The 288358-nt window shown below is 43.6% G+C and overlaps 1 protein-coding gene across 1 annotated transcript; it reads right to left on the reverse strand.

Annotated features, from left to right (window-relative positions):
• Positions 1-20503: 20503 nt before the first annotated feature.
• Positions 20504-241088, reverse strand: THPO (thrombopoietin; the record flags this gene model as incomplete). Its single annotated transcript, XM_086944439.1, has 6 exons — positions 20504-21832; positions 26355-26519; positions 37211-37303; positions 43070-43194; positions 131730-131908; positions 240961-241088. Coding segments are annotated over 6 exons (852 nt in total), but the record flags the coding sequence as incomplete, so codon positions are not given.
• Positions 241089-288358: the final 47270 nt, after the last annotated feature.

Raw genomic sequence — 288358 nt, forward strand, 5'->3', positions numbered from 1 at the left:
CAAAGAGGTACTAACTTAATTTCGACATCATTATCGAAGTGCAGTTTATCTTGTCTTCATCAGTACTTCGTACATCTCTCAATAGATGTGGCCTAACGACCAGAGCTGCCATCTAAGTCACGTAAATACAAAACATGTTGCATTACAAAGGCTATAGGTGTCACATTCGCGAAAGTTATAACTATTGGCATTGTAAATGACAAAGCTATCAATTTAGCTATTTTAAAAACCAACACATAAATAAAATATTTGTCATTTACAAGACCAACAGCTCCAACTTTTCTAATGCGAGACCTATTGCATTTTCAATGCTTGTTTCATACTGCGATGGTGTCCGGATCGAGTCCTCTGTTTCTTCTGGATGCCGTCATGGGTGAGTGCCGGTCCTGCTACAAGTTGTGGGGGAGGTAGGCGGTTGCTGGATTAGCGCTTGGCTGTCTTTTGGGCGCGCTTTTGTTCAGTTTCCTCCCCTGGCGGCTGCCTTTTCGACGGGCGCCTGGGTGGGCTCCGGCGCGCCTGTCGTTGCAATGGGCACTGTTTATGCTCTGTGCTTTGGCTCCCTTGTGAGATACGGGCTTTGAGCGGCATCAGCGAACTTCTCAGCAGCGGGATTCCCTGGCGGCCCGCGCTTAATGTTTGGCCGCGGGTTCTTTCTGTTACGCCCCTTCCTCTCGCATCACTTCGCTGCGGTCTCCATTGTAATTGGCCGGCGGCTTGGTTTACTCTCTGCAGCTGTTCGGTTTGACGCTGGGAATTTCTGCATTGGGATTGGTCGTTTTGAACTTATTTTCGACCTATTCAGTTCCTTCCCTGTATATGTATATGCTGTACTGGGCGGGTGTTTTCTTCTGTTGTTGCTGGATTGGGTTCCTGCTCTTCTTCTGCTGCTGTTCTTTGTTCATTATGGGCAAGCATCATCGCAAGAGGAAGCATTCTTCTCCTGTGCCTTCCTCTTCCCCTGAGGCCAGTGAGGACTCGGCTACTCATGTGAAGCGTACCAGGGTGGATGATGATCGAATTAAACGCCTTATCCTGGAGGCGCTGTCTGATATGAAGGCGAGCAAGAAGGATGTTGGTGGTCATTCTGGTGCTGCTGCCTTTTACTCAGACATTTCCTCCTCTGATGATTTTGATGGGTCTTCTCTCACTGCAGTTGAGCTTCAAGGCAAATTCATTTCCCGGGATCTCTTGCCTGATCTCCTTTCTCATGTTTGGGTGAATATGGGGCTTCCGGATGCTTCTGCGCCCAGCACTTCTCAGGATACGCTCTTGCCGCAGTTTAGGAAGCTTGTTGCCTCTTCTCTACCCGTTCACCCTTTTGTGTTGGATGTCCTGCTGAAGGAATGGAAGGACCCGGATCACATCGCCATGCCCAGGTTTATGTCCAAGCTTTATCCTTTGCAGGATATGACGGGCTCCTTACCTGATTCTGTCCCGGTGGACTACGTTGTGGCCATATCCTGTGGTTCCTCTATTGCTGCCCATCGGAACCTGTTGCTACGGGATTGGAAGACGGACGCAGCTCAACGTTCCATGGCTTTGAGGTCGCCTTTCACTGGTACTCGTCTGTTTGGTGACTCTCTTGAGGATAATCTGCATAAGGTCTTTAAGGAGCGCAAGCATTCCTTGTCTTTTCGTGAGCTTCCGTCCCATGGGGGTTCCTCCTTCTCTGTTACCCCTCTTCTCTGAGGTCCCCGTCTCCCTCCCTTCTGGTTCCTCTCACCTTGGCGGTCTGGAGGTTGAACGGTTGTCTCTTGGGGTCGGTGGTCTGCCGGACCACATTATTTCTGTGATGCAGGCCTCTCGTAGGAAGTCTACTTTGGCTTCTTCATTTTTTTTTTTTTGTTGATGCAAAACCTTAATTGCAGCATTCAAAAAATGCAAGGATGGGCCTACAACCGCAGGGGACGGCCGCTAAATAGTAGCAAACCTTGACGTTTCAGAAAACAACACAGCTCTTCAGCCGACACCCCTGAGGTCCGGAAGCGATTCAGGATGGATATTGTATCTGGATGCATTGATAAGTCACAGGATATAATAAAGGTCTTTATTTTTATAATATTTAAATGATCGGATCAGGTGCCATACAACCTAAACAACAGGGTATGGGACAGGCCAGGGAAACAGGATATGCGTGGGAAAACAGTCATTTGTGGGTCTCTGGCGGTGATACCTATATATCATTGTGAACAATAGAACAGTATATCTTATTGTGACTGCCAGCTCTCAAGGCCCGCCCACCCAACAATACGAGTAACATAAGAAGCATGGACACTAATTTCGAGCACAATGAAATCAGAATAAAACACAGAACATACCGATCCTATAGGAAATATGGGAAGGGAGAAAAAGGCCATAGAAAACAGAAAAGGAAAAATAAAACCCTCCCCCTCCAACCCCCCACCCTGCACCCCTGCCGATGGCTACAGCCTAACCCCACTAGCAGCGTGCCTGTCGCCCTACTAACCTAAACCCCTAAAAGAAGGGAAAAGAAAAAGAATGGAGGAGGGCCTGATCATACGGTGTTCCCGGCCCCTTGGCTCCCCCGCCAAAACACAGACACCCCCTACAGCCAAAGATGGATGTGAAGCAACTTGTACATCAATCAAGAGGGGCACCGTGATACACCGCCCAGCTTCCAGTATTAGACAGTACCAATTCGAACTTTCATAACCAGTGTTCCAAGCCATACCAGTTCAGTTGATTCAACCTTGACCCTTTCGAATCATCACACAAACCCTCCCCAGCGAAACCCCCGAGGACACAAATAAGTCATAGACGAGAGGGAAAGTATCGAAAGGCAGTCCATTACCCCATGTGGCTAGTGACTCCAAGAGGTCTGCACACAAAGAAAATTCCCCTCTCCAAATTGGAATGTCCCGATAGTTCTTGCCCCGGAATCGTAGAACGTCCAGAAAAGGGGGATACAACCACAAGGTGGGGGGAGAGTTCACAACACAGTTTCCCGGGTTGGGGACGCCTTTCAAGACCACAGAAGTCGATGATGATGAAAAGCACTGTGATCCACTCGTGGTCCCGAGGACATCGTCTTCCTGGGCGCCATCTGTTGAGGCCGATAGTGACATCCACTCACGATCCCACACGGGGTCCTCGCACGAAGTCAAAATGGCCGCAGCTTGAGGGGTTGTTGTTTGCTGGTACGACCGTAGGGCAGGGTCCGGCACGTCGAACAGGATCCCAATCAGACTGACATCCATTTTAGCCATGAGCACAGTCGCTTGCAAGTGAAACGCCCAAATTTCTGCCATTATTGTTTCCAGCGTTGGCCCAGACGCTGTTCGATCCACTATGCCATGATCGGTGGCAGTCACAATCGAATCCCCGAGTGAATCAGGCATTTTCGGGGGGGGACGAGCAGGAGACTGAGGGGGCAAGCTTAGACAGCGACCCGTAGTTATCCACAGCCGGGAGAGCCCGGCGCAGCACCGCAGTCCAGGGTCCCGACCCGCCGAACCCCGGCAGGAATCTATACCGGGTCCGCGGTACAGGGATCCCCCCACACAATCAGTAGCAGCAGGTCACTTCTCTCACAACGCTGGGCACGGAAAACAAAAGCCATCAAATTCGGCCTTAGACAAAGTCTCCATGTCGGTAGACTGGACATGCCAGAGTCTCTCAGCCGATGTTGTTGAACTGCAACCCGGCCTTACAGTTACTCAAGGCCCCGGCTTCCCCGCCAGAACAGGCCACGATCTTTAACTAGATGTAAGTTTGTGAAATCAAATGATAAAAGCTTGGGGATTTCACCAACGGAGTGAGGAACACTTCATCCAGGTAGAGGCTGGGTGTAAGATCAGGATATCGTACAGGATCTTGCGGCCGAATACGGAGATCGGCGGAGCCGGGAACCTAAGCAGCCATCTTGGTTGACGTCGTAGCTCCTCCCCTACTTTGGCTTCTTATTCCAAACACTGGAATTCTTTTTCTGGGTGGTGTTCCTCCCTTGCTCTGTCTCCTACCTCTTTCCCTGTGTCTTCTGTTCTTCAGTTTTCTCTGGATGGCTTTCAGAAGCGCTTTGCTTTATCTACCTTGCGGGGTCAGTGGTCTGCTATCCGTGCCTTCCAGGATCCGGATTCTTTTCAACCTTTGGATCGCTTATTGGTTTCTCGCCTCTTTCGGAGTTTCTCTCTCTCTTCTCCTTCTGTCTGGTCTCTGGTACCCCCTTGGAATCTCTCCTTGGTGTTGGGTGTTTTGCAGTCTTCTCCATTTGAGCCTTTGGAGTCTGTGGACCTTAAGTTCCTGTCTTACAAAGTGGCGTTTCAGGTTGCTATTACTTCTGTGAGGCGGCTGGGGGAACTAACGGCATTGCGTTGTTCTCCCCCGTTTTTGCAGTTTCTGGATGACGCTGTGGTTCTTTCTTTGAATCCCGGGTTTCTCCCCAAGATCCGCTCTCATTTTCATTCCTCTCAGGAACTGGTTCTTCCTTCTTTGTGTCCTTCTCCTTCTTCTCCTTCTGAGATCTTGCTTCATTCTTTGGATCTGAAACGTGCCTTGTCAGTTTATGTTGCTCGGTCTGCCGGGTTTCGTTCCTCTGACTCCCTCTTTGTGACCTTTGGTTTGGCTGGTTCGGGTAAGGCTGCCTCAAGTCTAACTTTGGGTCGCTGGATTAAAGCGGTCATCTCTCTGGTTTATCTCGGTGCTGGTTTGACTTGTCCTGCTGGGGTCAGGCGCGTTCCACTCGGGGCGTGTCTTACTCTTGGGCTGCTTTTCATGGTGTTTCTCTTGATGAAATCTGTCGGGCTGGGACTTGGGCCTCCGAATCCACTATTGTGAGACACTGTCAGTTGAATTGTGCCCTTTCTGACCGGACCAATTTTGGTTGTGGGGTGTTGCAAGCTGTGGGGGTTTCCCCCTCGCTCTGAGTCTGTGTGTTTATTAACACTTTCACTTGCTGCACTCCTTTGTGTCTGGTCTGTGTTTGCTGTTTTGGGTGTGCCAAAGGCCTTGTTTTGCGTTGCTTTGGTATGCCTCATGAGTGACGACTGGGTCGAGGACGAGGGACGTAGAGGTAATGTGATGATTACTTTCGGTAATCCCCATTACTCTTAGTCCTACTCGTCCTCGACCCAGTCATACTTCCCACCCTCCCTCCCTGTCCAGGCCTTTGTTGCTTGGTGTGTCAGGATGTGCTTCTAGTGGTTGGGAGTAATATAGCACCTGGCAGGAGGGGGGTGGAGCCTAAAGGTGTTTCCTGTTTTGTTTCCTGTCTTGTGGGATACCTCATGAGTGATGACTGGGTCGAGGACGAGTAGGACTAAGAGTAATGGGGATTACCGAAAGTAATCATAGCATTTCTTAGTACTCAGTAATGTGGGTGACCCTTTGATGAAACAAAGTAGTTTGTTTTACATTTTTCATGGATGGATACAGAAACAGTACCACTTTGCAATACTCTCAGATGTCGATGTGAGCCTAAGGTCAGACATTACACCAGGCATTAGCCATGAAAACCTAGGGTTTCCCTATGGAGAAAGAGAAGACAAGTTCTATTGAATATATTAAATACAATGCATGTTTTTTAATTTTCCCGTGCCTATGGACACATCTTTGTATCTGGAATAGAGCTGTAGCATTAAAAAGTGCAGATGGCAACTTGAGTCTTAAGTGCTTTTTCAGCAGATTGTAAAGAAAAACTTCTCTGAAGTGTTCTTTCTCTTCATTAGACTATGCGAAAGAACATTTTACAATTGTGAATACTGAGGAAGCAAGGTGATAAACAGAGCACGGTATTTCTTTATCATACTCAGCTAACTGTCTAATATTGTAAGAAAACCCTTGATATTGTCAATTTATCATATACCCTTTGCTGCTTCCCATGACGAAAGTGATGATTTTCGCATAAGCCCCATTGCTGCAAATTTCTTTTAAACCTGGTTGAATGCTGTGTACGTTTAAGAAAACAGTTTTTGAGAATTTACACAAAGAATCAATACGTTATACAATTGCTCTTTCATCTGTTTATTGGACAGTATTTGAACAAATTGTATCTGCTTTCTGTGTTCTTTTCTTATATTACTGACACCAAATAAATACAGCAAAATTGGTCTTTCACTTTCCTGTCTATATAAACAATTTCCATTGTAGCAAGTTTGCCTATGATAGCCACAACAACATCAGCATTTATATTAACCACTAGTGGAGGGAGGAAGAAGAAAGAATAGTGAGGAATGAGGGAAAACTAAAAAGGACACATCACTGTCTATTTTCAAATCTCTCATCACTCAGTCATAATCCTTCATAATCAATGTCCAGTTTACTGTTTACTCCTAAAGATAGGAGGAGGGCTGATCAATAAGGAACGATGTATAAAGAGTAAAGGGTGAGGAGTGAGGCATGTGGTATGCAGCATGATGGATTATGAATGATAGATGATGCATGAAAAATGAGGGATGAGGAATGAATGAAGTAAACTATAGTATCCAATAATCGCCAAGAGCCACGTAAATCTGTATCACAGTTCAATGTCGTTTGACGAGGTCGTGTAACATGGTACAAAGGGCCCAGGAGCTGATCTTCAACTGATGCCCCTTTCAATAACAACCACCCTGCATTCTAATAAAGAACTTGGCAACAACCAATGAGCTGATGATGGGAGAACGCATAATCAATCAATAAATCTGGGTTCTTACAAAGCGCAACTTCTACCTCAAAGGGCCTCAAGGCGCTGGGGTGATGGGGGATCTGCAGATCAGTCGAAGAGCCAGATCTTGAGGTCCTTCATGAACTGAGGCAGCTCAGAGCAAGACAGAGAAAGTAAATATTCACATGAAGTGAATGAGGAGAGAACAATGAGGAGTGAGGATGACCTAAAATGATGGACAAGAGATGAAAAATTGATAGGTTAGGATAAGCGATGTGGTATGATGATGGATGAGTGGTGACAAAGGCGGATTGAGGGATGTCAGATCAGTGATGAGAAATGAGGAATGACAAATGATGGCTGAAGGTGATGAGTGGCGGATGAGGGATGATTGATGAGTAGTGGCAAATATGGGATGAGGAGAGAGGGGTGAGATGGGAGGAATTATGGGGTCAATTAGGATGGCGGACGGACAAAGTCCGTCCGTCATCCTGTCGGGGGACGGACCGTCCGCCACAGGGGCGAGGTCCCGTGCCTCGAATTAGAATGCACCCACCACAGTGGCGGGTGCATCCCGCATTTTTAACATTGCGGCGGGCGGTGCTGAAAGCACCGCCCGCCGCAATGCTTAAAATACATGTTGTGCGTTTCAAAGCACAACATGACAGAGATCACTGACATAATATCGAGGGACATAATATCGACTACCAAAAATATCGGCGACAAAATATCGACAGACAGAATATCGACGTTGTATCTAGAAACAGGTAAGTACAAAAATATTGAGTAAAAAACTATCGTTTACAAAAATATAGTTTATAAAAATATCGACTTTATTAAAAACAATGTTAAATTAAATTAATATTAAAAATTATTTACTAAAATATACTTAAAAATACTTAAATTACCTTAAAATAATTAAATAATTAATTAAAGTTAAAAAAAAATTAGTTTACAATCATATTTGTTAAAACATGTATATATAGTAACATAATATAATTAAAAAATATCCAATATTATTACCGTAGGATAGCGGAAGTGTAAAATTACTATTCCCACTCCAGAGAGTGCAACAGTAGATAAGGCGTTGGATAGCGTAGAGGTAAAAATTACTCTAACCACGCCAGAGAGTGCAACAGTAGGGAAAGCGTTGGATAGCGTAGGGGTAAAAATTACTATTCCCACTCCAGAGAGTGCAACAGTAGGGAAAGGGTTGGATAGCGTAGGGGTAAAACTTACTATTCCCACTCCAGAGAGTGCAACAGTAGGGAAAGAGTTGGATAGCGTAGGGGTAACATTACTATTCCCACTCCAGAGAGTGCAACAGTAGGGAAAGCGTTGGATAGCGTAAGGGTAAAATTTACTATTCCCACTCCAGAGAGTTCAACAGTAGGGAAAGCGTTGGATGGCGTAGGGCAAAAATTACTATTCTCACTCCAGAGAGTGCAACAGTAGGGAAAGCGTTGGATGGCGTAGGGGTAAAACTTACTATTCCCACTCCAGAGAGTGCAACAGTAGGGAAAGCGTTGGATAGCGTAGGGGTAAAAATTACTATTCCCACTCCAGAGAGTGCAACAGTAGGGAAAGCCTTGGATAGCGTAGGGGTAAAAATTACTATTCCCACTCCAGAGAGTACAACAGTAGGGAAAGCGTTGGATAGCGTAGGGGTAAAACTTACTATTCCCACCCCAGAGAGTGCAACAGTAGGGAAAGCGTTGGATAGCGTAGGGGTAAAAATTACTATTCACACTCCAGAGAGTGCAACAGTAAGGAAAGCGTTGGATAGCGTAGGGGTAAAACTTACTATTCCCACTCCAGAGAGTGCAACAGTAGGGAAAGCGTTGGATAGCGTAGGGGTAAAAATTACTATTCCCACTCCAGAGAGTGCAACAGTAGGGAAAGCGTTGGATAGCGTAGAGTGAACATTACTATTCCCACTCCAGTGAGTGCAACAGTAGGGAAAGTAGATACTTCATATATTATTTAAAAATATATATATATGAATATCTATAAGAAAATTAATTAAAAGTAATTACCACTTTAATATAATATAATAATTAATTAATTACAAATACTAATTTAATTTAATCATTACAATTAGTTATCTATTAATACTAATTAATTACAAATTAACAATTAATTAGTAATTAAACAGTTACTTAACAATTAAAATGTAATAAATACACACAAAAAATTAACATATGTAATTAGTTATAATTAAATTACTTCCCACCCTATTCCCCTATGAACCCACAACCCGCTACAGAAATTAAATTACTTAAATTAACCTAATTATTAATTAATCAATTAAATAAAATTAATTGGCAATTAAAATTTAATTAATTACCAAATAAAAATAATTTAGCAATTAATTATAAAAAAATACCAATAAATACATTTACATATTTAATTAATTAAAATTAAATTACACTACATAAATTAACATATTTAATTAAATTAGTTAAATAACATAATTATCAATTAATCAATTAAATAAAATTAATTGGCAATTAAAATGTAATTAATTACAAAATAAAAATGAATTAACAATTAATTATAAACAAATACCAATAAATAAATGTACATATTGAATTAAATATAATTAAATTACTTCCCACCCTATTCCCCTATAAACCCACAACCCGCTACAGAATTAAATTACGCACAATTTAAATAACATTAAATTCATTAATTAAATTACATTATAACATAAATAAACACTTTTAACACATAAAATACACTATAAAAAATTCGATATTATTAAAAGTTCGATATTTTTCTTAACCTATATTATGTACTTCGATATTTTGACTATCTATATTTTAAAATTCGATATTACATTACTTACCTTCAAAATGATATTTTTGATGTCTATATTCTGTCCATTCCATATTCTGTCCAGCCTATATTTTGTACTCGATATTATGTCCATTCGATATTTTGTAGTCGATATTTTGTCTGATTACCCATGACGGGCACCGCGCGGTGCCTGCCATGTTGTATTTTGAAATGCAGGCAGGTACCATAGGTACCCCCCTTGTGCACCCCCCAACTTCCTTCATCCTGGGGGCCTGCAACGGGCCCCCAAAGCAAAGACCGTATGCCTTTTCGTGGTGGCATTGCCGACAGCACATCCTAATATGGCTGGCAGTGTCTGATAGACACCGCCACCATATTAGACCTTTTCCGCCGCGGTCGCGAGGCGACCGCGGCGGAAAAGCGGCGGACGGTCTTTCCGTCCGCCGCCCCCCCGCCAATTGTAATATGGCGGGGGGAAATAAGTGGCGGACGGGCACGGAGGGCGGACGGATCGCCACCGCCTGCATGGCGGTGGCGATCCGTTCGCCATCCTAATCAGCCCCTTAGTTTGCCTTAAAAGAACGGATGATGGAAAAGGGATGTGTAATATATGTATTAAGAATTATAGATGAGAAATCATAGATGTGGTATGAGATGAGTTATGAAGAATGATAGAGGAGGAATACGGGGTGATGGTTTGCGAGTAAGGGGTGCGAGATGGTGAATGAGGGATGAGGAGGAAGGGATGAGGCATGAGGGTAGAGGAGTGACGTGTGAGGCATGAGGAATGAAAATGTCTGAAAAAGGATGCTATATACATGATTGCCTAAGAGCTGGTTGGAGGATGACAGTAGCATAATGAAGCTGTCACTCACGCATCACAAACTGCAATGCAATCAGGGCACTCATATTCACAATACACACTGACAATCCACATGCACATGATGACCTAAATGACATACTCAGTTTCAGAAAATAACTAACACAGCACAGAAATAAAGATATCAGTTCTAAGTAAGATAAGTTCAACTAGTCTTCAAGATATCAAGGTTTTATTTTTTACTGTTCAGCTGAGCCTGTTCACATTCTTCTACTATCAGTTTCATCAACATCTTTAAGGACAACCTTTTAATTGTCACCACCTTTCTTTTTTCTTATAGTCGACATCTTTATTGCAAATAAACTTAGTTGAGTATCCTCACAACTTTACGGTCTCAGAATAACCATACATTCCTGTTTTTTTAATCATGGCAGCTATTCGATGTTCATCATATCTCCTCCTACTTAAATCCTAATTTATTTTACATTCCAATGTATTTTTTGCCTCTTAATTTGATTCCTTCTTGAGTCATACACGACGTGGCACTGAGCCTGTCTCAGGAACGACTGAAAGGAATGCCTACTTGGCATGTTTTCTTGTTGCTAGCAGGGGCCAGTGTCAGACAATATTCCAGATGCTGAAGCTCAGCATAACGAATGATAAATAATAAATAAGTGCACGCATGACACACCTAAACAAGTTTCAAGTTTAAAAACAAAAGAAAACTGAGATATAAGAGGGAGTAAAGGATGAAAGGAGAAAGGAGCATCGGGGTCAGGGAAACATCCTTTACAACGCAACTTTTACCACGCAGTGCTATTACAACGCAGGTTTTACAACGAAAACCATTACAACGCGTTGCGCTGGGGGGCGCGCTAGGATAGGGAATAGATTTAATTTACTATCCAACACCTTCCCTAGTGTCCACGGGGACTGGAGTTGGAATAGTAAATTAAACTATTCACTATCCAGCACCCCAAAGCGCTATGCGTTGTAATGGCATGCGTAGTAAAACCTGCGTTGTAACAGCATGCGTGGTAAAAGCATGCGTTGTAACGTCATACATACTCGGGGTCATGGTGGGCAAGGCATTTACCAATGTATACTTCAATAAAAAACAGAATTAGCACTTGAATTCGGGTGAGATCTTGAGCTAGCAGTACAGAGGAGGCAGGTGGAGAGGGAGCTTCCAAAAAATTACCAAATGGAAAAAACGGAAGTTGACAATTTAAAGCCCCAAAGTAAATTACATTTATTAAAATGTCCTAAAACAAAGTGCACTCCCTCTACCTTGACATGGTGCCTTTGTGACTATCCTGGCTTTGGGGCAACAGTTCCTAGCTATCCTATATTTTCTCTGAATTGCCAGTAAAATGGCCTCCTCCTCTGGCACTGACATAGTCACAGACGATGCAGATCTAGACAATGCCTGAGGAGGAAGAAAGCTTGTGACAGGGTCGATTTGACAAAATACAGGTAGGAAAGGATTGGTTGTCAAGGAGAAGCTAAAGAGATAGCTGAGAAGTGGAGGAGACACTTGTGGTGGTCGGCATGCATATTTTGCTACTTCCATATCTTTCCTCCCTTCTTGGAGCCTGCAGGACTCCATTCTTTCCAACCACCACCCGCCTCAACTGCACCTTGACTAACTCTCGGGAGAAAATGGATTAGGATGGGCAAGAGGAACACAGACGGGTTTAGGATTGTCTGATCCTAATGATCTCTCAGCTGCTGTTCGACGGGTGCTGGATGTGGGAGGAGGAAAGATAGGAGTGGTGGGCTCAGATTGGGATGTTGGGGTAGCTTGCTCCCCGGACACCACCTTCTCAAGCAAAACAAGCACATGTACATAGGTTGGTAACTGCTGCACATAGTTCTCTATGTTATATAGACAATGTCATGCTGACACGATTCAGTCTAATAACTCAAGGCTGTCTACATAAGTTAGTATCTACTCTGTAGAATCATACTCCTGTGGAAAACGATTTCTGAAGAACCAAAAAGCTTGTGTGAAACATAATAGCCCCAAGCGAACTGTCACCTGCACACAGAGTAACTAACCCTTGAATACAAAGATTTACAATGTGTACAATACCTCTACACGGGAAACAACCATTCCAACGCAGTCATTACAATGCACTACATTTACAATGCAGTCATTACAATGCAACTGACTTTACATTGCATGCCATTACAACGCAGCCATTACAACGCATGTCCCTACAACGCATGCCATTACAACGCATGTCACTACAACGCATGCCAATACAACGCATTATAATGTAAGTAATGGGGAAGAGTAATTTTTAACTATACACTATCCAATACTTACCCTACTGTTGCACTCACTAGAGTGGGAATAGTAATTTGCACCCCTACACTATCCAAGACTTACCCTACTGTTGCACCCACTGGAATGGGAATAGTCATTTTTACCCCTACATTATCCAACACTTCCCCTACTGTGCACTCACTGGAGTGGGAATAGTAATTTGTGCCCCTACACTATCCAACACTTACCCTACTGTTGCACCCACTGGAACGAGGATAGTCATTTTTACCCCTACACTATCCAACACTTCCCCTACTGTTGCACTCACTGGAGTGGGAATAGTAATTTGTGCCCCTACACTATCCAGCACTTACCCTACTGTTGCACCCGATGGAATGGGGATAGTCATTTTTACCCCTACACTATCCAACACTTCCCCTACTGTTGCACTCACTGGAGTGGGAATAGTAATTTGTGCCCCTACACTATCCAACACTTACCCTACTGTTGCCCTAAACGTTTTTTTTGTTGTAATGGTATGCCTTGTAATGGTATGCATTGAAATGGAATGCGTTGTAAATGCAGTTTCTAAAAATGCGTTGTGATGGCATGAGATGTAAAATCCTGAATTGTAATGGATTTTGCTTTGTAAAAACTGCGTTGTAAAGGCTTGCATTGTAAATGTTTGCGTCGTAAAGAGTCCTTTTCCCTCTACACATGTATGATGCATTAGGAGCAGATGTGTTTTGTAACTAGCTGGACCGATGCTGTACAAAGGTAGACAAGCAATATGGTACTCACCCGCCACTTCGTAAACTATAAAATAAACTAGCACACTCATTGGATGAAATCATCAGTGATATCATTGGCAATGTAATTTGAGAAGCCATCAATGACGTAATTTGAGATGTCATCAGTGATGTCATAAATGATGTCATAGAACAGCATGAGCGAGTCATAATCAGTGCATGGTGCGGCGCAAGCTATAGTTAGCACTGCTAATTATAACTGATGAATTTCGGTGTTTTTTTGTTCAAAAGGTTAACATTGTCACTGAGAAATTCACCTCATAACATTACTTTTACCTTTGTTTTTTCAATGAATTTATAGTTTTAAAAAAAGTAAACACATTTTTTCAAGTGTATATTGGTAGAAAAACTGAATAATATATCTTGTGTACCGACATTATTCTGAAGGTGAATTGTTTCGTATTGTAGCTTAACAGGAAAGGAAGCACACTTTACAAAATGTTTCTAAAAATCCTGTATGAGTATTAAACAGAGTAACACAACAATATGTGTGTTGAGATTGTCTATCTCCTTAGTTCTTCTAACTCCACTATTGAGAGATTTTCCTAGCAAGTTCTTTAATATTGTAATAGCATACTTTCCATAGCCTTTGAATGTGTTTTTAAATTAAAGTCGTAATTATAATTCAGAAAGACACTAATCTGTTTTTTAAAAATATTGTATAGTACTAACTTTCATTATATAGATCTATTTGTTAAGTGCATAATTACTAGAGTTCTATGTTTAGTTTTGATCTATTGTTTAGAGTACTCTTTTATGTGTTCAGTTATTATTTAATGCTATCTGTGATAACAGAGTCATTAAAATATGGTTGTAAAATTCATTTTTTTTTTTAAAGGCGGTGACTCTCATGAGATGGTCACAGGAGTCAAACACACAATCCCCCTGCGTGGACTCCAAGGAAGATATACATCATGGTCAACTCTTGCGACCCTCTTGGGATATAGTATATTTGGGATTAAGTTAAGAACAGTGTTTTCCTGTAATTGTGAACAAATTAACAGATTAGAGATGTTGATTACATTAGCAAAATTGATTATGATTTCTTCCATTGAATATATGAAGCAAAAATATTTTTAAATCTCGCGAGACGCTAGTGGGAGTCAAACACACAATCCCCTGTGTGGGTTTCGAGTGGGCTGTACTTCATTTTCGCCTCCCATGAGCTACCTGCAAGATCGTTCCTTTGGAATGAGGTCAATAGTAGTGTTTTCTTGTAATTCTGAACAAATTAAGACATTGGAGATGTTGATTTGCTTGGGTAAATTGAATATGAATTGTTCCATGAAATATATGAAGCAATATTTTTGTGATCTCGCAAGAGCTCAAGGAGAGAAACCACAACCTAAGGATGGATTGTGATTGGTTCTTATGGATGTCTTTATTTAGAAAAAGAAGATTTCTTCCTTTTTGCTTTATTTCCTTATTGGATTTTGCTGAGGGTAGACATATCTGGCTTGCTCTCCTTTCCTTTCCTGTATCCCTACCAACACAAACATGTCTTCATCAGATTCCGATGAACAGCCAGGGACAGCTGCACCAGCTCAGCCACCTCAGCCTCAGTTCTTTGAAAGGCAGCCAATGGACAAGCAAGATTCTGCAGAAATAAACAGTACAGTATAAGTACTACAGGCCTTTGAAGAGACAGAAAAGCCCATCATAATCGGCGACTCTCCCTAGCTTGCAAAAGCTTGTTAATGACTCTCACTTTAATCTTGCAGGATTGTAGCACAATTTGAAAATCACCTAATAGAAAACCTCCTCCTGTTTGATAAGTAACAGTGCACAATACAAACAGCAGTTTGTCACAACCTACCCTACTTTTCTAACTGCCACAAAAATACCAATTACATTTATATTTTTGCCTCCCTCCCATTTTTTGTCTTGTCATATTCCTTCTGAAGCTTACTCATTCTACATAGCACGCCTCTTGTGACTGACATCTCCATACTGCACCATGATTCGGCTCTGGATTTTGGAACACAGCTTCATCCACTGGGCTGCAGAGTATACCAATAATTGTGGTACTGACAATCAGTACTCATACCTCTGCCCACAGTGGCAGGTATGCATAGTAGAGTGTGGGGATGAACTGATTTCTCTGCTGATAATCCTGTCTTGGATGACGGGTATGCATATTAGGGTGTGTGGAGGAACTGGCCTCTATGCAGAGACCTATTTCTTGGATGATGCGTGTGCATAATAGGGTGTGGGGAGGTTCTGCTCACACCTCTCCCCAGAGTGACAGATGTACAATTACAACTGCTGAGAAGTCTGTCTTGGATGACAAGCATAGAGACTAGGCTATAGAGAGAGAGTGCTCTGTTAGCTCAGACCTACCCCAGAGTGATGCATGTGTGTAGTAGATTGTGGATAGACAGTTCTCTCTGCTCCTACCTCTTGGTGGATTGAAGTGGATAGTTGAATGTGGGGACACATTCCACTCTTCCTCAGTATTTCCCCCATGGAGAGAGGCATGCATAGTAGGGTATGCATAGGTACAGACGTCTGTGCTGAAACTTCTCTCAAAAGTAAAAAGCATATATAGTTACATTTGCAAAAGAACTACCCTCTTTACTATCAAATATTCACAATCTGCTAGCAGTTCATAGTAGAGAATGGGAATGCAATGGCCTCTGTGCCAAAACCTCTCTTTTGTAAAAGAGGTCTGTGTACTACAGTGTGCTCAACGACTGATTTCTCTACTGATACGTCATAGTTGCATAACAAGTCACCATAGTTGGGTATTCAAATAATTGACTTCTCCATTAACAAGTCTCTGTCACATAAACGTTGTGCATAGTACTGTATAGATATATACATGCAAGAGCACTTTTGCACTCCCTGAAGATGGAACTGACTGTTTTAGTCAACATTACAATACTGTAATAATATTCAAATCTATAACAACTATTAAGCAAGCAAATCAGTAGTAACTTTAAACTTTTTTATTACAAAAAAATGTACATCATTATAAAACAACAATATTAACAAATTATATCAACAAATATAAAACAAAACAAACAATTTTACTAATTTAGAATGTATTCATCAGCTTATGATAAGACGTCTGGTGGAGTTGCACCACCACAGTCTGGCAAACAGGTTTTGGTATGGCAGTTTTTTGTTTTGAGGCCATCTAGCAAAAAAAGCTCAGCAAAGTTTCTCATATGTAAAGTTTTTTTTAAAGGAGTTCACAAAGGCTATCTCAGGCTGTGTTAGCGTGTGCTGCTGAACTGGAGAGCCCTTCATGTGCCTCAACATCTTTTCAACTTGGATACACTGTGCCTGCTCAGGTACTTACTGATGAACTAGACAATAATCTTGCTTGCCTTAAAGGCTCTTTTTTGCTGCTTATGTAAGCAGATAATTATTTCCTCAGAGACAAGTAGACCTACACAGCAGGTGCTTGGCAATATCACAAATATCCTCCTCTGCAATATAAACATTATCACTTCTCCAATAAATATTTTTCCCCTCATTTTCCACAGAGTTATTATTTCCTGCTTTTTCAAAAGTGAACGAAGCTTCTTTTTCTCCTCCATATATTTTCTCACATGGTAGTTTTCTTGTTGAAAACTTCTGTTTTCCATTTTCCTCCTACTAAAAGAGAAAATAACCAAAAAACTTAAAGTTACATGTGGCAATAAATGATAACATTCATTCTTCACTCTGTCCTTAAATGGTTCTACACCGTTCACCCACAATCATATATTTATATATAGTGTACCATGAACTTGATATTCTTTTCTCCTGAAAAAATCCACACCCTCACCCGTGCATTTTCTCACAAATAAATTAGAACATGCCATCAAACCTGATTTCATAAAAGTTTATAAAGTAACACATTCCTCTTGAGACACCTTTGCTAACACTTACCAACATGTTTCACGCTAGAAATAGCAATATCACCACTCCAAATATCACATATGGCTAAAGTATATGTACATTGAGGTTCATAAAAACACCAGGGCTTGTATTAACACATTCCACATTCTTTGTTTTATAGTTTGAGAAACACTGCTTCCTTTATTTACAACACATAGTTTGATCATATCGTTTTTAACCACAATCTGCAATACTTTCTGATATCTCTCTACATTCTAATGTCTACCTCTTTAAAACTATATTGCGAAATGTACACCTCTACAAACAACTTTTCACTCAGTAACCCTTGTGTAGAATAAGTTTAGCAACATTAGTGCACCTACTGACACTTTTCAACATACTTTATAAAGTATATAATTAAATACCTGAACTTGGAGCTCATTCTAAAATGTAGCGGAAGACACCAGTCTCTTTCAGTGCCAAATTAAGTCACATCTGCGGAGCAGAACTCAAAAAGATTTCTTTATCCTCCAAAGCACAGAGGGTAATCTGAGATATCAACGGTTCTTCACCCAGTCACATTACAGCACTTCTTCAACCATTTAATAACAATGTTAACTATTGGTTGAACCTTGCCCCTTTTTTCTACTTCTCCTCATATAAGCTCACAAGATTCTCGCGGAATTACGAAACACTTTGTGGCAGGCCCAGTAATTTTCCATGCAGGTCTTGCAACATGCTTGCAGGATCGAGCACGCCTTCTGCAGCAAGCGTCACTCCCTGAAGCTTGCATTCTACTTTTGTGAGACTCTCGTGTGATCGTAACATAATTCTAGGGAAATAGTAGTATATGGAAGGGATGAGTACCTTTACTGACAACCATCTCTTGGAAATGGATGTCCACACTAGGGTGTAAGAAGGGTCTACAGGAGCAACTGCTCTCTTCTTTCAAACCTCTCAAATGATGAATGTGCATGAAAGGATGTAAAGGAGTAGCATGCCTCTCATTTCAGTCCTCTCTCTCAGATGACTGATGTGGGTAGTAGTGAGTGGGGAGGGAATTCTCTCTCAGATGCCTGATATGCGTAATAGTGTTTGGGGACGAACAGGCCTCTCTCTCAGATGACAACTGTGCATAGTAGGGTGTGTTGATAAACTGGCCTCTCCTTTCAGACATCTCTCTCAGATGACGTGTGTGTGTAGTATGGTGTTTGGATGGACAGATTTTCCTTTAAGACCTCTCTATCAGAAGACGGATGTGCATTGTAGTGTGTGCAGATGGACCATCCTCTCCTGTCAGACCTCTCTTCCAGATGACCGGTGTGCATAGCACTATGTGTGAATGGACGGGCCTCTCTCAGATCTCTCTCTCAGATGGCAGGTATGCGTAGTAGGGTGTACGCGGAGCAACAGACCTCTCCTGTCAGACCTCTATCTCTCAGATGACTGGTTGTGTTTGGGAAGTGCCTTAACTCTACTCTCAGCTCTTCCTAAAAAATGGGCATAAATAGTAGACTGTGATAAGCACCATCTACAACAAGACTCCTTCCTACAGTAACAAGTGTGCATATCAGAGTGCATTCAAAGATCACCTACTCCTTCCTACTTAGCATGATCTCGCAAGAGACTTACAAGATCACAACATTTTTGTTAGATAAGAAATAACCATCGACTCATCACAGTACTTATCTCTTAAGCACTTCATCTCAAAAACAAGGACCACAAAATGCATTCCTATTAGTAGAGTGTATTAGGAACTCCTCTACTCTTTTTTTTACTATTCACGATCCTGCAAGAGATTAGTTAAAAACAATATACATTTATTTTCTTCAAAGTAGTTATCCCTTAGACACGCCCTCTCTAAATGTGGGGGACAGCATACCTTTCTGCTACCACCTTATAACGTTTTTTTTACTTAATTTCCACAACACCTCCAATATTTCACAGTAACTGTAATGGCGGCCATTTAATTTCTAAAATTTTAACAGTCAGCCAATCAGAGCATTTGCTCTCATGGTAGCCTCTCGCTTCCATGAGAACGCGAAGGCTCACGGGGAAAACCGGTCTCTCAACCAATCACAGGGCTCCATTTTTAATTATGCTTTCTCATGGGATGCTTGTGGGATTCTTGCAAACCCATCTGCCAAAATACACAATAATTATTTGCCCTTAATTTCTAAAAAACTACTGAACAGGTTTACACCAAAATCACAAAAATAACTATTTGCGGACCAAGATCTAGCTTCCTGCCAAATGTGGTGTAATCTAATTCAACAGTTTTTGCTATAACCTGTCTTAAAGAAGTTTAAGGAAAATGCATGGGGATTTTAGATTTTGGGACCCAATCTTTCTTGGTCCCCACTTGACTGATCACCTTGAAACTTTCCCCGAAGGTGCTGAGGTGAATGCCATTTTGGGGGGAAAGTTTCCTGAACAATCGTCAAATGAGGCCAAAGTTATTAGCAAACCATCTATGTACGAGCAGACCTATAGAGGCAGTGCCTCACCCTGTTTCTACCATCTGGAGAACACTTGACTGATCACGGTTCAAGAGGCATATGCAGGAATGGGAATGCCTCCATCTTCAGACGGTAGAATTAGTGGTTTATTTGAAAAAAAAAATAAGTACAGGGCTCAAGGTAACATTCAGGTACACACCACAAACTGCCCAAACTAGCACAGCCTGAATGCCCATGTTAGCTCTACATTCTAACATCCCACTCAACTCTTATAAGTGGGACATTTTGGTCTATTCTGGGTCAACTTATGGTTTAATAGTGGAATGAACTTGCTGGTCTCCTTGTTTTATAAAACTATGTTGAATTGTAACACGCTTTATGGATTTACTCCATTAAAAAATCCACAGGCAGCATCACCATGCGGTGGACAGACATTAATAAGCATTGGTGTTTAGAAATAAGTGCGGTGCAGAGCACCAGAAATGGAACACATTAAGCGCTGGGATCAATACATTGTTTGAGCACCAGCCTTACTTAGATAACCTTGTAAATCCTCAAAATCACAGCTCTGAATCATTGCAAGGCAGGTTATCCTTTCTGGTTTGGAAAAATTAGTCCGATAGAGTCATAAAATAATACCTTTTATTCATGTGTGAAGAAAGTTTGACGTATGTCACACTAAACGTCAGTGTAAGGTGACAATGGTGCCACATAAGCGCTTTGTAGTCAGCATATTTGCTACAGATGCAACCAACATAAATTAAAATCATGTTCCCTTCCCTCTATTCCCTTGTGCTATTCTTCGTCTCTTCTGTCATCTTCTCTCCATGCCCTTTTTCTTGTGCAATGCTTTAAAGAAGTGAAAAGAGCTTTAAATACAAAGTACATTATATATTGAGTTCTTTTTTTCTATCCCCTTCTTCTGTAACTCCTATCTCTCCAATTCCTCGTTGTACCTTCCATTTCTGTTTTGTTCCAGCACAGCATTGATGAGCCTAAAGGGGGTCAGTGAGCAATATGCAAACAATCTGCATGAAATTGCATGCTATGCTTTGTAGGGTGATGTCAGGCTATACCTTGGGCTTCTGGAGGGAGAAGGAGATCACACAAAAGACCAACTGAGACAGCAAGGGATTTAAAGTAGTCAACAGTTCAACAAATTCGCAAACAATGGATGTACATTAGTTCAGTGATACAGTGCATATATCTTTGATGGGCCCTCCTTGGGAGAGAAAATCCTGATTTTAAACCTAGAACGGTAATTAATTTAGCATCTTCATTTTTGTTCATCTTAGGCTTCCATTCCACCCAATGTCTTTCAGTGGAGAGTTTGGGCATGTTCCTCCTTCAGACCTGAAATGTCACATACATCTTAATAGTGTTGGGAGGGATGGCATGAGCATGGTCACATGTTGGAAAAGAAGCCCAGCAGTGTCTTTAGCTTTGGCTGAAAAGGGTGGAAGGAAGACTAAACATGCCTGAACACCTTGTTGAAGAAACGCGAAAGCCCATGCATAACATTCAGCGTTGGTACAAAGAGCAATTCAGCTTCGATATCCCAACCATCCTGAAAAGAAAGCCTAGGCATCAGCTGGGTCGAGAAGGGCAGCCCAGAACTGTTATGAAAAACCCTAAAAGTGCTTCAGCTGGAATGAGAAGTGCCTGATCAATCACAGGTACCTTGGTCATCCCATGAGGAACTCAGACCTCCCATCTATCATGACAATCCCAGGAGATAATCAGGCCTTCAGTCCATCAGTATGACCACAGGAGGAATTCAGACCTCTTATCTGTCATTCAATCCATAATAGCTAAGCGTTGTCATCATTGTTTCTCCATTGCCTCCACAAGAGTCTTTGCACAGAGAAGATGACCTGAGTGTTGCAGATCCTTGTGTCCATGCGTTGTTGGCAGACCCTTGCGAATGATGAGAAAGGATCAAGAGGGAAAGGTGATGTAGGCTACAGTATTGCTAGTGGCAGACTCCATGTTGCTTTCCAAAAACTGATGAAGGATAGTTCAGTTGAGCTCCCTGGAGGTAAGAGATGCTGTTGCCAGTCATACTGCAGTCACTTTCTGCTGTCAACTGGCGTTCTTTTTGCAGCCGGTGGCTGCAATGGCTTTAAAGAACAAAAATATCTTCCCTTGCATGAGATTCCGGTATCGCTCGAAAATGTCCAAAATCTTGGTTGTGTTCTTTCCTAAACACCCCTCAGAAAGGGAAGGGGGCTGTGTGCCTGCTTCCTAAAGCAAAGGAGAAAAGAGAACCCAAGTGAGAAGAAAGCATTTGTTTGTTGAAGGTAACTCTTTGACCACTACAGTTTTGCCATAGATGCTACTGTACGACTCATTGATTCCTGAACACACTTTGATAAGCACACCAAGGCAAGTCTCATCACTCTTTTTAAGGCATATTTTCATGCACACAATTTGCATTAGTTTCTTGGGTCAATTGCTTTTAATTCCATATATAACACCCAAGCAGCAAAGGGCCACAGTGACGGGTAAGAGCCAAAGGGGAGGCCATGGATCTCTCTGTCAAAAATAAAATAAAATATAAAATATAATGAAAACAGAAAAGAGGCAAATATATCTTTTTAATGAAATAAGTATACCTTGGTCATCTGAAAACATATGTGTGTGTGCTCAATGTGCTTACATGTATATCACACTATATCACAGCCGATGTGTGTGTGTTTGTGTAGGGATACCTGTCTGTATGTGTGTGTGAGTTTGTGTGTGAGAGAGAGAGAGAGAGAGAGAGAGAGAGAGAGAGAGAGAGAAAGAGAGAGATTATCACAATTATTAATGCTATGGGAGACCTAGGCAATGGTAAATCCATCAATAGTGTGCATGCCTCAAAAGATCAGGGTTGAACACTAGGGGAAGGGGAAGAAAATGAATGGATTATCCATCTGTGCATTTCATCAATAGAATCTGTACTAGCCAACCTGTATTTGGAATACTTTGAGTTTATCCTGCCAGGGCCTAGTGCAGGCTGCATTGTCTTGTACAAAATGAGACGCAACAAGGGTAAAGTAGGTCTTGGGATAATTGAGAGCATTTGAGTTGTTGGAAGTGGCCTCTTTCCACTCCTCTAGTGTCTTGTGTTCAGCGGTGTGTGTCCTTTTAGCATATCTCTGGTTATACTCTAGCACAAGGTCATAGTATAAACATACTAGAATGGTTCTTCGAAGATCCCCCTGCAGTTGCAGTGCCTGCTGAGAGGGAGACTCTGAAGAGATATGCAAGCTTGGTCTGCACGCGCACCCACACACACACACACACACATACAGGCACACACGCAACCCCCCCCCCCCACGCACGCACACACGCATGCACACACACACAACTATATGTTTGCATACATCCACACTGACACAGTAGTAGTCACTTAGTTTGTGATGTAATTAACAAGGTTTCCCTAATTTTTAAAGAGATGAGATGGACTTCAAAGGCCTGTTTACTGCTAGGGAGCTCCAGAGGGCAGGAACCTGAAAATAAAGGATCTGAACCTTTCCCTCACTCTGTTAAATCAATTATTAGACAGAAGCCTCTTAATGGAGTACCTGAGAGTGCATTAGTGGGATCTATGCCGCAAAAGGCAAGGAAAGTCCTGTGTGGTAAACTTCAATAAGCAGTGTACATAATCTCCTAGATGTTTTGATTCGTTCACTCTTTATAAGTCAGTAAAGGGATATATTAAATAAACATACGTTATTGTAAAACTAATCTTTGGCCTCAAATAAGTTTAACACACTATGGCATTTGTAATTCCTTTTCCTAATAGTGTCTTATGAGTTAGCTTACAAATCTTGTAATAAACCATTTTCTTCATAGAGCTGTTAGCAAATGCCTTGACAAGAACACTTGCCATTGCACAAAACACCATTCAAGCTCTTATTCCCAGCACAAGCCTTCTGCTACTCCTCGTTTCTTGTATCCTAATACTGACCCCATAACAATGGTGCTTACACCCCGATTGCTCTCCATTCCCTGGAACAGCAATCTCACTGGACAATTTCCCCCTTACACAACCTTGTAAATGGACTTCAAACAATGTTTCCACCACCTGAGGTGCAATGTCTGCCATGTCTGCACTCCTACAGGAAAATCATGAACTAAAGCCGTGTTGTCCATGCTTACAAACACTGCATATCCTTAAACAAAAACTGAAATGTTAGCCCACAGCAGACTAATGTCCCTTGGTTTTCAATCTGTTATTTTTCAAAGCACACCACTAAGCAAACTGAGCAAAAATGATGACACTCTCCCATTGTCAATATCAGCACCAATATTACTCCCAATCTGTTTGCACTTGCATTTATAGACACAACCGTCTGTCTTTTCACATAGAAACATCTTAGTAACAGTTCCTTATACTCCCCTTCCAATTCAAGATCCATTTGTGTACCTTTCGTACCAATTGCTACCTGTCCTGTGAAAGATTATCCACAAACCTAGAGTAGGACTCTGCAAGTGGCGGTTACGTCTTCAACTGAACTTACTTCTCTGATTCTGACAGTTTCCTTAATTCCTGAACTATATCCTACTTTGTTGTGATCCCTTTTGTAGAAATTATGTGGCCAAGATATGTCACTAAATGTTTTCTCAAATTATGTATCTCTTTCTTCATTGTAAGCTCGCTCCAAAGTCTTTAGGACCTAACACAATGCCCTACCATGTTCTTTCACTTCTATTAAGGAAAGGTATTGTCTCCATGAAAGAACATGACATTTTCTCAACTGCGCTAAAGCTTCCGCATTAAGTACTTAAACCGGTAACTTTTATGACAAGCCAAATTTCACATGTTTGAACAAAAAGACATCATAAAAGCATTTAGGTTTTTTGGATCATAAGGTTTTCTCCATAACCAATTTGGTAGATGCTTCTCTGAGGCAGGTCAAGTTGAAAAACATGACTTTAAGGGCGCTATCATGGAAGAAAGTCACAAGATTATTTAAATATTGTTTCTATAGCAAAAGGTAAGTGTGTGAATTACAATTCCTCAAGAAAATTAATTATGTGTCCATATTAGTTTAAATTCATAACAATAAGATCTGTGATTAATTTTGGTGATAAATGCTTATATTCATTTTGTTTCTGTTGGTCTCTAGCAGAGTTAGGGCCTGTGAGGACATTGTTAAGACCTCATTTTATATTTAGACTCTCTCCCAGATCCACTGGACAACTGAACTCTAGGAAGACTATTAGAGTAACCTGACCTAAAGTAATACCAACGTAAACGAATTTTATTGTAAACTTAATTCATCATTGATGAAATCTTATGCACTTATTTTGGTTTTAGGGTGAACCCTTACCTATCAATGGATGCTTTTAGAGTTTAAGGGACCCCAAAATGTAGAATCTAGTTGGACGCTTTTGAAAGAAATTCTTTAGTCCTTTAGCACAGGATGCGTAGGCATATATTCATAAAATGCTCATTTGATTATTTGTTATTATTTTTTATAATATTTTAATGTTCTATTTCCTGTTACGAATTTTAATGTGTATAGCTATTAATGATTTATTGTAATTCCTTGTAAGGGGTGGGGGGGATTTGTGGAGATTTAATTCTTTCATTGTAGAACTCAGTGATGCCATAGAATGACATCACTGAGAGATTCTGTGAAGACAGTGAGTTGGAGAAGCTGGAGGTAGCTGTACACTTGTGAAGATGTACTCTCATGAATAAAGGCGTTTAATCATTTACCACTGCCTCTGTGGTTACTACAGGATGCTAAGCCTCTGACACCATGGCCTACATGGGGAATGGGTTCCTTTGGATATCTGAGCTGAGTTTAGATTCTGCAATTAATCAAGAGAGAGAGAATGCCATAACACATCACCTTATGACAAAGCAATATGAAATATGTCTATCCATACATGGAGCTCTCTGTAAGTTGAATTTGCTCTATATACCAATGAAAGGTGTCATTAGGGCCTTAAATTGGTGCAGTCGTTGCAGTGGCGCCAGTGCCCAGGGGATCATCACATCAAGTGGTTAAGAGCACCCAAATTATGGATGTCTTTTACTATTCAATTGTGGAGAAGGTGGCCATTTTCCTTGCTCAATGGCACAGTTTTTCCTAATAAGAGAATGAAAAAAGCTTAATAGAGTAACCCGGATGTGAGTTTGTGACCTTCCCACATTGCAGATTTCTGCTGTATATGCATTAACAACTAACTTATCTTACCTTCTTCAAAAATGAGCCTATGTCAAAAGGAAACTTTTCACCCGCTCTTCACGCATATCCATCACCATCAATCCCCAAAAGGAATACCACTTGTTTTGAGAACAGCTAACAATCATTTTGTTGAAGGGGGTCTTGAGTTATGATTTCCATCACCCTTCATAAAAATATTCTTATCCCCTTTATAACGTTTACTGTTTTGTTGCAAAAGGCACTCCTTAATGTTCTGACACAACAAATGGGTTGCTTGAGGGCAGTAGGTGACTGTAGAAACCACACTGTATCTACTTGGTGTGGGAAGTCACCAACTGCTCAACTCACTTATCAATCTCTTTCATTTCTACCAAGTCACTGACAGAGCAGTACATGGTCCAGGTCTCAGGTGTTTTCTCTATTCACTTCTAACAAACATTCATGTTATGTGCCCTTGCTTTTCAAAAAGAAGTATCCATCAATGTGTCACATCTCTAGCATTGTAAAATAACCTATCCATGGCCAAATAAATATACCAAACAAACAAACATTAGATGCTAGAAACCCCCAGGCCTCATGTGAAGTGGAGACATTCTCACCTGTGTGATGAGATGTTTCACAATGCTGTCAAGTTCACCAAGGACCTTTGAGAGCTTTTGCGGCAGGTTCTCGGTGCAGTTTGGCATGGCCAGGCCCTTGGCCATAGTTAATGCATTTGAGAGCATCCTGAGAGGGCAGAGAATCTCTGTCCCTTGTATTGTCTTCTAAAAGAGACAGAGACAAGCAGACTGATCAGAAATGTAAAGTGTGTCCCAACAGTTTCATCACCCTAACACATATGGACAAACACATTGGTTTGCTTTAAGAGGAAAACAAAGCACTGTACACCAATTTGAACAAATAATTACTACTTCAAGTCTTTCTGTGGACCTCCTCCCACACTCAGCACTTAGGGATGGGTGGGTGTCTGGTTATCACTGCCCTCTCCTGCAACCTGGTGACCTGCAGGCTGCTGTTTACGACTTTGGACAGAGCCCTGCACTAACGTAGGCGACCAGCACCCACAAGGTGTGCACCACCATCTGGTCTTGGCCTGCACCATCTCTGATTTCTGTTGGTCTTTACGCTGTCCTGTGATCTGGTGATGTATTTTCCCATGGTGCTGTGGTCTGTTCTTTGCTCTACATAGCTGTCCCTTCATCTGGGATCTTGCTCTGTCCTAGGTCACCATCCTGTGGAACCCCTTTTCCCTCAACCTCCAAGGGCATAGGCCTTCCTTCCTTGGGATGCAGTGTAACCAAATAGAACAAGAATTGGCAAAACAAATAGATCTGGTGTTGCCCGCCAGCCTTTTGGCAAATTTTGTTTGGCTTTGTCATGGTTTTTGCAAAATGTTATTGTTTGGGAAGCTGCTGTGGTCTCATTAATATAAAATAGAAACTTTTGGGACTCAAAAAACACGCATCACCATAGTACTCCCTGGCAATGATGGGAACTACTTTGTGTGTGGATCTGCTCCTTCTGAAAGGGCAGTTTGCTGTAACTCATACTACAGGCACCCAATGGCCATAGTGGGTTTGTACATTACCCTTGACAAATATGAAGGACACAACCGCAGACAAATGGATGAAGTGTGGCTGAAACCCCTATAACTAAGCATGTTATATAAGAAAGAAAGAAAGAAAGAAAGAAAGAAAGAAAGAAAGAAAGAAAGAAAGAAAGAAAGAAAGAAAGAAAGAAAGAAAGAAAGAAAGAAAGAGGGAGGAAGAAAGAAAGAAAGAAAGAAAATGTTCTTTGTCCAGTCCATTTAATGGGACAGTGACCCTTCTCTACCCTCCTCCTTGCCCACCCCCACACATTCCTCCAGAGAGATAGACCATCGGCCCATGGGAAGGCAATGTAACCCACAGACAAAAAAGACTACCATCTCGAAAACTGGCTGCAACAAACCCCATCATGTTTAGTTACGGTGTGGGAGGTATGACTCCAAGCACTGGCAGAGCCCTCCGTTAGGTTCTCAGTGTTACCGGTGCCAATCTTCTAGTCCCGGACAGAACAAAATGAATGCTTCCAACCAGAGACACATTTCTGCCCTCCTGCTGCTGAGCCAAGCTCGAACAGAGGAAGGTGGAACAATAGGCATCCTGTCACAGGGAGGTGTGACCACCTCCCAGACAGGATTTAGTGTATTGGGACCGGGTGGGTGTGCTCGTCAGCACCTGAAAGTCTGCATGAGGGGCACATTTGTGTCCCTGTGCATAGTCCAGTTCAAACCAGTACTGGGAGCCGTTGGCTCCCGCTCTGCCACGAAACTGGACAAAGGACATGGGATTAACTTCCCCCCTGTCCAGACCCTCCCCTGGGAAAGTCCCTATAATCTTCCCAATCCTTTCCCGAGGGTACTTAAGAGCTTACCTGGGTGTAGGTCCCTAGATTCGTTGTGGGATAAGATTCAGAACTGAAACCAATGCACTTTTACCGTCTGGGCACTTTGGGCTTCGTTTAGGCCTGACTTCGTCTTCCTTTCAGTATGCTCCATCATCTGTGCCTTTGCACCATACAGGATACGTGCAGGAGCTGTGGAGCATCCAAGATACTTGAAGGAATCTCCCTTGAGGTGAATGAGTCAATTTCCTGCATTCGCAGGCACCTCAATACTGCCGACCGATCTGCGGATCCCAAGCTCCTGCGGACTCCAAAGGGTTCAACAACACAGGTGGTGGTTTTCTATGTCCCTCGAAGCCTGAGCTGTCCTCTCACCGAGTTTGAGGTTAGACTCCCTCGTGGGGGCGGCAGTAACGGAACCCATGTGCACCACATACTTTTGCAAGTGCAAATGCTTGTTGGCAGCTTTATGACAAGTGCATTGGAATCTAAGTAGCCCAACCTCTTGGCAACTTCTTCCACCAAGATCTTCAGCCACACCGCCTTGTGGGCACCAAGGCCTGGTCCTTTTGGTGAGCTGCTCAAGGTCTTCTCTGCGACACCAGTGCCTGGGGCCTGTGGGTCCATCAGAGGGTCACTTTTGTTTCCTGTGGGCTCCCCCACTTCCTTGGGGACTGCCCTGACTCTCCTGTGTGTGCCGGTCCCAAGTTTTCACCTTCTTGACTTCCTGCATGGGTTGCCTTTGCCAGGGCTTGTTGGTGCTCCCGCTGGACACCGACCCCTCAGCACTCGACATCCTTCATGGGACAGTTCGTATCTGGGTCCTGGTCATCCTCTGCATCTCCTGGTCCTCGCAGCTGCAGAGTCATGATCATCGTCATCTTTCCTGAAGCACCTGACATAGGACGGCATTCGTCCTCCAGGGCTCCTGGTCACTCTCAAGTGACATAGATTCTGTCCCCTCTGCTTTCAGGTACTCCTCTTCAAGAATACACATTTGAATTCCCACGGACACTTTCTCCCCTTCCAGCAGCGGCACTTACTTGAAGTCCTCCATTGTGTTCGAAGGCAGTTTCCGACACCACTTCACCCCTATGCACCCGGCGTCCCTGGTGTAAGTAACGTGGGTACTAGGGTAACCATGGGTGGGGTGGCTCTCTAACCTTCTTACTCCCAAGGGGTTTCTTCAGGGTCTGTTGGGAAGGGGCTCTAATCTTTAATAATCCAACCGCGACTTGCACATAGAGTTGTACAGAACATGCAGTTGTGTACTCACACTGCACATTCTCTCTGTGGGGTCCCTATCTACTTATCTTGGGTGGATCTATGGGTCCCCAGTGATTCGATGTCCTCTTTAACATCGTCCTGACTCGAGTCATGGTTCTTATACCACTTTCTCAATATATGGTTTGTCCCCCCCCTGGGGTCCACTGTGTATAGCTTGCTAATTACTGCATTTCTAGCAAAAGTATTGTTTGCATTATGTTTATCTCCATGTTGGAGATACTTGAGCAGTCTAGAGAGTATTGTGCAATAAATATATATTTTTGTAAATACTTGTTTCACTTAATCTATAAATAAGATTGTATTCTGTAAAACAAGCTGTTTTACACTCCTGGATAAAGCCTGAAGGCTGCTCTCCACAGCTACCACTTAGAGAGCTTTCTAAGGTTGTCGATGACCTCTTAAATCACCATAAGGGTTGTCTGGACTGGTGCAAGGTGTCCACTTACATAGGTGTACATCATATATCAGGCCAGCTTCTCATATGGACTAGCAGACGGAGTTGCCTCATTCAGAATTGCAGGAGCTGTCAAATGTTGAGGTAGATACTTAAAGTGTGATGAGTCCCGTGTGATGGACTTTCCGGGACTATGCGCCATCACCATATATCCATTGCACATCACAACCCTGAGAGGATTGACAGCAAAAGGACTTTCTGTTTTCTGCTTTCGTTTCTGCTTGAGCAAGAACCAACTGAAGAATGTTTTCTGAACTTGTCAATGCCGATAGACATATGTTTTCGTTTTGCACTTTCAAGAAATATCTGTGACAAACACCTTATCAGCACTCATGGATCAGTCGGCTGTCCACTGTGGCAGTTTGGTTCCTTTAGCTCTCCCAAATGGCTGTCAGTACTCTCACCAGTTGTGGAGTGAGGAGTTGAACAATAAGCACAGAGGTCTTGACACAGGGCCTAATTTAACTCGATTCCCTCCATCGATGCTTGTTGAACTACCCTTTGAGCATACCCAAAGCACCATTGGCTTGGGGCCACAAAGGTGTACTCTTCTAATACTTGACATCGAGTCTGACTAGAAGCTCTTAGAATTGTTTGCTATTGAACGGCGGACCATTGTCAGACTTGAGAATGGCAGGGATACCCTACGCTGCAAAGTTGTCATTCCGCCACTCGAAGACATCGTCATGGTTTGTTGATAATAACTCCTCTACTAAAGGAAAGTGTGAATACTCATCGATGACTCCCATGACATGATGATCATTTTCTAAGGGCCCAAGAAAAACTGCAACTCTTTCCTAGGCATGTGCAGGAAGGTCAGACATTGTCACTAGATGCTGCGCCATTCAGGGGGAAAGGCAATTGTAAAGATGCCCTTTTTTTTAGTTCCCTCTCAACTCGTTCATCTAGGTGCCACACTCGGTGTCTTAGGGTTCCTTTGGTGGCTACAATGCTACAATGTCCTTCATTGGCTAGTTTGATTACTTGCTGTCTTAGGCTCTCAGGTATAACGAATCTTGAGCCTTTCAATACAACATCTTCTCTGGTAAAGGACAGTTAATCCTGTATATTTTTGAATTTTTGAAATTCAACATCATCAGCCATAGGTTGAGTACTCTTCTTCCACGATTGAGTTGATATAATGTATTTGAGCGTAAGCATGTAGTTGTCAGCATTAGTAGCAGCAATAATCTGTTGAACGGATAGGGCTGCTTGTGTGCTGGACCTCACAATGAAGTTGATGTCCTCATCCACCGTTTTGGATGTCGAACTGTGACGATGTATCGGTACTTGTGGAATGTAATCTGCAGGGTTCTGGTCTTTAATTGGTTGGTATACAACTGCATAGTCGTATTCTTGCAGTTGCAAACCCCACCTCTCAATCTAAGAGAGCATCTTGGCTTTCAGGTTTCCAAAAAGAGTGAGCAATGCTTGGTGGTCTGTAACGATAGTGAATCGTTTTTTCTGTAGCGAAACACATGAAAATGTTGGCAGACACACAACACAGCCAGACTCCTCTCCTCCAGCTGAGAATAGACATGTCCTGTATTAGTCAGGCTTTGACTGCTTAGGCCACAATGTGTCTCTGAGCATTATGTTGAGCAAGGATTGCCCCCAGCCCCACTTGGCTTGCATCAACTGTGATAACGTGGAATCAAAATAGGCCATCTCGGTTGCATTCTCAATCACATTTTTTATTCTTTTGAAACTTTGATCACATTCAGCAGTCTCTCCATGGGGCACTCAAAGTAGCAAAGTCACAAATGTACCTTGAGAAATACCTGGCCATGCCTAAGAAGGATTGCAGCATGGTGACATCTTGTAGGGGCCATGTGTCTGACAAGGCTAGCACTTTATCTGGGTCAGGAGTCATTCCCCATCAGAGAATATGTGCCCAAAGAACTTACATTTGGTCTTGTGAAACTCACACTTTGCTTTATTCAGAGAGAGCCCTGCATTTGAAAGTACCTGCCACACTTGTGTTAGGGCCTTGTCATGATCTTTTTGCATTGTCTCAAATACCAGTATGTCATCAATGTTGTTAAAAGCACGTGTAACAGGTTGAATTCTTTAACTGTAATATTTCTGCAGCAGACAACACTTCAAAACTCAACCTTTTGCATCAGAATAAACCAACATGAGTAGAAAAAGTTGTAATATACCTACAGTTCTCCTACAACTCAAGTTGGTGGTACCCTTTCTTCAAGTCGAGACAGAAAAAGACTTTGGCTCCATTCAGCTGCATGATCATGTCCACTATGTGTGGGCCAGGATGTCTTTCTCTTTCAGCTGCTTTGTTGGCCTTGCACATATCAACACAGATGCGCACCGCACCTCCACTGTCCTATTTTTGGCACCACCACTCTACGCGAGACCCAGGGCGTAGGACGGGTGTTGCGCTCAATTATGTCATGCTTAAACATCATTTCCAGTTCTTTCTCAATGGCTTATTGAAAGTTAAAAACCACTCTACAGTGCCGCTAGGCAACAGGGTGAATGTTTGTGTTAAAAGGAAGTTGCATTTTCATTTTCTTTCTTATGCCTCCCAGGCCATGAAACAATGACAGGAACTGACTCAGAATTTCAGACATAGTTTGAAGGTCATATTTGAGGGATATCAGTCCCATGTCAGTGGCGGTGGCAAAACTGAGTAAGCATGCACTGGATGAAGTTCCTTGCAGAACATGTATTGGCACACTGTTTTATGTGACAGAGTTGCTATGAATGAACCTTGAATCTGCAACTGTTTGGCATCAGCCTACGTGTATATCTTTCTGTTTGACAGGTTGAGGCGTGGCACAGGAGACTGGCTGTTAAACTTTTTGACTGGCATTATGTTAGTTGACTCACTGTTATGAGAAAGTAAACATTGGTGGGAAAACAGCATCTTTGCAGTCTTACATTACGTACCTTTTAGTTCTAGTCACTCTACAAATTTCACCATGTACCAATCTAAAGCACACATGTAAAACACCAATTTGTCTCACCTGGCAGATTTTCATCTCATCACATGAAGTGCCAGGTTCAGTGTTTTCATTGTGTCCCTCCAGTTTTCTAAAATACATCTCTTTTCAGTAGTTTTTTTCATTTTGTTCTGTTGTGAAATTCTCTTTATCCTATTATATCAAATCTGAGTTCATAAGTATTATGATTTGCTCCTCAAGTTTTTTACAACTTGCTACCTCATATTGTTTTGGTGTATTGTAGTCTTCATTCACAATGTTGTGTTCTCATTGTTTTTTTTATTTTCCTATTAATGCTTTTCCACAGGGATTTTTCAAGCAATATAAAATGCTGTATTCAATGCTGCAAAATATTTGATCTTGAATTATTTTTTTTGCAGTATATTGGTGATTTACTGAGTCTTCTTTGACTATGAAATTGCTGTAATTGCAACACTTTCAAGTTTCAACATTCCCAATTCTCTTTGAACTTTTATTGTATTTAGTTTCTAGATAGTATTGCCATTTTTGGACCTTGTTTCTCTTCTGGTATGCAAGTGTGGGTTGACCTTTTCAAAGATTATTGAAAGCTGTCTGTTTGAAGTATTAGCAAATTCTTTTTGATCGAATGTTTATCTTGTTGCACTGTTCTTAATATTGTTTCTTGTCATACATGAGTGAATTAACTTGTAAATCTAGTTTTGATATGATCTTCCTACCTACCCTTCACACTGAGAGTTTCACAGGAAATGCTTTATTGCCTTTCATAAACCTTGGATTTGTAAACAATCTATTTTATTCTGATTAACTGTGAAAGTGTATGATTTGCATTCGAAGAAAAATTGTAAAACTTTCATACTACATATTATTGTGGCTTGTTGCTTTTCTCAGCACATTTGTCACCTAATTTGTATATGCAGGAATGCAATGCTTTCATAATGTATGCCATGAGTGAACATTATCCTGTTTGCCTTTTGTTCAAATCATGCATGTTTACTAAATAATCAGCTTTTAACCTTTTCCATATTAATAAAATATTGTTAATGTATCAATTTTAATCCTCCACTCTAGGAATAGTTGTCAAATATGTACTCTTGTTCAAATGTATTAATTAACAAATTCATGTCCAGCAGCTTCTTTTTTTACAGACCAGAAAACATCTGTTGGGATGTTCAGTCAGCAATTTTCTTCTGTTTTTTATGCAACTTGTATCTATGGTGTTGACTAACTGCATCCAGTAGTCATCTGTTACATTTGTAACTGTATTGGATGTGTTTTGAAACAAGACCCCAGTTTGAATTAGCAGAATTTTTGCTGTATCTACAGGTAAGAACAGTGAGTTACTATATATATTGTTGTTGCTGACTGCACAAGGTGGAGTAGTTATTTCCCCCTCTTTACTTTGTATGATTCCAACATCCTTTCAGAGATCCATGATTCTCCTGCATATGATTGGATGGAGTCTACCCTTGTCCTAAAAATTTAGGGTAGGTGGGTGAATCCACCTGACTTGAAGAGGTGTGAGAACTATGAGAATTCTTTGCTAGTTGCCTCAGCTTTCACAATGACCCTTTTTTAAACACGCCTTCCTAAAGTTAGCAGAGGTTTAACTGATAACTACATAGGTAAAGGATGCTTCTTTCTCCAACAGTAGGTTTTCCAGAAATATTTGTTGTGTTTGCAATCGTACCAAGAACTCAAATGCAGCGAGTATTTATTCTTGCATAATTTACTTAAATGCAATTTAGTCATGGAGCAAACCATCTTGCAAAACTCCCTCATAAGCAATTTTGCTAGAAAACAAATATTCTTGCGCAGACTGAAGAGCCAATTTTACCATGGAGTAATAGAACTGGCCATTCACTCAATTGCAGGTTTTTCATATAATAAGTACTCAAATACATTATTCTTCAGTGTAATTTCTGAAGGAGAAAATGTTCTTACACATTTTACTCAACTACACTTTAATACGAAGGACATTTTCAACTAGGTGTTCTTATCCTGTTTCCTTATATTAAAGGGCAATCACACCCATCCACCCATTTATTGCCATCCTTGGTTACACCCATGTATTTTGGAGCCATGCCTTTTTATGTGCCGAAAGAACAAATGTGAGGTCCTTTGAAGGCTAATTCCTCAGTTGCATTTTGGTTGGGAAGGTTCAATGTAATGGAAAAGCCTTGTGTGTATTAAAGACTCTCTGGGGTGTAAACCTCAATGCACCGCTTCTGATAGGAGGGGAATAAGGACATGTACTGAATTATGAAAGTTTTTAATACCATGCAAGTCAACATGATTTCTGGTGGTTGATGGTATCAAAAATTGGCAGGGGTTCAAGAAGGACCACAAGGCAGGAGTGGCGAGGAGGAAGAGTTCTCCCAGTTAATTTGAGGTCCAGAGGGGGGAGATAAAGGTAAACTAAGCAAAAGGGGTACCTCTAGAGGGACCTATATTTCTTTTACAAGGAATAAATCCTAGTAACGTTCACAAGAGAAGGATGCTAAAGAGGGAAGCCAGAACTTTAAAGTATTATCAAAACATATTTTTATTTATTTTTTTAGAAGTCAGTTTGAAAATATTTGTGCATATATACATTTCATTTTGTCATATAACATCGTTAACAGAAATTTAACAACATTCATAATACAATTTATATAATGAGATAAAGTGCAGGATAAGGAAAAGAGAAGAAAAATACCCCTAACAGTCTAGTGTATTCCTACCAAACATACATCCATTCTTACATACCAGTCATACTTTTACAGTGGTTTAAAAACATACTTAACAACATAGATACAGAAACTGAGCACAATAAGACAAAAACCCCAAAGGTGTACTTGATGGTTTACAGATAGAACCTAGATTAAACAGTTCTGCCAGTTAATCATTGGTCTGTGTGTCATTGACCAATCTCTATCCAGATTGTGGATGTACGGCCGACGTACGTTTCGGTGATGATGTCACCTTCCTCAGGGCCAGGAAAAAACATATAACGAACTAACATATATACATATAATCTGTACACGAGTTAAAAAGAGAGGGGCATTGCAAAAACTATTTTTATAGATTGGATATCTGTTGAAAAACCGGCATAGGATACTGCTACTAGCTGATGATAGCAGTGTGATATTCTGTGCTGCACGTGGTGCATTTACATGACAAGATCCGCAGGGTGGTGGCAGAGAGTTGCTCCCATGTATGATGATGGAAATGGAGCGCTTCTATATTGTTGGAGTATATCATAAAATATATCTGGTTGTTTGACTTTTTAATTCCTGAAGTGTAAGATTTATTGTGAGCCAGCCACTACATCTTCTTAGTAGCGAGCTGACGCTGTAGCATGGGGTTCCTGGGTCTGTCCGAAAATGGATAGCCACAAGGCAGGAGTCACAGTCTGTTTTGAAGCGCATTTACTATACCTAGGATGGAAGCTACTTCTGTTCTGTCACATACTCTGAAGCATGACTGGAAGTCTGTAGTTGTCGCCAAAAGTGTTTTTTTAAACATTTTTGTTGAGTCTATTCTCGATGACCTATCTAAGGCATACTAAGTTTGCAGGTGGTTAAGGTTTCATGGACGAATTTGACTTTTTCATTAGTGGGGTTTTGTTTGGTTCTGAATGCCTTGGGAAAGAAACCTTGTGGTAAGGAAGCATTGTTTGGGTACCATTAAAACTTCTATTGCAAAGTTTTTCACAGCAGTGGAGGAGCGGAGTTTAAATTCTTATATCCTGACTTTCAGCAAGGAGAGGATGTTAGTGACTTTGGGGCTCATTTTAAGGAGGTTCACGTTGGAATCTTGAGTGGATGGCTAGGAGGAATATTGTTTGTCTGTTTGTTTGATGGTATGTTATTATGTGGCCTGACTTGATCTCTTCACTTGACAAAGAACTGAAGGTTTTACTTTTATCAATTGATCTTAATATCAGAAGGTCAGGTATAAGTTTGACATTGTGCTTATAACTTGCAAGATTCTCTCAGTACTGAGCCTTTTCCAAAATGAACATAAAGTCAACAAAAAGTACACTGAACAGCAGATAACACGCACCAGAAACAAATGTGTAACTTGCTGTATGTAGTTATAACAGCACACAAGGAAGCGTTGATGTTGAAGATCAGATCACAGTAAGTATTTCAGATAAATAAGAGATATCAAGTCATTGATGCATTCTGTGTTTGGGGAACAATAGCCAGAAATACATTTCAAGAGAAGCTGTAAGAGACATACCTATTTGGACTACTACATTGCTGATGAACATCTGGGCAAATACATTTCTAAACAGCATGCACTTCTGCAAGTCAATTTAAGGTAAAGCTGTGACCATCCTTATTGTTTAAATGTTACACATTGTAGATATATCAGATATAGAACAGTACCAATTGCTTACGTTCTTTTTTTTCCACTCTCTCAATCTGAATTCAACGAAGGGAATCACAACAGAGTCGTTCAGTAATGGGGCTTGTGGACACATTTTTGGTAACTAGAGAAAGAATGAAAAAATAAGAGTAAGACATGCGGGAAACTGAGTATGGGATATTGAAACTTAGACGATGATGTCCCTGAAGGCACGTTAAATGCCACATTGAAGGAACATTAAGGGGTAAAATGATGGTTCCAATAAAGTGCATTGCAAATTGTAGCATACAAAGACTCAAACAATTCAGTACAAGATCCTGACACTAATACTTAATTCTTCTAAGTGTATTGGACCAAGTTAGGAAGAACAGGGCAGAATTGGCCCATGAAATACTGCTGTGAATAGGCCGGGCACCTGGTGCTAAGCTGGCTGCGTAACACAAGCAGTTGAACCACCCTTAGGGTGTTTGACAGCAGAGGAAAATGCGGCTCCACTGTTTCAAACACATGGTTCTCTCACATCTAAGTCTTGAAGGAGAACCAACAATTGTTGAGTAGATGAAGCATTCAGCATTTTCTGGCAGATGCCCTGTTACTGTCAACCTCTAACTGAAGATCTTAAACTCTCTTGAAAAAGGTTTAAAGGCTGTTAACATATATATTAAAACAGGGCCAATATACATAAATGTCCAGTCTGGGGTTCTCAATTAGAAAAATAATTATCTTTTCACAACAGTAAACATTAAAAATGAGGCAGACAGAAAACTAATATGACAACTCTGTAACAGTTCTTAGGTTAGCATCCCAAAGACACTGATTAAAGCCAGAGACTATATGGAAACAGTGGGGCACTCTTATTCAAGGTAGAAAATGCATTCTATGAGTCATAGTGATCCAATGTCAGTTTAATCACAGGAAACAGTCAACTGGTAACACTTCTAAACTATACACCATTAAGGTTTGGGATTTCAGTACTATAGCACTGAGAACCATTCTTCTGCTGGGAAAGTCATGGCATCATGGGTACAACCTTTATCAAGATGCTTTTGGTTATTTATCTGAGGGGCAAGAGGATTACTGTGAAGTCGCACAGCTCTAATTGGCAATAGGCTATTGTGCCTAAAGGAAGGACTAATGTGAAAGAGTCAGAATTATAGCCAAGGGGAGGAGTAGAGATGAGAGTAAAGGCAAAAAGAAACATAAAGTTAGAGAGTGGAAGAGTGACAAAAAACAAAACACCAAAACACCAAAAAGAAACAGGAAATAAATATATATGCATGTAACCTGGTGTAGGTTTACATATGCATTGTAAGGGAGTATGAGGAGGAATGAATATGCTATAAGATCTTCAGTGTATATAAACTGAAGAAGTCACAGGCCACTGCCTGTGATGGCACAGGGCAACGCAGACATTGGTAAAAGCGATCTGCTTTCTATGAAGTGATATAATCGAGTGGCATCTGATGAGAGTCTGAGGAAGACACAGACCGGGGGAACTGGACAAGCTGTCTTGTCAGAAAATGATTTCTAAGGTGCATTCTCTTAAGAGCAATGCCCATGTTTAGTTTCTCCCCAGTCCAATGCCTATAGTTAGCTTCTGACCAGATACTGTCAGTTAACCGAAATTCTCTCAAGATGAGCTTGATAGTCGGTCCCTGACTTCTGCTTCAGGCCCTAACCGGGTGAGCCGCTTCATGCTACAGTGCATTGCCAACTGTCTCAATAAGTTCCTTTGCTCACTGCTTACAGCAACAAGCAGGACGGATGTTGCAAGTGTGAATGAAAGCTGAATGCCTCTTTTTAGGTAGAGGCATCATAAGCTTTTATGCATGGTTTCTAACAGTTCGGTGAGGTGCATCTTAGATAACCAATCATCAGTGCAGCTTCTGCTTCCTTAGGTAGTTGGATATTTTTGAGGATCCTACCGTCATTGTCCATGCACGAACTGGGGTGTGTAGGCTGTTTTTGGATTGATCTTGTGTAGAGTGAGAGCAGCACAAGCTTCAGGGCCATTAGTGCGGGGTCTCATGTTGTTGAAAACAGTGCAGGATTTAGACAAGTATTTAGCCACGGTTCGTTTGCAGCAAGATAGGTTTTTATCGGGCAGGTTTAGGTTTAACCAACTTCGCCATCTTTTGGCATTCCCATTTGGTTGGGCGTGGCCTGAGGCAAGGTTGTCCTACGGCTGTGACAATAAGTCTCCGCAGAACATGCTGCACTTTGTCGTGTTTTGCTCTTTTTTGAGCAAGCCAAGGAAGTGGTTATTAATTCCCCTGTTGAAGTCCTTGAATTTTAACCAAATAAGGCCAGCCATCTTTTATGTTTCAGATGCTTCCTGATGAATGTGCTACCTTTACCGTTTTATCATTTCTGTGAGCCGCTTCGGCATCCAGAAGATCAAGACCCGATTAATTGATGTACTGTGTTTCGGGGCTGGGTTATTCTGTTTTATTGACTTCGATTTATTATCTACATTTTTAGCGATGCTTCTTATAATGATCACATGTTGTTTGTATTATTTTGTGGCTGTTTTATCAACCAATTAAAGATTAAAGAAAATGAAAATGAAAAGCAATCACCAGAGTTAAAAAGTTTGATCCAGTCCTACATGGGCAGGGGAAGCACAGGAGACAAACTTGAGATCATAGGGAAGATCACAGCTCCAATGAATGGGTAAGGCAGTTCAGACCCCAGAGTATAATGCACAGACAAGCCTAATTCAGGCTAATGGGGGGAAGAGCAAGACCCACATGACAAGCTTTAGGTCTGCATGGGAAGTGATCCTTAGTCAGAAGGACCATCCTCTTGAGCCCTAACTTGGGGTATGTGAACTTATGTGCAATACAGTCACTCTTGCCTAGAAATCCCTTTGAATGGTCAAAACCATGTAAAATGGGTGCAAGAGAAAGAAAGAGAGATTGAAGAGGAGAAGGAGAGCGAAGACAGAGAGAGAGGGAGAGAGAGAGAGAAAGAGAGGGTCAAGATAGGCCATTTTGAAAGGGAAAAGCGGGTAGTGTTAAACTACACCTAGCGAACTAAATGCCCTTTAAGATCAAATGAGAGTGCTACAACAATAATTCCTTTTGTGGATTCACATAAAACAAAAAATAAGGCTAACTGAAAAGGAAATATGTATTAGTCTACAAATATATGTTTACAGCTTTCCTGTAAATATTTTGGGCCCAATTCACATAGTAAACTGGGACGTGACAGGCAGAATCTTGCATGTGAAATGGTGTAATAGTAGGGAAGAAAGACCAGTCAGGATGCAAATTTCCAGGTACTATTGCACTTTTCACATTACTTTTATAAGGCAGCCTATCCCTCCTGTATGGAATCCACCGTTGGGCATATTTCTGCACAGTGTGAAGGGCAGCCATAAGGGCTGACCATTTCCCCCTGAGGAGAACACCCCAAACAAATCTGGGGGTGATCAATTTCCAACCTGAAAGGCCTTACGACCATTTCCATGGTGATATAGCATCAGATTTCACTTTCTGAGAGCCAACAAACATGCAAGGCAAACCACACCTTCCAATGCCCACTTCTTACCCCTTGCATGGGATTTACAGCATCAGATTTCTCTGCATTAGTGTCAGAGATATCCATAGTATTAACACCATTTATGCCTACAAGAAATCCTCTTGTGAATTTTTGCAAGCTGAAAATCAACTATTTTCACCATATGTTTACAGTTGAAATGCTTGTGTGAATTGGGCCCAAAATAGAAAAAAATAATAGAACCACATACAAAGTATTATTTTTTAGTAGGCTGAAAGCAGGTTAATTGTGAAATAATAATGAGAAAGGAGTTGCCCCATTTCTAATGTTGTAGGTTGGGAGGAGGCACTAGTAACTGCAAACTATAATGGGTCAACAGAATGGACCACCAGTGAGATTTATGTAGATAAAATGCACACACTTACAATGATACTCCTGGTACTTGGTTACAATAACCGTGAGAGCTGTGTATTGAATAACGCGGATTAAGGTCACTGATCCCCACCATGATAGGAAAGTGAGATCCCCTCTCCTGTTTATATGGGATATACTATGCCTTGCTGGTTAAAAGGGGAACTTGATATGATTGGACAGCTCCAAACATGCAAACCCAGATTAAACTGACATGCAATCAATGAGAAAGTAAGAAATATTAGAGGAAGCATAATGTACCCACGAAATCAAGTGGAAGAAGGACACTCACTGAAGAAGAGAGATGAAGGAAGCACATAGCGAGACTCCAGCTTAAACTGCAGCAGAAGAGACCTGAGAGGTGTCCACCAAATGCAATGCGATGATTGGTAATTCAGCAGGCACCCAGGGTGAAGTGTAGGAATTCTGCATGCATAATCCATCAGAGGCAGAGGCAAGGATGAAACAAGGGTTAGGCATGCATTTCAACTGACAGAGAAACCACAGGTGTTAGCAAAAGATCCTCTTATCTTTGACTGTTTTTCTAATAACCCCCTTATCTTTGATTACTGCTCTTATAAAGTGTTCATTTAGTTTTTTCTTTGTTTTTCACTGAGGACACCTTTTCCTTGCTATTTGATCTTATAACCTTTCTTTGGAACATGTAATGAGCCCTGGAAGTCTGCTGTGACTAGAGCAAGCCATATCTCTTAAGGTGAAGTGTGAAAAAGTGATACTGAGGCTTGGAATGGGTGTTTGGAATGTTCTTTCTGACCTGGCCTCCAACCACAAGTTCTAAAATGTTTGTCTTGGAACTGACTACGTTTTTATGGGGTGGTATGGTCAAGCAGCAGGTGGAGGAAGCCCATCAAGGTATGGGTAGCTGTGCAAAGGCACAAGGGTCGGTATAGGCATTTAGCCAAAATATTTGGAAATGTTTTTACCCTTTTCATTATAAGTCAAAACAAGTCATAGGTCCCAAGTGATAGAGTGACAGAGTTTAAGCTGGTCTACCTTGGAGGTACCAACTAGGACACACACACTCTTCCTCCTCTCTGCAATGCTTATGCTCCAGTTGCTGTCTGCCTGTGAACATCTTATGTGTGGGTGGCAGGAAAGAGACAACCACAGCACTCCTGGAGAGGGTACACAGTTACAAACATGTATAATTGTCAAGCAACAAAAACAAAGTCAAAATACAATGTGAAATAAACAATGTTCTTGGTGTTAACACTCCCAAGTTTGAAAAGGGGAAAGTAGTGCTTTTAAGGTAAGTCAGAGGGTTCAGCAAGACGCTGATTTGGGGACTCGCACCATGTCTACACAACAAATAGGAATACTGGAAATCAATTGTGGTGAAAAGTCAGCTTGACATAGTTCCAGAAATATGAACATTTTACTGTTTGTACAGTACTACAATGTGTAATGGCAACAAGATTTGTCTCTTGTTTTTCAGAAGGTTTTCACTAATTCAGAGTAAATGTTGGCGAGATCTTAATAGGTCAATTCTTTTTCATAAATTCTTTTAACATGAATTCATGGAAAGGTTGTCAAAAAGTGGCCCATATTTGCCTATCTTTGGTCACTAAATAGTCGTAGGGGTGTATATATAAAAAACACACATTTTATCAAACGATGACATCACAGGAAAGACTTCATCCAACCTCGGCCTCATGGTGGGATCAGATTAAATGACCCTGCCCGGCCACCATAGGATCCAAATCAGAGGGATGTCCATATGGCTTTCAGATGACATGGCCAAGATCATATAACAATTAAATCATGACAGATGTTTAATCTTTAAGGACTGTGGCTAACCTTAACCTCACATATTGTCACCAGTAAGCATACCAGCCCAGTGCAGTAATATGAGTTGGACTACATCTTCTATTAATTACTCCGTCCCTCTTTCCTTTGTTTCTTCTGCTTCATTCACTTCCTTCCCATCACTGAATCTGACAGCAGCAAGCACCCTTACCTCTTTCACCATATCTTTGGAATCGCTGAGATATTTGCTAATCATCTTCTTGTCACAGGGCACCTGAAGAGAACTCAACATGGACAGTTTTGGGATCATGAGAAATACTGCTATGAAGAGGAATCCTAGAAGAAAACAGAAAAAGGTAATATGAACACAAACAGGAATACGGAAGTGAACACAGGGGTTATTTATTAATTTGATCTTAGGACATTTGAGCACCAGAAGCAAATGGACTGGTGCACAGTAGCTGGGAGTTAACCTTAAAGACAGCTAGAACAAAATGCGTAATATGTATGTGGGTCTGTGTAACATTGCATCAAAACCTTGTGCAATACTTGGGGCTAAAGATAGGGCACACAGAGTTGATGCAGTGGTAATTGGAAGACCTTGAGGACCTCACTCTTGGAGGAGTTGTACGAGGCACCATATGTTTACTTTAAAGTTTGTAGTACAACTGATGCAACATTATGGTACCTTCAAGATTTTGTCCTAATAATTATCACCAGGTAAAACCCTGGTGGAATTTGTGCCATTAACAACTGAATATATACTGAGGTTCTCACTATTGTAACACGCAGTTCTCACTATTGTAACACGCAGTATTACAATGCTATCCCTCATTTCGAGACGCGGAACTCAGATGCCTCCTCGTGCTCTCCAAATGCGGCATGTACTGTGAGGTCAAATGCAAGAAAAGAGAAGTTGCTGGCCCTCTCAATTATTTAGTCTCTAAACATTTTGAGACCACAGACAAAAAATGAATCATTTGTTTGTAAGGGTAAATTTATTTAGCCCTTTTTGAACTTATTTTCAAAATTGAACTATTTTAAAGGCGAGAAGAACACTTTACAACAATGTACAAGACACAGTAACACCTATTTACAACTACTATACAAATAACGTCTATACAGTTAAACAAACATTTATACACAAACTTCTTTATCAAAAAGCAAAAATTGGCGATTATTTCAAAAATGCTGATTATTCTTTACAAGAGTATAAACCACTACAAAAACCACAGACTGAAAGAAATGGCAACAAGAATTGAATTTTTGCTTAGCAATCAATTTAGAGAAACTGAATAATCTCTTCAGGGACAGATAGTTTATAGTTGCCGCTTGCCGACGCGTTTCGAATCTGTAAAGAATCGCAGATTCTCCTCAGGGCTCTGTCATTGTGGTTGATCTATGTGAATAAAGGAAGTTTGTTTTAGAAAAAAGTAAAATGAGACTTGTTGACCCCCTATGGTCGCTAAGGACTACCGGACTCATTACCTTCGCGAAAAGGCGATATGGTCTCGATGGTCCAATTGCTCATGCAGGTCTGTGCGCTGCAGATGTTCAATGTGGCAGAAGATGGGTTCTGCAAGAGATTAATTTATATGCTTACTAAACCACCCGGGGCAGCACAGTGTGACTGACTCCAGACTGGAAAGGCACAGGGTTTTCTTACCTTAGTCAGATATGACGGTAAGGCTCTGTCTAATTCCTTTCAATGGTCAATGCATTTACGATGATACCTATGAGACACAAACGTTGTGCTCAGTGTTAGAATCTATTTTGACACCCTGGACAAAAAGAGTTATGCGAGGGAGTGTTGAAAAACATACCTATTGTTTGAAGGTAGAGCGGAGAACGCCGGTCGTCATGCCGTTACTCCTTATCGTTCTCTGTTTGAGGTTTTAGTCAATGGCGGGGGCCAAGTTTGGAATCCTCCGCAGTATTCACAACGGCGTGTGTATGAATCACGCTGAAATGAAAGGGAGAGATTTCCTTAGTTATCAGCATAAAGCTGTTACGCTTGCCCTAGTGCTTACAGAGCCTCACTGACACTCACCTCGCTCTTGTGATATCCGACCAGCAAATGCGAACACTCAGGCAGCCGTGTGGCCGGCTAGAGCTCCTACATCATAGTGAACCATGCACTCGGCATTGTGGGTATTGTAGTTTTTCAGTATTGATTAAATGGGAAATTTCACAGCCATGAAATTTCGGAGAGTGAATTCAACCCAGTTTGAGTACTGTTAAACTTGAGTATTAAGTACGCCTCCTTTTTCAATAGGATTTGTTCAATGTTGGTACCTGTTTTAGGCTGGTTTATGCTGAATAATACGGTCCATGTAAACTCGTTCTCACCGTGTTGTTTATCTGCAAAGTGTTGGGCTAAGGGCGCAGTTAAAACTTTGTTCTTAATACGTGACCTGTGCTGTGTCATGCGTGTATTGACCTGTTGATTGGTCTTGCCTATGTAGATTTTAGAACAAGGGCAAATGATGGCGTAAACAACATTTTTTGTTCTGCAATTGGTAAAGCCTGTGTGTGACCATGTTGTGTTGCCAATGTTTTAGCACCAATTGCTAAAACATTGGCATTTGCTTGAAGAACTAGACACACCGATTCCACGCCCAATATTTGCTTTTAAAAGAAATCAAAATATTGGCCAGCAAATAGTTCGTGCAGATATTAGAATAGCCAAATCCAAAAGTGACTTATTGTCTCAATGGGGTCTCAAACCCATTGAAGGACACCACAGATGTGGTAATTGCATTGCTTGCGATACAACCATTGAAGGCAAAACTTTTCAACATTGCAACACAACATGGTCCCACACAGGCTTTACCAATTGCAGAACAAAAAATGTTGTTTACGCCATCATTTGCCCTTGTTCTAAAATCTACATAGGCAAGACCAATCAACAGGTCAATACACGCATGACACAGCACAGGTCACGTATTAAGAACAAAGTTCTAACTGCGCCCTTAGCCCAACACTTTGCAGATAAACAACACGGTGAGAACGAGTTTACATGGACCGTATTATTCAGCATAAACCAGCCTAAAACAGATACCAACATTGAACAAATCCTATTGAAAAAGGAGGCGTACTTAATACTCAAGTTTAACAGTACTCAAACTGGGTTGAATTCACTCTCCGAAATTTCACGGCTGTGAAATTTCCCATTTAATCAATACTGAAAAACTACAATACCCACAATGCCGAGTGCATGGTTCACTATGATGTAGGAGCTCTAGCCGGCCACACGGCTGCCTGAGTGTTCGCATTTGCTGGTCGGATATCACAAGAGCGAGGTGAGTGTCAGTGAGGCTCTGTAAGCACTAGGGCAAGCGTACCAGCTTTATGCTGATAACTAAGGAAATCTCTCCCTTTCATTTCAGCGTGATTCATACACACGCCGTTGTGAATACTGCGGAGGATTCCAAACTTGGCCCCCGCCATTGACTAAAACCTCAAACAGAGAACGATAAGGAGTAACGGCATGACGACCGGCGTTCTCCGCTCTACCTTCAAACAATAGGTATGTTTTTCAACACTCCCTCGCATAACTCTTTTTGTCCAGGGTGTCAAAATAGATTCTAACACTGAGCACAACGTTTGTGTCTCATAGGTATCATCGTAAATGCATTGACCATTGAAAGGAATTAGACAGAGCCTTACCGTCATATCTGACTAAGGTAAGAAAACCCTGTGCCTTTCCAGTCTGGAGTCAGTCACACTGTGCTGCCCTGGGTGGTTTAGTAAGCATATAAATTAATCTCTTGCAGAACCCATCTTCTGCCACATTGAACATCTGCAGCGCACAGACCTGCATGAGCAATTGGACCATCGAGACCATATCGCCTTTTCGCGAAGGTAATGAGTCCGGTAGTCCTTAGCGACCATAGGGGGTCAACAAGTCTCATTTTACTTTTTTCTAAAACAAACTTCCTTTATTCACATAGATCAACCACAATGACAGAGCCCTGAGGAGAATCTGCGATTCTTTACAGATTCGAAACGTGTCGGCAAGCGGCAACTATAAACTATCTGTCCCTGAAGAGATTATTCAGTTTCTCTAAATTGATTGCTAAGCAAAAATTCAATTCTTGTTGCCATTTCTTTCAGTCTGTGGTTTTTGTAGTGGTTTATACTCTTGTAAAGAATAATCAACATTTTTGAAATAATCGCCAATTTTTGCTTTTTGATAAAGAAGTTTGTGTATAAATGTTTGTTTAACTGTATAGACGTTATTTGTATAGTAGTTGTAAATAGGTGTTACTGTGTCTTGTACATTGTTGTAAAGTGTTCTTCTCGCCTTTAAAATAGTTCAATTTTGAAAATAAGTTCAAAAAGGGCTAAATAAATTTACCCTTACAAACAAATGATTCATTTTTTGTCTGTGGTCTCAAAATGTTTAGAGACTAAATAATTGAGAGGGCCAGCAACTTCTCTTTTCTTGTGATATATCGGTCCAGCTGCCCCCTCGTCCCGGGACCAGACTCCATTGTTTCATAAAAAGTGAGGTCAAATGCGGCATGTACTGTGAGGTTACTTAACAATATACCCTGCAAGTAGACAATGCAACACCACCTCAGCAACGTCTCAGCACCACCTCAGCATCAGCGCATAACCACTTCAGCGCCAGTCAGCGACACTCAGTACCACTTCAGCAGCACCACCTGAGCATCACTCAGCAGCACCTGAGCTCCACCACAACACCACCACAGCATCACACAGCCTCAGCACAGCACCGCCACAGCACCAGCACACCTCCACCTGAGCACCACCGCAGTACCAACTCTTCACCAGTGCATCATCTCCTCAGCATCACTCAACACCACCACAGCACCTCTTCAGCATCCACAGAGCACCACCTCTGCATCAGTGCACCACCACCAGCGCAGAACCAACTTAGCACCAGCACAGCCCCACCACAGCTGCAGCACAGCATCACCTCAGCAGCAACTCAGCTTCAACGCAGCACCACTTCAGCATCAGTACCAGTGCAGCATCACCTCAGCACAAGCGCAGCACCAACTCAGCATTACTTAGCAGAACCTGAGCACCAGCACAGCATCACCTGAGCACCACCAAAGCATCAATCAGTACCACCTCACTATCACTCAGAACTACCCGAGCACCATCTCTGTACAAGCACACCACCACCTCAGCATCACTCAGCACCACCTCTGCATCAGTGCACCACCACCAACGCATCACTAACTCATCAACAGTGCAGCCCCACCGCAGAATCAGTGCACCACCACTTCAGCATCAGCGCAGCACCACATCAGCACCACGTTAGCACCAGTGCATCACCACCTCAGCAGCAACTCACCTCAATATCGCTGAGCTCCAACAGAGCATTAATGCAGCACCACCTCAGCATCAGTGCAGCATCTCTCATTAAAAAAGAGCTAATGGGCCCCCTAAAAGAGCATTCGTTACTCATAAAGAACTTTAGGAAGGCTATTATACTCTTGGATCTGGAGGAAGCAACCCTCTTTGACCTTTCTGTGCATCAGCTAAAATCTACATTAAAACAGGCAACATGGAAGTTCAGCTTCGAAAGGGACTGCAACTATATTACACTTAAGAAGGGGGTCACTCAAGTTGTTAATTCTTACCTGTTTAGACAATTACAACCGTATGTCTCCTGGAATATGCCCCATGGTTTGCGACGTTTTTGGCTACTTTTAAGGCAGGATCTCCTTCCTTTGAATAAGTTGTTGGCCAAATGGTACGGTATACCCAACATATGCTCTTTCTGCAATAATTCAGTCCAAGACACCGTACATGTTTTGTTAGTTTGTCCTGCCCTAATGGCCTATCGTTGTCTGTGGGTGAGACCAGTTTGTGTACAATTGGGTATTTTATCAGCAAGATCTCTCATTGATGCAATTTTCTGTCCTCCCAATGAAATTCTTTGCAATAGAATTTTTAACTTTTTTTAATGCTTTTTAGAATTGTATTAAATAATTTGCACGAAAATTTGTAAAACCATGTTAACAACAATCTGCTTTAATAAGTTGTTTTACTTTCATACTGCTCTTTTGTTACTTTATTATATGTGGATCTCTAAGGAGTTCCAAATCATATATTCAATAAAATGAAATGAGAATAACTCAGTGCAGCATCACCTGAGCCTCAGCGCAGCACCACCTCAGTATCAGCACAACACCTCCTGAGCACCACCATAAAATCACCTCAGCATCAGCATAGCACCATCTCAGCATCAGCACAGCACCACCTCCTCATCAGTACACCACCACCAATGCAACACCAACTCAGCATCAGTGCAGTACTACCGCAGCATCAGAGCAGCACAATGTCAACATCAACACATCACAATATCAGCATCAGCACAGCACCTCATCCACATTATTGCACCACCCCCATCTCAGCACCACCTCAACACCAGCACAGCCCCACCTCAGCACCAGTGCAACCCCACCTCACCAGCAATTCAGCACCAATGCAGCACTACTTAAGCATCAGTTCAGCAACACCTGCGCCTCAGCGCAGTACCACCTCAGTACCAGCACAACACCCATGAACACCACCACAAAATCACCTCAGGATCAGCATAGCACCATCTCACCATCAGAACAGCACCACCTCCTCATCAGTGCACCACCACCAATGCAACACCAACTCAGCATCTGCGCAGAACTACCTCAGCATTAGAGCAGCACCATCGCAGCATCAGAGCAGCCCCATGTCAACATCAACACATCACTATCAGCATCAGCACAGCACCTCATCCACATTATTGCACCATCCCCAGCTCAGCACCACCTCAACACCAGCGCAGCACCACCTCCTCATCAGTCGATTTTGGTGACGACCATGAATGTGACTATTTTTTTCTGCAGCTCAGGAGGGATAAAAGGCAGGATTTCCTTTAAGGTCTTTAATGTGTGGAAGGAAGATGACGTATTGACATTGATCTGGGCACCAGAAGCAAGTTTCTCACCCACCAGTACTCCCAGGTTACGTACTTTCCTTACAGGGATGGGAAGGGAACCCAGTTCAAGGGGCCACCAGGAAGGGAACCAGAGGGAGGTTGGATCATGTTATGATGTGCCCAGATGTTTTTGGTCCAGATGAGGCCCACTGTCTGATGCACACAGGGTCGGAATGTCAACACTTTTTCTAAGACTGGATTCACAACTTTTTTAAATAGAGTTCAGAGAACGCCTCTTACTTAGCATTGATTTTTAATGCAACTTAGGTATACAAGTGGCACTGTCTATACACATTCATCTACTTACTTGGCACTGAGCACTGTATTGTCTGCAGTAATACATTTGCTCCAAAAGGTGCGGAGGGCCTGGGTGTAAGTCCACCAATCACTGGCTACAGCAACAGAAGTGTGTGATGATGTGGAAGGTACAGAGAGGACCCGGATGCCAGTGCTGAGATGCAGCATTCCGCAGAGCTTGAGTTGGAGCTCCCTGCCAAAGCAGAGAGCAGTGTATCTTCCCACAGTTTGTTCCCAGAGGAGCTGTTGGACAGGAAGGCTGACGGGGATTTTAGGCTACATATGGCCAAGCATAAGATTGAGGAAAAGAAACTGGCTATAGCAGCGGAGAAGGCTGAGGCTGAGAGAGCCTAACCAAGGGAGGAATAGTCTTAGCGAGCTACACCTCAGAGATAAACAGGTGGAGTCCGGCAGTACTGGTGGCAGCACACAAGTGGTGCCACCTGGAGACAAGAGAGTCCACATCCCAAAGGATCTGGTGTCTAACTTTGTTGTGGGAGATGACCTCAACAAGTGGTTTGAAGCCTATGAGGTTGCTCTGGAGATCAATAGGGTGCCTGGGGAGGATTGGGGGGCCAGTCTCCGTTAAGATTGAAGGGAGGATCGCCCTATTGGCCCTAGAGAAGGGGGACAGGATGAGGTATCCCCCCATGAAGGACATCCTAGTCAAGAAGTATGGCCTCACCGCAAAAAAGTTTAGGCAGAAGTTTCGGGACACTCCGAAGTTGGCACATCAGTCCTGGGTGGATTGTGTAGATTCCTTTTGCAAGGACTGGGATTGTTGGGTGAAGGACAGTACAGTAAAAGATACCAGGGGCAGTAAAATTTGGTGGCAATAGAACACATGACCAGTCTTTGTTTTTCAGACCAGTGCCAACACCTGATTGATAGCAGCCTCACTGGCCCCAGGCTGCTTGCCAAGGAGGTGGAGTTCTGGCTCAGCACCACAAGAAGGTATCGGGGGGCATCACAAGGGTGGGCAGGGTACCCACCAGAAGGAAAGGGAGCTCAAAATAAAAACAAAGGGGCCGATCCACAAAATAATCTGAGACACAATCTTAACTTTATGACTTTCGGTATTCACAAAAGGCATTTAGGAGTGGTAAAGTTAGGATTCCTAACTTTACTACTCCTAAATTGAGAAAAATCCTAACTTTACGGCTTTCGGTATTTACAAAAGGCATTTATAAGTAGTAACATTAGGAATCCTACCCAACCCACTGACACGCACTTTGTTTGGCTTCAGCCTTAGCGCCTGCACGCTCAATCAAACACCTGGCACAGCTTAAGCCTCAAAGTATACACAGAAAAAATAGAGATAAACAACATTATAAAATAGCTAACTCTTGGGGAATAAGAGAGGAACTAAATCACTGAAATGTACTGCCTCAATGATTTTAGCATTCATTGTTTGCAAGTCAATCCATGTTTTTGATATCAGTGTTAACTTAAAAGCATGAAGCCACGGCCATTTTTGTTTAAATCTCTTTTATTGAGTTTGTAAACAGAGAAAAAATATTAACAACGCCAGGAAATAGGCAGAATTAGTCTAGCAAGAATACAGCACATACAGCATTGGTACGCATCAGTGAGGTATAAAGTACACAGCACGCTAATTAGCCCCCAATACAAGGAAAGACACACTCAGTGTCACCACAGCCAGGTTGGCAGGAGCCAAAACAGCTGCAACCACAGCAATGGCCACAAGGCCACTACAGCAGGTATTAAAGCCGCGACCACAACTGCAACCAGAGCAGGAACAACAACATCAACTATCACTGCCACCATGTCCGCAACAATTGCTGCTACAGCAGAAAGGGTGAGTGCAGGAACAGAAGCCACAACTGTAGGTACGACAACTACAGCCACAGCCGCCATCATATCAGAAGCCACAGCTGAACAAGTAGCTGGAGGAAAATTAATTATTTAAATGCTTTTATGATAGATCGTTGAATGGTGCTCAGAGATGCCCCTTGAGGTTGTTTTCTAAAACTTATAAGTGACAAAACATCTGTCTGTGAACTAGGAAACTATAAATATCTGCAATACAAATTTTTATTAGCAACAAAGGGACGCAATGTTGTTATGGTCTGGCTTTTTAAGGAATCGCAATTAAAGAATCGCTATTGTCTATGCATGTAGGAATTGCCAAAAAATTTGCGATTCCTACACATTCCTTAATTACGACTCGCAGATTGCGAGTCGCAATTAAAGAATTGCTTCCCATTCATTCCTATCGGCCCATAGGAATGAATGGGAATTGCATGCGCAATTTGCAAGTACCCAATAGGTACTCGTAAATTGCACATGCATTTTCAAGGGTGCAAGGGTGCCAAAAGGACACTGTGTTGCCTCCCTGAAATTTCAACTTATCCACATGTTGCGCACACACATGCCCCAAGGGCATGTGTGTGTGTGTGTGTGTAACATGGTACTTTGGAAAATGCACTTTAGTGCATTTTTCAAAGAAATCGCAAATTGCCATCAACTTGAGATTGATGGTAATTTGCGATTCCTATTTGCGAAATCGTACATTTTTACTGGTTAATCCGTTGCATTTAAGGAATCGCAATTTGCGATTACTTAAATGCAATCGCAATTTAATTAATCGCAACTTTTGCGATTCCTCAAATTGCAATTTTTGCATTTGGGATGATGCATCCCAAATGCAGAAATACCGGTCGCAAAGGGTTGCGACCGGTTTTTAGGTTGATGCATGTGGCCCTTGGTTTCTTCCAATATGATTTCAGTTTTGGTGAATTTCAAACATTGACACATAAAAAATATGCCAATGTTTGAGACTGAAATTCTAACAGGCCACATTGTGGACCTCATCACGAGAATCTATTGTGCAATTGAAAAACACACATACCAAACAATTTAACCCCTTCGCTGCGGCGCAAATTGGGCCGAGGTGCGAGGGGGACGAAGTTGGGCGTGGCGCTCCAGTACTTAGGACGGCTCCCGGCCTTCATAAATCACGGTGGTCGTGTGCTCATGATGGCTGGGAGCAGTCAGAACTCCGCCCACTGATTAATTCTCCCGCACAGGCGGGGAATTAACTGCGCTTGGCTGGAGCTGCAACATTCTGACGCCTCCTGGCCGTCATGAGCACACACAATTAAACAAGAAGAATCCTACTCGGGGTGTACACCTCAGGAAGTGGGGGACACCCAGTGTTGTGTTTAATACCCCTCACACACCAACAGGCCCCTTGGTGTCATGCTTCATCATCGGGGTCTTCGCACCCCGCTAGAGGGATGCGGCGTGCTACGACCAGCGGCTGCGCGGGAGCACTAGAGTGGTTGACTATGTGTGGTGTGTGTTATGTGCTTGTGCTGGTGTACATGGGAGAATGTGAGTGAAGGGTGTGGTGAGGATTAAAAAGACACCTGGCCAGTAGGTTGTGAAAAAATTTTTATTCGAAAACTCTGGCTGGTGCTATTAAAAACAGTGCAAGGCGAGGTTAGTAGTCTTGATTATGGACTCTACCTCTGGTGTGCGTCAACATGTTTCGGAACTCAGTGTTCCTTCTTCAGGACGGGTGCACAACTTCCCAACCCTACTCACGTGTGTTTTTTAGTAAAAAATGTTGTTTTCTAAACTTTAGAAAAAAGTGAAAAAATATTTACAGTGAGAGACTAGGCTATAATGTGCCTACAGCGGTTTGTCGGGATCATGCAGTTGCATGTCCTGAAAAGAAAAGAAAAAAGTTTTTGAGTTTGGTTACCACTCGGGAGTGGCTCAAACAAGTGCAGTCACTTGGAGCCCCAAACGGTTGAATAAACCTGTAAAAGAAACACATACACAAAAGATACATAAAAGACACACTTTCTGTTACTAATAGTTCTGAATTCATACTCATTTAGACTGTCATGTTTTGCCTTACGAGCATGTCCAGAAAGCCAGGGTAGGTAGGTGGACTCCTAATCTGTAAAAGGTTTGAAAAAAAGGGGATTTAGTCCTTTCCTCACTATTTTTAGTATGTTCAGTGGGTTTCGTTGTAAAGGAAGTTTTTTACTCATACTCACAAAGTCCGCCAAAGTAGGCCTCTTTCCTCCCTGCTATACTCCGCTGGTAATGTTAAGCGTGCAGGGTTTGTGGTATATATGGGGCCTATGGCGCTCTATGATTCGTTAATTAACGGATGTGATTTTTAAGACCATATATGGGACATCCGCCTCTGTGCCTATCATGATCATAGACCTGTCGGAGGGAATAACGTGTGTCGATCTGAGCATGTAAAAAGGGTTAGTGACTCATTTACTAATAGCGCATGCGCATGTTGGGTGGTTTAGATGGGTTTAACTGTTATGCGCATGAGTAACAGGTTTGTGTGTGATTTAGGTACACTACTCCTCTGTTTACATAGATCTGGCACGGTTCATGATCTGAGTACACAATATGTGACCTGTGAGTATTTTCAAAAATCCCACTTGTACTTGGTAAAGTGGGGGGCGGAAAAGGGGAGGTGTGAGCCTGGCTACCGTTATTTTGCTGATTTGGAAGACACTTTCTATTGCTTGTCCGTTGTTCTATCCGGACAATTGACCCCAAGGAATGTCATCATTCAGGCCGTCCAGATGAGTGCCCAAACGGAAAACCCAGCGCTGTTCTTTTTGAAGTAGGCCAATTTCAGAAGGCAAGTGTTCAATTACCGTCCAGTGCAAATCGTTGACACAGTGTTGTCTGTCTAAAAAGTGCGATGCCATCTTTGTAGTTGTTTTTTTGCATCGGACGTTGCTTTTGTGTTCTCCAATTCTTACTTTCACTGGTCGGGATGTCATGCCTATGTATTCAAGGCCACAGGGGCAGGTGATCATATAGACAACATTTTTTGTGTTGCAGTTCGAGAATTGTCTTTGCTCCCATGATGTGCCATTTCTGAAGTGTATTTCTTTGCTTTTGCGTGTGAGGTGGCAGCTGCTGCAGTCTCCGCAGGGGAAATGTCCTTGTACCCCTATGTTGGTTTGTCTGCCCGTGGGATTTTGGCGAGGTCTTGTGTGGACCAAAATGTCTTTGATATTTCTACCTCCACGGTGTGCATACATCGGTTTTTCAAAGTTCAGCTGGCCACAATTCAATATTTTCCAATGCTTATTGATTACTTTCGATACATCATTAGACAGGGTTGTGTATGTTGTGACACATATCGGTCTTTTCTCTCCTTCCTTTGACTTGGTGTTGTCTTCTAGGAGTGCTTCCCTGTGGTTATTCTTTGCCCTCTTCAATGCCTTGTTTATTGTTTTCACTGGGTATTGCCTTTGTATCAATTTCTTCTTGAGGTCCTTTGCCTGATTGTTGAACTGGTTTAGTTCCGTACAGTTTCGTCTGAGGCGTAAGAACTGCCCATAGGGTAGGTTCTCCCTAAGGTGCCTGGGGTGGAAACTGTCGTACCTCAGCAAGCAGTTCCTCGAGGTGGGTTTGAAATGAGTTCGACTTTTCAATCTACCTTCCTCGCTGTATATGCTCAGGTCCAGGAATACCATGCTGGTGTTTGATATTGTGCTCGTGAATCTTAGAAATTGATTCTGATTGTTCAGCCATGTTACGAACTCTTGGGCACTCTCCATGTCTCCATCCCAGATGATGAAAATATCGTCAATGTACCTCTTCCATGTGTTAATCTGGGAATGGTATGGGTTGTTGATGTTGAGGATCTTTGTATGTTCAAGATGGTACACATACAGTCCAGCCAGACTCGGCGCAAAAGTGCTGCCCATGCTTGTCCCATGGGTCTGTAGGTACAGCCTTTGGTCGTATTGGAAAAAGTTCTCTTGTAAGGCTACGGAGATGCATTCCACTTTTGCGCCGAGTCTGGCTGGACTGTATGTGTACCATCTTGAACAAACAAAGATCCTCAACATCAACAACCCATACCATTCCCAGATTAACACATGGAAGAGGTACATTGACGATATTTTCATCATCTGGGATGGAGACATGGAGAGTGCCCAAGAGTTCGTAACATGGCTGAACAATCAGAATCAATTTCTAAGATTCACGAGCACAATATCAAACACCAGCATGGTATTCCTGGACCTGAGCATATACAGCGAGGAAGGTAGATTGAAAAGTCGAACTCATTTCAAACCCACCTCGAGGAACTGCTTGCTGAGGTACGACAGTTTCCACCCCAGGCACCTTAGGGAGAACCTACCCTATGGGCAGTTCTTACGCCTCAGACGAAACTGTACGGAACTAAACCAGTTCAACAATCAGGCAAAGGACCTCAAGAAGAAATTGATACAAAGGCAATACCCAGTGAAAACAATAAACAAGGCATTGAAGAGGGCAAAGAATAACCACAGGGAAGCACTCCTAGAAGACAACACCAAGTCAAAGGAAGGAGAGAAAAGACCGATATGTGTCACAACATACACAACCCTGTCTAATGATGTATCGAAAGTAATCAATAAGCATTGGAAAATATTGAATTGTGGCCAGCTGAACTTTGAAAAACCGATGTATGCACACCGTAGAGGTAGAAATATCAAAGACATTTTGGTCCACACAAGACCTCGCCAAAATCCCACGGGCAGACAAACCAACATAGGGGTACAAGGACATTTCCCCTGCGGAGACTGCAGCAGCTGCCACCTCACACGCAAAAGCAAAGAAATACACTTCAGAAATGGCACATCATGGGAGCAAAGACAATTCTCGAACTGCAACACAAAAAATGTTGTCTATATGATCACCTGCCCCTGTGGCCTTGAATACATAGGCATGACATCCCGACCAGTGAAAGTAAGAATTGGAGAACACAAAAGTAACGTCCGATGCAAAAAAACAACTACAAAGATGGCATTGCACTTTTTAGACAGACAACACTGTGTCAACGATTTGCACTGGACGGTAATTGAACGCTTGCCTTCTGAAATTGGCCTACTTCAAAAAGAACAGCGCTGGGTTTTCCGTTTGGGCACTCATCTGGACGGCCTGAATGATGACATTCCTTGGGGTCAATTGTCCGGATAGAACAACGGACAAGCAATAGAAAGTGTCTTCCAAATCCGCAAAATAACGGTAGCCAGGCTCACACCTCCCCTTTTCCGCCCCCCACTTTACCAAGTACAAGTGGGATTTTTGAAAATACTCACAGGTCACATATTGTGTACTCAGATCATGAACCGTGCCAGATCTATGTAAACAGAGGAGTAGTGTACCTAAATCACACACAAACCTGTTACTCATGCGCATAACAGTTAAACCCATCTAAACCACCCGACATGCGCATGCGCTATTAGTAAATGAGTCACTAACCCTTTTTACATGCTCAGATCGACACACGTTATTCCCTCCGACAGATCTATGATCATGATAGGCACAGAGGCGGATGTCCCATATATGGTCTTAAAAATCACATCCGTTAATTAACGAATCATAGAGCGCCATAGGCCCCATATATACCACAAACCCTGCGCGCTTAACATTACCAGCGGAGTATAGCAGGGAGGAAAGAGGCCTACTTTGGCGGACTTTGTGAGTATGAGTAAAAAACTTCCTTTACAACGAAACCCACTGAACATACTAAGAATAGTGAGGAAAGGACTAAATCCCCTTTTTTTCAAACCTTTTACAGATTAGGAGTCCACCTACCTACCCTGGCTTTCTGGACATGCTCGTAAGGCAAAACATGACAGTCTAAATGAGTATGAATTCAGAACTATTAGTAACAGAAAGTGTGTCTTTTATGTATCTTTTGTGTATGTGTTTCTTTTACAGGTTTATTCAACCGATTGGGGCTCCAAGTGACTGCACTTGTTTGAGCCACTCCCGAGTGGTAACCAAACTCAAAAACTTTTTTCTTTTCTTTTCAGGACATGCAACTGCATGATCCCGACAAACCGCTGTAGGCACATTATAGCCTAGTCTCTCACTGTAAATATTTTTTCACTTTTTTCTAAAGTTTAGAAAACAACATTTTTTACTAAAAAACACACGTGAGTAGGGTTGGGAAGTTGTGCACCCGTCCTGAAGAAGGAACACTGAGTTCCGAAACATGTTGATGCACACCAGAGGTAGAGTCCATAATCAAGACTACTAACCTCGCCTTGCACTGTTTTTAATAGCACCAGCCAGAGTTTTCGAATAAAAAAATTTTCACAACCTACTGGCCAGGTGTCTTTTTAATCCTCACCACACCCTTCACTCACATTCTCCCATGTACCCCAGCACAAGCACATAACACACACCACACATAGTCAACCACTCTAGTGCTCCCGCGCAGCCGCTGGTCGTAGCACGCCGCATCCCTCTAGCGGGGTGCGAAGACCCCGATGATGAAGCATGACACCAAGGGGCCTGTTGGTGTGTGAGGGGTATTAAACACAACACTGGGTGTCCCCCACTTCCTGAGGTGTACACCCCGAGTAGGATTCTTCTTGTTTAATTGTCAGTGCCCGTGGAGTGAGAATCCTATCTCCATACTCTACCTCCCTCTGTTGATACTTGTCGTCATGAGCACACGTCTACTGTAACTCATGACGGCCAGGAGCCATCATGAGCACCGAAGGAGTTAATGAAAAAGTTAAGACAATATCGAATCTGTCCTACCAATCCAAACCATGAGATTGGATCATTATTGACCATCAATAGCTTTTTACTGAAATAAAAAGGCTGATGTTAACTTATGTTACATCAAAAAGCTTATGTTGTGCAACCAATACCACCAAAAGGCTTCTTTGTGCTGAAAGCAGAGAAACACCATGATCATGTAATAACAAAAGTATGAGTAAGACATCAGCATTGATGCCCTTGCTCTTACTTTACTCATACATTTTAGAGTTTGCGAAAACTGAGGTTTTCTAAGTCGAAACTCAGAGTATGGGCCAGCTATACCCAGGCCTTTGCTGCCTTACCCGAGAAGACCTAATTGACCTATTTTTAGGCATGGGCGAATTTTGCAAATCTGGCGTTCGCGAATTTGCGTATTTGCGAACTCGCAATCCGCAAAATCCGCGAATTCTCGCGAATTTGCGGATTTTTTTTTTTGTGTTCGCAAGGGTTTCTGCCAGTTCGCGATGGTTTTGTACCAGTTCGCAATTGCAAACTTACTTGTCGGCTCGCAATGGTCGCGACTTTGTTGTTTCTACGTCTGGTTCATCATCACAGGTTCACAGCACCCTCTGTTTCCCCACTGCCACCCTCTGATTCACCCATGCCACCCTCTGGTACATAACTGCCACCCTCTGATTCATCACTGTAGATTATCACCTGCCCTGCTTCAACTGACATGAATTAATTTGGGGTTCATTAATGTGTCACTGAATTTAAACTTCCTGTCTGGCACCTGCTTCCTTATCTGTAATTTGCTTTCTGTTGCAGTGCAATTTTTTTTTCCCAGGACCTTTGTGGCCTACTTGTAGCTATTCTATGAGCCTGCTGTGAGGGTCAGAGCAGGGTCATAGAATAGTTGCAAGTAGGCAATTGAACTCTGGAGGGGCCCCTCAGGAAGCACTAGTACTACAGGAAATGGTTACTAATGATGACTTTGAACTTTTGCACCTGCTGAGTGCTTTCAGTTTTGCAAAACTCGTTTTTCTGCAGAACAGCAACTGTAATGCCCCAAACAAACGTAGGCAACTGAACTCTGGAGGGGCCCCTCAGGAAGCACTACAGGAATGGCTACTAATGATGAGTGAACTTTTGCATCTGCTGAGTGCTTTCAGTTTTGCAAAACTCGTTTTTCTGCAGAACAGCAACTGTAATGCCCCAAACAAACTTACTTGTGAAAGTTGATTTCTAATCCAAAAGTGATCCAAAGACAGTCTAAAAGGCCTCAAATCCAAGAAAGTGCAGGCAAATGTCAACCTGAGGAGTTATTCTGATAAAAATCATCATTTTCCGAAGGTTTATGCCGCTTGCTGGTGGATTTCTTGTGCAGAATTGCAAATTTTGTAATTTCGCGAGTGCGAGATTGTTGCTGTCCGTCGCATCTACATGTTCGCAATTGCGAACTCTCGCGATGCGTCGCCAAACTCCCGCGGGATCCCGCAGCAAGATCCAAAATGGAGCAGCACTCGCAAAATATCGAGAAAAACAACTCGGCAAACGCTGAATGACGGTAAGTGAACGCCGCACGCCGCAATATTGTATCACCAAGCAAAAAAATCCGCTGCGTGCGAATTTGCGGATTTTCGGTAAATTCGCGAGAGTTCGCGGATTGCGAATTTACCGAAAATCTGCAAAATCAGCGAGCGGAACGGATTTGCCGCCCATGCTTACCTATTTTACTCCCTTAAACAAGGGAACATCAACAAGGAACTGATATTCCTACCATAGTCATCCGCCAGGTCTATATCAAGTGAATATGTCCGAACTGAAACTTAATGACTTTCTACGTTGGGCAAAATAAATGTTACAGAGCGAGACTGGAAAGGCGCCTACTCCACCCTCAGAGTACAATGGCTTTTTGTATTGCATGCTTGTCATCTGGAGAAGCTCCAGCTACCTCAGTATGAACAACAAGACAGAAAGGATAGTGTTTGGAGACTCTCACTCTATCGGACTGGCTGTAGTGCTCAACTTGTAAGAAAATAGGTGCCAGGGCACCCTTCGGAAGGCCACTGCAGCTTTAACCACCCATTGCCCATGCCAGCTCTGCCAACAAAAATGCCTGCACAACCACTAACCATAATACCCTACAAGTGTGATAATTCAGACTATTCCAGGCCCCCAAAGCTATAAGAATAACTTGGGCCGCAGGAATTATTTATTTGTAATACATATTGAATTAAAAATCAGATTTTGTTCCACCTATCTCTAAATTACGCAGACAGCCCCACCTTGTGGCAGACTAACAATTAAGCGCCGGTGCTGAGTACCGGAAACCACCGTCTCAAATTAAGAACTGGATATTGGGAGGGTAGAACTTGAGGCAGCTCCAACCAAGGTTTTGAAAGACAAATCTCTAGGCATATGATCCCAGATTCAGGTTTACCAACTTATCAGTGCTGTTCTGTTCTAACAATAAAAATGATCCATTCCTAGGTCTTCTGCACCAGAGTCAGACTGGATTGGCCTTTGTGTAGGCAAGATACAATCTAACAGCACATTGCACATTTTATGGGTAGTGAGAAGTCATTGACAATGATGAGCGCCACATCCTGGTTGATAGCACAGGTTGGGCCATAGCTCTGGACTGCACTTGAAGATGAAAGAAGTGGTAGTCTCTGATTTATGCTACTTTTAACCTCCATCCAAATGTTCTCACTTGTACAATTGAAGTAGCAAGCTTATTCTCCAGAGCCTTTTGCAGAAACTATCCTCTTTTGCATTTCCCTGTAGTCAAAGTGGCTTCAAAGCAGTCTACAGAGCCACAACTGGACACTGACCAGTACCAGCAACATTTTAGTTTACCCGTGTAGGGTCTCTAATGATGTGTTTGATACTGTTATACAAAGTGTTACTCCCGAGTTTATGAAGAGTGCAAATTCCAGTTAGATTGATAGAGCTCATTTTTAAGATCCTATTTCCGCTTGAGTCTATTTTTAGCAGATAGTGTCATGAAATGCTTGTGTTGCTAATAGTTAGATTCCTAGCTGGCTTACAAAATGATTCAAATTGTATATAAGCTGTCTTGATGTATTTGTTTTAATATATGTAGGTTATAGTGCCCTCCCATTTTTCTACTGACCACACAAGGACATTACACTTAAACTTGAAGCGTACATTCACAAACCTCAAATAAACAGCTCACCAAGTGCAAAATGAGCACAGAATGAACCTTTCACTTACTAGATGACATACCAACATGAAGCAGGCTTTCAATCATCATGGTGAACATTTGGGAAAAATACTTATTTTATAGTCATTAGCAATTGTGCCTTTTGTGTGCCAAAATGCAAACAACATTTACAAAAAATGTTTCATAGCCAAGTATAAGGACCAGTTCTTCATCAACTAGTCTGGAATCATTTATAGCAATTGTTGAAAGTACATTAACGACACACCAAACTTTACACATAACAGTAATTTCTGATGCAGACCTATTTTCAGAGACCAGTACTATGACCTGTAGTTGTGTGTCAGAAGGAGACGGGTGGGTGAGTTTAGGTATTCTGTGAGATCATGCGGGAATGTAGAGTGTTACCCAAGCCTTGTGAGATCTAATACCTGAAGTGGTACTACTTTTCTGTAATATGATATAAAGGCCTTATTGTCTTTTATGAAGTATAGCAAGATATCATGAGAGCTGTAGAAAGGGGCTTCTCTATTGGTCAGTTGGTCATGACTGCTGGTCTGTGAGGCTTTTGATATAACATGCTTTACCTAATATTCATCTGGGGAGTCTACCAGAACTTCATCTTTTCTCTTGTCATCTTCAACCTCAACACAGATCCCCTTGGTACTATAGTCACCAACAACAGTGTAAAAATTCACCAATACGCTGACAACACGCAAATCTATTTGAAAGGCTACTAGACATACCATGCCTCAACCGCTGCGTGCACCTCATCCTGACCTGGATGTCGGGAACAACCCTGAAGCACAACACCACTGAAAAACAAAACATGCTACTCTCCAAGAACAACAAACAACAACTAGACAAAATCTGACAACAAAATGAACCAAGATGGATTTGTACTCTTGCTTACACCCAACACCACGCCAGTCTGGTTCACCCTGGTCACCGATCTCACGCTCAAAGAACACATTACCAAGAAAACTAAGAAGGCCTGGTAGCAGCTATATCTACTAAACAAAGTGCAAAAGATCCTCACACAAACCAACATAAGTACAAGCCATTGTAGTCCTGCATCTGATGGTGGTAATGCCCTGTTTCATGGCCTTCCAGGCTCCTCACTAGCCCCCATTAAAGGCATCTTACAAGCTGCAGTTCACCTCTTCATGGGTCTAAAGAAATATGACCACATCACCCCACCCAGATGGACATCTACAGACTCCCTTTGCTGTCCTGCACCATCTTCAAAATCAGCGGATTCATCTACAAGGCCATCACATTTGGAATCCCCACACATCTGGCTCTAGTTCATTACCTCCTCTGGCTCTCAACACACACACAGCCAATACATCATCCATCTGCAGGTAAAGAATTGCAAAAAAAGGAAATTATTCATCGCAGGTTCAGCAATAACATTCATGGATCAAACAGAACAGCCCCAACACTGCTTCAATAAATTATGTTGACAGTATCTTTGCCTTTGACCCTGTACAGATTTCAGTTGCCTTTAGGCGTGCTTCGGTTAAACAAATACCACCAACATACATAAATCCAGTTGCAAAGAGCCTAAAAAGCACTGGTCAGCTGAAGACAGAGATGGGAAGCATGACTAATGTACCTATGTTTAGCAAGCTTTGAAAACCAAATGTACTGCAACCCTTGCACAAGTCTTGCACTTCAGGGACCAATACCTAAGTGCGTACAAGCGACAACTTACTACCATGTATTTTAAACCAAGTATGTGGGAATTGTTGTCATTGTCTAACTAAGCAAACTCTCGAGTATTAAGGTAAGTGGACCAGAATGTAACCAAGTGTGGTGCTACAAATGTGCCCATGGATTACAAGCATAGTACTGTCAAAGAGTAGGCATGCAATGGAAGACAACACATGGTCTGCTTGAAGTATCATGGGGAACCACTAGCGACAATGACCGAATTATGGGGCCGATTATGATTGCGATCTTTCCGCTTCCTCGGGGCCGGCGGAAGCCACCGCCGGCCCAGAGGATGCGGAAAAACCGCAGCGGACTGACCAAGGACCCACCGCCACATTAGGATGGCTGGTGGGTCCTGGTTTCCGTCCGCAGCTTTTCCGCCGCGGTCGGCTTACAACCACGGCGGAAAAGCTCTGATATGGTGACGGTGTCTCTCAGACACCGTCCGCCATATCAGGATGGGCTTTTAAAAGTGCTTTTCCGCGGCGGGTTTTCCGCTGTGGAAAAGCATCCGGATCTTCACTGCGGGGGCCCGTTGCGGGCCCCCTAGGTGAAGGGGGGGGGGTGGGGGGTGCACATGGGTGGTACCTATGGTACCCCCCTGCATTTGCATGCAGAAAGCGGCAGGCACCACGCGGTGCCTGCCTCTTTCTGCATGCAAATGCAATGCGTGCATTTTTAACATTGCCGCGGGTGCCGCTTGAAGCTGCACCCGCTGCAATGTTAAAAATAGAGGATGTGACCGCCAGGGTGGCGGTCACATCCTAATTGCACAGGAGGGAACTCCGCATGCCATGCGGAGGTTCCCTCCTGCTCTGGGGTCGCGGACGGACTTGCGTCCGTCCGCGATCCTAATCGACCCCTATGTGTGGTCAAGCAGAATTGGAGTGCCATTGCGTGATTTTGTTAGCATCACTGGTATTAGTGAAGTTTGTGGACGCTACAATGTGAGACCGCATTGTGAATGCCTTGTGTGCACAAGGCATTGGGACTGCAGCATCCACCTGAGACATGCATTAATGTATGTGCCACCCCACATCATGCATTTGTAAGATTGTTGCTCCTGGGCTGTCTCACTTATTGTGTCAGGTAGACTGTAAGTGCATGCAAGCCCTATGCTCACAATGTATCTGTGTACTGGGGAGGGCCTTGCACATGAAAATCCAGACTAGATGTATGCACTGAGAGAATAAAGGCAAAGGAATCAAATGGTAATTTTGTCCTGTTAACTATCAAGGGTGACAAGTACATCTTGGAGAAGACTAAGAAAGTGAAAATGCACACATTCAGGGAGAACCTTGAATTACCTTCCTGAATTCCAGCAAGGGAGGCTGAGTGCATTTCAAGAGGCACAGTGTTCCATAAGCAGGAATCTTGTAGTGAGAAAGATCTTCATCGAACCGCAACCTTCCTCGAGAATGGGATAATCAGATGTTGGCCGGGTCTCGATTGAGGACCAGGGCTCTGATGGAGAGCTCTATAAATCAAGCCTATTCTTTATCTTGCATTTTTCCGGAATCCAGAGCCACTGGCATTGTGCAGGCTGGGTGTGGATTATTTTTTGGCCTTGGGTGATCATGGAGCTTAAAGCAGGTAGCAGCATTTGTTCAAGGCATGAGTTGTTTGTCCCTTGTACTTTAATTGAGGGTGCAATCCTTTTCTCCCTCTTCAAGGTTTCCCGCCAGTAGCTGGTGATCATGGTGGGAAGGCACCAGTAGAGTTACGTGGCAGCAACAGGATGAGAAAGGATGCTGATGAAGTAAAGTAGCCTATGTTACTACATGGTTAGGAACACCCTGCACTATTTGACCTCATTCCATTCTGGATGCATTACAGTCTGGAGGGAAGAACATGCCCAGGGTTCCACGACCTGTCTGAGTGCTGAACCACGGCGCCCAGACCAATCACAATGCTGCAGTGCATTGTTGTGATTGGATATGGGGAGCCTTCTGCTTCCTGCTTCCAGTTCGGGCCGAGAGATACGATGGAGGAAAGACGCGGCAATCACGTACATTTTTCTTTTTGTTTTTACACCCGCTAAACCCCCATCTCCGTTTGGTGCGGGCAAACAACTGTTTTTTGGTGGCAGCAGGATAGGAGAACCTCTTCACGATGGCAAAGAGTTCTTTGCTGCGGTTTGTGCTGGCTTCAAAGGGGTCTGCTAAGGCGTTCTTCTTTATTCTTTCAGGAGGTGGAGGTCCTGGTTGAGTGCTTTCCTGTAGGTGGTGTGGTCTTCCGTCCTTTCGCTGCTGCTCCACCTCTTTCCTAGTTGCCAGCAGTTGCACTTGGTAGGCAGCAGTTCCTCTGTGAATGAGCTGGGTCTTTGGTTGGTCCTTTGGACTTGGCTGTCTTGATGGGAGCAATAGGGTCAGCACATTTTGTCATCCACTGGGAGAAGTTTTTTGCTGCTTATTGTGGGTCTGGTGTAGAGCCCGGGAGGTGGGACCAGAGAGCATTGTCCCAGTGGTCTTCTGATATCTTCTTCCAGTCTGTGTGCAAAAGATTGCAAACAAAAATCTGAAACAATGGATCATTTATTATTTTTTGGTCAGCTTATTGGAAAGTAAGAGTGCTCTGGCCCCACAACCTTTTCAGGAAAAAGGAGTATGATACATTAATGCACACTTGTGAGATAAGCATGTGATTGAGAACCTTAAATCATATAGTGCAGTGGTTCATAAACTTTTCACCATCACTGAATGATTACTGGAAGCTGGGACCACTGTCCAAGCAATTTCAATGATTTTAACCTCAAAAAAATACATAATATTACAGAATAAAATATACATCAACTACATATTATGAAATATTCAATTTACAAATGAAAAACTATACAAAAAAGCTGAATTTCAATTTTAATGGGAAGGTGTGAGCTTTTCAATATTTGGTGTTCTTTCTAAAAGTCAAAGCGAGATGCTAGACTCCACCACATCTACTCTTTTTTTTGCTCCTAGTGCATGCTCACTTACGGTGGACATAAACCGGGGGTTCTTTTAAGGCCGCTAATTGACCATACTAGACTCTGTTTTCTGTACTTGTGTTGCTTTCATGAACTAGAAGCCTTCGATTTGTATTTCCTTCACAATTACAAAGAATTTAAAATGTTATATTTTATATATTGCTTTTTTTTTTATGAACATACACTGTATTAGCTGACATTTTTTTAGAAAGTTTTCAAAACAGTTCCAACTCCCTAACCAGATGCCATGGTCCCCTGGCAGTCCGCAATCCACAGGTTAAGAACGACTGACGTATTGTGTTTCCAATTTTATAGTTTTACAGTGAAATTATGGCTAGTACACTCAGAATGCGCACATCTACGAGCTTTTACGGCTGAGATATTGAGGATAAGATTGATTGATATAGTACCTTTGGAGCTGGTTTTATGGAACATTTTGTATATTTTGAGTGCACTAACTGGTGGGTGTGTATGCATGGACGACAATACTGGGTCGCCATGGGCTGCCACTGTGACCCCTAAGCCACCCGTTATGATCCCTGCAACTTGCTTGCCACCCCTGGATGTTTGTCAGATTTGGCAAGTGCTCTGGTGGCATAAACTCAGCTGCAGTGTGAGAAGCGCTTAATTGCATTGCAGAGATGAAGCTCTTCCTGCAGAGACATCATGATGGCCTGTAAGCTTGGCCTGGGTGGGGGTAAGAACTCGACTCACTTGTAGCTATTGTGACCCTGGGCTAGCTGCCACAGTACTTGATTTGATATGTTTTATCTATCTGCTGCGGAAATGGGACAGGAAGCTGAGCAAATGAGCATGAAGCGCACGCAACATGGCTGGGCATGATTGGACAGTGACTAGCTACACCTGCTGCAGTTAGCAGCATGTGTGTGTAAGTGCCATAGGAAGGTGGATACCTGACTATGGTTACCCCAGATTTTTTGCCTAGTGTTTAGCTGGTTTTTGACTTAGTTCACCTGGGATCCTGCTAATCAGGACCCCAGGCTATCTGCTCTCTCTGTAAAATGGACTCCATGTACTTTAGGTACATCTCTAATTGGATACTGGGTCACCTTATGAGTCCCTGTACAGTGTACTATAGGTACCCAGGGCATAGGTGCATCCAAGGCCTACCAGGGGCTGCAGCATGTATTATGCCAAACTTCTCACAAGTGCAAGCATGCACCTGCTGCACCCTGCCCTGGCTGAGGACGGGGTGCCTGGTGAGGTATGTGTAGCGCGTGAAAGCGATACTGATGATGATGGCTCTGGCAAAACATATTGGCCAGTCCCCGAGCTGCAGCTCTGGGTGTCAAGACTCTAAAGCAGAGGTCGTCAAACTTTGTGATGCCGAGACCCTCTGTCAAAATTGTTTAGGCATACGTACCCACTCCTGGCAAATAGTTCTAGAACCTGGTACTTCTCATCATCGACAACCATAAACATGCCCAATTCCCATGCCAAATATTGTTTACAGTAGGGAAATAATATTAAACAGTGTTTAGCAAACCAAAGGTTTGTGGATGACTGTGATTCGGTGTCAGAGACTTACCACACAGTTCAAAGGAAAAGTTTCCAAAGGGAATTACCCAAAAATGCACAATTGTACTTTATTTTTCATAAACAATACATAATTTGGCAAAACTAATTTGGATGATAACACCTTTCTGAACTATTGTGATAGATGTGCCTGTTTTTCTCCAGAGAGAGGGTCAATCTGTGGTTGCAACTCATTATTACCAGTTTAACACCCAAATATAGCAATAAGCAACAAAAAGGTGACCAGTCCAGCTTTGCAAAGGGCCTTCTACTACACGGCAACATGTGCTACTGCTTTTTAGTAACTTTTGAACTGTTTGATCTATAAACAAATTCCTTATTTGTTAAAATCAGAAGACAATGCGGCAGATGCTGGATTTTGTGGCCAATGCGACAATTCTATAATTGTGTTAAAAAATCACTCCATCTGCACAATCACATAATCCCAGTGGCCCTGGCTATAATGGCTTTAATGCATGGCTGCAACTTTAGTAAACAGCATCTTAGGAAAACCATACTAAATTTAATGGATGCTGGCAGCTTGGTTTTTACAGCTGCATGAAACTGGAGGTTGCTGAACATCATTCATCACAATTAAAGCATACCATTTAAAATCATTAATGATGAACTGTAAGGTCTAAGTAGGGTGCATTCTTTAATTCTAGGGGAGGAAACGGTCCCTTAATCTTCTTTCACACTCTTTAAAAAGTTTTTTTTTGTTGTTTAAGAAATGTTTATTTTATTTTTATTTTTAACATGATGAAAACAGGCGCTTGTATTTTAGCAAATACTGACTACTGGTTATATTAGTTTCCTGCTGTTGTTGACCTCAGTCAGGGTTTTTTTTGGGGGGGAGGGCTGGAGGGATTTGAGCGTGGTGGGGTCAAAGGTGTGGCTAAATACTAAATATTCTGTATTCAGTTTAGGTCTTTCATTGTCAGGTAGCTACATATAACATAATGAGCAGCTTAAATGACAAATAAATAAAAATATAAACATGTTACACAGTGGGAAATGCACTATAGTACATTATGAAACCTCGATTAGTTAACGCACTGCAAAGGTCTGTGTGTAAGTACAGATCCACAGAATTAAATCTTGGTTGGTGCAGTGGAGAGTAGTCATTTGCGTATGTTTAGAGCTACGAAGTCACAGCCTGTGAAGACGGCACAGTGAATATATTAGTCATTATTTTATACTTCCTTTATATACAGTATAAGATAAACTGCTTTAAAATTCGCAAAATGTTTTACGATAGAATGGTGCTTCTAAATGATAGATTTTAGTAACACCCAGATCGTACGTAATGCACCGTTTTTTACATAACTGTCCCATCATCACCTCCTCAGGGATAGTAAGTGCTGTGTAATACAATCACAATTAAAAGCATGCACTTCAGAGCTCAGTTGTCCTCGGAAACACCTTTTCTAGTAGGGTCTTTCAGTACATTGAAACTTTTTGTGAACATTTGTTTGAATATTAAACTGAAGTACCCCAACATTTTAACTAATTGTCGGCTCCCATAACTCGCATCAGGGCTACTGATCCACGGATACAAAAGTCAGCAACAGTAAAGTCAGAACAGGAATTTGTAATGCGCCTGCCAAGTAAGTGCCAGTTTACAGCAGCAATCTGTAGTGCATATCAAAGGGTGTTTGGGCACTTTTGGGTATGTGTTTGTGTCTCTCATACTTCTAAGTTGCTTCCTTTGAAAGTCTTAATGTGGGTAATTCAGAAAACAAATTTAGCAACTTGGGAAATGACTGACTCTTGCTTAAGTTTTGTGGAAAACGTTGCCTTATTTGGAAGCATGAAGAGCTCAGGATGTATGACGTTAGCATGCATACTATTACCACGCATACCTTTACAACGCGGTATTTACAACGAATACCGTTACAACGCATAGCGCTTTGAGGTGCTGGATAGTGGTAAGTATAATTTTATATTCCAACTCCAGTCCCCGTGGACACTAGGGAAGGTGTTGGATATAAAATTAAACGTATTCCCTATCCTAGAGCGCCCCCCAGCGCAATGCATTGTAATGGTATGCGTGGTAATGCCTGCGTTGTAATGGTAGTGCGTTGTAAAAAATGCGTGCTAAACGTTGTATACCAGAGCTCACAATAAACAAAAACACAAACCTTCGGTCCAGCCGCAAATACTGGTTCTTTACAATTGTATTGAGGAACCTTCGATCCAGAACTTCAGGAAGAGCAAACACCACCCACGTGAAGACTGTCAGGATGGGAGAGCGGGCTTTCTCTCATCTAGCTGCAACCAAGTGGAATGATCTACCTCCCAATCTCAGACTGACAGAATGTCTCTTATCATTTAGGAAACAATTAAAGACACTACTCTTCCCTAAACCAGAATAATCAGTAATCAATGCGGTCACCGTACCCCTCAGCACCAAACCTCAGCGCCGTGATATCCTACCTAGGATGATTGTTAGCGCTTTATAAATAAATTAAATACAAAAATACAAATATTAACACTTGACCCTAACCAGGCCCGGACTGGCCATAACGGGCACCGGGCTATCCCCCGGTGCGCCGCACGGGTGGGGCCGGTTTTGGGCCCCTGGGGGACGATTTTGTTACAGGGCCGTTTTTGCAGCATAAGAGCTCGGCTGCACCCCCAACCCCCAGAGGGGGGACTGGGGCCGGCCGAGCACTTTGCCAGGGCCGGTTTTGGTTCCCAATCCGACCCTGACCCTAACCCATCCCCATGCCTAATATTGCCCTCCCCAACAGTCTAGCTGTGGTATTCCTTATGTCATCTAGAATCTTCCCATGTCATTCCATGACCCTCTGTCATCTGGAATCTCTTCATGTCATTTAGAATGGTCTGTGGGGCTTAGAGTGTTTTCCCTTGATTGTAACAGTTACTGCCTGGCTGAGGGTGTGAAGACATTTCCTGCTACCTGTGGTTGTCAAGCTGTTCTTCTTGTGAATAAATCTACTTGAACCTACTTCCAGTGTAGTCTCCATTACTACACAATTATTGGCGACGTTGGGAGCAGTGGATTTATGAAGACAGCATTCACTTATTTCTCCTTGTCTTCAATTTTATGCAAAATTTACTTTTGCCAACTCAAAAGAACTTCATTTGCGGTGAGAAACCTCATCTATACTCCAGTGAACCTTCTAAAGAAACTTCCGGACATTGACATTTCTACTAAAACGTAAGTGAGCCTATTTAAGTTTCTTTTGGATACTCATCTCTATTTCAAGCATCTACTTCTTCATCATCTAATCTCTACTCGACCGCATGCATCGAGCGGTTTTCACATTTATTAATTAAAAATACTTTGGCTTGCTCCCTTGAACCATTGCTCGTTTTGGAAATAAACCGCTCGTTTTGGAAATAAACATTTCAGAGAACTCACCTCGAGCTTCTGTCTCGAGCACTCTGTGTTCGTTTTCACTGCCGATCATTCGCAGTGCATCCTGGGACACGAGCGTCATCGCGCACGTCATCGCGCATGACTACACGCTCACGGCGGCCATCTTGATGTAGTTTGAAGCAATAGCTTTGTGTTTCCAAGCAACCACGTTGTTTTCTTCGTGGATTCAACGCGAACATTGGGATTTAAATACTTTCAACTCTATATCTACTTTAACGCTTTCCTGTACTCTTCAACGGTGATTTGCACACCTCTTTGGAATATTGCTGCAAATTTCTATGGTGATTTGCACACCTCTCTATAAAAAAAAATAATAATAATTTTTACTTTTAAACTTAATCACTTATATTGTTCTAAAAATCGTAAATTGTGTATTAACATTAAAATTTTATTTTCAGGATGTCTAATATCGCAGCACCACCTCACTTCCTTCAGATTGCAGGTGATCCTCCTATTGAATGGGATCTTTGGTTCCCCATGTTTATTGCATATGTCGATGTTTTAGAAAAAGATGATTGTTCGCCTAAAAGAAAACTTGCCCTTTTAAGACATTGTCTTGGTGGCGCAGGGATAAAAGAATTTGACAACCTACCACCTCTTGAGGATGCAGGTGACATGGATGTATTTAACAAAGCCTCTAAACAAATGAAAATTCGTTTTGGTAGGAGGATAAATACAGTAATGGAAAGGTTCAAATTCTACTCTCGCGAACAAAAACCGGATGAAACCATTGAGGATTACGTTGCGGCACTACGTTCACTTGCCTGCACTTGTTCTTTCGAAACTATATCATACGAACAAGTTCTCAGGGACCAAATCATGATGAAAACAAAAAGCAAAAAGATCCAAGAAAGGCTTTGGTTGGGTACGGAGACTACTCTTTCTGCAGTAGTGAACATAGCTAAGGGTATAGAACACTCTGAAATATTTGTATCCGAAATTAGAGGAAAAAATCAGAAAACTATTGTTCCTGAAGTTGAAGTAGCCATTGTTAAAACCACTTCGAACACTTTTAATCCTAGATCTACCTTTAAGAAAGAATATGTAAGGAATGCTAGCGATAATAAGAGTTTTACTAAGAAAAGTACAATAGTTTGCTACAGATGTGGTAGTACCAACCATGTTGGTAACTACAAAGGTTGTCCTGCATGGGATAAAATCTGCATCAAATGTAAAAAAAAAGGACATTTTGGCAATGTGTGCAGATCTGGTCAAAGAATTAATTATATTTCTCCTGAAGAAGAAGAAGTCCTAAATAGTCTAAATTGCATACTTTCTGTTGATGAATGTATTCAAAATAATTTTCCTTCTTGTACAATTTTTATGGACGACAAACCTATTGAAATTTTTGTCGATTCATGCGCATGGTACACTATTATTGGTAAGGATATTTTTGAACAACTTTGGCACAACAGGAAACTTTTAAGTCCTGATATATATTCTGGTGGGTACACAGGACGTAGGATTGCATTAGAGGGTTTCTTTTGGGCTAAATTGTTTTTTAAGAACTGGGATGTCAGAGCAAAGGTTTATGTTGCTACCAAGGGTGTTTCTATTCTTGGTTGGCCTCATCAACGTGCTTTAGGGATCAAGTTGGATCCAAATTCTGTTCCACCAGTTTATGTTGACGAGCCCCGGTTTGAAAAACACATTACTGACTCGCTAGTCAATTTAACTTTGAATACATCTAATAATTCTGATTTCACTAAGAGTGTACTCAAGAATTTTCCCGAAATTTTTAACGACAAGCTGGGAAAATACATTGATTTCAAGCACAAAATTGTCCTAAATGATAATGATGCTCCTGTCAGGCATAAGGTAAGAAATGTTCCTTTAGCTTACAGACCCAAATTAAAAGAAATTCTAGATGATTTAGTAAAAAGGAACATAATAGAGCCAATTGAATCTTCTCCTTGGGTTTCGCCTATTGTGATTTCTCTTAAGAGTTCAGGCGAACTTCGCTTATGTGCGGATTTGCGCAGCCTTAATAAAGAAATATGGATTGATAAACATCCTTTGCCAAATATTCACGAGTTAATTTCCGCATTGTCAGGCGCTACTGTATTTTCTTCAATTGATTTGGCTAGTGCCTATCACCAAGTAGAATTAGATGAAGACTCAAGCAAATTGACTGCTTTTGTTACCCCACAGGGCATGTTTCAGTATTTACGCATGCCTTTCGGGTTGGCAAGTGCAGCCTCCGTCTTCCAGCGTCTTATGAAAGAACTATTGACAGACTGCAAAGGGGCCATAGCTTTCCAAGACGATATTTTGATTTTTGGGAAAGACCATACTGAACATGATGAGAATTTATCTTGTGTTTTGGGGAAAGTTCGTTCTAAGGGTCTCACTCTGAAATATAACAAGTGCAAATTCAGACAAGACAAAGTTGAGTACCTGGGACATGAAATATCGAGTCATGGATTCAAACCTAAACTTAATCATGTCCAAAATATTGTCAATGCTCCCTCTCCCAATTCAAAGGAACAGTTACTTTCTTTTCTAGGACTGACTGAATTCTATGGCAAATTTGTTAAAAATTATTCTGATATTGTGCATCCCTTGAGAATTCTTCTAAAAAAAAATGCAAAATTTGTCTGGGGGAAAGAACAAGAGAATTCATTTGAAATTTTAAAACGCAAAATTGTTGAAGCCCCATTTTGAAACCTTACTCAGTGGGTACAGAATGTATTGTTTATGTTGATGCAAGCAACGTCGGTTTAGGGGCTGTTCTAATGCAAAAAGATAAATCTGGTGAGTTTGTTGTCTCTTATGCCTCTCGAGCTCTACGTGATGCTGAGAAGAATTACTCAACTATAGAGAGAGAATTACTTGCTTGTACTTGGGCTTCTCAGCATTTCAGACAGTTTTTGTGGGGGACAAAATTTTCTTTAAGAACTGATCATAAGCCCCTGATCACCATTTTAGCTGGTGGTGGTGGAAGAGTTCTTACTGCTCGCTTAGCGAGACTAGCGGCTAAATTACAGGAATACCGTTGTGAGGTTGTATATATTCCAGGTCGTTTAAATGTTCACGCAGATTGCATGTCGCGTTTTCCAGCCAGTGTAGAAGTTGGTGACAGCATAGATTGTGATGTTGTGTACTCCTGTGCAGATGTCAATATAATTTCAGATCAGGAAAATTGTTTGATTCTTTCAGAAAAGAATTGTTCAGAAGCTATGGAGAATGACGTTGTCTTGAATCTAGTTAAGCAGTATTTGATTAAAGGTTGGCCTGAAGAAAGGAAGCCTTCTGGTGAGTTGGGGTCGTTTTACAAAGTTAAGGATGATTTAATGTTATGTCAAGACATCATTCTCAGATCAAACACTACTGGTGGCCTGGTATTGATGCCATGGTAGATAGTTGGGTCAGGAATTGTTCCCCTTGCTCGTTGAGTGACAAATCTGTGAAGAGTTTGGCTGTTGACACTACTCCCATTGAGTACGCTAATGGTCCTTGGCGGAGGTTAGCAATTGACATTATTGGACCTTTCAGTTATCAGTCCGGTAAGGAAATGTTTGCATTAGTTCTAATTGACTACTTCTCTAAGTGGCCTGAATTAAAAATTGTTGAGAAAATTTCCTCAGAGCACGTAATCGATTTTCTTGACGAGATATTTGCTAGGGAGGGTTTACCGGAGGAACTTATCTCAGACAATGGCCCACAGTTCATTAGCAATGAGTTTGAGTGTTTTCTCAGAAATTGTGGTATTATTCACAAAAGGACCTCTAATTATTTTCCGCAAGCTAACGGCCAAGTTGAGAGGTTCAACAAAGTCATCAAAGAATCTTGCCAACTGGCTATTAAAAGTGGTTTGAAGTGGAAGAAAGCACTTCAAGCAACCTTATTAACCTATCGGTTGTCTCCCAATTCAGTCACTGGTCTATCCCCTTTTGAATTATTGCGAGGGATGAAACCAGGCTCTCGGCTTTTACCCTGGTGGCTAAAAGGTGATTCTCCCTACGAGGTAGACTTTAAGGAGTTGAAGGATAAGATTGGGAAATACCAGGAAAGAATGATCCAGCATTCTGCTAAAAAGAAGTATAATTCTTGCAGTATAAAGGTTGGTGACCAAGTTCGTGTAAAAATGGGTGGTTTGTTTCACAAGAATGTCTCTAGATGGTCTGATCCTGTCAAAGTTATTGAAATTTTTAGCAAGGCTGTCAGAGTCGAAGGGGGAAAATATGGAATTTGAGAATGATTTCTTTATGCAAACCCTTTGTTGCCCCTTCTCAAAAAACTACTCTTCCAGAGAAACTTGTCTCAGACCCTAATCCAGATGGTTTTTCTGGTATGCATGAGGTTTATGACAATTTAGAAAAGGTCATTGTAAATAATTCTGATGTTGTGATCAACTCTGATGTTCGACCTGTTCCATGTGTCGCTATACACAACCAATCAAATGTAGAGTGTGAAGATATTTTGTTAAGACGTAGTGAGCGCGTGAAATGTGCTCCTTCAAAGTTTAAAGATTATATTAGAACTTAAATGCTTATTGTATTTTCTAGTTTCTGTTAAGGCTTTAGTTTTTTTTGTTTGTTTGTTTTTTTTTGTTTTTTTTAAAGGGGGGGAGGTGTGTGGTATTCCTTATGTCATCTAGAATCTTCCCATGTCATTCCATGACCCTCTGTCATCTGGAATCTCTTCATGTCATTTAGAATGGTCTGTGGGGCTTAGAGTGTTTTCCCTTGATTGTAACAGTTACTGCCTGGCTGAGGGTGTGAAGACATTTCCTGCTACTTGTGGTTGTCAAGCTGTTCTTCTTGTGAATAAATCTACTTGAACCTACTTCCAGTGTAGTCTCCATTACTACACTAGCCACTCTCCTTTCTTTAACATTCAACCCGCCCCCAAATTTTATAAATTAAAGACTCCTATTCTTCCAACACTTTTCACCACGATTTGTTTTCCAGCCTGCCCGAGCTAGCTCAGGCTTTCTCTGCTTCTTTCCCAGTCCTTGCCTTCAACGCCTCCTCAGAGGTAGTAGGCGCTATGTAAATACAATTCCAATTAAAACCATGCACTTCAGTGCTCAGTTGTTAACTCTTTGCACTGGCACTCAAACAGAATAAATCTTTGTCATCACAAAGCTTCCGTCCAGTGATTCGATCAATTAAAGCCAGTATGGCTCCCAAGCATCCTTTACATTTGCAGATTATACCCTTTACATTTGCATGTTAACTTGTAGCACGCATTCGCATTTCTTTGAGGCAAGCAGGCACCCTGGCAGGAAACCTTGTTTAACTGTCTGAAAGACTTCAGTTTCACTGTATGGGGCTGCGACGGGGCGGGTTCACCCGTGGGGGTACAGGCACCGGAAAGGGACTGGTGGTCCGCCACCCCGTTGTTACCTACTACCCTTCCCTCATTTCAGCAGCCCGAATCCAGCTCACGTGAGGAGTGGGCAGAACGAGACCCTGAACACTGGTGGCAAGAAAAGGAGCTAGAGGTGCCTGTTCCCTTTAAGTGGGAGTATTCATCAAATGAAGCCCCGCCCATGACAAGTGTCACAACATCAAAAGGGGAGAGAATCCCGGAAGCGACGGACGGCGTTTTCCCGGAGGAGAAAGGAGTTTTTCGCATCACAGAAGAGAGGACGAACGAGGAGAACTGTGCAGAGCAAGACCTGAAGAACCGAGGGAAGTCGGAGAAGCCAGGAGGCCACCGTTCCCACGAGTCGCTCCGCCACGTTCCCACGGGAGGAGCGTGGCTACAACAGGTACGGGGCAGAGTGGCGGGCTGGGTGGGACATCGGGTCCATCCTACTGAGTAGCCTGTAAAATTGTATAGCCCCATGTACAGTCCTGATACCCTCTTCCCTGTACTGCACGAGCACTCCTACACATCGGCTGTAGAAACTCACTGTGTGTGCACTTGGTTACCCTCACTCCCGGTCCTTCTTTTCTCGAGTCCAAAACCCTTCCACTAAATCCGTTCCCTTTCTCTTTTCCTTATGGTGGATGCCTCGGATTCTGCCGAACAAGTGGACACTTAACTGGAGAACAAGCTGGAGTCCTTAAGAAAACCGGCCATCGACCCTGCAGCCTTTGCCCGAGAAAGAATTACCAGCAGGAGGAGAAAGTCCTATATCAAAATAAAGCCTTCACTAAAAACTTTCTTTAAAGTCTCCGACTCGATCTCTACCACACCTTCCCCTCCTCCCTCTCCTACCCTCACCAACCCGGGACAGGGGCACTACCTGAATGACACTTCAGCTGAAACATTTTATCTATTGGAATTAATGGTTCAAAAACGGTAGTCTTTTTATAGATTCCAGGCAGAGGTGAGACTGGGGAATGTGCAACCCCTTCCCATAACTCCGCTGCCACCCTGGGGGTCATGCCCCACAGATTGAAGACTCTAGAGTGACTGTCTAGAATCAACGCAAGTTCAGGACTGAACACTCTAGAGTGACTGTCTAGAATCAACGCAAGTTCAGGACTGGTATGTGAGAGACTTGCTTCACTTACTGGCACATGCATCAAGGTAGGATTTTGCGAGTCCTTAATTGCGATAGTTAAGGAATCGCAATTAAGGACTCGCAAAAGCCTATGCATGTAGGAATCGCTGTAAAAATAGAGATTCTTACACATTCCTTATTTGCGTCTCGCAAATTGCGACTCGCAAATAAGGAATACCATCCCATTCATTCCTATGGGCCGACAGGCCCACAGGAATGAATGGGAAATTGCATGCGCAATTTGCAAGTACCAATAGGTCCTCGTAAATTGCGCATCTAATTTCAAGGAGCAAGGGTGTCAAAAGGACACTCTGTTGCATCCTTGAAATTGATCTGTGCACATATGTTGCGCACACACACATGCCTTAAGGGCATGTGTGTGCACAACATGAAACTTCATGGTAATTTGCGCCCCCTATTAGCGAAATCGCTATTTTTTTACTTTAATGCATTGCTTTTAATGAATCTCAATTTGCGATTCCTTAAATGCAATTGCAATTTAAGTAATCGCAATTTAGAAATTACTTAAATTGCGATTTTTGCATTTGGCCGGTCGCAAAGGGGCAGATTCTGAGAATCAGTCCGTTTGCGACTAGTTTTTCTTTTGATGCATGTGCCTGTTAATTTGTACTCTCTGACTGAGTTGGATTGTCGGACCTTGGGCCGGTCGCAGGGCAGGTGAGGCCATGTGAGAGTGAGACTGACAAAGTCGTTACATCGACTCATCTAGAGTCTCAGCTCTCCGACTCCTCTTGTGGTGGTGCTGGTCGTGTTGACTCTTGTAAGATGCAGGCCCTTGGCAAACCTCTAACAGAAGCAGCAAAGTAAAATTAGATAAGATTGTCTGTTTTTGGAGTTGACACAAGATTTTCAAATGTCCTGCAAAACTTTAGAAATTATTGTTAAAGAGCGCACAATTTAGGTTCAACCCTTCTAACGGTCTAGCCATTGTTTAGGTAATGTGAATAACACATTAATTAGCAATGTTTTTTGTTGAACACTGCATCTGTGTAGCCACAGCATGCGTCCGCAGGTCAGTGCTGGTGGACTGCCCAACAAGGCTTTGTCTCTTTTGAACACCCCCAAGGCTGGAATGGTGGTACTGGGAATCGAGCGACGGGCAGCTTTTCCCTGGGAGGCAGAGAGAGTGGGGGGCAGGTTTTGTTAGTGTGGCTGGATTTGTAGACGTGCAGTAGTTTTAAAAGCACTGTAAAGTTCCTGTATATTCAGCAATTTTCAGGCAACAATAAAAGTGTCAAGTTAACTCTGGTGATTTATTAATGTACCTGCTGGAGAGAGATGTAAATTTTGCTTAGTGGCAGTTTTCATTTATCTAAGGTAGTGCAGAGGGTTATTATGCCTGTTGCAAAGAAAGTGTACCATGCATATCAAATAGCAATATTTTATCTGGATAGCTCAATGGGTTACTGCTTTTATCACAGAAATGTTGTTGTTACTGTGCAGTTCATAATTTACAATCATAATCTAACACAGTGAGCTATAAACTGACATGTAAGAGCTGCATGCAAGTTGCATGATACAGGTTGGAAAGTTATGTTTTTCCCAGTCTTTCTATCCTGATGTTAATAAGAAAGGTTTCTTTGGGTAGATATAAATTCTTATCACTAAAGTGAACCCTAACCACTGTGTTATGTTCTAAATTGTAAGTTTGTGTTTCATCAGACCAAGCACTCTTAAAAAATGCCAACCAGTACGGATGACATGTGAATCCTACACCTTGTAGTCTCCTTTGCCTTACGTAACATTTTCTATACACTGGTTTACACACATATGTTTGTTTGCCTACCTGTTAATGACTAGTCTACCATATTTGATGTTTGTTGGTAATTTTTGTGTTAATGTCAATTTTGTATCCATTCAATAAGAAGCCTGTATAAGTGATTTAATACTGGTTTTAGATGTTTTTAATTATGTATATACTGTATATTATGTCTTTTATGATGAATCAATCGAATAAAGACTTCTTGAATTGAAAAAATTGATTTGTTGTCTCTGTATGTGTGTGTAATGGATTTTGAAAACGTGGAAAGTTTTGCTTTTGGAGCAATGATTGATGGAGTTATTTTTAAATATGGAATGTGACATCTGTACTTGTAAAGCAAGCATTCATGCCTTTGGGCATTCTGGCTGTTAGATAAGATGTTTGTTGCAGGTAAGGCATGCTGATGAAGAACTTGCATGTTACTAATCAACACAAGTACCGTACTGGCGATGTGGAAGTTTCTGTAGACGAAATTAGTGACAGTAAACCTGGAAATGTTCAATGGCTCCACAGGTTTAAAAGTATATTTACCATGTAATGGAAAGGAAGGTTGCTGGGATAATTTGACCTGCATTAAATAGCAGAGTTATCCATCTTCCAAGACTGAGATTCAATTACATGGTACTCTTAGTTTCTAAAACAAATGATAAAGTGAACGTGTTTTGAACATTACAGGCCCATCAACTTTCCCATTTTATACATTATTTGATACAAAGATTATGGCTGATTTCAATTTGACTAGCGTATTTTCCATTGTTGCACACTATTTGATAGGTTTTTAATCAATGCTACATTATCTTAATTGTATATCTGAACGTTACCTGAAACAATGTATGTAGCTGCATTTTAAATAGGATTTGAAGTATGTCTGTTTATAGGATATTTCTTTCGTATCTGTAGAATCTTCCCAGCCTCTGTGTGTGATGTAAGTAACCAAAAGATAGATGCATCACTTCCTGTTATAGCACCAAGCCAAAGGTCATGCAATGTCTCTTCCTTTAATTTCATGGTGTCCAAATGTCAAGTGATGTCACTTCCTGTGATGTCATCAGGTCAAATGCCCAACGATGTCACTTTCTGTAACATCACCTGGTAGGTTAAAGGGCAGGTGACATCACCAGGTCAAAGTTAGAATGATGTCAATTTCTGTGACATCGAGCGGGTGTCAAATGGCATGTGATGGCACTTTTCCTACCCCTGCCATAGTGATGAATCGACATCCATGTGTATATGTGCAATGAAACAAATGTTCCAGCTTAGTGAACAGTAGGCTGTTAGACTCGGAGGAGTACCAGTCTTATTAGACTACAGTGGAAAAAGGAGTGTTGGAAAAGATTGCATAAGTATAAATATAGGATGTGATTGCTGTGGTGTACAAGGAACTGGTATGATTTTGTAGAATATGCCAGTGCCAAAGTAGAGCGCAGGGAGGAGGAGTAGGGGTAAGTTATTTGTTTTAAAAATTAAAGGATGGATTAATCAGGCAGACATTTGCATTATTCTTACAGCTGGACACAGGCTCCAATTGATGATTGTACATAAAGCGTTGAAAAACGACAAACTTGGGAAAAAACTGTTTCCTACAGTGTTTAATGATAACATTGAAGAACTGAGTAGGTTACGTCATAAAATAATTTTAAGATGGAACACCCAATGGGCATGAAGCTTGGAAACTTCTGTCTGGTAATAACAGTGGAGATTTAAAAGGGGGAGTTCAGCAATTATATAGGAAGGGCACCGTGGAGTCTACTGAGACATCTCCATTGGTGATTTATGTGAACTTCAAAGGATTGTAAATAGCAGCACACAGCAGTGGGTATGCATTTTCGACAAAGGGACATTTTATGCACTCTTGAAAAGGTAGAAAGGCACACTACAACTCACCTTTCATGTGCCCCTCATTGGGTAATGACTCTTCCTTCTGAAAGATGCTTGAAACAATTCATTGTGCCTCAGGGTGTAACTATGTTCTTGCACAGATATCTCTCTGATTGACATTAGCTCTGAGTTTTTGCAAAAGCTGCAATGGTGATCTTTTTCATTCACAAAGGTAGCAAGAAAAAACTTTGCACAATCCATGCTTAAAAGATCCTTGACCTATTTTTAGGTCTCGACTATTATATCCCGCAGGGATTAATAGGCGAGTATATAGTAGGCAAAACAAAATCTCTACCAAGTGCGGATTACGTCCAGTTCATGTGATGCACTCGTGTGAGATGCGCGTGCACGTCAAACCCATCAGCCTCGCACCAGACTTCAATGTAATGCCTCCCAAGCTGCTCCCCCGTCCCCTGCATCAGACTTCAAAGCAATGCGCTCCCACCCCGCCCACCCACAGCAATACCAAGAACTTATTACAAGCGCCCTGTGGTCGTGTTATTTACTGAGGGCTTGCAAAATCTCATCCTTCGGCTCCATGCGATGCCTTAATTAATGAAGGGGCTTTTGTCTGAGCACCAGCACGTTACCCATTGCCCTCTTCCTTCTTTTTTTTTTTTTTTTAAAGGGGCCCTTATGCATGACCTGACTGACCTACCCATTGTGCAGACGTCGCGGTCTGAGAGCAAATAAATCCCCTGGAACGTAAACAACTTACTCCTTTAGCAAAAACCTTTTAGTTTTGCTTTTCTTAGCAATGCGCCGCCTTTGTGATTTCAGCCATTCTGCCATTAGTGACACTAGCGGCCCCCGCAGCAAGGTACACGGAGGTGCCCCGCCCCCGGACTCAGTCGGGAGTTTTCAGGCCAGGGTGCTATGCTTTGATTTACAATGCATGACCTGGCAAGAATGTTGTATTGCTTTATCAAACTACGAGGCCAGCGTTCAGAACTTCATGACCTCGACTTGTGCTTCATCCCAGTGCAGTGCAAACCCTATTCCCTTTACAAATGGGAAATGTGAAGCTCCCTTCTTACTCGGGCACTGATTACACGCACCAACAATACGCCTTTTTTTTTAAACCTCCCATCGGGGATGCACACTGACCTCGGACTGAGGGTCGTTGCGCATGCTGGTTTTGAAAACCTTTCCACAGTTAGCAACAGGCCACTTAAATGAGGGGCAACACTGATCTGTCTCGCCAGGAAATACAAACTTGAAACGAAAACATTTCAAAATATGTTTTGCTCCACGGCACTCAGAGAATGTGTAACCTCGTGGGAAACCACTTCTTTAAACTTGCGCATCTCCCGGCTCCAAAATTCAAATAGATGGATTATTTTTCCAAAAGCGTGAACACGTGAACTAAGAATACCGTGCTCTGCAGTCCCCAGGTTTGGCCGGCAGTTATAGCTCCGGTGAATTTCATTCTACTTATTTGGTGCGACCCAATAAAATTGCATCCTCTCCGCTAGCAACTTCCGGTCGGATTATTCTTCATGAGGCGCATCGCCTGATATGTTAATTGTATAGTTATGGGATTCTCATTATATACCCTTTTGGCATTCCGCTAATCTCCACATGGCACGATCTATGCCCTGCTTGTAAAGCTAACAACAGTACAAGTTCCCCAGAGGGCTGTGTATGCTCGCCTCTCCGCCCTTTGACTTCGATCAACACATGTGTCATGTTCACCTTTCTGCAGTGCAGCAGTGTGTGTGTTACTTTCTTACAAATTCCTTTTTTTTTTAGAGACTGGCAGCGAGCGATCAGGCAGCTGCCTGCGATCAGTAAGTGCTGGCGACTCTACGCGCTATTGAACCCTTTCTTTTATTTTTTTTGCGCCTCTGAGCAGTGCGGGTTGGCCCTAGGCATTTCCGAGCGCCCCAAGCCAGTTCTGGCCACACTAGGCTATTTCACACCCTGTCCAACCCCGGGGGGAGGGGGGAGGGGGGATGGGACCCAGCAACCCGCTCTTAACACAGGCCATAATGTCTCCCTTTTTTAGGTCTTGCCTGAGCCAATTCGCTCACCCTCACACTCCCTCACCCTCACACTCCCTCACCCTCACAACCCCACACCCTCACACACCCCCACCTTCACAACCCCTCACCCCCACACACCCCCTCACACCCCTCACCCACACACACCCTCACCCACACACCCCCTCACCCACACACCCCCTCACCCTCACTCACCCTCACACCCCCTCACCCTCACACCCTCACCCTCACTACCCCACAACCTCACCCACCCTCACCTTCACACCCCTCACCCTCACACCCCCACACCATCACACCCCCATCACCCTCACCCCTGTCACCCTCACCCTCACACCCCCTCACACCTTCACCCTCACACCCCCTCACACCCCCTCACAGCTTCACCCTCACACCCCCTCACACCCCCTCAACCTCACCCTCACAACCCTACACCCTCACAACCCCACACCCTCACCCACCCTCACCCTCACATCCCCTCACACCTTCACACCCCCACACACCCTCACACACCCCCTCATGCTCACACCCCCTCACCCTCACACCATGACACACCCTAACCCTCACCTCCCCTCACCCCCCTCACCCTCACCCCCCTCACCATCACACACCCTCACTCCCTCACCCTCACACACCAACCCTCACAAACCCTCACCAGCATAGCATAACATAACAGAACATAGCATAGCATAACAAAACACAGCATAGCATAGCATAACAAAACACAGCATAGCATAACAAAAAAGCATAGGATAGCAAAACATAGAATAACAAAACAAAGCATAGGATAGAAAAACAAAACATAGCATAACAAAACAAAACATAGCATAGCAAAACACAACAAAACATAGCATAGCATAATAAAACACAACAAAACATAGCATACATAACAAAACATAGCATAGGAAAACATTGCATAACACAACAAAACATAGCATAACAAAACACAACATAGTATAGTCTAACAAAACAAAGCTTAGCATAGCATAACATAACAAAGCTTAGCATAGCATAACATAACAAAACAAAGCATAGCATAACAAAACAGCATAGCAAAACAAAGCATAGCATAACAAAACACAACAAAACATAGCATAGCATAACAAAACAAAGCATAGGATAGCAAAACTAAACACAGTATAGCATAACAAAAAAAGCATAGGATAGCAAAACAAAACATAGCAAAACACAACAAAACATAGCATAGCTCAACAAAACACAACAAAACATAGCATAGCAAAACAAAACATATAATAGCATAGCAAAACATAGCATAGCATACCAAACACAACAAAACATAGCATAGCATAGCATAAAAAACATAGCATGGTAAAGCATAGCATAATAAAACACAACAAAACATGGCAGGTCATAACAAACCATAGCATAACAAAGCATATCATAGCAAAACATAGCAGAGCATAACAACACACAGCATAGCCTAGCATAAAACATCAAAGCATAGGATAGCAAAACATAGCATAGCATAGCAAAACAAAACATAGGGTAGCAAAACAAAACATAGCATAGCATACAGCATCACTCAGGGGCACAACAACATCACTATGCGCTTCTACAGCATCACTGAACGCCACAGCATCACTCGTTCGCCATCACATCACTCAGCGCCACCACAGCATCAATCTGTGCAACCATTCAACAACAACTGGGTCAAATATGTTCTCTCAATGTTTCAAGCTTTATTACAAATGTAACAAAAAGATGTTAATATTTCACTTCTGTTCTTGGATTTTCGTCACAATAAAATACATTGAACATAATCTTCACAAAAGTTATTTACAAAAGTTTAAGCTATTGCCATTATAAATTACAATAACTTTTATTTAAGTATTAATTATTTAAAAAAATTAAAAGCCATTGTTATTTGTAATATCAATACATGTAAGTCACGTAAATACAACACATATTGCATTACAAATGCTATAGGTGTCACATTTGCAAAAGTTATAACTATTGGCATTGTAAATGACAAAGCTATTGATTTAGCTAATTTCAAATACAAAACATAAATAAAAAATGTGTTATTTACAATACCAATATCTCAAACTTTCCTAATGCGAGACCTATTGCATTGCAAATGCTTGTTTGGCCTTGAGACTCGGACATCCTCTAAGCGCAGGACGGCGTCCTGCAGAACACGTTCAAGCCAGGGCTTTCCTGATATTGTCCTGAAAGGAAATTAAAACTGGGGGCCCCAGACGCTAGTTAGCAGCCAGTTACTGGAAATGAGCTAACACATTAATGTCATCAGCCTATTCTCTCGTCCATCAACTGAAGGGGAAAGGAAGCGGCCGCTGCTGCAGACGGAGTCAGTCTAGAAAGGGAGGGAGGAGAAATATGGGTAATTAGATCCCCATTCCCAGCAGTTGGAAAAACTGGGCCGAGCAAAGTAAGACAGGATGTGACTGATGCTCTGTGCCAAAGGCTCCTGTGCTGCTCGGACGACCTCCAATGAGCGACCGCTTTACGAAGACCACGTAGAAAAGTCGTAAATCGAGCTCTGTAGGTCTACTCCAAAGTTTCCAACTTTACGTAAACTCACAACGTAGCCAGGAACATTTCATTACGCAAAATGTAAGTATGGTAAGTTATGTAGAAAATGAATGCATACATATTGCACAAATGTACACTTCTACGTGCAACTTTTTTTCTTCATCCACTGGGAAATAAGTGTCTGTCTCGGTGTAGTTAGGCGCAGATACATGCCCACTAATTAATTATCCACCCAGAACGGAGTAAGTGACTTTTACTCCTGCCTGTTACAGGAGTACACTGGCACAGGCTGCTATTGGGGAAGCTACTCAGTGACACTGAAGGAGAGGACCAAATTATGCCTCAGGGTTGAATAAAAAATGCGGCAAGAAAGGCAAATTATATGGTGTATTGCTGCACATTTCGCAATAGTATTACTTAATTATTTTGGGCCCAATTCACAGAACCAACTTAAGACAAAATCCTAAACTTACTACCAGTTTGGTATTCATAGAAGGCACTTACTCATTTTGGTATTCACAGAAAGCACTTATTCATCAATGAGTAAGTAAGCACTGCAAAGTATCACATAGCTGTGTGTCTGTGCCGTGAGGGCTGCTAAACCAAGTGGAAACCCACCACAGTCACTGTTAGCCCGACTGGAGGCCCCTAGAGCCAACCACCCATACCAGACTTGATTTATCAGAGGGGGTGTCACACCCCAAGCACCACCCCTAGAGATAAGTCCCTGGTGTTTCTGTTTCTGTAATTGGAGTTGTCTGAATTAAAAACGACTGACTGTCAATAAACTAACTTGAAAAGTATACAAAATACATGACTAATCAACCAAACATAATTTGAGTCTGCGAGTGACCAAGTCAGAGGTGTAAGGCCATATCAACAAGGCAAATAGAAAAAACTCCCAAAAAAACTCAGGAAAAAATAATCACTCCCATGCTCCTCCCCTTTTATTCTACATAAGGTGGTGGCAGGAGTGTGGAGTCTTCCGAAATCCACCCTTGGAGAACTAACCCATTGTTCACCCATACACCATTGCCATTACCACGGCCTGCCATGACCTTCACTTGCCATTACCTTCATGTGGCATGACCTTCACTTGCCATGACCTTCACTTGACATGACCTTCACTTGACATGACCTGCGCTTGGCATGACCTTCACTTGACATGACCTGCGCTTGGCATGACCTTAACTTGGCATAACCTTCACTTGACATGACCTTCACTAGGCATGACCTTCACTAGGCATGACCTTCACTAGGCATGACCTTCACTTGGCATGACCCTGACTTGGCGTAACTTTCACCTGACATGACTTTCACTGGGTATGACCTTGACTTGGCATGACTTTCACTTGGCATGACCTTCACTTGACATGACTTTCAGTTGGCATGACCTTCCCTGGGCATGACCCTCACTTGGCATGACCTTCACTTGGCATGTCTTTCACTAGGCATGACTCACTAGGCATAACCTTCACTTGGCATGACTTCCACTTGGCATGACCTTGACTTGGCAAGACCTTGACTTCACATGACTTTCACTTTGCATGACCATCACTTGACATGACTTTCACTTGACATGACTTTCACTGGGCATGACTTTCACTGGGCATGACCTCTTGGCATGACCTTCATTTGGCATGACCTTCATGTGGCATGACTTTCACTTGGCATGACCTTCACTTGGCATGACTTTCACTCAGCATGACTTTCACTCAGCATGACTTTCACTTGGCATGATCTTCACTTGGAATGACCTTCACTTGGCATGACTTTCACTTGGCATGACTTTCACTTGGCATGACCTTCACTTGGCATGGCTTTTCCTTGCCATGCTTGCTATTCGTACTCAAGCCTAAGTAGTATGGGTGCTGGTGCTACGTCGAGGTCATGGCGCGTCGTGGCCACGGTAGGTGATGTTGTGGGTGCATCACTGTAATTAGCTTTCAGTTGAAGAAAGACAAGCCTAACTCAACACCACTATCCTTTCTTTATGGGATCACCCTAAATCTTCTCCATGCCCAGTGTGGCTGGGCACTGAGCTGCCAGCTGTCACCCTGCTTCTTCCATCGTTGTCTGCTGCAGCATCCTACAACCTATCCGAGATGCAGAGCAAAGTCCGAGGACATTTTGGACTCGACCTACTTCTTAAAACAACTAACACAACTTTTGCGTTCCACCTCTGCCCCTACTACGAGCCGGTCTCTGTTTTCCGACATGAAACCACGTGCCCTCTTCTTGTCAGGCCAGGAGTCATCCTGATGCGAGATGAGGACTCCGGCCGCTTCAGTGCAGCATGTCACCCTCCACAATCGGATGTGGCAGTGATGGATGTGGCAGTGATGCGTGTGGACACCCTCACTCTGCCCCCGTCACAGAATACCAGGAGCCATATGTTCATCATGTCCTATCTCCAGCTCCAACTTTTCGGCTCCTTTTCATCTTGTCTCGCTCGAGAAACGACTCTCTGGCCCGTGCTCACACTCCAGCCAGGATCTCCCGTTTCTCTATCTACAATCCAGCCAAAAGTCACCATTGCCTACAAAGAACCCAGGAACATCATGCTTCCTCTGGACAGACAGTTAATAATGGATGAACATCAGACTCAGTCAAAAGCCCTAGACCCCACCTTCTAACCCATGCATCTTGGTTGTCTCATGGGATGACCACATGCCCATGGGTTCCACTAAGGTGGATGTTCTGGTACTGAGGGGCTATCACCTGAAATCTACATCTACTTGGCTGCGCTGCTTCCCCAGACCCTGTTCCACTTAAACATAACCCGCAACCACTACAACCAATTTTGGCCACTTGGGCCAACGAGATGCAGAAAACTCCTTCTTCTGCAGCCGGCATCCACCCTCTCCCTCCCCATCCGGCCCACAACCAATGACAGAAGCCCAGCCGACGAACCCCTTGGCTGCAATTCCCTTCTCCAGCATCAACAGGAGGTACCAATGCTCTCTGGTGAATATTCACCACTGTTCTCATGAAAAACTGATTAAACACATCCCACAAAACGTATGTAGAGGTAAAGGGCAACCCACTTCAAATTTCTAATACTGAGCCACTGGTCATTGGCTCACACAAGGATACCTTTCAAAACCTACCCTTCCCTGGAAATGGGGCACCAGAGGCCAGCCACTATTGGCCACCACACCATCCACCCAAATCCTCAGGCACCAGATTTAGTTGGGTCATAGATTCTTTTATTTAAGACCTTAAGGCACTGGCAGGACCCACTTCTGGGATGACACATACACAAATAAGTTGTATAGACCTCTAGAAAAGTCAATATCCTTACACAGGCCCTTTCTAAGCCTCCCTTGGACTTTCTATTTACAGAACATGAGCAGGTGGTATCCAATTTAAACTTAAATCAAAGATAGGTGGCATGATTCTGAGTTGACTGATAATGGAAAATCCATCCATTTCAGAAGGAGAGGCTCCATCCGGAGGGGGTGCATCCGGTGGAATTTCTTGCACCACAGTGTTCACATTTCTTTCGTCACAGTATCTCTTTGTGCTTTTATTTGTCCCTGATTTATAATCATTTCAGAGTCTGGCGGATTTGAGACATCTGTCAAAAATTGGCAAATGTATCCGCAGCCCTATTTTGGCTGCATACAACAGTATACGCTCTAAAAAGTGCAAAGAGGACATCCCCCTATAAGTGGTGTGTGTACCACACCCGACAAACTATAAAACAACCCCCTTCGTGTTCCGGATTACTGTGTGTGAGCAGTGAATCAACTGTGTGTAATGCGGGTGAGTGGGGCTGCTTCCTGGGTACCCTGCCCATCACAGCAGAAAGAGCGTCCTTTCATGGTCTGTCAGCCCTGGATGTACCAGAGGTGAGAGAGCATGGGGCGAAACAAGGCAGACAGGGTTCAAACAGGTCCTGAAAGCTAACCATGCGGTGCCATCTGAATAGGCTGGTCTGTACACAACTTTAATCTGGAAGCAACTGAAAGACAAGACCTAAAGGCAGAAAACGACCTGATAACCTGCCCAAGATCACACAGTTGATCAATCAAAATTAACTAATATTGGAACTCAGGTCTCCTGATTGGCAACTAGCCACTATTACTTCCTCAAACCTCGTTTCATTTACCACCCTTCGTTTCTTGTTTCTGTACTTTGGGGTTCCTAAACAACTTTGCGCGTATATGTGCCCTTTATGTGCCACAAACAACAAGCTACCTCACACAGAAGCGCCGGACTGCCGCGAGAGGCGACCACGTGCCTGGCCCCCGGGGACCACGTGCCTGGCCCCTGGGGACCACGTGCCTGGGCCCCGGGGATCACGTGCCTGGCCCCCGGGGACCACGTGCCTGGCCCAGCATACCCATACAGAGTAGAAATAAGCAGGAATAAATCACTCACGGTTTAACTCCATAACACGGTCGCCGCGACGCACGCCCCGTCATGTTGCCATCGCGTGCGCTGCTGGGGCCACCGGTCTTCCATGGATGCTGCGGGTCTTGGGGCGTCCACGGGAGGCGGGGGTGGTCCTGCCGGCCGGCTGCGGGGGCGCCACATCAGAGAGCGGGACGGCGGGAGAGGGAGAAAGAAAGAAAGAGAGAGAGACAAATGACCGTCAGTGCACACTGCAAACCAGCTCCCCCACAAAATAAACATTAAGCGCAGCCCGGCTTCCTGCTCTGCTGCTGACCCGCGGCCGAGGCGCCGGGGCGCGTGCAATGTGGTCGAGAAATTGGTATCCGGGACAGTCCATCTTCCAGATAACTCCTGTCCGCCTCCGTCGCTGGTGGGACCGACCAGAGGCCGGGGACAGGCTTAGCGGAGAGGGACAAGCTCAGAGGGCAAGGGCCTGAAATTAAAGCCAGTCAGACGTGCACGCGCTTTGGTGCGCGTAGAGGATGTAGCTTAACGGCCAGAGTTGGCGACCTTGGAGTCGGGGAAGCAGGCTCGAGTCTCGGCGTCGACTCAAGATCCTGTGATTCAAGTTTGCTATTACTTCGCATAATGAAGGATTCAATTGACATTATCTTGCAGGGCATGATCAAAGGCGATTTTCCTGTGGCATCTGGCCCAGAAGACATCATGTTAAATACATTCCAAGACATAAAACATAGAAGAGGGACCTTTTTGCACAGTGACCAGTTGCAAGCTCTATGTCACGTCTCCTCAACATTAACCACCCCTGTGCAGTTAGGGTTGCCAGCTACTCCGTGCCATCAGGGACACTGTTGACATTCCTAGATTTTTACTTCATAAATAATTGATATCAGTTGTATTCTCCTACTTGACTGCGTGGAAAGGTAACCGAAACTACAAAGCCCAGAATGCATTAGAGTGCAGCAAGAAAGCCCAGGACTGGAAACAGAGGCTTTGATAAATTACACTAGAATGGGTAAACTATTATATTATCTTATTTTATGCGATTTTATATAGCGCAAGCTTTACCCGAAGGTGTCAGAGCGCTTTACATAAGAACCAGTTGCAAAACATAAGGATTTAAGATTACATGTGTTACATAAAAGATACAAACAGAAAAAATTGCAAATGTACAAGATGTAAAGTCACACAAGGAAGAGATACAAACAGAAAGAAAAATTGCAAATGTACAAGACGTAAAGTCACACAAGGAAGAGATACAAACAGAAAGAAAAATTGCAAATGTACAAATAGTAAATTCACTTAACGAAGAGATACAAATGGGTATACTCTAAGAGTCACATAGGAATGGTAGAGAGTACAAAGGTCTACTTCATATACTAGTGATTAGAGTGATCTCTATATACATATATATATACACATAGTAGATTTTCTCAGGTCAAGAACCCTCCCAAAAAAACCAGAAGAGCAGAGTTCCATTAAGTGGGGTCGGAGGGGGGACACAGTCACAGCACCGAGGGTGGGAGGGATACAAGGGTATGGAGAAAAGGCAAATCAGACAAGGGAAGCATTTCAGAATTTTACATGGCTTACAGAGTTTTGCTGGCAATGCTCGTCCTGCTCACGGAGCTGTGTTTCATCTTTTAGCAGGTTCAATTTTGCACAACTTGCTAAAGCAGTAGGGCAGTGGTCTTCAAACTTATTACTGCCGCGCCCTCCCGGTATAAAAAAAAAAAACCTTGCCCACCTGCAGAATTTTTCACAATTATTCTATTCAATTTGCAATGTTTAAGTATGTTTAGACTTAGTTAAATATTAGAGTTACGTTAATCTTTTAAAAACGGCACATTACAGAGTTGCCGACTGCTGTTGCAGTATAAATTAAAGCACTGCTATCAGCATGATGCTTCCTTTGACCAGAGCCAGCCCTCCCCCCCACCCACCCCAGGGTGTCAAACCCCAGTATAAAGACCCTGCAGTAGGGTGATGCTTGAGAAATCTGTAGGCTGTAGTTTAGTTGTAATGCTGTAATCTTCTCCCTAAATCAGTAGAGTTGCAAGTATGTTACTGTCCCTTTAAACAGTATGCGGGGGCGTTGCTAATAATTCTTGTTGCATGGAGGACAGAGTGCAATGCCCACCATGATGAAGTGAAGGGAATTCGCAAGAATTGCAGGCCACACTCGCCCCCAACCATCTTGTTTTCTAGTTATGTCCATTATGTGACCCAGCGAATCGCAGTAGTAGAACTTTGCGCAAGAGCTAGGGGGGAGGCACAGGGCATGCAAACAAAACCCAACATGTTTCGGTGTATTTGTGTGTAAATATAGTTGACCTTCACCCTGTTCTTATTACTGTTTGCTTCGGTTTAGCAGACGTGCCCAGAGCCCTGTCACTTTTTCTACTGTGACATGATGTAACAAGGGGAGCTGGAACTGCAGCACAGACCATCTCCATCTGCTGCAGTGTGTGCTGTACAGCACGAGGGCCATGGGAAAAAAGGTTCCAGGAAGAGTGGGAAAGAGATACATGTACCCTATTATTGCATAATGCTTCATTCATTGGCACTAATGTCTTCTGCATGTTTGCCTTTGCAAATACACTCAGTAGACTGTGGTAGTAGGTTTGTGGCCAGGCAGGCCACTCGATTCAGGACTCCTTCCCTAAGGCATCTACATTCTTAATTAGCAGTTCCAAAGTTAAGCATGTCCCTACATAGGGGCAGATATACAAGAAACTGACGCATCTGCATAGATGTGTCAGTTTCCCTGCGCCTGCGTGAAAAACCCTTGCGCCTCCATAGATGTGCTGTATTTACAATACTGCGCAATATGGAGCAAAGATTGTCAGATGCGTCAGAAATTCTGACGCATCTGTTGGCGGAAAAGTCACACATTGCTGGAGTCATATCTCAAGCACGACCTAACTCCAGCAATGCGTGTTGCGGCCTATTTCCAATATACTGCATCACTCGTTACGCCTGTTTCAAGCAAGAGTAAGGTTTTGACGCAGTGGCGTCCTAAAAGTCACGCAGTGAAATCTTGTAGATTTCACTGCGTCATTTTTATGAGGTTTTCCTGCGTGGGAACGCCCACCCTGCATACATTATACCTGACACAGGTATAACGTGACACAGGGCTTTACAATTGACGCGTCTCCCTAGATGTGTCATGTTTTAAATTGGCCTCATTGTTTGCGTTGCCGTTTTCGGCGGCGCAAAGGTGTCGCAAGGGGCTGGTAAATCTGCCCCATAGTATTAAGCGTATTAGGGGAGAGGATGTGGTCTGATGGCTAGATTGCCAACTTTGGAGCTGGGAAACCAAGGTTCGAGCCTCAGGGTCACGTCCACATCCTGTGATTCTGGGCAAATCACTTAATCTCCCTTTACCTACTAAAAAAAAAAAGAATATATCCCTGTGTAACGTAACCGGTGCTCATGTAAAGCGCTCCAATGCCTTCGGGTCGAGTTTCCGCTATATAAATCAGCAAAAAAAAAGCAGGACACTATGCTGAGCAGGACACCTTAGGTGCAGCACGTTTCTTAATCATATTTATCTTGTAAATAAAGGCTGTCCCCTCTAAGTTACCTCTGTGCAGCTCTTGTCCACACTCTGAGCTGCATCATGGCAGACCCCTTAGAGGCTTCACAGCCTGGCTCCCTGGATCACAGCCTCTTGTTGCTAGGGAGATGGTCTTGTTTTAAGGTTTTATAGTGCACAACAAGGACACCAGGGAGAACCACATGCTCGCTTTTGCTTTTTTTCAACATATTTTGAGCTGCCTTTTACTAAGTATCAAAATAAGCACACAAAGCTGCTTCTGAATGCTGTGATTTATTTTTCATTAAATCACAATGAAAGATTCATACTTTATTGTTTGATTCATTTTTGTGATTATATTTATTTTGTGAAACAAGTAATTTTACACGCGTTTGGACTTTTTATAAACTGAAAATAAACCAAAAACCTAGTTTATAAGCATAAAAAGAAGAAATGAGTCTGCTGTGCCCCACCTTCATCTCTGCATACTATTCTTAAAAGAAAGGAGGAGTAACAGGCATTTACCTAACCTAACTATGGCAATGCAAATGTGTGTCTGCATATTTTCAAGGGCACTGGGTAATGACTGAAGTTTTTACACTATGTACAACATGTTGTTTCGTCCCTATACTGATACAAGTAACTAATTGAGAACATACACACTCCACCAGGAAAGCTGAGCCCTGAGATCCTGCAACTTAAAACCGCTCATTGAGATACTTGAAAACACACATAAACCATCACATGCTACCTACCTCAATGGACCAAGGGGACTCACAATAATTCACCAGTAACAACCATTCAGAAACAAACACACACACACACACACACACACACACACACACACAAACACGCGCTGTCTCTCTCTCTCGGTCTCTCTCTCTCTCTCTCTCTCTCTCTCTCTCTCTCTCTGTCTCTCTCTCTCTCCCCTCTTTCTTTCTCTCTCCCTCTCTCTCTCCTCTTTCTCTCTCTCTCTCTCCTCTTCCTCTCTCACTCTCCTCTCTCTCTCTGTCTATCTCTCTCTGTCTCTCTCCCCCCTCTTTCTCTCTCTATCTCTCTCTCTCCTCTTTCTCTCTCTCCCTCCCCTTTCTCTCTCTCTCTCTCTCTCTCCTCTTTCTCTCTCTCTCCTCTTTCTCTCTCTCTCTCTCTCTCTCTCTCTCTCTCTCTCTCTCTCTCCTCTTTCTCTCTGTCTCTCTCCCCTCTCTCTCTCTTTCTCTCTCTCCCTCTCTCTCTCTTTCTCTCTCTTTCTCTCTCTATCCCTCCCTCTCTGTCGCTCTACCCCTCTCTCTCTCTCTCCTCTTTCTCCCCGTCTCTCTCCTCTCTCTCTCTCTCCCTCTCTCTCTCTTTCTCTTTCTTTCTCTCTCTCTCTATCCCTCTCTCTCCTCTCTCTCTCTGTCTCTCTCTCTCTCTCCCTCTCTCTCTCCTCTTTCTCTCTCTCTCTCTCTCTCTCTCTCTCTCCCTCTTTCTCCTCTTTCTCTCTTGCTCTCTCTCTCTCCTCTTTCTCTCCCCTCTTTCTCTCTCTCTCTCTCTCCTCTTTCTCTTTCTCTCTCTTTCTCTCTCTCTTTCTCTCTCCCCTCTCTCCCCCCTCTGTCTCTCCCTCTCCTCCCCCTCTCTCTATCTCTCTCCTCCCCAATGGACCACTTTCTGTTTATTCACAGCTCCCACACATCACCCTCGCGAATGGTTCTCATTGTTTCCCTCATAACATAGTTTATTGTCAGTTTCCCCCCTGATGACTCATGGTATCTACATTTTGATCTTGGCTGGCGCTGGCCTGACTCCCTCAAGACCAATAAAGGAATTAGCTCCTACAGTGAAGGAAACAGTAAATCTATAAACTGCAAATATTTACTGTTCATATCACTGTTCAATCTTCAGAAAAAAATAAGGTTGTTGATAGTAATGCCTGCGTCAGGGGATGTCAGGAGCTCTAGAAACAAAATCAAAGGAAAACTTGAAAGGAAGGAGGGTAACTGTGGGGTAAGAAGAGGTGCCAGAGGGGGACACAATGTGTAAGAAAGACAAACAGGGTAGCAAAGTAAATGTGGAGATGGATGTTGGGCTACAGTGGCTGCAGGATGCATTAGGACAGAGAGAGGAAGGCAGTGCAGTCAGACAGGCCCTGTCATCTAGCCAATCAGCAGCAGTCCTCTGGAGTTGGTGAAATCGGACTACTTTTTGAAACTAGTAAACACATTCACCTGCACTGCTGGTGATGCAGTGGCGGCTCCTCTGCTATGGTGGAGGAGCGCCGCCCCACTGATTTTAAGCAGTGCAAATAAAGGAAACATAAAATGATAATAACTTTGAGTTATTCTCAATTGTTTCCGCGCTACTTTGCGGGTGGGCGAGGCTGCTCTGCTCTCAGGGCAGGGCAGGGGAGGAGTGGTTTGCCCACTCCTAAGTGCACATGACTGTTTGGACGGCCGTCTGGGACTGGCCTAAACAGTCATGTGCACGTTCCCTGTTCTCCATGCAGGCTGCATTACAGCCTACTGGGAGAACATGCCCAGGCCCTCATGCCCTGGCTGAGCGTCGAACAACGATGCTCAGACAAATCACAACGCTGAATTGCAGCATTGTGATTGGTCAGGGGAGCCTGACTATGCTTCTTGTTCCTGGAGTCCGACAGCATTTTTTACATTGCTCCCCCCTGTGCGCCACCCACCTGCACCCGCCTACCACCCGCGAGCCGGGCATGCCGCACTGCTCATAGAGGATGATCCAGAGACAATCTGACTGGATTTTTCCTCACACCCAAACTTTCACAGCTTGTTACAGAGTGTTTGGGACTCATGGGGGCATGGCTTGCGCAGTGAAAATGGCGGCTGCGCCTAAGCTCAGCTCTGCGCCTATTGTCCCATATCCGGCCATTAATCCTGATTTCCCCCTCGCCATCTACCTGCCATTTGTTGCTCGCTGTCACCTGTGTCACAGCAAAACCGGAGAATGTTTCAGGAGATGCAGGCGGCCTGATGACGGCCGTGGCGTGCCTCGCTGGGACAGCCTCTTCTCGCCGGCAGGGTTGCGGTCCATGGGCTGTCGGGCGTTGCGGTTACCGGTTTGTATACAGGCACAGGATACTGAAGCTTACCTGGTGTGGGTGCTTTGTGCCAGACAACGAAGAGTGCTCCCCGCCCAACCTGCAGTCAAGACCTGGGCCCCTGTGGTCCCGACAACAGCCATTCGTGGTGGTCTTCTGGCCCCTGGAGTCCTGAGGCCCATACATGCCTTGCATCGCCTGCCTCCCTGCTTCACCAGGTGTTGCGCTCGTTAGGTAGCCCGCCCTTATCTGAAGGATCTATGGTGGGGGGTTTCACTGATAGAATATCGATAACAAAAATATCTATGTTAAAAACATGTTAAAAAATACAGACTACAGAAATATCGATTCCCATACCTACACAGGTAAGTACAAACATATTGACCTAAAATATTGATGTAAAAAATATAGAAGTATAATATATTTAAGATTTAAATATATTTATAAAATAAAATATATTAAATATATTTAAAATTAATATTAATTTTAACAAAATAAATGACATTTAATATACATTTTAACAAAATGTTACAAATAAACTTAATTAAAAAAAGATAAACACTCAAACAATAATTTATATATATATATATATATCATTTAAAATAAATATTAAACTATTATCTTTAATTCATTTTAAAACTTTAAAATTATATAAGAAAGAAATATATATATATATATATATATATATATATATATTAAAATATAAAAAAAAAAAATATAATAAATTAAAACATTAAACAATTAAAAAATATTTATACATACATTTCCCAATACAATCAGTGCAACAGTAGGGAAAGTGCTGGATAGCAAAATAATTAAATTATATAAGAATGAAATATATATATATATATATATATATATATATATATATATATATATATATATATATATATATATATAAAGCGCTCAGAACCTCGAACAGTTTTCGAAGAGACGACACAGCGTGGTGGAAAAACCTTCTTTTATTTTTCAGTCGCTATCGACACGTTTCGCCTGACCCAGCAGGCTTGGTCACGATAAAGTTTCAACAAACATGTACAAACATTTAAAGTGCTCTACAGTCACGTGATGCATCACGTGACAACCAAAATCATAGAACTGAAAGAAATATTCGCATTGGTTTTCATGATGCGTGTTTCCGTGCATTTTGTTTTAACAAGTAATTACATTTTGAGACTCTTTGGAACATAAATTAGCATCAAGTGTAAATAAAGAAGCCTTTGAATTTAGTAGTCATAACGGTGTAAACAATAAAGCATAACATTTCGTGCTCATTTGTTCGGACCTCAATCTTAATTAAAGATACTTTCACAGTTATTATGCATAAATTCAGCCCAAGTGGGCAATTAAACTGCCAAGACTACAAAAAGGCTAGTTATAATCATTGATTACCGTCATGTCCAATAATTCCCAAGTATTAACAAGGATGCACGTAGGTAAAAAACCAGAAGAGTTTTTCAAAATAAAGCCCTAGTGGGCAAGTATAATCAGTTCTATTGTTTATATGTGAAAACAAAAAATTCTAAAACCAATAACACAAGTTATATAAACTCTAATCTAGAGAAAATATAATAAGTTAAAACATTAAACTATTAAAAAATATTTATACATACATTTCCCAATACAATCAGTGCAATAGTAGGGAAAGTGTTGGATAGCAAAATAATTAAATTTACTATCCCAACTCCAGTGAGTGCAACAGTAGGAAAAGTGTTAGCAGAGGGGAAACATTACTATTTCATTACAAGACAGGAGGCTAACTTTATGCAATAACTTTTATTGCTGCCCCAACATGCAGCCCTTTAAAGAACATGTGTTATATCACAAGTAAAACATTGCATAGAACTTTAGAAACATAAGTTGGTAACACTGTAGCTAGGCATCATCCTCTCTTTTATTCAACTTTATACTCTACATTCAACTTGTAGCTCAGAGTTTTGCTATTACTAATCTTTATTTTCAGGATTTACAAGGTAAGTGAACTTGTTGTTCATACTTGGGTAGCAACTCCTCCAATTTCTGGTCGGGTCCCAATCCCCTATTCCGCCTTATGCGTACTTTAGGCATTATATGGCCTTTTAGTGCGTTAATAATCGTACTTATGCCTGTGCTCCGAATGCTCAGTGCTCTTTATACTAACTACTACTCATCATTCGAACGAAAATAATATAATAATGTATGCCAGGTAGACCTGACTGACCTTATCTCACAGAATTGGTCAACCGGCATAACCGGATTATATGGAGCTGGCTCAATAATATGGCTCTCCATCATACACTGTGCCCAAAGTAGCCGGGTCGGGCTCTCTGCCCAAGACTTGAGAGACGCTGCGTCTTTATTTTTCATGCCGAAGGGATCAAAGGCACCGCAGAGAGCATCTCCAGACTCTTGTGGTCCCCCTCCTACCTTCGACTCCTCCTCTGCTATCTCTCTTCCCCTCAGAGAGAGAATGCCCCTCAACAAAGGCCTTGGTCCTTACGCGACCCATCTCCCGGACCCCAACAGCTTTTGGAAAAGATCTCTCTCCGATCATAAACAGACGGAGAGGGACAGTTACGTTTTGGCAGAACTTGGAGCTGGAATTCAAAAGACTCTGCCCCCGACTTTTCCCAGCTTCGTATACACCGTCTCTCATCTGTTTCTTTACCCTGATTCCTCCTATGATGGGGAACTGAGGCATACCCAAATCGGGGAAAACTAAAAAAGGACTAAAGCTTGTTGGTACCCTTTTGTTTGGTAACCAAGCAAACTCGAGCCTCGCAAACGTCTTTCACTGACACCAAAGGAGGCAGGATCAAGAACAGTTACTAAATGATAATAAATTAAGATAAGAAAGGAAACCCTTTAAAAAAAATGAGAATAAGGGGATTCTACCCCTTAGTTATCTGACATTTAATTTTATATATTTGGTTTTCTGTTTTAAATTACTAAAACTTTATTTAAACAGTATTATTTGAACAACCTTTTCAACGTCATGTCTGATATTGAAACAGAGGGGACTTTAACCATACCCCTCAGTGAGAGAGTTCTAATTATTTCCTTGAGAAGGAATTTAAATCATCCCTGAAAGAGGCAGTGTAGGCGGCCCTTAGCAAAAGAAAAAGGGACTACTCTGAAGAGGACCTAATATCCCTTTCAGAGGATTAGACTCCCATCAGAAAAGGATTAGGGTTATGAAAAAAATGAAACATATGTCTAATATTCAGTTTATCAATGGTAGCCAGCGCGCTACAAAATACATAGATGAAGCATCAGATAGATTGTGCGCTACAAGTGACCTTGGTACCCCTAGCGGTACAATTAGCAAGAGCAGCCTTATTGGCGCAATAAGCCCAGGTGTCCATTGCGGCACAAAAAGACCAAGTGACCTTCATGGCTCAATAGACCTCGGCTTGAAGCTGGAAAAGAAATCTACTCCTATGATACATATCCAGAGGATGAAGAGGATGAATATATTTTTGACCCCCTAGAATTTAGACAATAATCTTCTTGAGCAAGCCTCTAGCTCAATAGCCATTAAAGACCCTACAGGGGTAGAAATGTTTAATCCTAACCAGATTACTCAGCCAAGGGGGTCAGTCTGGTGGCCTATGGACCACGTTTCAAAATTAATTAAACACTGGATCCACACTTCCCTCGATAAGGAAACGCAAAACTTGATGAGGGCAGAGTGCCCCAGACCCTTCCTAGATAATAAAGCTGGGATGACACCAAATTTGGATTCAGAACTGATGATATTTTTATTTAAAACAGGAAAGGATCCTAGGAAAGGCTTAGAGCGTTGCCTCAAACAATGCTGAGGCAAGGTCTTGGATATTTTGGGTCTCCTTGCAAGAATTCTTGATCTGTCAGAACGAAGCTTCTCTGAGGGGCACACATGTAGATGTTGCCCTACTAAGTGGCTGGAGTCAATGTGCCCTATGTCTCTTGGGCAACGCTAACGCTGGCCTTTCAGCTGAGCGTAGAAGGGCCATACTTATGAGGATTAATCCCAAACTTTCGGACCTGGCCAATAAACACCCTAAGGGTGACTCCAATGTTTTACTCTTTGGAGAAAACTTTATTAAAACCCTAGGAAAGTATGTTTCAACCTTCTCAGTCTTCTGCAGGGCTCAATCTAATATGAGGCGCATGTTTGGAGGTAGAGTTTTTGGCAGGGCTGGCAGCATGGGACTGGCTGCCAGCCACGGACAACAGAGGTCCCAATTTTAATCAAATAACCCAAGAGGCTTTGGAAGACAATACCATGGCAACAATAACTTCTTTCCCCAAAGAGGCCAAGGTGCATGATCCCGTGGCGCAGGGAGACAGATTCTAGGGAGGTAGAAACCAAGGTAATAGTCTCAATCCCTCTTGGTTCTTCCCCTGTAACGGTAGGAGGAAGATTACATCTTCTCAGCCAAAATTGGTGTTTAATAACAAACGACACATGGATATTCAGTACTGTAAGAGGTTTCAAGATAGATTTTACCCACACACCACATCAAACACACCCACTCAGAGAATTGATCCTAGATCAAGAACAGTCAAGTTTGGTAGAACTGGAGGTTATCCAAATGTTACAGAAATGTGCCATTCGCAAAGTCAAAAACTCAAAGGATGGTTTCAAAGTACAATCTTTTTAGTAAAGAAAAAGGACAAGGGGTGGAGGCTAGTGATAAACCTAAAACAGTGGAATGCATTCTTTGTCTACAGATACTTCAAGATGGAGGGTATCCATCTTTTGAGAGACACCTTACAAGAGAAACATTGGCTTGTGAAATTGGATCCCAAGGATGCCTTTTTCGCAATACCAATGGATTACAACTCTCAGAAATATTTAAGGTTCTCATGGAAGGGCACAACTTAGTAGTTCTGCTGTCTTCCCTTTGGCCTCTCATCAGCTCCTTGGTGCTTCACCATAGTTCTAAGACCTGTAGTAGCCTTTATAAGGAAAAGGGGTGTTCAGATTATACTTTACATAGACGATATGCTGATAATGTTACAGAGTCAGGAAAAATTACTAGTACACATGGAATGAGCAGACCTCTTAGAAGGGCTAGGATTCATTATCAACACAGAAAATCTGTAACAACTTCTACTCAGAATCTAGAGTTCCAAGGTTTGCAGGTGAAGACCATCACTAGCCAATTACAATTACCCTTAAAAATGGCAAAAATAAAGAAAGAAGTAGCTTATGCCTTTCAAAGGATACTCTGAGCCTAAGATCATTAGCAAGAGTGGTTGGCCTTCTGTCCTCTTCTATACAAGCTGTTTCACCAGGTCCTTTACACTACAGGGCCCTGCAGAGATTAAAATCCTTTGGTTTAAGGAAGGGACTATGATACTCAGACAATGTTCCCTTGTCTCAAGAAGCACAAGAGGATCTCCTGTGGTGGTGGAACAATTGGAATGGGAAGTTAATCTTCGGGAACGTCCCAGATTTCATAATGGAATCAGACACAAGCAACTTAGGTTGGGGTGCAGGAATAGGTATGACAGAGACTGGAGGGAAATGGTCAAAAGAAGAACGTCTACTTCACATAAATTGTCTAGAGATGATGATGCACTGATGAGCTTCAAGTCATCCATAAAGTACAGCGTAGTATTCTTGAGACTGGACAACTTCACAGCTGTGTCCAATATCAATCGCCTAGAGGGCGCGAGGTCCAGAACGCTCACCAATATGGCCAAGGAAATCTGGTATGTTTGCTGGACACAGAACATTTTTACTAAAAGCAGAGTTAATTCCTGGTCACCAGAACATAACAGCAGATTGGACCTCAAGGTTTCTAAGGGACTCACGTGCCTGGAAACTGAACCCGAAAGTTTTTCAAAAGATTTAGAACCTTTGGGCTCCATACACGTGGATCTGTTCGCCAGCAGATTAACATATCAAGTAGAAGGCTACTTCAGCTGTAGACCAACCCCAAAGTGATGGGAGTAGATGCTATGCTTCAAACCTGGGACATGGAGATGTGTTATGCTTTTCCCCCTTTCGCTCTAATTCAGAGGGCATTATTGAAAATACAGAGAGAGAAATACAAGATAATTTTGGTAACTCCCTTTAGGGATATACAGGTATGGTTTCCAGGGGTCCTGGAATTACCAATAGACGTCCCACATTTAATTCCAGGGAATTTAGACCCTCTCCTGGGACAAGAAGAGGAGCAACATCCTCTCTTATTGGAAGGAAACATGAACCTTCTTGTTTGGAGGATTTCAGGTGCTCAAGCAAATACTCAGGCCTTTCAGGAGAGGCTAAAACCCTACGGGATGAGCCATGGGCACATGGGACAAGAAAAAGATACACTGGTGTATGGAAAAAATGTATAGTTGGTGCATGGAACAATAATTGGATCATGTGGATGCTCCTATAATTTATATAGCTAATTTCTTAGCAGAGTTATTTAGATCAGGCCTTTGCTATCGAACTGTTAACTGTTGTAGATCAGGAATTTCAGCTGGTCACTCACTGATTAATGAATTTTCAGTTGGTAGCGATTCTTTAATTCGCAGAGTAATGAAATGGATAAGACTTAAACGCTCTCCTAGGGCTAGATATCAGTCCTTATGGAACGCAATCTTATTTTTGACTTATTTATGTATTGGCCTAACAACCCTTTATGATCAAGAAAACAGTGGTCTATGATACTAGATACTCTTCTCTGCATTATATCTGTTAGAAGAGTATCTGCTGATATTGGAGCAATAGAAATCTACACTAGATTTTTTTCCCTAGACTGGGTCCATTTTGACATTTGTAGAAGAACCAAAACAATGTCTGAGAGTATTGTTTACCCTTATTTTAATGATTGTAAAAAACTTTACTTTGTTAGTTGTTTGAAACTTAAGAAAGTGTTACGACTGTTGGTGAAAATCAATTGCTGATATCGTTTTTGAAGCCTAATAAAGCCATATCTACAGCTACTATCTCTAGATGGGTAAGAACAATTATGTCAGAAGCTGGAGTGAATTTAACTAAATTTGGAGCACACTCTTCCAGGGGTACAATGGCCAGCTAAGTCTTTTGGGCTGGTGGTATGCTTTCAGATATATTTAAAGCAGCAGACTGGTCTAGGGCTTCTACCTTTGCAAGTTTCTGTCTTAAACCGGAGGAGCACGTGAGCGGAATGGTGTTAAATAGCTTTAAACTTGCATAATGATAGCCTCCGGTCTTGTAATGAAATGGCGATTCTCCAATTAACATACAGAGAGAATCTTGATTTCATTAAAGACAATGGAGGCTAACATTATCCTACCCTCCACGCCCATTTGGAGTAATGTTATGTCTTTTTAATTAAATAAGTACATTCTAAGTTTAATCTGTATGTTAAAGATGCTTTGTTGCCTTTGCAATGCTTATTTTACTTGAATAATCGAATGTTAAATATTTTAGAGGTTATTACTCTTTTCTATTTTTTCCAGACAATTCTTCATTATGAAGTTTCTTTCTTCAGCAATCAATACAGTCAATTCAACAAGTTTATTCCGATGAGTTTAACTTTTTGGCGCAGCCTTATGAGGATGATGCCTAGCTACACTGTTACTTTGTTATTTTTCTAAAATTCTACTTGTGATATAACACGTGTTCTTTAAAGGGCTGCATGTTGGTACAGCAATAAAAGTTATTGCATAAAGTTAGCCGCCATTTTCTTTAATGAAATCAAGATTCACTCTGTATGTTAATTGGAGAATCACCATTCCCAATCCAGCGAGAGCAACAGTAGGGAAAGTGTTGGTTAGCGGAGGATAAAAATTACTATTCCCACTCCTAAGAGTGCAAGAGTAGGGAAAGTGTTGGATAGGGTTGGGATAAAAATTACAATTCCCTCTCCAATGAGCGCAACAGTAGGGAAATTGTTGGATAGCGGAGGGGTAAAAATTACTATTCCCACTCCAAAGAGTGCAACAGTAGGGAAAGTGTTGGATAGTGAAGGGCTAAAAAATTATATTCCGACTCCAGTGTGTGCAGCAGTAGAGAAAGTGCTGGATAGAGGTGGGATAAAAATTACTATTCCAACTCCAGTGAGAGCAACAGTAGGAAAAAGCGTTGGATAGCGGAGGGGAAATAATTGCTATTCCCACTCCAATGAGTGCAACAGCAGGGAAAGTGTTGTATAGCGGAGGGGTAAAATTTACTATTCCCACTCTAAAGAGTGCAACAGAAGGGAAAGTTTTGGATAACGGAGGGGTAAAAATTACTATTCCCACTCCAAAGAGTGTAACAGTAGGGAAGGTGCTGGATAGCGGAGAGGTAAAAATAATTATTCCCACTCCAGTGAGTGCAGCATTAGGGAAAGTGTTGGATAGCGAAGAGACAAAAATTACTATTCACACTCAGTTAAAACAAAATTAGAAAATATTAAAAAATTATTTTAAAAAACATTAATAAAGAAACAATATTTAAAAATTAAAATTCTAATATATTAAATATATAAAAAGAAAAAATATTATAATATTAATTACATATAAAAACCTAAAATAATATATAACCTAATATAATAAATACATTTATTAAAAAAATCTTTTAAACTTTACAAACAAATACATGAATAAATACATACATTTATTTATTGTATTTCCTACCCTATAACACCAAACCAATAACAAAACACTTCAACATTTTACTTAATTTTATTTACAAAATTAACATAATTGATAATCAATTAAAAATAATATTAATTAAAAAACGATTAAACATTAATTGACTACACACACTTTAACACTATGATATCCATAAGACACACCTAAATTAAACTCTAAAATAATAAAACACAATTAAAACGTATTTATAAACTAAAAACGATTACTATTAACAACTAATAACAAAATAATTAAAATGTATTCAATACCCACCATTTAACTCTTTTAAAGTAAAAACAACAAACAAAAAATAAACAATTACCCTGAATTTATATCAAATAATTAACATTAATTAACAAGTATATATTAATTATTAAGTACAAATTACTTCCCACCCTTTACTCCTATAAACACCAAAACACACACCTAAAATTAATTATATAACTACCATAATTAACCCGTTAAGCGCGCGCAAACATTCCACCCCAGTGCGGACGTTCGATTGCACTAACGGGATTCGGACGTCCAACGGTCGTGCGCAGCACTAGCGAGGTAGTGCACGCGACGACCGTTGGACGTTCGAAGCACGGAACGGGTTAATTACCAGTTAATTAATTACAATTAATTAACAGACAATTATTAATCCATCAATTAAAAATAAATTACTTTCCACCCTTAACACCTATAAACACCAAAACCCACGCATAAAATGAATGACACAATTACCATAATTAATTACTAATTAATAATTAAAATTAATTAACAGCCAATTATCAATCCATCAATTAAAAATAAATTACTTCCCACCCTTAACAACTATAAACACCACAATGTACACCAACATACACTTAAACAATTACCATATTTAGTTACCAATTAATTAATATAATTTAACAACTAATTATAAATTAATTAATTAAATAAATTGCTTTACACATTTAACAGTATAACATCTCAACTAAACAAATATTAGTAAACAAAAATAATCAATATAAGGAATATAAATAAATTACTTCCCACCCTAGTCCTCAATAAACCCACATCGCACTACGGAACAAAAAGTGCAAAATTCCAGTTAAAAAAAAGAAATACATTTAATATAATCCTACTCCCCTATAAACCCACAACCTGCTATGGAACTTAAAACACAAAATTCAAATTAAAAAAAATCATAACTACTAAACGTTTAACACATACATTGAAAATACAAACATTTCATATACAAAAAACATCCAACACATAGATATAAAATATATACTAAAATACATAACATTAATAAACAAACAATATTTTTAACAACTATATTTTTGCAAACGATATTAAACACTTCGATATTTTTTTAATCGATTTTACTTACCTTAAGCCAATATTCTGGACCACGATATTCTTGCTGTCGATATTTCGGACCCACAATATTTACAACTCAATATTTGTGCAACTCGATATTTTTGATTCAATATATTCGACATTCTGTCTCGGCACCCTATGGGGGCATGCGCTGCAACAGAGAGTGCAGCCCCTCAGCGAGGAACATTCTCCTTAACATATTGACACAGCGTGGCATCCTGTGAGGACCTGACTGCCTGCTCAGTAGCGCTGCTGGCTCTGGCCTGCAAACACTCACTGCTATTGAGAGGCTCATTATTTTCCAAAACAAGGCCATTGAACTGCCAATGCTCACTGATTCCTTTACTTCTGGGGGCACTGAATTTGAAAGCACTGGGCGCCCTCGAAACATACTGTCTGGAACACTATACTACTACATCTACTACTTTGCTGAGACATTGCCACCTAGTGGTAGCAGGTTTGAAAAACTATTCTGTATTGTTTGCCCATGCTGTGCCATTATCTGCACTTCACTTCCACTCGCACTGGCAAATGGTGAGGCCCGGCCTCAATAATTGCCACGGAACCCTTAACCTAATGACCGCCTGCCTTCCTGTCTCCTGATTAGCGTCTCACTGCCCTCAGCTTTTCGCTGCCCTCGATCTCCACCCACAGACCAGGGGCTACACATTGTGGGGCCTACATCGCTGCCCTGCGGAGCCTATGTGTGGAAAGGCACCTCACGACCCATATGTACTAACTCAGTTGTTGGTATATGACTTTGGTGGTGATCTTTAGCCTGGATATCAGCTCCTAATTGCCTGAGTGTCTGCACTGCAATGTTGACCACCACAAGTATTTCCTCCATGCATGTGGCATACATTACCTCTGCCGCATCTCAGGCACCTCTCCTATATATTTTCATTTGCCTGCTGTGACCTCTGCTGGACTGCCTGTTTACATTATGTACAGCGGAGGTGGCGCTCCACTTGTGGCTGAGACTGAATTAGAGACAGACGATGACCACTGGCTCTTGGTGACACTCATGACGTCTGATTACCTGGGGTAAGTGTGGCTCTGATTGGTGACAAGGTCTGGTAAGAACATGAGCAGTGCTTGGGCAGGAGGGCCTTGGTGTGTATGGGGGGCTTCTTGTACGGAATAGAGACTGCATACAGTGGGGCATTGAACAGTGTATAGCTGTGCAAGAGAGACCGGGAGCTGTGCCTCAGAGACAGTAGCATGAGTTTGTTTCATATTGTTTTTGTTTGGGGTGTATATGTATGGTGAGTTGGGGTGGTTAGCTCTACAATCTTTCAAAATCTTTATTCGGTTATTCAAGCAGAAACAACCATAAAAGCACAGGGGTTAAAAAACATAACAATAAAACTTATTATTCACATGATAAAAGTTCAAACCCCGTATAAAAACACATGATAAAATCAGTAATCACAATTAAGCTAGTATACTATTAATGACAGTAATAACAGTACTAAGCGATTTACCCTCCATACTATTTCTGAATTTTAGGGCAGATTTTAAAAATCCAATTACAAATAAGGTACTTTTGGGGTTTAACAATTGCAGGTAATCCAGTGCTGGTCCAACCTGAGTGAAATTCATTTTTTTTAAAAGGGGCTTTATATAAAACCTCCGAGGTAAATCGTAAAAAGGGCAGATAAATAAAAAGTGTACGAAATCCTGCGGAGACTTATTGTCGCAGCTGCAGGGAGGTAGCACTTGGCCTCAGCGTGAACCCTTTCGAACGGTTAACATGTGGTGGAAATAATCCAGTTGGAACCTAACTAGCAGGTGTCGATCAAAATCTGACATCGGCCAAGATAGATAGGGCTTCATGGAAGATGTGGTCTTCAAGAAAGCGTGTTTTCGAACACTAAGTTTATTTAGTTCTACCTCTTCGCGATGCATACGTTGTGAGAGAGAAAAAGTTTTCCTCACAAACTCTACATCAGCGATCCTAATAGAGTCAGGGTTTAAAAAGATTTCTGGCCGCCCCATACCGAAGAAACAATCTTTCAAATATTTTAGCCATGGTATTTTAAGCATGTTATCCAGGGATAAGGCCTCTCTCAGGAGTAGATGATTTAAAATCAAGTCTTTATTTAGCCAGCATTTTAACCAGCAGATTAGTGGCCGTAGTGCTAGAGTATCACTTATAAACGGAGTGCCAGTTTCTTCATGCACTACAAAGTTGGAAGTACCCCTCGGGACCCCCAATAGTTGCTTAAAAAAATTATTCTCTGCCACCGCAATGTCGTTAGCTGACACTTACCCCCAGAGTTCGCTACCATAGCGTCCTTTTGCTACACTCTTTGCCTGATAAATCTTTAACAGTGCAGCGATAGGGCGTTTGCCCATTTTCTTTGCAAAATTAAAGACAGCAGCGTTGGCCCGGGTTATCTCCCCCCTTTTTCTCTGAAGTGATTGGTTCCATTTTAACTGGTCATCGAACAGGACGCCCAGATATGAGAAAGTTCTTGTTGTAGGAACCTTCTCATTTTTAACCCGGAATGAAAACGGCTTCTTATTACACTGCCCTACCTGCATTACAAAGGATTTGGTGTTATTAATAGATAACTCTCGGGCTTTCATAAAACTATGGAAAGCATCTAATAGGGTTTGAAGTCCTCTTGCGGTCCTAACCAGTAGAACGTCGTCGTCCGCATATAATAGGACAGGCAAGCCCTTACGACCGACATAGGGGTAATCAGCACCAGTATTTAATAAAAACTCCTCCAAGTCATTAATATATAAATTAAAAAGAAAGGGGGCCAAAATACAGCCCTTGCCTAACACCCCTGAGGACTTTGAAGTCCCTGGACACCTTAAGGTCCTGTGAGTACCTCACGTTTGCCCTAGTATCCTGATGCAGGTCCACCAGGAGGTTCACCAAATTAGGCTCTACCCCCATTGCACCCATGGCCTCCCAAAGCTTTCCCCGGTTAACACAGTCGAAAGCCGAAGAGAGGTCCATGAATGCCATGTGGATGGTGCCCTGTCGCGCTAAGGTGTATTTACCTAGAACCATATATAGGTTGAGGCACTGCGCTATTGTGGAGTGACCGGGCCAGAAGCCATATTGAATTTTGGAGATTACCCCGTGTTCTTCCGCCCAGGCTGTTAATCTATTCAAAATCACTCCACCCACTACCTTGACCACAGAGTCAATTAGGGATAACGGCCTATAACAGGATGTGCTGTTTCGGTCCCCTTTCTTAAATACTGGTACTATCGTCGATGTCCCCCAAGATCTGGGACAGCCATGTTCTGCAGCTGCATTAAGCACAGCAGTAAGGACTGGCACCCATAGAAGTACCCTTGATTTAAATAAGTCAGGGGGCATTCCATCGGGGCCTGGCGCTTTATTGCTTGATAACCCCCTAATGCCTGTTTCGACTTCACTATTAGAAAAGAGTGGTGGACTTACTCTTTGTTCACCTCTATCAGATTCTGACTGTGAATTATTACTGTCAAAAATAAGGCTAAAATGGGAAACCCACTCCTCTTCGGTGAAATTCGTACCAACTGAGGTATCACCTACCGTGTCAAATAGGGGCTTGTTAATAATACCCCAGAATTTTTCACTATTACCTAGGGTAATGGGATCTAACAGATCTTGCCAGATGTTATCCCTCACTTCTCCCTTGCGCTTTGCCAAAGCCTTTTTATAAGACAGTTGTGATGCCCTGATTAGAAAGGGGTCCCTAGGTTTTAGTTTAAGAGCCGCCTTTAGGTCACGGCCAAATGTTGACCACATTTATTACTCCATTCAGTGCATTTACCTATTTAAGGCTACCCTTCGGTTTAGCCTCGGTGACTGGTGCCATTCAGAAACTCGTGTTTTGCTTCTTTAAAGATGTAAGTAGTATACAGGCGTTCAAGACAATATATTAATTTTTTCAAAAACTGTGGAAGCGCATAATGTGATTTTAAAAGAATTAGTATATTTTTGAAACAACGTGGTATGACAGTTGAATATCTTGGTCACAGAATAACTTCTGGTGGCATCATACCCAAAATGGATCTTCTTAAAGCGTTTAAGGGATGTGCCTTCACCTAAGGATAGAGATGAGTCGAAATCTTTTGTGGGAATGTGTGACTATTACTGCTGATGCAAGTGTGATTGGCACAGGTGCTGTTCTGTCAGACAGTGGATTGAATGGAACGTAACATTGCATTCGCATCAGTGCATTTAGGGAAGTTGAAAGAAAATAGATCACAATTGAGTGGGGGGCATTGGCATGTGCCTGGAGTCTTGAGAAATTCAAGACCCATGTGTGGGGAACTTATTTTATTTTGTGTATGGTGCACAAACCTTTGACTTATTTATTAGGTGACAAAAGAAAGTCTGAAGTATCGTCTAGACTTATTTGTATTTTATCCAAATTGCAGGAGTTTTGTTTGGGAGTACATTATATTGTAAGGTCTGCAAATTGTCCTGCACACTGTTTTCTTGACTTCCAGTTGGAGAGGAATCTGAAGACTGAGATATGTTCAGTGACGAATGAGTTGCAGCTGCTATATATGTTTCTAAGCAATGTCAAAGTATGACTGATGAAAGGAAATGGTTGAGTAGTGCATGTGAAGAGGATTACGTGTTGATGAAAGTGCATGAGTCTGTTAAGAAGGGTTGGCCTCACTTTAAACATTTGCAAGGTGAACTTTAAAGTTTTGTTTTAACTGCAGATGGTTTAATTATAAAAACACAATATTCTGCTCAGAGAGGATACGTTTTTCCACCAAATAAGTTATGAAATAGAATACTCTCATTGGCTCACACTGGTCATTTGTATTCCACTTCTCCTAAAAAAATGTTAAGACATTGATTCTGGTGGCCAGGGATGGATGGTAATGTGGAAGAGTTGGTTAAGAGATGTTGCAAATGTTTATTGTCTAACAAGCATTGGAAACTTACTGACACACTGATGATACCAGTACCATTGCCGGATGCACCATGGAAAAGCTGGTATTAGACTTTGCAGGACCTATATCTTATTTACCATTTGTTGGTGCATTATTTTTCAAAGTGGGTATATTATGATTGTGTTAGTAGTATGACTAATCAGGTAGTGGTAGACCTTCTTGCAAATGTGTTTGCTTTAGAAGGTGCACCATTGGAACTTGATGCAGATAATGGTGCACAGCTGATATCTGAGATATTTGGAATCATTGTGAACAAAGAGTGCAACAGTAGGGAAAGTGTTGGATAGTGGAGGGGTAAAAATTACTATTCCCTCTCCAGTGAGTGCAACAGTAGAGAAAGTGCTGGATAGAGGTGGGATAAAAATGACTATTCCCACTCCAGTGAGAGCAACAGTAGGGAAAGTGTTGGATAGCGAAGGGGAAATAATTGCTATTCCCACTCCAATGAGTGCAACAGCAGGGAAAGTGTTGAATAACGGAGGGGTAAAAATGACTATTCCCAATCTAAAGAGTGAAACAGTAGGGAAAGTTTTGGATAACGGAGGGGTAAAAATTACTATTCCCACTCCAAAGAGTGTGACAGTAGGGAAAGTGCTGGATAGGGGAGAGGTAAAAATAATTATTCCCACTCCAGTGAGTGCAGCATTAGGGAAAGTGTTGGATAGCGAAGAGACAAAAATTACTATTCACACTCAGTTAAAACAAAATTAGAAGATATTAAAAATTATTTAAAAAACATTAAAAAAATAAACAATATTGAAAAATGAAAATTCTAATATATTAAATATATAAAAAGATTTTTTAATAATATTAATTACATATAAAAAACTACAAATAATATATAACATAAAATAATAAATTCATTTATTAAAAAAAAGAATCTTTTAAACTTTACAAACAAATACATGAATGAATACATACATGTATTTATTGTATTTCCTACCCTATAACACCACACCAATAACAAAACACTTCAACAGTTTTACTGAATTTTATTTACAAAATTAACATAATTGATAATCAATTAAAAAATAGTAATAATTAAAAAACGAATAAACATTAATTGACTACACACACTTTAACACTATGATATCCATAAGACACACCAGAATTAAACTCTAAAATAATAAAACACAATTAAAACGTATTTATAAATTAAAAACTATTACTATTAACAACTAATAACAAAATAATTTAAATGTATTTAATACCCACCCTTTACCTCTTTAAAAGTAAAAACAACAAACAAAAAATGAACAATTACCCTAAATACATATCAAATAATTAACATTAATTAACAAGTATATATTAATTAATTATTTATTGGACCTGAGCTCCCTGCTATTTCCAGTGGATTATTATTTCCTCCTGCCACCGAACAAGGGTCGTTACTGTTGGAAACGCCTACCCCGAGCCGGGTCTCTTGTTTATCGGGGTAACTATACAGTAGCGAACCTAAAGGGAGTGAATATTTAGAAGCCTATTGTTTCCAAGTCCTGCTGAACAGGATTTGTTTGTTCTAAGTGAAGGCACACGCTTTCTGTTCCCGCTGTAGAACTCACACCTTGGAAATCTGTCAAGGATTTTGCCTCTTCTTTGCTTATTCCTGAGGTACACGAAAACCTTGCCTTCCCTCGGGATTTATTGCAAGTGAGTTTGGGTCCAAAAATTGGGTTCTGATATATATCCTCTGATGAGAACTTTCTGAAAGGAGGGTGTTTTGACTAGCACAGGGCTTATACGTCTACCCCTGTGATCTATTGGCCCTATGCACACACTTGTTTATGTGAAGTCTGTTCTTGAGCATGTTTGGTATTTGTGTTTCTTTGGGTTCCCTTTGCAACGACATACAAAAGTCATGCAAATATCAAATAATCATGCAGTGTATAGGCTCCCTTTTTAACCAGAACGTTAGCAAATTTGTGATGTCATGAGGATAAATCTACATATATGTATATCAAAATAATTCTCTTGTGGAAACAAAAATGTGTAGCAGTGTAGCAATGAAGTGTACATGCCATTAGCTATATGTTTTTATTTATTTCAGATATTTGCTGTTTCCTCGTCACCCTCCCCTCTTCTGTGTGCCCTGAAGAAGGTGCGGCCTTAGACCTGGCCTTGCACCGAAACGCGTGTCGGTGTTGTTTGTTCTGTCCTGCTATCTTGTCAACTAGTATCCGATTTTGAGCTTGGAAACTATTCAGGACATTACATATGTATAACATCTGGCTACTGAAGTACAATGTATATTGGATGATTTATGAATGAATGAGTATGTCAGAATTTTTTGAGTTGGTGTATGCCTAAAGGATGTGTATGTTTGCCGAGTAGTATGATTGAACTTTTTTTGGGGTGTGTGGGATGTTTTTTTAATTATGTTGTGATTTATCAGTGATTTTGATGTTGCGTTAATCTGGTCTTTTTGTTGGCAAAAAAAATGATATTTTTATACTGAAAAAGGAAAATAAAATATGACTATCCTCACATAAGCTCTTGTCCTGACATCAGTTGTTTTTGTTTTTGGTTACTGTGAGCCTATACCTGCTTTGTGTGAATCGAGGACTCGCTTTAAGCCTTATTATAAATCATTCGGGGCAGACCGTTCTTGTCTCTTGAATTTAGTTGCTGAGAAAGAGACCTTACTAAGGGATGTTCGGCCATGGAGAAGGAGGTGGGACAGTTGGTAGGCAGGCTGGAAGACACAGAGGGAAGGTCCTGTCACCACAATGTTTGGATTGTAGGATTGCGGAGAAAGCGGAGGGGCTGAGCATGGAAATCTTTGTAGCAGAGTGGCTGGATAAAACAGTTCTGTAGGGTAACCCTTCCCGATTTTTTACAGTGGCGTGGGTGCATAGAATTCCATCTTATCTAACATGACTTTGGGCAAGCCCGCATCCGATCATCGCACGACTGAAGCCCTTGAGGGAGAGAGATGTCATTCTCCAGGCAGCAAGGAAGCATGGTTCCTGGATGATTGAAGGCACTGAGGTGCATACATACCTGGATTACAACAATTTGGTTCAGAGACAGAGAGTGCTGTATCTGCATATTAAGAGGGTTTTGCGGCAGCTGGATCTCCAGTATGCCCTCCTCTGCCCGGCAAAACTGTGGGTGGTACATGGGTGGGCACACTTCCTGGCCACAGCCCAGGGGACTTCGTTATGTCTTGAGCAGCAGGTTCTCTGGTAGGGCCCACCACTAGAGATGGAGAGTGAGAAGGGGGTAAGACAGTGCTGTCAAGGTGAAGGAACAATATGAGGCCCAGAGTGGCAACACTGACCAAGGAACAGGTGAAGCGGCGCAAGAACTGTCAAAGAGGTCCAACGTTGCAGTGACATTCTCAGTGATAATATGTGGAGGTCTCTTGTCTCGGAGACAGAGGGTAGCGACTCAGAACAAACTGAGACTGAATTAGAGACAGACGATGACCACTGGCTCTTGGTGACACCCATGACGTCTGATTACCTGGGGTAGGTGTGGCTCTGATTGGTGACAGGGTCTGGTAAGAACATGAGCAGCGCTTGGGCAGGAGGGCCTTGGTGTATATGGGGACTTCTTGTACGGAATAGAGACTGCATACAGTGGGGCATTGAAATGTGTATAGCTGTGCATGAGAGACCGGGAGCTATGCCCCAGAGACAGTAGCATTAGTTTGTTTCATATTGTTTTTGTTTGGGGTGTAAAATTATCGTGAGTTGGGGGTGGTTAGCTCTACAATCACTACACGGTAAGGTAGGGTGAGGGTAGGTTTTAGGTGTATTTCACAACACCTTGATGCACCATGGGTTGGAGGAGGTCCCAGATCTGTCACATACAGGCGCAGTGTCTCTTCTGGTTGAGGGAAATATGAACACACCATTCACGCACTGGTGTTGCTGACTTGGAACGTTAACGTACTGGGTAACAAGGTCGAGAAGAGATTGATACTCAGGGCTCTTAATAGGTTAAAATCTGACATAGTGTCCCTACAGGAGACACATCAAATAGGTGAATACCGTTGCAGCATGGGGAGGGGGAGGCTATATGAAGGGGCAAAAGACAGGCAAATTGCTAGCGTGGATTGGGGGTAAGGAAAGGGAAAGTATCCCTTTGCCCTGGAGGGCACCTTTCTACATACACTTTTGAGCTGCCCCGGTGTACGTGTGCTCTGGGATGTGGTTGGGAAATCCCTGGCAGGGTCAAGTGGGCTACCCCTGAAGCTGCAGCCACGACTGAAGCTTCTGGAAATATGGGGCCCGACAGATCACTCACGCTGTCAGAAAATGTTGGTGAATTTGAGATGTATGGTGGCAAAAGGGATCATTGCACAGAAATAGGGCTCTGGGGCTCTCCCATGTCACAGGGATTGGGAACTTGGAATGGAATATTGTAGAAGGATGAAACAGGAAATCTATAAAGGGTGAGAGTGCAAATGGAAACCTGACAAGACCAGGAGAGGGTGAGATGCGAATGCGGCTTGTGAGTGAGGTAGATGGGTGTATAAGCCGCACCAACATGGGAGAGAGGAGCAGCATTTATCTGACTTAGAGGCCCTTGTGTGAAGGCCTGGAAATGGGTTTGGTTCGGTGGGACAGAGTGGCCTGGGGTGAAGACATGAAATTTGTTTTGGTACAGCAAATATGGCAAACTTCTGGCCATTTGGGATATTCGGGGATGTTGTGTTGTGAGTGTTGATGTGAATGTTATAATGCATGAAACAATAAACACTTTCCAAAAATAAAAACATTTCAGATTTTTGATCAGCACTTTAAGTAGCTCAAAGAACTTTCAAGCGATCTCCAACCACCCAGTGCTGTACCCCATCTGCCCACGACCATGTGACAATCGACTCTAATGTCCTGCTCCAACTTATCCACCCTCTGCCTTTTCTTTCTTTCACTCTCCTGACAATGTGGCATCATATTCCTCCCCCAATCACTTGCCAGCCAGTCTTGTTAATGCAAGATCTCCAGTGTAAAATATTTGTGACATCCATGACCTCATCCTTACCAATCTCCTCCTTCTCATAGCTGTGACTGATACATTTTTTTCTATTACTTCACAATTCTGTGTTAGGCACATGGATGAGTGTTGTGATCAGTGTGGAGGACATACAATGTTCCCTGTTACTCATCAGTGCTTTCTCCAGAATTAGAGATGTGTGAGTGAAAATACAAAACATGTTTAGTAATTCTATTACCATATACTTTTCGAATATTTTCTCCATTCAATTGCCAACCGCAAAGTACTGGATGGTACTGGTGATAGGGAAAGTACCTCAAATTGTAAACCTGTATGGTGATCAAATTATCACATATTTTTAAATTAAACATAGCCACTGTAACTTTGCAAATAGATCTCTCTGAGGATGATTCACCCAAAAAATTTAGAAGTACCTGCACCGATTTACACTTCTTCTGAACATATTATTACATTTATTGTAACTAACAAAGCTTTCTAGGAGTACACCTGTGCCTCTCACACGTTTCCTGACACACTCTTGGTAAGGGTAAGTGACATTTTTCATGTATTACCACTTTGTAGAGGTGGGCGTTAAACTCAACTCTGCCGGTGGAGTTTGCGGAGATTTGCCACTCCACACTCTGCTCGGAGCATGGAGTTCGGTAAAAACTCCACCAACCGCCATGTGGTGGAGTTTATAGCTGCTCACCTCTACAAATGGTGCTGAATTACACCAATAGATGAAAACGCCTGTCAGAACAAGCAAACTACTCAAGTGTAAAACTCAACAGACATGTTAGTCGTACTGGAACCCTAAGACTGTCAAGGAATACGACACAGACTATGCATATATACAACTCCCAGCAAAATTCCCTCTCACTAATATAAGCATCACTGATAAGAGCGCATGAGGATGGAATGTGCAAAAGCTCTTGCGAAGTCCACAGCCAATTACTTCAGAATTCTGTGTGGCGTAGTGGGATTGGCAGGGGTGCCCCAACTCGCCTTACACATTATCAGCACCGGCTTGTGCCAGGCAACTGGCAGAATAAATTCAACACACAGAGGGATTAGTTGGTATGCGACCCAGAAGCCTTTTAAAATTACGGCTAAATGACAATCATAAAACATTATAGAAGGATGACGGAGTCGTAAGTGATTCTGAATTCACGGGTGGTCTATCTAAGTAGCGGACAGGTGGTCATCGCACTGAGAGGTAAAAAGGACTAATATAAATGATCCCTAAACAGTTTTATTGTTCGTTATATTTTTGGAAACAGTTGTAATTGAATAGGTTTTCTTCACTGTGGTAATAATTGAACTTAGCCTTGTGATGTGAAGACTGTGATAAGAATGACTGACGAGGTGGTACTAGTAATGAAGGTGATAGGCATTGCAGGGGCAGGTTTACTGGGTAAAGGACTGTCTTGTTCCTGATGAAGAGGAGCCTCTGGAGTTTAGAGAATCTAAAGGGGACTGGTTGTTTTGCGCAGCACGCAGAGACCTGTAGAAATGTCATAAAATCCATTAAGCTATGAGGCGTGGCTTGAAAAGTCGTCAGGCTGGTAGTGTCAGAGATTGAAATACATGGGCACAGCTATGGGCCAGTCTTCCAGTTGATGAAGGCACCCAATTTGATAACAGAGCGTGTCAATAAGTGTTACTGCATTCTTACGACAATGCATACCATAGCAGGCAATAACCATTAATAAATAATAGATTTATTGCTGCGGTAATGAAAAGAGTCTCGTTCTTGTTTAGTGAAGATAACTTTCCAGCAACAGAAACCTGCATACCCATCTATCACGGGTTTCTGAAAGGCTCATGCAGTCCAATCTTGGTGTACGCAGTTTTGAAATGTCTTGTTCAGTAATTTTGCCTGGAAAGATCAAACAGTACATGCATATAATTTTACATATTTCAAGTACCAAACTCTTAATTTGGCTGTGGTGGAAATGTGGAATATGAGCGTGACCAATTTTTCCATTGTTTACCATCCTCAAACACTCATCAAACTGTGCAGTGCTTTGAGTCCAGTTAGTTATACATGTTTCACACCATGTGACTCATAAAGCCAGGCATGCAGATTACTAAGGTACAATAATAGCTTCAAAGGCTTTACCTAGTCTGGCATTTTCACAATACCACTGGCAAAACATGCAGGATGACTACTTGCCAGTTTTCTGGAATACACTAGTTTGACATGGAACAAGAGCCTCCAAAAGGAAGAACCCTGAGATTCAGATGGAGAGAAAGGCTGGCCTGTCATGTATGTGAACTACAGGAGCTTCAATGGCGCACGTTTCCTGTTTTATTGTGCATATATGTGTATATGTCACATGTGGTAACTGCTAGGAAATCGTATGGTTATTATTTAATATAATACTAATAATAATATAAAATGTAAATAATACTTGCCAGTAGTGTCACTCCTAGTGTGCAGAAAAAAGCAGAGTACAAGATACTGGAAAGGTTGAAAGGCTGAGATGGACCTGTATATATTCGAATTTGTGACCATATCACTATCCCAGATAAAGTGCAAAGACCTCAGCACTTTTATTTAAATTAAAAATCAGCCCCAAAGCCTTCCTTTCTGCAGCATCCGTCTGGGCTTTAACTCCTGCGGCTATGAAGCACAACAAATCGAACAGCTGTCCAATTTTAGAAATGAATAAACATAAACCTACAGGTGGGTGAAACACCATAGAATTTCACAGAGTTTTTATGTAACTCCAAGGAATTCCCTGGAGGAAAACCTCCATGAGTTCCTCCCACCCTTACCATTAAGACAATACAGAATTGTACACAAACAGCAACATTGGGAAAAGACAATGCTTCTAAACAAGTGCATGTTATTTAGTTTCTTCAAAGGGAATATGTTTCTGTTGTAGTCAATAATTTATATTGTAATTATGTACATCAATCTGATGTACAGGACTTGAATGAGGAATGAGGAATTCACAAAATGGCATTGACAGTTTATGTTGAAGAAAACAAGGAGTCTGAGGTCAAAGAAAACAAAAGGCCTGTAGCCAGCAAGTCACTATTGGTAATACTGAGATAAAGATAATGACTGATTCTGGATCTCCAGTTATCCTGTTGTCTGAAGCCAAATTTAGGTTAGGGCGGATATAAGGGCAGTGGCTTATGGAGATTCAGAAATTGAAAAATTTGGGTTTTTTGAGGATTCTTTTAATTTTGCTGTGAGAGTGATTTTAACAAACATCTATGTGGCTGTTAATCACTAAGATATTATGGGGTTGAGTGTATAAAGGAAGACTGGGAATTATTTTAAGACCTGGTACTGATGCCCCTGTTATGCTCATTGAATGAAAGATGGAGGATATTGAAAGTATTTTGGAGAAATATCCTGAAGATTTTTTAACAAGATTGGCGGAGTGAAAGTATTTGATTAGCAAATAGTACAAAAAGAGAATGCTGTACATGTGGCTTATAAAGTATGAGATGTGCTGTTATGTGCGAAAGATGATCTGATAAACACTTGGATGAGTTATACGCAGAAAGGATTACTGAGTCAGAGAATGCTGCAGAGTGGTTTATTGCTATTGTGAAGAAGAAAGGAGGTTAAATAAGACTGTGTCCTGATTTACGTTTTTTAAATAAGAACATTGTGTTGGGCTGTCAATCACTACCTACAATTCACAAACTACAAACAATGATTGGAGTAGCTAAATTCTTTAGTAATATCAATTTGAAAGCACCATGTCATCAAGTTGCTTTAGAAAACAAATCTCAAATGTTGACCGCATGTATTACTCCATTCAGTGCATTTAAGTATTTAGCCTCAGCGACTGGTGCCTTTCAGAAACTCATGTTTTGCTTTTTTAAAGATTTAAGTTGTATACAGATGTTTCAGGAAAATATATACATTTTTTCAAAAATTGTGGAAGAGCATAATCTGATTTTAAACAAATTTGTACATTTTGCAACAATGTGGTATGACAGTTGAATATCTTGGTTACAGAATAACTTCTGGTGGCAGCATGTCCAAAATGGATCTTCTTAAAGCGTTTAAGGGATGTGCCTTCACCTAAGGATAGAGATGAGTTGAAATCTTTTGTGGGAATGTGTGACTATTATTCCACGTTTGTGGAGGGGTATGCTATCGTCATGGAACCCCTTATGAAAATGTTGAGAAAAAGAGAAAAATTTGTCTGGGGTAATGTAGGAAAAAAAGTGGTTGATGATATAAAAAAAGATGAATGAAAGTTCCAGCTTTAACTCCTTCGACGCTCATGACGAGCTCAGCTCGTCATGAATAATGGGATTTACCGTTTTCCAGCGCAGGAGAGGGAATACGATAAGCACCGATGTGGTTAAAGACATCTATGTTGGGTATAGAATGCCCTATTACTGCTGATGCAAGTGTGATTGGTATAGGTGCTGTTGTGTCAGACAGTGGATTGAATGAAACGTATTATTGCATTCGCATCAAGTGCACTTAGTGAAATTTAAAGAAAAGACATCACAATTGAGTGGGAGGCCTTGGCATGTGCCTGGGGTCTTGAGAAATTCAAGACCTATGTGTGGGGAACTTATTTTATTTTGTGTATGGTGCACAAACCTTTGACTTATTTATTAGGTGACAAAAGAAAGTCTGAAGCATCGTCTAGACTTATTTGTATTTTATCCAAATTGCAGGAGTTTAGTTTTGAAGTACACTATATTGCAGGGTCTGCAAATTGTCCTACACACTGTTTTCTTGACTTCCAGTTCGAGAGGAATCTGAAGACTGAGATATGTTCAGTGACAAATGAGTTGTAGCTGCTATATATGTTTCTAAGCAATGTCAAAATATGACTGATGAAAGGAAATTGTTGAGTAGTGCATGTGAAGAGGATTATGTGTTGATGAAAGTGCATGAGTCTGTTAAGAAGGGTTGGCCTAAATTTAAACATTTGCAAGGTGAACTTTAAAGTTTTTTTTAACTGCAGATGATTTAATTATAAAAACACAATATTCTGCTCAGAGGGGATACGTTTTTCCACCAAATAAGTTATGAAATAGAATACTCTCATTGGCTCACACTGGTCATTTGGGTTCCACTTCTCCTAAAAAAATGTTAAGACATTGATTCTGGTGGCCAGGGATGGATGGTAATGTGGAAGAGTTGGTTAAGAGATGTTGCAAATGTTTATTGTCTAACAAGCATTGGAAACTTATTGACACACTGATGGTACAAGTACCATTGCCGGATGCACAATGGAAAAGCTGGTATTAGACTTTGCAGGACCTATATCTTATTTACCATTTGTTGGTGCATTATTTTTCAAAGTGGGTACATTATGATTGTGTTAGTAGTATGACTAATCAGGTAGTGGTAGACTCTCTTGCAAATGTGTTTGCTTTAGAAGGTGCACCATTGGAAATTGATACTGATAATGTTGCACAGCTGATATCTGACATATTTGGAATCATTGTGAAAAGTGAAGATGTTAAACATTACACGGTATCAATGCATAGTCCCCAATCTAATGGAGCTGTTGAGAGAGAGAACAGATTGCTGAAGAAGGGAATACCGACTGCTTTGACTTGTGGAATGTTTGTGATTGAGTTTGTCAGAGAGAAAATGTGGAAGTATCACAACACTCCACATTCCGCAGCTGGTGTATCTCCTTTTATGTTGCTGAGAGGGAGATGTTCTCGGACCAATCTTCTTCCGAAAGGGTTGCAAGACCAGAAAAGTGAGTTGGTAAATCAGGACAACTGTGTGGACTATGCTGAAGTTTATTCTAGAGTGAGGAAATCTCACCAGAAAATGAAATCTCGACATGATGGTAATAGGAGGTTGTTTACTAACTGTTTGGAAACTGGTGCCCAGGTAATGCTAAAGAACATGGGGGTATGGGGCAGTAAAACTGATTTTGATTTTTGTGAACCATACAAAGTTGTTCAAGTTAAAAAATCTTCTGTGAAACCTGTTGATGGGAGATGATATGTTGCTAGGAACCAGGTTCCATTGGACGATTTTCAAAAAGATGTTCTAAGGAGGAAATGACATGTTTCTGGAGATGTACAATTTTTTTCCCCAGTTCTTGCAAACACAAACCTAATAAACACAAAATGTTAGAACGCAATTCTAATGATTCTCAATGTGATCATATTAGGGCGTCTACATCTTCTAATGATTATCAGGTATTTCAAGATGTTGTTTCAATCTATCGAATTATTGCCCCATCTTGCTGCTGCAATTCAAGGCTAAAGTACTCAAGAAATTGGTCAACCACCAGGTGTCCTCCTTCTCGGAAGATAGCTTGCTTCACCCTTCCCAGTCAGGCTTTGGAGTGAAAAACAGCACCGAATATTAGACTCAATGCAGATCAGGGAAAAGCAGTAGCTTTAATTTTATTAGACCTGTCTGCAGCATTTGATACTGTCTGAAAAGGGCTTTTGGTGAAGAGGCTGCCTGAATCAGGGTTTTATTTTACTGAATTTCAATGGTTTGGCAATACTATTTCTAATAGATCCTAGTCTGTTCAGCTGTACCAATTTAGATTGCACACCCACAGCTCTGAATGCGGTGTTCCCCAGGGTTCTACTTTGAGCTCCACACTATTTAATGTGTTTGTCGCACCACTCACCACTCTGGTTAAAAAGTGGGTCTTTGTCGTTTCCTTATATGCTGACGACACTCAGCTTATCATCTCCTCGGGTGACGATCACAAGCAAGATCTAGCAGGCTGTCGCTTGGAAGTGCCTGGTTAGATGTCATCACACTACCCGAAGCCCAATGCAGAGTAATCTGAATTGTTGCTTTTTGGTGTTGCTGAAAACATATGGGATGAGTCCTGGTGGCCTCCTTCACTTGGCACAGCTCCAGTGCTGACAAAAACAGGAAAACACTTTATATCATTGTAGGTCAATCCCTCACCATGAAATAGCAATAGCAAAATAGTAGCAATCAGGAAGAGGGTTCTATGAGAAGATGGGCTGAGAATACAACAGATGTGGTAGTATGAGTGACAACTAGGATGAGACGCATTTCTAGAAAGCCTCGTTATTTATAAGATGTTCACTTTTAATGGAAATTTCTATAAATATTTATGATTTTTTTTGTTTGTTTTTGTTATAAAGCGGAGAGATGATGTAGTCAATCATTTATATTGTAAGTGTTTACATTTAAGCCTTGTTTTTATCTTTCTGTTGTGTGAGTGTGGCACAAGCTTCGTGAGCCTTGTTTTGAATGTTGATGGAGTTCAAGATCCCGACAGTTGGGAGTCAGATCTGGACTGGAAAGGCTTTGGATGGCTTGAGGTGGACTCCACTGTACTTGTACAATTGAATAAATTACCTCTTTTCGAATTACAAGACATGTTTCCTGTATATATATATGGAAAAACAACCATAACAATTGGTTCTTTAAAAGTTTACTTTAAAGTGCTTTGTGCGTAGGCATGACTGGTGCAAATTTGCCAATTCTGTATACCTTTGAGACTTTCTAAGTTAAAATGCTTGATGTGTAAACAAATAGGAAGATGCTATGACGGTGAGACAGCTTGAACGTTCTCATCATAGTGGCATGGAGTTTGTGTTCAATGACTTCAAATACTGTATTTAGTTGGTTTTTCCAGACTTTTCTTGAGACATCTTTTTTCGCCAGCTTTTCCACCTGAAAATTGCAATACCACCAGTCTCTTTTCCACTATGTTGAGGAATCTCACAAAGCGACAATTTAATTGCATTGCGAACTAATGCTTCTTTAGTTGAAATTGTACGTTGTTTCTCCAATAGCTTAGTGTAGATACATATTATGTGTAGAAGGACTTCTTGGCTGGTTCCGCATAGGCGGGAAGTGGTCCTGCTGCTACCCGTGAACTGCCCTGCAGTGTGAGGACATTTCTGGTCTCTGATAAGGAAGACTGGACCTGCCCTTTTCATCCCAGGCTCACACGAGGGACTCCAAGGTCAGTTTGCTGACCTTCTGTCTGAGTTACACGTACAAGCTCCAGAGGCCTCCCTGCAACTGCCCAGCTGACCAGCTGTAACTGGCCCTGCCTGTACCTGGCAAAATACCTTTTGCCAGGCCCAAAGCTTCCTTCCTAACACTTATAAGTCAGCCCTAAGGTACAGCCTAAAAGCCCATAGGGCAGGGTGCATAGTACTAAAAAGCAGGACTTTTGGGTCTAACTGTTTCATGTTCTCCCAGTGAATAATACCTAATGTCTTTTTTACTTCTGTAAGGCCTAGATCTCCCATTGACCCACACTTGTGACTCTATTACACGTAATAAATGCTAAATTAGGATGGAAGCAGATAGAGATATTGTGATTTTGCTCAAATGAACTGTAATGTAAAATCCTCTTTTATGTTAAAGTCGAATATTAGACACTTTAATAAAGTTACAGTTTTCTTGTCCTCAGCATTGTGCCTTCTGCCAGTGCCATTAGTCAATGGACAGATAATGGCTCTGCTGCTTGGGGTAGTGTATTCCTCCTAGATGGTTACAAAAAGGGACTAGGTGTGAGCAGGATAGGCCATCCTGCGAGAAGGGCTGGGAGACGAGCTGTACCCTGCCCCACTTACACTTCAAAGTTCTTGCCTTCAACACACACACAGGACCCTGACAACAGCCTTCTGTCACCCCAGACCTCTTGCAGCCTTGACAGGGGAAGAGTGGAACTTTTCAGAACCAGTTGTGGGGATAGTACAAGGAGTTCTCCAACACATACAGGTTGGCACCAGGTATAAATATTGGACCTCCTAAGCCACTCGTCAATAGACTTCATGACCTGTAAACATTACAGAAGTGGAAATACCCTGCTGCTCACAGAGAACCGCCCTGCTGCTGAGTGGCTCCAAGGGTCAGTTGGCTGAACCCCTGTCTGAACTACAGGGACAGGCTCCAGAGGCCTTCCTACAACTGCTCAGTTGACCTGCTGCAAATGGTGCGTCCGAGGTCCTTGACGCTTGGGTGGCATCAGTTGTGCTCCTCCTGATAAGAAAGGAGAAATCCTAAAGACTGGGTACTTCATGATACCATGAACAGGCTCCTTCGCAGAAGACTCATCTGCCTGTGGTGAGACCTACTATCTACGTTACAGCGAGCACCAGCGATGACCGGCAATGCAAGATCTGCAATTCAGGCTATAGCAATGACAGCCCGTGGTGACTTCCAACATGAAACTCTAGCAACAACGTCTAGCAGCACCCAACCTGTTCTTGGTACTACAGCGGCAATAGCCTGTGCCATCCAGTCTGCTCTTCAAGCTACAGCGACAACCAACTGTGACACTCTCCCTGTTCCCTGTTGCCTCCACTTCTGCGAACAAACTTTTCACGCCGGTCTTTGAGAAGTTAACTTTTTAGATAGACTAATGTGGTTCTTGGATCTGACCCATGCATCATTGTGGTTGGGCTTGAACTTGTGACTTCCCCCCGGTCCATCATGGCCAGATTACTGCGAGTTGCGCTTAGTGTTTTTAGGCGCTATTTTTACCTGGAGTTTAAAAATTGCATATGATTTTTGTTGTTCTGAAACCGTTTTACATTTGAAAATGTACATTATTTTTCTAAATTGGTTTGCGATTTTCTTGTGTTATGCTTTCACTTTATTACTGTTTGAGTGCTGCATAAATGCTTTACACCTTGCCTCTAGGTTAAGCTTGACTGCTTTGTGCCAAACTAGCAGAGTGTTAAGCACCGGTTAGTTTAGTAACTTTTGTGGTTCCAATACTCTAATTTCTTACAATATCAACATTACAATGTTGAAAAAGGGAGATTTTGGTTGTCAAAGGGATGCACAGTTTTAATTGCCAATTGAAATGTATTCAGCAGAATTGATTGGGAGGGTCAAAAATGAAAAATGCACTATCATTTTCTTCTTCTAGCCTTTTAAATGGTCACCGGGGTGCTATTGCTAGCACAAGTGCAACGAGACATAGTACATTGTCCCACAATGTCTGGCAGTGTACCCTTAAGTGTGTGTTCTGGGAGAAGAATGGGATAGTGCACCATATCACAGCCAATGTGCTGTTCCCAGTGAATGGATGAATGTGTGTTTGCACTGGAAACTGTACAATAGTGGAAGGTGGCCTCTCGGTACGAAGTCTCCGCTGTATTTTTTCTGCAAATGGAAATGCAGCCTATATTTCAAAGGGATGCTGAGATCCCACTCCAGGTGTGTGCAATGAATAACTGCACTCACCTACACGGGGCATGCCTGAGGGACACACCCAAGAGGCACAATGGGGTTGGGTACCTACTGTGCCTCACCTAACATACTCGTTGCCTCTGTCTTCACTTCTGTAATATGTAGCAGGCTCAAAGGCAAATAATGTTCTCATTTGCACAGGGCTATATCCATGGTAAAGGAAGGACCACCCATTTGAAAACATATTTGCAAACATTTCGAACCAGCATGATTAGTATTACAGAATGGGCTGCAAAACTGTAAATAGTTACTTTTTTCCAAACTAGAACTATCAAACATTTGTTTAACATGATGTATGCTCTACCAACCTTTTTCAGACAGTTCACTGTACTCGTTTACTAATTCACCAAAATAGAAGGCCTTATAACCCCCACGCACATAAAAAACTCACGATTTCAAGAATATGCTAACTACTAACCTAAAAATATCACAATACCACCAGCAAAACTGATAGGAAACAGTTGTAAGCCATGCAATATATTTTATTTCAAAACATGTTATATGTGTAAGCTGTCTAAACTGTTTTTAAGCAATATCCATTTACCTGAATTAACCACGGTTGCCACCAGTGGTAACTTACAGCACACTCTTTAAAACAATGTTTAAATGTTTTATTACAACCCACTGAAACGCACATCAAATGGACACACCAAAACATTATTTGTAAGAACACAACTGTGCAGTTGTGAATAGACAATGAGTGAAAGATCTAGGGCATTTCACTCTGGAGTCTACCAGCAAGCGGTTCACAGGAAGTGGCTTCTCTGAGGTTATGGGAAAATTGAGCCTCTAGCTTCCAAAGACCTTGTTGCCCTGTCATTGTCCCCACAATCCAGATCTGGTGAATCAAACCATAGTGTAGTGTGAGCAAACCAATGCATAAAGCACTGGCTTCAATATGAAGGACATGTGAAACTCTTAAAAAACACGTTGAGCCTGATTTAGAGTTTGGCAATCGGGTGACTTTGTTACAAATGTGAGGATATCCCGTCTGCCTCACTACAAGGGCCATAGAAAATAAACCACCCGGAAACACTTAATCAAGCCATTTGTTTCATCTGAAAGCTACAAGCTAAAACGTCGGCAACTTCCTCAGATCGCAAATATTTATTTAATATGTCCAACTCAATGTGCCAAAAACAGTCAAAAGTAGGAAAACTATTTGTTTTGGATGGTGACCAAACAAATGGAATAAGAATTGAAGATCACATGAATTTTGTTTTCCCACAAAATTCTTAATGCTCTTTTGTTTTCTGAGGAGTGTTGGTCAAGAGAGATAACACCTTTGAGTCTTTGAAGACTGGCCAATAAGCTGTACAATTTGCCAAATTCCATTTTGTTAGCCTTAATGTTTCTTGATGAATCAGAGGTGTTCCACGCTTCTCCTGAATTGATAGGAGTCATCAGATTTTTAATGAGCTCAGTCAGAGGTTGGCTATTTTTCCTGATTTGTTCTATCATGTCAATTTTTTATAAGATAGCTCCTCTTTTCTATTGTAATTTCCCCAATTCTGAAATGTGAAACCCAATTATGGCACTGTAGTGGTGTCTTACTAGCCAGTGCTCTCTTTAAATATGTTAGCGGGAGACATTGCACGGTTTTGAATACACTTCATCTATACTACTATTATAAAGAGAGAGCTTGCACCTTTTGGCCAGGTAAACTCGGGAACCACAGCGTCAATCTACACACCCGATACATCTATGAAAATGTCGGGGTGTGTAGATGGACATAGGCTATATAAATTAAAAAAAAGTAAATTAAAAAAATTAAGTTTGTAAACAAAGTAGTCCCCTGAAAGTAGCGCCGGCCGGGTCCTAGCGCTGGCCGCTGTGCGACGTGCGTGATGACGAAGGCTCTGTTTTAATATACAAGTAATTTTATTTCCTGAAAATTTAATACTGAAAGGACTGCGAGACTCAAATGTGCTGTTTCATTCCTCCCCGTACACGGCCAGAATCCTTCTTCCTCCAGTCAGCTTTAATATCCAGCCGACGCGACATGCTGAACATGTATAGTTGGCGTATTTCCAGGTTTCCTTTGGAAATATTAAACTATACAGATTTCTTTCAAGAAATGCTGTTAACGGTAAAGCAGAGAGCCGTGCAGAGTGCTCTGCTCTGAGCCTGTGAAAGGGAGAGAGCACCGGAGAGCACATGACCACTTCCAGTACAAGGCTGCAATGTAAGTACTTTTCTTTCAGCAATAATGCACGCAGAGCCCGTTATCAACATACCTGTCCACAGAGAACGCTCGCTCTCCATTTCGCTGAAAGCAATGCTTGATGGAATACGAATATTAATGTTGCATTGGCAGCTAACACTATTAGCCCCTAACTGAAAATACATTAAAATGGCAAAATACTTTTTTGAAGAATTTCTCCGTTAAAATAAGGGTGCTTGCCTGCAAGAGTTATGTAATAAAGCACAAGCAAGGGGGCATATCCCTATAAGGACAATCATGTCGAATTGGATTCCACATATAAAGTAAAATCGGAAAATAAATCTATCCACTGTGTTTGTGTGGGTGGGCGTCAGAATTACGGCGAGCAATGGCGCCACAAACCAAAACAAGGAGCAGAAAAACACAGAGAATGCCCATTCCAAACCTTCACCACGGTAATTAAAATCACAAAGACATATCTCTGATCTCTGATTGGTGACGTGTGCTGGTGCGGGTGAAGTCTAATTCGGCGGGGAAACGTCCCTTATGCTGAGTGGACAGTGGCTTTTGTACAGTGAATGGAATGGGAGGAACAACAAATGGACAGTAAATGTTAACTGTTTCCATCCCATGAAGTGACAGATACAGAAAAAAGTAATGCTTAAGACACACATTTTGGAGCAATTTAACAGAGTTCCCGGTAGTTCGAGTATCGCCCCCGTATTAAGTTTAGCTTAATCAAGTGATGTAACACATGGCCATGAATCCTTTGCAAATCGCAACAATCACACAAATATATCTTCACACAATTATATAATTCATATAATTTTGTTACATTAACAAGAGGAAAACAATCGATAAAGCAATACAAAATAACGTGTGTTCTTCATTAGACCATTTCATATTCCGAATCATAAATAAGTAAATCTATACTACTATTATAAAGAGAGAACTTGCACCTTTTGGCCAGGTAAACTCAGGAACCACAGCACCAATCTACACACCCGATACATCTATGAAAATGTCAGGGTGTGTAGATGGACATAGGCTATATAATTTTTTTTTTAAGTAAATAAAAAAAATTAAGCTTTAAAACCAAGTAGTCCCCTGAAAGTAGCGCCGGCCGGTACCTAGCGCTGGCCGCGACGCGACGTGCGAGATGACCCCGATGCGTGCGTGATGACGACGAGGAGGAGGAGCGGCGGACATGAAGCTGCGGTGAGGTGAGGAGCGCGGGCGCGTCATGGCGAAGAGGAGGGAACGGCAGCTCAGGTAAAGTAAAGCTTGAAATCAGGGCGAGAGCGGGAGGGAGTCAGGGCGGGAGGGGAGCTGGTGTGCACAGAGGGACAGGCGGGAGGAGTGGGGGCGGGAGGGAGTCGGGACGGGAGGGGGTCGGGACCGGAGGGGGTCGGGGCGGGAGCGGGTGTACTGCCCCCAGCCCCTTTCTGCCCCAGGCAACGCTGGGGCGGGCTGCTAGTGATATTATAAATCTAAACTGTTTTTTTGCAACTACATGCTGAACTTTTTTTTTAACCTCATCCAGAGTCACTGCTGTCCTCACGGTTAGTTCAGAGTGACTATGTTAGGATTTCTAGACACAGTCCTTTTTTGCTCAAGTCTCTTTTTGGTCTATTCTACATCCTGGTCACAGTCCTTTTCTATTGAAGTCTTTCTTCCATGTCTCTACCCTGTTCCAGTCAATTTGCAAACAGCTATTCTAGTCCTTCTATTACTTTTCAAAGTCAGATCCCCCAGTCTTTGATTGAGGCAGCATTATATGTTTCTTGCTCTCTTCTGCTCTCAATTGAGATTTAACAATACATTATGATATATGTTGACACTTTTATTCACTACTGGAGAAAAGGGTTTTCCAATTATATTCAAGTTCATTACAAGACTTCAGTATACTTTTTCTTGTGAGCAGCTTGCCCTTGGTCAGAATTGTTCTCACACAAATCATTCATGTATTTGGCCCGTGCAATTACTGTGAATGCAGTTAATTTTAAATGCTAGTGTTGTTTCCAGCTTCGAGGTTATTTTGTTAACCATTAGCTTAAACATTGTTTTGACTTGTTGGAAGGAGGCCTAAATATAGGCAACTGTGTAACTGTGGATAATGGCACAAGACTTGAATAATGTCATCAATTTCCTTTCTAAATAACAATCTTCTCATTGCTTAGAGTCGACCGCCATCACTCCGCTTGCCAGATAAAATTAGTTATTGTAGGTTTGGCCTTTAGTCACATCACACATTACAAATCTGAGAATGGCATGTATGTAGCTCGTCGCCACAAGATTTGCTCTGGGTTCTCAGGCCCTTTGTGATGGCAATGCCAGCAACTAAAGCACGCCCATCGTGGGCAAAAGACTGATACCAAATGCTAAGCCAAATATTGTGGCCACTCTTGCAAACTGCGAACAAAGCAAGATAGAGGTACCCGATTGGTTCCCCAATATCTCAGAATCACATAAACAGTTTTTTCCTAAAAACTTCCACTGTAAGAATGTAATGCATCAGTGATGGAAACTTTAAAGAAGAATAGAAACCAATGCTGAATGGCTGGTTTCAGCCCACTGACCATTCTGTTTACGGTAGGTGTCTACAGCTCACTTTAACTCACCTTTCCATTCCCCGCAGTAGGCCAGAAGGCCTCCAGGGAAGTCTTCTGTTCTCTTATATTGACAGACCCCTTGGCAGTGGACACAGGAACTGAAAGAGGAGGCAATGCTGATGCATGTGGAATCCACTACTAAAGATGCTACAGAAACCAGCAGAGAGATGGGCTCTATTGAGTGAGACCTGTAAAGAGAGAGAAAAGTCTTTTAAATGCTGACGCCTTATGAAGGGAATGAATGAGACCACATAAGAAACTAACAGAACTTCCTTGTCTTTAACAAAATTGTAGAAAGAAGATTTAAGCGTCAATTTAATTCAACAATTGGACATTTTATCATTTATTTAACATTCCCAGGAGATGTAAAATGTTCTTGATAGAAAAAAAGTTTGGTCATTCCACTGTGGGTGCACTGCACCCGACACGATGGTCAAAGGCTGTTCAACCTCAGTGGAAATGACCCATACTCCCAGATGTGTTTCCAGATCACCCTTCCAAGCCTAGGCCCTGATAAAGCCTGACGAGAACCCTGTTTCAGGGTGCTTCCACCTAACTCTTACATTTTAAAGCTATGCAGCATCCACATCCCAAGCCTTCTCTACAACTGTACGGAAACTTTGCTGAATGCTAACTGGTGATGCCATAGTAGTTCCATCAAAAGATGAGAATTGAAAAGATAAGTTTTAAGAAAACTGAGAGCTGCTTATGCCAGTCAGGCACACAGCGCTTAGGCAACAGATAATATATGCTTGCTATATTACACATAGCGTCCTACTCGCTGGAAGAGATGACCAAATGAGAATATTGATCACTAACAAGACTTTGACGGGAATCCATCTCTGGACATTGGGTTTCACCTACTGTTGCTGGTGGCTATGTGTGTGTTGGGTTGTGAGTATTTCTCTAAAGACTCCAAGGTATTGAACCTGGCACTTAATTGTTTGGCTTTGAGTCTTACCATTTCGGAGTATACTTTTCTCTTTAGCAGACCCCCTGGTTTATTATGTTTTTTATAAATATTTAGCTGGTCAGTGACCAGCAGAAGTATTTGACCTCAAATGCTGGGTACGGACTTTCGTCCTTTGTTAACTGAGGGGGGTAAATTAATTTGCAAAAGATAACAATCAAGGACTTATCTCACTGATTTATGCAGTACATTCATATTCCCAAATATTTACTTGGGCATTTAGGTAAACAATGGCAAACCAAGCATCTAAATCTCCTGATACATTTGTTTCTGATGTTTATTTATAATTTCCATGTACAATACATGAAAACCAAACGATCGTATTGCATCAAGAAAATCCTGTAAGAATACAAGTATAAACCAGGTACAATCACAGAGACATCCGTAAGCACAGATACAAATATGAACACAGTAGCCAGTGCAAATGCTCAGGTATGAGTCACTAGTGGGAGTAACAAAGCCTTTGGCAATGTTTATCAATGATCAAAATAGAGTCCCCTGCAAGACTCTAGAGACTGAAGAGCAAGTAGGTCGGTGTTTTAAAGCTCTTTATTGAGGGTAAAAAGGCAAGTGTATAGACTTGTAAACTAACACTCAATCAATTCCCACTTAATTTGTGGGTTTACGCCAGATACATTGGGCCCGATTCATAGAACTAACTTAAGACAAAATCCTAAACTTACTACTTTTGGTATTCACAGAAGTTAGGATTGTGTCTTAAATTCTTCTAAGACAAACTTAAGTCAGACTTAAGACAGACTTAAGACAAACTTAAGACAGACTTAAGACAGACTTAAGTTAGGATTTTGTCTTAAGTTTGTCTTAAGTCTGTGTTAAGTCTGTGTTAAGTCTGTCTTAAGTTTGTCTTAAGTCAGTCTTAAGTCTGTCTTAAGTCTGTCTTAAATCTGTCTTAAGTCTGTCTTAAGTTTGTCTTAAGACAAACTTAAGGCAAAATCCTAACTTCTGTGAATACCAAAAGGAGTAATTTTAGGATTTTGTCTTAAGCTAGTTCTATGAATCGGCCCCAATCACATCACAGAAACCGTTTTTTGGGTCCCTTCGTCTTGCACCTAAATAGAAGCTGCAGGAAATCATTTAAGGGCTCTCTTATGTAGAGTCAAGCACAGTTTCAGTTTTTTTATACCGCCCCTACACTCTCTATCTATTGATACCACTACAAGCATCACAAATTATAGCAAAAAATTACACTCTATAAACACATCTTCATAGTAACCATCCTTTATCTTTGTGCTGTGCTGTTAGCAAACTCTTTGCAGGTTTCTGCAGTGTCAAGCATTCCTAAGGTCATGTGCATAATGAAAACCTACATCAGATGTAGTGTAATCAGTTTCATTCATAAAAGTATAGAGGATTCCTTTTTCCTTTTCTTAAAGGTGGCTAATGCTTTCCTCTATTACAAAACATTCCTCCTGACTGCTCTGACAAAGTTGGTGGGAAATATGCTTCAGTGTGTACCCATGACTAAGTTTTTGAGGGCAGATGGGGGGTGTCTGTAGGTTTTGCACACTAAAGGAGGAAGTTGTCTATTGATACGTCATAATGGAGTAGGTTAGGTGAGCCAAAGAAAAGCTCATTGATGAGCACGATTCAGGATAAGGGTAGTGAATTTGCATGAGCAGTTGTTATTGGGCAAATATGAAGCTGTCACTTTCTATACCCCATGTATGGGTGCCCTGCTTTTTGTTCTCCAGGCTTGTGGCTACACACAGCAGTTTGCACATCAATGGGAAACAAATATCTTTTGAACATTTGTGGTTGTCCATGTTACCACTCATTGGGACATTAAAGTAAGAGATATTGTCTCACCTTCAGGAAAGATTACATTAGATGAGTTGTTTTACTTAATACATAGGTGGCATTTTATAAAGAAATGAAAACACAATTATGGGCCTGACTTATTTCCTGGCGGATAGCCTGTTGATCAGCTAGGGCGATGGACTAAATTACTCCGTCGCACTGGTAGCCGATCTGGTTAGCAGATTTAGCATTGCCAGGAACATTTACCACAGTTTCCGTCATTGCATTCCCCTGTTTGATACAGGGCTCCGTCAACATGGCGGAGCCCTGCACTAAACAATTTTTTTATCCAAATAGAAAATCCCCAAACTGGATTTTATTTTTGAAAACAAAAAATTCAATGACCCTCCCCACCCCACCCCCCCCCAGCATGGGAGTCCACTCCCATGGTGATGGGACTACTTAGCAGTTTCTCTGCCCCTAACAGCCAGGGTTTTTCTGGGGGTGACGGGCAGTGAAAACAGCCCCTTAATTCCGCCAATGTAAATTATCCGGTAAGAATTACAGGTCTGCCTCTGTGCACCTTTACCCCACAGGGCCCTCAGAGGGGTTTAATCACGGCAGAGATGGAGTAGTCTCAGCCATCAACATACCTATGGTCCGTCCGCATCTACATCAGGCGGTAAACATACTCTGGCAGGATTGCGACACAGAATGCTTACCACCAAGATATAAATCATGCCCAGATGTTACTTATTCAGTAGATCTAATGCCTTCATCTTGTAATATATGGAGTGAAACAATCAAAACGTTTTTTCTGAACTAAATAATAAAAATCGTACATCACCCCACTGTAAACTGTACATTTTTTCGTAATAAAGAGAGACAAGCCTGGCCCACCACAGAGGCCGACGGGCTAGCACCCTGAGTGGAAACCCCTTGGAGCAACATCCTATTTCCTTGCTTGCTCCACCCCTCATGCTTCTTTACCTCTTCCACTTACTTAATGCATTTTGCTTCAGCTTGCTACTTCTAAGAGCTTTATTTCCAGTTGTTACTCTGCAGTGGCGGCTGCTAGTGAACGGTGGCGGGGGCTGCAGTGGGTGGTTGAAAAAAATAAAGAAACGGCTACTTACCTTCTGAACGCCAGCGGCCGCCTCTCCTCCATCCTTCTGTCTATGATGCACGGAGGTACGGAGGCACACAGGCTCCAATTCATCCCTAGCTAATCACCACGCTGCTGTCACCAGCATGATAGCAGCATTGTGATTGGTCTGAGCTCCGTGGTTCGCCGCTCAGACAGGGACTGGGTGCCTGTGCATGTTGTCCACCCATGCTGTGCAATACAGCCAGGTGCAGAACATTCTAAGTGTGCATAACGTAGGTGCACCAAATCATTCCTCCCCTGCTGGCTGTGACAATAGCCCTGCCCCTTAAAACTGTCTCAGTGCGGACAAATTAAATGATAATAACATTTTATTATTATTGTGTTTTTAATTTTTGCACTGCTCAAAGAGAAGTTTTGGGATGGCGCTCCTCCGGTTGTATGACAATCCAACGCATGCTTTTACCACGCATGCCTTTACAACGCAGGTATTACAACGCAAGTCGTTACAACGACTTGCGTCGTGGGCCGCTGGATAGTGGAATAGTTTAATTTTCTATTCCAACTCCAGTCCCCGTGGATAGTAGGGAAGGTGTTGGATAGAAAATTAAACGATTCCCTATCCAACTGCGCCCTCCAGCGAAAGTCGTTGTAACGACTTTCATTGTAGTTCCTGCGCTGTAATGGTAGTGCGTGGTAAAAGTTTCGTTGTAAACGATGTTCCCCCGCTCCTCCACCATTGCGGAGGGGTCTCTGCTGCTCAGTTCCCACGATATGAATGTTCAAATCGGATGTAAAAGACATTGCCAGACAGTGTCGGGAGAAAGATTAGGCACCCATGTGATTGTCAGAGACATGGAGTATGGATGCTTCTTATAGAGACAATGTGTCAGATTGCGCTGCACCTCCTAGTAGTAAGTGGAACAGACCTAAAGGATCAGTGGAGAGGAGGGCTGTGTGGCTGGGCACAAATGATTGTTAAGGTGGAGCTGCCCTTTGCCACAAATGCAGATCACACAGTCATCTCCCTGTCAGAGCCTCTGTAGACCCACTTTAAGAGCCCCGAGGGGCCTTTGGGCATGTCCCAGATCCCTGATGGTGAATGTCATTAAAGGAGGTGACAGTCACAGAAGCCACAAAAGCTGAACCAGAGGCTTTCTCAGCCCCAGGCACTTTAGTCAATTATATTTGATTGTTAGGAAGCACGTCAGACCGGTCTGTCCTGCAGAGTAAACTTGTGGAAGGGGCAAATGTTGCTCCCTATTTTCCAAAAAAAAGAGGCTCAATCTGGTTGTCACACGTAGAATTATTTGCATGACCCCCCAAACAAGAGTCATGCTGCCCGAAAGGTCAACCGGTGCAGGCAGAACTCTATAAATTCAAGAAAGGGGTGGTTTCATCCTGGTCTCTTATGATACTGTAGAGCTGTGGAGGCAAGTCAGGCATTGCATGGAAGTAACACCAATAAAAAGCAAGTGGCAGTCTGCATTGGAAAACTGCAAGCATGCAGCTCCCCTCAGGTTGCATGGAGGGTCTGTGTGGAGACAGAGTAGAGTGAGTGACTTCACTGTTGATGTTACTATAGTTTGGAAGGCTTAGACGCTGGGGTAGTCCTTACCATCTGTGCTATTGTAGGCTACTGTGTTGGGGACAGTGGTACATGAAGGGCAATTTGCCCATTGGTGCACCGCAGCATCTCAGTGCCACTCTCCTGTGTGTTGATGGTGTGTTAGGAATCAGTGTCTATCTCTCCATGGTGAACTGCTGCTTAGGATGCCGCTGCCGTGGTGGGATCCTTTGACATCCATGTCTTGTGGCGCCTCCATGCAGGGATATTGTGTGGGAGACAGAGGCAGTGATGTTGTGGTTTGATATTTGTGTGCCATGGCACCTCCATCAAGGACAGCTTTGTGAGAGCCTGTAGAGCCGAAAGACCCACTAATAAAAAAAAAAAAAACCTGGTAGGTAAGGGAAACTCTTCGCTCATGTTCCGACTTTCCTAGTCTGTTTGACGAACCATTCACATAAAAAACACTACACGTTTTGATTTTTGATTTGATTGGATTGGGATTTATAGAGCGCATGGCTGCCCAAAGACTTCCCTGTGCTATATGATGAGTACGGGTGTCGGTACAGGGCAAAATTAGAGATCTAAGGGAAAGAACAAGGTAGTGCGCTTATAACAGTTTATCACGCTCACTAATGAGATTAATCGCCAAGTCAACTGGTGAATGGGCATTTGTTCTCAGAGTGTCAATAGTACATGAGACCAACATCAGGACCAACTAGCATTTTTCTTGTGTATCCTTCCATTATAGAGTTCAAAGCAAGTACTTCTGTAAAGAATTCACCCACATGGGGAGTGCTTCACTGTTCACACCTTTCACCAATGTTAGCAACTTCTAAGGCTGAAAAAAATGTCTACAGGCCCTGCCGCATTCATGTCTTCACGCACAGCAAAAATCATATTAATCATTGGACAACAGCCAAAATGGACTTAACTGCAGCACTAACGGCTAATAATAAGCAGCATGGAAAACCCCAAGCCCTGACCACCACGGGGACGCTTATTTACCCACTGTCTGACTAATGCATGCATCTTTGGAAATCACGATTTGTAAAAATTCCTTCTCGTTCTAGCATGGCACAAGATGGATGAAGAGGTCAGCTTCCCCCAGATGGTGGAAGTGTAATGCCTGCACTTCTGTAGCTGGACATTGGTGATCTAGACAATGAATTGAGGGGGGATGGAATCAGGGCTACCTTTAAAAATTCATTGAGGACCTTGTTAGCAAAAGACTGCTGATTTGTTCACCCTGAGCACTGATATCTGATAGATGGTAGGGCTGAAGGTTCTGTTGTTCAAGGACAGGACATTCCAAGGCAGGGCCTACCCTTTGTCCGTCTCTGATTACTGCTTCAGGAAGGCTGATGAAAGCAAACACATTGGATACTTTTGCTTAGAGCCAGCCCCATTGCTATCTGCTGTATGAGTCATAACTTTGTAGTCTCTGGAGAGCTGCCTGGGAATGATATTTGGAAAAGAACAAACCCATACTTGTTCTAAAATCTGAAGGGAACGACACCCCTTGTCTAGAAAATGTGTATGGAACATGGATCCATACAAACCCACTTTGTTGCACTTCCAAGTTCTTCTGGACCAAATAAAGGAGTGCTAAGCAGAATACTCAAAGAGCTGCTGTGAATTTAGAGCAGGTGTCTCCCTTACAGCCAATCTTCCAGAGGTGAGTGGACTTCACTTGAAGTCTGCAAATTCTCCTAACAAAGCTGAGGGTATGCCTTAACTGCCTAGAAGCATGTCTGCTGCTGAGAGAGGGAAGGAAGCTGTCCTGCCCAGCAGGAGCAGACTCTGTCCAAGTGGAGAAGCCCAGCATAGTCCCAGTGCAAGGAGGCACCCAGGTAAAGCAGATTTGCCAAGGAACCAACACCAGGAGTGACCTAAGTCCTGGAAGAGTCTACCCAGTAGCTGGGTGCAGTTTCCATGTGAGCTGCATATGACTGTACCAGAGTACAAAGTATCCTATGTTGTATGGCAATTTGCTGCTGGCTTATTAGACTGGTACTGAAGCTACTGATGCTCTGCGTGCAAACCATGGTCACCGAAGTGGGAATCCCTGGTCAGCCTGGAAGTCACAACTGCCCAAAAGACACTACTTAGAAGGATTTAGCCTGGAGGTAGAAACCGCTAAACCAGAACAAATTTCTCTAGCCAGTCTGTGCGGCCGCTGCTACCAAAGATGAGTGCAGCCGCGAAGATTTGTCCCACAGATCACCTCTGCAAACTTCATTCGAGAAAGGCTACTGGTGTGTCCTCCTTAAACAGAAGATCCGTTGCCATGAGACGGGAGCCTGGACCACATCAGCCACACAACCTAAGCTGCTACAAAAACGAACAGACAAAATGTGGTGCTTAGTCTACACCAGGGTTAATAGACAAAATTGACAGACGAGTCTTCCACGCCCACTAAGACGTTTTGCTGAAGGTGTTGCGAGACATTAAACTGAGTTAGAGATGTGACCAGTCTGAACCATATGCACTGAGGCTAAATCCTGGCTAAACCCATAATGTGTTGGGGACTTTGCACACTTGATCATGATCATGACAGGAGGAACAGGAAAATTGGGAGGGTATCGGAAAGAGGTAGGTCTAACTCCTCACTGTTTATTGCAACTTTGTGTAGCACTTACATCCGCTGTGTGATTGAAGTACTTTCTTTTTACATAAAATATAAGCACTGGGCTGAAAATTAGGTTATTGTATCCATTAGTTGTCTTTTTGATTTGTGAGCTATTGCCCCCCGCACATCCTCCATGAAAAGTCTGCGATTGATCACTCTGGCTATTCTGAATCAAGTGCCAAAGTTGTCGTGCTGAGCTGAGATTGCAGCCCCACAGTAGGACAGACCAGTGACAAACTGATTCACACCATAGTGGGATCTCAGTGGCCCATCTATCTTTTGATCCTCAAACAGGTATGACAAGCAATTATTTTCAAACTACTCACCCAGTCAAAACCTGAGGTGCAGGGAAGCAGACTTTTTAAAATTTATTTTTAAGAGTTTTATTTAGTGCGAACTAGATCCGTGACATCGGGTATCAGAGCGCTTTACATAGCACCAAACTTGATCACATAGACCTGAATCGACCTCAGAGATAGGTCTATTAGGACATACAGAAGTGGAAATCACCATGCTAAGATCGAAATCAACCCAATATGAGATCTTTCAAGAATAAACTGACACATGTCTCTTCGGAGAAGCCTTCTCATACCATCTAGAAGTAAGCAGACCGTATATTGTCACATAAGTGGATTGGTTAATGTAAGAGCCACCTCCAGCGCATCCATCTGCACCAAAAAGTGGCTATCTGTAGTGAGGATGCCGGACGTGTGTCCCGTGCGCACTGAAACCAAGCTGTACCTGGCTGACGAGCCTATTTCTAGGGTGTAACTGATACTGTTCTGGGTCAGGGAGGACCTGGTTTGGGAGTTCGGAATGGACTGTTCCTATTGGAGCAGGGTCAGGACTGATTTGCAAATAGCTGGGTCCAAACTGAGGTGGCCTGGTGTGCAAAATAACAATGGTCTGGGATGCGGGTCTGATTAATTACCAGTGGCTGAGCATAATTCAAGCATTCCATCCATCACTTCTTGTGCATACTTTAGCTATCTGTACTAAACCAGAATTTTACAAGTAAAAAAAAGCACATTCATTAAGTATCAGGTTTGTGAGACCCTTGTTAGGCCTGGTCACTTTTAAGGTCATTGCTTAATTTATCTCTATGTTTAAGACATAATCAGTTAGTGTGACATTACCAGGCTCAGCCTGGGTGCAGACAAACTAATTTATTTACTGGATCTTTCTTTACAGTGTCATCAGTTTATTATGACAGTGATTATTTAATTAGGTTTTGCTGCAGGTGGCACAGCTGTGGCAGGTGAATTTCCAGTCTTTAGCTTCACCTGTGCTGAGAAGAGGAGACTAATTAATTTAGGGTTTGGAAGACAATCTTCTTCATAGCAAACAGAACAGAGGGGCATATTAGCAACAAAGAGCGATAATTATCCCTAAATGCGCTAAGCGCATTTTTTTTTATCGTCGCCTATCGCTGGATATTATTGCAGAGATAACGTGCTACTAGCAACGTTTATCTCTAAAGCGATAAAATATCCGGCGATATCGGCTCAATGCGTGAATATCGCTGGAAATCCAGCGATATTCAGGCATTAATGCTAATGGGGACTTAACTTGAATATCCACCTCCCATTGGATATACAGGTTTAGTCGTGGTCTGAGCAGGCGTTATGTTCTGGCGATATTCGCACTTAGCGCAATTTTTTTTATCGCTTCGCCTGCCTTGCTAATTGGCGATAGCTGTGTTAGTGACTGCTTTCAGTCGCTAACAGGTTGGGTACGCCCACTTTGCATGTCATTAGCGATAAATATCGCTGACATGCAAAGCTGGCCCCAAACCTGTAGCTATCGCCTATAAGCTGTCGCTAACTGCTGTTAGCGACAGCTTGCTAATAGGGCGATAAAAATATCGCCACTTTTAGCGGGTAAAAGTCCAGCTAAAACGGTGATATCGCCCTTGCTAATATGCCCCTTGGTTCGTCCGCCTCATTTAGAGGAGGGTAGACTAACATGTTTTCATCGACAGAACGCCCAATTGGCTTAGTCAATGGAAAGCATTACATTTCCCACCCATTTAAGGTGGACAGAGCAATGCCCTTTTTTCTGGTAATAGCGAACAGAAAAAGACAAATGACCGCCCAGCCTTTAAATCTTTTATTTTTCAGTACTAACCTCCCAGATCTGGAGGTTTGTTCCAGAGTGGGTGGTTAGTTTAAATGTGTAGTGATCAGCCATCAAAACTGATGGTGGCTGTCCACCAAACTTTGTTGAAAAACACTGTGACAGCACTTCCTTTCAATGAACAGTGAGGACCCCTTGAGTGGCTACAATTGACCGACGTCATTGTAACAGGATAGTGACAGTAATGTCCTCCGCCAGCCCAACGAGCACCATATGAATCAGACCCTACAGGTTGTTATGTACTTTTTCATAGAATATGGACAGTTATGAGGAAGAAAGATGATGGGGTGATGTTTCAGTTAGTTTGCCATAAATGCCATTACTCAGATTCCAGATCTCTTTTGTGACAGCCCTAAGATTTCCCTTTCCTCTCTCCAAGACTCCAACTTAGAGCATCAAAAATTTAGTTTAACTGTAAATTTTATGAGTGAGTCCTGTTATTTCATACAGTAAACAAGAAGTAATTTGTTTAACAAAGGAATGAAACATATACATAAGGGATTTAAGGGAAAATATATTTGTTTGTAAGAGGAGAGTGAGAAGCTTGTCTCCAGGGTAGAGACTAGTCTCACAGTAACAAGGACCTTGCAAAGAGTATAACAGTTTACAAGAAGAAGACCAGGGAATGACATCACCTCAGTCATTGTAGGCTGCTATTTCCCTCCAAACAATCAAGCAGGGCACTGTACGGATGACTCAGTGAACTAACTTGTGCCTCTGAGAAATGTGGTGTGTTGGAGGTCATTGGTGCAAATGCTGGCAAGTCTCAGGCCTCCATCCTACCAAAATTTTGTACATTGCGTGTCATAATTTGAGTTATAGTAACATATCTTAATTTCATTGCTTAAAAATGGCATAAGTATGATATAGGGGTGCTATATATAACGTTATTATTAGTAGTAGTAGAAGTAGTAGTAATAACAATTGTAGAAGTGGAGTATGCAATAAAACCTCTCATAATTTATCTCCAAGACACTTAGGGGTCAATCTATGTCAATAAATTGGTTCATGTTATAAAAGATGTCCAGTAGAGGTGCGCTTGTAAAGAACTGTAAGGTGGTTTGGATTGCTGTTTATTCAAGCACTTGCATTAATGTATTTCAATTCATTTCCATTTCATTTCAATTGGTCCTTATGCTGTGATGGGCTTACATCTTGTCTCTTTACAATTTCTAGGTTGGCGGTCCTTCATTAAAAGAGTTCTATCGCCTAAAGTACAAACAATACATGAGAATACAAAGGGAATATCTTGGTTTACAGATGCTAAAAAGTCAAAGCAAGTTCATGCTGCCTTTTACACTGAAGTACATGTCAGTTAATTCTATGTACAACTTTACTGTAAAGAGCGGGTTTCACGTGCCTATGTTAGCGTGCCTCTGTTTCCCTGCTGATTCGCCATTTCACTGTATCCCCATCTGTGTCTTTTCTGGTTTTTATTGGAACGAAATTCCAGTTTGGTTGGTATCCTGGTATTGGTAGTGCTAGTACAAGGCAGCATTTTAAGTAATGGAACTTGCCTTTCATGAATTGGGCCAGAATAGGACACTTTACTACGCACGCATTTACAACGCGTGCCATTACCTCATGTTTTTTGCTACGCAAAAACTTTTACAACGCAGGGCTTTACAACACAATCCATTACAAGGCATTGTCCATTACAACACAATTACTATTCTAACTCCACCGGGGCATTGTGATGGGGAATGCGATATAATGGTTTGCAGTGCAAAGCCCTGCGTTGTAAAAGATTTTGAGGAGTAAAAAATGCGGGGTAATGACAAGCGCTGTAACGCATGCGTTGTAAAGGATTTTTCCCATTGTGCCAGTATCTCAGCTTATTTTGCTTTTTTGTCTGTCCTAGTGATAGCTTTAGCTGTCTTGCAAATCTTTTCTAATTACGAAAAATTATACTTCATATTCTTTGTAATTTTACATAAAGAAAGGGGCTTTGGGTCAGCCTCCTTCAGCCATTGGTCTGTGAGAGTGTCATTTACACTTTGGTTCAGCCCACATAACAGCATACATATAGTAGGCTGTGTGTCAACCCTCTTTAACCATTGGCTCTGCTGGGAGTGACAGTCTCATTTTGGGTCAGGCCACAAAATAGCCATGTGGGGCCTGAAATGTCAGTCATGTGGAAGGATAGCATGTTGCCAATTTACACGTTTTCCCACTTTGCGTTCAACAACACGCAAATAGGTCTCTGTTTGAGATATTGTCTTGCACTCACACATACATCAGAACCCCCTTCACCCCCACCGAGAGTGTATGAGTAGTCTGTTTCACTCCTGCCTACATCCACAGAATTCCAAAATCTGCTACTTAGCTTGTTCAGCAAACACTGTGGTATAAAACACTAGACAAAACAAGTTAATATTTCAATGATAGCCAATGTCAGGCTCCTCTTACAGTTGTCCAATTTCGACATAGAAACGTAAAATTTTATGACGAAGAATTAAAAAAGAGAATTATTTCTTACTACCCATAGATATGTTCATTTTGAAATTCTCTATCTGAAGGATCTCACATTATGCACCTCACCTCCTGCTGTGATGGGCAAAGAGCATCTGCAGAATCCAGCAGGACACATTTCTGTCCAGCTGTTCCTAATTTCTTCAAGATGCATAGTGTCTCCTTATAAGGGTAAATGTTTCCTTCAAATAGTAAACTTTCCTATAAAGTTATAAACTCTCTGGCAGACTCATCAACACGCTATACACTGATGCAACTATGCAAGACCTGGTTCATGTTCCAAGAGGATAAAGCATACGTACGCCTTATGTTTCTACTGCTCATGTAGCACGATGAGTCTGAGACACAGCTTACGCCTCCATAAAATGAAACACATAGGGGCAGATTTACGAGAAAGTGACGCATCTGTAGAGATGCGTCACTATCCCTGCGCCACGAGGCGAAACCCCTGCGTCACCATGGATATGCCGTATTTACAGTACGGCGCACCATGGCCCAAGGATTTACAGATGCGTCAGAAATCCTGACTCATCTGTGGACGGAAAAGTCACGCATTGCTGGAGTCGTGTCGCAAGCACAATGCAACTCCAGCAATGCGTGTAGTGGCCTATTCCCAATACACTGCGTCAATCCTTACGCCTGCTTCAAGCAGGCGTAAGGTTTGGACGCTGTGGTGTCCTTAAAGTCATGCAGTGAAATCTTCTAGATTTCACTGCATCATTTTTACGAGGCTTTCCTGCGTGGGAACGCCTACCATGCCTACATTACCCCTGACACAGATATAATGTCACGCAGGGCTTTACAACGTGACGCATCTCCCTAGATGAGTCATGTTGTAAGTGGTCCGCAACTTTTACGCCACCACTGCGTCACAAAAGAGACGCAACGGCGGCGCAAAAGTGATGCTAGGGGCTTATAAATCTGCCCCAAAATTCAGTTGGATATATGTAGAAATTTGACGTGGTTTAAGTGAACAATAGTTTAATATTAATTGTAGCAGGATCAGGTCTATACACCTAGAATGTGGTTCCCTAAATGCTCTTCCTTCTCTGAGAAGTACTGCACTTACTCAGTTAAAGTACATTCTTGCTTCCTGTTTGTGTTGACATAGGGCCAGTTGTTTTGCATGAGAAGTCCTAAGTCTGGTCTGTTTGCCAGTGATATATTCAGAATGTCAAACAGCAGTTGAGGACAGATGTTTTACGGGTCTGTAATGAACACAGTTTCAGGAAAGATTTAAAAACCTGGCTCGTTAATCAAGTGTAGATATGAGTGGTCGAGCCTGTTCTTCAATCTTGCGTTTGAGCCCCGGGACGCCTCTGCTGGGGTAGCTGTGCGCTGTACCAATGACTTGGAATGATTTATGATGTTTCTCGTGCGTCATCAGCTAGAGGCGCACACGAATTAGACAACTTTGATGTCGGCAAGGCTGACTCAGCCTTCTATTACATAGGCAATGCAAGCAGGGGTGCGGGAATGAGGGCGGTACCTCAGCACCCCTAAAAATAACTATGCCAGAGTTCAGAAGGTATAGTGAAGATAGAACGGGGATTGAGGCAAGACGAAATAGCACCTATCCCTTAGTGAATTTTTATCTAAACAGGCAAGGTGCTAAGGACCGGAGATCCAAAACCCCTAAATCTCCTATGACACACTGTGTCCAGTGGTTAATTTGTCAAATAAAAAGTGCTGGGGCTCTCCTCAGGAGGCAGCGCTAACAGGAGAAATGTGCTGGTGTAAACTGACTCCGAACTAGAGCCCCAGCACTTACTATTCTGGAGAGGACTTTGCCTAATGGCTAGAGATGCTGATTTTGGAGCTGGGGAACCGGGTTCGAGTCTCAGCGTGGCTCAACATCCTGTGATTCTGTGGAAAATCAGGCTGCCTTCCAAATGAGTGTGTCCTTAACTGGTGCTATAAGCACCTGTGCTGAGGAATAGGTGCCGGTGCTGAGCACCTGCAAGCACCTGCTCAAATTAAGCACTGACTGTGTCTCACTTTACCATAAACAGCACACAATGGTCCAGCACTCTGATTTCAGTTAAGGTTCACAATAAGTGATTAGTTTTATATAAACATTTATAAATCATATTTCATCAAAAGAATGGCAGTTCAGCAGAGTTGTTTCATCAAATTCTTTATTCATGACTTTGGCAAGATAAAAAGACCATAGCCAGATGGGGTAAACAATGCCTGTAAATTTTATGTTTATCGTCTCACATTTGCTGTCAATAACAGGAAATGTCTTCAGATAAATTACTGCTGATCTGGAAACTGATGTTTACTTTTATTTCTCTTACGGGAAAGTGAGAGGATTTTGTTAAAGTGACCTAGGTGGAAGTCTGGCTGGGGTACAGGGAGTGAAGGAAAAGGCTGTAGGATGTCATTTTTTTGTAAAACACAACAACATTCAAATACCTGTACACGAACTATACACATATTTCAAAATATATCAGCTATTAGGAAAGAAGTAATGAAGCACTTTTTTTTGTAAGTGCTGAAGTGTGATCAACACAAAGACTTTAATAGGATCAAAACAAATGTGATGCTCAAATGATAAATATTCGTAGAAACACAATTTTCCCACACATTACGACTCCATGTCTATGAAAATATCAGTGGCTATTCCAACAGAAACTGTTCTGTCTGTAAACGAACAGTGCACTACCACACCAGTGCTCCAAAACGCACCACAGGCTACATCCCACACCCTTACCGCTCTTCTGCTGAATAGGTGTGGCACATTTGATACACTTGTTTTTGGATTTCTGCTTGGATTTTTCACAGTACCTTTGACTCCAGTGATATAACTACAATGGCGGAACCCCCACTTTTCATGTGTATTTTGTCCTTGGGACAAGTAGGTCCAACCCCCTACAGGACAAACCCTTTGGCTGCCAGTATACAGTAACACATTATGGATCAGGGAAGGAGATTACCTGCAATTAAGGTAATTCTTGCAAAGCCTTTATTATTAGGGTGAGCGCTCCAAGTAAATGTCAGCACAGACGGCACTACTGACACTGGTTCCAGTATAAAAATGTATACAGACGTTTTCAATGTTAAGCAATATGAGGCTATGTATAATGCTCCCAGAATCATCTCCGATTAGATTGAAAATATCTCCAGAAACTTGAAAGCAAGATTGATGATTCTTTGCTTTCAAAATAAAATGTTCACAAAAAAATGCTTAAAAATGTTGCAAAACTACTGTAAATTGTAGGTACCATTTCTTTGCAGTATCATTAAGTAAAATGTGTTGATGTTGATGTAGGCTAGTATTTCCCAAAAACATTCATAATGGAAAATCAGTGTAACCAGTTTTAATAATTTTATGAGAAACATAAAAATAAACAAGCAATGGTAAACCAGTAGGTATGAAATTGTTGCTCAGCCTTTTGGTTTTGTCAATGCGTGACTTGTTTTGGCCTGGTTTTGTAAAAACCTTTTTGGTTTGCGAGCAGCTTGGCTCTCGCCTTTATAAAAAAACATTGACAAAAGCAAAAAAAGTTCTGGTCTCAAAAAGCACACATTGGAACAGTTGTTCCTGACACCGACGATAATGAATGTGTGTCGATATGCTCCTTGTGAAAGAACAGAATGCAATCACTCACAGTAAAGCTAGCCGATAGACAGAAAGGGACAGAATTTTAATAATCATAAATGGTCATGGTTAACGCCAGACCTAATTAGGGGCCGAATTATTAAATAAAGTCTCAAAAGTGCACCCATATCCTTGCATTAGGTGCAGATGTACAGCTTTTTTGAACTCACAAGGCTTTACAGAAGTAGGCCAAGTAATAGTACTCCTAGAAAAATTTTTGTGAACTTCATTTTAGCATGAGCGAATATGCACGTGTAGATTTGCTCATGCGAAAATCTGAGTTTTTGCAAGTTCACATTCCCTACAACCACTTCTTTCTCAACCTTGGAAGATGTTTTACGCCTGCCATTGTCAGGAGTAAACTTCCAACCTTTCTCAGTATGGGAAAAGATTAGAGAAGAGTTGGTGAAAACCCTTAAAACATGCAAGTTAGTAGGTTTGCAAAGACCCAAGAGTGCATTCCAGCCCTGGAACTGTTGCTTGCCATTACCTTCAGCCCCAGTATGTAGATCTGCGGAAATGTTGCAACATAAGGGAATTGCTAGTATTCAAACCCTACTATGGAAGGAGCCATGGCATAATCAGAGAGGCCATTTCATAGCTCTTGTACAATGAGATTATTGCCATAATTTGTTGCTGCATTACATGGCATAAAAGGGACAAATGGATTTTGTAACAGGACAAGTAGATTTAGGAAACAACCGGCCCCATTGACAAGTAGATATTTTATTAAATTCCACACCCCTGCCTATTGGAGGTTTTACGATTAGCACGGACAAAGAAAGGTACCTAAACTTAAAAACCACAAAGCCATAGCTAAGAAATGCAACAACCATAGTGAAATCCAAGGAAAAGGATGTAAGCACACCAGAAACCAAACTAGTGGGTGGCCATGAAATATACATGAAAATATTAAAGCCAAGCACTTGAGGTTTGCATATAACTATGTACATATCGCAACTGGACAGTTATAGTTAGAACCACAAATCCACAGGAAATAGATTTTTTCGGTTTGCTAATAATTTGGCATAGTTTTACAAATGTTTATAAATGTTTACCAGAAAGTCTCCATCTCATTAGTTTCTTCCTGGAATATTTTGGGGTGATCTGTCAAGCGGGGTGTGGTAATGCAGACTTGGTCACTTGATACTGTGGATTACCGATGCAGACTTGGTCATATGTTACTGTGAATTACCAAGGATATGTACTTTAGATATGTAACACTGGTGCTGGGTGTTCCAAGTGCTTCTATTGGTTGCTATGTGTTATGGTGTGTTAGGGTTTCAAGATTCTAGTCAGTTGTGTGTGGTTGCTTCAATAAACAGCTGCTTGAATTCTGATCGTATTCATATATCGTCATTTTGCTCCAATACGGGGGCTGAGAAAAAGGTCCCAAAAATGTTAGAGACTACCACAGCCAATATGACTGAATAGAATCACATCAGATTTGGCAGAAAGCTACATCTTGATCCGTCAAGAATGCTTTTTGAGATTTTTTGGTCGAGCCTAGGCAGCGCACATACGCTGTCTCAAGCCATGTTGTATTCACTCTATGGGCTTTGGGCACGCTCATCCCTCATCATTCGTTCCTTCATGAGCTTTACCAAATGACTTTCTTTTGTGTGGTGAATCGGTGCAATTTGTTCCTCTTTTTGGTGTATGTTTCATGCCCATGGCGACTGGCTCTGTTACATGGGTTATTTTACTTCAGGCCATTTATCTTACTTATGGCGCACTATTTTTTTATTTGTTTCTGGCAGGAACACAAGTGCTCATGTTTTAAGTCACTGTTGGTTTATGGCAGTAACACAAGCACTCAGTCAGTCCTTTCCTGGGCACTTTTTCCAGATAAATTTTAATTCAGCGCTCTGCATTGTCGTGGGACTTTCAGGCTCTAGTAAATAAATAAACTCAGCAGAGCCCACACTCATCACCAGCAGCCTGCCTCAGTCCCGGTTTCCAGGCATGAGCAGACACTACTGTACAATTTTTGGGTGGGGTCTGCCAACAGCTGTACTATCTGGGAGCGTGGTCACATGATGCAGTCATCTGCACATTCAGGCTCAGGGCTGGTGTCTCAAGCAGCAGTATCACTACTCTGTTATAAACCCGCAACGGCACGGGTCCAGGCGAACGTTCCATTGACCCCAGCAACAGAAGGTACATTTAGTTTAACTGTTTGGAGAGAAGCACACCATCTTTCCATTTTTCATTTAAACTTCTAGAAGAAAACTCTTCATCAATTGAAGACGAATTTCACATGTACAATATCCCTCATCCATTTCTACCGATCTCCTTGCCTGAAAAATGAAGTGTCACACTGAATAACACTTCCCTTTTTACCTTATCCCATTTTGGAACACTGTCCGTTCCTTCCCCTTTCTCCTCACCAATCGTGCTACCCATCTGAACTCTAACCTTTCTGTACTACTCACTAATATAAATATTTTTTCTTTCCTAAAGTGCCTCTCAGCGCACTTCTGAGTTAAGCACTGTAAGTAACAGTTGAGCACTCACTTTATCATCTCAGAAGGTTGAAAGGCCGAGATAGCCTTGCCGGAATTCACACTCGTAAGATCACCGCATATCTTAATGGTGAGCATTTAGCTCGCTGAACCTTGCTGGCAGTCTTGTTATGTTATGTTAGAATAATTTATTATAGCGCGCAACTCACACCAAAGGTGTATCTCGACGCTTGGAAACCGGAAGGCAAGTGCAAAAACAAATTAAAGCAACCATGTTTTTAGGAGATTTTTAAATGTACAGAAATTATGACAAATCCTGATTTGCATGGCGAGCTTGTTCCAATAGAGAGGAGCAAGATGAGGAAGGGATCTGCCACCTCATCTGGAGGTGCAGATACGATGGAGTTTTAATAAGGCCTGATCTGATAATCGGTTTAGACGCTAGGGCTCGTAATGAATGAGTCTAACATACAGATAGGAGAGAAGACCCTTAGATAGTGCCATTTGGGTCAGACAGCATAGTTTAAAAATAGCACGCTTCCTAATAGGAAGCCAGTGCAGGGTCTGCAGCATAGGAGCTAAAGCGGAACGGGAAGGTAGATTATAAATTAACGGAACTGTAGTATTCTGCACCACCTGGAGCTTAGCCAGCAACACATCATTTGCTGATGCTGAGAGTGCATTTCCATTGTCCAAGCGACTGGTAATAAGTGCCTGGCCTATGGTTTTTTGTAGAAGAGGAAGGGAGCTATGAGAACATTTTCCTCAGAAGTCTTAAGGTGACAAAGCAAGTGCCACATATTGCATTGGTTTGGTCCTTTATGGACAGTGTCTGATCCAGCTTGATGGCAAGAGTTTTAACAACTTGCTTTGGACATTCAGCAGGCCACCAGTGCAGTGACCACACCTTCTGAGCCTTGCCAAACAACACTATCTCAGTTTTTTCACTGTTTAATTGGAGATCATTGTTAAACATCATGCAAAACATCTTTCACCCCATGGCACTATGGGGGCACCATTTACTTTTACTGCACAGTATGCACACTCATCTTATTACCTAATTCCAAAATTGCCAATAGTGAGGAAACTACAAAGCTTAGAGTGTATGGAAAATGGGGCAAAGCATTGTGTAGAATTCAGTTTTAACGCTGCGCTGCATTGCAACTGGATCCATTTTGTACTAATCTGTCACCACTCAAAGCCTAATTTCAGAAAGCTTCACACAATCCTGCCCTTCACTTATGACTCTATGTTAGTGAAGCAGACATTCCTGTGTGGATTCTTCCGAATGGCTCTGAATGGATAGCCAAGAGGGGCTGCAGACCTTCATTGCTGCATTTGCATTTGAAGAATGCCAAAATTGCATCACTAACAATTTAAGGGATACAAGATCAACTATTAATAATTGACAAGTTGACAAAGGGACTCTGGAGGGGGCGTTCAGCTGTCTGTTCACCTGGTGCGTGCTGCCTACATGCACAATATGGGAGTTGTCTCTTACTGAGAGCATCCACTTTGGAATGGGTACCACCCAGTATCTCATCAATGAATTTCCACCCCAGTAATATGGCAAACCATAAACACATATTCTTGAAGTCTCAAGGAGCGAGACGGGTGGTGACTTTTTCTCTCGCCCTTTTACTTTAATTCGCAAGTGGTCACAACGTGGACTTTCTGTGCCACAAACATCTCATGATGTTCCTTGCAAACATTACAACTGTGGGTTTTTCCGTCACAAAGACTACAATTATGCAAGTAAAAAAATCCTTTTCATACATCAGGCCCAAATATTCTTGCTCTTTTGATGGCTACAAATGCCCAGTATGATTCTACTCCATTTTTAGAATCACCTCTCCACAGTGGCAGACAATCCTCTCTGTCCACATATAGTCAACACTAGCAGGCAGCCAGAAAAGACATTACAATATCTAAGCTGAATATTGCCAGACAGGACAATTACTCAATTCACAGTAAATACCATGCAAGCGAGCAGTTTTCAATCAAATGTATGGAATAAGAGCTGTATCGCATAGTAGGAAAATGTGCTGCTGCTCTCCTGGGCCTGTTGCATTTATTCAAACATTTTCAGATATCTCTGGTCCCAGTGCCTCTCACTGTACTTTTAAATGAAAGCAGTCATGGACAGCTGCTGCACTTCATTTGGTAAGATCCTAAACAAATCTACTGCCAAGAGTTGCTCGCATACCTTCGAGCAATTCTGCTGAATGAAGGAAGATATTGCAGGTACCATGTGGTAAATAAGCAGTGCACACAGAGAAACTATCAAGAACTGTCGCAGGCATATGTCATCTTCAGTCCCTTTCCAATAAACACACTTCAAGCAGTAATTCAAATTTTGTCTTCTTCTCACCTCTCCTCATCTTCTGTCCATGCCTGCTCTGAGGGCGGCATGAAATTGCATTCTCTGGCATTGTTTCCTTTTTAGGTATCGCCTGCACAGCGCTTGTGCTGTGCTTGTGAAATCTATTGTATTTAATATACATCTTAAAAGGGCCTTACATCCCGCCCCCTTGCTTTTCATTGGTTCCTGCGCTTGCCACTTACTTGTCCTCCATTTCTATTGGCGGTAGGATACTATTTCTTGTCTTTTCTCTGTGCGTTTCTCTCCATCAGTCTCCCATTGGCCAAGTACTGTGTTCGTCCACTTGGATCGAACTTCTTTCTTATAAGCAAGCGTGAGAGCACCCTTGCTTGCTTCATTTTGTGTCCAACTCAGAACAACGTGAGCTCCGTCAGCTGTTCAGTACAGCGTTAATCTTGACCACAGACATTTTACCTTTGTTTCTACCTTTGAATTAAAATGCAGTGTTGTAGAGTCTGCACTTGAAGGTTATGCCTCCGAATGAGATTCAAACTGTTTGCAGCACTCCACATATGCTTCCTTTGTATCTTCACTGAGAACAATGTTTTACCCAAACTAAAATAGTGTCCTACAATGAGTCTTGCACTTGCCCGGATTGCCGTAGCAACACAAAGCGAAATATGTATCTCAAATGTGGCGCTTCATCCTAATCTACATGTCACCTTACAAGTGCAGACAGCTTCTGTAGCGCAGTTCCGAGAGCGTGCCTGCCTTGCAAATTACAAGATGTCACTTGGCGGTAAGTTGATTTGTTGCCCTCGCGATTCCTGCATGGTCTCCTATTCAGCCACACACAGTGAAGGAAACCAGGTGTGGGTTTTATTGGAGAATAAATCAGGCACCTGCTATTTACTCTAGGCCTGAGTCCAGGAATGCAATAACAATCGCAAAGTATGTTTTTGCCGCGAGTGCCTTTGTGGTGAGCCCGGCACAGACAGTTCTTGTGGGAATGGTTTCGGCCTGATGAATGTGCCATGATTCCTTTCAATGCTGCTTTTAAATGCACTTCAAGGCCCAGCCTTTCGTCCTGACCACTCACACTCCCTTCCTTTTACTATTCATCTTGCTTTCTTGCACTCTGCTTTTCACTGTAATTAATTCTTTGTTGTACGTCCCATTCGTTCTCCCTCATCTGCGCCTCTCTGCTCCCGCTTGGATCAGCCTGATTCTCTTTTATCACTGTTAATTGCAACGCATAATCCTGTTTCTTGCTGTGATTCGGGTGGCTGAAATTGAATGAAATTATTTTAACCACATTTCGAGCTGTAAGTGTCACTGGTGCCTCTAAGTAACAGACAGCAAAAGTGAGCCAAGCACCACCCATGAGCTAGCTAACACAAAGCCCCCTGCTTAGGTGAAGTCATATACCACTTACACAGGGCTATGTTACACATATGCACACATGTGCACTGCACACACAGATACACTCACACAATCGCCCAATCATATGCATAAGGATTAGTTTACACAATTGTTTGTGAACAAACACACATCCATATGTAAACATTCAGAGCTGTTTTTTTTTAGTTTTGTATAGCGTGAACTAGACCTGAAGATATCATGTATCAGAGCGCTTTACATCAGCACCGGTTTTGTTACTTGAGGACACATTCATTTTTGTTAGGCACCGGGAGATTAAGTAATTTGCCCAGAATCACAAGATGTTAAGCGTCATTGTCGAGACTCTATCCCAGTTCCCAAGCTTCGGTTCCCCAGCTTCGAGGTCGACCACTCTAGTGTATAAGCCTACATCCTCTTCCCTGTGTTTTGCACATGCACCTAACCCCACATTGTACAGGATAACATCTCTCACCCTGTACACTCACACAATTCTCATTCTGCACTGAACACACATCAGTCACCATGCATCGAGGCACTTTCACCCTGCACTCAGACACTTATCAACCTTCATTCATGCACCACTCACCCTGCAAAGAGAGCACTCACACCACTCTCCCTGCAATCATGCTCTGCTCCTACACCTCTTAACTTATTAGTAATCCCATAGGTCACTGCACAAACTCGATGGGTCACTCTAGGGGCCATGATTGCTAAGCGGAACATAGCACAGCAGTGGGGAGCGGCCAGGCCACCTTCGCTAGAAGGATGGAAAGAAAGTATGGATTGGTGTATGTTCCGTGAAAAAACTGTTTATCTGGCACGGGGTTGCCCTAGAAAGTGGAATAATATTTGGGGACCCTGGAACCAATACAGAGGGAATATATGTGTACCACCTGCAACAGTTGTTTTTGATACTTCCTCTTTCCCCATTACCCCTACATGTTAATTTGCCTGATATTTGTGCTCCATGCCCCCCCCTGACTACAATTTTCTGTACCATATGTTGAAGTTGTTACCGACCCTCTTCTGCAAAATGCAACAATGTATTTTTAGATGTCTTGTCTAAATAAAAAGAAATATGAAAAAAAGTAATCCCATAGGTGAAACCTAATGCTTTTAAAAATGCTTGTTTTTTTAGCCGAACATGTTTCCAATATAAGGAGCCTGTTTTTAACCGGCGTGCATGCGGTGCGCAGCCCACCCTCCGCACAGAATAGGTTCGATGAGATTGTCAGCTAATCATTAATCATTAGAGAGCAAACTCGTTCAAAGCAAAGCTGACTTTCTGTTTTTATTTTTAAATTGCTGCTGGTTATTGATCAACATCTCTTCCAGTGACTACCAGCCCTTGCAAACAGCTGCAAAGTTTGGCAGTCAATGCTCAGGATCACACGTGGTGTTCGGGTGCCACACGCTACACTATTCCAGCAACTGCTATATTGAACAGAGACGTTTTAAGGCATGGGCAAAGTGGGCGCTGGTCCAGGGCCGCAGCCTTTTAGGGGACCCCCTGAAAGGGCCAACTCTGTTCTGCAGAGTCTGGCACTGATGACCTTGAATAATTCTTAAACAGATTGTTTCAAATACAGTTTGCCTTTGATTTATTTTAATGTGGGCGCTGTGTGAGAGTCTATTACACACATTTTGCAGAGAAATGTTGTGTTTGTTTGATGCAACATCCATAAAAATAGTTTTTTTTAGATCAAAACAGGGCATGATATATGAGAAATGGGAGGCTGTGACAGAGATTATCTGCAGTAATATTAGTGCTGCTTTGTTACAATATTGAAAAAAAACAGTGTGCCTGTGCACTGTCAGTGACCTGGCCAAATAGAGTAGGAAAGAGCTGAAATTGGATCATAAGTTCAAAGCTTTTCCAAAACGGGGCCCCCAAAATACGTTTGGCCCAGGGCAGGGCCCCCAAAATCCTTAAGATGTCCACGATGGGTAGTGGGGCATATTGCACAGTAATTGACTTTCGCAGTATTGTATCAGTATTTTCTATTTAACAAATCTGTAGAAGGAAAGTGTCATGTCATTATATACAGAGGACAGAACACTGCCCGGATTGCGGCTTTCGGTCTCTGATAAAATAATACATTTTAAGAATCGTTCGTCAGGGGAAAAGGCACAAGCCCACAACCGCACCACCTCCATTTTCCGCACTTCAGAAGTGCCCAAAATGGTAAATGTAGGACCCTTTAGTCTAATGTTATCCCGCCCCCTAAAAATATTCATTTTTCAAGATAGTTTCCCTGTAATATAAAAACAAATCTTTACTGTGTTGAAAATATCTCATTTGATTGTCAGGTGCCATCCTATACTAATTTCATTTTGTTTGGTCATGCTCCCTAAAAAAAAAAAATGTTTAAAACAAAAAAAAAGCATTTTCTGTCCAAATACTTCACCCACAAAATATTCTCTTCTCGTAAACCAATCTGCAGTTCTCAACACAAATTGCCCTCAAACCGATTTGATGAACTTCTTCTTTTAATCGTTCTATGCGCTGCCTAGACAGATCATATTGTGTGTACTCCCTGTTCCAACCATTAGTCTTCTCACATTTACTAAGTCACAGCATGAGTACACCAACAAGAAGCTCTCTCAAGGGAGCCATGTATCCTTTTTTATTTTTATTAAAAACTGCAAAATGTGGCACCGCTCCAAACTGGAACTTTTTCGCTGCTTGTTAAAACGTTCTTAGGCACATGCATCATTGTAGGAATTTGCATTTCCTAAATTGCGAAAATTAAGGAATCGCAATTTACGAATTGCAAAATCCCATGCATCAAGAAATCCAAACATTTTTTAGGGTTTCTTAAGTTTTGGAATTTGCGATTCCTTAATTAGAGGCCCATAGGAATCAATGCCGTTTTGCATTTCTATTTTTTGGAATTCGCAATTTGTTGATGCATTGCAAGGGTGCAGTGGGGGGTCCAAAGGACCCCCCCCCCCCTGCACCCCTGAAATGTATTTTAAAGTGCATGTTTCACACACACATGTCCTAAGGACATGTGTGTCTGTAACATGACACTTTCCAAAATGCATTTTTGTGCTTTTTTAAAGAATTTCGTAATTTAACCCGAGGGTCAACCTCGTGTTAATTTGCACTTCCTATTTCAAATTTTGCATTTTAAAAAAAATTAATGTATTGCATTTAAGGAATCGCACAAATGAGATTCCTTAAATGCATTCGCATTTTTAGGAAATGCAAAAAAAAGCGAATTTTGAAAAATTGTTTCATGCATCCCAAAAACGTATTTAGGAAGCGCAAACTGCCGAATTTACCGATTCACACCTTTTGCACTTCCTAAATAGGTTGTATGCATGTGCCCATCTGTGCCGTTGTGAAAGGTATAAAGGGATTAATGTGCTTTGCGCATTTTTGAATGTAGTTTAGGAGACCATCCAAAGTTCTTTTTTAAATTGTTTTTAGCTTTAGAGAGCGTTAACATGTGACCTTTAGGGACACTTCATGGCGCTAAGCGGCCGCAGCGTTGTGGTTGAGGGACGGTGTTTTCCAGTATTTTTACTCCTGCCCTCAAGTGCGTGCACACTTTAGCCATCTTAAAAACTAGAAGTGCTTGGGGGCGTGCTGAGCAGCCGGCTTGAAACGCCGTAAAGAAACATGCCATGTTCTAGCTGTGTGAAACCCCTTCCAGGCATGTGCTGGTCCATGTTTCTTCGTTCATTGCGGCTTCCCATGACGGACAAGAGGGGTGCTGGGGTTGGGTGCCAGCTCTGCCCACCAGTAATCACTTGCGTGCTCAGTCTTAGCCCTCAGAGATCGTAGTGCCTTGAAAGCACGTGTTCTGCACACAGGTGTGTGAGTCAAACTTTCTCACAAGGCTGCCCTGAATAATTATATATTTCTTTAATTGGTTGGTTATTGGCCGGAAATTCAAAACAATCTTTTGCATCTTTTACAATGCTGGCTTCTATGACCTGCTACCTTCCTGTGCCTCCTCGCTCTATGCACTTGTCCACCTCTACACCGCCCCTCTAGGTGCTGCCACTCCAATATATATCCTTAATATAATAATCCTCTGAGGATGGATGCATATTTGCGTGGCGGCCCCTTGGCAGGGATTTGGGGCCTCAGGCTCTGTTCCACTTCCAAACAACCTAACCCCCCCCCCCTCTTCACTGGCCTCCGCACTGCGTTCCTCCGGGGGGGGGGGCCCTACCTACGCTCCCTTCCCAGGGCCACCATGAGCCTAGAGCCGCCCCTGCTGCCCCTCCCACTCGCCCTCTCTCTCTCACTCTCGTACCATCTCTTACCTCCTTTCTCTCATCCTCAAACATACTTCTTGTCTCTCTAAGGCGGTTCACTTCTGGTCTGCGTTTACAGTTTCTTACTTGTGCCTTTTCAAGTTTTTTCTCCCTCAAACTCGCCCTGTCCTTCTCTTTTTGGGGTGTCTGCTACATAAGGAGGTGCTCCCCCTTTATGTGACGTGCTCTCCCCTTCCTTCGCTCTTTCTCACACACTCCGTCTGCTCCTCTATCTGGAGTTTATTCACCACTTCATGTACAAACTACCTATCCCTCTCTATCTTTCTTTCTATCTTTTCTGTGCAGCTCTAATCCCTATCTATACACCATGCCACATATTCCCACAACTAACAATTCCAATCCAAGACACTCTGCACCACATACATCCACTCCACTCCAAACCAAAACACTTGGGTAAAAGACATTGTAATTTACAATGCCAATAGCAGGCCCGGACTGGCCGTTGCGGGCACCGGGCAATCCCCCGGTGCGCCGCAAGGGTGGGGGCCGGTTTTGGGCCTCTGGGGGCCGTTTTCGTTACAGGGCTGTTTTTGCAGCAAAGAGCGCAGTCGCACCCCCAACCCTACCGGGGGGTGGAGGGGCCGGCCGAGCACTTTGCCAGGGCCGGTTGGTTCCCAGTCCGGCCCTGGCCAATAGCTCTTACTCTCACAAGTGCGAGACCTATTGAATGGCAAAGGCTTGTTGTGATTTGGTGTAAATTTGTTAATCGTTTATGAGGAATTAAGGCTCAAACTGTACATATATTTCATGCTGCGGTTCCACCCGGGATCCACTGCAGAGCATTCTTTGGACCCACAAGATAAATTGTGTGTTATGATTGGCTGGCCGCAACCTGAAAGAAAATTTGCGGCTGCCATTTTAGGACTTTGGGATTCAGTCCCTAAGTCCTATTCAATACAATAAAAATATATAAGGGGGGTCCCTGAACTCCTGGGCTATTTTGGGGGCATCCCAAGGGGCAAACCTGGAGCGAACTTTACCCACATCGCTGCTTGAGATATTCCTCTGCTGTGCTGGACAGCAATAAAAACGGGTGTGGTCATGACGAGCTCAGCTCGTCATGAGCACAGGAGCACTGTACTGCATGACGAGCTGACCTCGTCATGAGCATGGAGGTAAATGAAGCCATTAAGCCATGAAGCCATTAAGGAAGTACTGGATTCAGGTGGAAGAGCTATGCTGGTAATGTTAGATCTGTTGGCGGCTTTCGACACCGTCCCTCATGAGGGTCTCCTCAGCAGATTTTATGAGATCGGTCTGAGAGGGACGGTGTTGAGCTGGTTTAGATCTTATCTAGCTGGTCGCCGACAGGTGGTCTGGGCCCCCCGCACTCGGCCGAAGTGCCGCCTTTGCAGGTCGGAGTTCCACAGGGGTCGGTGCTTAGCGTGACTCTTTTTAATATCTTCATGACCCCTCTGGCGGTGCTGGCTGAGTCTTTCGGGGCTCAGATCATATCATACGCTGATGACACCCAGCTCCTCTTCACCTGTGGTAGGGGTGCTGAGTTCAACGGGGAGAGCATTCGCGGGTGCCTTGGGGCTGTTTTCGACTGGTTTCAGCGAAACAGCCTCAAGTGCAACCCTGACAAATCTGAGGTGCTTTTCTTTGGGTGTCAGGCTGACCCGAGGTGGCAGGATTGGTGGCCTGTGAACATGTTCCCTCTCTCGTCTTCCTCTTTGGTGGCTAAGAACCTTGGGGTCAAAATTGACAACAACCTCTCTCTTAAGTCCCAGATCTTGGGCCTGACGGGCACTTGCTACGGTCTCCTCAAAATGCTGCGCAAGTTTCTTCCCTTGCTCCCTCTGACGCATAGGAAGACGACGGTCCAGGCTCTAATCTGTTCCAGGCTGGATTACTCAAATGTTTTATATTTGGGTCTTCCGGACTACCTACTACAAAAACTCCAGGTGGTCCAAAACTCGGCGGCTCAGGCCATTTTTGGCCTACCTCGCCAAGCGAGAGCCTCAGACCTGTTACTCTCCCTTCACTGGCTCCCTGTTAGGAAGCGGATTGTTTTTAAGGCACTCACGCTGGCGCATAAGGCGCTTCATGCAGTGGGAGCTGAATACATCCAGAAACGCCTTACCCTCTACAAACGTACAAGATCCCATAGATCGGAATCTGTTGGTTTGGCTACTGTCCCTGCTATTAGAAAAGCAAGGGTTGGGGGACGCTCTTTCAAATATCTTGCTCCCCAGTTATGGAATGTCCTCCCCCTGTCGCTCCGCTGTACCCCAAACCTGCTGGCCTTTAGAAAAGGTCTGAAAACATGGCTCTATGGACAGTGATCAGTCTGTTTTTTTATCTTTTTCACCTCTCTTTCTTCTCTGTAGCTTTGCTGTGGGTGAGAAAGCGCCGGGACACTCCTTGGAGTACCCGAGCGCTATATAAGACACCCATAACATTAACATTAAAAAGAAATGTTTGTTTTGAGCCTCCGTGGATCCGCGGATTCACTGCGTGCCTCAGCGGGGCCTCTTGGAGAATTGTGGCAGATCTGCGGATTAATGGCTCAACAAATTATTAGAAAAGCGAATTGGTCTCTCAAACCCTCCCCACGCATGGCCTTTCACTGCCATGCATTGCTCGTACCCTATCATACTTCTTCACTCATGAGATGTTCAATGACTACATTGATAACATTCTGAGTATCATCTGAAAAGACATCATTGATGACAACACTGCATGGCAAGGGCGCGAGTTATTGTTACTTTAGGGCACAAGTTAAATTTAAATGTGATCAATATAACTGGTGAATTTAAGTGCTTTTGTTAGTTTAAAACACTCTGTTTTAACTGATGTTTTGACTTTAACTATAACTTTCCTTTAACCTTTTATTTGTCAGTGTATACATGTATGTATGTGTGTATATATATATATATATATATATGAGAGCCCAAAGTTCCCCCTCTTCGAGATCTGCGTTCGTGGTCAAAGCCTCCACGCCATCAACAAAAGTAAATACGGACCTCCAAGTCAGCAAAGTTCTTGTTTATTTAATCCACAGAAGCCAAACCAGCGACGCGTTTCGAGCACAAGTGCCCTTGTTCACGCTGCAGTTCATATATATATATATATACATATATATAATCAAAAAACAGACTTGTTAAGCATTTTTAGCACAGGAGTTTATTTATAGCCCAGAATTATAGGATGTTGAGTGGAAGCCAGGGTTTCACTCAGGATCCCCACTTTCTAAGTTTGCAGCTCTAGCCCTAGGCCGCATCGCCTCCCAAGTTTGTATAAGAACTTGTAAAACAAAGAAATGAAATTAATTAATACAGTTTCACAAATGTTTTAATAACTTCCAAATACAGTACATCCTTTGTTTTAACATTGCTTCATTATTATATCAAACAAATTCAGGGACAAAAAGACAGGGGGTTAATAAATAGAAAGAGCACTCCTAACTATGAACACACAGGGCACTTGGAAACTGGTATAATAAGCTCTGGCAAGAAAATACAGCAACTTTGTAGAAATACAAAGAAAATCATGTAAGCATAACAGCCACTGCGCAGAGTGTTCATCCAAGTGCTGAAAATGCAATTAGAGAAGCCCAGCTCAGGCAAGTTAGTCAACTAAGCCATATCTTGAAAGTGCTATGACAGTGGACAACTGCAAGGATGTAAACCAGTGAAGGCCAGACAGAAGAGCAGATCTAAACAGTGTAATGTCCATTTTAGAAGGCGAGTGTACATCTGAGCGATGTAAAAGCAATAACAGAGGCAAGGTTACTGAAAAGAAAAAAAGAAAAAAGAAAAAATAACAGAGGCAAGACATGAAGAAGCAAGCATTGGCAATGCCAAAGGTCTCGCATTTGCTAGAGTTAGAGCTATTGACGTTGTAAGTGAGAATGCCTTTACCCATGTGTTTTGGTTTGGGGTGGAGTGGATACTTATGGTGTGGAGTGGAGTTATGTGGGTTGTATTGGCTTTGTTAGTTGTGGAGTGAATTTCTGTACTGGAATTATGTGGCACTGTAGATAGACAGGGGTGAGAGCTGCAAAGAAATGATAGACAGGAAGACAGAGAGGGATAGGTAGTTTGTGCATAAAGTCCAGACAGGGGAGCAGAAAGAGTGTATGAGGAAGAGAGAAAGAGGGAGCACCTGTGTACGCAGAAGACTCCCCAAGAAGAGGAGGAGAGTGTGGGATTGAGGGAGAAAAACCTTGAAATTACATGGGAAAGAAACTATGCTTGAAGAGCTGAAGTCAACCTCATGATAGAGGCAGGAAGAATGTATGAGAGAGCAAGAGAGAGCATGAGAGAGAGCAAGGGACAGGTTGCTTTTCCCAAAGAAACATTATTAACCTTAAAGTTAGGCAAGGTTTCTGAGAGGCAATGACTACCCACCAGCTGACAGCAGGGCACCGAGGATGGGCCCCAGATCAAGAGAGGCGTGTGAGCTGACAAAGAGAGCAAGGAAAGCGACGAGCAGTGCACATTTTCCAGTTTCTGTCCTCTGAAAAATCCCCATGTCCTCAGAACCCCCCCCCCGCCCCCCTGACAGACCATCGACGAAACCTCTGCATCAAACTAGACTCAGCACTCATGATGAACCGCCAGATCAACGCTGTATCCTCTGCATACTTCAACACCCTCCACATACTTTGAAAAACTTTCAGATGGATCCCACCTGAATCCAGAAAAACTGTCATGCACGCCTTCAGCAGCAGCAAACTGGACTATGGCAATCCTCTCTAAGCCGTAATCAACAAGAAACTACTTCACAAGCTCCAGACCGTCCAGAACGCCACAGTCATATTAGTCAAAGACATACCCCACCACCACCACATCACCCAACACCTCCGCGATCTCCACTGGCTCCCCATCGAAACAAGAATAACCTCAAGCTCCTCACCCATGCTTACACGACCCTCCACAAACTCGGACCAGCATGCCTTAACGACCGCCTCTCCTTCCATGCACCCAAGAGACACCTCTGATCAGCTGACCTCTCCCTGGCCACCATCCCACGCATCTATAAGACCAGAATGGAAGGGAAGTCCTTCTTCTAAGTCACAGCCAAGGCCTGTAACGACCTTGCCATCCGCCTCCGGCAAACCCCCACACTGCCCCAGTTCACGAAAGGACTCAAGGCCTGGCTCTTCGGATGATCCCAGTGCGCTATGGGGACACCCTGCCCCCTTTAGTGCCTTGAGACCCTCCCGGGTGAGTAGCAGCGCTTTATAAACCCCTGATTGATTGAGTGATTGAGTATAAGTGAGAGCAGCATTGAGACAAGTGGGAGGGACACCCAGAGAGGGGGGGGGTAACAAGTGTACGGCACGAGGAGGTACAGGAAGGCAACATATGTGAGCAGGCAGTACAGAGAGGAGACATGGAGTGCGAGGGAGAGATGAGAGAGGGCAGTGGGAGTGAGAGATGAGAGGGGGCAGTGGGAGTGGGAGATGAGAGGGGGCAGTGGGAGATGAGAGGGGGCAGTGGGAGTGGGAGATGAGAGGGGGCAGTGGGAGATGAGAGGGGGCAGTGGGAGTGTGTGGGAGATATGACTAGGATCGTGGAAGTTCGAGGGAGAGATGAGAGGGGCAGTGGGAGTGTGGGTGGGAGATGACAGGGTTGGTGGGAGTGGGAGGGAGAGATGATAGGTGGCAGTGGGAGTGCGAGGGAAGGTTGACAGGGTTGGAGTTTGGCATGTTCCAGTGTCGTGTAGTTCCTACAAATCTATATAGGATCTATGTGTTTACAAATCTATATAGGATCTACGTGTTGAGACAACATAAATTGTAGGATTGGATTCCATACTGATTTCAGACACCCCCACCAGGTATGTTTGCCTGTATACCGGCTAGCTCACAGTGCCACTCTGAACTCTTCTTACCAAGGAGCGAATAGTTTCTGGCAGCTATTGAATATGGTAACCCTGTCCCCTCAGGGATTGTGGAAACAGTACAGTACTTTTCGTTCAGTCACTCGTGCTCACTTTGTCTCAGAGATTTACATAGAATAAACAATGCGAAAGTTTCCAATAAGCATTTGTTGAACCAGCATCATTCTAGTGTAAAATATGTGTGCTGTAAGAACCATAAGACAGAAACAGATGTATACTGGTATAAGTACCAACAGAGTAAATAGATGGTAGAATTCTACCATAGTGCTAGAACAATGGATATATGCTCACATATACATACATGACAGTAATCATGCATACTCCTACAATGCTAACCCTAACTAGATGTACTTAAATGTACCTAACATATATGTAGGTGTATTGCCTAGAATCCCCTTAGAATAGAGCCAACCCCATTACCTGATTTTGGAGAGTGAAGGACCCTGTCTTGGTCTCGAGATGGACACTCTCAAGGGATGTCAGACCACTACATGCTGGAGTGTCTGTGTGCAGGAACTTTAGCTGCTCGCATCAGTGTCTCAGCATGGAAGTCTTTCTCCACTGCCTGCGTCAGCAAGGATATGATGTTTATATACCCAGAAGGTACCCTAAGGGGTTCTAACTTGATGTGTCATGTCGGCAAAGGATGACGATAGTGATGAACTTTATACATAGTTATTATGCAGAAGATGGTAATCCTGCTGTGGTTCTGAGAATCCTCAAACATAATAAATGAGGCTCGTTTTCAGAGAAACCCACACAACACTTATTCAGCACCAAATCTAAGCAAAAGGCCAGCACCAAACCCATTACGCAGTACAATGGCAGGGTAAATGTAAGTGAAAGGTTAGGACACTACCCAGTCCAATATTGTGGTACATTGTGAATCATTATATACAGATCAACAAGAGAGAGAGGACTAGATAAGCTAGCCTGTATCCCCAGTTTATATATATCAATCAATAAAGGCTAGCTAGTTTAAGGGAGGTATTTAGGAGACTCAGGTACGTCAGCAGTAACAATATGTGGAAAAAACACTGTTTTCCTTTGAAAGCCCTCACCCACCGACCTAGTCGGTGGCATGCTTCATCATCGGGCCCACCACAGTGGCACCGAGTGTGCCCCGGGTGTGCTACAACGCCAGGTGACTGCGGAGCTGGTATTTTGCTGAGTGTGCAGTGAAGGGATGTGAAGGTGAGTAATTAAAATGCTATCCAGGAGGTCCCAGCACCCGAGGGTTTAGCAATATTTAATAAACTGGGCCTCTGTTAGCAGGTTAAAAAGGCAATAGGACGTTTTAAGGGAGAGTTACAATGACCTCCAGCGTCCAGTGTGGTCTGTGGTCTACATGTTTCAGCCAGTGCCTTTTGTTGTAAGCTGGCTTTCCTCAGGACCAAAGAGAAGAGTGAAAAGTGCAAAATTATAATAAACTATATTTTAAGTGAGTGTTTGTTATTTTCTCTATGTGTCGCGCACGCTAAGGCGCTGTAACTGTTAGAGGGGGATTCCCTCAAGCTTTTCTACACAGAACACATAGGACAAAGACAAGACGTACAAGGAAGAGTCATGTTAGGGTTGCATAAAGTAAAAGAACCACTTTTTGCCGGCTTATAAGGTGGTGTTCGGCCTATATGCGGCTATGGTGAGCTCATGGGGGCTCCATAGAGCTAGTGAGGGTATATTAAACCGTTAGTGAGGGGTGGTGGGCTAAAAACGAAATCACAAGGTGAGGTACAGGAAAGTATTGGTACTAGATCCTCACTCTGTTATTTCTATGTAAAAAGCCTCATGGGTCGCCTGGCAGAGAAAGAGACCCTGTAGGGATAAAAACGAGATATGCAAGGCTTTCTAACCTGTAGGGAGAGAAGGTGCTTACCCCAATTGCAGGATTAGAGGGTTACTCACGAGTAGTTCGGCCTGGTTCCTCCTGGGACCTATTCGTCCATCCGCGGCGCCCGAAATGCAATGAATGGGCCGCATTGTAAGTCTTTTTATACTCTTTTCGTAATCTATTTCACCTGGTTAAAATAGAAAGAGAAGGAGGTATGCGCATAGATCGCCATGTCATGCTGCGGCGGTCTGCTCATGTGCAGGGAAGCAGCGTGTGGGATCGCGCATGCGCGGAAACGTGGAGCGCGTCAGAGCGCATGTGCAGGGACGAGTCTCTTCTGCGCATGCGCGGTGCGTCGCCGCGTCTGTTGTCAACGCGAGTGCTGCCGCGTCTATGACAACGCGAACGCTGGGCAATGTAAACGGCCTGTTAGTAAACAGGTGTATTTGGGCGCTGAGTGTGCGCTAGCAAGGGGGTCATAATAAACAAAATATTAGGCCACTGTGTGGAGATATGGGTAATACCCATCGTGCTTAGTATATACTAAGTGGAAAAGGGGATCACTTGTTGGAGAGAGAGGGTCAGGAGGGGCGCTCATGCATGGGAGCAGAGGCACCAGTTTTAAACTATATGGAGTGGTATGGACGCCAAAGCTCACATAGTGTGCCAGGTGCTGTTGGGTCGGTTTGTTAAATCGGACCGAGGAGGTTTTCATTGGCTCGTAGCTAGGGCTGTATTAGTGGACATGCAGTGGTTATACTGTTAGGCTATTCCATGGAATGGCATCGTTCAGGCCATGGGTGTGTGTGGCTAAGCGGTAAATCCAACGCTGTTCTTTTTGTAGGAGGAATCTCTCATCTTTGGCATTGTCAAATTTCTCAATGACAGTCCAGGAGAAGTCATTAGGTGTGTGGTTGTGGGTCAGAAAGTGATCTGTGAGTTTACTGATATTTTTCCCACATCTTATTGTGCTCCTGTGTTCAGTCATTCTTATGCGTACCTTGCGAGTAGTCATGCCGATGTATCTCAGGCCGCATCTGCAAGTTATAAGGTAGACTAGGTTGGTAGAGTTGCAGTTAGTGAAATTTCGCTGCGTCCAGGTTTTGCCAGGTTCCAGATTGAGTGTTTTTGACGGAGATGTAAGGTGGCATACGCTGCAGTTGTTGCAGGGTTGGTGTCCGGTGATTTTGGGTAGGCCCCATGCATTGACAATTGTGTTGTCTCTGTTCTGATTGGTTGTACGTGGCCTGGTATTAACCAGTTGATCTCTTAGGTTGGTGGCCCTTTTGTAAGCAAAACGCGGTTTTTCCCATTGTCTGGTGCCTGAGTTGATAATTTTCCAATTCCGTTGTATAATGTTAGAAATCTGGTTCGATGCTGTGTTGTACGTTGTTACACAGGTAAGGACTGGTTCTTCCTCAGGTTTGTCGTGGTTTTCCAGGAGGGCCTCTCGGTTTTGATTCCTTGCTCTTTTGCGGGTTTGGTTTATTATCCTGGTAGGGTAACCACGGTCCCTAAGTTTGTGTACCAGGTCATTGGACTGTTGTTTATAGTCCTTGATATTACTGCAATTGCGTCTGATACGCAGAAACTGTCCGTAGGGCAAGTTTTCCCTCAGGTGTCGAGGGTGAAAACTGTCAAACCTGAGCAGTGAGTTTCTTGCTGTGGGTTTGTAGTAGGTGGTGGTGGTAAGTTTCCCATTCTCAGGTTTGATGTTCAGATCCAAGAAGGGTAGTTCAGTGGCACTGCTGGTGCACGTGAAGCGTAAGTAGGGGTCCAGTTGGTTGACCCAGAGCATGAAATTGTCCAGAGATTCTTGGTTTCCTCTCCATATTAATAGTATATCGTCGATATACCGGCGCCACATTCGTATGTTGGCAGAGAAAGGGTTGGTGGGTTGTTGTACGTGGGTGTCTTCAAAGTGGGCCACGCACAATCCTGCCACACTAGGGGCGAAAACACTGCCCATAGACGTTCCATTCGTCTGCAAGTAGTACGTGCCTTCGTATTCGAAATAGTTCTCTTTGAGAGCCAGAGCCGCGCAGTCTAAGATGAAGCTTCGGGGGGTGTTGTATTCCCAAGGGCTTGTCATTAGGACATCATATAACACTTGGAGTGTAGCGTCTTGTGGTAGGCTAGTATATAGACTTTCTATGTCTAGTCCTGCCATGAGTTCTGTGGTGGGGTCAAAATCAATTTCTTGAATCACACTTAGTAGGTGTTTGGTGTCTTTTATGTAAGAGGGGGTCTTTTGGACGAGTGGGTTTAAGAAGAAATCACAGAACCGAGATAAGGGCTCTAGGAGTGACTTGATCCCTGATACGATGGGTCTCCCAGGTGGTGGGGAGATACCCTTATGTATCTTGGGGACCGTGTAGAAGTAAGGGGTCTTTATTTCTTTGGGACAAAGGTAGTCCGCCTCTTGTTTAGAGATGTGTTCGTTGTCTTTAGCATTGGTGACCAGTTGGTTGATGGTGACTTGAAGTTGTTCAGTCGGGTCTTTGGTGAGGCGATTGTAGTTCCTAGTGTCACTGAGTAGCCTTTTACATTCGAGGTCGTAGTCTGTTTTATTCATCAGGACTATTCCTCCGCCTTTATCAGCTGGTTTGATCACCAGGGTGGGGTCACTTTGTAGGCGTTGAATGGTACTTCTATCTTTATTAGATAGGTTGTTGAAGGTGTCCTTTTGTTGAAGGTTTTGTATATCGGTGTAGACTGCCTGTTCGAACGTCAGGATTTCGACCGGGATGCTACCCGGTGGGGGGGTGAAGGTGGATTTCATTCTCAGGCCTGTCTCATTTGGCGTGCCTGTTGTCTCCGATATGATGTTATCCTTTTTCTCAAAGAAAGCTTTAAGTTTAAGTTTTCTGAAGAACTCGGCAAGCTCAACATGTAGTTTGAACATGTCTAGCCTGGGTGTGGGGACAAATGAAAGACCTTTGTTGAGTACTTCCGTTTCTTCTGTGGTTAACTGAGTATCTGATAGGTTGAACACCAGTGGGTGTTGAGGTGTTATTTGCTGGTTCCCGGTTGTTCCCTGGTTTTGTTTCTTGTGTTGGCGCTCACAGGTTCTTCCTCTGGGGTCCATTGGACGTGTCCCGAGTTCCGTCTCTTGCCCCGGCCTCTTCTGCCCTGGGATAAAAAAGGATACCGTGGGTTTTGGTTTCCTTGAAAAAACGGCATGTTGCCTTGGGGATACATATGTGGGTATCCGAAATAAGGAGGTGGGAAATGGCCTAGAAGGGGTGGTGGTGGCCCGTAATTTTGGTTTTGGGGGCCTTGCCATGGTTGTTGCCAATGTTGTCCTCGTCTGCCTCTTCCTCTTGATGTGTTGGATCCTGTGCTGGAGTTGCTTGAGGCGCTTGAGACGGAGCTGTTGTCCGAATTGTCAAAAGTTTTTTTGGGGGGGGTGTAGTCGTCCTCCGAGTACGGGTACGTTTTAGAATAACTGAATCTCTTCAGGTCTTTCTCGAATTTCTTTATTTTGGTCTGAGTTAGGTAATCTTTATATTCCGCTATTTCGCGGTTTTGGTCCTCGAGTTTCTTCTTGAAACCTGTTATGGTGGTTTTGAAATGGGACTCCGTTGCTTGAATTTCTATCATGATTGCTTCTGATAGGCGTTTGGCAGTCTTGATGATTAGGACTAGCCAGTCCCTAGTACAGTGCCAGGCGATCTGGGCCCAGTCTTTACGAAATGCTGCGTCGTCCAGGAAGATCCTGGGGGCATTGGTGACTAGAAGGCCGGTAGGAGCTGTATTCGTGCGTAAGTATTGTGCCAGAATGACCCCATGCAGAACAGTCCGGATCCTGTTCCTCTTTTTCTCCGTAAGTGAATCCCAGTCCGTTGTTTGTGCTACAGTGGCAGGGATATTGAAGTCTGCCAGGAGTGAGGGGTCAGCTAGAATCTCGCTGATATCCTCAGCAGTGTAAGTAAGGCCCATATTTTCGGCCATGTTGGAGGGAAGGGAGCTCTCACAGCTGCGCGCTGCTTAGTGGTATACAGATCAACAAGAGAGAGAGGACTAGATAAGCTAGCCTGTATCCCCAGTTTATATATATCAATCAATAAAGGCTAGCTAGTTTAAGGGAGGTATTTAGGAGACTCAGGTACGTCAGCAGTAACAATATGTGGAAAAAACACTGTTTTCCTTTGAAAGCCCTCACCCACCGACCTAGTCGGTGGCATGCTTCATCATCGGGCCCACCACAGTGGCACCGAGTGTGCCCCGGGTGTGCTACAACGCCAGGTGACTGCGGAGCTGGTATTTTGCTGAGTGTGCAGTGAAGGGATGTGAAGGTGAGTAATTAAAATGCTATCCAGGAGGTCCCAGCACCCGAGGGTTTAGCAATATTTAATAAACTGGGCCTCTGTTAGCAGGTTAAAAAGGCAATAGGACGTTTTAAGGGAGAGTTACAATGACCTCCAGCGTCCAGTGTGGTCTGTGGTCTACATGTTTCAGCCAGTGCCTTTTGTTGTAAGCTGGCTTTCCTCAGGACCAAAGAGAAGAGTGAAAAGTGCAAAATTATAATAAACTATATTTTAAGTGAGTGTTTGTTATTTTCTCTATGTGTCGCGCACGCTAAGGCGCTGTAACTGTTAGAGGGGGATTCCCTCAAGCTTTTCTACACAGAACACATAGGACAAAGACAAGACGTACAAGGAAGAGTCATGTTAGGGTTGCATAAAGTAAAAGAACCACTTTTTGCCGGCTTATAAGGTGGTGTTCGGCCTATATGCGGCTATGGTGAGCTCATGGGGGCTCCATAGAGCTAGTGAGGGTATATTAAACCGTTAGTGAGGGGTGGTGGGCTAAAAACGAAATCACAAGGTGAGGTACAGGAAAGTATTGGTACTAGATCCTCACTCTGTTATTTCTATGTAAAAAGCCTCATGGGTCGCCTGGCAGAGAAAGAGACCCTGTAGGGATAAAAACGAGATATGCAAGGCTTTCTAACCTGTAGGGAGAGAAGGTGCTTACCCCAATTGCAGGATTAGAGGGTTACTCACGAGTAGTTCGGCCTGGTTCCTCCTGGGACCTATTCGTCCATCCGCGGCGCCCGAAATGCAATGAATGGGCCGCATTGTAAGTCTTTTTATACTCTTTTCGTAATCTATTTCACCTGGTTAAAATAGAAAGAGAAGGAGGTATGCGCATAGATCGCCATGTCATGCTGCGGCGGTCTGCTCATGTGCAGGGAAGCAGCGTGTGGGATCGCGCATGCGCGGAAACGTGGAGCGCGTCAGAGCGCATGTGCAGGGACGGGTCTCTTCTGCGCATGCGCGGTGCGTCGCCGCGTCTGTTGTCAACGCGAGTGCTGCCGCGTCTATGACAACGCGAACGCTGGGCAATGTAAACGGCCTGTTAGTAAACAGGTGTATTTGGGCGCTGAGTGTGCGCTAGCAAGGGGGTCATAATAAACAAAATATTAGGCCACTGTGTGGAGATATGGGTAATACCCATCGTGCTTAGTATATACTAAGTGGAAAAGGGGATCACTTGTTGGAGAGAGAGGGTCAGGAGGGGCGCTCATGCATGGGAGCAGAGGCACCAGTTTTAAACTATATGGAGTGGTATGGACGCCAAAGCTCACATAGTGTGCCAGGTGCTGTTGGGTCGGTTTGTTAAATCGGACCGAGGAGGTTTTCATTGGCTCGTAGCTAGGGCTGTATTAGTGGACATGCAGTGGTTATACTGTTAGGCTATTCCATGGAATGGCATCGTTCAGGCCATGGGTGTGTGTGGCTAAGCGGTAAATCCAACGCTGTTCTTTTTGTAGGAGGAATCTCTCATCTTTGGCATTGTCAAATTTCTCAATGACAGTCCAGGAGAAGTCATTAGGTGTGTGGTTGTGGGTCAGAAAGTGATCTGTGAGTTTACTGATATTTTTCCCACATCTTATTGTGCTCCTGTGTTCAGTCATTCTTATGCGTACCTTGCGAGTAGTCATGCCGATGTATCTCAGGCCGCATCTGCAAGTTATAAGGTAGACTAGGTTGGTAGAGTTGCAGTTAGTGAAATTTCGCTGCGTCCAGGTTTTGCCAGGTTCCAGATTGAGTGTTTTTGACGGAGATGTAAGGTGGCATACGCTGCAGTTGTTGCAGGGTTGGTGTCCGGTGATTTTGGGTAGGCCCCATGCATTGACAATTGTGTTGTCTCTGTTCTGATTGGTTGTACGTGGCCTGGTATTAACCAGTTGATCTCTTAGGTTGGTGGCCCTTTTGTAAGCAAAATGCGGTTTTTCCCATTGTCTGGTGCCTGAGTTGATAATTTTCCAATTCCGTTGTATAATGTTAGAAATCTGGTTCGATGCTGTGTTGTACGTTGTTACACAGGTAAGGACTGGTTCTTCCTCAGGTTTGTCGTGGTTTTCCAGGAGGGCCTCTCGGTTTTGATTCCTTGCTCTTTTGCGGGTTTGGTTTATTATCCTGGTAGGGTAACCACGGTCCCTAAGTTTGTGTACCAGGTCATTGGACTGTTGTTTATAGTCCTTGATATTACTGCAATTGCGTCTGATACGCAGAAACTGTCCGTAGGGCAAGTTTTCCCTCAGGTGTCGAGGGTGAAAACTGTCAAACCTGAGCAGTGAGTTTCTTGCTGTGGGTTTGTAGTAGGTGGTGGTGGTAAGTTTCCCATTCTCAGGTTTGATGTTCAGATCCAAGAAGGGTAGTTCAGTGGCACTGCTGGTGCACGTGAAGCGTAAGTAGGGGTCCAGTTGGTTGACCCAGAGCATGAAATTGTCCAGAGATTCTTGGTTTCCTCTCCATATTAATAGTATATCGTCGATATACCGGCGCCACATTCGTATGTTGGCAGAGAAAGGGTTGGTGGGTTGTTGTACGTGGGTGTCTTCAAAGTGGGCCACGTACAATCCTGCCACACTAGGGGCGAAAACACTGCCCATAGACGTTCCATTCGTCTGCAAGTAGTACGTGCCTTCGTATTCGAAATAGTTCTCTTTGAGAGCCAGAGCCGCGCAGTCTAAGATGAAGCTTCGGGGGGTGTTGTATTCCCAAGGGCTTGTCATTAGGACATCATATAACACTTGGAGTGTAGCGTCTTGTGGTAGGCTAGTATATAGACTTTCTATGTCTAGTCCTGCCATGAGTTCTGTGGTGGGGTCAAAATCAATTTCTTGAATCACACTTAGTAGGTGTTTGGTGTCTTTTATGTAAGAGGGGGTCTTTTGGACGAGTGGGTTTAAGAAGAAATCACAGAACCGAGATAAGGGCTCTAGGAGTGACTTGATCCCTGATACGATGGGTCTCCCAGGTGGTGGGGAGATACCCTTATGTATCTTGGGGACCGTGTAGAAGTAAGGGGTCTTTATTTCTTTGGGACAAAGGTAGTCCGCCTCTTGTTTAGAGATGTGTTCGTTGTCTTTAGCATTGGTGACCAGTTGGTTGATGGTGACTTGAAGTTGTTCAGTCGGGTCTTTGGTGAGGCGTTTGTAGTTCCTAGTGTCACTGAGTAGCCTTTTACATTCGAGGTCGTAGTCTGTTTTATTCATCAGGACTATTCCTCCGCCTTTATCAGCTGGTTTGATCACCAGGGTGGGGTCACTTTGTAGGCGTTGAATGGTACTTCTATCTTTATTAGATAGGTTGTTGAAGGTGTCCTTTTGTTGAAGGTTTTGTATATCGGTGTAGACTGCCTGTTCGAACGTCAGGATTTCGACCGGGATGCTACCCGGTGGGGGGGTGAAGGTGGATTTCATTCTCAGGCCTGTCTCATTTGGCGTGCCTGTTGTCTCCGATATGATGTTATCCTTTTTCTCAAAGAAAGCTTTAAGTTTACGTTTTCTGAAGAACTCGGCAAGCTCAACATGTAGTTTGAACATGTCTAGCCTGGGTGTGGGGACAAATGAAAGACCTTTGTTGAGTACTTCCGTTTCTTCTGTGGTTAACTGAGTATCTGATAGGTTGAACACCAGTGGGTGTTGAGGTGTTATTTGCTGGTTCCCGGTTGTTCCCTGGTTTTGTTTCTTGTGTTGGCGCTCACAGGTTCTTCCTCTGGGGTCCATTGGACGTGTCCCGAGTTCCGTCTCTTGCCCCGGCCTCTTCACATTGTGAATCATGACACCCGCTTCATTTTCCCAGCCCTACCCTTTCCCATGGGCCTCACCATCACAGCTATCGGATTTACTGGAGGAGACATACAAAAAAATTCTTCCCCTTGCCACACAGAATTAGTCCAACTACCTTTCACTGCTAAGCAGCGACTAATAGTTTGATGCAACTCATGTACCCATATTTGGTTAAAGTGTTTCATTCAGACTCTGTTTGCGCCCGTGTATGTCTGTATATATAGATTGCAGATTCACATTTGAATAGGCTGGCTTAGCTTCTTGTCTTTCAATGACCAGGACTGGCAAATGGGAAGCTTCAGAGAGAACCTGCACTTTCCCTTCTATGAAAGAGTGACTGCACTAATGGACCTTGTCAATGGGAAACAGGCCAGTCGAGCTACTCGCTTGTGCAAGAGTAATTTTATTTAGTGAACTAGGACAGGTACCGGTGCATGAACTAGTTGAGATGCTTGCATGGTGCCATGTCCAAACCAGTGAGGGTGAGTCCCTAAAGGCTGGGCTGGTGTCTCGGTCAGCAGTTTCTGGGACCAGTGAACTAGGGCATGTAGTTGAACTAGGGAAGTTCAGCTTACCGTGTAGCCATGGTCACTGTGTCTGGCACCTGAAAGTGCCAGTCCAGCTGCCTGCAAAGTGTAACTATTGAATAAGGTCAGTGAACAAGTTACCTGTTCATACAGAATGCCCAGTCTGGCCTCTAGTCATAAGTAGCATATGAGAACGTGTAGCACTGTAAGTGTCAGTTCAGCCCCCTCTACAAAAAGCAAAACAAGGGTACTGGCTTACGACGCCAGGACACCGGTTGGTATTAGTGCGCTCTATAAATGGTATGAATAAATAAATAAATAAATAAATAAATACTCTGAATCGGAACACAAAAAACACTAGTGTTAAAGAAATATCAAATACATTGCAGAATAGTGAACACATGCAAGTGTACCCCACTACCAAGTACTAAATGTTAGAGGTTAGGGGAGCTTGCCACAGGAAAGTATACTGATTCTCTGACAATACGAGGATCCTGAGATAAGAATGTGGTTTGTGAGAGAAACCCAAGACCATATGAGCCCCTTTCGTATTTCCATGAGACTTTATTAGAGAGCGCTGGTGCTTCCCTCAGCCAATTGTACTGAGGTTCAAGCGAGAGTGTGTGCGCAGAATGTACCACCAGAGAAGACCAAAGATAGAGCCTGCTCTCAAGTCCAGTCAAAACAGGGGCAACAAAACATGTAGAAAATGTGCAATATGCAAAAGGTGCATTTCAGAAAGTAAATAAAATACAGTGATATTATTCTAAAAAATTAAATTTAAAATTAAAAGCTATACACAAAAAGACCCAAGTTTAAAAAGTCAATTTTAGAATTATTAGGAAAGTAAAAAAATAAATTAAAAAAAAGGGCCAGCTCATATAGGTTAGAGTGATTGAGGCTAAAAGACAAATACAGCAGTGATTGGTAAGTCCACAAGTGTCATTTATTGAACACTCACCGGAGATGCAGGGTTCTTTTTCGGAGTGTGCGCCCTGCCCTCCCTCTTTTGCCAAGGCCACCATTGGAGGCAGGCTCAAAGTTGTGAAAGTCTGCATCTTTGGACCACAACAGAAAAGATAGACTTCATAAAGACAATGAGATGTCTACATCGGCCTATGGTAAGTTACCAGGAAGAGCAATCATTCGCTCTCGTTTCCGAAGCACTTTGGAGCAGAGTGGTCTGCTTTGCATGATGCGAAAACAGCTCACCTAGAAAATCCTTTCTGACCAGGCACCTCCCATAAACCAAACAGTTCCAATCAAATAAATACAACCATGGTATCTTAAAAGATGACATCTCCTTATTGAATTTAACCTCAGACCCTATCACAAATAATCAGGAGAGACTGCACTCATACAATACTCAGACGTAAATTCCCTTTTGATGCAGTAAAGTAGCTTCACAGTCCAGCATTTGCAGTAAACAATAGGTTCAATAAAATATGAACATTTCTGTAGGATGCCACCCACATGACAACTGAAGGCTACAGACCTGAAGGAAGAACATGGCTCACCAGAACTGGCCAAAACCATTCTACTGATTGGATGTCAAACTAGCCCAAAAAGTTTGTGTCTGGTTTCTGGGTGCATAGGGCTAGGGCTTAACCAGCACATAGTGGCCCAGTTTGGGGATGCTCAGGATTCTGCCCTTTGCACTAGATAGAATGGCACCTACCAGAAGTTGTACAAAAGGGGGTGGTGGTAATGGACGGAGCATCTGAATCAATCAAACACTCACACCCAGTCAAAAGATCTGGGTTTGATCCATCACCGTTCTTTAGCCCACTCTGCCACCCCAGTTCAGACATGGCTATATGCAAATCAGTCTGACCCTGTGCCTCATGGGAACAGTCCAGCCCGAACTGCCAAGCCATGTCTTCCATGGACCGGAAACAAGCATCCTGGGACCGGTTTCTGGCATTCCAGTTGTCTTCAGCCCGGCTTGCTTGAATCCAGTGTCAAAGTGAGCAAGGGACTCACGTCTGAGCATACCCTGCCACACTTATGGCGGCCAAAAGCGGTACAAAAGGGGGTGGTAATGGACGGAGCATCTGAATCAATCAAACACTCACACCCACTTACCAGAAGTTGTGCCAAAGTAGGGGGGAAACTGTGACTTCTCCCTATTTGGCACACAAGTAGCAAATTTTACCAATTCATTTTGAAAAAGGAGAAATACATTTTGAAGAAGCTTTATTTTCATATCTGTTTAAGTAAACAAACAATGTCTAATAGATTTTCTTCAGACTAAAACTCCCTTTGGACATGGCCGAGTGGTCCTTACATGGAGTTGATTCTCTGTTTTCCACTTTCCATTGAAACCATTCATCCTAAGTTGGCGAGGTTCAGAACAACCTGCCTTGAGGGTTTCACAAGCTGTCAGTACCATGAACTCAGACTGCAGAAGCTGGAAGCATCAAGGGTGATTATTAATTAAAAAATGATCCGCAATAACATTTTCAAAAATAACATTTGTTGGACTGTTTTGCTACATTTGGGCTTCAGAATTTCCAATTATAAAAATCACTCAAACTTCCCTTGATGAAGTCCTTGGCATCCTGGTGTTTTAACTGGCAAGGCTCCCCTGGAGAGAAGCCTGAAAACAGTATTTTGCAAGAAACTCGCCCCACTTCAATAAAAGCTTCAAAACAGAGACATTAAGATTGACAATAAAAACTAAACAACCTTTAACCCCTCCCCTGCTGATGACGGAACCGCTCCATCATCAGCTACGGTTGGGCTGGGCTGATGACGGAGCGGTTCCGTCATGGCCCGGCCGCCGCGCCTGCGCGGCGCTGATTTCGCGCCTGTGCGGCCGTTGTATTGAGCGGGGCAGGTCATGACGGAACCGCTCTGTCACCAGCACAGCTCAACCGCGGCTGGTGACGAAGCGGTTCTGTCACCAGCATGCGGTCGCCGCGCGGCCACCTGCCCCTTTAGCGCTGCGGCGGAATAGCCGCCGCAGCAAAAGGGTTAAAAATAATAGCAGCAGAAGCTGATCAGTAGTAGTTTACAAAGGTGCAAATGTCATGGAAGGCATGACGGAATTTTGCAATCTTTGCTACTCACAAACAAACCAGAATAAAGGTTTGAGCCAGCGCCATTTTGGCTGCAAGCCACACATGTGCCAATACACATATTTGTGGCCGCCGGTCAGAAGAAGAGGGAGGTTATTCGGTAATCACTTCCCAAATTGCAGACTTGGGGAGTGTGACCATATGGTACCCAATCCCACCTGTTCAGGGTTAAGTAAAAAGAATACTTTATGTATAATTCTTACTAAACCATCATAACCTAAAAACATAAAATCTAAAACAGATACTCAAAAAACACAACGTTGTGGCTCGGAGCAGTAGACACAGGCACACCTTTAACATCTTGCAGTGCTCGCAGACTGGCTGACGTTAGAAAGGACGGCAAAAATATAACATTTACAATCATCTGCCCTCATAGAAAAGTATTCAATAGGTTACTCAAATACAAGCATTACAAAATTTACAAATAGAAAAGTATCCATGAGGTTACTAAAATAGCAGCCTTAAAAACGGTACTCATGCACTCTAAAACCCTCATAAATTGTCTCTTGAACCCTTCAGTTCATTTTTATATGTATAGAATGGCTTTAGCTTTAAGCAAAAAAACTAAAAACAAGTATTATGTACGAAAAGGACATTCGCACTCCTGTTACACCAGGCTTTCTTAATGTTACAGTCAGGTGTTCAAGGGGCTTCCCCAAGATTACAAGCCAAGCCTGCCTGTCGAGTTAATGTGGTTTCCCAACTTCCAGTTCTCCCTCACCCTTCCCAAAACACACAAACATCAAAATGTATACAATGATAGACAATAAGCAGCTTTCTCTTCTCCATACACCTTCCCCAACCTTCCTTTCTAACAGCAACAACATATTTCTGAGACAAACATGTGCCCACACACACATTATCTCAATACCAGCACCACTGACAGGTACACTGAACTGCTAAAAACCCAGAACATTTCAGTGTGGGGTATAAAACTATAAAAGTTAATAACAACTTTTTGCCGTTGGTCGCTAGACGCTTCTAGGCGAGGAAAGACTGGTCAGGGCCAGGAGAGACGCCGGCACTGCTCCCAAGATATGCTCACTAGCAGCACCGTATGATGGGGCGTGGAGGGCAGATGATGTCTGGGTTCGTGAAGGGAGAGATGGCAACAGCAACACAGCCTTAGCACCGTGATAGCATCAGCGACGGCGCATGACACAGGAGCAGCCCCAGCACCCGACCTGCAGCGTGTCCCCAAGATAGCCGCAAAGTCAGCTCGGCAGTGCATATTCCTAGGTGGAATGGAAAGCGCCTCTCGCAAGAGCGTGCATCCCGGGAAAGCAACATGGAAGTACGGGTCGGAGGGTTGGACAACAAGGATGGCGACTCGTAAGTGCCAGAAGAATCCTTTTATTCGAACATGCAAGACGAACTAGGTGTGCTTAGGGAGTTATTGCACTAGATGCATTGGGTTATTGCACTATATGCCTGAAAAACTGAAAATAGTCTGCTTGACATCAGAGCTGACCATACACTCATCCACAGTGTAGCACCAGCAGGAAACAAATTGAAAAAATAGCTGCCCAAAGAACAAATAGCAACCAAAGCCTGCAGTTACAGTACTTGGTCACTCCTTCTGTGGGAGGAACAAAAGAGAAAAAAGAGAGACAAAGAGGCAGGACTGACCACTAGCAAGCAAAGATTTTTAAAAGACACTGAAACAAAAAAAAGAAAAGGGGCTGGAATGGATTTAACGTATAAAAGTATATATTAAAGAATATACAAGAGGTTTCAAAAGCTCGACCTAAAAAATAGTGCAAGCCTGTTACCTATGTATTGATACATATCCAGTGTAAAAAAGCATTGGTGAGAGCGCTAGTCTCCAAGAGGTAGGACAAAAATATAATAGTTAGGAAAGCAGTGAATCAAAAGCAGAACGTTTGGACCTGACAACAAAGGCAATCAATAAAAGAGCAGGAAGTCCATTGAAAGATATGGGATACAATTGTGAGAATCCAAAAGGCAGGTCTATGAGTATATGCACTTTAGAATCAAGTCCCCTTAGGAGTTAGTATTTTTCTCGCTATTGCTTGAACTTTGCACTGTGAGGGATTACATTTGTTTTCAGTGACCAAAAAAGGGATTTCAGGCACTTATGACATCCCAATAACCAAAGAAGGCAAATACAGTATTCATCCCATGCAGGGTTTAGGAATATAAAAGCTATAGTTTGCTCTCTTTTCCTGTAGTTAAGCTATGCCACCTTACAAATGGCACACTGGGATCCTTTCACAAGCAAAACATTTCCCTAGAGTCTTGTTTCCCTTTTCACCCCCTTACGCAATTTTCCTCCTCTGTCTTTCCTTGCATTCTCCCTCTACCCTAATCTACTTTCTTGTCCTCCTCTGTTCCTATCTCTCTCCTTTTCCCGCTTCATCCATTCTACACCGTCCGTCTTTAGTCCTACATTCTCCCTTTCTCTTTCTCTTATTGTTTGCTTAGCCCTTTTATTGGCCAGGAAATCTGTTTTTATAAAAACCCTAGGAGTATTTATAGGTGGATTTGATAAATGTTATGGCTTTAAATGTCTCTTAGCAGCTGGAAGTTATAACGAAGTATTAACTAGTCACACCATGTTTTTTTTTGTTTTAGGTTAATATTTACAATCCTGGGCAAAGCTTTTTGTCATTATTTACAAGTCTAGTGTAAATATATATAGGACTTTTTCAGTCCCAACTCCTTTTCTTCTCTTTCCCTTATCTTATTACTTTTTAGGTCTGGTTTAGAGGCAGCTTTAGCTGTGTTGACAGCCTCATATTTTCCAAAACAAAAATTCAAAATAAAAATACAATCATATGCATGTAGATGTAGAGGGGCTTTCGGTCAGCCCTCTTCATCCATTGATCTATTCAAGAGCCATTCTCATTTAGCTTCCTCCCAACATAGCATGCATCAGTGGACAATGGGTCATCCCACTTCCGCCATTGGCTATCTGCACTGTGAGTGTTGACATTTTGTTGTTGCACGTGTGCATTTATACCCAAAATGTATTCCACTTTAGTGTCGGGCTGGTAGGCAAAGTCCTGCTTTCATTTATTTTTGTAATTTAGTCTTGCAAGAGTTTATTCTTTTACTTATTTTTTCCAAACATGCACACCACCTTTAAACTGCAGTATTTTGTTTTAGCTTTTATTACCCACCATTACATTTCCATGAAAATGGTAAGTAAAATAACGCAGGCATGCCTCCTCCACACCTGTTGCCTTTGCCAATGCTTGTTTAGAATTTGATTTACTCCTTCTACATTGATCATTACCAGCAACGCAGTCCTGGTTCTGAGAGGGATCAGGTCCTCTTTTGATTCCCTAGAAGTTGAGGTGAGCACTTTTCTATACAGTTCTAGCCTGCCAGACTCTTGTTAGCTTGTAACCCCCAACTCTGGCAGTATTTCCTTTAGAGTGTTTTCTTTTTTTTTTAAATATACTAAGGAGGTTTCCAATGAAATAGCATGGTACCAGAATATCGTTGTCAGAATATCAACTATCATATACATTGCCCTAAATATACAGCACAAAGATAATCTCTGTTGGACTTGATATTAGAAAATTCACATCTAATGGGACAATATTTCTGTAAAGAATATTTAGGTTATGATACGTGTGCAAGTCGATATTTCTGTATATGGTATTCTGACATACAACCTGTCAAATTGAGTGCTTAACTCGTCTCTCCATCTTCTAGACTAATAACAGCTGGAGAGCTACAGCTCCGAGAGTGGCCGGGCGATCAGCTGTCGAAAGACCAGAGTAATGACCTGTAGTAAGTCAATGAGACAGGTCCTGTGATGTATTGTGAAATAGCGACTAAATATGACTCGTTGTAAGCTGGGAATTAGTCTTGATCATTCATTGAATTAACCTCCTCTTTGGAAGAAGATTGAGTGCCGCTTCCACGATAATGGCTGTAGGGTTTGATTATAGTCCCATTTGGTGAAGGCCTACTCTGGTGAGATTGTGCCTTCTCTGAATTATGTGGCCCATATGGGACCCTAATGTCCATGGGGTTTGGATTCTGTAAAAGGTAGACTTTGAAAAAGAATGTTGAAGCTATGTCCTTTTTTTAATTTAATAGGGGCAATGAATGAATTGGAGATAATATGCAGATTGAGGACTATCTGTTACAACCCCAAACTGTGGTGACTGTAGTAGCTGGGTTAGTGTGCAGCATGACAACACTGGTAAATGCGTCGACCATGGTGTGAAAGAGGATGTTCTTCTGCACAAGGAGATGGGAATATCAAAATTGCATAAAAGTGCAGAAGAAGTGACATAACAGAATTTCTGATTGTAAGTCAGGTGTGCAGTAAAGGTGTGAGGTGAAGTAGGCTTATGTTTGTCAATTTGTGTGACTGATGGGAAACACATGTGAAGAGGACTTGGAATAAGGTGATTGCGCATGATAACGAGGATCAGAAGGGAGGATGACAATTCAGTTGTGTACATATTTTAAATTTGGATGCTGATTCAAACTTTTGAAATTTAGCTGGCATCCCATTAATTAATGAAGGTTTAAAATTGAGAGTTAAGAGTTGATAGGAGGAAGCTAAGGTGAGACACATGGATTGTTAGAAAGTTCCAATGATTAAAGTAGGTATCTAGAATAATATGGTACCTTTAATAATGTAAAAGATGATAAATGCTCCGAGAATAATACAAAACGTAATCAGGGATGTGGGAATCTGGATGTTGGGGTAAAGATAGAAGAGTATCGAAAGACATTATTCCTCAAGGATTGTTGTACAGCTTGTACCTTCCTGGTAAAACTGTGCGTTTGTTGGACAACATAAATGTCTGGTTTGGGCTAGACTATTTCCTTGAACACCCTCTGGATATGTTGGCCTATAGTCCTGCTAGATCACAGTGCACCATCTGCACTCCAAACCTTACAGAATAACAAATGTGAGTGCAACCTCAGAAGATAACCCTGATCCCCAAGGAAATCGTGGTAACAGATGTTCAACCCTTTCATTTGATTACATATGCATATCCATATAAATACTCGCGAAATACTCAGCATTTAATTATTTATTGAAGCATTGTGATTCTTGATTAAAATACGCGTGCTGCACGCATTCAATACAATGAAACACATTAGCCTGATTAGTATTACGAGAATAATGAAAAAGAGAACCATTCCATCATTGTGCTATAACAGTGAATGTATGCTGGCATATAAGTACTCCTACCTAGTGCTGCCTAATCTAGTTTTGCCGAGGGTGGGTGATTTGCTAAATCCCTGTTCGGTGGTCTAACTCACCATTACCTGTTGGTGAGAACTCACCTTTAAAGGCTCAGTGAGACAGAAATCTTCAATTTGTGCATCAGAAAAAATCACTGCCTAAATATTAAACTCCTGAGAAAATGTTTCCAACAGACATTAGAAAGGATAATGCAGGCTACAAGACCAGGAATGAAAAGAGATAGGAAACGTATATTTTCAAACAGTGATTTGGTTGTGAGTAGATTGTAATTTGCAGAAAAGAGCGATGACTATTTTAAAGCTTTGTGTAACCGCCAATGGCGTTTCAGTCTGAAATGTAAGCAATTTCATTGTGCAAAGAGATGATCCATAAAGAGTTGCTCCACGTTTGGCATACATTTTACAGCTTGATTCGGTTCAATTAAAGTGAAAATTACCTTATTGGCAAAGACTATCTAAAGAATTTTGGACACCTTATGAAGTCAAAATTAAGACCTCTGCAAAACGTCATAGGAAGAAAAAAACAGGAAACAAAGAATAGCCATTCCTTTGTATATAAAGTACAGGAACAATCATTCACAATTACCCAGTATCCAACATGTCTAGCTTACACCTTCCCCCAACAATTTGTTAAACTTTCAGCACCCACACAAACAGAGAAAGACAAGAGACAGAAGTCACTGAACTTCTACGATGGCCAAGCCATGAGGCTCCATGCAGCTCATATCAAACAGCGAAACAAGGCAACTAGGTTGTGACGACCATTGTGCAATGGTCCAAGATGTGAAAGTCTTGTAAATTCTTCGGATATGAGACAATACCACATCATGTCTGCACACTCAGTCACAATACCATCATAAAACATTTATGCCAGCAGGCCATCTAGTAATGCCCGCCACGTCATGTGACAGCTAGGACACAGATGTCAGAGGCTTCCTTCACCAAAGGATTTTTCCCATAATCCCACATTTAAGGCTCAAAACAAAACACAAATGAAAAGTCTAATCTTTTTTATTTATGATTGCTTTCCCCCTTTGAATCTCTGAATCTGTTTAAATGTCAATGCACTAAATTTACATTAGAGCTTGAACATAAAATGATGAATCTGACGCAAAAGGTGTGTGAAACTGGGTAGCAGGACATCTATAAATGCGAACTGTTCTGGAGTGCCCAGACCTTTCATGTATATGTGTAGTGTCTTAAAGACACTCTCCACAAAAAGTCCTTGCACTGCAGCACAAGCCACTGAGTATTTGTGCTTAGTGCCAACCATGGACTGTGCATAGCTATTAATGTACAACATGCTCATGTTTGAGTAAAATATTTGGAGTTTGCGGAAAATTTGGTTTATTTTGAAAAAGTTTCGAAAATCAAAGTGTAGGCTCATAGTCAAACTTTACACCTATGGCATTGGAAGAAGTAACCTATTGCATGCAACACAGGTGTAGAGCGCGCATATCAGGAATACTAACCTTTGATGCTGCTTCTAGTGTAAGCAAGGGCGAACCTATAATTATTTATTTCTCCTGTGCCAGAGAATGCTCCTTCAAGATACCTGTTTTCACTCCAGTAAGAAATTTCTAAGTAAGAGTAAATTGTTCCTCAGTAAAGGAATACAGATGTGATCTGAAGGCTGTGGGAATTGTTGGTCCCTCATTCGGTACTACCTATGTGTAGCCTGAAATACTAGCAAAAACCCTAATTATTAGCTTTGTTTCATTGTTGCATTTCTGTTAATATTTTGGGCCTGATGGAGAGCTTCGTGGACAGGTTACTCCATCACAATTGAGACTGATATCCTGTCTGCCGTATTATAATTGTATTATATCCAATGGCACTTGTAATACGGCAGATGAGATGTCGGTCTCGTTTGTGGCGGAGTAACCATCCGCTGAACTCTAAATCAGGCCCTTAGTCTCTAACATGTCTGCTTGCAGTCGAGGCAAGATATTTCTGTAAGTTCTTTACTTAACCCCTTTACCGGGGCCCCGATTTTCCACGCAGTGCGGCACTTCCGCAAAACGGGCGGGCTGCGTCGGCCATTGGCCGACGGCAGCACTGGGGAGGTAGTGCTGCCGTCGGTCAATGGCCGACGACAGCAATTAAGGCGTTAATGTTAGATCCTTAGGTTACAGTAACAGCAGATAGATCCTATGAGGGTTCCATTCTCCCAACAACTCTGTGTCTCTTAACTTCCACTGCAGCCCACACACCAACATTCCAGTACATCATTCAATCTCAGCCTTCTATTCTAGGCATCTCATACACCAGCACAGACATATAGGGAATGGGAACACACACAATACTACATAGTACTAGTAATATTACTTACTGAATAGCGCTTCAATACCTCATCAGGGGTAGCAAGTGCTATATAAATGCAAACCCTTCCCTGTTCTACCCCTCCACTGCCCTTTTCTATCCAAATAACAGACCAACATGTCCACCACTCAAATTAATTTCATATTTCCCTATACTAGTTCACCGCTATTCCTTTTTAGTGTGCTACTCAGCGAAAAAGCGATTCAACCGCCTCATCAGCACTATACAAATTCAATTAGAATTACAATTTAATAATTGTTACTGCCATCTAATCTGGGTGTTAATGGTGGGTTGTCACACTCTGCAGGGGGCTTTGGATGATACAAACACAATTACTGTCCTTAGCACAAGTGAGGGCTCGTAATTAGGTGAAGTACAATTAGCAAATTAGTAAGTCTGAAGGCTGCTAGTGAGATGCATATAAAGCTGTTACCCACAAGCGTGCCTCACCCTTAATGAACACACACAACCCATTACACTTAAAAACAAAAACACATGTTTTTGTTACAGCAGCAGTAAAAAGTACTTTTAATGAGCTAAACTAAGTTATATTTCTGCATCTCTTTGGAAAGGTGTTCACTGTTAGTTCTAAGCTCAATTACAGCAAACGGTATGAAAGAGATATATGTGAATGACAGTAGGGGAACATACATTTAAATGTCCTGCGCACTTTTCTTTGTGTGATACTACTTATTATATGTGCTACTTCCATTTAGTGCTCAATCAGTCAGGAGGCTGTTTCAGAGCATGACTTAAAACGAAACATGATCCCAAATCTCGTATAGCATATCACTGGTGTTTTTATGTCCTGTACATCAAGTTAATGGGTTTGGAATATTAGTGATATGAATATTGAGTGCATAGGTTCATAGAGCAATCTATGTCTGTTGTTTCCTTATTCCTTGACATGTATACCAGTTGGCATTGGGGGGAACAATGTAGCTTGTAAAAAGGGTCATTGCTAAAGTTGTAGGTATGGGGGCAAAGTATATGTTTGAAAAGCATATCTTGTTGATTTGCTCGTGTGTGCTGTGCGTCTGTGGGTATGCCGGGAATGAGTGCGTGGGTGTTTGTGTTTCATGCCAGGAATGGGCGTTGAAGGACTTTTTTACTAGTACTGCGAAAAACCTAGGGCCATCAGCTCTCCAACCTCACCCAATACAGACAACTACACGTCCCCACTGTCTCTGCTTGCTGCATGTACCTCCCACTGATACCGGATTGTAGGCACCCAACTGTAACTATAAACAGACCTCTAAGAATTTGATATAGAAAAGCAAATCTCAGAATTCATAGAGAGTAATTATCAAATATACTATTTGAATCCTTAGATTAATATTAGGTATCTGATTTTTTTTATTTCACCTGGAGTAATGGTCTTCGAACGTTTTTTGCTACGCTCCACCTTGTGTAAAATCCATTCAATGTGGCCCTCAAAAATTGTAATTGCATTTATATACCACTTACTACCCATGATGAGGCGTCAAAGCGCTTTTTCGGCAAATAGCACACTCCTCCGGAACCCAAAAAGGAGTAGTGGTGAATTAAAGTTTTATGGCACTTTAGGGCACACCGCCTGACGAAAATAGGCAAAACTGACCTGGAGAAGAGATTTTCAATTTCTCCCACTAGAAATATGCAAGATAAAACACAGCAAGCGGCAAACTGTCTTAAGTGAGTACGCAGCAGATGGTCACGATAATAGTTTTTTTCAAAAAGCAATGTTCTTTCTTACTTTCTTCTTACAATTCCCAATTGTGAAATAAAAAAAAAAAGTAACCAAAAAAATGTGTACGAAAATTTTGAGCGCATCCAACAAATGTTGCCCAAAAATTATGTCAATTCTTGCCTTTTATTTTTTCACATTATCATTCCCTTTTGCCAGCAGCTCTACATCAGTCAGTTCTGGCATTTTATCCAAAAACACTTAGCATGCTAAAAATGTTAAGCCCGTCCTCCTAATCACTAGTATATGCCTGAGGTCTTGCTTCCCTGACCCCTGGTCTCCAGATCGAACTCCTCAGCCACAGCTCCTCATGGACGATGAGGCTGTGACTTTGCTGCGGACTGCCTTTCTCCCCCCGGACTTGCTGGCTATGGCAGCCCTCTTCCTGGACTTTCAGACTTGGACCTTTGCACTCCCCGCCATTTTCTTTTTTTGACTCGCTTCTTCTGCTACCTCTCTCCTCTGCCATTTTAGCGTTCTCTGACCTCCCCTCTCTGTCCTAACGACCTTTCTATTGTCTCTCCTGTTGCATCTGAGACACTCCTCGCGGTCCTACTCGTTACCATCTGCTTCCCTCTCTCGTTTATCTCACTTTCCTGACCTTCTCTGTCCCTCCCCTGGTGCTGTGACTGCATCCCCCCTCCGACTGCATCCCCCCTCCAACCCCACTTAATGGAACTCTGCTTTTCTGTATATAGAGATAACTCGAATCACTAGTATATGCCAGTTTAATGGAACTCTACCCGAGGAAATCTACTATGTTTGTATATATATGTATATAGGGATAACTCTAATCACTAGTATAGGCAGTAAACCTTTGTACCATCTACCATTCCTATGTGACTCTTAGAGTATATCCATTTGTATGTCCTCCTTGTGTGACTTTACATCTTGTACATTTGCATTTTTTTTCTGTTTGTATCCTTTATGTAAAGCATGTAATCCTAAATCCTTATGTTTTTCAACTGGTTCTTATGTAAAGCGCTCTGACACCTTCGGGTAAAGTTTGCGCTATATAAAATCGCATAAATAAAAATAATAAAATAAAATAATGTTAAATGCAAAACTACAAGTCCCCGATTGCAGTTTACTTCCAGCTAAAAGATAAGGAATGAGGGAAGGCATTTCACATACAGGAAATGAGACTACATGGAAGTTCTGAACATATTTGTCATTTCAAACAGTGCAGTTATGTTCAATTATCCTTTTTAAAAGTGTAATCAAGCATATGATTGGAAACATATAAAAACCCGTCATTGAGAAAATGTTCACACTTGAGCCTTTATCGATTTTGAGGGAGTGAGGCATTTGGGGTTATTTGCAGGCTTGGGGGTGACATTCCGCTCTGCTCGAGGACTTTTTCCCACTCCGCGTAGCATGCAGAGTTCTGAAAAACTCAGCGGAGAGGAGATTTTCCTCGCTTGAGCTCACCAACGTAAAGCTGACGAGTGCGAGCGAGGAAAATCTCACTCCAGACCACCTCCTGGTGAGATTTCTCAACATGGGCAGTTGCGGATAATCGCTACTGCACGTGTTGCGAAACCTTCCATTTGTGTTGAGGAAGCTGCAGTTCGAGTAGTGCATCTACTCGAGCAGCGGAAGAAAGCAGCGCCCTTTTTATTCTGCACATGGTGCCGTTCGTGCTGATTTTACAGCGCAGGACAAACACCCATCGCTAAAAATCAGTGCAAACGGCACGACGTAACGCACTCCACCGATTGCGAAATTCCACGTAGCGTGGCAGAGATTTTTGGTAACTTCGCAGAGTTCCGCATAGCGGAACACAGTGACTTTCGCCCAAGCCCAGTTATTTGAATCCGCCCTTTAACACCTACTCCCAGTCAGGAAATGACAAAAGTTGCTACTGATTGCCTCTCTTTTTTTTCAGTACAGTCACTGTAACATTTCTTAGTATTATTTTTATGTTTGGAGGAGTATACTAATTACTACTATTGGCCAGCGCCCTGGTGCTCCCACCCCATATCAGATAACACCCTTCAGGAGGGTCCGACCAAATACTGAAGACCTCCGATTTAAAGGGATACAATACAACAGCCATACATTTTGGCCTACATTCTTAGCTTGCTTTTCTGGAATGTTACCAGATTATTGTAACAAAAATATAACTTGACAGAAATATTGTGTCCTAAAGATCTTATTCTTCAATATCAATACATAAATATTGTCCAATTGGAGTTAATGACAGACATTCTACTCACAGTGGGATGCTAATTACATAGAAAAATATTTAAGACAGTGTTTTTGTCATGATATTTTTGCAGATGATATTCTAACATGTAACCTGATTTGTTCTCTGTTTAGTCTGTTTCACTCTTCTTCATTTCCAATCTGGTGATGTCAAGAGATGCTAATTTATCAGACAGGTTATGAGATCACCTTTCAACTAGGCTTGAGTGGTAAACTCCGCTCTGCTGGTGGAGTTTGCGGACTTTTGCCTTTCCGCGCTCCACTTGGAGCACAGAGTTTGACTAATCTCTGCCAATGGCCGGTGGAGTGGAGTTTACCCGTGCAACATCCTACCAATAAGGTTGTCTGGTGTGGTCAGGCAAGGGAAAGATTGGAGCTCCAGCTTTATTGATGGACATTTAGTCCTTCTTCTGTTGCTGCGCCTCCTTCCTCTCCAGTTGAGCGCATCATTTGATTTCCAGAGAATTGTTTCACTATGGCTAACGATGGCGGCGCTGCCACCGTGCGTGCCTGCTCTGTTCCAGAAAGATAAACATTTTCCCCGTTGACCCTGCTCATCATCTCCCCTCCATCAAGGGCTGAGGGCATCTAGAGCGTGGGATCCGCAGGAGTCCATATGGTTGGGAAAGGTCTGCAGCTTGCTTTTTTCTGCAGGGGGGTTCTCAACCCTTTTCAGATGCCCTTTTCCGACAAAGGGCAGAGTCTCCAGGGGGTCTACAAGTCAGGGACCTCTAGCCTACTAGCGATGGTGGTCTCAAGATGTGTGGGGAGTTCTACACCAACCAGACCTTTGTTTACTGTGATGGAAGCACATAGAAGTACATCGCCAGGTAGGTCTCCACCACATTCTCTAACTCATGCGCCTAACAGGGACACGCACCACCTCAGTGAGATAACGTGCCAACCATGCGAATCCGAGTGGTGACGATTCCATCTTTCATCCTTCTGAGGTCGATAACCTGATTTACCACTAAGTTGGGTAAAATTGAAGGGGCTTTTTCTTCTGACTTGGAAGGTGCATGAGAAGAGTGATGTAGGAAATGAGTTTGGCACATTACAAGGTTATCTCTTTATGGAGCATGTTGTATGAATAAGTTCACAACCATCAATGGGCTAATGTAAATATTTAACTGCCACACTGCTTCCAGTCTTCTCCCCTCACACTACTTTACACCCTGCGGTGTTGCGCTCGGCGATCAGCATAAGCGGCTAGTCATCCATGTGCCCTTCTGTCTCCCTCAGCTTTTACCGTGCTGCATCGCTCTAGAATGTCTACTGGTACTTTGCTGTTTGGACCGCACTACTTGCTAAACAGCAGTGGGTGGTGGTTGTGAAGGGGGCATTTTGGCATCTTTTAGGTCAGCAACTGTGCCCAACAAAGGCACAATGGAGCAGTAAAGTTCTGCTGACCACAACAGAGCAGAAATGACTCCTGGAGGCTTTCAGTCACATGTGCACTGCAGATCACTCCTGTGAACCTGTGAAGGTGTCTCATGGAGAGAGATTGCAAGTATGTGTTGGGGGGGGGGGGGGGGGGGGGTAAAAAAAATACAATTTGTGCAGCTCACGTCTCAACCCGAATCACGAAACCCCAGTGCTTAAACAAAAGCTGTTATTGATAATAATATTAATAACAATAATTTCTGTATAGCGCTTCATTTGGCAGTTTTGTCCGTCTTTGAGCAATGCATGTCACAGACTTCATAATCGCCCAACTCAAGATTGCACAGATTATAAACCTCAGTACAATGATAGCCTGTGCCTTCCCTACAGGTATGAAAACGTGTGACCTGTGGCTAATGCTTAGATCTCAGCACCACTATGTATCCATATCATCCACATGTCTGTTTATGTCTCACTGTGCTTGTAGGTGTTTATTTCTCTCAATCACATTGTCTTGTTTTCCAATTTGTCATGGGTTTCAGACACAAGAGAAACTGCATGAGCAGAGCACAGGCCTCTGAAGGAATATTGATCAGTGCTCAAGGTTCCAAAATTCTTAGGTGTGAGAATGGATTTGCCTATTTAAGATGTCACGGGAAGTGGTGTCCGGCAACCATTGACTTCAGTGTAGGGGTGGTCGGAACTCCGCAAAATTCCACAGACTAAAACTTCATGCACTCTGCCCACCCCTACTTTCAACACTGCTTTGTATGAGATGCAGCGATGGCTGGTGGAGTCTGAAAGTGGTGGGGCGTAAAATCAAAGCATCAGCATATCTTTTTTGGGCGTGTATGAGTAGGGGAGGTCTAAATATTCATGCGCAGTTCCACCCTATGCAAAAAGATAGGCATGCGTCTTTTGACTTTTCAGCCCTGGCCTGGCAACACTGCGTCAGACTAAAGTCACAAAAGAGAAGTTGAATAAAAAAATATTTTATCACATTTTTATGTCTGTCAGCATAACCCTCTAAGGGAATGGACAGGATAGAAATACCTATTGCAAGCATCCTTATATGTAAATCACACTAAAAGGGCACATCATGCAACGTGTTTTACTGTGCTGCTCTATTTTTGTCTGTAAGCAGCAGATGCAGTGAAAGATCCATAAATCAGGTCATTGACAAGAGCACACACAGCCATGGAACATTTCAGATGCATTAAACTATAAACGAAAGCTCACCCAGCCTGTCTGGCCTTGCTTGTCTGGTGTAATAAATATCTGAAGAGCAGCTTTTTTTTTTCTCTGCTCTGGACTGGGAAAGCTCGGGTGCTTCCTTCAAGCACAGGAGGCATTTTAAGTGTATTGCAGGAAGAATGACACTGAAGTCTGTACAGCATGATCAACACTTCTGGTGATAAACTGTGCAGACTCCAATGCCCAGCTTGCCACCTGCAGCCTCTAATGCCACCCTTTCACAACTCATCACAGGGAGAGGTTGGGTCAGTAAGACATGCTCATCACAGGGTGTGACGGGGCATGTGTGTCGGAACCTCAGGCTAATGCAGAGTGGTGGTCAGCCACACCTCTTTTACCGTGCCCCTTGTCCCCACAGAGTACACCCTCGTCATGGACCGAAGAGGTTGAGTCAGGCTGGATACCGCTCGTTAATGCGGATGGTCCCTTTAAGACCTTGGACTACGGAGACGGGACTCCACCAACTGAAAGCGTAACAACGTCAAAAGCAGGAAGGACAGATACCTCGTCGGACGGCGTTTCCCTAGGAGTGGATGTGCGAGTGGAAGACGACGGGAGCTGCCAGGATCCTGAATGGAAGGAGAACGACACGCCTGGAGGCCAACGTTTCCACGCTGCGCCCGCCACGTTCCCACGGGAGGAGCGTGGCTCCAAGAGGTACGGGGACGGGTAGCGGGTTGGGTCGGGCGGAGGAAGCAACCGTGATTGTGCCTGTAGATAAGCCATGATCCCTCTACCTTTGCACGAGCACTTCCTTCACCTTTATCTGTATAATTGATACGTGCACCAGCTCACTACGGTTCTTCCCTCACTCCCGGTCCCTTGACGTATTATTATATTTCATTGCCCTGACCCCCGTTTCCTTTTCTTTTCCGGTACGGGAGCGGATTTAGGAAGACGAGGTCCGTCTCAGAGCACAGCCACCCTGTCCCCGGTCTAGACGTACCGAAGATGGAGAACTGACGCTAGAGAAAGACGTATTTCTTTAGCTACTTTTCAAGAACTGTTTTTTCATGAAAAAAACTTACATCCCAATAAAGCCTTCATTAAAACCGTTGCTGAAGGCACCTGTGTTCCTCTTTTCCCCTACTCCTACGGTAGAACCGACAGTAGCCAGTACAGCTCCCCACGTCCCGTCCCCCTCGGGACAACTGGTGTCAGAAGTGGGATCACCATCCGTCTGTAAGGAAAAGATGGAGGCCCTAATTGACCATATAATCAAGGGACAGGAGAAATTGGAAAAAGCTATGGAAAACCAAATGTCTACTGCACAGGCAGACCGGGATATGTTCACGTCCACGATAACAGCACAGTTGGAAGGTCTGAAGAGTATAACACCTCCCCCACAGGTCGTCTCAGGGGAAGTTCGAGTACATAACCCCCATCCCCCGGGTGTAGTCCTACAGAAATACGTTCCAGGTGAAGATCCGGACGCTTTCCTTGTAAATTTTGAAAGGGCGGCACGCGCCCTGAGTTGGCCAGAAGAAAAATGGCCGTTCTTTCTAGCGCCTCTTCTCACAGGCGAAGCCCAATCTGCATATCAGGCTGCTAACCCCCTTGAACAACACTGTATGCCACCATTAAAATGGTGATCCTGGATCATCTAGGTTTGGACCAGGAGGCCTATCGCGTACGGTTTAGAAAAGAAAGAGGCGTCCAAGGCGAGAACCCGAAGACTCTCTTCTTTAGATTGAAAATGGCAGCAGACAAATGGTTACGCCCTGACGTGTGCAGTAAAGAGGACATACTAAACAAGATCTATCTAGAGCAGTTCATGGAAGCCTTGCCTTACGCCACCCAGCGCTGGCTACGTCAACACGTGCGACTTACTGTAGAACATGCAATAGAAATGGCTTCCCAATATGCTAGAGCTCAACCGAAAACCTTTACTTGGGAACCAGAAAAAGCTCACAAAGTGGTTCCCCCCCTAAGATGGAAAAAAAACCAAAGGGAGGAGTAGAGCTTCCCCGGCTGTTACGACCCACAAGTGTGATCCTTCCTCCAAATAAAGGACCCCAGTGCTTCGAATGCGGAGAGTGGGGTCACATCGCGAGGATGTGCCCCAAACGTAAGCCGCCCGAGGAACCGATGGAGGTCGGCTATCTCCCAAGAACCCTGATGTACTCCGCAGAAATGGGCAGCACCTTCTATGTGAGTATGAGGATGAATGGTTACACGGTAAGAGCCTTGCTAGATTCAGGGTGCAGACAATCAGTAATACAAACCCGGTTTGTTAAGCCAGAAGAGATGAATCCCAAAGGGCCCGTTTATATAAGGTGTGTACATGGAGATGTAAAACCGTATCCTGTAGCATCCATTACTATTTTACTTCCTAACAGGGAACCATGTACAGTGTGGGTAGGGGTGGTGGACTCCCTTCCTGAAGACATGATCTTGGGAACTGATAACCCTGAATTTTTGTCCCTCTTTAAAGAGACCCTGTCCCAATCTAAACAGAGAGAAAGTCTTCCCTCATACCTATCCCCCGAGCCTTGGGTTATTGACCGAAGCTTTCGTTTTGCCCAGAGTGAGGACAGGACTTTGGTCAATGCATGGGAAGCTGCGCATGCTACGTGTAGTACAGCATCCCCTTCCTTCCCTCGCTTCCTGATTAAAAATGATCTGTTGTATAGACAATGTAGAGCCGAAGGAGAATTACAATTGCTTGTACCCCAGTCCTTTAGAGAACAGGTTCTTTTTTTTGCTCATGCCCATCTGACGGCTGGTCACGCAGGGAAAGAGAAAACCACTGATAGTATAACTAGACATTTCTTTTGGCCAGGGATCTATAGAGACGTACAGGACTATTGTGCTAGATGTGAAGTCTGTCAATGACAAAATACACGCCGACCGTCCATGGCCCCATTACAAAGTCAAGTCAAGTCAAGTCAAAAAATTTGTATAGCGCACTACATACCCAGAGGGTTTCAAGGCGCTTAGGAAGGGGAGGAGGATTATTTGTCAAATATCCACGTTTTAAGCTGCTTTCTGAATGCTAGGTGGTTCTGGGTGAGGCGAAGGTAAGCGGGGAGTGAGTTCCAAGTCTTAGCAGCCAGGTATGAAAAGGATCTGCCTCCCATGGTGGTCTTGTTGATGCGAGGTACAGTGGCGAGGGCTTGGCCGGAAGAACGTAGCTGGCGGGGGGGGGTGTAGAAGGACAGTCGAGAGTTGAGGCAATCTGGTCCGATGTCGTGGAGTGATTTGTGTGCGTGGGTAAGCAGTCGGAAAGTGATTCTCTTATTGACGGGTAGCCAGTGGAGGTCTTTAAGGTGACCAGAGATGTGTTCGTTGCGTGGGATGTCTAATATGAGCCTGGCTGAGGCGTTTTGGATTCGTTGGAGTTTCTTCTGGAGTTTAGCGGTGGTACCTGCGTAGAGGGTGTTTCCGTAGTCCAGTCGGCTCATGACCAGAGCGTGGGTGACTGTTTTCCTTGTTTCGGAGGGGATCCAGCGAAATGTTTTTCTGAGCATGCGAAGAATGTTGAAGCAGGAGGAGGATACGGCGCTGACTTGTCTGTTCATTGAGAGTGAAGAATCCAGGATGACGCCAAGGTTCCGTGCGTGGTCTGTCGGGATGGGTGCTTTTCCGAGGGCTTCCGGCCACCAGGAGTCGTCCCAAGCAGAGGGGGATGTACCTAAGATGAGGACTTCTGTTTTGTCTGAGTTCAGTTTCAGACGGCTTTGTTTCATCCATTCGGCAACTTCTTTCATTCCTTCGTGTAGGTTAGTTTTGGCGGTGCTGGGGTCATTGGTGAGAGAAAGGATCAGTTGAGTGTCGTCCGCGTAAGAGATGATGTTGAGGTTGTGTTGGCGTGCGATGGCCGCGAGGGGGCTCATGTATACGTTGAAGAGGGTGGGACTGAGTGAGGATCCTTGGGGTACGCCGCAGATGACTTCAGAGGCCTCGGACTTGAATGGAGGAAGGCGGACTCTCTGGGTTCTTCCGGTGAGGAACGAGGTGATCCATTCAAGTGCTTTTCCTTGAATTCCGATGTTATTGAGGCGTTGTAGAAGGGTGCTGTGGCAGACTGTATCGAATGCTGCAGAGAGGTCAAGGAGGATGAGGGCGACTGTGTCTCCATTGTCCAGTAGAGTTCGAATGTCGTCTGTTGCTGCGATGAGGGCGGTCTCAGTGCTGTGTTTTGCTCGGAAGCCAGATTGTGAGGGGTCGAGGGATTTGTTGGCTTCGAGGAAGGCGGCGAGCTGGTTGTTGACGGCTTTCTCGATGACTTTGGCCGGGAATGGAAGAAGCGAGATGGGGCGGTAATTTTTGAGTTCGGTGGGGTCCGCTGTTGGTTTTTTCAGAAGGGCGGTGAGTTCAGCGTGTTTCCAGTCTTCTGGGAAGGTAGCGGAGTTGAGGGAGCAGTTGATGACGTCTCGGAGGTGCGGTGCTATGACGGAGTCTGCTTTGTTGAAGATGTAGTGAGGGCATGGGTCTGTGGGTGATCCTGAGTGGATGGAATTCATCAGGCGGATGGTGTCCTCAGTGGAGATTGGGTTCCAGGCGTTAAGGGTGTTCACGGGGGGAAGATGGTCAGCAGACGGTGGGGTGGGATGGTTTCCGGGTTGGTTGTCAAAGCTGTTGTGGATGTCTGCAATCTTGTTGTGGAAAAAAGAGGCTAGGGAGTCGCAGAGGGTTTGAGAGGGGGTGATGTCGTTGGAGTTGGCCGAGGGATTGGAAAATTCCTTGACGATGTTGAAAAGTTCCTTGCTGTTGTGGGCGTTGTTGTCAAGTCGATCCTTGAATGCTGTTTTCTTGGCTTTTCGGATCAGTTGGTGGTGAGTGCGGGTGGCGCTTTTGAAGGCGTCCTTGGTGCTGGTGGTTGGGTCTTTTTTCCAGGCCTTTTCGAGGGAACGGCAGAGTTTCTTGGACTTCTTGAGATCATCGTTGAACCATGAGGCCTTCTTGCTGCCAGGTTTACTTTGACGTTTTTTCAGAGGAGCTAAGGTGTCGGCGGTGTTGGATAGCCATAGGGTGAGGTTGGCGGCGGCTTCGTTAGCGTTAGAAGAGAGGGCTGGGGAGTTTCGAAGGAGCGATGCGGAGATTTGGTCCGTGGTGATTTTGTTCCAGTTTCTTTGCAGGGTAGGTTGGAGGTGGATGTTGGGTTTTGGTTTGTTGTAGGTGAAGTGAACGCAGCTGTGGTCAGTCCAGAGGAGATCCGTAGTGTGGCTGAAGGAGACATGATTGCTGGATGTAAAGATGGGGTCGAGTGTGTGACCTGCGATGTGGGTGGGGGAAGTGACTAGTTGTTTAAGTCCGAGGTTGGCGAGGTTGTCCAAGAGGGTGGTGGTGTTGCGGTCGTAGCTCTTTTCAAGGTGAAAGTTGAGGTCTCCCAAAAGGATGTAGTCTTTGGAGGGGAGCGCGTGTGGGGTGATGAAGTCCGTGATGTCTTCACTGAATTTTGCGCGGGGTCCTGGTGGTCTGTAGAGGAGGGTGCCTCTGAGTGTGGTTTTGGGGTCGATGTGGATCTGGAAGTGGAGGTGTTCGGAGTTGGCGAGGTTGGCGTCAGAGCTGGTTGAGATGCGGATTGATTTCTTATGGACGATAGCGATTCCTCCTCCTGTGTGGCTGGTACGGTCTTTGCGAGTGATCTTATAGTCTTCAGGGATGGCAATGGTGATGTCAGGTGCGGAGGAAGCATTCATCCATGTTTCCGTCAGGAAGGCGATGTCCGGAGAAATGGTGTCTAGTAGATTCCAAAGGTCAATGGCATGCCTGTGGACTGATCGGGTGTTGAGAAGGATGCATTGAAGGTGATTGAGGTCGGGGATCTGTGCTGTGGGCGTAGCGGAGATGTTGACAGTGCCGACGAATTTGCAGGAGAGCAAGAGAAAGGTCCATGGGTGTGACCAGGAGCGGCTTGGACGCAGTTGGGGGCGCGACCGGGGTTATGGGCTAGGAGGGTGGCGGCATCATGGGTAATACGGGGGGGCTGGGCAGCGCGAGGGGCAGGGGGTCTGGCGCTGGGCGCGGTCCAGGCGCGGACGGGCGTAGACGGGCTTACCTTTGGCGCACCTTCGGCGCGGCCGAAGCGCGTGGACGCTGCGCGTTGGGTCATTGGTCATAAATGGAGAGGGGGGGGGGGCGGAGCGTGGGAGGGGCAGCAGGGAGGCGGTAGCGAGGAGGGTAGGTGGGCCAGGGGAATGAACAACAGGGAAATGGAGGGCGGGATAGAAAGTCAAGAAACGGGGGGGCAGGAGGATTAAGGGTCCGAGCAACAGCAGGGAAATATTTTCAAAGTAGTACAGATAGCTTAGAAATTAAGCATTCAGAGACCCAGCGCACAATGTACAATAGCCAAATGCAGCAATTACAGACAAGCATTCAGAGACCCAGCGCACAATGTATAATAGTCAAATGCAGCAATTACAGACAACAGCAAACTCGCGCTATTAAAGGTGATTGCAGCGCGATGCTAGGCGCTATAATCTGGTGAGGAGCGCTAAATAGGCTGAAATGCACACGATACCAGACACCAGCGTGGTCGAGTCAATGGCCAGTGAGGGAGCGTGGGGGGAGCGGCCGCTTCGGATCAGATCCGGACGGTCACAGCTGTAGAGAGGAGGAGGTGATCTCTCTGTTTGTGGGTGGGAGGGGCAGCAGGGAGGCGGTAGCGAGGAGGGTAGGTGGGCCAGGGGAATGAACAACAGGGAAATGGAGGGCGGGATAGAAAGTCAAGAAACGGGGGGGCAGGAGGATTAAGGGTCCGAGCAACAGCAGGGAAATATTATCAAAGTAGTACAGATAGCTTAGAAATTAAGCATTCAGAGACCCAGCGCACAATGTACAATAGCCAAATGCAGCAATTACAGACAAGCATTCAGAGACCCAGCGCACAATGTATAATAGTCAAATGCAGCAATTACAGACAACAGCAAACTCGCGCTATTAAGGGTGATTGCAGCGCGATGCTAGGCGCTATAATCTGGTGAGGAGCGCTAAATAGGCTGAAATGCACACGATACCAGACACCAGCGTGGTCGAGTCAATGGCCAGTGAGGGAGCGTGGGGGGAGCGGCCGCTTCGGATCAGATCCGGACGGTCACAGCTGTAGAGAGGAGGAGGTGATCTCTCTGTTTGTGGGTGGGAGGGGCAGCAGGGAGGCGGTAGCGAGGAGGGTAGGTGGGCCAGGGGAATGAACAACAGGGAAATGGAGGGCGGGATAGAAAGTCAAGAAACGGAGGGGCAGGAGGATTAAGGGTCCGAGCAACAGCAGGGAAATATTATCAAAGTAGTACAGATAGCTTAGAAATTAAGCATTCAGAGACCCAGCGCACAATGTACAATAGCCAAATGCAGCAATTACAGACAAGCATTCAGAGACCCAGCGCACAATGTATAATAGTCAAATGCAGCAATTACAGACAACAGCAAACTCGCGCTATTAAGGGTGATTGCAGCGCGATGCTAGGCGCTATAATCTGGTGAGGAGCGCTAAATAGGCTGAAAGATGCCCATTATAGGAGTGCCGTTCGAAAGGGTCGGTATGGATATCATAGGTCCCTTGCCCAAGTCCAGTCGAGGATACATATATGCCCTCGTGATAGTCGATTATGCCACTAGGTTCGTTGAAGCCTTTCCCTTGCGAACCACCACAACTGCAGCCATTGCTGAAAAATGTGTGGAATTGTTTTCAAGAGTAGGGTTCCCCAAAGAAGTGCTGACTGATCAGGGGACCCCCTTTACTTCAAAGTTGATGAAAGAAGTCTGTGCTTCCCTGGATATTAAACACCTGAAGACCTCGGTGTACCATCCACAGACCGATGGTCTAGTGGAGCGGTATAACCAAACCCTCAAGGTAACACTGAAGAAAATGCTGACAGCCGAGGGACCTACCTGGGACCGGCTTTTGCCTATAGCCCTATATGTGATAAGGGCCCAGAAGCAAAGTAGCCTGGCGTGCTCCTCCTTCGAGCTCCTATATGGAAGAATACCACGTTCCCTGCTAGAAATCACCAAGGACATGTGGGAGAATGAAGAAGCCGAAGAACAGAAGAATATGTTGGAATACACGACCCAACTAAGAACGAAACTAGGGAAGCTGCAAGAGCTAGCATACTCTAACTTGGAAGTCCAGCAGGATAGGTACAAAAGAACCTACGACAAAGGAAAAAAGCTGAGAAAACTGGAAAAAGGAAGCTGGCTGGGCCCTCGTGCTGTTGCCTTCTAGCATGAACAAGCAGAAACACGAATGGCAAGGGCCGTTTCAGATAATTGACACCATCGGGCTGACGACCTACAGGTTGCGTCTGTCTCCTTCCAAGACCCAAACGTACCACATCAACATGCTAAAAGAATGGCTGGGACCGGTGCCTCGAAAGGGACATTTCGTAGGACAGACGGTTGTGGACAAAATCTCCACCCTGGAACATCTGGTGGTTAATACGGAGCTGTCCTCCAAGGAAAAGGAGGAGTTAGCTGCTACACTGCAACCCTTTGCTGACATCTTCTCCGACCTACCCGGGAGAACCACACTCGCGGAACATCGCATAGAAACCATACCCGGAAAAGTCATGAAACAAAGACCGTACAGGATACCGGCTGCACGAAAAGAAGCTGTCCGAAAAGAAGTCCTAGACATGTTACAACTAGGGGTCATACGCCCCTCCCAGAGCCATTGGTCGTCGCCCATAGTGATGATACCCAAACCGGATGGGTCCAAACGTTTTTGTATGGATTTCCGAGCCATAAACGCGGTGTCGCATTTCGATACCTACCCTATCCCAAGGGTAGACGACCTGATAGAGAAGATAGGTGAAGCCCGCTATATAACCACTATCGACCTCACAAAGGGATATTGGCAAGTGCCCCTTCGGGAGGAAGATCGGAAAAAAACGGCTTTTGTGACGGATGATGGGGCTTATGAATTCACGGTTCTGCCCTTTGGCTTACATGGAGCCCCAGCGACTTTCCAACGCTTAATGAATCTAGTGTTACAGCCCTACACTGCGTTCAGCTCGGCCTACTTGGACGATATTGTCATATACAGTCGAGACTGGAAGGAACATCTATTACACCTGACAACCATCCTCTCTGCGTTAAGAAAAGCGGGACTTCACATTAATGCAAAGAAATCAAGAGCCGCCTTTCATTCGGTAAACTACCTGGGGTATGTCCTGGGAGAAGGATCTATAGCACCCCAAAGTGAGAAAGTACGAGCGATAGCATCAGTCCCTTTTCCTTCCAATAAGAGAGATTTACGAGCATTTCTAGGTCTGGTGGGGTATTACCGTAGGTTCATACCTCACTTTGCCGAGATAGCAGCCCCTTTGACTGACCTCCTCAGAAAAGACACAAAACCCCGTGACTACAAGCAACCCTCACCTGAGTCCCTAAAAGCCTTTCAGTTCCTAAAAACTACCATGACTACGGCACCAATACTGACCTCCCCTGATCATTCCAAACCTTACATATTAGCCACTGATGCCCCCAACGTGGGCATAGGTGCTGTCTTGTCCCAAATCAGCAAAGATGGAGTCGAGCACCCGGTGTTGTATGTAAGTAGGAAGCTGTTTCCGAGAGAGTGCAAGTATTCCACCATTGAAAGGGAGGCCCTGGCCATAAAGTGGGCTATAGAGAAGCTTAGATACTATCTGGAGGGAAAACCATTCATCCTTCATACAGACCATGCGCCCCTGAAGTGGATACATCAAAACAGTAGTAATAATCCTAGGGTCTTGAGATGGTTCTTGTCCCTACAACCATATTCCTTTACCGTACAACATCGAAGAGGGAAGGACAATGGTAATGCGGACTTTCTTTCAAGGGTGTTCCCTCTCCCCGAACGGGAGAAGCCAGGGGGGGAGGAATGTGACGGGGCACGTGTGTCGGAACCTCAGGCTAATGCAGAGTGGTGGTCAGCCACACCTCTTTTACCGTGCCCCTTGTCCCCACAGAGTACACCCTCGTCATGGACCGAAGAGGACGAGTCAGGCTGGATACCGCTCGTTAATGCGGATGGTCCCTTTAAGACCGGAGGCCAACGTTTCCACGCTGCGCCCCGCCACGTTCCCACGGGAGGAGCGTGGCTCCAAGAGGTACGGGGACGGGTAGCGGGTTGGGTCGGGCGGAGGAAGCAACCGTGATTGTGCCTGTAGATAAGCCCTGATCCCTCTACCTTTGCAAGAGCACTTCCTTCACCTTTATCTGTATAATTGATACGTGCACCAGCTCACTACGGTTCTTCCCTCACTCCCGGTCCCTTGACGTATTATTATATTTCATTGCCCTGACCCCCGTTTCCTTTTCTTTTCCGGTACGGGAGCGGATTTAAGAAGACGAGGTCCGTCTCAGAGCACAGCCACCCTGTCCCCGGTCTAGACGTACCAAAGATGGAGAACTGACGCTAGAGAAAGACGCATTTCTTTAGCTACTTTTCAAGAACTGTTTTTTCATGAAAAAAACTTACATCCCAATAAAGCCTTCATTAAAACCGTTGCTGAAGGCACCTGTGTTCCTCTTTTCCCTATCTCCTACGGTAGAACCGACAGTAGCCAGTACAGGTCCCCACGTCCCGTCCCCCTCGGGACACAGGGTGAGGTTGGGTTAGTAAGACATGCTCATCACAGGGTGAGGTTGGGTCAGTAAGACATGCTCATCACAGGGAGAGGTTGGGTGAGTAAGACATGCTCATCACAGGGTGAGGTTGGGTCAGTAAGACATGCTCATCACAGGGTGAGGTTGGGTTAGTAAGACATGCTCATCCCAGGGAGAGGTTGGGTCAGTAAGACATGCTCATCACAGGGTGAGGTTGGGTCAGTAAGACTTGCTCATCACAGGGTGAGGTTGGGTCAGTAAGACATGCTCATCACAGGGAGAGGTTGGGTCAGTAAGACATGCTCATCACAGGGTGAGGTTGGGTCAGTAAGACATGCTCATCACAGGGTGAGGTTGGGTCAGTAAGACTTGCTCCTCACAGGGTGAGGTTGGGTCAGTAAGACATGCTCATCACAGGGAGAGGTTGGGTCAGTAAGACATGCTCATCACAGGGTGAGGTTGGGTCAGTAAGACTTGCTCATCACAGGGTGAGGTTGGGTCAGTAAGACATGCTCATCACAGGGTGAGGTTGGGTCAGTAAGACATGCTCATCACAGGGTGAGGTTGGGTCAGTAAGACATGCTCATCACAGGGAGAGGTTGGGTCAGTAAGACATGCTCATCACAGGGTGAGGTTGGATCAGTAAAGGTCAGTAAGGCATGCTGTGATGAAGTGTGAGCTTCTGGGAGGCGTAGCTCCAGCCCCCGACTGACGAGATGCCCCTTGCACCACAGGGCTTGAGGCTGGATTGCCCGGGGGCTAACAGTTGTCCAGTGGGTGAGGTTTTGCCTACGCTGCAATAACTTTGCTGAGCTGATGACCTCACAGGCATCAGGGCTGTGAGGTCATCAGCCCAGCAAATTATGATTAATGGTGCTGTCTGCTGGTAGCTGCACGTGTGCAGCATCAAAGGAGATCCAGGAAGAAATAAAGTGCAACCAAGTGTGAGTGCTGTTGAGTGCTGGCATTGGTGTATTGTTATTCTTTAGAAAATTGTTTTGTTAGCTATTAAGGGGAACAGTAAAGTGAGCGTAGCCGAAGAGCCCATATGGAAAAAGCGCCCATGATGTGATGCAACAGGTCTTGAAGTTGATCGCAGATTGCAGCAGCAGCCAGTTTTGAGCTCCCCTGGTGATGTTTAATGCAACTACAAGAAGCTGTGGATAGTAAGGTAAGTTTTAGCAGGTATGTTCTAGTGAGTTGGGAGGTAAGTTTGTTGAAGAAGTGTGCCTTCAATTTCCTACTAATTTACAGCAGAGTAGGAGCAGTTTAGATGTAAGTTGGGATCATGTTCCAATTCTTGGGTAGATAGAAAGAAAGACCATCAATAGCAGAAGGCCTTTTCGTCTTCAGGCTTCTAATTTACAGGCTTTTCTTGTTGTGCGGCCACCACAGTTGGGTAGCTTCTTGTCCATGGGGTATCATTTCTGATAGCCTTGCAGATGATGCAGTCTGTCTTGATGATAAAACAGGCCCATGGGAGCTGCCACAGCAGTTCCTTCCATGTAGGAGTGAGGTGGTCCATTTTCTTCAGAACCATGAAATGTCACACCTATATAACTCTTTGACCCATAAAGATACATCATTCCAGCTGGAGAAAGGATGGGACACAAAAACAGCAGCAATATGCAGCAAGCCCAGTGACTCTGTGAAAGGGAGAGTCGTCCCTTGTTTCTTGAATGATATTAAGGACCTGATTTGGATTTGGTGGATGGGTTACTCCATCACAAAGTGACAGATATCCAGTCTGCTTTATTACAAGTGCTTTAGGATATAATGCACTTGTAATAAGGCAGACAGGATATCCATCATATTTGCGATTGAGTAGTATGTCTACCAGACTCTAAATCAGGCCTTACGTGTGTCACAAAATAGGTATCTCCTGTCCTTATGACATCTCCTCTTTCAGAAATTCTCGGCTGCAGTGGATCAACAACTATTCGCGACATCCCTATTTCTTTTCAGCATCATTGATTGTCCTGTTTGAGATTATTATAAGGAGCCAGAGTTAGATGTAATAACTAAATCTTTTTTATGGGCTCTGTTTGGGATTTTCTTATGTTTTAGGGGTCACCTTTAATAATTAAAAAAAAATGAAATGGGTGGTCTGGACTCTACTCACTGTTTACTTGTTTTGTTCAATTTATGACTTACTCAATTATGTCTGCCTTAAATTTACCACAAAGAAGTTTTGTCTTTCATTCAGGGTCAGACTGGCCGTAGCAGGCACCGGGCACTTCCCCGTGGGCGGGTTTTATCACTGGGGGCCAGTGCTGCAATATTGGCCCCCTGTAACAAAAGCGGGAGCTGTGCTTCTTACTAGCACCCCAAGCTCCACCCCTGCTCCCAGGACCAGTCGAGCAGAAATCTGCCAGGGCTGGTTGCTGTTCCCAGTCGGGCTCTGCTTTCATATGCTACAGATAGTTTGAGAGTGCCCTTTCTGCACCCATTATGTCATTTATGTACCAGACTAACTATACCTGATATAGCAGAAGATTTACGCAACTGCTTCCTGGCCCCAAACTAATCACCACACTAATTGAAAGCTGCTTACAAATATTAGATTGGATTAAGGTGGAGGCTTGGAATTGTCTCTGCTATCAGTGGCGGCAGGCATGACTCATGGGCGGGGGTTTGCACTGGAAGCGGGTGGGGGGTTAATTTAATAATAAATAAAAAAAATAACTTTGCTTCGCCTCTGGTCCCGGACTCCAGCATCACGTCTCCTGCTCTCTTACAGCTCACAGGAAGCAGAAGCAGGCAGCCTCCCTAGCCTCCCTCTCCTGCCCTAAGCCAATCACAACGCTGCAATGACAGCATTGTGATGGGCTAAGACGCCATCCTTACAGGTGTCTGCGGGAAGGCGGTTTTCTCAATGCAGGCTGCGCAGCAGCCTATAAGGAGAAAAAACAGGGAGTGCTATGACTGGTTTGGTCGAAAGAGTCAGTCCCATAACATTGGGCTAGCCACTCCTCCCCGACCTGCCCGCCCACAACCAGGCATACCCTTCTTCTGCTTTCTCGCAGTGCGAGCAGAAACGTAAGATGGTATTCATACCATTTTATGTTTCTGCTTCTCGCACTGCGAGAAAGCAGTAGGGTGATGCTCCGACGCCAACGTGGAGGAGCCACCCCTGTCGGCTATGCTGGTTTTCCATGCACAATGCCTACTCTCCAGAGGCATACATTGGGGTACTTGAGTAGAAACAATAACCTAGCTTAGAGGCATGGTAATATATCCACCCCAAGGTCATGCTAAACCTCTGGTAATTTCCAAAACTGGTTTTAATTTTGTTGAGTTGATTGATATAGTACATGTATAACTATCTGTGCTGTCTCATAGTGCTTTTGTGAATCTCAGCGCTATTTATGGTTCCTGGGATGTTAATCACCCTGCCAAAGTTCTCTGTCAACACTGAAGTTGGTTGGGTTTCATATTTTTTTAAGGATACATTGCTTTAGACATTAATGTTTTCATTAAAAAACTCCTGGGGTTGCAAAACGCCTCGGTCAGAACCATCTTCAAGATACCTAAAGGTTCCTCAGCCAACAAAGCCTTGACTTTTCACTGGCTTCCCGTGGCGCATGGAGTTAAATTCAAGGCACTATGTTTGAAACACAGGGTAATAAATGGGAAGGGCCCCGTATGGTTAGAGCCTTATTGACCTCCTGCGTTCTGAGCAGGAACTTAAGATCTTCTAACGCGGGTCTCCTAACAGCTCCACATATCCAGAAGGCCAAATGGAGTGGAAGATCTTTCTCTTACCTCCCCCCAAACTTTGGAGCACAATGCCAATCAGTTAGAGAACTGATTCGGATGAGGCAAAATTCAGAAAGCATCTCAAAACTTGGCTATACCCCAAGTAATTCTCCGGCCTGTTGTACCACAGATGCACGCTTTGACTCGCACAGCGCTGGGAAGCCTTAGGGTAGCCATGCACTCTATAAGTCAAGATAAGATGAGATAAGTAATGGATTATATTGGATACTGTCCATCTACATCATTCTATAGATTTGTGTAAAGCCTTGTATATGGATGTTTGTACTGATGGACTTTGTTATTTGTTACATTTTGCTAATGCACATGGTTGCCCGTTGCTCATCTGTAGGTGGCTGTTCAGTTTGAGGCATCTTTCTCGACTATGTGCTTTTTCTGCAGAAGATAACTTCTTCCAAATGGTTGCTATTGGTGAAAGGGTGTGCTGTTGAGGTGGCAAACATTTAGGCAACTACATAGCTAAAAACAATCTGCCCTAAAGAGCCACAGGGTCAGAGATGTAGTTTGAATGTTAACAAAACAAGCACAAGGTCAACCAATGTTTGGTAAATGTAGAATGCCAAGATATATCATACCCATAATGACTTATGCCCGTCCAGTTGGGCTGATGATACTCTTAGTAAGAGCCTATCATGCGACTAGATTAAGCAAGATTGCACTGGCGCACTGCAGTTTTACAGTGACATTTGCACCAACTGATCAGGGAAAACCTGGCATATGTATAGAATGAATGGCCAAAAGCCCTATTTGTGCACCCATCTAAGCCAATGCTGTTTTTGCACTGATCAATTTATTGCAAATATTGGTGAAAAGGTACACTGCACTAGTGCAAAGTTAATGGAAACAGGGCCCAGAGATGCAGAACGGCGAGTTGCATATAGCAATTGCTAATAGCACAGAACTTTGCTGGGTTCCAACGAGTACCGTGAAAAAACATATTTGCTGCAATTCTGCTATTGCAAAAGGAGAACAATGTAGAGGCTGTTAAACTGAGCAAGTCCTTTCAAGTGATTTCCATGCTTATCTTTGAAATGCATCTGCACATCTCGATATTTGGTGCCTGTCTTTCTACCCTTATCTCCGAGGAAGATCTAGTGAGAGAAGGGAAGCGCATAAAAGAGAGTGAGAAAAAGTTATTTATTGCCACATACTAGTTCTAAAGTTTGTTCTTCATGGCGCCAGGTTACCTTAATCTTACACTGGTGCAGAAATCGAGGAAATTCAGCATAAACAGCACTACCTGGTGTTAATTAAAACAAAAAAATACCCACAAAAACAGGGGCATATTTACAAGCCCCTAATGCCACCCGAGCGTCACTTTTTCAGACGCTCCGGTGGCGTTGCTCTCTACCCCATATTTAGAAGGTGGCGTTAAGCCACTTAAAGTGGCTTAACGCCACCTTGTAAATATGCCTCTTTCTGTCGCAGTCCCAGCGGCAAAGGGGCGGGCAATGGGTGTTTCTGTTGGCGTTCCACTGCAACATCCATTGCTTTTTGATGCTGTCTAAGATTTACAAGGATGGGACAGTGCCATAAACGAAGGGCAGGAAATTCCTGGTCTTAGGATGGCGATATACGGAGAAATCATAAATTTTTCCTCGCAATGTGCTCTTTCTAGGTGTGCTGCAGAATCAGCAAATCGCCTTTACAGATTGTTTATGTGCAGGAAGGTGTCCCTTCTTGCTGTTTATGTGCAGGAAGGTGACCAAAAATGCCCCACCAGCACATATACGCCTTGAATTTGGGATTCTTAAACAATCACTAGGTACACAAGGAACTTATATTAGATGCTGCTGCTACAGGCTACAAATCACAGCTGGCTACTCAACTAACACAAGTTACTAAGGTCTATGTTAGTTAATTGCCCTTCACTGCCTGCCAGACTATACATGGACCATACAAACTTTGGCACTGAACTCCTTTTGGGATATAAACATATCATATACTGCTTTAAAAAACTGATCAACGGTGCAACGAAGAAGCTCTCCGTAGCGGGGGGGAAAAGGCAACATTGAATAAAAAGTTCCCACACTTGGATGTTGCTACAGAGCTACAAGATCCTAAAATCTCAGCCCTATATTGAGTCTTGGGCCTCCTTGTTCTTAAAATGGAAGTATATAATCTCTCACTTTGGCCACTTACCATCCCTCTTGCATATCCTCCCAAGGCTAAGGTCCAGTGAATCAATCATTTGTAGTTTATGCGGTTTCGTAAGAGGATATGTTCCATTTGGTCTGCATAGGCCCAGCTTTCATACAGGACATAAGGGACATATTGAGGGCGGCATTTATCAAACCTGAAAGTTTCTCATGCCATAAAGCAATCCTTCCATGTTTTCAGCCATTCAACACTATTTTAAACTGCTGTTTTACAAAATATTTACCAAGGGTTCATTGGGCAATTAATTAATTTGTATCTGAACACTTCTATGCACTGCTTTTCACCTGTATTAAACTTCTTACTTGTACGTAATGATTTTAATTGATCATACATAATAAAAATTGAACCGAAACTGACAAACCATGGGGATAGAAGGTTTAAACTGTGGTAATCCTTGTTGGGCCCTTTTAAAAGAGTATTTTGTTTATTTTACTGCAATTTTCTATATATTTGCAAATGGTTGCCTTGTGGGAAACCTCACATTCAATACAGTAGACCCTAGTTGGTTATAGTGACAAGCCAATGATAAAAGCTATAGTTCACTCGGAAAAGTTATATCCTATGCAATTGGTCTGATCTATTTATTGTGAACAGTTATTTACTGTGCAAAACACTTGTTAAAGCCAGTATACCTTTATCTGTGGATTTATAGCACTCTGTATTACAGGCTGTATTTTGTTACTTGAAACCTCATGAATCATAGTAGTGGACAAGAGTTTACACCCTGGGGATAGACGATTTTTACTGCAATACTTCTTGTTTTACCATTTTGCGAGGGGATGTATAATGGTTTGCCAACTATAATTTAGTACACATTGTAATTTTTTTAAAGGTATGGCTGATGCGTGCCAGCTTACGTGCAATTCAGTCGGTCTGTGCTTGTTATGTTCAAAAACTAATGGTAAAGGCAATACCAGGTATTGGTTGACGGGGAAACCTTATGTCAGATTCCAAAGGTTTGACCTGTTTCTTATGATGATACAGTAAAGCCAATAGGTTTGACTTACTGAATTGTGAAAAACATGTGTTAAATTCAATAGGCTTTTAGCCCCTTCCATGCGCCCGTTGGCCAACGGCCGTCGCGAGCACTACCTCCGTAGTGATGCGCATGTCAGTTGGCCGACGCGGCCCCGCCCACCTAATCAAACCGCCGCACCGCAGCGGAATTGCCGCCGCAGTTAAGCGGTTAAAGATGGGTTGTTACTACACTGTTCTAAAGTGTGCCAAGAGGTATTTTGTTACATGGAATCACAAAGATTACCATAGTAAGCAACAGTTTGGTGTTCTTTACTCCCTTTGACACACCCTTCTGGGCAGAAAATGTGCACTTTAATAATTGTTGCTAGAATCCCTTCAGAAGGCCTAACAGACTTACGGCTTTATTTCGGGTTCGTGTATGGCCTCACGATCTTTCTAGGGTGGTAGAAATCAAAACGCCGCCACCCCTGGTGGATGACTGCCTGTAATGTTAAAGATCCGCGTCTGCCTGGCAAAGATTTCTAAGCCTTCAGGGAAGCCATGCCACAGCAGCTGTTTTGAAGGCTCTGTAGCTTTGCTGAGAGACTGCCATGTTTCATATGGCGGCTCAGGAAAGATTTTTCTTTCTCAAAAACAAACTTCCATAGTTGCAGTTTCTTTTTGAAAAGCAAAAAAAACATTGGCACTGGGGTTTTCTCAGACCATGTGGGGGTTATTCTTATTGCCTTCTGTTTGGGCACACTAGGCTTTTCCTGGTGGTCTTGAGCAAGACAAAATGATGTGTGAACATCTATCCCAATGGTCTCACTTCTATTGACCCACTATCTGAAAGGTCATCGGTCAGTGGTTTCCACCGGTAGATCGAATGGAGGCTACACCAAAACATGGCCCTTAGTTCAACTCATAATAGACATTTTCTCTTTTCTTAGGTCCCTTTTCATTTCTTTCCTTCTCCTTTTTTAATGTCATTAGGTCTCGACCTCTGCCAATGCGCTTGCGCATTGCAGATGTCGAGACATATAGAGGTGGAAACAGGAATGCTGAACCAGGCGGATTAAGCCGAGTGCATGTGCCCGTGCACGCGCTTGCCGTTTGCTCCCCGAGCCGCCTCGCATCATCGCATCAGACCTGCCACAGCAACGCCGAGAGCTTCACACTTCAAAGGAATGCTCTCCCCCACCCCCATGCCTCTTCTCTGACCCTTTCGCTATCTCCCCCACCCTCCCACCTTCAGCCTCTTCCTCTGGAGTCTCCGCTGGACCTGCCCTCCCTCGCCATTGGTATGCACAGCGCACTCTCTCCCCCCTTCCTCCTCCTCACAGCGCTACACGAAGGTTGGCACCCCGGCTTGTTGGAGAAGGGTGCTTTACACTGACATCTCCAAACTTAAGTTAAGCGCCCCTGAACTGTACTTCCCATGCTGCGGATGTTTATATTGATTTGTTTGTACTTTGTAAAGTAAGCACGCGTCTTTCTATATGTAAGAAAACCTCTTGAATACCATGGACTTCCTCAATCTGCACCCGACCAAGAGTTTCGTAAGTTAATATTAAAAAAATAAACTCCAGAGTGTTGTAAGAGAAAAGAATTGCAGGCACAGCTAAACATTTTAAAATATTTAGCAGCACTTTATCAAAGGAAGTTGGCTGCCGTGAAACATTTTGTAGTCGAACGCATAGTAAATGTGCTTCAGGACAAAAAATTAAGGTGTTTTCATTGTTAATTTTACATCTGAACGCCATCAAGGATTTATAGGGGTGGGGGCTGCAGCACCTCCTTCTCCCCTACTTCCAGTGCATCTGCTTTCAGACCCACAATCCCTTCATGGGATCTAGACACGCACACAATTTTGTTTTTAAAAAGTCTCTGACTCTTGGACACCTGATAGCGACCTTTGATACAGCGCATTGCAGACTCCCACTCATCTCCAGGCGCGCCAAACAGGTGTCTGTGTTACCCGACTCAATGGTTCTCAATTCTTTGACGTCAGAAAGATGTGGCGCTAGTTTTAGTCTACAAGTCCCAGGCAAATGTCTCGGGTAATCGCATTAGTCCACTCAGCTATCCTAGAATATATTTCTCTCTCTCTCACGCTCTTGGTCACGCCCATATCATTCTCCTCTTGCATCCCCCCTTACTTAGTTTCACTTCCTTTCTAACAATACTTTAAAATCTCCTCACCTCTCTCTCCTGACGCTCCCCTCCCCTCAGTCTCTCCACTCTCCTCTCTCCCCTCTCCCCTCCTCTCTCCTCTCTTCTCTTCTCTTCTTTCTCCCCTCTCCCCTCTCCTCACTCTCTCCACTCGCCCCTCACCACTCTCCCGTCTCTCACCACTCTCCCCTCCCTCTCTCACCTCCCTCTCACTTCAATCTCCCCTCTCCTCACTTTCCTCACTCTCCCCACTCTCTCCTCTCACACCACTCTCTCCTCTCTCTCCACTCTTCCTCTATTTCTGTCTCACTCTCTCCTGCCCCTTCACTGTCTTGGCCTCTCCACTCTTCCTCTATTTCGGTCTCACTCTCTCCTGCCCCTTCACTGTCTTGGCCTCTCCACTCTTCCTCAGTTTCCATTTCACTCTCTCCTGCCCTTCACTGTCTTGGCCTATCCACTCTTCCTCTATTTCTGTCTCATTCTCTCCTGCCCCTACACTGTCTTGGCCTCTCCACTCTTCCTCAGTTTCCGTTTCACTCTCTCCTGCCCCTTCACTGTCCTGGCCTCTCCACTCTTCCTCTATTTCTGTCTCACTCTCTCCTGCCCCTTCACTGTCTTGGCCTCTCCACTCTTCCTCTATTTCTGTCTCACTCTCTCCTGGCCCTTCACTGTCTTGGCTTCGCCACTCTTCCTCTATTTCTGTCTCACTCTATCCTGCCCCTTCACTGTCTTGGCCTCTCCACTCTTCCTCAGTTTCCGTCCCACTCTCTCCTGCCCCTTCACTGTCTTGGCCTCTCCACTCTTCCTCAGTTTCCATCTCACTCTCTCCTGCCCCTTCACTGCCTTGGCCTCTCCACTCTTCCTCAGTTTCCGTCTCACTCTTCTGCCCCTTCACTGTCTTGGCCTCTCCACTCTGCACTCTTCCTCTATTTCTGTCTCAATCTCTCCTTCCCCTTCACTGTCTTGGCCTCTCCACTCTTCCTCTATTTCTGTCTCACTCTCTCCTGCCCCTTTTCTGTCTTGGCCTCTCCACTCTTCCTCTGTTTCCGTTTCACTCTCTCCTGCCCCTTCACTGTCTTGGCCTCTCCACTCTTCCTCAGTTTCTGCCTCACTCTCTCTTGCCCCTTCACTGTCTTGGCCTCTCCACTCTTCCTCTGTTTCCGCCTCAGTCTCTTCTGCCCCGTCACTCTCTTGGCCTCTCCACTCTTCCTCTATTTCTCTCACTCTCTCCTGCCCCTTCACTTTCTTGGCCTCTCCACTCTTCCTCTATTTCTGTCTCACTCTCTCCCGCCCCTTCACTGTCTTGGCCTCTCCACTCTTCCTCTATTTATGTCTCACTTTCTCCTGCCCCTTCACTGTCTTGGCCTCTCCACTCTTCCTCTATTTCTGTCTCACTCTCTCCTGGCCCTTCACTGTCTTGGCTTCGCCACTCTTCGGGCCTGATTCACAGAACTAACTTAAGACAAAATCCTAAACTTACTACTTTTGGTATTCACAAAAGTTAGGATTTTGTCTTAAGTTTGTCTTAAGACAGACTTAAGACAGACTTAAGACAAAATCCTAACTTAAGTCTGTCTTAAGTCTGTCTTAAAACAAACTTAAGACAAAATCCTAACTTCTGTGAATACCAAAAGTAGTAAGTTTAGGATTTTGTCTTAAGTTAGTTCTGTGAATCGGGCCCAATCTCTATTTCTGTCTCACTCTATCCTGCCCCTTCACTGTCTTGGCCTCTCCACTCTTCCTCAGTTTCCATCTCACTCTCTCCTGCCCCTTCACTGCCTTGGCCTCTCCACTCTTCCTCTATTTCCGTCTCACTCTCTCCTGCCCCTTCACTGTCTTGCTTCTGTTTATTGTATTTGCACAAATCTAATATCTTGGTCTATTCCTTTTCAATAATCAGGCATTTTTGTTTATATGGTGTTTATGTTTTTGATGGGTTTATTTATAGGCACTTTCTATCTATCTATCTATCTATCTATCTATCTATCTATCTATCTATCTATCTATCTATCTATCTATCTATCTATCTATCTATCTATCCCCATCACTCTATATATCTATCGCCCTCACTCTATCTATCTATCGCCCTCACTCTATCTATCGCCCTCACTCTATCTATCTATCGCCCTCACTCTATCAATTGCCCTCACTCTATCTATCTATCGCCCTCACTCTATTTATCTATTGCACTCACTCTATCTATCTACCGCCCTCCCTCGATCTATCGCCCTCACTCTATCTATCTATCGCACTCACTATATCTATCTATCTCCCTCCCTCTATCTATCTACCGCCCTCTCTCGATCTATCGCCCTCACTCTATCTATCTATCGCACTCACTATATCTATCGCACTCACTCAGCACCACAACTCAGGAGCACCACAGCATCAATCTGTGCAACCATTCAACAACAACTGGTTCAAATATGTTCTCTCAATGTCTCAAACTTTATTACAAATGTCACAAAAAAATGTTAATATTTCACTTCTGTTCTTGGAATTTCGTCACAATAAAATACACTTAACACAATCTTCACAAAAGTTATTTGCAAAAGTTTAAGCTATTGCTATTATAAATTACAATAACTTTTATTTAAGTATTAATTATTTTTAAAAATTAAAAGCCATTGTTATTTGTAATAGCAATCCATCTGAGTCACGTAAATACAACACATATTGCATTACAAATGCTATAGGTGTCACAATTGCGAAAGTTATAACTATTGGCATTGTAAATGACAAAGCTATTAATTTAGCTATTTTCAAAACCAACACAGAAATAAAAAAAATGTCATTCACAATACCAACAGCTCAAAATTTCCTAATGCGAGACCTATTGCATTACAAATGCTTGTTTTTTAGAGCAGACAACAGTTCCTTTGACAGTGCCAATAGGCCCTTTGCTTGCCACTCATTTGGCGGGCAACTGCATTTAACCCGTTGCGTGCTTGTGACTGAACCGTTCCGTCACGAGCCTTGGGTGGGCTGTGCTGGTGACGGAACGGTTCCGTCACGGCCCGCTTGCCGCGCCTGCACGGCGCGTTCTATTAAGCGGGCAGGGCCGTGACAGAACCGTTCCGTCACAAGCACAGCCCACCCGAGGCTCGTGACGAAGCGGTTCGGTCAAGAGCACGGGAGCGCCGCGCGGCCCCCCTCCCCCTTAGCACTGCGGCGGAATAGCCGCCGCAGCTAAGGGGTTAAAGCCAGGTGCCTATCATATGTTATATGTTATATTATGAGATATAAACCGCATAGCTGCCCCAACAACAGAGTTTCCCAGCGCCATCCTGTGGAAAGATTAGCAACTGCGACAGTGACCTAAGAAAAAGATTCCAGAGGGAAGCCTAGGAAGAGAAAAGCCACATTTTCTGAGTTTTTATGAAGGACAAGTGGTTCTGGATGTTTCTTATAGACAGAGGCATTGCATTGCAAAGGACTGTGGCTTTTGCACGAAACCAACGGCCACACGCTCTTCCTCTCTTAACACGGGGGGACAGAGGCCAGATTAAGGGCGGGTGAACGCAGGGAGTGTAAAGGTTGATAGAGAGTTAGTGGATGAGACAGGATTGAAGCCCCCCAGAAATGTAAGACTTTATGGGCAGTACACAAGATCTTAAAGTGAACACGCTTCTCCACAGGGAGTCAATGCGGTTTGCGAGGGTGAGTCGGAGGCAGGACAGACTTTCAGGAGAGAGAACCGCAGCCTAGCCGTGGCATGTTGAGCATAGAATGGTATTGCACACAGTGTATCCTTGGTTTTACCATTTCATGATGACCAACACCTTGATTCTCAACGTGGCAGTCATGCTGGAACTTTAAAACAATGCTGCACTATTCACACTACAATTGCAATATGGCTATCCTGTGCTCCATCTAATTTAATTTGTTATTGCAAGCTTATGCTCGACAGGTTTAGGTGTCAGCTTGTTTTCTTTCCTCTATTTTTCTTCTTTCACTTTATCTTGCATCTAACTATTGTTGATTTTTTTGCAAGTTTCATTATGGTTGTGGAAGTAGGTTAATGAAAGAATATATGAGTGGGTGGATGAATTGAGGCATGCATGCAAGAATGAGTGATCCAGTCATGTATGTTGAGTTATTGAGGGGCTAAGTCCTTCTAAAACTGAAGAGACGCTTTCATTTATAAGCCAGATCTGCTGACATTGCCAATGCTTGTTTGCATTTGCTATTTAACCTGTTGGCAGCGATTTTTTTAGGTTCACTTACGCCCACATAATATGGGCTGCTGCAAAGTCTCTGCTCAGGTGCTTGCTATGCAGGCAGCAAAAACACAGCATTTATTACATTTTTGCACTCAGGAAAAGTTAATGCAATTTTTATGTAAAGGAAAATGTGTTTTAAAAGTGTTTTTTGTGATTACCTTGTACCCTTCTTTCACTCCTTTCCCTTCTGCTTTTTTCTTGCATCTTTTTTTTTCCCTTTCTCACTAAACCACATCAGGTGGGGTTAGCTAAGCATATGGTTCGAACACTGTTGTACAAACTTCGAGAGGCTAACCTTTCACAGAGATGCTGATGTCTTGTTTATAAAATCAATAAAATACTTTGAAATTAAAAAAAAGTGGGGTTTTTTGCCAATGTAGTCAGAGAAACTAAATTCTGCATTGCTTCAAGTCATGCTTCCTTAACATGTCATCATGAAAGAGGCAGGCAGGTGACCTGGTTTCATCATTTGTTCCAGTGAGCAATATGTCAGCTGTGTGCACGGGTGCGCGCCTGCAAAATATCAACGCGACCATTGTATTATGACAAATATCCTTTTCACAAGGATACTTGTGTCTGCGTTTTCACAAAGCAGGGTGTTAGAATTTCTGAAATTACATCAGAGATGTATTGAACAAAAAAGAGAAAAAATGCTGTGTGAATTGATATATCCTGTGCCGACTGAAGCAGTCCACGTTTGATGAGGACAAATCGAGAAACATATCAAAGAGACTTACTGATTACAGTTCTTCTCTGACATACCTCCAGAGCAAATAGAAGTCAATTTTCCTATCATAAAAGTTGATGCTTGCAGTTTTCAACCAAAAATTCATTTTTTTCTAATTTGCCATTATCACTTCTCTTGCCATAGTTGAATAATGGTAATTCTTTACTTGGTGTGACCAGCACTGGTAGTAACGGAAAATCCAGGTTGTGGTGTTAACAGGGGAATGCAACCAACCTCCTATATGCACCTACGTTATTTTATGCTCTGCTATGCTATTCTATACTCATGTTAGCCTAGGTTATGTTCTGGCATGTTATGCTATGTTATGTTATGATATGTTATGCTTTGTTATGTTATGATATGTTATGCTTTGTTATGTTTTATGGTATGTTATGCTATGTTATGTTATGCTATGTTATGCTATGTTATGTTATGCTATGTTATGCTATGTTATGTTATGATATGTTATGCTTTGTTATGTTTTATGGTATGTTATGCTATGTTATGTTATGCTATGTTATGCTATGTTATGTTATGCTATGTTATGCTATGTTATGCAGATTTATAGAGAGGAGGTTAAACTGGTAAAATGAACTGCGGCATAAAATTCCGAAATTCCTGATCCAAATTTCCATATGTGAGTCAATATCCTGGAACCCTTTCATGGAACACAATCCTACTGTTTTGGTTTACAAACTTCATTCATTCACTCATTCCGTCATGATAGATTAGCTCATAAAAACACCGGCACAAGCTTTTAGATTCCAACCGAAAGAAAAAACAGTGTGTGGCAACCCGGTTACGGCTCATTTCTCGGGTGTCCACAGGACTACCGTCATCAGTATCACATCTCAGTGAGGTTAAACCCTTCCGTGCGCGCAGAATTTCCACGCTGTGCGGGCGTTTCCATTAGTGGGCGGGGATTCGGACGGCCGGGGGCCGTCTTGCGCACACACCCACTGTGACGCGTGACAGCTCCTGGCCATCATGAGCATGGATGAGGTTAACCCTTTCCCTGCTGCCGTCGGCCGTTGGACGTCGCATGAGCTACCTCCCTGGCGCTGCGCACATCCAACAGCCGACGCGGCACCGCCCACCCTTTAGAACGCCCGCACCGCAGCGGAAAAGCCGCCACGGTTAAGGCGCTAAGAGTGGTTCCTGGCAATTTAGGGTCATGGAAAACAAACACAGGCACATGAAAAACACAAAGGTGCACTAACCGTGCTACAAGTCACTCCCTTTATGCTTGAGCAAAACGCTAAATCCAGGGGGAACACTGGATTGCCCGCGGACATAAATTAGCCATCTTATTTATTTTCTGTTTTAAACTGGATCATTTCTTTATTCTGTGATGTTGGAGTGATGTGGTCTGCCTTAAATTGGCAGCCAATGTCATCTGAATGGCACCATTAAGTTTGGTTTTGTGGACAGATTGCTCCAATAATAGGATAGATCTCTCATCCTAAGGGGTCAAAATATTCCTGCGCATTTTCCCAATAAATTGTATTTTTGTTGGTCACCTAGCAATTGGTGAACAACACTGGACAGCGGTGTCCTAACTTGTTATATCAGAGAAATTACATTGCTATTGTGGCATTGATGTATCCAGCCAGAGAGAAGGATATAGTATTCCATCTCTGCAGATCTGCTTTGAACTGGGCAATCACTCTAGGTGGCTGTGTACTGTGTGGAGACAATGAGATTGACACACAGGTAGCAAGGTAGATGATTTTCTGCTTTGGCATGCAAAAGATTATTAGACCATTCAGCTTTTGTGTTTTAGAGGAGGGTGGCATTACTTTGTTTCTTGGAGATTGACTCTATTTTCTGTATAGTAGTCAACGGCATGTGTGGCATGGCTTTTTTGATGAGTTTAAATAATGCATAGAAAATAGAATTGCTGCATGATAACATGGTCATTGTTTTAATCAGTTAAGGATTTGTTAAGAGCAGGAAATCACCCATGGTGGTCTCAAGGTGCTGTTTTTTTGTTGCTGCATCGTGGTCATCTGTTCACTCGAACAGCCAGGTCTTGATTGAGTTCTTTCCTTAAGTGCTCACGTGATGATGAGGTCCTGAGGTGCAGCGGAAGGTTGTTACAAGCTTTGGCAAACAGATGTGAGAAGGAGAATCCTTCACTTTTGCATATTTTGTGGGTGTCTGTGAGGAAGGGAGAGGTGGATCATAGGTGTCTGGTCGGTTGGTGGAAAGTCATGCATTTTGTTGATGTATGCTGGTCTTTCGTTGTGCAGGGCTTAGTGTGCATGCATGGGTCAACATCTCACACGGGTATCTCTTCTGGATCACAAGCCAATGTAGTTTCTTGAGGTGCATCCATCTGGGGAAGACACAGATAATTCTCTTCAGAAGGCATGCAGCGATTCCTATGTAGAGGGCGTTCCCGTAGTCCAGACTGCTGGTGATGAGGGCCTGGGTGAAGATCCTTCTAGTGTTGACTGGGAGCCATCTGAAGATCATGCACAGCATGCGTAGGGTGGGGAAGCAGGCAGATGAGACTTTGTTTACCTTTTTCTTCATAGACAGCTTGCTATCTGTGCCTAGCATGCATTCGGTACCTGACAAAAGTATAGTGCCCTGGGCTGCCCAACATAGGTGTTCGGAGAGTTTTTGATAATTAAGGTGTTCATTCTTACTCACTGATTTGTAAAAGACCAGTACATAATAAATATTAGTTTATGGCAAAATGCCTGTGTGTGTTGTGTATGCACCCATGTGTTGCAATTTTGAGCAGGGTCTACAAAACCACCTGCAGATAAGAGAATCAGGCAGGTTTGTCTTACTCCTGACATCCACACCCATACACACATAGCTAAGTTGGAGGTGTGAGAGACAGCTGCTGCCTTCCATTTCTCTAAAAAGGCTGTAGTTTCCCTTTTGGAACTTCTCGACGTTATTGAGTGCAACTTCCAATGATAGTCGATAACATAACACCATATTAAACAATAATCTCAATGACGGCAGGAACTCTAGGTTCAAGCTGATAGACATGCAATAAACCAATGTCCCCTCATAGTGACATATTGTATGCTATGGCCCATACATGTCCCAAATCATAGAAGCTTGATGGGCAAAAGGTTCTAAAATGAGGGCACACAACACGAAAAGTAAACCTGATTGGATTTGAATAGGGACCAAGGTGTACCCATTCATAGACACCCCAGAGCTTGGTTTTGACTGCTTTTATCCTCTTTGAGAAAGGTATCGTGTATATATATATATATATATATATATATATATATATATATATATATATATATATATATATATATATATATATATATATATATATATATATATATATACATTCACAGAAAAAAACATAGGTTTTAGGCCATATATAGTTAGGAATTTGCATTTACAAAACCTTGAAAATTCACTGAAAAAACCATTGGTTATAGACCATATATAGTTAGGGATTAGCCTTTTCAAAACCTTATTTTACTCACACAAAACCATTGAAATTTCATATATAGTTAGTTGCACTAACTATATATCGCGCACCCGCAATCCACTGCTGATGATGTCACATATTACATCATTCATGACATGGTCAGTGACATCACTGATGACATCACTGATGACATCTCAAATGACATCACTGATGACATCACTGATGACAACATCCAGTGACTGTATGTTTCTGTAAAGTTAAAATATGTCTTACATATTGAAGAATGAGTGGATGTATAAGTGTCTGGATGAAGGATTTAGTAGGTGCATGACTGACTGTATGAGTGAGTGATTAAATGTGTCTCACTGAGTGCATGGGTTAGTGACTAAACTGTCTTAATTTGTGCATCATTATATCTGTTGTTCTACAAACTGCTGCATATGTTGATCAGTAGCTATATGAGTAACTGTATGGGTTATTCATTGGTTGTCCAAGTATTTGTATGGGAAACTGAGTGTGTGTGTATGGGTGGCTGGGAGGTGTGTGACTCTGTACATAGATGTGTGAGTAGTTGATTCACTATATGTATGGGTTTAAAAGTGCATGTGGAAACAGCTGTATGGGCGGTTGACTGTGCATGAGTGTATTAGTGAGTGAATGGATATCTCAGTGCTACATGTCAAAGTAAGTACATATGTAAAACACAGTACATGTGAGAGTTGACATATATAAATAACTGCGCATAAGAGCCAGTGAATGTGTGAGTGGCTGTATGGATCATTGTGAACATGTATCAGGGATTGTATAAGAGAGTAAATATGTGTTAGTATATGTTTGAATAAGTAAGGTGTGTATAACTGTATAGTTGAGAAAATGGAGGTGTGATTGATTTTTTGCATAACTGACTAGGTGTGTGAGTAACTCCATGGATGAGTGACAGTCTGTGACTGTCTGTTTACACTGATTGTATCTAAGGTTATATTAGAGTCTGAAGAGGTTCATGGTATTATCACATGAATGATATCATCAGTGATGTGATCAGTCATGTCAAATGAGATGTTATCAGTGATTTTATCAGTGATGTCATTTGAGATGTCATCAGTGATGTCATTTGAGATGTCATCAGTGATGTCATTTGAGATGTCATCAGTGATGTCATCAGTGATGTCACTAACCATGTCATGAATGATGTAATATGTGACATCATCAACAGTGGATTGCGGGTGCGCGATATATAGTTAGTGCAACTAACTATATATGAAATTTCAATGGTTTTGTGTGAGTAAAATAAGGTTTTGAAAAGGCTAATCCCTAACTATATATGGTCTATAACCAATGGTTTTTTCAGTGAATTTTCAAGGTTTTGTAAATGCAAATTCCTAACTATATATGGCCTAAAACCTATGTTTTTTTCTGTGAATTTCAATGGTTTTTTAATAGCAAATATCAAAAGCTGTCAAATGTCAAGTACGTGATAGGTAAAAACGTTTTCGTGTTTATGCACGCTGATGTGCTTTGAACGCTGACCCCCCCTCCCCTCTTTTCTCTTAGTAGTACTCTCTCTTTGCAGATAGTGAAGAGTAGTTAACGCAGGCCTTTACCCCCGTTGTAATCCGTCGTGCCTGCTTGTCTCTCCATTTGATTGATTGTTATCCAAGCATTTACTGTTTTACAATTGATTCTCTTTGGTTCATTCTCTATTTACAAACAAGCACAAAGTCGCAATACTCTGTTTACTCTTTGCAGATAGTGAAAAATCGTGAAAATCGTGTAAAAAAATCAAATTAATCGAGCAAAATCAGTAGGCCACTAATTGGATCTCTTTTTGACCTCGCTAAAATAGAAATATTAGGAACAACCCTTCATGAGAAATACGAAAATAGTGAGATGAACTGAGCTCCACACCATGAGGGCTGTAAGACAGCTCGGCTCCGTCACCCACCCCGCCCAAAATAACGACAAACCCTATGCAAATATTAAAAATATATACAACACACCAGCAAAGAAACAGGGTAAAACATTTTATTAAATAACTATTTACATAACTATTTTATACTTTTTATTGCCCGATCCGGCTAGCTCAATCGATCGAGCATGAAACTCATGCACTCTGATAGCAAGCGTTGCTACTGATGCTATGCAGACCAAAACTGGTTTTCAGTTTGTACATTTTTCTAGATTTTTCCATCCAAGGTTGGTTGAGTTTGTAGAACGATGGCTTCAGATTTTCAACATACGGTGTGGTGGCGCGGACTGGGAGGGGGCGCTTCGCTCCTGCCCCCTCCCCAAGTAAGATTTTCATACGTGAAAGTACGTTAATGGTTTTGGTCCCTGAGTTGCTTCGATGTCACTGCCATTCTCAAATGGCATAAGTTCTGGATGTTGGGTGCCATAGTTCAGAGTTCTGAGCAGCGCTTGTAACACTGTCTGAAGCTTATTTCCACCTACTGCAGCTTCACTATTCTCAAAGTAAGTGAGGGTCGTTTGTGGACCTGACTGCATTTGAAAACAATGTGATATGGTACCTCCCTAAACCGCTTGACGGAGGCCCCCGAGGGGCGGTGTGATGGCACGGACTCGGAGAAGACGCTTGGCTCCGACCCCCTCCCCAAGTCTTATAGCACCGGTTTAGCCTGAGATCGCCCCCGACATAGGCGGCCGGCTCCCGGGGTCCGGCGGAACTTTTTGCCTTTTGATGACTCTTCTATTCTGGACCTTGTCCCACAATCCGTTTGACCTGAAGACACGCTGTAGTGGGGCGCCCCTTTACCGTTTTAGTTGCCATTCCGCCCGCTTTTGCTACACTGTGCCTCTTCCGCCATTCAGCTGTTTACCGCCCGCTCTTGCGACTACAGCGTCTCGCTCACCATGTAGTTGAGTTGCTCCCGCTCTTGCGATGCAACGATAAGCGACTGCCACAGGACTCTCAAAATGGCGGCCGGCTCTTCAGATTTGGGCGTGGTCCACTAAAATGGCCCTGGGACACCTTGGACCTCGGATGCTTCCCTGATAGGGCTTGGGTCCCATTCTCGAAAGCGTCCCCTCAGCCGTGAAGATTCTACAAAAGTCTTGGGGGCCCCCGACTCCCGCAGGCTTCTGGTGGGGAGCGGCTGCCATGTTTGCTCGTGGAATGGCCACGACGGAGCTACGAGATGGTAGTGCTCTCATGCTGACGCCAGCTTTAGTCTGAAACATCCAGAAACACTGTAGACTACCAATTCGATCAGTTCCGGTAGCGCCCCAACATGACCCGGTAGAGAAGAACTTGCCCTCCCCTCTTTGACTGATGGTTCTTGTTGCCTGTCCCCTCTGTTGTCATTTAACAGAACTTTTTGGACTGCTGAAAGGGGTTGTGTTCCGAACGCTGGTTGGTGGAGACATTTTGACTATATTCTTGACCTACGTTGTCGCGTAATGCGTTATATGACACGCCGCGTTAGCGCACCCGGAAGTGATCCGGGGCGCGGCGCGCAGCGCGTAACGTAAGCATAACAGGTCATGTCACTTGTTAATAAAACTTTTTATTGGTTCATTTTACTTTTGTTATTTTAATAATGAAAAGCTTGGTCATATGACCTAAAAAATACGCTTTTTATTGATTTCGAACTTTTTTTTTTTAAACATATATGTTATAATATTCCAGGCTAATGTACTTTCCCGGAAAATTTACAACTGTCCTGCAAGTAAAATATATTCCTTTTTCGAGAAAAAGGGCGTTTCTTCGTCCCATGACGGGGCCGTTGAGTAAAAGAGGCTCGGCCTGCTGTCTTAGTCGCCGATACGCCTGATTATCAGATTCTTATCGATCACTTTATGTTGCAGGAGTGGAAAACACAACTGCCCTTGACCATTTATCTTTACTGCGTTCCTACGTATTATACCTTTTATCCGTCATGTAATTGGACTGCTTTATTTCACTTGCCTTTTACTGATTCGAAAACAGTGACTAAAAGTAAAAACTTTACCAATGTAAATACTACTACCATGTTTTGTTTTAAAAACCTTTATTGTGAAAATGTCAGTATACAAATACGGGCCTATAACCACGTGGGCCGGCCACGGAGCAAACTGAAATCGTATATGATGAGGAGACATTTACATTATAGAGGAACGTAACGAGCGGGCCATTAGGTTGCAAGAACTAAGGTGTCTAACAGTTGCGGAATCGGTGGACGTACATTTTGTAATTAAAATACGACAGGGCCACTTACAAAAAAATCATCTAGATATACATTTGCGGGCAAGTACCATGGGTGACGTTAATTTCGAACTTTCAATAGTACAGTAATCAATAACACATCAGAACTTAATATCAATAGGGATGTCAAAATATTCAATCAATTCTCGTCCCCGCCCGCTATGAGGATCAAAACTGCATTCATATCTCGTGATATCAAGGTTGTTCAACCAGTACACAACAAGGAGTTACGAGTCCCATTTATACCGGCGCCATTTTGGGCGAGGCCGGGCAGGTGCAAGATATAGTCAAAATGTCTCCACCAACCATCGGCCAGACCAGAACCCATTTCGGCCCTTTATGCTACAAGATGGTGTCTTCCATTCAGAAAATATTGTTGGCAGCATTTTGAAAGGAAAGATAAACAGCCGTTCTCCTAGTGAGTCTCACATTGTTACATTTAGGAAGAATGTTGAAGAGTAGTATGTGGAAAATCTGAAGCCATTTTTCTACAAACTCTCAATCAGCCTTGGATGGAAAAAAAAATCCTGAAGAATGTACAAACTGAAAACCAATTTTTGTCTGTATAGCATCAACAGCAACGCTTGAGTCAGCTTTGTGTGAAGCCGCCATTTTGATTCAATCAATAACGTCCCCCTGCACACATTCAGGGACCTGGTCGTGTCTTCAGGTGAAACGGATTGTGGGACAAGAAGCAGAAAGGAAAAGGAAAAAAGTTCCGCCGGACCTCGGGAGCCGGCGCCTATGTCATGGGCGATCTTTGGCCACACCAGGGCAATAGTGAAGCTGCAGCAGGTGCAAATAAGCTTCAGACAGTCTTACAAGCACTGCTCAGAACTCTCAACTATGGCACTCAACATCCAGGACTTGCCATTCGGATCTTGGCGCCTTGTGCTGGTTCCGACCTATTCACACATCGGTCCACTACTGACATCACCTCATAAGCCAACGGGGCACCCCACGCCGACTTTCGGCGCAGCATTGTAGGATGGCCACACCAGTGCGGCAACTTGCTGGACACCACCTCGGTGCCATCCGGATCTCGGCGCGTTCGAGTCACTGTACCGCAAGAGTGACCGGAACTCAGCTGGACACGCCGTCTTTCGGCGCAGCATTGTAGGATGGCCACACCAGTGCGGCAATTTGCTGGACACCACCTCGGTGCCATCCGGATCTCGGCGCGTTCGAGTCACTGTACCGCAAGAGTGACCGGAACTCAGCTGGACACGCCGTCTTTCGGCGCAGCATTGTAGGATGGCCACACCAGTGCGGCAACTTGCTGGACACCACCTCGGTGCCATCCGGATCTCGGCGCGCTGTGCTGCCTTCGGCCTACTGTAGCCGCAAGTGCGGACGCAACTCAGTTGGACGGGGAGTGAAACGCTAAGGGGCGCCGCACTGCAGCCGAGGAGCCTCCATCTTGGGGGAGACGCACAGCCCCCACTGACTGACGCGACCTTACAGGCCAACGGGGCGCTCCACGACGACTTTCGGCGCAGCATTGTAGGATAGCCACACCAGTGCAGCAACTTGCTGGACAACAACTCGGTGCCATCCGGATCTCGGCGCGTTGTGCTGCCTTCGGCCTATTCGCACATCGGTCCGCTACTGACGCCGCCTCACGTGCCAACGGATTTTCTACGCTTTTTGAAGCCCTATGCCGCATAACAGGTCATGTGACTTGTTTATAAAACTTTTCATTGGTTCATTTTACTTTTGGTTTCCGAATGATGGAAGGCTTGGTCATATGACCTAAAAATAACACTTTTCATTGGTTTAGAACATTTTTTTTCCCAAACGATGAAAGCCCCACCTTGTTTCTGGATGTTTCAGACTGAAGCTGGCGTCAGCATGAGAGCACCACCATCTCGTGGCTCCGTCGTGGTCATTCCGCGAGCAATCATGGCAGCCGCTCCCCACCGGAAGCCTGCAGGAGTCGAGGGCCCCCAAGACTTTTGTAGAATCTTCACGGCTGAGGGGACGCTTTCGAGAATGGAGCCCAAGCCCTAGCAGGCAAGCGTCCGAGTTCCAAGGTGTCCCAGGGCCATTTTAGTGGACCAGGCCCAAATCCGAAGAGCTGTCCACCATTTTAAGAATCCAATGGCAGCCGCCTATCGCTGCACCGCAAGAGTGGGCGCAACTCAACTACATGGTGAGCGAGACGCTGTAGCCGCAAGAGCGGGCAATAAACAGCTGAATGGAGGATGAGGCACAGTGTAGCAAAAGCGGGCGGAATGGCAACTGAAACGGTAAAGGGGCACCCCAGTACAGCAGACAAGCCTCCACCTGGGGAGGCCCGTTCACGCCGCCTCCCCCACGCCCCCCCCCCCCCCCGGGCGCCCCACGCCGTTTTTCGGAGCAGCATTGTAGGATGCCAAAACCAGTACGGCAAGTTACTGGACATCACCTGGGTGCCATCCACATCTCAGCGCGTTCTGCTGCCTTGGGACTATTCGCACAACAGACCGCTACTGACGAGGCCTCCCCCCGCACCACCCGGGACGCCCCACGCTGTTTTTCTGAGCTGCATTGTAGGAAACCTAAAACCAGTGCGGCACCCAGGTGACATCACCTGGGTGCCGTCCAGAACTCAGCACGTTGTGCTGCCTTGGGACTATTCGCACAAAAGACAGCTACTGACCATTGTTGCTTCTTTTTGCCAAAAAATGTTTAAATGTATTTACAGTTTTTGTTACGTTCGTTATATTTATAAAGTTAATAAAGTTTTATAATCCTACTTTGTTGGAGTACTATATATTTTTAAAAAGTCGGGTGAATGGGGCCTTGAATCGGGTTATTGTCATGTGTGGGCTGCTACAGGATCGGACATTTCAAACTCAAATGCATGTTCTTTTTCTTACCTTTCCGAAGCATGGAGCGCAATAGCAGGCAGAGAAAAGGTGATGCAAGTGTTGAACACTGCCTGGCCTGGCAAGTTGCTGGCAGTGCCACCCCCCCGCCCGCTCCTGAAAGAGGGCACACACACACCGCCGCCCCGAGTACTTCACATATCTTTAAAAGACCATGCGCTTGTTAATGAGGCTTAAATGGTTTATCACCCCTTCTAGAGCCCCTGCATCGGCCCTATGACGTTTCCTGGAAGAATTAGCACATAACACAATACCAAGCCCTGTCAGCTGAAACCCCCGAGGAATCGGGTTTTTGCTTGCAGGAATCGGGAGGCGGGAGACTAGCACTGAAATCGGTAGTCTCATGCCTGAATCGGGAGGGTTGGCATGTCTGGATTCTCTGCAGCTGGGGCCATAAACTACATCCGCAGGGCTAGGTGATAGCCTGGGACCGGCCTGGACAATCGGACACAGAGGAAGAGGAGTGTCAGAGGGTGCGGTAGTGAATAGGGTGAAAGGGAGGTGTCGGGCGGGCACAGGGTGTGATTCTCAGGGAAGAGCAGCGCAGATGGGGGGAAGTTTATGGCCCAAGCATGAGAGAGAGAGTGGGGGTGACCAGTGCGTGGGGGAGATGCTTGCGAGGGTGGGGAGCCGTGCTGAGAATCGATGGCGTGCAGAGAGTGGGTCTGGTCAAGGCATCTAAAATGGCTGCCGTGCACGACAAAATTGTGCCATTGGAAAAAAGGCAAGATGGCGCATACAATGTTTATCAATAAGGATTCATTTATAACAAAATATTTTATCGCAGTGACAAATTGGCGGTCAACACTTCCTGATTTCCATCGAATCGAACGTTAACAGACGTCACGCAGCAAAAAAAAAAAAAACGCTCACGCACAGCCGCTGGAAGACATGTATCAACATATATGAGCCTCCTCAGCCACCCTCAGAAAACATAAGGGATCAGGATACGTCTCCCGCACCCCCTTATACCTAGTAATTTAATTAAAACGAAACACAAAATGGCGAATTCCCGTTTCGCTACCAGTTTGCAGCCCAGTTCGCGGCCCGAGAAGCACTTCTACCGTGAAAAATCAAATTTTTTTTATTTTCCCCACGGGACCCTTTAATAACCCCAACATCATTCCTAGGGGGTCAAGAGGGGTCTACCTTGCCCCCTTTCATTAAATTCCCCCTTCGTTTTTCACCTCTTCTTCTCTCTCGATCCTACCGAGAGATAAGATGGCGCACGCACAGCCGCTGGATAAGCATGGGCGAATTTTGCGAATCTCGCGTTCGCGAATTTTGCGGATTTGCGAACTCGCAATCCGCAAAATCCGCGAATTCCCGCGAATTTGCGGATTTTTTTTTTTGTGTGTTCGCGCGTGTTTCTGCCAGTTCGCGAGGGTTTTTACAATTTCGCAATTTGCGAACTTACCTGTCGGGTCGCAAGTTTTGCGAACTTGTTGTTTCTACGTGTCCAGCCTGTTTGGGACACTCTTCTTCATCACTGCCACTCTCTGTCACCACTGCCACTCTCTGACTACTCATGCCACCCTCTGGCCCACCCATGCCACCCTCTGTTTCATCACCACACCCTCTGGTTGTCCAGTGTACATTATTTTCGGCAAAGCAAAGCACACCTTCCCTGCCTCAAGTGACCTGAATTAATTTGGGGCTGATTAATGTGTCACAGAATATTTTTTTAGCTGGCACCTGCTTCCTTAGTGCTTCCTGATTAGTGATCTTTTGCACTTGCTAAGTGCTTTCATTGTTGCAAAATTAGTTACAACACCTGCCCTGCCCCAACTGACAATAATGAATTAGGGGCTGATTAATGGATTTTAACTTCCAGCCTGGCTCCTGCTTGTCTCCCTTAGCTGTAATTCAGGACCTTTGTGGCATATGTGTAACTATTCTGAGGTTCAGAGCAGGGTCACATAATAGTTGCAACTGGCAACTGAACTCTGGAGGGGCCCCTCAGGAAGCACTACAGGAAATGGCTACTAATGATGAGCCTGAACTTTTGAACCTGGTAAGTAGTTTCAGTTTTGCTAAGATCGTATTTCTGCAATTTAGCACTTACTCGCGGGGTGCGAAGTTGTACTGGCAAGCCGCGAACTCACGCGAACAGTGCGAGCAAGCCATAAAATCCGCTGCTCGCGGATTTGCGGATTTCACGGGAAATTCGCAAATCTCGCGGATTGCGAATTTACCGAAAATCCGCAAAATCCGCGAGCGAAACGGATTTTCCGCCCATGCTTACCGCTGGAAGACATATATCAACATATATGAGCCTCCTCAGCCACCCTCAGAAAACATAAGGGATCAGGATACGTCTCCCGCACCTCCTTATACCTAGTAATTTAATTAAAACGAAACACAAAATGGCAAATTCCCGTTTCGCTACCAGTTTGCGGCCCAGTTCGCGGCCCGAGAAGCGCTTCTACCGTGAAAAATCAATTTTTTTTTATTTTCCCCACGGGACCCTTTAATAACCCCAACATCATTCCTAGGGGGTCAAGAAGGGTCTACCTTGCCCCCTTTCATTAAATTCCCCCTTCGTTTTTCACCTCTTCTTCTCTCTCGATCCTACCGAGAGATAAGATGGCGGCCGCTCCGGACTGTTTAGAATGTTGACAGACACCGGAAAGCCAATCAGCTTCGCATCGCAAAGTTCCGTTTCGCGAAAAGTAAGCGGACCGGAGCGCAGCCCGGAGCGCTGTTACAGATATATATCTTGTTTTGAACGTTAATTTCTCAAAATCCACTGGAGCACATATATTGAGACCTAGCAAAGGCACATCGGGCTAACAGTCCCTACAATTTTGCAAAGTTTCGTGCAAATCCATTCAGCCGTTCGAGCTAAAAGTGAGGCCAAAGGCCCTATGGAAATTAACATGGGAAAAACGCGTTTTGGGACCCCCTTTTTTCTCGGCCCCCCCTTGACGAAACCCCCCCAAATTTTCAAGGGCTGCTCAGAAACAAAATGTGCCATTTTCCTGAAAATTTCAGCCGATTCCGTCCACAAACGCCAAAGTTATTAGACATAGAATTTTCAAAAATCCCATAGGGAAAAAATCCTAACTATATATACCTACTGGCGACAGCCAGTAGGTAATATATATATATACATACACATATATATATATATATATAATTTCATCAAACCACCACAAATATATTCTCTGAGCATCGTATTGAAATTGCATCATTGACCATACTCGTGACATCGCAAGAATTACTAATGTTTTATAGAAACTGTTACTGTGGAAGCCATTTGTCAAAGTGCTTTACATGTCACAGTATCACTCCAAGAAAAATACTTTTACCATTGTTTATTTTCCTGAATTTATTTAAAAAAAGGCCTCTATATAATGCACAGAATAAAGAATCTTCGCCTGATTTGGGATATAGAATTATTATTTCATCATTTGTGGATTGTGCCAATGAGACAGTGTCCAAATGGTAGAAGAGTTCCAGCTGTATCTTGGAAGGAAGCTCTGCAAAATAGTCTGCTGGTAATGATTCTTTCTCGGTGTCTTTTGCTGCCTTAATGTCTCCAAAACAAACTTTATATCCCTTTTAGTAAAATTGCATTCAACTTAGACAACTTTTGCTCAGTTCATTAAAAAGTCTGACATCATGGCATCATCTCATTCCAGCAGGGGGACACATTACTTTTTGTAAGACCCAGCAAACAGTTCAGTAACCCCTTGCATGCTCGTGACAGCCGGGAACCATCACGCGTCACGGTGAACGTGTGCGGAGGACGGCCAAATCCCGCCCACTAATAAAAACTCCTGCACATCGTGAAAATTTCACGCGCACGGAAGGGGTTAAATTCTTTAAACTCAGTTTTGCTCCCACTAAAACTGTCTTGGTCTCTCCCTTGCTTATTGTTGTCATTTTAGTGATAAAATGTGTCCGTCTTTAAGTTTCTTCAATGAAGGATGTCTGGCATGTTGTAAAACTTAGCTCAGTTTTAGCCACAGTGATAACTTTAAGCATAGTTTTTTATTTTGGGTGAAGTTGGTTTAATATAAGTGTCTAATGTACACATTTTATGTGAGCCTCTTTGATCCATGACATATTGTATCAAAGTCTTCTCTTGTGCGTGATATAGTGGAGATTACTCACATAAAATGACATGAATCAGCCTCTATATATACCTTTTAAGGCATCCCAAAAGACATCACTAGATACATCATTCATGGTAAACTCTCAAATGTCTTCAGGTGCTGCTGCCAAGTGAATGGGAACAGCCTTATGTTTAACTAAAGTCAGATTTACACTACTTCTTGGAGAGGGTGAAGGTCCCCGGTAGGTGCAGATACAATGACACCTGGTCATGTTCTGACAGAGTATGTACAATGATGGAACTGTTTCATCCTGTTGCTAAATTACTTTTACACAAAACACTTCTCATGTCTGGAGTATGATCTACACGGGTCTAGTAAAACAGGATTCTCAGCAAATTGGCACTTTAATATCGTTTTACCTCCAAAAACTTTAAATTGTGAAATGCACCTGGCAAAGAGGGAGTTGCGGCATTTGACTCGCTGCTCGTCACAGGAGACCAATAGGACACCAGGTGCACGATCACATTCAAATGACCATCGACAAATCTTAACTATTTCATCTAACATGGGATATCTTTTACAGCACCATATACATCTTCAGCTAGTAAACATTATATTCTGGCCTTCTGGATCTTTTATTAAATGTGCAGTCCATGTATTAATGTATTCTGTAATCACCATTGAAATTAAACTTTTTTGGTGTGTAAGTAGTTATTTATTGTTATATAGCACACTCAACCCTGCAATATCAGTGCACTGTACATGAAACAAGTGAAGGCATGCTTCAACTTACATTGGGCAATGCCAATAGGTCCAGCTTATGAAAGCAATGTCAAGCTAGACCTAAAAATCCATGTGTGGTAATGAATGTCCTTCTTCCATCTCTACTGCTGTCAGAAAAACACAATTAATGATCTAGTTATCTAAGTTAGTTTATTAGCATTGCAATGTTATGTATTTGCCCCTGAAAGTCAATGTTAGGCAGCTGGATACATAAACAAAATGATCACAGCTATGTGGAGGGCAAGTATTTTTTTGTGAAAACACACAAATTCTGCCTAATCAAAACACATACTCCTGGCTACTAACATGTGGGCGAAGCCAAAGCCCCTCTCTAGTGATGTTCACATAAACTGGCTGGTGAGAGCTGCACTGTCAAGCCAGACTATACAAAAACAATATACCAACTGAACAGGCACAAACCAGAAACAGAGAGAGCCAAGTTAGGTAAGTTGGTTCCAGAATGGCCCGTGATGAATCAGGTGGCTGAGTAAGATGGGGTGGTGAATGGAAGCAGGAAGGAAAGAAAGTGGAGGTGAAATGAGGTATATGTAGGAACCAAGAATAGAAAACGAATTTGGAGAGGATGGCTCAGTGAATCCATGGCATAGTGAAACATCCTAAACATTTACCACAAATACAGAAATAAAAGTAGCATCATCAGTAAATTATTAGCATTGTGTATATAGTATGAGATGGCACAGACTCTGTTCTCTCATCACCATACACACCACGAGCAGCAGCAACCGGTACAGGTAAGTGGAGGCGGTACTGGGGCAGGGCAGGCAGATGTTGACAGGTGGTGGATTTAATTTTCCCTTTTCCGTCATCTGTCAACATCACCCTTGCCCCTCCCGTCCGTGCTTACCTTCACCGGCCGCTGCTGACCCCGACCCTGGTCATTCCCGGAGAAGAACTATCTGACTTGTACCATCACCCATTAAGGAAAAAGACAAACTTGCTGCATAAGGCTTGTGAAAAAGAACTGCAAACTATTTTGGCTCAGTACAAGGACATTCCAGAAGAATTCAGACTGTTCTCAGACTCACAAGTTTTGGCAGTAGGGTCCATACCCTTCTTTAGTGTGCAAACGAAGGCTAGTGCCCGTTAGCTCCAAATAACCAAGTGGGAAAAGCTTAAGAGGATAAACAGCACTGAGCTCGGCCATAATTAGATCAAGGAAGAACTAAGAGCAATCCACCTTGTGGTGATGTAGCATCAGTATGTGTTAGACTTAAAGACTGCGATGGAGGGAGGGCTGTGTGCCAAGATTGGTACATCCTGCTGCATGTTTATCCCTGGGAATGACCTGGATAATGGGACATTGACTCTTGCCATCCAAACACTGCACTGTTTACAAAGAGACATGCATGAAGCGGGAGGTGCCCCTGAACAGGAGTGGTTCTCTAATTGGTTCTCTTGGCTTCCCTGGTGGCATTCCGGATGGTGCACACCATTGTTGCCGGTTTTCATCAAGTTCTTGTTTGTGTGTGGTTCTCTGTATTGGGGATTTCCTGCTGTAAAAACGCAGTACTCAAATTCGGAAGGATGCAAGTAACTAGGAAAGTAATTGTCAAAAGTGGAGAACAACAGTCATAAAGTACGGATTAGATAGTGTCGTTGAAATTTTAACTAGGCAGGAATGTTAATATTGAAAAGTCGATGTCGATATGAATAACCATATTTAAGCATATAAAAACAAAATTGCATCTTCAATGTGCCCATTGTGAACTCCACGTCAACCCCAACTTGGAACCTGAGATCACTGATTGACAGGTCACAGTTGGGGTGGCACATAGCCAGCAGACAAACACGTGAACACGAAATCCCAGATTAATCCCACAGATAGGTGCAGCAACACCACATTGGTCCAAGGAGATTCATATTGGGTTAGCAGCCTTTTGCCTTTGAGAAAGTAGGCAGGAAAATAAGAGGAGAAAAGAAAGAAACAATAAAAGAAAACAAAAGAAACAAAAATGTATAGAAAAATTGATAGAAGGCAAGAAGGAAAGAAAGGACAGAAAGAAGGAAAGAACAGACAGAAAAAGGAAAGACAGGAAAAAGGAAAGACAGGAAAAAGGAACGAAAGAAGCACAGAAATAGGAAAAAAGGCAAAAAATTAAAAAGGAAAGAATACAGAAAAGAAAAATGAAAGATATAAGGAAATAAGGTGAAAAGAAAGAAAGCAAAAATGAAAAAGAAGGAAGAAAACAAAAAGGGGGAACGAAGGAAAGAAAGAAGAGAAAAGAGAAGCAAAGAAGGCAAGAAGTTAAAACCAAAAAGAAGGAAAAAAGGCAAGAGGAAAAGAAAAAGAAGGAAAGAAGAAAGAAAAGCTGAAAACTGAGTCAAGGCATGAAATAATGCAAACAAGATAGAAATAATAAAAGAAAGATGCGAAAAAGAAAGAAGATTAGAAGTGAAGGAAATGAAAGAAAAAAGATAAGACAAAAAAGAAAGAAAATAGGAAGGAGAAATAAAGAAAGAAAAAAGAAAGATGGGAAAATAGACAGAAGGGAAGGAAGAAAGAAAGAAAGAAAATAAAGGGGGGGAACCGAGCAAAGGAAACAGAAATGGAAAGAAGGCAAAAAGAAAGAGGGAAAAAAGAAAGAAGGTAAGAAGAAAGAGAAAAGAATGGGAAAATAAAATAAAAAAGATGGAAAGAAGGTTCATATTATAAAACGTTGGATACTAAAACCAAAATTACAGCGCACCTATGTTTAAATAAAAGTGTTACAAGTGTGCGCCAAATTAAATACAGGAACATTTGGCTTTCTTCCTGGGAAAAGTTTATTGTCAAATATTGGTGAATATGAGTTCAGGAACACGATATGGCATTGTGTAAATGAAATAGCAGTCTGGTAATAAAAGCTCACTTCAAAAGGCATTTACAACATTGGCAGGAGACGGGAACAGATGAAGCTGGAATGTGCTGAGTGCTCACTTCAAGACATTCTGCTATCTCACTAAACAACACTAAGGAAATGACAAGATAAAAACAATACAACAGCATTGGAAGGATAGAAGAACCGATAAAGCTGGAATGTGCGGTTTGCTCATTTCAAGGCATTCTGCTATCACATCAGGCAACAGTACAGAAATGACAATGCAAAAACAAAAGCACTGGCACTAAAGGGAACTTGTGTGTGGATGTGAATCCAGTCACTCAAGGTGAATGTAACCAGTGGCTTAAGTGAGCTGACTCATGCCCATGCTGTATGCTGCAGTGGGCGGGAGAAAAATGTGAATGACACAACAACAGACCAATGGATGAAGAAAGGTGGCTGAAAGCCCCTTCAAGTAAGTATATTATACATATTATTTTAGTAAAATCAAAAGGTCTTGGCTAATACCTGACCAAAAAAGAATAAAAAACAAATTGCCACAAAACATAGCCTGGCATGCGACCTCTGCCTTTGAAGAACAACACATTTCCCAAGATATATGCAAACTTTAAAGGGCTCTTTATTGCTCATTCACCTTCTGAAATCCAGCATGGTCACAGGCAAGTGTGTTTCATTAACTCATAGTTCCAGAGATAAGTAGAATCAGGCAAGTGCAGGAAAAGCAATAAAGCATGTGAACTGGCACACAAGGGAGACAGCCGAAAACACATGCACTCTCGTGGAGTGTCTCACGAAAAAGAAAACAGAGAGTACTTGGAAAGCGATCACTCACAGAAGAATACAAGGAGCCAGGAGGTGGTAAAGGGGCAATACTCCCCAGAAGGGACTGATACATGCTGGATGGTCCTAAAACAAATCAAGACAGCAAAAAGAATGCAAGCAAATGTGAGCTACAAAACAGACAGCCTATGTTAAGCAAAGTGTGGAATGCGTTCCTACGTAAGATTTCAGCATGTCCCCAATGTTTCTGTGCAACCAGTCTGTGCTGTCTGGTAGACTTCGACCTAAAAAAATAGGCCTGGATGTAAAATTCCACTCCGCTCGCAGAGTTTTTCCCACTCTGTGCACCACATAGAATTTCTGAAAATTCTGTTCCACTTTCTTCCTCGCTCGCACTCTCCAATGTTTAGTTGGCGAGCACGAGCGAGGAAAATCTTATGCCAGACCACCTCCTGACGGGATCTTTCAACACGGGCGGTCGAGGATGGACCCTACCGCTTGCGTTGAGAAACCATCTGCTCGTGTTGAGGAAGCTGTCGCTCAAGTAGAATATCTACTCGAGCGGCGGAAAGAAGCAGCGCCCTCTTGCCCCGCGCATGGTGCTATTCTCGCGGGAATGTTTTCCAGCATGGGGCAAACACCGGGTGCTAAAAATCAGCATGAACGCGGCGTCCTACCGCACTCCGTTTCCTGCGGAACTCCGTGTAGCGAGCCCAGACTTTTTGATCACTTCACAGAGTTCTGCAAACTCCGCCCAGGCCTACTAAAAAATACATACAAAGAACACACACTCTTTTATTAATTGCTGCATGCTACAGACCTGCGGCAACCGAAGGACATAGCGGGCCTGTGGTCCTCCCTTCCGATTGGACCCTGATAACCAGATTTTCCCAGGGGGGCTATGTCAAAGGCTTATTTTTGACGCAGACATAACGTTTACCAGAAACTGAGACTCAAACCTGTGAGTCTAAAACTGCCAATAAAAGCTCTAAAGTTGAGAATCTTCTGCCCCTTTAATACCACCAAGCAACAACTAACACACTTAATCGGGCACTGACATGAATATCAAAATAGATTGACAGCATCAACCACTTACCCCTACTTTTTTAGGAGTCAAATGGCACAAACAAACAAAAAAGTTCTGTTATAGGTACTTGATGTGCACAGAATTTGCTAAAATCGTGGGATGAGTGGAACAGAGCTGGAGAGATTTCCCTTGATACGCCAGTGCCTCTTTCAACTCTGGTACCAAATGGATGGGGAAGTCCCAGCCTTTGCTGCTGATGGGATTCCTAATCGTGGCCTTATGGTTATAAATATTGTTTTGCTGAGCTACACTGTAATAACGAATTACAGTCCCTTCATTTTCTTATTACAGGTGACTAGAGAGATCACAACTCATCTGTAATAATGAAATTAGAGTCTGGGTTTTATACATGGATTGTAGTCTCCCTAGTGTTATGTGTGTGTAAAGGATATATGTATACACTGGCACCACACAATGCATTGCACAGGCCAAGTATGAATTAGACATTATATGAGATTTATATATAGAGGTGTTTAGATTGTTGCTTAAAGTATTGGAAAATTCGGAAGATCTGGCTTATAAATGAAAATGCAGATTAGACCTATTGGCTTTGCCAATTCTTGTTCGTCATTTTATTTAGCAAGAGATTACAAGACTCATGATTTGCTGTTCTAACAATGTAGGTAGGTGTATAATACTCCCAGAATGTGCAAGTCTTCTTTTGAAAATTCTCTTCTAATTCAGTGGTTCTTAACCTGTGGTCCGACACCCACTCCTTTGGTCTATGACTTGTTAGAGAGTTGAATAATGATAGGGGGTTAATAAAGTATAAATACATAAAAAGCAAAACATACATTTGAAAATATTAAAATGCTCTGTAAATGTGAAGGAATTTTAAATTGAGGCTAAAAGTTATTTTTTTATCCCTCGTAGGAGCAGTAGCGCCCCAGATGCTCAAAACAAGAATGAAGCCACATTTCCACACATGCAAAAAGAGCAATTGATGGAATGCTGAACAATCTCAAACATTCACCCCCAATAAAGAGATCTGGGCCTAAATCCATCGCTTTTTGCCCCCCCCCCCCCCCCCCCCATTGCCTTTCGACTTTAAACCCAGCCATATGCAAATCAGCCGTGACCCTACTCCTCATGGGAACAGTCCAGCCTAAACTGCCGGGCCAAGTCCTCCCTGGATCAGAAACAAGCATCCTGGGACTGGTTTTCGGGTATCATCCCCCATCAGCCAGGCTAACTTGACTCAAGAGGCATGTTGAGCATGGAACCCACGTACACAGATATCTTGACTGGGGTGAATGTTTGATTCATTCAGCATTCCGTCCATCATTTGTTGCAGCAGCATTTTTCACCCTAAGTGGGATGGGTATGCCCAGACGTGTGTCCCTTTCTCACTGTGCCACTGGATTCAAGCTAGCCTGGCTGATGAGGTGTGATACCCTGAAACCGGTCCCTGGACGCTTATTTCCAGTTCAGAGAGGACTCAGCTTGGAAGTTCTGATTGGACTGTTCCATGAGGAGCAGGGTCAAGACCGAGTTGTATATGGCTGGCTCCAAACTGGAGTGGCATAGTGAGCAAAAGAACAATGGATGTAACCCATATCTCTTGACTGGGGGTGAATGCTTTATTTATTCATCATCCCGTCCATCATTTGTTGCTGCAGGACACTTCCACACATGGAATGGCCTGTGCCAAGGTCAGGCATGGCAATCAGAAATGTCTAGTTTAAAATAGCAGACCTCCTTTCCAACTGGACGGGTAAGCAGCATTTATTAGATCCAATTGCCTGCCTTCTGGACCTTATGCCATGGCACAAGCACAATAAAATGACATGTAGATTTTTAGATCTGGCCGTGGCGATGCTGATAGCGAAACAGGCTATAGACATTATTTGGAAGCCATCACAGGCGCCAGACATTTGCAAATGGCGGTCAGAACTTTACAGGTGGACACAATCCGAGGATGCTACGAACCGCGTCTTATGTTTCCACCAGAGAAAATCGGTGGAATTGATGGACTCGGACATTAGTCTACTCCAGATCGACCAAAATCAGACCACAAACCCTCATGATCTGGGATCGACTCTTTCCTTTGATCTTCAACATTAACACAAGAATGCACACGCACCCACACCTATGTCTCTCATTGAATAAACACTGCAACGAACTGCGTATCTCTTGCCGCATTTATCTCTATTTGTTATTATTGGCAACAATATGTGTAACCTAATGCAGCACTGTATGTCACTCACACATGTTAAATTATTTAATATGTCCATTGGTTCACCCGATATTCTAAAGTCTATGGCCCACATGCATCAAGGTATTTAGGAGTCGCAAACGGTGTGAATCGGTAAATTCGGCCGTTTGCGATTCCTAAATATCTTTTTTGGATGCATCAAACATTTTTTGGAAAATCGCTATTTTTAGCTAATTCCAAAAATGCGATTGCTTTTAAGGAATCACAAATTTGCGATTCCTTAAAAGCAATGCATGATTGCATTTTAAATTGCGAATTCGCAATTAGGGGGTGCAAATTACCACAAGGTTGAACCTCGTGGTAATTTGTGAAAAAGTTTAAAAATGCTCAAAATTGCATTTTAAACACTGTAATGTTACAGACACACATGTTCTTAGGACATGTGTGTGTGAAACATGCACTTAAAAATGCATTTCAGGGGTGCAGGGGGGGGGTCATTTGAACCCCCCCCCTGCACCCATGTAATGCATGAACATTTTGCGAATTGCAAATAGAATTTGCATAATCCTTGCGATTCGGTAAAAATTGCAATTTTCTCCGAATCGCAAAAATGATGCGAATAAATTAATGCATCCCATTTTGCGATTCCTTATTTGCGATTCCCTATTTTTCGCAAATAAGGAATCGCAAAATGTCCCGATGATGCATGTGGCCCCTATATACTAACTACATGTACTGTGTACTTCACATGAACGTTGCATTCTGAAAATAATAAAAAATTGTTGAAAAAAGCACAGCAAACAGTAGTATGGATGGTTGGTGGCCTCAGTTGAAGCACTAGTAGGTGATGTCATAAAGAGAGGATTTTTACTTACTTTCCAGTGAAAAACTTGTTTTGCGCTGGAAAATTGCCTGAAAGTATCGCAAAGCATGAGCAAAGAGCTGCCTTGCGTTACTCTGCGTCAAGGAGGCGTCTGCATTTCGAAAAGTCTTAATCATATTTAACATGACACGTGTTGTATGATTTAGATAGCAAATATTTTCAGGGCTCGGCTCGTGCAAGGGCTCTAAGATCCGAGCCAGACCCTGGTCTCGGCCCCGGCTCGGCTCACCTTGTTTTTTTGGCTCGCCTCCCTCTATATGTCTCGAATCATAAAACATTAAGAATTTAATATATGCTGTCTAGAAGTCAATAATTCAAAGGTAACTATGGAGAAGTGTGGCTCAATGGTTAGAGCTGCAGACCCTGATACAGAAGTCTAGCCCGGGACCAGGGTTCAATTCCTCGCCTCGGCGGGTCTTGGGCTCAAAATTCCACGGACCTGATAATTCTCGCCTCGGTGCCTATTCCAATCAATGAGTCCCACTCTGCAACTCTGGGCAATAGCTTGCTTAATCTCCACAACGGCCCCCACAACGCTAAGGATGCCTGGCCTCCACCTTGGGGGTGCCCAGGAGTGGACGCCTCACAGGGAAAGCCAGGATGGGTTCCACAGCAGTATTCATACAAGCGCCTTGAGACCCTTGTGGGTGAGTAGTGCGCTATACAAGTATCAATTTTATGAGAGGGCTGTTTATGGTACCTCCAACCCACAATATTTCCGAGCCTTCTGGGTTTAATCGGTCTTTATCGGTTCCTTAATCCCCAAAACACCGTTTGCAGAAGTGCACGCCTTGCAGAGTAGATGATCATGTGTAATCGTACTGTGAGATCTTACAGCACATGTATGACTGCACCAGGGTAAAATCGAACAAACCTTTGTCCTGCACTTTTTATTTGCTTTCAAACAATGCACAATAAATAAATACAGTTGCATCACTTTTAAAAATGCGTACAAACCTTACAGCATAGGGAAAAATTCACGTTGCCAGTTTCTTATTACATATGCATCATAAATTGTGCAAATAATTTGGCTTCCTTTTTCAATCAAAGTTTATTAATGTATGGGGTCTTTTTTCATTCTTTAAAACGTCCTTACACTTAAAATGAATCCGATGCAAAAAGATGTGCATTTTAGCAACTGATTCACAATCTACACTCTCTATTTGTGCCCCTTTCGTAAAATGTGCATATAGTATAGTGTGGACTGGCATAAGATCGGCGTACTATTACACAATCAGCAAATACAGTGCAACAGTGCATTTGATGGGTTGTTACACCAGGCAAAGAATATGTAATCTGGCCATCGGGGTGCCTAGAAACCGGAAAGATGCAGTATTCGGCGCTACATACAAACGAGTCTTTGTCCTGTAAATCATAAAAGCCATCACTAAAAAATGTATTTGCATTGCAAAGGTACGCACCTGCTGAAGTGATTCAGTGCTGGGGGGGGGGGGGGGGAGGTTGTCGGGAGATGTGTGGAATGTTCCAAGGTTCTCGGGGGACTCAGAAACCGAAGCTTCCTTCCATGAGCTGAGCGCCTTTTTTGCCTCTAACAGCATAGGCGAGGCTTCTCCCCTTCCGCGACTGTTTTCTCTCGTGAAATCATGGACGAACTCGCTTTTTGCAACTTTTCCCTTCCCTGGAGCAGATTTTTACCAATAGCCCCAGATCCCCTTCCTTTGGAAAGCAAAGTTCAATTCCACCTGTGTTTCGAACTCAGCATTTTAACAGCACTTTTAGAGTCGTGCACTCGCTTGTGAAAAGTAGTGCAGCTCTGTGATTTCTTGTGAACGGGGTCTGCGTTGGCTGTGATACCACCGACCGTTCCCGCACGTGGTAGTAGTGACAGCTCTCCAGTAACCAGCGGCTCTTGTGAAAAGTCTCTCTCTGCCAGTGTGAACCGGCTTCCCCGACGCCCACTATTAGAGGCGCTGAGCTCCAGGCGCTGCAGTCTCTCTGACAATGGTGAGGCGCAGTCTAGCAGTCTCTGCTACGTCAGGAAAGGGCTGGATATTCTGGTGTTCGAAGCTCCGGCGTCTCTTGTGAATGCGCGACTTTCCCAGCAGTCTGTGCTTCTTGTGGGAAAGGACAGTTCCTTTGGTCAGCGAAACTCTGCGGTGTCTTGTGGATGAAAGTGTAAAATGGTGCTGTAGACAGTCTCTGCTGATTGTGTAAAACACAGTCCCGGTGGTGTCTGAACTTCTGCAGTCTCTTAAGAAGGGGTTAAATGGTGCCGTAGCACTCTCTTCTCATTGTGAAAAGACTGTGGTGTCTGAAGCTCTGCAGTGTCTTAAGAAGGGGTTAAATGGTGCCCTAGCAGTCTCTTATGATTGTCTAAAATACACTTCCTAAGGCGTCTGAAGCTCTGCGGTCTCTAGAGAATGGGTCAACTTGTGCAATAGCAGTCTCTTTTGATTGTACAATAGACCGTGGTGTCTGAAGCTCTGCAGAGTCCTAAGAAGGGGTTAAATAGTACCCTAGCAGTCTCTTCTGATTGTCTAAAAGACAGTTCCTATGACTTCTAAAGCTCTGCAGTCTCTAGCAGTTACTTCGGTGATTGAAGCCTGCCGTCTCTTAAGAAGGGGTAAATGGTGCCCTAGCAGTCTCTTCTGGTTGTGTAAAATACACTTCCTAAGGCGTCTAAAGCTCTGCAGTCTCTAGAGAATGGGTTAACTTCTGCAATAGCAGTCTCTTTTGATTGTGCAAACGACCATGGTGTCTGAAGCTCTGCAGTCTCCGGAGAATGGGGTAAATGGTGTCCTGGCAGTCTCTGCTGATTGTGTAAAAGACAGTTCCTATAGCGCCTGAAGCTCTGCAGTCTCTTAAGAAAGGGTACATTGTGTCCTAGCAGTCTCGTTTGATTGTGCAAACGACCATGGCGTCTGAAGCTCTGCGGCGTCTTGTGGATGAATGTGCGCCACGGCGCCCTAGCAGTCCCTTCTGATTGTGAAAAAAGAGAGTCCCTCCGATGGTCTCAGTTCTGCGTTCTCGTGTGAGTGAGTTGTGAAGCGCTCTCTCCCTTTTGTGAAAAGAGCACTTCCTCTCGCACGTGCTGATCTGCACTCTCCTGCAAGGAGGTCGTATTGTAGGCTTTTGCTTCTGCTACTTGTGGGAAGAGACAGCTCCCCTGCTGTCTGCCGCTTTGAAGACACTCAAGTTCAGCTATATTCCAGTTTTTGACAGTTGTCGTCTCTTTTGGTTCTCGCAATACCCCCGGTCTCTTGTGGCCAGCGGCCTCCCTGAGGTCTCTCAGTGTCGGATCCCCCTGCAGGGTCTCTGAATCGATTGCACTCCAGCAGTCTCGCTCCTGCGGGAGGAGGCAGTCCCTCGTGTCGCAGTAATCCTATGGTTAGTCCCTCGTTCTTGCAGTTCCAGGGGGTCACTTTCTCCTGCTCCTCTTGGGTCTAACCCCAGCCGTCTCCGCTTGACGTGCAAAGGACTTCTCGTCACCACGTGCGCTCACATCCCTCCTGGCAGCGCAGCAGTCTCTTGTGGAGCAGTCGCTGCCCAGAACTGTCTCTTCAGCTCCAGAAGCATGCGCCGCCACTTGTGAAGTGACCGACTTCCTTTCGGGATCCTCCGGGGCTGCCAGCTCTTGTGCCTTGACAGGCAATAAAACTCCGAAAGCCTCAGAGGCAGAGAGGAAGGGAGCAAAGAATTATTGGCCCCGCGCCGGCGCGCGCCTTCCACTTTTACATATCCGAGTCTGCGTAAAGTTCACACGGGCCGGTTCTGCGAAACAACCACAGCCAGGGTAACGAGTAAAAAAAGGTGGCCGTTTCTGCACTAATAAAAAAAGAGCGAGGCTTTATTACACCGGTAAAAAAGATAAAGTCACTTTTACATATCCGAGACTGCGTAAAGTCCAAACGGGCCGGTTCTATGAAACAACCACAGCCAGGGTAACGAGTGAAAAAAACGTGGCTGTTTCTGGACTAATAAAAAACTGCGAGGCTTTATTACACCGGTAAAAAAGATAAAGTCATGGACGTAACCATTTCCACATGTGGTGGCGCGTTGGATGCGAAGAACGTTCAACAAACGCGCACTGACTCTTGCAAACTGGAGCCCGGGGCCTTGATGTTGAAGTGACAGCTGCGTTCATCACACAGCATGTTCTTCAAAAATACAAAGGGAACAGTCGGTGACGTCGAGTTCGAAGTCCTGTGCGGCGGTTGCAGTCGAGGTGACTGACCCACAGACTGAGGCTGGGTTGAAGGGAGGCCAGTCCTCGGCCTGTGCAGGCATCGGCGTGATCCCGCCCTTTTATGCACTTTTCCTTCTGACTGGGATCCCCACCATAGACTTTATGTCTGTGTGTCCTACCCAGGTCTTTAATTGGGATGAAAAAACTAGGGGGCCTCTCAAAGGGGCGTGGCCTATCTAATTAAGGGCGTGGCATAAAAATAGTAAGCTAAAAATCTGTGTTTAGCGTAGTGTGCCGCCCGACTGGTATTTTGCTGCTTCTGTCCTTGCATCCAGATATATGATACAACAAGTAACATCACACCTACAACAAGACAGAACTATTGGCTTTGTCAATGGTTGCTAGTTGCATGAGATAAATAAGCAGCTAATATGGCTTCGTTGTATATAATATTGAAAATGCTTCAGTTCTTCAATGGTGAAACTGTGAAAGAAGTAAACCAAGTCTCTTTGAGGTTGCGTCAAAGGCAGTAAAAGGTGACACTGCTGAGAGGTAAGATTTTTTTTCACCCTGAGGATGAGGGCAAAAATTGAAGAGCCCAGAAGGGTTGAACTGTCGGTGCTGAGCATTGGCAGGACCCGGCCCACTTAAAGCCCTGGCCCCACCCATAGTTGAGGGTGGTTTCTGCCTGCTTACCACTCCATGGGGAGCTAGCGCTTAGTGACAACTGTGAGGGGGAACATCCTTTACCACAAATCTTTTACCACGCGGTACCGGTACCACGCAGATTTTACAACGACTTGCGCTGGAGGGCGCTGTCTGATAGGGAATAGTTTAATTTACTATCCGTAATCAAAAGGGTCCACCTCGAAGAGGGTTAGTGTGTATCCTGTTGACTTTGGAGTACACACACTTTGTTAAAATACCCCTCACACACCAAAAGGGCCCTTGGTGTCATGCTTCATCATCGGGGTCTTCCCGCCCGGCTGCCGGACGGGGCAGTGCTGCGACAAGCGACTACGCTGGAGCACCTTTTTAATTGTGGGTGCTATGTGAGTGAATGGAGTGAGTGTCAGTGGGGTCAGGGGTGATAGAAAAGTGATGTTAAAAAATACCTGGCCTAGTGATAGAAAAAACTATTTAATAAGCACTGGCTGGTATTGTTAAAAAAGTGGTATCGGAAAGAGTAAGCGGGTTTATGGGCTTACTTTCCTGTGCGGGTCAACATGTTTCGGGGCGCTATGCCCATTCGTCAGGACTGGGGTAAGAGATCCCCCTGTCACTCACTAATGTATCGCCACAATAGGGTGTATGTACAAAAAGGTGTGGAAAGGATCAATGTGTATGGATATACAATTTATATTTTAATACACATCCCTTGCTAAATAATAAGATACTAATGTAGTATGCCTGAAAAGACAAGAGCACGGTATTATTAATGCGCGGATCCCAAAGCGCTATTTCCTAAAATACCTGTAAGGAAAAAGGGACAGACATACACATAACAGTAGTCCTGCCCTAGAGAACCTAGGGAGGGATCCATAGTTTTTATATTGATAATCACACACACACACTAAACTCACACATTATATACATGTATAATACAGAAGGTTCAACTGGATAGTCTGTACTTATTCTCAAATACATACTTATTATGGTGAGGAACAGTGCCTCATGAGCCAACACTAGATTGAAGGGTATTTTAGGGTCCAACTGCAGGTGGGACAAAAATGAAAAAGAAAAGCATATGTAGAGGGTTGTAGTCCTAGTATTCTGATGGTAAGTATCTTAGAGTTGTAATAGTGACACCGCATATGCCACTGTCTTCTAGTCCCTCCTTTCCGGCTATGCCGTACTTACTCAACCCCCTGCCTCGTTGTGCTTCCTCCTCCGTCCGTGGCTTCCGTGGTAGTGAGGATGGAAGTAGGGGCGGGTGTTTAAATAGCTGCAATAATTGGTAAATTAGGGTTGGTCTAATTGCTAAAGGGTTGATGATTCCGGACAGCTGTGCCCGCAAGGCGGAGTGCCGAGGTCCGGTTACTGCTGTGGCCATTGTAAGCTAGTCACCGATTTTGTGGTTTGACATGGGGAAAGAGGGTGGGTTCCAAAGTGCCCCGTAATTTATTGCCATGCAAATCATTGTTAAAAATTGGGTTTAAAAAGTGGTTTGGGAGATCAATATTCTATCTGGGTGCGGCCGCTATCTGGAGCGGAGGAGTGTTCCTGGGCCGCGCATGCGTGGTAGCAAGTTGGAGAACCGAGCATGCGCGGAGGAGTGGGTAGAACTCCGCACATGCGCGGGCCGCCGGGACCGCCGGGGTGTGGTGCGAAGTGTTCTCGCTCCATGCAACCCTCGGTTTTAAAACCAAGTTCCCAAACATCCTGATGCAAGTAATGCACAGGGTGTGGTATTCCAAAGGAGTAATTGTTGGGGAAAGAAGATATATTCTTTATTACAGGGACAGGTGATTAGATAGACCATGTTGCGACTGTTACAATTCTTAAAAGCGCGTTGTTCCCATGTGGTTTGAGTGGAGAATGTGATTGTGCGGCTTTTTTGCGTGTATTGACAAGACGCGCATGAGCCACACGGGTGGTGGCCTCGAACTTCAGTAAGTCTGTTAGGGGCGTTGGACTCCATGTTCCTAGGCCTTGTGTGGACCAGTATATCTTTCAGATTCTTGCCTCTTCTATGCGAGAACATTTGTTTAGGAAAATCAAGTTTGCCACAATTTAGCATTCTCCAATGCTTGTTAACAATTTTAGTGATGTGGTTTGAGTTAGTGTTATATGTTGTAACACAAATGGGTCTTGGGTCAGGCTCTTTGGTACCAGTTTCTTCTAGTAGGGCTTCTCTGTTATTGTTGCGCGCTCTCTTTTGGCCCTTCTTGATAATGGCCTTTTGATAGTTTCTATCAAGTAATTTGCACTCCAGATCTGCCGCTTGGGTCTTAAAATCTCTGATGTTGCTGCAATTGCGTCGCAATCGGAGGAATTGCCCATAGGGTAGATTCTCGCGTAGGTGTCGAGGGTGAAAGCTGTCGAAAAGTAACAAGCTATTTTTAGCTGTGGGTTTGAAATGTGTACTTGTTTCTAGTTTCCCATCAATAGGGTAGATGTTCAGATCAAGGAACACAAGGTTCTCTTTGGAAACTGTGTGGGTAAATTTTAGGAACTGATCTTGTTGGTTAAGCCATCCCATAAATAGGTTGACTGAGTCCTGATCACCCCTCCAGATTACTAGCACATCGTCAATGTACCTCTTCCACATTACTACATGGTTTCTGTAGGGATTCTGGTTGCTGAGGATCTTGGACGTTTCCAGGTGGTGTACGTACAGACCTGCCAGACTAGGGGCACAGGTGCTGCCCATGCTCGTGCCATGTTTCTGTAGATAGTAAGTGTTCTCGTACTGAAAGTAGTTTTTCTTCAGTGTTAGAGAGATGCACTCAAGTACCACCTGTCTTGGAGTGTGATATTGCTAGGGGTAGAGAAGAGAACTTCCTCTATTATCTCCAAAGTTTCTTTGTGGGGAGGCTCGTGTAGATACTCTCTACATCCAAACCTACTAAGAGGTGTTGTTCTGGGTCGAACTGTATCTCTTTGACCAGCTGTAAGACAGCTTTCGTGTCTTTCAAGTAGGTACTGGTTGCTTGCACAATGGGTCTGAGAAATGCATCAGCGAACTTTGATAAGGGTTCAAGGATTGAATTGATACCTGATACTATGGGGCGCCCAGGTGGATATAGGGCAATCTTATGAATTTTTGGTATCGTATAGAAAAACGGTGTAATAGGGTTGTCCTGAATCAGAAATTCACTCTCTTTTTTAGAGATCCAGTCAAATGCTGTCGCTTCCTCGATCATTATCTGGATACAGATTCTGACCTCTTCAGTTGGGTCATCCCTCAGTACCTCATAGTTGCGTCTATCTTCCAACAGTTTCCTACATTCCCTATCGTAGTTTTTGTAGGTCTGTATAACTGTGGCCCGCCTTTATTGGCCGGTTTAATCACGATATCTTTGTTGTTGGCAAGTTCCTGTAGTGCAACTCTCTCTAATCTGGAGATGTTCTGAAATTTGGTGCCTGTGTCTGGGGGCAGTTTCTCTAGATCCTCCATGACCGCTTTCTCAAAAGCTTGGAGTTCGACCGGTATTGTGGAGTCTAGTGGGGTAAAGGCGGACTTTTTCTTTAGTCCCGTGTCAGATTGGTCATCAGACTTATTCTCAGAGTTCTGAAAGCATGCTCGTAGCCTTAATTTTCGCATGAACTCTTTCATTTCTTGACAGATTTTGAATTTATCCATTTTGTTGGTTGGGACAAAACCTAATCCCTTGGACAGGACTTTCTCTTGGGCTTCTGTTAATTGCAACTCAGATAGGTTTACCACTAGGTTCCTCGACTGGGTGATGCTGTCTGGCTCCGGGTTGACACTCCTGGGGGTACTGTTGGTTGTTGATTCCAGTGTACCTGTGTGCCCTTCCGGTTTCTTCCCTTTCGGGGGCCTTGGCGCTGGCCTAAAAAAGGCGGAGGGCCATAGTAGTTGTATGAGGGTGCCTGTTGGTTCCAAGGTTGGAACTGATTGTCCATATAGGGTGGCAATGGTGGATATTGCATGTATCCAGGATGCCCTTGGTAGGGTGTCCAACCTCTCCCGCCTTGTGGATATGGTCTTCTATGGGATCGCCCACCACCTCTGGCTCCCTGATTACTGTTCCTACTGGAACCTGAACTGTTAGAGCTTGTGTCAGAGTTATCCGTATCTTGATCACTGTTGTGATTCTTGGACACATAGTCTTTTTTGATATACGGATATATGCGTTCTTGTGTGAATCCCTCTGTATCTTTTTTGAGTTTTTTATATTTGCTTTTCTTTAGGGTAAGTTCGAAATCCGTCATTTCCTGATTAAGTTCCTCAAGTCTCTTCTTGAGAAGGAACATGGAGTCCAACGCCCCTACCAGACTTACTGAAGTAGGAGGCCACCACCCGTGTGGCTCATGCGTGTCTTGTCAATACACGCAAAAAAGCCGCACAATCACATTCTCCAATCAAACCACATGGGAACAACGCGCTTTTACGAATTGTAACAGTCGCAACGTGGTCTATCTAATCACCTGTCCCTGTAATAAAGAATATATAGGGGTGACAAGCAGACCAGTGAAAATTCGCATGAATGAACACCGCAGTAATGTGCGCTGCAAAAAAACCACAACTAAAATGGCGACATATTATGTTACAAAGGGTCACAGCATTCATGATCTGAAATGGACAGTCATTGAAGTCTTCAAGAATGACAAGAACTTACTAACAAAGGAACAACGTTGGGTGCATCGGTTAGGTACACATCATACCAGCCTAAATGATGATATACCTTGGTCCCATTTAAATTCTTGACCAGCATCACGAGGTTTCATTATAAGATGACAGTTGCCCAATCAGCTGTCACCATCTATGTCTGGTAAAGAATTGCTGCATATTCAAAAACTGTATTAAGAGATTATATGACATTTGCCCAATCAGCTGTCACCATCTATGTCTGGTAAAGAATTGCTGCATATTTAAAAACTGTATTATGAGATTATAAGTGCCCAATCAGCTGTCCCCATCTTTATCTGCAAAAGCATTGCTTCACATCTAAAAACTGCAACCTTTCAACATTGCTATATCACTCTAGCATAAATTACGATTAACCATCTGTTTTTAATAACTTTTTCTCACTTCTTTCCCCAACAATTACTCCTTTGGAATACCACACCCTGTGCATTACTTGCATCAGGATGTTTGGGAACTTGGTTTTAAAACCGAGGGTTGCATGGAGCGAGAACACTTCGCACCACACCCCGGCGGTCCCGGCGGCCCGCGCATGCGCGGAGTTCTACCCACTCCTCCGCGCATGCTGGGTTCTCCAACTTGCTACCACGCATGCGCGGCCCAGGAACACTCCTCCGCCCCAGATAGCGGCCGCACCCAGATAGAATATTGATTTCCCGAACCACTTTTTAAACCCAATTTTTAAACAATGATTTACATGGCAATAAATTACGGGGCACTTTGGAACCCACCCTCTTTCCCCATGTCAAACCACATTCGGTGACTAGCTTACAATGGCCACCGCAGTAACCGGACCTCGGCACTCCGCCTTTCGGGCACAGCTGTCCAGAATCATCAACCCTTTAGCAATTAGACCAACCCTAATTTACCAATTATTGCAGCTATTTAAACACCCGCCCCTACTTCCATCCTCACTACCAAGGAAGCCACGGACGGAGGAGGAAGCACAACAAGGCAGGGGGTTGAGTAAGTACGGCATAGCCGGAAAGGAGGGACTAGAAGACAGTGGCATATGCGGTGTCACTATTACAACTCTAAGATACTTACCATCAGAATACTAGGACCACAACCCTCTACATATGCTTTTCTTTTTCATTTTTGTCCCACCTGCAGTTGGACCCTAAAATACCCTTCAATCTAGTGTTGGCTCACGAGGCACTGTTCCTCACCATAATAAGTATGTATTTGAGAATAAGTACAGATTATCCAGTTGAACCTTCTGTATTATACATGTATATAATGTGTGAGTTTAGTGTGTGTGTGTGATTATCAATATAAAAACTATGGATCCCTCCCTAGGTTCTCTAGGGCAGGACTACTGTTATGTGTATGTCTGTCCCTTTTTCCTTACAGGTATTTTAGGAAATAGCGCTTTGGGATCCGTGCATTAATAATACCGTGCTCTTGTCTTTTCAGGCATACTACATTAGTATCTTATTATTTAGCAAGGGATGTGTATTAAAATATAAATTGTATATCCATGTTAAAACTTAGGCTGCAGCGTCAACATTATCGGCGCCATCTTGCCCCCTTTTCGAGCCTATTCGTGCGCGTAAGCGGCAGCCATTTTGAGTACCATGGCCTCTCTGCCCATCGCTGACAGCCAGCGCGTCTCTCTCTCTCTCTCTCCTGACCTCGCAAGTATACCCCGCATGCTGACAGCCCCCGCTCTCACATGCCTTGGGTCATAAACCCCTCTTCAGCGCAGCTCTGCCTCGGAACCCCATCCTGTTCCCAGCGCGACACCTCCCTTCATTCCTTTCATGGTCCCGGGTCCTTTGATAAAACCCCCTTTCCTGTGTGCCCGTTTGTCTTACTCGTTCCCAGGCCGCCACCTGGCCCTGCAGATACTGTTTATTGCCCCCCTGTACAGTAGGAAGCTTCCCCCATCAAAGGATCCACGAGTTGATCAAAGCCCCCACCCTATGAGATCCGATCAACCTCATACATTCCGTGAATCGGCGGAATGTCCAGCTGCGCGATAATCATCACCTGTTGTGACCGGGGTGGGGACTCCAACTGTAAATGTGTGTGGGAACGGGCCTGAAGCGGGTATTCCGAGGATGTCTTTCCGTACATCAAAGTATTGACAGAGATGTGTTTCACACAATAAAGCAATAAACTTGTGTATAAGAGGCCAGGCCTCAGAGATGCGGTTAGAGCACCTCGAGAAGATACCCTGTTGTCTGATTTGATGTGTTCTGCTCCGTCGGAATAAAACTTCTGTTTCCTGCCTTCCAGTCTCCAGCGCCTGCCTCTTTGTTTGGTAACTTGAGTGGGTATAGAGGCGGTTAACGCCGGGCAACTCTGAAAAAGGTCATCAGCCCTACATTTTTCCACAATTGGCGTCCCAAACGTGGGGCCCATCAGCGACTCGTGGATCCAGTGGGAGAGGTCCCGACGACAGAGTGAACGACTGCAACGATCGGGAGAGCTCCTGTCCGATAGACCCTCGTCTGACAGCCGATCATCCGAACTTCACTGGTTCCGAACAGACCTCTCTCGAGTGATCTACGGTCCTGACTGGGAACCATCAGGAGTGCCGCGAGGATCACGAAGAATAGAGGACGATCGGGCGCTGGATTCGGAAGACAAGAAACTGTCCATGCGGTCCGGGTAAGGTCGTGTAAACACGACGAATTGTGAAATGATTGTTTGATTGTTTGGAAAATACTAGTATTACTCTTTTGTTGATTTGTTTGGAGATTCACTGTCTGCAAACGGAGAAACAAGAGGCTCTCTCTTTGCAAGCAGTGAAGGAAAGGTAACGCAGACTTTTGTCCTTGTTGTAATCCGTCGTGCCTATCTTCCTCCCCCACTGATTGATTGTTTGGCCCGAACTGTTGTTCGCGGATTGTTCTCTGGAGATTCTCTATCTGCAAACAGGGAAGAACAGGTTCTCTCTTTGTAGGTAGTGAAAGGGTAGGTAACGCAGACTTTTGTCCCCGTTGTAACCCGTCGTGCCTACTTATTCTCCCCATTGATTGTTTGATTGACCGAACATTGACTGTTCGATATTGGTTCTTTTGAGGTATTCACCGCCTGCAAACAACGAAGAATAGAAATATTCTGTCTAGTCTTTGCACGCAGTGATAAGATAGGTAGTGCAGACTTTTGTCCCCGTTGTAATCCGTCATGCCTGTCTTCTCCCCACTGATTGGTAGCGTGTTTAGCCCGGACCGCTTATTAGAGATGAACCATCCGGCTCCACTAGAAGGCACCCCTAATAAGGACATGTTCATGAAGCATGGATTGATCGCTATAGCGTATAGCAAGCTGTGGCATAAATATACGAAAAAGGATCGAGAAAGTCAGTGGCCACTGATAGGGTCCTTCGATGAGGATAAAATAAGCGCACTAGAAACAGCCCTTGGTAAACACAAGACAACGCCCACTATGCTTGATAGTCTCGGCATGTGGCGCAAAGAAACCGAACAGCGTAAAAAGAGAAATGAGAGTAGGTTGGGAAAAGAGCTGCGAAAGGCAGCCCACCTAGCTGCTAAGAAACTAGAAGAAGAGATTAAGGAAAGAGAGGAAGCCAAACAGAAACTAGAGGTAGAAACATCAAGCCAGTGTCCGGTTAGAACGCCCTCTACGCTCTATCCTGAATTGCCTTTGAAACAGCGGGCCAACGATGATCTTTTGTTAGGTCCTCCGATCATCTACATGCCCCCTCCATATGCCCCTTCCCAACCTTTAGCACAGCACCCACCACCCCCAAGCACAGACGAGAGTAGTACCAGAGCTTCGGCCCCCGTGGCCTCTGTGCCGGCCGAACCCCTTGTATTAGGTACAGCACAAGCGACAGTGTTAGATGACGCAGAGACCCGGAAGGCTGATTATGCAAGAACAAACAGATTAAGCAAGGATGAGCGAGCAGGGATTGACAAGGTAGTGAGGACATTGGTAGAAAGAAAGGAAAGTGAAGAGCACGTCACAGACATGTTCAACACGTATACAGGGAGCCACAGACGACATTTTGCCGTACGACTGTGTTACCATGTCTTGAATGCGTACGAGGACCGATATCGAGACAAAGGTCCCGAGAGCCTAACGACCCTGTACAGGAAGGACGATATCGGGGATGAGGGCGAGTGTGATGTGACGGACCTCCTTACGCGTACGCTTGAGGTTTTCCGCCACCTCACTGAACAGGAATCGGAAGCTAAACCCACGACACCTGTAGCAACCGAATCACAAACTGAGCGAGCTAGCGCCATGATGCCAATAAGAGAGGCTGCCCCTTACTGGGTTCCTCCACGAGGTCTAGGAACTCACGATGACGTCAACCACAAAGATGCAAGAGGGAGGGTAGTGTACAACTGGGTCTACCAGCCATGGGATCGGCAAGATATTCTGACGTTCCGGAAATCTCTGCCCGATTTACGTAAAAACCCCACTGCCTTCTATACTGAATTAGGTACAGCCCTAGGTTCGACGATTATGACCCTGGCTGACATCGACTTGTTTTTCGGGTTATGTCTACCAGCTGATGTGTGGAAGCAAATCCGGAAAGTCGACCACCTTGAGCTGTTCGGACATAGCTGGTCACAACTCGATGGCATAGATAGGCAACGAGAACCTGGACAGAAACCTTTGAAATCCATTTTAGACCTCCCAGATAAAATCGTACAGAAATTGAAAACCCTGATTCCAGAAAAGAAAGTGGACTGGTCGATAGTAACGGCTTGCCGTCAGAAACCCCAGGAGGACGTATCAGACTACTTCTCCCGGTTTGAAACGGTGTTCTCCGATTACAGCGGCCAGGACATGACCACTGCAACCGGACACCATATGTTTGTCCAGAATTATGTTAAGGGTTTGTCACCGGAGGTCTGCCAGAAACTACAGGCCAGCGAGAGTAGTTGGGCGGCCTCCAAACCTGCGGCTATCCTTCAGATGGCCCAATATTACGAGCACCAGAAAAATGAAAACGATAGAGCAACAGAGAAAAAGAAAAAGGACTTAAAAGAGAGGGTGATGATCGCACAATTGCAAGGGGTGACTATAGGACGAGAGCAATACAAAGGAAACTATCAGACGAATGTCCCTAAGAACACACCTCCTAAAGACCGCACCTCGACACCCCACATTGGACGTACAGACATTAGAGAGGACCAGTGCGCCTTCTGTAAAGGATTCGGCCATTGGAAATCCCAGTGCCCGGTTCTTTTGGAAATGAACAGAAATAGGGACCCCAAGGACGTAGCGGGTGGACCAAGAAATAGAGGACAGCAACGGGGGCCCACAAATGACACGACTAACGATAGATCAAACAGACCAAATACATTTGACCGACCCAGACAGAACCAGTACCAGCAATCTGACTGCGACGATGCCCGCGACTTCGCATAGGACTGCCAAGGGCAAGGGAGGGATCCAGTCGAGCTCTATGTTGACCAGCAAGGTCCTTATGTCACTGCTAAGGTCCTGGGTACAAAGTCTCCATTTCTGGTAGACACTGGCGCAACACGTAGTGCGTTATCTACAACTGATTCCAAGGGCACCCTTGTCTGGCTCACTTGTGACATCGATAGGTTTTGATGGAACGCCCTCCACTAACCCTTTGTCCACTCCGATCCCCTTCGACTTAGAAAACAATACCACTGACACGACGTTTTTGCTTTCCTCCAATACTCCTGACGCCATTATGGGACTTGACTTACTGAAGCACTTCCGAGCGACCATTAGATGTTCCCAAGACGGAGTTCGAGTCTTCCTGTACGACAACCCCATTCTGCTTAGACATTGCCCTTCCCGACGCATGTTTTCTATCAATGACGCTGACAAGTCCCTGCTTGACACTCTGCCTCCGTATCTGTGGGCCAAGACAGATTCGGACGTAGGGCGCATGATGATTGACCCAGTGCACATTACTGTCCGACCGGACGCAATACTCCCAAAACTTCCACAATATCGGATATCGCCCGAGGGCGAGAAGGCATTGGTAAAGATTATTCAGTCACTGATAGACGCAGGAGTGGTAGAGGAAGTGGTTAGCAACGTTTGTAACAGCCCTATCTTGCCCATCATCAAGAAACAAGGAGAGGGAGATGAGAAAGCATACCGCGTCATCATTGACCTTCGAGAGATCAACAAAGTGGTTGTACCCCAGTACCCCGTGGTCTCAGACATCACCACTATCCTGACTTTGATTCCTTCTACTGCCACCACCTTCACTGTCATCGACCTCAAAAACGCATTTTTCTCTATCCCCATCCACCCGGACAGCCGATATCTCTTCGGCTTCACCCTAAAAGCCTGCTCATATAGGTTCTGCCGAGCACCCCAAGGCTACACAGAAAGCCCCAGCATCTACAGTCAGGCCCTCAAGAGACAGCTGGATCAGGTCCAGTTACCCGATGGAGTGATGTTAGTACAATGCGTCGATAGCATCTTTTTGGCGGCCGACACCACTCCACTAGCAGTCACAGACACCATTTAACTCCTGCACTTCCTTGCGGAAAATGGCCACAAGGTCTCCAAAAAGAAGTTGCAATTCTGCCAACCCCAGGTCACTTACTTAGGCCACCTCCTGTCCAAAGACGGAAGGAAACTTACTCCCGACCGGATCCAAACCATTCTTGACACCCCTGTCCCTAAGACTCAGAAACAGGTCCGCTCCCTGCTAGGCCTCACCTCCTTCTGCCGACAGTGGTTACCAAACTTCAGCCTCATTGTGAAACCGCTGCTTTCCCTGCTAGCTAAAGATGTCCCTTTCCCCCTCCCTTGGACCACTGAATGCCAATCCTCCTTCACGGAACTACGAGATGCCCTTTGTTCGGCCCCTGTCCTAGGTACCCCCGATTACACAAAGCCCTTCTCCCTCTACACTCACGAAAGGGAGGGGTGCGCTTTATCTGTCCTGACCCAGTCCATTGGCCCAAAGCAACGACCGTGCGCTTACTTCTCTGCCACTCTTGACCCCGTAGCCAGAGCCTTACCTGCCTGCCTTCGAGCTGTAGCTGCCGCTGCTATCTCTATCCGACAGAGTGAGGGGATCGTGCTCTCGAATTCCCTCACGGTATTAGTACCCCATGCAGTTGACACCCTCCTGAACCAAACCAAGACGCAACACCTGACGAGTGCACGACTGACTGGATACGAACTAACTCTGCTCGCACCCCACATCACCCTGAAAAGATGCACCACACTGAACCCAGCAACTCTGTTACCCCTACCAGAGAATGATCCCAATGTGCCCCCTGTACACGACTGTGTGACCCTCATGGACGAACAGACTAGAAGTAGAGTTGACCTCAGAGACACAGCTTTTCCTGACCCTGACGGAGAGCTGTGGGTGGACAGCTCTTGCATCAAACTCCCCGATGGCACCACTTCAGCTGCCTATGCAGTCACCACAGCCCGAACTGTAGTAGAGACAGCCCGCATTACACAACGATCTGCATAGGCAGCGGGACTGATTGCCCTGACACGAGCCTGCATCCTAGCATCAGGAACCACAGCGAACATTTACACAGACAGCCAGTATGCCTTCGGGGTGGTTCACCATTTTGGGCTCCTTTGGAAGGAAAGGGGATTCTTGACCTCACACGGCACTCCCATCCTACATGGAGATCTAGTCTCCGCCTTGATCGAAGCTGTCCTTCTCCCCAAAAGACTTGCGGTCATCAAATGCCAGGCACACAAGAAAGTGACAGACATTATTGGACAGGGAAATGCACTAGCCGACCTCACTGCTCGAACGACAGCTGAAAATAGGACAACAACACGCATGTACGTGACCAGGTCACAAGCAGAGAAATGGACCGACGCTAGAGACACTATTAGAGACATTCAAATGGCTAGCACACAACACGAATTGACTGAATGGGCACGGGTGGGATTGAAAGACGACAAAGGCTGCTGGCGGACAAAGGACACAAACAAATGGTTGCTACCTGACTCATACCTGATTCCCATACTGACTATGGCACACTCCCCTGCTCACATAGGATCAGCCCCCATGATTGAACTTGTCTCCAGAGTTTGGCACAACGATAAAATCACAGACTCCGCCAAACGTCTGGTCCAACAATGCCTGATATGCCTGCAACATAACCCTGGGAAAGGAACTGTGGTCCCCCGGGGAGGGTTCGGGGTTCCCAATCACCCATTTGAAGTCCTGCAGATGGACTACATCCAAGTAGACAGATGCCAAGGCCTGAAATACGTACTTGTCATGGTGTGTGCATTTAGCAAATGGGTGGAAGCATACCCAACCCGTGATAACACTGCTATGGCCACTGCAAAAGTACTGCTAAAAGAATTCTTCCCTCGCTACGGCCTTTGTCGAATTTTATGGAGCGACAATGGCCCCCACTTCGTAGCTGAAGTCATCCAGCTCATCTTAAAAGGGCTGGGTATCAAGAAAAAGTTCCACGCAGTCTTCCACCCCCAGTCCGCTGGACTTGTCGAGCGACACAATGCCACACTAAAGCTCAAACTGGCCAAAATAGTGGCTACCACGGGACTGAAATGGCCAGACGCTCTCCCACTGGCATTGCTATTGATGCGTTCCACCCCCACCAAACACCACTTGACACCTTATGAGGTTGTTTTCGGCCGACCCATGAGCGTCTGGTCTGCACCAAAACCGACTTCCATTCATGACGTCCCGGACGTCCTAATGTCTGATTATTTGTATAAGTTGACTGAAACTCTGTCTGTAATTCATCAGCAGGTGCAGCAGGCCATCCCCGATGCTTCCAGGGGTCCGGGCCACGACATCCAACCGGGGGACTATGTGTTAGTCCGGAATTTTCAACGGGCGAAGAGTTTGGAACCCCGGTGGACGGGCCCCTGGCAAGTACTGATCACCACCCGGACGGCTCTTCGAGTGGAGGGGAAACGGCACTGGCTGCACGCGCACCACTGCAAGAAGGTCTCCTCGACCCTGGCCACAACAGAAAACATCGACAACCAGGAAGAGCTCCTGAACAAGGATCGACCATCACTGAACTGCTATCCTGATACCGAGGCACTTGAACTTGCAAAATTCCCTGATCCCACTGTGCCATCCAGAGAAGGGTATTTCCTGCGTCGAAAGGAGGGAGCTTCGGCTAAGTAGACCACGGACTAAGTTAAATCTCAGAACGGTGACCTAAACACCACCAAGGGTTACCCGGAGAGAAGCTAAACGAAGTCTGTGGTTCTGCCCGCTACCGAGCACCTTGAAGATGATGGAAGCACCAGATAAGAAGATGATGGAAGCGCCAAATAAGAAGATGATGGAAGCAACTGGAAATACCACTACAGGAACCCAAAGACTGACAATATGCACAAATCAAAGACAATCGCCTTCTTCATTGTCTTCCTCTTTTGCCTCCTCCTCATGACTTCCTTCTGGATCTTGGAGGAGAGCACACCTGCTCATCAGATATTGCTAACCACTACGCAGCCTACTACCATGAAGGAACATTATTTGATCTCGCTCTCTCCTCAACTCAGAGAAAGGCGAAAGGAGTTCTGGAACAACTCCTTTGTGCAGCTACTGCACCAGCACAATCTTGCCACCAATGCCACCAACTGCTGGATCTGTGGGTTGCTACCCCACGCCACTGGACATTCGATACCTTTCACCCTTCTCAATTCACGGCTCCTGCCTTGCTTGGCTGACCCTCTTGCAAGAGAGCTATAAGGACAATGCCACCTCCAGCAAAACCATGACGCATTTCTTTCATGAGGTCTGGCGAAACAAAACAAAGACACATTTCTGCCCGCAGACCTCCAACGACTCTATCCACATGGACATCCCTGCTAAAGAACGAATTGAAATGCAGGTGTTCAACAATCCAACCAGACCCACCTTCTCCTACCTACGGAAACGAACGGCTGCCACTCTGACTGTGGCTCTATCTGTCATCAACGTCACAGGCCACATGTGCATAGAAGGGCTTGGGACACAGCTGGTAGGCCGCAGTGCTTGCCGTTTCACCAGAACTTTGGACTCTACCGATCCACCTTCCTTTGTATCCTCTCCAAATATGTACTTCGTTTGCGGCACAAAGGCTTACACCTGGCTCTCCAAAGGCTGGGGGGGCACTTGTTTCATCTCCTTCATCATTCCTCCGACCTATGTGGCCCCAGCAAATCACCATAGACAAAAGCGAGCCAAGGACATTGAACAAGCCGACTCAACAGGAGCACAGTTCCTCGATGCTATGAAGGGACTTGTTCCACTCTGGGGCCCGATGGCAAACAGCCGTGCCATCCGACATCTGACTCAGGCAGTCGAGACAGCAATGAACATCACAGCTGGTATCCTTGCTAACAACACAGCTGAGCTTCAAGCGGTCCGCCTGGTGGCTCTCCAGAACCGCCTTGTTCTAGATGTGGTTCTTGCGGACCGTGGTGGAGCATGCCGCATTATTGGGTCCAGCTGCTGTAAATATATACCGGACAACTCACCCTCAGTGTACAAGGCCATCGAACACCTCCACAGACTGTCTTCAGAAGTCCACCGGGAGCAGGAAGAATGGTCGCTTCGTGGTTGGTTCTGGAGTACTGTTAAGAACTGGGGCTGGAGACTGTTTACCATTATCCTGATTCCTGTAGTTGTAATATGTGGATTATGCTTAGGAATTCAATGCCTGCCGCCTCTGTGTTCGTTATGTACGAATTGTATTTGCCCTAAGACTGTGGACTTTGGAAATGAACGCATGGGAGCATTATATGATGCCGAGGTTAGGAATTTAATGAAGATCGACATTGAGTAGACAAGCTGGCTAGATATGTTGAAAAGGGAGGACTGTTAAAACTTAGGCTGCAGCGTCAACATTATCGGCGCCATCTTGCCCCCTTTTCGAGCCCATTCGTGCGCGTAAGCGGCAGCCATTTTGAGTACCATGGCCTCTCTGCCCATCGCTGATAGCCAGCGCGTCTCTCTCTCTCTCTCTCCTGACCTCGCAAGCATCCCCCGCACGCTGACAGCCCCCGCTCTCACATGCCTTGGGTCATAAACCCCTCTTCAGCGCAGCTCTGCCTCGGAACCCCATCCTGTTCCCAGCGCGACACCTCCCTTCATTCCTTTCATGGTCCCGGGTCCTTTGATAAACCCCCTTTCCTGTGTGCCCGTTTGTCTTACTCGTTCCCAGGCCGCCACCTGGCCCTGCGGATACTGTTTATTGCCCCCCTGTACAGTAGGAAGCTTCCCCATCAAAGGATCCACGAGTTGATCAAAGCCCCCACCCTATGAGATCCGATCAACCTCATACATTCCGTGAATCGGCGGAATGTCCAGCTGCGCGATAATCATCACCTGTTGTGACCGGGGTGGGGACTCCAACTGTAAATGTGTGTGGGAACGGGCCTGAAGCGGGGATTCCGAGGATGTCTTTCCGTACATCAAAGTATTGACAGAGATGTGTTTCACACAATAAAGCAATAAACTTGTGTATAAGAGGCCAGGCCTCAGAGATGCGGTTAGAGCACCTCGAGAAGATACCCTGTTGTCTGATTTGATGTGTTCTGCTCCGTCGGAATAAAACTTCTGTTTCCTGCCTTCCAGTCTCCAGCGCCTGCCTCTTTGTTTGGTAACTTGAGTGGGTATAGAGGCGGTTAACGCCGGGCAACTCTGAAAAAGGTCATCGGCCCTACCTTTTTCCACATCCATACACATTGATCCTTTCCACACCTTTTTGTACATACACCCTATTGTGGCGATACTTTAGTGAGTGACAGGGGGATCTCTTACCCCGGTCCTGACGAAGGGGCATGGCGCCCCGAAACATGTTGACCCGCACAGGAAAGTAAGCCCATAAACCCGCTTACTCTTTCCGATACCACTTTTTTAACAATACCAGCCAGTGCTTATTAAATCATTTTTTCTATCACTAGGCCAGGTATATTTTAACATCACTTTTCTATCACCCCTGACCCCACTGACACTCACTCAAATTCACTCACATAGCACCCACAATTAAAAAGGTGCTCCAGCGTAGTCGCTTGTCGCAGCACTGCCCCGTCCGGCAGCCGGGCGGGAAGACCCCGATGATGAAGCATGACACCAGGGGCCCTTTTGGTGTGTGAGGGGTATTTTAACAAAGTGTGTGTACTCCAAAGTCAACAGGATACACACTAACCCTCTTCGAGGTGGACCCTTTTGATTACAGTTACTTTCGCAAGAGGAGGACGTGCCCACCTCGGTGCCACGCAGCACCACCTCTTCCTCCCCCCTCTGATTTCCCTACCTATTAATTTACTATCCAACACCTTCCCAACTATCCACGGGGACTGGAGTTGGAATAGTAAATTAAACTATTCCACTATCCAGCGCACCCCAACGCAAGTCGTTGTAACGACTTGCGTTGTAAAACCTGCGTTGTAACGGTACGCGTGGTAATACCACGCGTTGTAACGCCATACATCCACTGTGAGTCTAGTGAAGCACACAGGCCTTTTTATCTGAGCCCATGGTAAATAATTCTACTGATCGTGTATCAAGAGGGAGAAAGAGGACCAGATAGCTAGTCCAAATCCCCGGTTTATATGTTAATTAATCAAAAAGAGACTAGCTAGGTTTAGGGGGGGGGTTTGACAAGATTTTTAGTTTTTAAATCTAAGTGACTCAGTCTTGTTTTGTCAAGGGAGGGTGGCACCTGATGGGTGTCCTTAAAAAGCCCTCACCCACCAACCTAGCTTGTGGCATGCTTCATCATCGGGCCCACCCAGTGACACCTAGCGTGTCCCGGGTGTGCTACGACGCCTGGTTACAGCGGAGCAGGTATGTCACTGTGTGTGCGGTGAAGGGTGATAAGTTAGTGAATTTAAAACGGCTTGGCGGGGGTCCCAGTACCCGAAGGGTGAAGATACTTTAATACCTGGGCCTCCGTCAGCGGTTAAAAATAAGGCTGTGGGACGTTAGAGGCGAGTTACGACCTCCCACGTCCTTTGGAGTGTCAACATGTTTCAGCCAGTGCCTTATGAGTATGCTGGCTTTCTTCAGGACAGATAAAAAGGTGTGTGCAATTAAAACTAGTGGGTGTGTGAAACAGACTATGTGTCTACACGCCCTAAAGTGTATCTATGTGTGAGAGGGGGATTCCCTTCTCAAGAACACCTGTACATGTAACATGTAAGGACAAAGACAAAACATACAGGAGAAAAGAGAGTCACTGGAAGGTATTGTATCATTGTTTATGACAGCCGGCTTAATAGCGTTGGGGTGCAGGCTATAAGCGGCTAAAAGTGTAATGATACTGGTGGTACCATTATGGTGAAAAATCGCACTAGAACTTCGTAGGTGAAGTGGTTAAAAAAGCGGTATTCTAAACAGTGGTGAGAGAGGTGAAAATAAATGAGGCGTAAGGACAACTTCTTACGCTAGCTTTAAGTTGTTTTCTCTTCAAGGTTATTGAAGTGGCAAGGGGTTGGTCCTATATGGAAGAGAAAGGTAGGACCACTGAGGTTAGGAGACCTGTAGGGAGAAAAGAGTGGTGGCGCTTACCCATAGTAGTGATGGTTGTTCAGCATACTCACAGGATTTCTGGCCAGTGCCTGCTTTGGACCTGTTGTGCCTCCTTCACAGAACCGGTAAGTAGTGGCCTTAGCTGCAGGGTTATATACTGTGGTTGATTGGTTGAGCGAGTGCACCTGTGAGACAAAGGGAATGGTGGAAAGACTCGAGCTTCCGAGTCACGATAGCGCTCAGGTGTGCGCGAGGTGCTGCGCGCATACTCGCGGAGTTCTGGACAGGGTCCGCGCATGCGCGGTAAGACAATCTCGTAGAGCGCATGCGCGATGGTGTGTTAGCTGCCGCACGTGCGCATAGGGGAGATTCTGGCCTGGTGAGGTCAGGTCGGCAGAGTGCGCACGCTTAGGGTTAGCGCGTGTGTTGTTGTGCGGTTTCGGCACATTCTGTATTCTAATTATTATGAGGGAGTGTGGGCACGTGAGATAATGGGCACATTGTGGGCTAGGAGTGGCAGTGCTGGTCCAGAGCCTGTCATTGGGTAATTGTGAACCACAACCATAAACTACACTTATAAACAAGGGGGATAGGAGGGAAAAACGTCCCATTACTCAGAACTAAAGGGCTCAATAAACAAGGGGGTGACATTGTAAACAGGGGGATTAATCAGTCTCATGGGAGTAGGTTAACAGGTTAACCCCTGGGTTACAGGGTTGTCAGGGAATTCCAGGGGATGGCATCGTTCAGGCCATGTGTGGCAGTTGAAAGGCGATATATCCATCGCTGCTCTTTGCTAAGGAGTTTCTTGTCATTGTTGATGGGGCTTTCAGGGATTTGTTCAATGACTGTCCAGCTGAAGTCATTGGGTGTATGGTAGTGGGTGATAAAGTGGTTGGTCAACCTACTGATGTTCTTCTTGCATCCTATAGTGCTACGATGCTCGGTTATTCTGGTTTTGATTTTGCGTGTTGTCATCCCCACATACCGGAGGCCACACGTGCATGTAAGCATGTATATCACGTTACGTGAATTGCAGTTGGTGTGGTTCCGTTGAGACCAGATCTTGTTGGGTTCAAGGTTCAAAGTTTTGGTGTGAGTTGTGAGATGGCATGCACTGCAGTCGTTGCAGGGGTAGTGTCCTGTGATTTTTGGCAGGCCCCATGCGTTGAGTATTGTGTTTTCAGGTGGTTTTGGCAGTGGTTTCGGTCGGGTGCTTACCAGTTGGTCTCTCAGATTGTGGCACCGCTTATATGCGAACCTGGGTGCTTCCCGGATCTATGACAGAATTTCGACAGACAGAATTTCGACCTACACAAATATCGGCGTAATTATATCGATAGCAAAAATATCGACGCCCAATGTACAACATGGTAAGTACCAAAATATCGAAAAAATAATATCGATGTTAAAAATATCGTTGTCAAATATATCGATTTTTTTTGGATTTAAAATAACATAAAAAATACTGTAAATAATACTTATTAATTACTTAAACATATTTAAATATATGTAATAATGGTAAAAAAAATAATAATACATATTTAATTAAAAAAAAAAAAAAAATCATATATAATATATACTTACTTAACAATAATTACTATTCCCACTCCAGTGGGTGCAACAGTAGGGAAAACCGACCCTGAACCCTAAAAATACCCCTTTACCCAAAAACCTAAAACTGACCCTGAACCCTAAAAAATACCCCTTTACCCAAAAACTGAAAACTGACACTGAACCCAAAAAATACCCCTTTACCCAAGAACTGAAAACTGACCCTGAACCCAAAAAATACCCCTTTACCCAAAAACTGAAAACTGACCCTGAACCCTAAAAATACCCCTTTACCCAAAAACTGAAAACTGACCCTGAACCCTAAAAATACCCCTTTACCCAAAAACTGAAAACTGAACCTGAACCCTAAAAATGCCCCTAAACCCAAAAACTAAAAACTGACCCTGAACCCTAAAAATACCCCTTTACCCAAAAACTGAAAACTGACCCTGAACCCAAAAAATACCCCTTTACCCAAAAACTGAAAACTGACCCTGAACCCTAAAAATACCCCTTTACCCAAAAACTGAAAACTGACCCTGAACCTTAAAAATACCCCTTTACCCAAAAACTGAAAACTGACCCTGAACCCTAAAAATACCCCTTTACCCAAAAACTGAAAACTGACCCTGAATCCTAAAAATACCCCTTTACCCCAAAAACCAAAACTGACCCAGAACCCTAAAAATACCCCTTTACCCAATAAACCAAAACTGACCCTGAACCCTAAAAATACTCCTTTACCCAAAATTAATTAATATTACATTTAAATTACTTCCCACCCTATTCCCCTATAAACCCACAACCCGCTCCAGTACTAAAACATATAATTTAGTTAAAAACTATACATAAATTATCAATTAATTATTCTATTAATCAATTAAAATAATTCATTGCCAATTAATATTTAATAGCAAAATAAATTAATCATTAAAAAATAATTATTTAATTGCAAATAAATTACTTCCCACCCTATTCCCCTATAAACCCACAACCCGCTCCAGTAGTAAAACATATAATTTACTTAAAAATATACATAAATTATCAATTAATTAATCAATTAATCAATTAAAATAATTCATTGCCAATTAATATTTAATTGCAAAATAAATTAATCCTTAAAAAATAATTATTTAATTACAAATAAATTACTTCCTACCCTATTCCCCTATAAACCCACAACCCGCTCCAGTAGTAAAACATATAATTTACTTAAAAATATACATAAATTATCAATTAATTAATCAATTAATCAATTAAAATAATTCATTGCCAATTAATATTTAATTGCAAAATAAATTAATCATTAAAAAATAATTATTTAATTACAAATAAATTACTTCCCAAGCTATTCCCCTAAAAACCCACAACCCGCTCTGGTAGTAAAACATATTATTTACTTTTATATATTTTTTATTTATAAAAACATATTAAACACATATTATAACAATTAATTTAAATACTTAACTAAAATTTCTAACACATATTAGTAAATTGAAATTACTTACATCGATATATATGCTATCGATATAAGTAATTTCGATATTACTTACCTTAGGGTCGATATTCTGGCCATCGATATTCTGGACATCGATATTCTGTCCCATCGATATTAGCAACTCGATATAAGTGTAAGTCGAAATTAAAAATTCAATATTTTGACTGTTTACCGTGCTTCCCATTTCCTCTGTCCGGAATTGATGATTCTCCAATGTTTTTTAATGATTTTTGCAACCTCATTGGAGGCTGTGTTGTAGGTTGTGACGCAAGTTATTGGTTGCTCCTCGTCCTCCTTAGCGATGTTTTCAAGGAGTGCGTCACGGTTTTGGTTTCTCGCCCTTTTCTGTGTTTTCCGAATGATAGCCTTCGGGTAACCGCGGTTTTCCAATTTGGTGGCTAGGTCTGCTGATTGTGATTTGTAATCACTAACATTAGTGCAGTTTCTCCGTATGCGGAGAAACTGGCCAAATGGTAAGTTTTCTTTGAGAGGACGGAGGTGGAAACTCGTGTAATGGAGCAATGCGTTCCTTGCTGTAGGTTTGTAATAAGTGGTGGTGACGAGGGTCCCATCCTTGGCTGTGATTTCCAGATCTAGGAAGGGAAGTTGGTGGTTGCTAGCTGTGCTAGTGAAGTTCAGATATGGGTCTCTGGTGTTGAGCCAGGTCAGAAATCTGTCCAAATCGCTCTGCGAGCCCTGCCAGATGACCAGGATGTCATCAATATACCTGTGCCATTTCAGGATATGGTGACTGAACGGGTTAGTTTCTACAGAGATGTTGGTGCTTTCAAAATGATGTACATATAATCCTGCCACGCTCGGCGCGAAAACGCTGCCCATGGATGTTCCGTTTGTTTGTAGGTAAAAGGTGCCCTCATATTCAAAATAATTTTCTTTAAGAGCCAGAGTCGCACATGTTAGTATGAAACTCCTCGGAGTGTGGTAAGGCCAGGGTGATTCTGCCAGGATGTAATGTAGAACCTTCAAGGTGGCATCTTGTGGGAGACTGGTATACAGGCTTTCCACGTCTAGCCCTACCAGTAGTTGGGTGTCAGGGTCAAAGTCAATATTGTTTATCACCTGCAAAAGATGTTTGGTATCCTTTATGTAAGTGGGTGTTTTTTGTACCAAAGGATTCAGAAAGAAGTCACAATAACGAGAGAGTGGTTCTAGTAGGGAATTAATGCCAGATACAATTGGTCTGCCATGCGGTGGGGTTTTGCCTTTATGGACTTTGGGTACCGTATAGAAGTATGGTGTCCTGGTATGTTCAGGACAAAGGTATTCAGCTTCCTGCTTGGAGATGTGCTCCGCATCTGCTGCACCTGGCCATTTGGCCAGTTTCTCCGCATACGGAGAAACTGCACTAATGTTAGTGATTACAAATCACAATCAGCAGACCTAGCCACCAAATTGAAAACCGCGGTTACCCGAAGGCTATCATTCGGAAAACACAGAAAAGGGCGAGAAACCAAAACCGTGACGCACTCCTTGAAAACATTGCTAAGGAGGACGAGGAGCAACCAATAACTTGCGTCACAACCTACAACACAGCCTCCAATGAGGTTGCAAAAATCATTAAAAAACATTGGAGAATCACCAATTCCGGACAGAGGAAATGGGAAGCACCCAGGTTCGCATATAAGAGGTGCCACAATCTGAGAGACCAACTGGTAAGCACCCGACCGAAACCACCGCCAAAACCACCTGAAAACACAATACTCAACGCATGGGGCCTGCCAAAAATCACAGGACACTACCCCTGCAACGACTGCAGTGCATGCCATCTCACAACTCACACCTAAACTTTGAACCTTGAACCCAACAAGATCTGGTCTCAACGGAACCACACCAACTGCAATTCACGTAACGTGATATACATGCTTACATGCACGTGTGGCCTCCGGTATGTGGGGATGACAACACGGAAAATCAAAACCAGAATAACCGAGCATCGTAGCACTATAGGATGCAAGAAGAACATCAGTAGGTTGACCAACCACTTTATCACCCACTACCATACACCCAATGACTTCAGCTGGACAGTCATTGAACAAATCCCTGAAAGCCCCATCAACAATGACAAGAAACTCCTTAGCAAAGAGCAGCGATGGATATATCGCCTTTCAACTGCCACACATGGCCTGAACGATGCCATCCCCTGGAATTCCCTGACAACCCTGTAACCCAGGGGTTAACCTGTTAACCTACTCCCATGAGACTGATTAATGCCCCTGTTTACAATGTCACCCCCTTGTTTATTGAGCCCTTTAGTTCTGAGTAATGGGACGTTTTTCCCTCCTATCCCCCTTGTTTATAAGTGTAGTTTATGATTGTGGGTCACAATTACCCAATGACAGGCTCTGGACCAGCACTGCCACTCCTAGCCCACAATGTGCCCATTATCTCACGTGCCCACACTTCCTCGTAATAATTAGAATACAGAATGTGCCGAAACCGCACAACAACACATGCGCTAACCCTTAGCGCATGCGCACTCTGCCGACCTGACCTCACCAGGCCAGAATCTCCTCTATGCGCACGTGCGGCAGCTAACACACCATCGCGCATGCGCTCTACGAGATTGTCTTACTGCGCATGCGCGGACCCTGTCCAGAACTCCGCGAGCATGCGCGCAGCACCTCGCGCACACCTGAGCGCTATCGTGACTCGGAAGCTCGAGTCTTTCCACCATTCCCTTTGTCTCACAGGTGCCCTCGCTCAACCAATCAACCACAGTATATAACCCTGCAGCTAAGGCCACTACTTACCGGTTCTGCGAAGGAGGCACAACAGGTCCAAAGCAGGCACTGGCCAGAAATCCTGTGAGTATGCGAACAACCATCACTACTATGGGTAAGCACCACCACTCTTTTCTCCCTACAGGTCTCCTAACCTCAGTGGTCCTACCTTTCTCTTCCAAATAGGACCAACCCCTTGCCACTTCAATAACCTTGAAGAGAAAACAACTTAAAGCTAGCGTAAGAAGTTGTCCTTGCGCCTCATTTATTTTCACCTCTCTCACCACTGTTTAGAATACCGCTTTTTTAACCACTTCACCTACGAAGTTCTAGTGCGATTTTTCACCATAATGGTACCACCAGTATCATTACACTTTTAGCCGCTTATAGCCTGCACCCCAACGCTATTAAGCCGGCTGTCATAAACAATGATACAATACCTTCCAGTGACTCTCTTTTCTATTGTATGTTTTGTCTTTGTCCTTACATGTTACATGTACAGGTGTTCTTGAGAAGGGAATCCCCCCTCTCACACATAGATACACTTTAGGGAGTGTAGACACATAGTCTGTTTCACACACCCACTAGTTTTAATTGCACACACCTTTTTATCTGTCCTGAAGAAAGCCAGCATACTCATAAGGCACTGGCTGAAACATGTTGACACTCCAAAGGACGTGGGAGGTCGTAACTCGCCTCTAACGTCCCACAGCCTTATTTTTAACCGCTGACGGAGGCCCAGGTATTAAAGTATCTTCACCCTTCGGGTACTGGGACCCCCGCCAAGCCGTTTTAAATTCACTAACTTATCACCCTTCACCGCACACACAGTGACATACCTGCTCCGCTGTAACCAGGCGTCGTAGCACACCCGGGACACGCTAGGTGTCACTGGGTGGGCCCGATGATGAAGCATGCCACCAACTAGGTTGGTGGGTGAGGGCTTTTTAAGGACACCCATCAGGTGCCACCATCCCTTGACAAAACAAGACTGAGCCACTTAGATTTAAAAACTAAAAATCTTGTCAAACCCCCCCCTAAACCTAGCTAGTCTCTTTTTGATTAATTAACAAATAATTCTACTGGCCTTCTCCTTGTAAAATCTGCCATTCTCTTTCAAAAAAGCACGTGCTGCTGGCTGGCAGTGTTGGCAAAAAGTGCAATATTATTTGCATAGGACTTTTGTGAGGTGCTGCGTGTAGCCTTGCTCTGACATCAGAGCGCCGAGGCTGAATCACATAAAAGTCACATGATGCAAAGTTTATTTAAAGTCCTGTCAAAAAGGGGAGGGCCCAGTCGGATGGGCTTCAGGGCTGCCCCCTAATAGTTAAGTTAAATATAGACATTGCTACTGAATTATGCGGCAATAGATAGCCAGATTACACAGGGTTTTCACAGAATTATGTGGCAAGAAAAGGTACATGTTGCACACGATATGTCAAAGTGTAAATTTGTATTCATTTCAGCCCCTATTAACTATGTTTGGATAGAATTGCTTCTAATTGAAGTATCACCTTAACACCTGTATAATCTAACAGATGTTTTAGGAGGGCGCACATGCACCCCTAAAGAGTTTCTCGGCGCTATAGTTAGATAATGGTTCTATATTGGTACATAACTCACCAATGCTCATTTTATTGACCTCAGAAGGATGAAAAGCTTGTTTGGCACTCCAGGACTAGACCCTGTGCCACAAGGTGACACACACATCGATTGAGTTGACTAATTGGTCCATGAGCCACAAGATGCAGCAATCAACAACTGAAAGGGCATCAATTAATATTTGTAAAAGGTCTACCATTTGTAGAATCAATTTATGGTACTTTTTTGTTTTGTAAATAGAAGTCTCATACATCATCACCACGTCCTCCTGCCCCACATTCCTTGGAGACTTCAACATTCCCAACAACTCCAACAAAAAAATGCATGAATGAAGCCTTCTTCATGCCTCAACACAATTAAAATAACACAACTCATCAGTAACCCAACTCACTCCAAAAGCAACACACCCGGCCTCATCCTATCGGCCTCCCCATATATCCACTTACAGACACCTGGAGCCCTAGACTGGACTGACCACTTTGCCACCCTCTTCGCAATCACATATCCCACACTTCAGCATCAAGGACAACTGAAAAGAGAAAAAACAACCTTCCACTCGACCAAAGACATCAATCTGGAAAAAATCCAAGAAGAACTAAATAACCTGCCAGGACACTTCCAGCCCACCAAAGATGCCAATACTCTTCTCAACATCTACCACGTCAACTATGAAAACTCATCGTTAATGATATTCTACAATGAAAACCTGCCCTACCAGGCCCTCTGAATCCTGGCATACTCAAGAGCTTAAAGGAGGAAATAAACATACCATAGGAAAACAGGAAAAGAAAAAGAAGATCAAAAATCTGGGGTGGCTTGACCACTTCCCTCTAATTGCTGATCCCTCATTGTCGAAGGTAGGGCATCCTACTCGAAGACCACCACCAGAGAGGCAACCAACAAAAGCAAGTCTGTCAAAGACTGCACTGTTCCTCTGCCAGAACCCCCACTTCCTGTTTCAGGTGCCAAATGCAACACCATTACCCTCACCAATGAGAAAATCAGCAAAATCAACTCAATCACACATTACTGGTACATCTTGTCCATCACAGAACCAGTCATTAAGCATCCTCCTGTGTTAATATGCCACCAAGATGCATGTGTACCTGGAACATGAACGGCCTTGCGCAGACACTCCAGTCTCAAAATATGATCACGTTCTTAAAGAATCAGAAAGTTATAGTCCTCCAGGAAAGATGGGCTGAGACAAGCCTCCCAGTAGAAGGCTACCTAGAGGACTGGATATCGCTCACTAGGGATCACAACTATGGTAGATCAAAAGGTGGGTTCTCGACCTACTGCTCAGTTAAGCCAAAGGCAACCATCGATTCGTTAGCATTTGAGGAGAACTCGCTGTCTGGAACAAAGATTAGCAGTTCAAGTTTGCAGCAACTGGTACTCCTGACAAATGTGTACATCAGTCCAACTGCCAGAAAGAAAAGGTCGAAATCCAATCACTTATAACAAACTCTGTGTGACTTAGCAAATGTTTATCCCAAAGCTTCATGTTTGATCACCAGGGAACTTTAATGCAAATCTTTTCCAAGATCTGCCGGAAGACCACGAGGAAACTAACCCAGGGAGTGACTAAACATTACTGAACAGATCATGGTTGCTTTATTTTTGTATTTCAATTTTAAAAGAATTCGATGACATTGCAAATGAGAATAATCACACTGCTGTTCTGGCGCAAGCTAACCAGTTGGGACATAGCCAAGGTATTGGAACTGTACTCAATTTTTGTGTTGTTCTAAATGAAGCACATTTAGCAGATGTTCTCAGCTAGCTAATTTACTTGGTAAACCTGATATGCCACATTATTTTTCTGCAAAAATGCCTGTTTCGATTCAGCTGCACGTTACTGATGTTTTTTGTGCTGCTTTAGCTGATGAATTTCCTGCTGCTTTCATATGTAGCTGACTAACGCGGTAACCTCGACCCGCTGTTTTAATGCACCTGCACCTTATCTCCCAAAAGTAATTTATGCAACTTTAAATGTGGATTAACTACTAAACGAGCAGGGTGGTGGCAGCTCTCTGTTTTGTTGTTGGGTTAGCACAGATTGCGAGGGGATCCTCCTCTGGACGCTACCGGCCGCTGTGAAACGCTGACAGCATCGATTTTAAAAATGTATTGGTCACCTATGCAATTGAATTCACTAATTGTATTTTAAAAGTAAAATTTATTCGCTTAAACCTACTTTTTGCACATTACTCTTACCCTTTGCCCCGGTCCATCGCGGCTCTGTGCCGTTTGCGTGGAGGGCAGGGTCAGCTCCACTTCGCCTCAGCGCTGGCTCTCCAATCACAAGGGAGCTAGCGTCTTAGCTTGGGGCGGGGTTTTGGATTTAAGATGGCCACCCGGAAGCGCAGCGGTAGAGCGCAGCGGGAGCGCCGTCTCCGCGCCGAAGCCGCGCCAAAGGGGTGCCAGTCTGCGCCAGTCCGCGCTGGGTCCGTGCTGTGTGCCACCCCTGCTGCCCACCACTCACCCCAACAACCCTCTAAGGTAACTACCTATTCCAGGTCAAAACTCCTGAGTATAGGCAACGGACTACCGGACAACAAATGTTCCCCCATTGCATTTAGTTCACTGTATAATTCTTTACACTCCGCCTGCCCTAATTGCGCGTTCACAACCACTCCTGCTATCTCCCAACACTCTCTGGTCACACCTTCAGGGGATGACAGCGCTACATATATAAGCTGCATTCTGATAAATACACGCTCTCTCGTTAAACACAGGAACGACGTTGCAGAGCTAATAACCAGCCAAAACATTGACATTGTGTTTATTACCGAGACCTGGGCAGATCTTGCATCTGGCCCGGATTTCAACGTCGCTACTCCAGCCGGCTATCTAGTAACAAGACTGGATAGGGCATCAGGGAAAAGAGGAGGAGGGCTGGCTATTATACATCGAGCTAACCTTGCCTTAAAAACCGAACCGCTGGATCATTGCTGTGCGGAAGCCCTTGCCTTTATAATCTCTCTTTCTCCCACACAAACTTTTAAGGGAACCCTCCTTTATCGCCCACCCACCTCACGCACACTTTTCCTAAAATCTCTCAATTCTTTACTAGAACCTGTAGCCGCTAATCAGGACTACACCATATTGGGTGATTTTAATTTCCATTTGGAAAATGCTAACGACAAGGACTCGCGTACACTGATCTCGGACTTCCAGGCTGCTGGTTTAGAACAGCAGATCACTACAGCTACTCATCAAGCGGGGCATACCTTGGATGCCTTATTTACCAACAATGCCCACATCACCTTTTCCACAGTACTCCCTTTTACCTGGACAGATCACCTAGCTGTCAAATTCACTATCTTACTTAAATCCTACAAGAATCTGCCCTCCAGCACCTGCCCTTTGATCCTATGTCGTGACTGGAAAAATATTGATGTCACTGCCTTACGTAACATACTGGAATCTTCGATACCCGAAGATCGACCTGATCCCCATGAAGCCTCTCAGAACTACCATGCTTGGCTATTTAAGGCATTAGACCACCTAGCTCCCCAAAAAAAAATGCAGCCAAACCGCGTCAAACCTTCTGCGGCCTGGTTCTCGGAGTCATTACGGCTCGAGAGACAATGCTGCCGAAACCTGGAGCGGCGTTGGCGCAGGAACTATGCCAGCCCCGACCGGGAGACCTACAAGAACGCGATGACCAGCTACAAAAAGCTGATCACTGCCGAAAAATGTGCTTTTTATAGCACACAAATAGAAAATGCTCTCAACTCTAACAGACAGCTCTATAAGGTAGTAAAAGATCTAGCCAATCCCCCAGCTCCACCTTCCATCGAACCATCCCAATCATTTTGCAATAAGGTGGCAGACTTCTTTCAGGCCAAGGTTAACGATATTTTCGACAAATTCACCACAATACCGATGGCAGACGGAGTCTCTTTGGTGACTCTTCCTCGGCCATTAAAACCAATCTTAGAGGCGTTTACGCCTCCTGCATCTATGATGGAATTCATAAATACTGTTAAGTCAGGATCCCCTCTGGACCCCTGCCCCCCACGTATCATTAAATCAGTTTCTGACGTAATCGCCCCAGTACTTACCAATATCTGCCATGCTATATTTCAGACAGGTGTATTCCCCGCTATTTGGAAAAGGGCAACTGTAACACCACTCCTGAAAAAACCTGCACTAAACCCCTTAGAGCCCAAAAACTACCGTCCAATCGCCTCCCTTCCTTACCCCTCAAAAATAATCGAAAAGGTTATAAACCAACAGCTGTCGACCTTTATCGACCAGAACGATCTGCTTGATAACACGCAGTTCGGGTTTAGGAAGGGCCACGGGACAGAGACAGCTCTAATAAAAGCGTCAGAAGAGGTCAGGATTATCATGGACAGCGGCGGCGCCGCTGTCCTGATACTCCTGGACCTATCCGCGGCCTTCGACACGGTCGATCATTCTACTCTGATCGACCGTGTCGCCACCCTTGGCATTCAGGGCAGGGCCAGAGCAACGTTAGCATCCTTTCTGGCAAACAGGATACAGTCCGTAAAGATGGGAAATTTCAGCTCCCCTGATTTCTCTCTCCCGTGCGGTGTTCCCCAGGGCTCCTCGCTAAGTCCGACACTTTTCAATATCTACGTGTCGGACTTGGCGAGGGTAATTAAGTCATTTGGCATAGGGCTAACATCGTACGCCGATGACACACAATTGGTCCTGGAAATACACAAAAACGGAGAAGCTGTGGCAGCTAATTTTCAGGCAGGCATGAAGGCCATCAGCACCTGGATGAACCAGAATTGCTTAAAGCTAAATTCCGACAAGACGGAGGTACTGGTTTTTGGCGAACTAACCCCGTCTTGGTCTCCAGTCTGGTGGCCTCCGGAACTGGGTATGCCTCCACTGCCAGTAGTCAAGGTGAAAAACCTGGGCGTGCTTTTTGACAGCAAGCTCACATTCCTTGGTCACGCCAATGCCGTGGTTTCGGCCTCTTTCTACACTTTGAGAATGGTGAAGAAATTGCTCCCTTTTCTTCCTCCTACTGCTGGCAAAACCTTAATGTCCTCCTTGGTACTATCCAAGGTGGATTACTGCAATGGCCTTCTGCTCAATGCACAGGAACAAGTGGTGAACAAGCTTCAGCTTGTCCAAAATGCCGCTGCAAGGATCCTCATGGGGATTCCAAAATATGCCTCTATCTCTCCCACAATTCGGGAGCTTCACTGGCTGCCTATAAGAAGCAGGATAAAGTTTAAAGCCATGTGCATCACTTACAAGGCGCTGAAAAATAATGGGCCTGACTTCTTTAAAAACGCTTTTAAAATCTACAAACCCAGCCGAACACTGCGGTCATCTACGGCCCAACAGCTCCAAATCCCCCCAACAAAAAGGTGACATGGGGGGATAGACGTTTTGTAGTGGCGGCATCCAAATTATGGAACCAGGTTCCCTCTCAGATTAAGGAACACACTTTGTTGTTTTCCTTTCGAAAACATCTTAAAACCTGGCTCTTTAACCAGTAACATCTTATAACCCTCGCAATCTGAAATATGCTAATATTAGCGCCGAGACGCCGTAAGGCATTTGCGCGCTTTAGAAATTTTATAAATAAATAAATAAAATAAATAAAATAAAATACTTGACATCACTATGTAGCTGACCACTGTAGTAACTTTAGCATGCCTCTATTTTATAGCTGAATACACTGTTTTTATATATATATATATATATATATAAAAGAGATTGCACTAAATAAAGCGGAGTGTCAGATATTGTCTCTGGGTCTCTCTTTCAGTCCGGAAAGTAATTTTAACTATGCAGAAACTCGAATGGATGTGTTCCGTTTTATCCGGAAATTAAAGTTGAAAAAATTCCATAAAACAAAAGGGAACAAGGAAAGTGACAAAACTCCTCAATATGCTACTAGTCCACCTCTTATTTCAGCTGGTGATGTGAATCTATTCTTTGATTTACAACAACTTCAGGAAGAACAAACTGAACCCATTGATGCCTTGGGGTTAGAAGGTATGGATTTTGGTTGCACGATCAAAACCCCATTTAAACCTAAATCAGTTTTTTTGCCTATCATGATGCATGACAGTTTAGATCGTTTTCATGAACTTGTTGCCTCGGATTTGAAGGATTTGTACAGAGTAACTAATCATGGTAGCACCAAGATAGAACGCAAACAAAGGTGCTACATAGAACTAATGAAAAAATTGCAGGCCAATGAGGAACTTGTTATTAAACATTCTGACAAGGGGGGCAATATTGTCCTTTGGCCCAGATCTATGTACATGGACGAGGCTTATAGCCAACTTAATGATGTTGCATGCTACAAACGTAGTAATCTTCAAATTATGAAGTCATCTTGGTTGGACTATTATGGCAAATTATTGGCATGGAAAAGTAGTGGTTTAATCGGTAATGATGAATACCTATTTTTGTACAATGAATATCCTGCTGTGCCATCAATTTACTTTCTTCCTAAGGTGCACAAGAGTATGATAAAACCACCAGGCAGGCCCATAATATCGGGTATAGGCAGCCTAACAGAAAATACCTCCAAATACGTGGATTTTTTCTTACAAGAATGGGTGCTCAAACTTCCATCTTATGTTAGAGACACCTCTGATTTCTTGAGAAAAATCAGCGATAAAATCTGGTCAGATGAGCTTATCCTTATCACCATGGATGTTACATCACTTTATACTTCCATTAGTCATAAGGATGGAATTAGAGCGATTGAATACTACCTCAATCGTAGACCTGCATGTTTTTCCCTCCATAACAAGATGCTGGTTGAAATGGTCAAAGTATGTTTAGAACACAACTACTTTTCCTTTGACAACACCATTTTTCAGCAAATAAGGGGGGTAGCTATGGGGGCCTGCTTCTCCCCCAGCTATGCCTGCCTCCATATGGGCTGGTGGGAGGAGCAGGTCTTGAAAAGGGAATATGAAAACATCTTGAAGACACATGTCCCTTTATGGCTGAGGTACATTGATGACCTCTTCATCCTATGGAGGGGGTCTGAGGAGAAAGCCAGGGAGTTTATACAAAAGTTAAATGATAATCTTTTGAATTTGCAATTCACTGCAAATATGAGTAAAACCTCCGTAGTCTTTCTAGATGTAAAAGTGTATGTCAGCAACAACAATTTATGCACCAGACTCCATCGTAAGCCTACGGCTGGGAACTCTGTTCTCCATGCCTCTAGCCATCACCCCCAGCACTTGATCAACAGCATCCCCTATGGGGAAATGCTGCGGATCAAACGCATCTGCAGTGACAATATGGAATGCAAACTGGCTCAGGAAAGTTGTAAGGAGAGGTTCCTTCAAAGGGGATACAAACCCGCGATCATTGATAAGGCTATCAGGAAAACTGAATCTTTGAATCGCGACAACATCTTAGCCCCTAAAAGCCCTGGTATGGCCGATGACTCTAACAATAAATTGCGAGTCATCATAACCTATAATAAACAGCAAGCGGCCATCAGAAAGATTTTCAGGAAGCACTGGGATCTTCTGTTGAAGGATCCTGTCATAGGCAATGATTTGCTTAGAGACAATCCTACCCCCCTTATAACTTTTCGGAAAGCTAGATCCATGGGTAACTGTCTGAACAAATGTAATCCTGAAATTAGACCCCCCTCCAATTGGCTGTCCAAGCAAAAAGTTTTTTTCAAATGTTTCCAATGCAAAGCCTGCAAACATGCAAACAATGTGAAGGAATACAGTATCCCATTCTTACCTTACCCAGTCAAAATCAAACGACGTATTACGTGTAAAACAGAATATGTCGTATACATTTTGGAATGTCCCTGTGCACTGCGCTACGTTGGCAGCACCAAGTTACCCGTGCACATGAGGATCCTGCAACATCTCAGGGCCATTAATAATAAGGATCAAGCATACCCTGTGGCACGGCATTTTCAAGCAAAACATGATAGCGATAACACTCTGCTGCAGTATTTTGCCATAGACTGCATACCCCGTTCTCGCAAGGGTGGCAACAGGGACAGTGCCCTGAGAATGCTGGAAACCAGGTACATTTTGGAATTCAATTCCAAGGTCCCAAATGGTCTTAACACCACGGAGGACTTATACACCTGTCTATGAACTATCCATTGAACTTTATGCTTCTGGATTCAATACTGTTTCCCTTTGGTTGTGATGAGTATGGAATGAATGGATTTATTTCAAAACATTTGTTGGGAAAACCAATTTTGCCACTCTAACAGGTTTCAGAATCTCCAAAGATACCTCTCTTTAAATGTCTCTCGAGATTATACATCTGCGCTACATTATGAACTTGAGTATTCACTCATTTTAAATTCACGGAACATACACTATTGGTTATTTTCAGTATCAGAATAGAGTATCTTGGGTTGTCCTATTCTATATCTTTTGTTTCACTGTTTCACATTTTGGTTATCACCTTATTTATCGCCTATACATTTCAGGCAGCTGATAACATCGATCTATATATCCCAGGACCCTTTTTTTTCCTATTTCAAAGTGTTTGCCCACTTGGGCTATATTAACGTAAACAGCACATTTTGGACTGCATCTGGAGCTTGATACATACAAAGATTTGTCAATCATTGATTTGGTTGTGTATCAGTGACTATATGAGGTGGGCTCCTCATACCATGGGGGAGTTATCTTTTAAAATGTCTTTATTTATTTAAATATGTGTATATATATATATTTTTTTCTACTGAGATCTATATGTATATTTCCAAATTAATATATGGGTGTATATTCATGAAATCATTTGTAAATACGCTTTATTTTAATTGTACATTCTACCAAAACTATTGTACATATGTATTCCAGGAGCAGTCTAGCTGATATGCACTGTGTTCATTGCATAGTCTGTTTTTCAGTTTCATTGTGCAATGTAACAGCTGTTTACAATTATGTGTTACGGGTCACTTTAAATAAGACATGGGTCCACGAGTAACGCGTCATGTGATCAAGGTCCAGGTCGGACCGAAACGCGTCATGGCGGCATACTGATGCGTGGCGAATTTTCTTTCAATAAAAACTGAAAAGCACGAAAGATTGGGTCCGCGCTTATCTATCTGAGTCCTGTCCTTTGAGTGGATTTGTATGATAGAGTACTGGTATATATATATATATATATATATATATATATATATATATATATATTACAACAATGTTTAAATCCCCAGAGGAAAAGAAACGATGGTTACACCTGAAAACTCTGTTTCTGCTCCTTTATTGATGAAAAAACAGCGGCTTGTGCATGACATGTTTCGTTCCAACATGGAACTTCTTCAGAGGTAAGCCTTGCTCTGAGTACAACCAAAGTCCGATGTTTTAAATTCATTTTGTTTGCCCCAATGGCATTCTTTCATGGAATCACTTCCGTTTTTGAAATGGCTTGTGGGACTTGTGGTTGTGCTTTTTTCCGTTTATTTTGTTTCACAGTTCGATTTCTTTTGCGTTGCTTTTCCTTTATTTGGTGTCTCTTGCCGTTCTTTATCCATGTTGCCTTTAGATTTTGAGACATCTGTTCGAGTCTGTGATTCAAAAGAAACAGTTTTTAATTACGACCCTCCAGTGGGTAGAGCATTGTGCTGTTGATTTTCCCAGCGCGTGTTTGCACTGTGTGTTTGTTACAGTCCTTTTGTTTCTCCATCCGATTTGTTTCAAGTTTCTTTTCATCTTTTATGTGTCTGTCCATGGCGTTATTTTCCCATGTTGATTTGGATTTATATATATATATATATATATATGCCAAGTCCATATTGGCAGTTGTTTCGGCAATAATTGGTGTTTCCAGGGGACTGGATTGACTTGGCCCGCCACGAGAGTACGGAGCAGACAGCGCGGTTGTGGAGAGATTCAGCCTTGCTTTTGGGCGGCGTGTAACTACATTGCTGCCCCCGCCAAAAACTGTTCCTTACCTTGGGGCTGAAGCGGTGAGGGGACGGAGGGAGTATTCTTTAAACTTGATGACAAGTAGGAAAATCTAGGCTGTCTACACAATGGGAGTCCTGCATTTGACCAGTTGGTTTTATTCTCCCCACACTTCACCTACCTGAATGCAGAGTGATGTATTCTGGTCTTGGCAGTCCACGGCAACACCGGGAGCTGCAACAGGTGCGAACATTTCATTAGGGGTGGAGCCTAACGCACAGGAACATTTAGGCGCAGGACTGAAACGAACATTTGTAATGATGAAAGCCTCCTGTGAACTTGGGTGCTGAAGAAGGCATGGATATGCCGAAATGCATTCGCCGCTATTATCATCGCAATTAAAGAAGCTTCCCCTATATATATATACACTCGATTTTTGCTCAACTCCTGTGAATTCACCCAGGCACTGCTTTAAATGAGGAATAACCAGTATACTCTTATGTAACTGGTTGGTGTTGTAACTGTAGGATGCTTTTTTACTTTACTGTTTTTATATGTATGAATTCGACTTCTGTTTAACTTGTATGAAATGGCTGGTTTTACTGATTCCACTTGCTGTTTTATATTGTAAAGGTTTAAAATAACTATAAACAATAAAGTATTATTATTAGTATTATTACATGACTGGTTGAAACAAGGCTCTCCGCCAGCATCTGGAATAAAGAGTGTTGTGCACTTACTTTGACTTTGCGTTGTGAAAGTGGCTGTGGGTCTAAGGTACGCGCCTTCTATGGACTCTACAAGAGCTGTGTTGCTGTCTGGTGCCTGTCTGAGGCTTTTGGTGGGAGTGATGTGGGACTTTGCCTTTTATTTAGGAAGACTCTTGAAACCTAGCTTTTCATCCTACCTTATAGCCTCCCCCACCAGGTACTACCACCCCGCAATCGCTGTCAGCTCCGAGACACCTCACTCGGAGGTAGCTGTTGCGCTTTACAAGATGTAATAATAATATTAATAATAATAATAATAATAATGTATCACAAAGTTAACCCCTTTGGTGCCGATGACAGCCCCCAGCCGTCATGCATCACGGTGCTCGTGTGCTGATGACGGCTGGGGGCCGTCATGAACCCGCCCACTTCGAAAAACGCCGCACAGGCGCAGAATCGTGGCCGCACCCAAGGGGTTAAGGCTGGGTGTGGTACAGTGTATTAAGCCTTGCATAACACTACCAGCTGCTGAGTGATCACACTTGCATCTCCAAGGCTTGTGTGTGCCCACACACACAGGTGTGTTGAGCGTGCTGCCTCATTTGTGTTGATGCTCTGCCTCGTTGTCAATGGAGGAGACATTTCTTCAGCCCGTGCACTGTATAAGCCGTGGTGTGTTTGTTCTATGAGAAGTTTAAGGGCAAGGCAGGAGGAGGAGGGCTAAAAGTCAGCTATGAAGGCAACCCGCAATAACTTCAAAAGTACTAAACGCAGACAGGGAATAGAGTGGAGTTTGTGCAGTAAAGCTAGAAGCTAGACCACTAACCACAGAAGGAATGGAACTTCCAATGTTAATTGGGATAGAGTGCTATAAATTACTTCTGCTTTAGGCCCCTCCTACCTGGCAATGTTCAGGATGTATGACAGAACAACGCATTCCGTTGTAATGCATGCCATTACAATGCAGCCGTTACAACCCGAATGCCACTACCATACATAAACTTTACCATGCATATTTTTACAATGAATTTCCTTGTAAAACATCCTTCAGGAGCGCTAGCAATCTTCCTCTGAAACCACAACGATTTGCCAAAAAGAAAACTTACAACCGTGCCTTCTCTGGAATCGCTCCTGGGATATGGAATGCACTGCCCCCAGAAACCAGGCTGAATCCCTCTACTGCCTCTTTCAAGAAAGAAGTTAAATCTCATGATTAAATACACATGATCAATGTATCTAACTCTCATAACTGTGACATACAGTGCTCTTTTGTCAATCTTTCTTCCCTTGAAAGTGCTCGGATACTCACAAGGGTCATGTTCGTGCTTTATAAAACCTTCAAAACAAATTAATATTAAAGGCATGTGGGCTAAAGGTTTTCCATGATCCCTTCCCTGAGCCCTAAACCAGGCCCTCGGCGCAACCCGCCATGGCCCCCAGCCCAAAAATAAAACCCAGCTCCAGGCCTGAGCCCGAAAACTGACCTCAACGCAACCCCTCTGGCCCACAGCCTTTAAAAAAATACTTGGCTCCAACCCTGAGCGCTTAAACCAGATCCCTTGTGCAACCGCCCCCAACACCTAGCACTTAAAAAAATACCCGTCCCCAGCCTTGAGCCCTAAAACCAGACCCCTGGCGCAACCCCCCCTGGCCCCAGCCCTTATTTAAAATACTGGCTTCAGCCCTGAGCCCTAAAACCGTCCCCCTAGTGCAACCCCCTGTCCCTCCGCTTCCTGCCCTTAAAAAACCTAGCCGCAGCCCAAAGCCCAAAAACAGCCCACAGTGCACCCCCAGCCCTAAAAACAAAACACCCCAGCCAAAAGCCCTGAAGCTGAACTCATTCCTGAAACCACCCCACGCCCTCCTGTGCAAATCCCCTTAACTCACAACGAGGCAGCTCATCGAGGCTGACACACAGGATTTTTTTTCCTAAAGCAGAAGGGTCTCTTGTCTCCTCAACCAATGCTGATTACCACACATATACCTTTACCATAGTTACCATGCACATTCCCTTACCACCAGTACCACGCATATGCCCTTATAGTTCATACCTTTGCTACGTAATTGGTTCTTAAGGCATGCATGGTAAAGGCAAATGGGCTGTACAATCATGCGTGTTAAAGGCTATGCATTGTAACAGTAGACATGTTGTAACAACCGTGTTGTAAAGGCTTGAGGAGCTGATGTAATTTTGCTCTTTACACGTACTATTTTGTTCTGCTGCTAAATTGTGCTGCGGTACAAAAGGGGGTGGTGATGGACGGAGCATCTGACTCAATCAAACACTCACACCCAGTCAAAAGATCTGGGTTTAATCCATCACTGTTCTTTAGCTCACTCTGCCACCCCAGTTCAGACATGGCTATATGCAAATCAGTCTGACCCTGTGCCTCATGGGAACAGTCCAGCCCGAACTGCCAAGCCATGTTTTCCCTGGACCGGAAACAAGATTCCGAGGACCGGTTTCTGGCATTCCAACCGTCTTCAGCCCGGCTTGCTTGAATCTAGTGGCAAAGTGAGCAAGGGACTCACGTCTGAGCATACCCTGCCACACTTATGGCGGCCAAAAGCGGTACAAAAGGGGGTGGTGATGGACGGAGCATCTGAATCAATCAAACACTCACACCCAGTCAAAAGATCTGGGTTTAATCCATCACCGTTCTTTAGCCCACTCTGCCACCCCAGTTCAGACATGGCTATATGCAAATCAGTCTGACCCTGTGCCTCATGGGAACAGTCCAGCCCGAACTGCCAAGCCATGTTTTCCCTGGACCGGAAACAAGCTTCCGAGGACCGGTTTCTGGCATTCCAGCCGTCTTCAGCCCGGCTTGCTTGAATCCAGTGGCAAAGTGAGCAAGGGACTCACGTCTGAGCATACTCTGCCACACTTATGGCGGCCAAAAGCGGTACAAAATGGGGTGGTGATGGACGGAGCATCTGAATCAGTCAAACACTCACACCCAGTCAAAAAATCTGGGTTTAATCCATCACCGTTCTTTAGCCCACTTTAGCTGCTGCATTGAATGTGTTAATTTATTGATTTGTAGCCCGTTTTTAAAATATTGTATGCTCTGCACTTTAATTGAACCTCTAATACTTACCACTTCATTCCCTTTCTCCCGGGGGGTTTCCTTACTTCCTGTTTTCCGGCAAGCCAGTGAGAGACGCCATTTTTGTTTTGATTGGGCAATCTCTAGTTGTTCTAGCTACCGGATCTATAAAAATGCACGCTGCGCTTTCGCGCCTAAGGCAAGCCCGTCTGCGCCCGTCAGCGTCCCAGTAACAGCCAGTGATGCTGCCTGTCGGCTTATCGCCTCTTCGGTCCGACGGTGTTTTACCAGTGAGTCACTAAGGCATTTAAGGTCAGCAATTTGTAGTCACCATGATTGTCCTGATCTATCTCTGAAAAAGGATTTTCTTTGTGTTGCATGTGGTTTTAGATGTTGTTTAGATCCTGCCTCCATCATCAGGTCCACTGGGGCGCCTGCCATCTCGGCGGCACTGATAAAGGCTCGCTCATTAAAAAAAACGTTACCTGGATGTGTTTGAGTTGCTGTCCGACAACTCAATGGATCTTTTGTTTATTACGGAGGCCTGGTTGAATAGTTCCACTGATCCTATTATTTCATTGGCTACTCCCAGGGGTTACATGATATATAGATTGGACCGCACGGAGGGAAGGGGGGAGGGTGGCTATCATGTTTAAAGATAAGTGGGATCTTCTGAAGTGTGATTTTAGTGCCTGGGGCGAGTGTGAAGCTCTTGACTTTAGCATTCGCTTTTCGGCCCATTTCATACTGGGGGATTCTTTGATTTATCGACCCCCTGGCCCTGCGAAGGCCTTTCTTCAATCTTGGGGCGAGGCAGCGACCTCACAGGCTCTGCGCTTTTCCCACTCTATAATATTTTGGTGATCTTAACATACATCTTGATCAGATGGACTCTAAGGATTCATCAGATTTCTTTGATACTCTTCAGCTCACCCATTTTTCTCACTGGGTCACTCTGCCGATGTATGAAGGGGGCCATATTCTCGATCCTATCTGCTCTAACTTTTCCATTACAGCTGATGACCAGCTTCCAGTTTCCTGATTTGATCATCTGACCTTTTTCTCCTGGGAGGTGGCCTCAGCTAGTCTGCCTATCCCTGCCTCCTGCAAATCAGCATTTAGAAGAACTGAGCCTTCCAAATTTGCCATGGCCTTGACAGCCTGTAGGCCGGTACTTCAACAGGAATTGGAAAGGAGCCTCTTGGCTTTTACCAACTGGGTTCGGTCTACTATGACTACCATTGCTATTCCTACTTCGGCTAGGCACACCAGGGAGACTCCTAAACCGTGGTATACAGCTGAACTGACTTTATTGAAACAAGACTGTAAAAAACTGGAACGCTCTTGGCGTCTCAGCGAGTACTGCCCAATGGCAAAGGGTATGCTTAGACAGAGGCAGAAAGTTTATTACGCTGCTATCTCTCAAGCTAAAAAGGACTATTATGCTGTCCGTATTGATCAAATCTTTGCAATCGTACAGAGCTTTATGTCACCCACAGCACAATCAAGCTCTCTGCCAGCCACAGATGCCTGGTGTGACACGCGGTCTAATTTTTTTATGGACAAAATCCGAATGATTCAAACAAGCTTTATACTGTGTCCACCTAATCCTCTCTTCTGCCTCTGTTCCCACCACCCCTAGGAACACTCTGGGTAATTTTTCCCCGGTTGATTTGCCTAGTACTTTGAAAATTCTGAAGGGATTAAAATCTGGCTCGTCTGCTGACCCCTGCCCCGCCAGATTAATGGCGGCAGTAGCGGAGGTTATTAATCCTGAGGTGAACAACATTATAAATTACTCTCTGCGAGAAGCCAGAGTCCCAGATGACTGGAAGCAGGCTAAAATTCTTCCTTTATTAAAAAAGCCTGTCCTCAATCCTTTGATTCCTGGGAATTATAGACTGACTGAGTTTGTGGAGAGAGCGGACATCTTGCACCCAGCTCAGTCGGGCTTTTGGTCCTCTTATAGCACCAAATTGGCTTTGGTGGAAGTGTCTGAGGCTATTCGAAAGTGCCTTGATGCCGGCGGGAGAGCAGCCGTAGTGCTGCTTGACCTGTAGGCTGCATTTGATACGGTTCCTCAATCTTTGCTGCTTGACCGACTCGCGGAGATGGGTGGATCAGGGTCGGCCTGGGGCTGGATTAGGTCCTTTCTGGAGGGTCAGTACAACAAGTCTGGCTACCACCGGCAGCATCTGCATCTCTGCCGGTTACTACTGGGGTCCCACAGGGGTCGTCCCTTAGACCCCTCTTGTTTAATATCTATCTTACTCCTCTAGTCGTATTGGCTGAGGATTTGAGGGCTAAGGTGATCGCCTATGCTGACGATACCCAGCTACTTTTCACCTGGAAAAAGGATGAGGAATCCGTGGCGTCTGTTCAATTTAGCCTGTCTTCGGTATTTAAGTGGCTTGCAGGCGCCCAATTAAAATGTAATGAAGACAAGTCGGAGAATCTCTTGTGTGGTAACTTTCCCCCTGGTTTTAGAGATCTGATCTAGCTGTCTGAGTTCTTGCCACCATCTTCTAGCAGTAGCACTGCTAAGAATTTGGGAGTTTGGTTTGAGGATAATTTATCTTTTGCCACCCAAGTCAAGAGACTTTCTGGGTGTTGCTTTGGCCTCCTCAAAATCTTGAGAAGACTTCTTCCACTTCTCCCACAGGTCGGGAAAGAGACAGTAGTCCGCGCGCTCATTCTTTCCCACCTGGATTAGGCTAATGCGCTTTATGAGGGGATTCCAGCATAGTCCCTTAATAAACTCCAAGTGGTGCAAAATGCGGCAGCTCGTCTCTTGGTAGAGATTCCCTTAAGAAGTAGCGTGCAAGGTTATCTCCGGTCTCTTCACTGGCTTCCGATGGCGACCCGGGTGAAATTAAATCTATTACCATCGCCCATCGTTCTCTGCATGGCCTTGGACCAACTTACTTGCAGAAATGGTTCTCTTTTTATGTTCCAGGGAGACTGCTATGCTCCTCCGCTCTTCTCCTGGCAAAGGTTCCCCGTTTTCATCGGCAAAGGCTTGGTGGTTGTTCCCTCACCGTTATGGTGGCCCAGGCCTGAAATGCTCTGCCGTTTGCGCTTCGCAACAATGAATATCCTGTGGCTTTAAAAAAATTGCTAAAAACTCATCTCTTTGTTTAGTATGGACGAGCTTCTCAGTCCCTCTGTGCTTGCGCCAGGACACTCCTTGGAGTAGCTGCACGCGTACGAAACTAATTAACATAACATAAAGGCTATGAGTGGTAACAGCCGGGTTGTAATGGATGTTCCCTAATATTTCGCTGTTGTATGGACTTCCTGCTTCCCTGGTTCACCCACAGCAACCCCCTTCCCTCTGTTTTGTTTTTCTTATTTGGTTGCTTCATTCTCCTTCTCTGTCCCCTTTTTGATTCAAGTCCATCTTACTTGTTGATCTGAAGCCGACCAGCTGCTGTTATGAGGCGTCTGATGCTTTAGTATCCGAGGACCCTTCGCGGTTGTGCTGGGCAACATTGACTCTTGTGACTGCGACACCCACTCAGGATTCAGCTTATCGTGATTGGCTGGAAGTCTAGAGGGTATGTAGCAATATCTTCTGCCTGGAATACAATCTTTCATCTTACTTCTCTCTTCTCTCATACACACAGATCTTTTTACCAGCTCTACGAGAGGGAGCGTGTGTGTTCACTTAGCTGTAGCCAATAAACATACCAGAGGCTCGCCATAACCGAGCCTTGACCCAGACTCTAGGCCAGGTTTTACCATCACTGACCTGCTGCTCTCAAGAACGTTTGTGTGTCTCTCTCTCTCTCTCTCTCTCTCACCCTTCCCTCCAGTTCCCTTCTTCCTTGTGTAAGACTTCTGTCGAATCAAATCAATCTTTATTCGGATAAAAATTATGGTGTACAGACAAAATATCGACTCCAAAATATCGACTGGACATAATATCGAGTTTTAAATATAGACTGGACAAAATATCGACTGGACATAATATCGACTACAAAAATATCGTTTTTCAGGTAAGTGAAGTAATATCGACTGTATAAAATATAGATAGCAAAAATATCGAATTTTTAATAATATATAATATTTTTTAGTGTATTTTTATGTAATTATATGTGTGAATAGTGTGTTTTAATGTTATAAAATATTTTATTAAATGAATTTTGTTTTTATAATAATTGCGTAATGTAATTCTGTAGCGGGTTGTGGGTTTATAGGGGAATAGGGTGGGAAGTAATTTAATAATAATTAATTAATTAATATATGTTTGTTAATATTTTTAATTAATAATTAATTGATAATTAATTAATATTAATTAGTTAATTAATTAATATAATTTTGAACATATTTTGTATTAGTAATTAATTGTTAATTAATTATTTGTAATTAGTTAATTACATTAATTAGAGTAAATTTTTAATATATTTAATTTTGTGTTATTTTTAAGTAATTAATTTGGAAAAAATAATATTATTTATTAAAATAATTACAGCTAATGTTCTAATATATTTACTTTATTGTTATTGTTAATTAATAATTAATTGGTAATTAAATAATATTGATACATTTTGGGTAAAGGAGCATTTTTAGGGTTCAGGGTCAGTTTTCAGTTTTAGGGTAAAGGGGTATTTTTGGGGTTCAGGGTCAGTTTTCAGTTTTTGGGTAAAGGGGCATTTTTAGGGTTCAGGGTCAGTTTTCAGTTCATGGGTAAAGGGGTATTTTTAGGGTTCAGGGTCAGTTTTCAGTTCATGGGTAAAGGGGTATTTTTAGGGTTCAGGGTCAGTTTTCAGTTCATGGGTAAAGGGGTATTTTTAGGGTTCAGGGTCAGTTTTCAGGTCATGGGTAAAGGGGTATTTTTAGGGTTCAGGGTCAGTTTTCAGTTCTTGGGTAAAGGGGTATTTTTAGGGTTCAGGGTCAGTTTTCAGTTTT

Source organism: Lissotriton vulgaris, chromosome 11 (assembly GCF_964263255.1).
Source record: "Lissotriton vulgaris chromosome 11, aLisVul1.2, whole genome shotgun sequence".
NCBI classification, from domain to species: domain Eukaryota; kingdom Metazoa; phylum Chordata; class Amphibia; order Caudata; family Salamandridae; genus Lissotriton; species Lissotriton vulgaris.